Source organism: Falco peregrinus, chromosome Z (genome assembly GCF_023634155.1).
Source record: "Falco peregrinus isolate bFalPer1 chromosome Z, bFalPer1.pri, whole genome shotgun sequence".
In the NCBI taxonomy this organism is placed as follows: Eukaryota; Metazoa; Chordata; class Aves; order Falconiformes; family Falconidae; genus Falco; species Falco peregrinus.
The window spans coordinates 73406559-73683703 of NC_073739.1; the positions used below are offsets into that span (position 1 = coordinate 73406559).

General features: G+C 44.9%; 2 protein-coding genes and 1 long non-coding RNA gene across 5 annotated transcripts; 1 reads left to right on the forward strand and 2 right to left on the reverse strand.

Annotated features, from left to right (window-relative positions):
- Positions 1-4127: 4127 nt before the first annotated feature.
- On the forward strand, positions 4128-209029 carry PDZD2 (PDZ domain containing 2). 3 transcript variants are annotated; one of them, XM_055790933.1, is made up of 25 exons: positions 4128-4233; positions 66317-67150; positions 140078-140480; positions 153431-153573; positions 154236-154368; positions 157289-157459; positions 169098-169209; positions 171124-171272; positions 171934-172053; positions 174568-174682; positions 176383-176456; positions 176622-176847; positions 177891-178008; positions 180253-180385; positions 183567-183648; positions 184448-184551; positions 185315-185483; positions 186684-187474; positions 188589-188733; positions 190751-194333; positions 195000-195117; positions 198389-198490; positions 200894-201164; positions 203164-203298; positions 204725-209029. In XM_055790933.1, exons 2-25 carry the CDS (start codon positions 66672-66674, stop codon positions 204889-204891), a joined length of 8043 nt encoding a protein of 2680 aa, XP_055646908.1. In that variant the 5' UTR covers positions 4128-4233; positions 66317-66671; the 3' UTR covers positions 204892-209029. The 3 variants fall into 3 exon arrangements, with proteins under 3 accessions (XP_055646908.1, XP_055646909.1, XP_055646910.1); XM_055790934.1 differs by having other exon boundaries at positions 185318-185483; XM_055790935.1 differs by lacking the exons at positions 153431-153573; positions 154236-154368; positions 157289-157459.
- Positions 206779-210171, reverse strand: LOC129782731 (uncharacterized). The gene is made up of 2 exons (XR_008744790.1): positions 209975-210171; positions 206779-207095 (listed from the first exon to the last, which is right to left on the reverse strand). It is a non-coding gene; the product is annotated as an uncharacterized LOC129782731 (long non-coding RNA).
- Positions 210172-214832: 4661 nt separating this feature from the next.
- PMAIP1 (phorbol-12-myristate-13-acetate-induced protein 1) lies at positions 214833-218210 on the reverse strand. Its single transcript, XM_055790936.1, has 2 exons — positions 217988-218210; positions 214833-217677 (listed from the first exon to the last, which is right to left on the reverse strand). Exons 1-2 carry the CDS (start codon positions 218037-218039, stop codon positions 217565-217567), a joined length of 165 nt encoding a protein of 54 aa, XP_055646911.1. The 5' UTR covers positions 218040-218210; the 3' UTR covers positions 214833-217564.
- Positions 218211-277145: the final 58935 nt, after the last annotated feature.

Consider the following 277145-nt stretch of genomic DNA (forward strand, 5'->3'; position numbering starts at 1 on the left):
CTCCTCTCTTGGGCTTTGCTTATGCAAAGAAAATCACTGTCACTTCTGCTGCAGTGGAAGCTGCATGGATGCGCTCTTTCAGAGTAAGACAGCGTCCTGGAAAAATTGCTCTGCTTTTGAAGTAATTATTTCCAAATAGAATTGGAACAGTGTGCCCACCTGAGGGCCATGATAACTCTAGGTTATTACTGTAATCATGCTGGTTAATTTTTCCACATAGACAAGGAAATCAACAGAATAGTTCATTTTAGTCTCCTTGTGAATGGAAATTATAATAGCACAGTCAGTGGTGGCTTGTCCTTGGTCTATTTTATTCCAGCTATATACATGGGGAGTGTGTGTGTCTGTGTAAAAGGGCAGAGATGAGAAAAGAGAGGAGCAATACTAAAGATGAGGAGTCCCAGTTTTGTTCCATAAACACAGGGAAACACAAGCCTTGCTAGTGGAGCTCACAATATGTCAGGAGTCATACTGTGATTTTTAAATCACAGCCTCAATTTTGGAAGCTGCTGGGGAAAAGTCATAATTCAGGTTAATCAGCCCCACATAGTTATTGCCCCACTTTTTCCTGTCAGTGGTGGCAGCATTACATAAACCCTGCCTGGAAATGAAGACATTGCTCTTTTTCATTTGCACTTTCTTCTCTACCTACTGCCAGACAGTCTGTCCCCAAGCCACTTAAACTAGACCCAAGCAACATCAAATCAGCTACAGAAAAACTTCAGAATACTGCGAGCCCCCACATCTGGGGATTTCAGGGAGAGCCGAGGGCAGGTGATGGCTCAGCAGATCTGCCTGGATCGCTGGATGCTGTCCAGCCATCCCCAGAGCACAGCAGAAGACGGGCACTGTCAGGGTGGCACGGGTCAGGGCAGAAAATCCTGCTTGTGCTCAGAAAATGTGACAAAATTACAGATTGCTGAAGCTGGCACTGGGATGAAATGTTGTTAGGATGACTAAAATCTGCTGTGTAGCAACTCTAAAAGTACTCCAGGTTTCTGAAAATATGCTGCTGAAATTCGGTCCCACTGATGCAGCCACCTGAGGTTACATGACCTAAGCAGTGTTAAGAATCCTGAAAGCTGAATATTATGCCATTGGCTTAATCTGATCTTTCTCTCTGCTTTGTGGTTTCCCTCTTTTTCCCTGGGCTTCAGCTCCTCTTCCAGGTTCCTCTGGTCCAGATAACAGTTTTACTTTTGGCATCCTTCCTTTATCTAAAGCAAAATAAAAGGAGATTTTGGGCACACTCTAAGAGGTGAAGTGTGGAAAACACCAAGCAATATACTTAATCTCTACTCAGGTGGTGTCCAAGAAAAACACAGAATGCTACTGATGCTATCAACACCTAACCAGGTTGCAGAATACAGGTACTGTGAGTCCTATGTACCAGTGTTGGGAGACCTATACTCATGAAAGCACATTTAATCAGGATTTTGATGTTCACATTGCAGAAGCGGTGCATAACCTTCAGGAATAACAGCAGAAAAATAGTATTTCTCAGATGTGTAAAAAGAGAACGTGCAATATTGCTGGCAGCTTCCAGAATTACCAATTCCAGTTGCAGATAAGGTTGGCCTTTCCATAGAGACCTGCAGAATAAACCCAACACATATAGCACACTATCTTTTCCACCTTTTGGTCTGAAATCAGAAGACATAAGCAGTGATTGATTTACATTGCAAAATCAAATATGAACAGCTGCCCATGAAAGTACTTAGCAAAAAACATTTTTTATGAGCATCAACTTTGCTGCTGTGATATAATCCTGCCAGAAGCCAAATGCTCTGCAGTAGGAGCACCAAACCTTCAGCGCTTTATAACATTACCTTGCAATTGATGCAGAAAATGGGGGAAATGCATACAACTGACTTTAGAGAGATTTAAGTCATACTTGTATGTGGGAGGATAAGGAAGATAAAGTGACTTTTCATGACACTTCTACATTGGTATAGCACCTGAAATGAATAGAACTCCTCCGATTTGAATGAGAAGTGGTTCAGGCATAATCTGCTCCCTTGTCCTAGCGATGAGCCTTACAAACAGGCTGGACTTGTGGATCTTTAAAAGTGAAGATAACGGATAATCAAAAGTTAGTGCGTGTGTATTTTGGTCATTCTCATCCCTATGCTGCTTCTGCTGAAGACAATCATCACATTTACATAGCTATTGGCCATGGTTTCCTGCCAGAAATAATCACAGGGGACAGCCATGCTCTGAAATAAGGGCTCAGCACTCTGAGCTGCTATCCTGAGGTGCTGTGGGACCTCTGGGGATTTTTTGTGTCCTACCAGGAGATAATCACATTTTTGAACTTGGGAGTCGAAGGGAATAATACTCAGAGGTACTCCTGCTTCGCCCTGTCATTCACCTTGCTACCGTGAGCCAGCAGTGTTTCCAGTGAGCTACCTGGCAGCCCAGAGCAATCATTTGCGAGCAGGGCTGTTCGTTCTCATGCGGTTAAATAATGGACTGAGAACTGCGCAAAGGCAGGTCCCTAGAAACCGAGTGGAAAAATCATGGATGGAGACTGAATTAATCTGATACTGTGGTGCTTTTGGAGGGGCCTCGATCCCCTGTGACCTGGCACTGGTTAGCCACATGGTGTCTGGAGCAGTAGCAGAACTTCATATACCCCAAAATCTGCTTTCATTGAAATTCCATTGAATCGTGTTCTGGATTAACCCTGGCCCTGCAGGAAACCATTTAATGGGCTTGCACTTCAGCATGAAGATGCAGGGGTAAAACATGGTGGGATGTAGTCCTCCTGAGTGCTGCTTGGTTGACTGTGATCTGGCATGGTGTCAGCTTGTTTGCCAGCAGTGCTGGTGGAAAACTTGGCGAGTTGCTTGCAGGGAGCAGCTCTCCCACCAGTCCCAGCAGCTATTACTTGCTCTGTGTACCTGGGATTTCCTTCACTGAAATAAGGTCACCATCAGGAATCACACAGCTGTTCTTTTGTGCCTCATCCCAGAGTTCAGCAGCATGGATGCTTGTTTTGTATTTTTTTCCCCTCATCGCATGCTATGGCCTGGCCAACACCACTGAAAACCTCCCTGCTCTGCACGGAGGGTGGTCGAGAGTGCGAGTGCGAGTGCGCTCTGTGATACTATTTTGTTTGCGTGGAAAGTATTCTGCATTTGCAGAACAATTCAGCTCAACTAACAGCATCCTTTGCATGTTGAAAAGTCCTAAGGCACTGCCTGGTACCTCATGCCAAGCCAGCCACTGCAACAAGTGCCTCTAGACAATCCTCCTCTTCAAATGCTGGGCTTGATTTAGTTATCAGCCCAGACATTGCCATCATGAGCAATCAGCTTCAAAGGACTGATAAGGCAGAGCATCTGGGCCAAATTGTAATGTGATAGTCTGACAGAGTCTTTATTAAAAGACAATACTTTAGAGACACTTTACTTGATCTGGATAATTTTTTTTTATTTTTAATTTTTTTTTAAGATTTAATTTTAGAACAGCAGTACTGGAAATGCACTCCCTGAGCCTTGTACGGGGGCACTAGTCAGGAAAGGACCCTGGCTTGCAAGAAAAAGGAGCCACTGACCATTTCCGTTTACAGTGCCTAGGAAAAGCGAACCTGAAAAAGCAACCAAACATTTTAGAATGTGATTTCACTTTATTAAGTCACTAGTAAAAAAGGAACTTTGTTAAATTTTAAAAGGATTCTTTTACCTCTTTTTTTAAGAAAAGTGGGTAATTCGCTGCTCATTTAAATCCTTGGAACTAGCGCTGCCTGCCTGAGCGAGAACAGAAGATAAAAACGACAGAAGGAAAATATTCAAAGGACTTTCAAAAATCCCGACGTGTCCCAAAATACTACAGCCTTCCACCGAGCAACGCCGGCTGCTCGGGGCCGGAGGTTTCGGGCAGCGCCTCGAGCGCCCGCCGACCCCGGCCGCAGCCCCGCTGCCCCCCGGCCCCGGCCGGTCCCGGCTCGCCGGCGGCCCCTGGTGCCACCGTGCTCGGCCGGTCCCGCCGTGCCCCGGGGGCGGTGGGGGACCCGCCCGGGCGCCGCCCCGCCAAGGACTCTCGGGCCGCCCCTCGCGGGATCCCCGCGCCGCCCGCCCCGTCGGGGCCGCCCCCGCCGCTCTCGGGCCGGGCCGGGCGGGCAGCGCGGCGGCGCGGCGGGCGGCGAGGGAGCGGCGCCGGGCCGGGGACCGCCCTGCCCGGGGCCGGCGGGCAGGTGTCGGGGCGCCGGGTCCCCCCGTGCCCGCCGAGGTGAGTGGGGAGCGCGGCGGCGCGCGGGGCTGCGGGCCGGGGCCGGAGCGGGAGCGGGAGCGGGAGCGGGAGCGGCGGCCGGTGCCTGCCCCACTGGCAGCTCCGCTCCCGCGGGGACGGGGCTGGGCTCTGCGCCCCCCTCCTCCGCGCTGCCGCAGCGGGCCGGGGGCTCTGTCCGTCGCCAGCCCCTGGGAGTCATCCCCGCCCCGCCACGGCACCGGCACCGCGGGGCTTCCCTCCCCGGCTGTCGGCCAGATGCAGCCCCCGCCCGGGTGCCGGGGAGGCTCCGTCTCCCCGGGGTCGGTGGGTGCCTACCCCTTACCCTGAGGATTCCATCTCCTGCGGGTGCATCTCCCTACCCAGGGGCTGAGGAGCTTCATCCTCCCCCAGGGGGTCGGTGGGGTGCAGGAACCCCCCTCCAGATGTCAGAGCGGTGCCCCCCTCACGACCCGGCTTGGGGCTTCATCCCCCGGGGGCCCGAGGGCGGCACGCCCCCTGCAGGTGGTCGGTGGGGTGTGTACCCCGTCATCTTGGGGGCTCCATCCTCAGGGGACTGGTGGGGCGCATCCCCCATGGACCAGCAGGACTCCGTGCCCTGGCGCCAGTGGGGCGCACCCCCTCCGTAGGTCAATGGGGCAGGTGTCAGCAGGGTCCACCCCCCCCGGGTCGGTGGGTCTTTTTTCTCCTGGGGGTCGGTGGGGTGCACCCCCCTGGTCTGGGGGTGCTTGCAGGGTCTCTGCCCTGACCTTGCTCTGCTGACCCGGTGTGCATATGTGCAGGACAAGGGGCAGCGCCATCGCCTGCTGTGACACTGTGCTGTGTCCCCGTGCTGTGGATCAGGTCATGTCGTGACAGCGTGTGCTACTGTCTTGCAGTGCAGCAGGGTCAGGCCTATGAGGAAGAGGGGTGGCGATCACAGAAAAACAGCAACCATCCCCCTTCCCTGTATGCAGCAGTTTAATAAAATCAGACAGCATGAAACATCTGGCTGATTCCACCCGCCATCCCCCCCCCCCCCCCCCCCCCCCCGCCCCCGATCATCAGAAGGTAGTTCTCTGTGTCATTAAATACTCCTGTCCACACAAAGCAGGCTGTGGTATATGCAGTGTTCTAAGCCCGGGAGCTGTCGTGGATGTGGATGGGGTACGTAAGAGGAAAGCATCAAGAGCTGACCTCAAACTCTGAAGTTAACACTGCCGCCTCTCCTTCGGGTGGCTGGGGGTGGTCTCTTAAACCTGTCTCGGTTTGTAACTATCTGACCATTACACTTGGCTGCAGAAAGCTCTGATGCCCCTTTGCAAGGGCCATAAAGCTATAAATGGGCTTAATATAGCCCATTCCGTTAACCTCAGCGCTTTCCCTCGGTAGCCTTTATAATGAACGACAGCGCTCGTGAATTTCTCTCGGCTGGCTGTCAGATCTTCTCTGCTTCTGTCTAGTGTGAGCGTGGTGGGGCTGTGCAGGAGGAGATGTCCCCGAGCCCGTGTTTGCTCTCTCGTCCCTGGAGGCTGTGGGAGTTGGTGGGGGATTGACACGAGGGGTTGGTGTGCTCTGGCCAGTGCAGTGGCAGCAGGTTCAGGCACTGTCCCCCGTGTCCCTGTGTTAGCCTCTGGATTTTAGGGGAGCCATCAGGCCACGGGGCATCGTTTTGCTCCTGGCGGAGGGGCAGCAGGAGCAGCTGTGAGCAGATCTTGTCAGAGCATTTGACCGCTTTGGTCTTAACTTTCTCTGCCTTCATTTTAAGGGAAACTGTGATTCCTTTACACCCTCTGCAACCCTCACTTTCATGTCCAGGATACATGTCCTTGCAAATTTTATGCTAATCCCTCAAGATGACTCACAGACTTTCCTATTTGTAGCATGGCTTCTCCCTGTCTTGCATGGGTCTTGCAGTGGACAAATTACCTTCTGAGTAGCCAAAGCTTCACAGTGAATGGAAGAATAGCCTGCAATATTACTGAGGTAATAATTTTCTGGAAAACAAAATGACTGAATGCAAATAGAATATAGAATGTGTCTTTGAAGTCTTTTTTCTTTGAAATTATTCAGTGCTTAGCCTGGAGGAAACTTGTTTTTTCACTTTTATAAAACTCACGAACATTTTACAGAAGCGGGATATGAATTTTTTTCCTCTTTTTGTTTAAAAGAAGAGCTAAAAGTCTTTCAATTTTCATGACACAAGGTGTTCTTTTTTGGTGTTCCCTCTGCAATGTTGACAGGGGATCACTGGTCAAAAAACCTGGCATGTGAGTAGATGTTTAGTCGGGTTTACCAGCTCCTGAGCTGGTGAAGGCAGCTGCCAGCAGCTCTGCCAGGGGCACAGCAGGGCTGAGTCCAGCCAGGGATGCTCAGGAGTCACCGGTCAGAAACCAGGACTCTGGCTCTCTCCATTGAGACAAAGTAGGGAGAGAAGGTCAAAGTCCAAGTGACTTGTAAAGGCTTTCCTAGGAATGCAGAGCTGTGGCTATCGTGTGCGGCAGGTAACCCCTGCGTTTGGCAATGCTAGTGACGTCAAACCTCTGTGTGGTAAGGGCAAAATTTAAGAGGCATTGCATGTCTTCATGATATTGCTGTGGGTGTCTTGCTAGATTTTCATTACCTTTATGGAATAAAGAAATGGCTGGGTGCAAGTGTGCACAGTGTACGTTGGGAGGTGGAAAGAGGATTTAATGTGAGGTCCATCTGCCTTAGCTCATCTGCACAAGCATTGTGAAATGATTCGCCTGATTTAAGTAAAGGTCTTCTCCACTTCCTGACTTTATAATCCAAGTCGTGACATCTATGAAAAAATAACTTGGTTTTATTTGTTACTCTTTTAATTATGGTTCTTGTACACAGCACACTTTGTCTCTTGAAAGGTCAGTTGAGTTGCCCTGAATGAAAAGCTGTGGATTTTACCCAAGTAGTACATGAGGAGGTCTTACAATCCAGCCACATTTCTAAATTGTTTCTAAATGTTACTACTAAAAGTACCTTTCTTGGCTATATTTGTATACATTTCTATACTAAATACTGTTTCTGAATGTTGTTACTGTCTTCAGCGTAGACCTGTTCTTTTGCTGGGTTTCCTGTGGGTGTTAATAGATGCTCTGTGCAGCGTTCTTACCTTAAATGGGTTCAAACCACTAATAAACTCAATTAGACAAATGCAGAATTAAAAAAAAAAAAAAATTAACTGGGCAACGTTATGTCAGGAAATACAGAGGCTGAGGCTCCAACAACAATATTAACTTGGCTGCAGTACACATCCTGTAAGCTCTTTTATGGCATACAACTTAAATGTAAACAGGAATAAGCATGTAGATTAATGTATGCAGAGAAAGAGTAGAAAAGAGTATTTTTCAGAATTTGACCCCCTTGTCCATATGACAGCTGGCTCTTGCGTAGAGCCCGGAGAAGCCTGGCACTGCCTTACGCCGTGCTGGGCAGCGCATCCAGCACCAACTCCGACATACCCGACTGCTGATGGAGTAAAAATAACAGCAGTGAGTGAGTAATTCGGGTTTCATTTCTGTCAAAACAATACCATTGTAATGAACTGCGTTTTGTTCCTTAAGGTCTATGAGTCGTACTATGTATGATCCTTAAGCGTTCCCTCTTTCATTATTCCCAACTGGCGTGCCTGGCCCTGCTGAGGCCGCTGGGGTTGTAACGAGGTGCAGTGGCTTCGCTTTGGTGAGTCTCAGCTTTCTACTTCTATTACCCATGTGTTACAGTAACAGCTCTCCTGGCTAATCTTAACTAGATCATGTATGAAAGTCATTACATGAATATTGTATTTTAGTACAGATCTGCAATGGGCCAAGCTGTATTGCTCTTTGTGTTATGTTGTTGTAGTTAAAAACCGTGTTATTATATATTTCACTAAATTGATAAATTTAGCCTGAAGGTCAAATAGTCTAATCTGACCTTCACCATGTCACAAGACTTTATATCTCATCCAGTTGCCACTGTACTGAGCCAGAGATTTGTATGCAATGTGGTGTCATCTAGGGCAGAGTCTGTGGTCCTTCAGCAGCAGCTTCCAGCAATGACAAAGGTGGTTTGGGTGAATGAAATTAATTTATGGTTATTCTCCCGAAGAAAATAATTATCCCTTTCTGTTTAAAAAGGGCTCCTAATCTGGCATCAGCACACTGATATTGCTGCCTTGCTTTGACATTGTAAAGCTTTGCAAGGGAGGTGGGAGCAGCTCTAACTCTGCAATCTAATACCTCTTGTGTTGTACCTGCCTAATTGCAATGGCTCCTTTTCAGTGCAGCCTCCCAAAGATGAGCTTGCGGTAAGCTGCGCCAGTTGTGCTTTAATTTCATTACTGTTTGATTTGGCCAGCATTTTATTCACTTTCTCTGCAGTGTTAGACAGTTTGCAAAGGGGATTAGTACCTGGGTGGGTTACAGCATTTATTGTGTGTGCTTAGTCTAAATTCATCTTGAAATCAAATTGTATTAATTTGGCAAAACTTTGAAATTACAGTAAGGTTGCTTTTGATAATTGATTTTTTTTTCCCAAGTAACTGTGCTTATTAGAATTATCATGAATCACACAGTCAGAATGGTTCAAATCAGAGTGTCTGGATCCACTGGGTTTTGGTTTTGGTCATTTTTTCTTCATGAGAAGTGAAGCTAGGCACTGCTTTGGGGGTCCCAGCTACAGCAAACAGGCGGGTGTCCTCTGTCAGCTCCCAGAAATGGAGCACTATCCATCAGGATTTGTGCTGGGGGAGTTACCAGAAAGAACAGCATTGAAAAATAAGAAAAGTGTAGAAAATGGTCTCTAACTACACTAAAGACTTGTGGAACTCCTGCCATTCTGCAGAAAAAACCCTGTAATTTTATGGAGTGGAGCCTTCTCCCTGACTCAGACTGGGAAAAAGACCTATTCAATGTTACGTTTTAATCATATACAACACAAAGACTTTTGCTGTGCTGTTTAAAATGCAGCCTTCTTTCAGCCTGTGTTCTGCTGGAATGTTTTCATCGAAAACGGACTGCTGAGGGTGACGGGAGCAGTCTGAAAAAGCAGCTCTAACCTTCCTTCCTGACACTTCAATAGTGACATCCACTGTGGGAAACTAGGGCATAAATGCATTAACACTTGTCACTGGGAAGAAAATCCTCTCCATGATGGGGACCAGAAGAGAGTGATTCTTAGATTCATGATACAAATTGGTTCATTATTTATTTCAATCAAAGTCTGTAGGTGCTGTTACAATGAAAAATTAAAGTGCGCTTTGCAGAATATGCGTGAGCTGACACTGCGCCAGCCCAAAAGCCTGACCTACAAAATGAAGGAGAGCTTTGATGCTCGCTTTGCTCTCCACAAGGTCTCAGACAGATAGGCTTTGCCCAGAAGTTTGACAGAGGTAAGGCCTATTAAAACAGATACCAAACCTACCCTATTTGCTTTTGACTTCCAGAGAAAACATCCGGCTGTTGCCTCCTGGGTGTTGCACATCTGCACAAGAGCAGCCCAGCTACTTGATCTTCTGTAAATGCTTTGGACTTCACTAGGTATCGTCTTACTGGTGCCACTGTCCCATTGCATGTTGTCTGTAAGTTTAGCAATGCTCTCCTCTTCCCAGATGGGTAAAAGGCAGCCTGTTCCTTGCTTGAGCAGGGTTTTTCCATACCTCCAGCTGCATGCAAGCATAGCAGTTGTATAAACTCATATTTGTGACCTGACCGAAGGAAGGAGTTAACACACTGCTGCCTCTCTCTCTGCTCCCAGAGCAAAAGCAGTTGTCCAGCAATGTGGGGGAAAGTCTAGCTTTAATACCGAGCTGTGTATGCTGCTCATGGGATGATCAAGATTTTCTGGGATGTTTATGTATTTCTCAATACAATCAAAGATCAGGAAGAGACTTCAAAATGGTATGGGTTTTGAGAGAGCTTCTGTCTAAAGTCTGCACCAAAACACAGACCCCAAAGGCAGCGTTTACTTAATGCCACCCTAATGCTCTGATGCAAACAGTGCAGCCCCAGCAGCTCCACAGTGTCCCCTGTGCTGGTGGAGGGGGTGGGGGGGACCCGTGGCAGCCACATCTGCTCATTGTAGTGCCCAGCTGTCAGTCCACCAGCTTTAATCGGGGCTGGCAGGAGCTCTGATGGCAACTGACCTCGTATTAAAAACCAAAGTCCTTGTCTCATCTGAATTCAGTTCCCATTATGAAGGATGTCAGATGACAAGTGAGACAGGTATTAAACATTAAACATTAACCAGCATTTGTTTGTCTTTAAAATACAAATCCTGGTCTTATGTTCTTACCTGTTTTACCACGATGCCTGGATTTGAAGTGCTTGAGACTTTCATGACGGATGATCACCTACCTTGTGGTCATCCATATCCCAAATCGGCAGTGCCAGTTTCCAGCTTTTGAGCTCTCATTGCAGGTGTTTCTGCTAGGGACATGCTTGCCATGTTTATCTGGGAATACAAACAAGTGGGTGGGCTGACTTCAGGCCAGCTTTCCGTTTGCCTTCTGGGTTCTCAGCAACATAGGTTTTATTCCCCTTCCCTTAATAATGTTCCTTACCCTTTACTCTTCTAGTATTTGCAGCAGAAATACAAAGCATCTCATCCATGTCACAGAGCAACCTTCCTCTGTATGTGTTTTATTTGGGTCCTCCACTTCTTGGGGTGAGAAGCTGAGCAGGGAAATGTATTCATTGGTATGGTGGGGCTTGGGCTGTGGGATGGGATGTGGCACATCCTATTCCAGCAGCATCGCATTCACCCTCTTGTATAGAGTAACAGACATACTCCTCTTTCTCTTCTGAATAAAACTACGAGCATTTCTATGTGGGAAATCTGTCCCACAGCTCAGCTGGAAATAAATAAATGCAATGAACAACTGGGTGGCACCGCTCCAAAATGCACAGTTATTCTGGCTGGTGTGCTGTCACTGCTGTTAGGTGTGGGGCTGGGGGGAGCTGGGTGTGATGGGCTTGTCTTGGCCCGCAGCATTGTCTTTCAGTCCACGTCCGCATGCTCATCAAAGGATTTAAACCTCTATGCAGTGAGTAGTCTGAAGTGCAGTGAATCACAGCTCCTGGATAACTAGGATGGAAGGGACCTGATGGGTCACCTGGCCCTCTGCTTGGCTTTCAGAAGGATCCTTTCTAATTAAAGCACAACTGGTGATCGCAAGATGTCTTGTTTGGATGGTTTAATAAATTGCCATCCTCTCTTCGAGAAGTAAAAGTGTATTTACTAATGTGGCTGTAAATGTCTCAGCTGTGGTGTGGTTATTTACTGCGCTATTCTAATGCAAATCTTTGTGGCTATGTTTGCATTGATCATACAGACAGTGCACACAAATTTTATTTCTTGATGTATTTAAGCTTGTTTTTCTTCTCTTTCCTGCTGTATCTGTTCCGCTATACACTACGTAAGAGGAATTGCTTGATGTGTAATTGCCTGTCACTCAAGTGCCATTTTACAATGTAGAGCTGTATCAATTAAAATATTCTTCCTCCCCCAATTAAATTTGATTCTTGGGGGTGAGATATTAGTGTTTGTCTGGAGAATGTTCCACTAAATCATTTGGTACTTTATACATTTATTTACTAATAAATGTATTCTAAGTCAAAGTTAATGGCCTGTAGTTACAACGGAGGAAGAGAGCATTCCTTGTTGGATCCCTGTGGCTGGCTGTGGTCCTCCTGGTGTGGATGCAGTTTGAGTGCTGCAATCTGATGGATGTGAAATCACTGGTTGTACACTGCCAGGCAGGCAACGACCGTCCTCTTGTAGTGTGCGTCTTGGGGCATGAGGTAGTGATAGGTTTATGTGTCACAGTTGCAAGTTTCCCAGATGAACTGTATTTTGAAGTTTATTTGTTGGTCGTGAGCCCTGTATCTCCTACATGGTTCTTTTGTGGATGTGGGCAAGCATCAAAAATGGTAGCTCAGCTTAAGAAACAGGGGGAAACTCTTTAGAATTGGTGTTTCTTGTTTGGAGTGGTCCTCTAATACAATAGTGGCTTTTCAGTGTGTACAGCAACTTTGGGAAAATGTGAGTAGGAAGTCTTGTCTTGAAGCAGCCTGCTTGGTGATTAATGATTCTGTAGCCCTTTAATATCTCCTGTAGATGGGATGATGCCTCAGAGGTAATAGCTCTGATGGGATGCAGGAAGTGTGCTGGTTAGGAGATATGATGTGGCATCTTTTAATGTCTCTCCTCAGTGTTCATTTGGGACAATCCTACCTCCAGGTAGGGATGGCCTTAAATCTGATGGAGCTCAGATGAGATGCCAACTGATTTAGGTACCTATTCTATGGTGAATAAAACCATTAGTTTGTATCTTGTAAGCACACAAAGAAACATAGCAGAAAGGAGACTTTTTGAACTTTATGTGCTATTAGTCAGGATAGTGGACATTATTTTAGCTACTGGCAATGATAACAGCCATAGGCTTATACTGACAGAGCTATGGATCCACTGGATCCACTGGTTCCTGTTGCATGTGGGAGGGAGGGAGGGGGCTGCAGCTTGTTCTAAAAACTACTGTAAGCTTCTAAGAACAATTACATTATATTTTTTTAATTGTTAGTGGAAACTTCAACTCAATGAAGGCTGGAAACACTACAGAAATGACTGTTAATCTGTCAAAACAGAACCTGAACTTTTCTATAGAAGACCTAGTATTTGCCTTAAAAACACCTGGTTTCATGTTGGTCTGTAATTGCCTGGAGTTTGCCTGGCTACACCGACTGCTGCAAGTGGTTGGTAGGTTGAGTCCATTGTGTACGCTCTGAGTGTCCACACTTGTGTAGGTTGTGTTAAGTGTCAACATCCCTTATTTATGGAAGAAAATGATGCGTTGGGGCCCATTTCTGCTAGAGCCAGAGTAAACCTGGAACAAAACCCCATGGCTTTTACAGTCACCTTTTTCTTTCAGCCCACATTTCTGTTTATTTTATGAAGCTGCTGGTGCTGCAGGGACAGTTTGCTTTTTCTCTGCAGCACACGGAAACTGTTTGCTGGGAGGTGCAGCTGCAACCTGTATTTGGCAGTTTATATTGAAGAGCAAACTGCAATTCCAGTTGAAATGAACACTGCTTTTCTTAAATAAGAACTTGTTTAAATGGAATCAGATTAAAAAACAACTAAGAGTCTTTATGGAAGAGCTTCTAGTTTATACATGGCCTGGCAGGGATGTACACAAGCTTGCCAGCACTTGGGAGAGGTGACCCTTCACAACGGCATCCCTGTCTCCTTCTCAAGCTGCCCAGGAATGAGCAGGCTCTCAGTTCACGTTAAATCTCATCTGGTGTGTCGGGAAAGGCTTATAAAAGCATTCAAGACAAGAAGCAGCTGCTGCTTCTGGCTGCTGGCATGCTTTCTTCTGGCTACCTGGTGGGTCAGGTATGGGCTGGTGCTTAGTCAAGGCCACCGTCTGAAGTGATGTCCTAGAGGACTTGTGTGCCCCTGGGTGATGGGCACGAGTCTGGAAGAATGAACCCTCTCCCTGTGCTAGAAGTCCTCTTGCTATGTAGTGTGGTGCATTGGAGGAGCCCAAACTGCTATCCAAAATCTGCATCTAAAGGTGGTCTCAGGAGCTCTACCTCCTCTCAGTTTTTCTGGTCATTTTTTGGTGTTTGTAATGCCCCCCCTTACCCTCCTGTTGCTATGAAGAAAAGCAAAACAGGCAGGATATACTGATTACGTGCTTGAGAAACAATGAAAGTTTATGGTATTGGAAATGCTGCCAGAACATGAAAAGGAAAGGGAAAGGATGAACCTGGGGAAAAAAAATATGTGTTTTCCGTTTCTTACATTGTGTGTATCAGTAATGGATGGAACACTATTTCAGTGAAAGCTGTGAATTTAGTTTGTCCTTATAAAAACACTGTAATTTTTTTTTAAAGCTTCCCTTTGAGTATTATGGCCTACCTCATTTCACAGCTAGATATATTCACCCCAGTTAAATGCAACGGACAAAACCTACACAAAACAACTGCTTAACATTATAAGCAGCTTGCGTAAACATGAATTATTAAGGTCACAAAAGCTCCTAGAAACCAGCTGAAATGAGTGCACAGTTGCGTTTATTTTTTTCAAAACATGCATTAATTAATAAGGGGCTTAGTGCCCAGTCTTTTTCTCCCTCCCTGCCTCCACCAGATTTTGCTTTCATCAAGTGGATGGGAAAAGTGTCGCTTCTCCCTCTCCCCTTTTCTTTGGCTGAAGCACAGAAAGGTGCCAGACTCCATCCTACACAAGTCCATCGTTCACAGCTGTGGTATCCTAAAATGCTCAGGCGGGTTGGGGGTGTCACAGCAGCAGTGCACCCTCTGGAACTGCCAGGGGTTTCATTTCAAGCCTGTCTGGACTGCCTGCCTGCCTGCTGGGAGAGGGGCAGGGGGCTGAAGTCAGGCTGCTGGGAGCTAAACGGTGACATTCAGGTATTTGGGCAGCGCAGAGGGGGCGAGGGAGGACTGTGGGAGAGGAGAAGACAGTGAGGGGTGTGTGGTAGTAGCTAGAGGTCCTGTTCTCCCTCTGGAAGTGCCACACACCCCAGTTTATGTCGGTGAGGACATCATGTCTGCTGTTGCTCCCTGCACTGGTGCTGCGGGAGCGTTTGGAGGAAGGTCCTCTCCAGCCCGCTCCAGCACGGGAAAGAGTGGCAGGTGCTGGACTGGAAAATGGGAGGTGTGGGCTGCCACGGCCAAGGGGCCCAGCCTTGCTTGTGTGCAGAGCTGAGTCAAAGTGCGTGTAAATATATGTCAGGGTCAACACTGGGAGATGTTTGCAGCAAGGAGATGAAGAAGAAAAACCCAGGAATACAGCAATGTTAATTTTTTTAATTTATTATTTTGGTTGTACTGGCTGGAGCGGAAGCAAGTCAGACTGTGAGAAGGGCAGAGGCTGCAGTGGCTGAGGTGGGAGACAAGGAGAACCGTGACAGTGGGTGCTGGTGGTGTGGGTGGTGGTGTGAGGCTGAGTCTCGGTGAGCTTGTGCAGGAAGAAGCAGGTCAGATGAGAAAGCTTATTCATGGGAGCCCATGTTTGGGAGAAAGGATGTCTCCAGAGATGGTCCTAAAATGTCAAAATTACTAAGAGGCAGGAAGCAAACTTGTGTGCAAAGGGGCTGAGTCTTGGGATCCTGGAGATACCAAATGCCTTGAGGTTTTTTCGCCTGGTTTGTACAGTAAGTAAAGCCTCTGGGGCAGACACCTCTCTGTGTTTGTCACGAGGCAGTGCAGAGGAGGTGGGGTGGAGGCCAACGGTTGGTTATTCTCCTGTCTGGGGTTGCGGCATCTGCAGAAGATACTGAGATATCCAGGATCTGGTTTACTGAGCTCCAGAAAGTCAAAATCAGTATTTTTTGGCCTTGCTGGGTTTTAGTGATTCCGCTTTTGCTTCATGCCCTAATGAAATACAATGAAAATGTCAAAACATCAGTGTGGTCATCAATGTACCGCACCTACTCTTGATCTGTGAGGAATCTAATTTCTGCAGCCACTAGAGAAACAGTTCAAGGAGAGACAAATGTTAAAGCCATTATTCAAACGCATCTGTTTCTGGGGCTGATACCTAGTTTTAACTTACCAAACAGCAAAGAGGTTCTTTGGGATGAGTTTGGAGACGGAACCTGCCTCCACCGTGCCAGGAGATAGGACACAAAAGCCACGGTGCAAACATTTACTTTGTAGGATAACAGTTATGGGGGCAGCCTTGTTGAACAGCAAGAAAAATGTTTGTCTCGTGGTTTATTCCAGCATGGGTTCTGAAAATAACTATTCAGGGGCTGCTTTTGCAATAAAAAACCTCTAAGCAACAAAGGGGCTTTAAAACAAGCAAAGACTTGACGTATTTGTTAATACGCAGGGTAGCAGTGCATTAATTTTAAGGCATGCTTTCTAGTTTGTTTTTTTTTTTCTTAAACTAAATGAGTACACTAATTAAAATTAATCCATTTACAAATCTTTCCACATCCAATTTTAAAGCATAAATAAAACATTTGCCTTGTCTGTTTCTTTTCTCATTGTGAGACAATGCAGACCATGTAACCTATACGTCTTTAAGGTAATGAGCAGTGAAAATGATCTTCAATGATTTACTGGAAGACATAAAAAATGGTTTCACAGTGGAGATGGCTTTTAAGGAGTAGGGAAGATGGCAGCAGGAGTTTTGGGAGTGCCTCAAAATTGTTTTTAATGCTTGCCTTTGGGAGCAAAACTTAGGCAAATTCATCCTTGTGTATTTTGTAATGCAAATCATCACTCTGAGAAATGCACATCAAGGAAGGCAGCCAACAGACACTTCGTTTTCATGAGGGGGGTGGGAATGGAGGGTGGGGGAGGCAGCTGGGGTGAGAAAGTGCTCAGGTTTGCAGCTCCTGAACCCAAGAAGGATTTGCATTTGTGGCATTGGGAAACAGGAGAGATGACCAAGTGGATCAGATAGACCACTCCACAAAGGTGTCATATTCAATTAATTTCTGCGATTCAAAAAATGAAAAAAAAAAAAAAAAAAAAGAAAAGGAGGGAGGGGGCTTACGGCAAAGAAACTCTTTGAAGTTTCAGTTCTGTGGCATGTGAGACTGCAGCGTTGTCAATGCTGAAGGTATTATTCTGTGCCTTGTTTAAAAAGAAAGCTAAGCATGACCTTGGGTCTGCCATTGTTGGTACCTCCTCAATGTATGTTAATTAGTAAAGACTGTGAGAAAAGTAGTACAGCTGCTGAGGGAACTATATATTCTAATTTTTTAATGTGTTCCAGATATTAGTTGTGCCTACAGATCTTTTGTGCTGTTATGGCTGTGTGGATGTTGCCGGTGTCTGTGTAGTCATGTACTGTGTTATGGCACTTGCACATACAGTGGTGGCAAAACTTAAAAAACAAACAATCAAACCAACCCACAAAACGCCAAACCATGAGAAAAACCTTACAGATGATCCTTGTAGGTGATATTCTGAAATGTAACACAAGCTGTATGTCTCTGCTCTGTCTCAGGCCACACAGAAGGGAAGAGAGAGCACAGGGCAGGTCAGTTGTGTGCGAGGATGCTCCCCTCTGCTTTCATATGCAGATTTTTAATAAGAAAAGTATGCATCTCTGCTTCTTGTCACTCCTATCCCAGGGATGCTTTACATCCTCACTATCTGCTATCGGTTTCCTGCTCTTTGGTCTTGATGTCTGTTCTTCATAAATCTTCCAGCCTGAAATCTGCCCAGCACTGACTCCACCCTGGCTCCCAGCCCTCGTTGCCAGCACTAAAGCTCAGCAGCTGCAGAGAAAGTGAAGGTTGGAGGAGAAAAATTGCAAATCTCTAGAGCAAAATTCCCTGGCTTGGGAAGGAGTGGCTTGCTATTGCTCTCCTACACAATGGGCAAGGAGTTTCTGTTTGATGAATTAGCAGGCTGAGAGTTTAGATGGTTGTTTCCAGCAGTGTTTGTACTCTAAATATTTATCCATAGTGAGTAAGGCACATTGTTCCACCTTTCCCAGAGAAGTCATGCCCAGGTAGAAGATTTGGGCCCTCTTTCGCCTCAAGGCTAATGGGATTTAGCTTCATGATAGCCAGTTTGTGGCTCTGGAAAGCAAGTTGCTGGGACCTCCTGTTTTAAGCTGTGCTACTGGTAATCAGTCTCCTTTTGGTAAGGCATAGAGAGACAGATGCTGCACTTGCAGGAGTTAAGCCTTCACTGGGTGTTTGCTCGGGGTCTTCCTCCTCCCTGGATGCAACCATGGGAAGTGGGAGGAGTCCAGGAGGACACAGCTGGGGACTTACCCTCCAGTATGACACCAAATGAGAGAATTTGTCATGGAAAGCAATTTCTGCATAGGGCTACGATGGGAGTTTTGTCCTGCATGCTCTGTTTTCTGTTTTAAAGTGCTGTGCAAGATGACATCTTTGCTTCCAACTACAGATTCGAAGCTGCTAACCACCCACCGTACAGCTGGTAATGCACAGATTATCTCCACAGCCAACAGCTTTAAGTCATCAAACAGAGATAATTTTACCTCTGTGACCCAACAAATAAACGCCAGAGTCAGGAGAAATCCTCTCGCCTACACAATCCTACCCAGGTTTTCAAGGACAAGGTGAAGGGTTTCATCAAAACATGTGACAGTAGCAAGGTCACCAGGTTTTTCCCGTCTTGGGTCGATGGTGAGGTATGGCTGTGGTGGTGTGGCGTGCTGTCAGGAGGTCCCAATGCTCCATAAGCCGATGAGACCGTCTTTTGCTGCTGCTGTAGAAGACATTAAATGAGTAAAGCATATACCCTGAAAGTTGTGTATGCAGTCCTGCTTTTACAGGAAAAATTGTGGCTTGGAATGGGTTTTATTAATGACTTCAGCCTTTAACTTTCTGTTCTTCTGAACAATACACATTTCTCACACCTTTCAGGGGTTTAGTACCATTAAGAAAACACAACTGTTACATAACCTAACATTGCATCTGTGGCTTCATCCTCAGTGACTGATCTGCATCAATGTTGAGAAAGAAAAAAATTCTAGCCCAAACATCACAGCAGAAAAACATATCTTTTTATGCTTTAAAAGTATGTTTCTTTTTGCTTTTATTTCCCAGGTCAGCTGATCATGACTATTTTATTCGAAATGAAGTCTCAGCTTTTTTGTGTTAGTATATTCTAGCTGCTTGGAGCTTCTCTCATTTTCCATGCCCTTTTCCCCTTTGTTCTAGGAAACTCATTTCCTTATTCCTACTATTAAGGATACTTAGCATATTGTCATTGGGAAACAGCACTCATTTCTTCATGGAAAGAAGCTGCTTAATGTTTCATGCATTACAGTGAATAATTAAATAAAGAAAAATATCTAAGCCCACAAAACTAGCTGGCAGCTGAAAGGAAGAAAGCATTTGCAGTCTGCTGGGGAAAAGTGACACTCCTGGCCTGGTGTCTTAAACCACAAGGGTAAGGTTTAAAAATGAATACATCTGGCATGACATTATAAAAAATCTGGATTTTTCAACTTCCCATGCATTTACACCATTAATCTTTAATTGTTGTATTCTTGAGCTACTGGCTGTGAGAACAGAGCTGAAATTGATGGGGCTAAGGAAAACCAGTCTGGTAAGTGGAATGAAGTGTCTGTAGGGACTGCAGCCTTGTGGACTGCCAGGGATGGAAAAGGTGTCAGTGCTCCTGCAGCTTGGCAGCCTGATAGCGAATGGCACTCGTGGTCTTCATGTAGGGTGTCTACATAGCGGGATTTATTGGCCTTTATAGTTCTCTGCACCCTTTCTGGCCTGCTACCGTTGTTGCCCCTTTTCTTCTGCTTTGCTAACACAACTATTGGGCTCTGTGGAAATGGGATGAAAGGCTGGGAAGATGGAACTCCTGTGCTGGGAGCTGGGAGAGGGGTGACCGCTCCCAAGACGATCTAAATGGTTCATGGAACTTTTTCCTTTTCAAATAATACCAGAACCAAGCTGTAATTTTGCAGGGACTATTGCTATTTTACAAAATGAGATCAGATACCTGCCATCCTCATGGCAGAGAGAGCATCCATTCTAACTAATTCAGGGCCTAGTTGCAAATGGGGATGTGTGTAGCATGTTTGATTTTTTCCTTTCTCCTCCCCCCGGCCCCCCCCCCCCCCCCCCCCCCCAGTTTTTCCCTTTGCTGCACGTATAATCTCAAGATGGTAACATGCTTTAGTGGCATTTCCTGAGACCAGGGACAGATGGAGGCTTGTGCAGAGCAATAGCTCCCCGTGCCACTGCACATCCCTTTGAATTTGTTTAGTGTTAGTCCCATCAGCTGTGGTAGGAGCCTTTGCCTTCTCCTTTTTCTACCCCTCTGCACTGAGATATGTAGTCTGGATCATGTAATTATTAGTGTCTGCATCTTTCCGCTGCCTTTTGCATTTTCCTTTCTGTGTGGGACCTTCAGCTCCGGCTGCAGTGGGGACACAGTGAGCAGGACTGTAGTGATACCCGGTACCACCATGAGAATTATTAATGTGGATCTGGTGTGCTTGAAACACACCAGAGTGACTGCTCTAATAAACAGAGGACATAACCAGAGGACATCTCACAGCCCTACAGCTTTCACGTGCTTCACAGCCCTGCCAGCACGACTCTGGCCTGGCCTCTGCTCAGAGTCAGAGATTAGGTCCAATTTGTCTTGTAGCAAAGCCGGGTGAGGCTTAGGAGAGCTCTTGCAGCATCCTGAGTATCTAAAATGAGGAGAAAGGCGATTGTTTGGTTCAAAAAAGACTGTCACAAATTCTCGTTGAGGGTTGGGCCACATCCATGCTGCTAACTCTTCTGCTTGCTCATCTGTGTACTGCTGAAGTAGTGGCCGTTTAGATCATGTCCACCAACTCTTCCCTAAATTGACAGAATGTGCACTGAATGGCTCATACTTGGTAAGACAGATACAGAAAAGACGAGAAATGGTAAAGGATAGTGGCATTTTAATATGCTGCTTATACCGCTGGCTTAGACTTTTCCTGTAGACTTGATTCAGCAAGGTACATAACAACACATCTAATTTGAATTGCATGAATACTACTACTGAATTTAGTGGCACTCTTCCTGCGGTTCATTTAAGATGCGTGGTTGCAGCATGACCCAATTCCCGTTGAAATAGCTGGAAGAGTTCCCCGCTATTCTGATAAACCCAGATCAGGGCTTAAATCAAATTAACTCTTTGGGTGCCTGCACTGATGTCTGCTTATCACAGGACTGTGGTCTGGGAGTGGCGTGCACTGTAGTGACCAAAATGCTTTCTGTATGGTGTACTGAAAGCAGAGCTCTCCTGGGCTCCAGATGCTCTGGGGTTTATCTTCTGATGATGCTCTACTACCTGATTACTTCCCTGCCTCAATCACCCTTGACTTCATGTAGGAGAAACAACATTTTCTCTGTGCATGAGTAACACCTAAGAAAAGTCATCGCACTCAAGCTCTAGTGTCAGTAAGGGGGCAGCGGCCGCCAGACCTGGGAATCCAGTAACCCTGGTACCACTGACTTGAGGGTTAAACCCTTCACTGAAACATGGGCCCAGACCGCCAGATTGCCTGTGATAAGGTTTAAAGAGCTGGGAATAAAACCATGCATGCTTCTGTTTCCTTTGCAGCAACTTTTTAGCTGGAGACTCTTAAATTGCTGCAGTGATGAATGGAGAGCCCCCACAAGAGACCTGGCCGTGCTCAGCTGAGCTCCAGGATCTCATTCTTGGGGTTTGTTTGTTTGTTGTCTGGATTAAAGGGATTAAAGACTTAACCTTTGTACAGCCTTTCGAATAGTAACATGTTTGTGCTCATACTGCGTGTCAGGGAAACATTTTTTTCCCCCTCCTGCTTTTTATGATGTAGGTATCTGAGAGTGGACAGGCCAATGTAATGTCAGGTCTTGTGCTTTAAACCCCCATAAATGTAGTGCAGTGCCCCCATTCTTCTCTATCTGATGGTGTTGCTGGAACCAGCGCAGGGTACCTGCTTCAGCCACCCATCCCCAGCACTGAGACTGGTCATGTCGGTGCGGGGCTGCAGTCCGAGCTGCCAGCTCCTCATCCAGCTGCTGCGCCTCTGGGCTGTGATCAGAATATCAATTTTGTGATCAGAAATATCAATTTATGCTGCCAGACAGGACTCTGCTGCATGTCAGTTTGCTGCACACTGGCTGGCTGTGGCAGTTCTTCACCTCCTGCTCTGGAATGGCTTTTTAAAAATAGGTTTCTGGGATCTGCAGTTTGCAGTGTAGCCCTCTGAGTGAGTGGCAGTGGCCTTGTTCCCCCCCTTTGCTTTTGGGATTATTCCAACATTGACTAAAGTTTTCAAAAGTGTCCAAGTGATTCAACAAATTTATTGTAATCTGCAAAAAAAGGCTAAAATGATGTTGGCTTTAAGAGAGACTCAAGAGCTGCCTTTAGCTATGACATTTTGTCTCATCCCTGTGTGCATTGCCCATGTGATTAAGGGAACACCCAAGGCCACCTTTGGGACCAGCGGGTCCCACCTGCAGGTATGCCATCTGCAAGTATGGCCAGGACTTGCTGTCCTCAGCATGGTGCAACACCTGCATGGTCTGGGGGATGCCTAAGAGACAGCCAGGTGGGCAGAGAGGTGTGGGTGGCCCAGGTGGGAAGACTTCGTCCTTGGAGCTCCTTCCCTAGAAGCAGCAATGAGCCACGAGACACTGTATGTGGGGACAGGATTTCTTCAGGTTGAGATTTCTTGGGGTTGAAGCATGCAGGCAAAAAGCTCCCCTTTGGCAGCTCCCTCTGTGGCAGGGGAGATGGCCCCCCTGTTTGCCAGCACGGGTAAAAGCAGTCCACCAAGGGACGTACAGTTTTGTGAGCGCTGTTTTCGGACAGCTGGCAGTGCCATAGGATTCCAGTAAATGCAACTGTCAACGTTGCACTCCGCAAACAGTTGGTTAAAAAAAAAATTAAAAATCCTTTTGACTCTTTCTGTTCACAACTGACTGGATGTAACAAAGATGATACTTTTTTATCGTCTGGATTAGATAACAGCTTTACCATATGGACTGTCATCACATTCAGTAACTGTTACCCCCCTCCACCAAACTACATTATTTCCTAGATAGAACAGCCAATGTAAATAGTAATTTAAAAGACTACAATACACAGAAAACACAACGGGTCTAAAAATCTATGACCAAGAGGCTGTAGGATTCAGCCATGCTCAAGACCTGAGTGACAGCTTTTTTCCCTCCAAAGACAGCACGTGCAGTGTCAGCCTCTGACTGTTACTGAAGGCTGTTACTGTCAAGGACTCTCCTCTAGGGAAACAGATTTTTAAAGAACTGTCTGAATATTGCCTAAATGTGTACTTTAAAGACAGTCCTTAATCAAAGTGGTGTAACAACAGGAGTATTTGCTTTTCTACTCGACCCTGGAACTGATAAGTCGCAGATAGTTAACCATTCTCTGCATTTTAGAGAGGATTTTGTCCTGGAATAAACTTGCCTCATCCTTCCTAAATTTAGGAGACATGAGTGCCCTTATGTCTCCTGCACACCAAGGGAATACAGACTGAGCTTGAGCAATATTTGTTAAATTTGCCGGCAGTTCTCCACTGCAATAAATACCTCTTGCAACATAACGCTGAAATCTGTGGATTGCAAGCCTGTGCATTCTGGAGTATAATATACTACATCCACTCCACCAAATGCCCATAAGGAAGTTGTAAGTGAAATTAAACCACTATATATGAGGGTGAACTTGCACAGACAATTAATTTAGGACACAGGCACCTCGTTCTGGCTCTTGACCATACAATTTTCAGAAGCAATTAATGGCAAGTATGTGAGAGTCAAATAAGTTGGGTTGGACATTAGGCTGTGTGGTGGGTAACATGAAGAAATAGATGGAAATATGGTTACAAAGTTGAAACTTTTATCTTTGGAAACTCTGTGCAGCATTTCTGAGAGCTCCACTTGACCTACAACTGCTGGATAGAGGCAATAAAAATGATGTGAAGGCAGTCAAAGTGAATTAATTAAAAAAGTCTAAGTGAATATTAACAGGACCAGCTATATTCAACAATTTACAAGCATGTCTGGCATTTATAGATGAACTCTGCTGTTTGTTACATATTACATTAAAGAAGAATTCTGAACCAACATATAAAAATGTCAAACTAACACAGCATTTTTCTTTGATCTTCGTTTTTCTTAAAATGAATTATTGATAGCCTTTTTCATGGCTGGCAGGAGAGATTTCTGATTTTTATTTGCGTATTAGATCAAATCTCCTATTCCTTCTGTAGGCAGAGCTCTTTACAACAATATCTAGATGTGATACTTGCAATTACAGAGCTCAGATTCTTGCTCGCGGGAAATGTTCTCCCCACCCATCCCTTGTTGCTGTGATTTCTTAAGCTGATATTTTCATTGGAAGTCTTTAAACAAATACATAACCCACCCTGGAGCCGGTGGTCAGGACGAGGGTGTGATGGTTTTGTGTGGGCCCACAGACCACACTGGTGGGGATCCAGCTCCATAGAGGCATCTGAGCTGTTTTACCCAGGATCTGCAGAGAAAAGGCTGCTCAGCTTCCAGCCACGTGGCTTTGGAAGGTGTTTTGCCACAGCAAGGTCAGATTTATGCTGCGTTTCAGAATGCCCAGGTGGGGAGAGGGTATGTACAGTTCTTGGGGTTTTGGTGGCACCAGGGGATAACAAGGTCTCTGTTAGCCATTGTCCCCTGTTAGGGACATCAGCAAATCTTTGGTCCCCACAAAGGCTTTCAGCTGCTCTGAGTTTCATGGCTCGAAAAACTCTTTACATTTCAGACATCACCCCAATTACAGTTCTGGCAGTTTTGTGTTTCATAAGGGTCTGCCTCACCCTGGTACCTGGCACAACCCAAACCCACGTGCCGCCCTCTGCTTACAAATGCAGGAGTGATTTTGTTTTATTTTCAGGTCAAAAGCCTCTGTCAGAGTAATGGAGGTAACAAAGCTTCTTCCTCATGGTCTCCTTTCATCCTGTTTAGAATTTTTAATTGCTTCCAAAAGGCACTGTTTTGAGTTTGACAGTTTTGTTGGGGCTCTTCCTCCGTTGTCTCTGGGTTTACTCAGGTGCAAGGAAGGAGGGTGCAAGATGTGGCCATTGGGCTCATGAAAGGATGGATTAAAATTTTCTCGCTTGGTTTTAGTCAGAATAAATTGATCGGGAGGGTGGGTGAGGGTGGCCCTAGGCAGAGTGCTGTAAGGAGGGCAATGGGACACACTTACCTTCTCACACTCCCCCATCCCCAGGTGTGCAGCCCATTATAGATCTGGGAAGCATAGTTCCTTTCCCTCCCCGTGATTTTGGGAGAGAGGACCAGTGGTCCTTGCCTTTCTGTACTGCCATGGGGATGCAGAGCCTGTGAGTGCCTTTCTCTGCCTTCTGCTGTCTCTCAGCCAGCAGGTCTGCCCACTTTCTTCATGCTGAAATCAGATTTTCTCTCTCTGTTCCGCTGACCCACTTTAGGCTCTTTGAAGACACAACGGAGCTCCCCGGTGGCTGCAGCTCTGCCTTCAGGGGACATGGACGGCCAGTGGAGCTGTGCGGACGAAATGGCAGGGGCACTCCCAAAACCTGTGGGAGGAGGGTGGTTTTGGAGGTGCAGACCCCTTGATTTGCTCCCCTGTATTTGGTCACATGTTTTTCTCTCTTAACTGCTGCCTCGGGTACGTTTTAAAAAAAAAAAAAACAACAACAAAAAAAGCTCTTTACTGAAAAGAGACTGCATGCTGGGGCTGTCTGCAGCAGGGTTTCAGACACACGCGCTCACGCTTCATGCCTTAATAGCACCTGACATAACCTGGTCATAGGCACGAGCAAGGCACAGCTCATCCATCCCCCACCGCCGCTCTGTCCCCACTCCCGTCCCCGGTATGTAGGGCATCCTATATCCCAGGCAGCATCCCCTGCCTGAATCCCTTCAGCAGCCCGGGAAGCCTTCCCCACCTCCCCATCTTGTCTTGGGGTCTCAGTTTCACATTCAACTGCTGAATTTGGGGTGAGCATGGCTCTTTCTCAGTGTGTGGGTGGGGATGCCGGCTTTGCTCCAACTGCACAGGGATGATTGCAGTTCTGCGGTAGTAATTATGTGAGCCCGGCCGAGGAGTGATGGTAGGAGAGAGGATCTGCATGGCGAGATGACTCAGGGGTGAGATGACGCAAGTCTGTGGCCTGACTTTCTCTTTGCAGGCTGCAGAAACATCCCTCCAAAAAGCCGGCGCCTAGGTTGGGGAATGATTTATGACACGGCTGTGAGTCTCCATTCTCTCTGCTTGGCACTGGCCCTGCTTTCTACTGTGAGGGTCTCCAGAAAAAGCATAAGACCATTTGTTTTCACTGTTTTTGTTAGTAGTTAGTGATTTCCCACCTGGCTGGAGGATCTCAGGTGGTGTAGGGAGAAACTAAGAACCTGTCTTCATGGGATGCTGTTCAGGATGAATTCCCTGTCAGGTGACCTTTGGGAACTTTTATTACAAATCAGTTTTATTTCTTCTGTGTCCCTTTAACCAAGAACAGCAGTTTTGTTATGCATTCAAATATTCTTTAACCTGGACGAATCTTCCTCTGTAGACATGCTGTGGGGTGTCAGAGAATCTGCATCTGTGCAAAGCTGGGCCGGTGCTCTGGCAGCAATGCCACTGTTGACTGACCCTCCCTGGCCCTTTGGCACAGGAGACTGTAGCTCGCGTTTCATGACTTTTGTGTGGCTGGTGAATTCAACTGTGCAGCTGCCCTTCTGGTAACACTGGTAGTGTCAGCCTTCTGCACAGTTGCTTGTTCTGTGTTTGTGATGCAGAGACATTAACAGTCCGTCCCTCCTTTTCTCCGAAATTCTTCTTTAGATCCAGCTACTCAGCCCTATAAGGAAGAGCACAGAAAGATGGATTTATGGGCTATCTGCCTGCTGCCTGGCAGGTAGAGACTGGCTTGTTCCAGCCTGGGGGTATTTCCCATATGTGCACTTTGCTGTTCTGGCTCTGCGTAAGGACAGTTGTATGCAGGTTTTGCCCTGTAGGAGATGCCAACACTGTGTATTAGAGCAAAAAGTGCTTCAGTATCTGTTCTGCAGATAGGGTGTATTGTGTTTTTGTAACCTCTCTTGTTGCCTGTCCCTTTTTTCCTTGTAAATTTTCATGGGGGCTACACTTAGCGCTGAACCTCTTTCCTCTAAATCCCATTGCTGGTTTCCTCATGTAGCTTTATTATTTAGTCAGAAAACAGGTAACTTCTGAAAATGAGTAAAAATTGCATTTGGTAAAAGTGGGTACGTATTGTCTCTGGAAGTTTTCCCACTCTGGTTATTTTGGTCCTGGCTCCCTGGGGCAGAGCTGCTGATGGGGCTGAGCTGTTCCCTGGGTGCCTGGCGCTTCAGGGTGCACACACAGAGGCTCTGCAGCAGACCCCTGGGTTCATTTTTCTCTTGAGATAGCTCAAAGATTTAAGCTTTGCAATGCAGGCAAGTGCAAAACCCCTTCTCCACACACACGGTAGTAATGCCTTATGTATATTTATAGAAAGGGTTGGTATTTTTCCTGTTGGTATTAAATTATTGGAAGAAAGGTATAGAAGAGTTCCTAAAATGCAGTTATCCTCTCCTCTCCTCCCCTCCCCCTCCCCTCTTCCTCCCCTCTCCCTCTCCTTCTCCTCTCCTTTCTCCTCCGCTGTCTAATAACTCAGAGTGATGTGGACACGGGACTGTCATTTTTTGGATGGTCATACTCCTGTGAGGTAGGCACAGATCATGGAAAACGCTCTCCACCATCACACTGCTGCATTTGTGGGATTGTCAGTGGGTTTTGTGTGTTTCTTGGACACTGGTTTGTGAGTTTGTGCTTGCCACTTGGGCCTAAGGCTGAACATCACAGGTAAGACACTGCATCATTTTTGCACTGATCCTGGACAAACTCCAGCAGAGCCAAGCCCTGACACCAGGTGCTTCCAGTGCCTCCACAGCAGGATAAAGGACAGCAGGAGCAGCTCAGTGTTTATGTCAGTAATATAGTGGTTTAATTTTTAATAATGTCTCCAAGAATTAGCTGTGTGTATTTTTTTCCCTGTGCAATAGATCACTTGTTGGAGGCAAAGGCTCGATTTCTTGCAGGGTGGGTTTTTTGTGATATTATTAATTTAATAAGTATACAGGTATCAGGGTTTGTGCTCATCTGACCAAATACCAATGTTCCCAGATTTGCTCTTGCATTCAGTGCATAAAAACTGGCAGCGCTTTGGGCAGTTCAGGTAGCCTTCAAGTAGAAAAATCTGATGAATTGTTCCTTAAAGAAGCCAGCTTTTCTGTGGTAGCTAAAATGCGCATTCAGATATATAATATAGGCAATGGAGGTGAGTTGAAATTGATCCAGTCTTTAGTTCCTATAGTGACAAAATATCTAGATAACTTAATAGCAGGTTGCCCCAAGATGGCACTCTGTGTGCACATCATGTTAAAGTAATATTATGATTGGAAAAGGCCGTCTTCGCTAGCTAAAACACTGCATACTTCTGGGGAAGTAAAGAAGGAGTAAGCAGAGGTAACAACCATGCACGTGAGTATTGCTACACAGTCCTTGACTGATGGTCAATGAGGGCAGCAACAGTGTTGACAGAGGTGACACAGGCAAAGCTAGGAGGTATATGGCTGAAAATGAGCTAGTGGTTGGCACCCAGAACATAACCTAATATGTTTTTATCCTTTTATATGTTTTCGTGTATTGGTAAGGTGGTGTAATTCCCAGATATTAATACTACTTTATGCAATTGTTTTGCTGTTCTTTTAGCGTATGGTGTACAATGCAGGGTATACTCCTGACAGGGAAAAATGTTGCACTCTAAACAAAATCTGACTGCTGAGGAAGCAGAGTTTCCAAGTGGTAGGTCCAAAATAATAAAAACCTTCCTATTCCTGTGTTAAAGGAAAAAATGCTGAAGTACTCAAAAAAGTGACAGGATAGAAGGAAAAATATGGTACCTTAACTTTATGCTACAGATACATTTTGGAATTCTTAAGCTCAAGAGGATTAACCAAATGTACGTTTTAATGAACAGAAGCTTGTCAAATACATGTTTAACTTTATTTGGTGTCTTAAGTTGCATGTGAGGGGCTTTTATGCTCCTTGCAGAGTAATCTTTATGGTTCTGCTTTATTGACTTTTCTTGTCTGGCTGGAAAACTGAAAAAGAAAATTTTGAAATAATTAAACTTTTCTCCTTATCCACTTTCTCTGTAGCTGTCATCTATAATTCTTTAATGATCTACATGCTTTGAATAAACCATATATTTTAAAAGGGTTTGAAGAAGGAAAAAAAGACCCTTCCTAGTTTTGCATTGTATTTTTATAATAATTTCTATTAGTCTATGACTGTAAATTTTTCTCCAGTTCGGAACTTTCTGTAATGGAATGAGATAAAATCTAATTCTGCCCTTCACATACTCCATGGGCCAAATCAATCCTTCATTTAATTGCATTAAGCAGGTTTTGCAGAGATAGGAGTAATTTATAGGAAGCACTTGGCCCCAAACCCTTTTCAAAGTGATTGGCAAATTAGGTACGGTACAGGTGCATGGAGATGGATCCTGCTGCAGCCTTCCTCATATGGGTGGAAAATGAAACCTTGAACAGCAGCACCTTTTCTGGAGAATAAGGGACGTTAGCCAAAGGTGCTGCTGCTCTGTCGAGTGCTGTTGGTTTGCTCAGGGTGCTCACCCAACTCTGCCTTCACATGTCACCCAAAGGATGCTGGCTGCACTGATGCAGACACTGATTGCATTGCTCCACAGCTTTGACAGGGTGCATTAACCTGAAATTTGATGTGACATGACAAGACACCAACTTCTTCTCCAGCAGCGAGACTGTTCACGTGCAGTACAGTCTGCCAAAGTCTCCCAGGACATTTGAGTCGTATCCATGCATAATGGCCTTATGCAGTTAAGTAGAGCACGCTGGCTAAGATGAAAGTCAAATTTAAGAGCAGGCTTGTTTTCCTCTCCCCACCCCCACCCCCCCTTGCCACTTTCACCACCGCAGTGGGATGTCTTCCTGCTTCCCCATCACTCCCCAAAACACACAAGCCCTCCTCCCTGCACGGTGTAACTAATCTGGTTTGCTGACTGAGCTCTGCTGGGGCCTTTAAAGTGATGCCAGCTACTACGTACTAAATGTAGCATGGCAGCATTTCAGAGTGAAGCTAAAAACCCAAATCCAATAAGCAAGGAAATAACCATAAAGATGAAGCCCTGGTTTCCATTCTGTCAGCTCACTGCCTGATGGGGCAGCTTTGCACTAAAAGTTGGCCATGGACCATATGTTAGAAGTATGAAGACTTCTTTTTTACCTCTTTAAGCTCAAATCTATGAATAGATGCTTTTTTTTTTTTTTTTTTTGATCTTCTAGGAAAATCACATTATTTTCAGGGATGAGCTTTCAGGCAGTTTGGATTCCTTTTTCTCTCTGCTGGGATTAGCAAACAGCAGCAAAACTCACACTTCTTTTTCTAAATCCCTGTTCAAAAGGGAAGGGAGGTTGCCCAAACTCAGCTTTTGTTGTGCTGAGGTTTAACTGAAAGACAGTTTCAGTGAGGGGGTTCTGATCATGCAAGGTACTGGCTTTCATGAAAATTAGCAGAATGATTTTGAAAAATATATTTGCATTTCAAGCAAAAGTAGATTAGTAAGACTTCTATGGTAAAAATGTTTTGTAAAGAAAACGGGTTAAATGATTTCTTATTTGTTTAGTTTGTGAGGAGAAGAGGACTTGGGGGAAAAAAAAGCAAAAAACCTCACAGAACACAGCTACTGAACATCATGTGGAAGGTACATGATGTAACCCCAAAAAACCCCACCCAAGGCATGGGGGAATCCATCCATGGTGCCATGAATGGGTGCTGGAAGCAGACAGATGCTTGCTTTTGGGGAAGAAGGGAATGGGTGCTGGAAGCGCTGTGGTCCTCTAAAATGGCAGAGCAATATTTTTCTTTTGCTAGGGCATCCCAAGGGAAAACATTCTTACAAGGTTTCATCAGGCCAATTTTCATTTTATTTTATTTTTGTTGAACAAAGAAATCAGGAAAATTTCCAGTGTGAGGAGGATTAAGTGTGGATAATCCATTTTTGTGACTCATTCTGATAAGAAAAGAGCTCATCAGCTCCCTGTAGCCTTGCATCTGAAGACAGATTGCACAAAATATGTCTCTGCATTTTTAGGACCCCGAGACAGCATCTTGCAAGCAGATAAAACCAAATAAAACCTGACAAACCATCTTTGTACTGGAGAGATGAAAAGGAAGATGCAGATAGTTTCTGCTGGAGGATTTGAATATGAAGCTATGAGGAAAGACATTGAGTTATAACTTAAACTCTCAATGTTCTCTTAAACATGAAGGATCTCAGTTAATTAAAAGTTATTGCATAACTGCTGCTGGGGAGTGAAAAGTTTATTTTTAATTATGCTGCCTTACATAATGGTTACATGATGACAGAGGCAGCATGATGAAGTGATAGAGAATTAAGTATACCTTTTTTAATACACCAAAATTAAAAGGAGAGGTGTTGATGCATTCATTCATCCTTGGCTTGTACCACTCGCCTGGATCTGTTTCATGGCTTGTGCTTCAGCTTTCAGCTTTTGAGGGCAGTATCACATTGTTCCGTACTTGTACAGCCCACAACTGTGATGACGACTTCTTCAACATGGTGTTCATCAAGATAATAAATGCTCTTGTCCACTTTCAGCTTCTCCTTTGATCTTGAAGTGTTTTGGCCAGCAGACTGCTACACATGCATCTGTAACTAATATGGCAACAAATCACTTCTACAATTTACTATAATTGTGGAAAACCTATTCAAGATGGATGTTTTCTTAAGTAATTTATTTAACAGTGGTTATAAAACTGTATTTTCTGCCTTGATGCAATAAACTGTTGGCTTTAAAAGCTGAGCATGCAACAGGACAATTAAGTCTGTTGTTTTTAACAGGACAGAGTATCTAAAGAAGAGTTGCTAACACAGAAAAGGAAGGTGAGATGGATGGGATGGGAACTAAATTCTTGCTTATAATGTAGTAAAAGAGAAACTTCTTTTTTTGTTTCACTTAAAAATATGTCCTATGGAATACCCCCTTCTCTTCTTGGAAGTCTCTGTGTGTCTACTTTTTATTTACAGGTGTTGGAGGGGTGTCAGTGTGGTACTTTGGGTCATTAGAAAAACTTGCCCTCCTCCTGCATGCTTGGGGATGGGGACTGCCAGCGGCAGCTGGGCTCTGCTCTGGTCCTCAGCCCCATCATCCCTTGGTCCCTTGTGGGGACACGTCCCTTGTGGTCTCTTGGTGGGGGATACGGTGGGACCCTAATAGCTGAAATGGTGTGTTCTGAAGTGTGGTGTTCAATGTATCTACCCAGAATACTCTTCTGGAGTAGCCACCACCAGCTGATCAAGCCAAAGATAGAACAAGCCACAAAAGCAGCAGCTTGTAGAATGGTCCTGGCTTGACCCTTGTTACACTTCAAAAGGCTTGTTTCTAGCCATGAGCAAGCCACTGTCCATTTGCTTTTGCTTTGTCAAGCAGCTTTCCTGCAAAAGGACTGATGATGATCATGATTATTGTTGAGCTGGCCTATATTGTGAAGGGTTTTTAAGCTAAATGATGATAGACACTTGTAATAGCTCCAAGGAGATCTGGTGTGAGGCTCTTCTGCTCTGTGGCCTCCATCTGCCCTTCCCCCTCTCCAAATTCTGTAATTTCTGTAAGAAACCAAGACTTTCTTGCGTTACAGAGGAAAAGCTGGACTTGATTTACAAGCTGACTTAATGCGGCTTTCATCAGGAACTCCCGGCTATTGTGTGTTTCTGGCAAAGTCTTGTTAGAGGTTTAGAGCTTGCTTTGTGAATGCGTTTATTAATTAATGTCTGTCTGCCTTTCATGGCTTTGTTTTTTGGTTTTTCTTTTTTTTTTTTTTTAAATGGAAGCCATCACAAGGGATTTAATTGTAGTGATTCTTTTGTCTTAAACGTATTTGTCAGCAAACGCATATGACATTGAATGGATGTAAAGATTAATAACGTCAGGTCCTTTCAATAACAGGGAACTAATACAAAGAAGATCTTTAATACCAGGTTGTATTTGCGAGGTCAGACATACAAAGATCCTTGTCTGAGATACATGAAATCTTATAGCTTGGGGCTGAATTTTGGGGGGATGATGTGACTTTCTAACTATTTGCGATGTTATATATGAACATGCTTTCATCCTGTCATTTGATGGGGCAGCTAACACTCAGAGCAGTACCGTGTGCCCAGTGTTAACATGCACCTGCGTGGGCAGCAGGCTTGCCAGCCTTTCTTTCCATGCTTTTCCATCTGTCTTCAACTGTCACCAAAGTATGGCAAACAGAAAAGAAGAATGTCCCTTTGTGAGCTCCTACTGTGAGTATGCGCTTCTTAAGGTCCTTCTGAAGGACTTCATTAAATTCTCTTCAGATAGCTGGAAAAAGTAGGATGGGAAGGCAGGGTGTCAGGTGTTCTCCAAACCAGTCTGATTTCTCGTGGCCAGGTTAGGTACTGGAAACCCTTAACTGGGATAAAGATGCCTGTATGATTTTGAGTGCTAAAATCCCGGATCCTTGTTTTGGCAAGGAGTGTACTGTAGTACTGGAGATACACTGTGTTCTGTTTATCATAGTTTTGCTTAAATATTATGGTGAAGTATGTGCCAATTGTAAAACTAAAAGGAGAGAATGGGGAGGTGCTGAGGCCAGCATCGGTATTGGTGTTGGGGAAAGGACTTGATGGGAGTAATGGTTCAGCTCCACGTCCTCAAGCTCCAGAAATACGTTAGCAGGGGAGAGGACACAGAGCAACTGCAGCAAACAGCAAACCAACCCATCCAGTGATGTACCCCAGGAATACATAATGTGGTGCATTTGGATATGATGTTAGATAAAAGAGTGCAAAGAGCAAATACTGTTGAGCCCTGACAAACCCTGTCAATTGGCCAGCACACCAGAACCATCACCTCCTCAAAGGCACTTAAAAATTTTCTTCCCTTTTTGTGAGTTAGTTGACTTTCCACAGCAGCAAGAAAAGAGTAAGACTTCTGTTTTAAACTCTGGCTTACTAAGCTCAGCCCTCAAAATTAAAATCTGGCTGTGACGGGGATGCATTGGCTTTTGCTGTACAATTCTTCAGGAGAAGAGCCACTCATTCTCACAGCGGGTTTCTCTGGGGTTTGCCTGAAAACAGCCTTGCTGCTGTTGCCCTGCATGTGTGTGTGTGTCCCGGGGGCAGGTAGTGCTCTGTGTCCTGCTTTGTGCCTTGCCTTGCTAGCATTTCATGTGGGAGGTTTGTAAGTTTTAGATGGAATAGAAACCAAGACAAGGTAGAACTCAGGTTCATTTGAGAGGCCTTGTCAGGGTGCATTGCTTATCTTTAATGGTCTGTTGTAGCATTTGAAAGCCCCTTTTCTTAGGGGTAGGAGACCTTTTATGGGATGGGAGTTGACCAGTGATTTATTCATTTGTTTTCCTAACTCATGAGTTTCCTCTCCCCGTAAATGTAACCAGAAAGGAGGCGGCATCATTTGGCAAAGGAACATTTAGGTTAAGTTTCATTTTGCCGGAAATGTTTTTCCTTAGTTGTTAAAAACAGATTGAGGTTTTTGACAGCACAATGTGATGTCCAGCCCATGTGTGGGTGGCAGGGAAGACTTAGTAGGGGGTTGCCAGATGTTTTTCTCTGCCTTAGGGAATTTCTTTAAAAATGCGCACCCTTTTGATGCACTCTGCTGCTGTACAAACTGCAGAAACTTAGATGGATCCTAAACATATATGCTGCCTGTGGACACTGAGCCAGCACTTACATACATCAGGAGCTCAGTAGGAAGCCAGGAGATCTTCTCACTTCATTTGGAGATCCAGGACCAGACGAGTCTCCGAGTCATCATCTCTGATGCATTGCTACCACAAATGATTCGAGTTCAATGTAGGTCTGTAACCAAGGTAATGGCACTTGTGCTCACTGTTGGTGCTTGGTTGTCATGTTTCAGTCATGGATTTTCTTGCCTTTGATGGTACTATGGGAATGGTTGTCTCTGGCTGAATTATATGAACCCTCCCAAGCCTGGTTGCTTGGGGACTGGAAGTGTCTGCTTTGCTCTTGAAATCAGAGCAGAAACTTTTCTTCCACTGCTGTTTGTTTTACCCATGCCTAGCTGCCTTAAGGTGGGTATTGAGTGTAGCTATGTGAATATCTCTTTTCCTGCACTCGGCTTTGGGGTCAGTATAGAAAAAATATCGGTGACCTTGATGAGGTCACAGCATTCAATAGGAGTGGTCTCAGGCATCGGGGGGAGCTGTTTTCTGCGGGGTATGTATTTTTGCTCCAAGGAAGCATATAGACCAGAAATTCAACAAAATGTAGGACCAGAGGGATATTGGGAATTGTGGGATCCAACTGCTCATCCTGGAGCAGGACCAAAATACTTAGGCCATCTCTGATGGATGTATCCTAGCTTACTTAACCTGCTCTTTTACAAACCTAAGGGGAGGACATTACACAATATCTTTTACTAGATTGTTCCTATGTGCCCTGTCCTTGCAGCTTTTTTCTGATGTGTAGCCTAAATGTTCCTTGCTGGCAATTAAGCTGATTAATTTTTGGTTTACTCTCAATGGGTATGGAGTACAATTGACTGTTGTCCTTTTTATAACCTTACACAGCTCTGAAGATGTTTACTGCGTTCAGAGCTTTGTTTCTGAGAATAAATGATTTTTTTTCTTCTAGCTTTTCCTCAGAGGGACACACAGCCTTGCAGTAAAATATCCACAATCTGGAATATTTCTGTTGGTCACCTAGTAGGTTGTCTTGGAAGTTTTATTACTGTATACAGTGGGATTATTAATGGAAAAATGCTGGTTAAATCTGTGATGGCTATCTTTATTTCTAAAAACTTTATTCTTTCTGAACCTTTTTCTAAAGATGACTTTACCAGATATGAGTATGCATGTACGCAAAAAAACCCATAATCTGTAAGACAAAACATTAATGAAGCTCCAGTTCTTCTTTCTTCCTTTCAAAATCTAAAATGCAAAGGTTCAGGTATCTTAAATCCCTGCTGCAGATATTGTGCATCTTCCAGAATACCACAGGGCAACTTTCTAAATGTTGGGGCAACGAGAGCTGGGGTTGCTGTGTAGATTTGAATGACTTCAGGCTATTTCCTTGCAGCTGAATATTTGGCTGTGTGGGTGGGTCTTCTAGTTACTCTCTCCTAAAAGCAATGAAAAAACAGGGGGGAAAAAACCCACCAAGCAAATTCTAGTTCCAAATTTATTCAACAGATCACAGCTTCCATACCACAGATACAGACTATCTCACTAATATTTCCAACAAAGAAAGGAGGCAGCGCCACAGACCTGCAATTAATATTTCACTTCAGCAAAATATTATGATATAGCTGTGCCGATTCTCCGTATGTACAAAATCAGCATTTTTTCAAGCATTATTTTGCACTCTAGTTTCTTGGGAGAAATCTTGCAGCAGAAACTGGTAGTTAGTTTATAAAAAGCACAGTCGGTACTGCGTGGAAGGATATTTGTGCTGTGCGATGTGGTGTGGTGTATCCTCTCTTCAAATTATAGACAAAGTTAATTGCAAGTCCCATGCCAAGCTGCAGCCAGCTCAATCTTGGTCGGCATCCCGTGCTACGCACCCCAGAGCTTGGGCTGCTGGTGTGAAAAACATGGGGAGGGCATCTGCCTGCCTGGACTGCTGCTCTTGCTCCCCGTGGAGCGGTTCTGGGCACCGCAGTGGAAGGATGCACTGGTCCCTTGGGGGTGTCTGTGTCAACAGGGTGAAAACGCTCCAAGCAGCCATGCTGCATGGCTCTGGGTCTGGCCAAGCAAAGGTGTACAGGCAGGATCTTCTGCTCCAGCTAGGACAGGTTTAACTGGCTTGGGTATAATGAAGGGAAGCCTAACCTGAGGATGTACATGTGTAGAAGGCAGGGGCTTTTGGTTTCTTTTAACCATTTTCCCAAAAAATCTTTTAAGGCCTTTGTTGCAGACAGTAAGCACATAGTTGAAGAAGGCTGATAGGCACTGCCTCGCTTGATATAAGTGCCTGCCAAAGCCATACAGTTGGGATAATAGCTTATATGCAGAGAATAACGCATCTGCATATGAGCCAAAGTGCTTTGTATATTAGGGTTTCTGATGCCCAGAGGTTCTGGGAGAAAGCTTGATAACAGCTGGCATGCTCACAGTTTTGGGTGAGGACATCTGTTAAATACAAGGTCTGAACTCTGGATAATGAAAGCAGAAAACCTTCAATATCTACCAAGAGGTGCTCAGTGCATTGACTTAGCTTTGCATTCCCACATCTTTAGAAATGTGAAATTGTACTTTATCAATCCAGGTGGGTTTTTTTTCTGTTTTATCTCTACCTGTTTCCATCACTATCATATCATGGATGCCACCAGGTGCAGATGATCATCAAACCACCATCACATCCCCATCTGTGCAGCAGTGCTCCCTCCCCTGTGTTGGGGGCCCAAGGGGAATTGCTTTGCATGCATGCAGTTCATTTAGGGAAGTACTTGGGATCTGCAGACCAACTGGGAATTGAAGTTTTTTCTCTCCGTGGTTACCACCAGTTTCTGTCAACCAACTCAGTGCAAATCACTGTCTTTCATGTGAAGACACATTTTTTTGAGAAATAACTGGTAAGAAAACAGAGCTGCTGTGCATTTAGAGACAAGATGTGTGTTAACTAAATCATTAATTCTAGAGAAGTTGTTTACTTAAGCTGGCACCCAGGCTGCCTTCACCCTGGCCAGCTATGGTTTCCTACCAAACCCCAGGACTCTGCCTGGAATTTCTTTTTTTGTGAAGTAATCCTTGCAAATCCTCATCTCAAATTGCAATTTTCTGTTTCCCTAGTTTCCCTGATTTTGCTAAATCCGGGTATCCTTGATATCCTTATCCTCAGCCTCAGGATATTATATCTTCCCTGTGTCTCAGCCAATTCCCTATGCTCTAATCTTTAATTCTGAGGTTGTTTTTTCTTTAGCCTGTGGTTTTGCATTAGTTAATCTCGGTTCTGCACATGACTGGTTTATCTTGCAGTACAATTTTAATTTGGATCAAGAGCGAGCACACTGTTGCTTCTGCTGAATTAGCATAGATGCTATGTTAAGTTGTTCTCTGGCAGTCTTGAGAGAGGACAGCTCTTGTGTGCTCTGCTCTGGCACCCAACGTGCTGTGAGTTGCCCACTGATTGTCGTCTTCTCCACTGGTGCAGAGCCAACTCTGGCAGTTCTTCCTTTTGGCACAGGGGACGTGCTGTTAGAAATGCAGCAGTGACTATAGGGAATTGTAGACTGATGCAATTTAGGACAGTTCAGAAATTCTCCAGAATTGTGTTGGGAAATTGGTTGGGTTAAACTTGGCACAGAAAAGCACCCAGCATATGAGCATGGGGCTCTCCCCGTGCAGCTGAACACCCCAATGAGTAACGCTTAAGATGTTTCCTTCATTTCTGTATTCATATACAATATTTTCAGCCACTGTCCAGGCAGTCCACCAAATTCTGTTAACAGTGTGATCCTAAGGGGATTAACTAATGACTTTCCATACTGACTGGGGAATGACTTTTTGGAAAGTGAGAGCTCAGCAGAAAACAATCCTGGCAATTACTGTCTGCTCATGTCAATACTGGAAGTGCTGCAGAGCAGCTCCGTGAATGAAATGGCTTAACTTCACAAATTAAGTCTGTCTCCCTAACCTCCCTTCAGACTCTCTTACTCTTGTTTGATACAAGAATATAGGTTATGCTCCAAATGCTTTGGGGGTGAGTGGTTGTAACCTCTCTGAATGGCTTCTTGCTCTGCTTGCTGTGAGAACCCTGTGTTCTGTTGGCATTTTGGATGCAGTTGAGCCCTGCAATGGCTGGTGGCACATTCGTGTCCTCCCCAGGCTGTGCAGCTCTGTCTCCTCTGCACTGGTAGTGATGTTTAGTATGCTACTGAAAACAGCCAAAAAGTTTTTTGACTCTGGAGATGTGAATCTCATCCCTGGGCAGCTTACCCTGGGGCTGGGGAGGCAGTGCTGCTGTCAGGGAGGTGGCTGCGATGTCCTCCTCGCTGTCAGGACCTGGCTGCTGGACCAGTGGAGATGTATTCCCTAGCCATGGTCAGCCGAAGCCTGTCTGCCCTGCAAGCAGCTTTCATGGCCCATGGTAGCCTCAGTGCTCTGTGATGGAAGGTGATGCTGTCAGGTTAGGATGGAGGAACAGAGATGGGAATTTCAGGGGGAAAATTCAGCCTTGCTCTAGTGCTTTCTTCTAAGCTCCTGCTGTCAAGAGGGCATCCCAGTGCCTAGGCTTGGTGGGATGCTGCTGGAGGGGATGCAGAGCAACCCAGCTTTTGTGCAGGATGAGTGAGGATGCTGGCATGATTAAATTCACCTTCTGGACCTTTCATTTTTTAACAGGAAATTCTCAACGTCCAAAATCCCAGTAAAAGAAGGGATTTCAGGCATCCAAACCCAGTACAGGCACCACTGGTGTCATAGATGCCTTCCTGAACATGTGGGATCAAGTAATGAGGAAGACTTTAAGCAGATCCGTGTTTGAAGAGCTGGAGACAAGGGGACAAATAGTTGCATATGTAGACCCTCACAGCTCAGAAGAGCGCAGAAAGAGAGCAAGTTTCCAACCAGGCTTTTGATCTCTCTTCCAGAACCCCACATTGACTCTTAGTGTATGTGAAGGAGACAGTTACGCTACAACAACTTTGAGGAAAAACAAAAGTACACCCAAGAAGGGACTTGGACCATACCAATGTGTAGGGCTTCATTCCCTCATGGAGGCAGGGAAGGATGTCCAGCCCAAGCTTCCTGGCATTTGTAGTATTTTTTACTTTTTCTAAGCACTGGTTTTGCTAACAAGACAACAGGTAAAAGATGTGTTTGCAGCTGCATCTGCAACTGCACCCTTCAGTCATTGTTAAATAAAAAATGCATTGTTATGCATAATTACTTAGCATTTTACCATCTCTTTTATGCTCCCAGTAGTCTGGTTTGAGAGCCAAAGCACATCGCTGAAATCTCTTCTTGAGGCTCTTCTGAGGCACTGAAATTTGGCTAACTGCTCTGTGCTGTTTCTTTTACCCCTGATGCTTGATGCTTGTAGTGTTGTTTGATGTAAGTAACAATACTGGCCTGCATGCCACACTTTGCCTTCTGATAGATGGAGTTTATAACAGACATCTTTAACAAATAATTAGCAAGAGGAAAAAATGCAGATATGCAGTATATTGGAGCTAAATCTAGTGGCCATGCTCTGCTTCCAGCAACTGTTGGACAAGTCTTAAGCAGTGTTAGTCAGCTTGGTTATAAAGAACAGCTTAAAACTGGAAGTGTTGGGTAGATCCTGATGGTGATTTCAGAGAATCATATGATTAAGAAAATTCTTCTTATGCTTGTTTTTACTGATATGTATTGCTTTAGAGATTGGTATGTACAAGTACGCCCTTCAAGTGGGAGTAAGCTCACCTTTGCCATAGCTGCTTGCATCCCCCTTCCCCACTGTCACAGACACCCTTTCTTGCTGAGGATCACACCTTTCCTGGGTTTCAGGGAGATTTGTTTATCTGAAATGCAATTATATTTCTTCTTTGTTTTGGTAACTGTACTTTTCCCATTCATGTTCACCTGCAAATACAAAAGTCAAGAGCTTTTAATGTAAACTCTTTCTTCCTCCTTCTCCTCAAAAAAAAAAAAAAAAAAAAAGAAATAGTGTCATATCTTTCTCTGGACAACCAATAGCGTGTGTTAGGAGCATGCAAACCCAGGAGTTTATATTGCAAACTGATTTGCAGCCTTTGAGTACAGCGACCATTGCCAGCTGTTGGCTGCAATAAAGTGCTATTGTGTCCCCACATTGGGAGCCCACTGTCATCTCCAGTGATGCTGTGAATGGTGCCAAGCGCATCCCCTTACATCCTGCCTCGGGGAGGGGACACCCCTCCTGGCTGTCCCCAGGAGCAAGTCCCCACCACTGCCACTTATCCTCCCACAGCCCTGGCTGAACAGAGGCACCTTGTAGGCCGCCCCTTTCCCTGTGCTCCTTGTTGCTCAGCTGCTTTTGTCCTTCTCTGGTCCAGGGACAGGCTCTGCTGCCTTACGGCTTTCAGTGTTGTATGTATTCCTCCAGGTGTTTGGGTTGCTTACCTCACATGTTTTAACAGGCTGTGAGTCATCACCGGTGGTCCAGAGCTCTCCTGCACCTTCAGCACGTTGAATTTTAGTCTAAATTTTACTACTTGGACCAATTGCTTCTATTTTACTTCCTTGTCCTGATTTTGCAGATTATAAATTTAAATGAAAGGGGCTCTGATTTTCCACTCTTTGCTGCTCCTGGGCCCTTGCTGCATAGTAAGCGACCAGCTGACAAACACTGCGTGTAACATCATGCATATTCCTGCTGACATTGTTGACAGCAGAGCTCATGCATAAAAAAAACAAATGCCATAAAGCATAGGTAGCTCTGCAGACTTCTGCTCTATTTAATGCCCAAGTCAGAATATTGGTCAAAGCTCCTCGAAGAACGAGAGATGACATTTCCCCATCTGCTTGTGTGAGGGGAGGAGTTAGTCCTTTGAAAAGCAGAATAATTGGTAGAAGACAAATGAGCTGGCCAAAATACAATATGCTTCACGGGTAATTGCTTCTGAGTTGCAAATGTGTTCAGTAAGTAGGGGCTGTGTATCAACGCTGTTGGGAACAAGTGTGAAATCTTTTTAATGCTGCTGGCAAAGCAGAACGATGCTTCTTTCTGACCACGAAGCAAAATAAGACAATGGTTTCATAACAGTTTTAAAATAAGGAGTAAGATGAAAGTTTTTGTGCTGCTTATCTAACCTGTCTTCTTCTGAACCGTTCCCATTTATAAAACGAGAGACCCAACAATGGGGTCTACAGCCATGATAGTCCCTTTCCACGTAGCGGTCATTCTGCTGTTGGCAAATCATAGAATGGTTTGGGTTGGAAGGGACCTTTAAAGGTCATATAATTCAACCACCCCTACAATAAACAGAAACATCTTCAACTAGATCAGGTTGAGCTCCATCCAGCCTGACCTTAAATGTCTTCAGGGATGGGGCATCTACCACCTCTCCGGGCAACCTGTTCCAGTGCTTTACCACCCTCATCGTAAAAAATGTCTTCCTTATATCTAGTCTGAATCTGCCCTCTTTCAGTTTAAAACCATTAGCCCTTGCCCTATCACTACAGGCCCTGCTAAAAAGTGCCTGTCCCCATCTTTATTATAAGACCCCTTGAAATGCTGCAAGGCCACCATAAGATCTCCCCAGAGCCTTCTCTTCTGCAGGCTGAACAACCCCAACTCCCTCAGCCTTTCCTCACAGGAGAAGTGTTCCATCCCTGTGATCAATTTTTTGTCCTTCCTCTGGACCCACTCCAACAGGTCCATGTCTTTCCTGTGCTGAGGACTCCAGAGCAGGACATAGTATTCCACGTAGGGTCTCACCAGAACAGAGCAGAGGGGCAGAATTGCCTCCCTGGACCTGCTGGCCACACTTCTTTTGATGCAGCCCAGGATACGGTTGCCTTTCTGGGCTGTGAGTGCACTTTGTTAGCTCATGTCCAGCTTTTCATCCACCAGCACCCCCCAGTCCTTCTCCACAGGGCTGCTCTCAACCCCTTCATCCCCCAGCCTGTATTGATACCAAGGGTTGCCCTGGCCCAGGTGCAGGACCTTGCACTTGGCTTTGTTGAACCTCATGAAGTTCACATGGGTCTGCTTCCTGATGTTGTCCAGGTCCCACTGGATGGCATCCCGTCCCTCAGGCACGGCAACCGCACCACTCAGGTTGGTGTTGTCTGCAAACTTGCTGAGGGTGCACTAGATTCCATCATCTATGTCTTGATGAAGGTATTAAAACAGTACAGGTCCCAGTATGGACCCCTGAGGGACAGCACTGATCTCCATCTGGACATTGAGCCATTTATCCATTGCAAGATGTGACTTGGTGACAAGAGCTGCCTCTCAGTTTGCTAAACCATCCTTCTGAATTCAGGGTGGAAGATCAACAGTCATGTCATCAGGTGGCATTGGCGTTCTCTGCCCACTGATGCTATGGTGAGACCATTCACCTTATTTCCTCCTCTCCATGTAAGGCCTCTTCCACTTCGGGGGAGAAGGACGTCATCACCCAAGTAGGCAGAATTATGATGGTCCTTTCAGTGTTGAAGGTTCTCTACTTTTCTATCCCATGCCTCAGCATTCAGTGCAGCAGGGACCTGCAGGCCAGCTGGGCCTTGCCTTCACGTGCTTTGCAGAATCAGCCATGCCAAATACTGAAAGGCTCTGATATGAAATGGAAGACGTTAGTGGGATCTATCCAAAAGGCAGGTGATCAGGGTGCAGTCCTCCTCCCCGTGAGGGACTTGAAACCGGTATGACAAATATGTCGTATTGCTTCTGGAGAACGGCCCTATTCACTGCACTTCTAGGTAAAGGACTGGCAATTTTCTTGCTGATTTTGTGAACTAAGCCTAAACCCAGTCTTCCTTTCCCATTGTTCTGCTTATGCTAAAAACATTCCCAGACAGAAGCAATGTGGGATTTTGGGGTCATGTGTTTACACGAGTGGAAAAACTACATGCATAAAACTTTTGAGCATTTTATTTTGACAAAGATAGACACCCCCCATCCTGCCCTTTTTTTTAAAAAAAATATTTTTTTGTTTATTGCAGATCCGTATGTGAGTTTCCATATGTTTGATCCTTGATTTCTCTGGCTTTGCTGTCACTTGACTAGTTTGTTTAAATTTGATAATGCATGCTGATAGACGTGTGGATAATCTGAGCTTTGCAGCTGCCTTAGAATGCATGCAATGTCAAACCTACATGGCAAGTGATGTGCTGCTTCATCTGAAAAATCTTAATCTTTAGCTGAAGGTGCAGAATGTGATTTAGTGAGAGGGTTTGGGCTGCACGTCCTGTATCCCCGTTCACTTGCACAGGTTCGGGTGTTTCATGACATCCTGCCACCGGTTACGTGGAGGAGTTCAATCAACCGTCTGTGGCCACGGCTTTCCATTGCTCACCACCCAAAGCAGATTCTTTCCAGAGGTTGGTGTAGCGAGAGACACGTTTCACAGTGGTGGCCTCACTAGTATTTAATATTTCCTAATATCTAATGGCACTTTGTGCCAAGCTATTTCAAATACACCTATAAAGACAACGGATTGCAACCTGTTAGATCTGCAGAAGGGTTATACCCGTGAATTGGGCTTATTAATGCATGCACTGGGTATCCAGGCACCTGGCAGTGGTGCGTTTTTCTGCAGTAAATGTTCAAAGCAGGAATTTTAAATATTCCAGTATGGTGTTTTCTTCTGGGCAGAAGGTATTTGTACTGATCTGCCTCTGTGTGTCTATTGACTGCTGTTTGTGCTGTCGAAATGCCAGCTGGCTTCGGGCATCCACATTCAGTCCTGCACTGTGAATGAACAAGTGCTGTTTGGTTGGATCCCATAAATAGCTTTTGTTCATTCATGGAAAATACAGTAATTATAAACACGCATCGTTTAATAACTGTGTTTAATTAATGACAGGTTAGTAAATGATGCATGGAGGAGAGGTTAAAATTTACTAGAGGCTGTTGCTGTGCAGCTCTTAATTGAATTAAGTGTGTATTAAACTGGTTCTCTTCCCTGATCCCAGAGGAGCAAGCTTAGTGCACTGGAGCGTATGGATGCTATTGATTTCAGAAAGCACTGGTTAAAGGCTGTACAAAAGTGCTCTGTGGCCAAAGTCCAGATTCTTCTGTGTATATAATAAGGCCAAGGAAGTGTTAGCCTAAAAAGTTAGGGAATATGCTGTTTACTTAAGGGATTCACATACCTAAAATTATTATTAGATTTCCCAAGCGGTGCTATTAAAAAAAAAAAAAAAGTCTTACACATACAATTTTAGCCTTATTTTGGAACCATTAGTTCTTTTTACAGTTAGTTCTCTAGGAGACTATGTTGTCCTGTGTGTGGTTTCCTCTCATATCTATATATATCTATATATAAAAGCCTATATATATTTAGGCACACTGTCAAAACTTGTTTTTTAACTACCTGCCTGAGGCTGTTTTTTCATACTATTTGTAGAATATAGACTAAAATTTCTGCATTCCCAAATCCATCTATCTACAAAGAAAAAGGTATTCTGCAGAAAAATCTGAAGGCAAACAGCAACAGTCTTTTTTTTTTTTTTTCCCAGCAGTCTGTGTCCAGCTTTATAGCAAAGAGGAAAAGTAATCCCCAGTGAAGGTTTGTAACACAGGAGATTCAAGGCAGGACCTGCTATGTCCTAGGCATTGCATGCTGGTGTTCTCTTTATTTTATAGAAACTCATTTCACACTTGCATCACTTTTGTCTTTAGCACAGGAAGGTCGTGTGCACATGTGGAGTGAAGACTGTCTCCATTTGCAAATGGGAAAATTAAGGAGAACTAAGTTACAAAGTTTGCTGGAAGCTTTGGATAAACACTGCCTTTTGACATGATGGAGCAATTTTTAAAAAAAACTTTTGGAATAAAAGCTTCTAATGGACTTTTAAATGTATTTTGAGGGTCAGCATGAAATACTGCAAAGGAACCTTTCCATGTTTTATGTGTTCCCACCATGTTCATGTGCTCTTTTGCTACAGTGTCCTCTGGATGTTGTTTCACCTTTGCAGGTGCAACAGATTGTTTGCTTTGAGTCTTGAGTTTTACTGACATGGCAAACTAGGGATTGGATTTAGATTTTATTATTTTCTTAAAGATGCACAACTCGGGTGCTCAGAAAAAAGCAGTTTGCATGAACTAAATGGGTCAATAGCCCAAACAAAGCTTTTTTAGAGAAAGAATTTGCTAGTATTTGTTTCACAAATACATCACATCAGAGCACAAAGTCTTATCAGAGATGTTGGATAACTGAATCCAAAAATGAGTGCAGCTTGTGCTTGGATGTTTTTTCTCCTGTTGGATAGGTTGCGGAATCAAAAATAATAGAAGAAGATCATTAGGACAAAGCTGGGGAGCTTTCTTGGTGTTCAATATTTACATTATCATTTGGCTAAGCCCTCAGTTACAGCATTTTGTCAGCAAAAGTTTTCCCTCAAGTCCTTAGAAAAAGTTTGAATTTAAAAAGGCAGATACTGTGCAGAATTTATTTCCCATGTTTGTTAAAAACATTTTTTCTAGTTTTACACAAAAGTAGGTCACACTAGGGTGCATTGGGGTTTTTTTTGTGGCTTACAAACAAAAATGTAATCACAGAAGGATGCATTTTAATGAAACGATTAACAGGGAGATTTGTAAAAGCATTTGGTGAATGTCAGGTTTCCAGGAAGCCAGACAGTTTGGGAAAGGGCCAGACTTTTTAAGAGATTCAATTACCTGTAATAATATTTGAAATGCATTAAGTGTCAACAAGAAAGAATAAGGTAACCTGAAAAGTAATTTACAAAGATGTATCGTGAAATATAGTGGGTTTGGAGGTCTGAAAAAATTCAAGAAGCAATGGAAGAAGTGTTTAGTGACAACTTCTGAAAAAAAGTAAGGCAAGAGAAATGAAAGATCATGGGTCTTAGTGATGTTTGTGCCATCTGGGTGCAATGGGTCCTGATGCTGCTAAGGCCGGGGTGAAGGGTGAAGTTTCAACCCATGTGAAGGCTCTGATAGTTCTTGGAGAATGTGTGTGCCTGGTTCTTAGGGTGATGCCTATGCAAGGAGATCTGATGCTTTCTGCAGGGCTTTGTGCAGGACCCATGTACTAGTTTTGCGGATGAAACAGCTGCTTTAAATATTAGTGCTAAGGCTCATGACACTGTGGCATAGTATGACACACAGCTACTTGGTTTTGTATTGTAGGTGAGTATTTTGCCTCTGGTGTTTTCCTGGGAGAAATGTGTCTGGTGAGAATTAGAACAAACTAAAGCTACTAAATCTTGCAGCGTGGTAATACTAATCTCTTTGGTGGACTCTTGAATTAATACTATTGCTCTGCTACAATATAATGCAGTTGAATGTAAATTGCTTCAAAGAAATCCTGCCGGTGTTGCTCCTTGTTACCCTACAACATTTGAGTTAAAATAATAGGGAAAAAAGGGTGGCTTAGCTTCAATGTCTGATACTGTTAGGAGTGAGTTGCTCTTCCCTGCATCAGAGAGCTTCTCACAGCTGTTGAGAGAAGTACTTAGCCCCAAAATGCAAGACTTGTATCCCCTAGGGCTGGTGAAGAAGAGGTTGTGAATAATTTGACTTGAAGTCAAGGTGGTGCTCACTGGAGCAGGAAATTAGGAGTGCTATTTTTAAATGCTGAAGAACTTATTAAAAAGCAGTAATAGTTTTCATTAGACAAAGAGCTTTGAGTTTGGGATGCTCATGATTTGAGGTAGCATCGTTCATCAGGTAAGTGTTTTTTGAAGAGTGCCAAGTAGATCTGTCTTTCTGGAAGTGTTGGTGACTATCATAAAAATTAAGTAAGGGATATGAATCTTAGTGACATAAATCTTGGCATCCCAAGTATGTCTCTCTAAACTGGCAGCTGGTGTTGCCACACATTAGCATTTAGAATAAAATAAAAATGACAAATTTATCTAATGTGAGAATAAAACTAACACAGGAATTCTGCCCAGTCTGTGTCTTTTGGTCCTTTCTGTCCTTTGCTCTGTGTCTGTGATTTTCCAAGAATTTTGAAGATGAGGAAGATGCAAGCTCTCATACACCTTCCCCTTCTAACACCAGGTAGAAAATGGCCCATGGACATAGACTTGCAGCAAAGGAGGAATAATTCAGACATTAGAGAAGAAAATTCTGACCGTAAGAATGGGAGTCACTAGGAAAGGTTACCTAGAGAGGCTGGAAAATCCACATCCGTGGAAATTTTAAAAATCTTATTGTGGAGGACTCTGCATGGATGTGCTGGCTCTGTTCAACCCTATTTCAAGCAGGGAGATGGAGCAGAGGCCTGTTGAGGTACCTTCCAAACTAGGTTAGTGTGCTTTGTCTGACAGAAAGAGGGCAGTCAATGTTTGAAGACAGTTATGCAAGGTTAAAATCAAGAAAGGAGAAGTCTTACCTCCCTTTGTCCTTGCCCAAGACAGAAAAGCATGTTAATGCAAAGAATATTTGACATTAAAAAATTATGTACAACCAGAGCAGAATAAGGTCTAGATCCCCATGGCTGCAAAAAGTCTCTTTGATTTTTTTCCAGACCTTTGGGTTTCTTAGCAGCAAGTTCCCTGCCTAAGGGCTTTTCAGAGAATGGGAAGTCTAAAGCTGGCAGGTCTTGGGATTAATTTTATATTTTCCTGCTGAATGTAAGTCCAAGAAATGTGCTTGGAAGGTGCATGGTAATCATTGTAACACATACACAACTCTGCTGAAACACCCTGACCCTAAGCAGGTCATAAGCTTTGAGAAGTAACCTTTTTCCATGATGTTAAAAATATTCTTTAGCTTTGAAAGACTTTATAGTTCCCTAGAGTGTGAACAAAAGCTTTGTATTCGGTGCTTCAGGAAGATTTTCTGTTTGTTAGTGCCCAAGATGTCTCTTCAGAACAGGGATGACTCCTGAGGTATCACACTCTTTAGTACCTGGTTGTGCATGTTTGCACGGATCTGTACATGGGAGGTTTCCTTGCGTTGTTCAGTCAGTCTTGTTCAAGGAGTGGTACACATGTAAGTAAAACTAAGGAAGATGTTTTTTTCACTGATTATTCAATGGAAAGCCGATTAGCAAGACCTTGAAACCTAATATCCCCAACAGACGGTTCACAGCACTGCATGAAACCTGGTTTGCAGCAGGCAATGAAAATTAGAGGTGACTTGAGAGAGAGCCATCATAATATGTTTGGAGGGGAAACTCAGGCTCAGGCACACAGTGGAGTTTGCATTGGATGACAATTCATGCAGGTCAGCTGAGCTGTGATAACGGGCTTAGTGATGGCCTCTGACGACCAAAGAGAGGTCAAAACCAGTCTGTTGGATGGGTCCTGTCCCACTCACTGCTGGAGTGTGATCCTGCACCTTCCTTTTCAGAAACACTAACACTTCTGTGGCCGGGTCTCCAGCCTGGCTGTCTGCACCCAGCAGCCCTCCATCCCTGGGAGCAGTGGAAGGGGACCAGCCTCATCCCAGATACCATCTGCATCCTTGGGAACACAGAGCACATGAGGACACTGTGCATCCCCAAAGCTGCAGCAAGGAGCTTGCCGACCCATGGTGACCTGCTGGGCTCTGAACTTTTTTGTAGCTAGACTGTCACATTTTGGATTTCTACTTTCTCACCATCCTCATGGCAATTAACGTTTTGTGTGGCTTTCAAGAAAAAAACTAAAAAATTTGCTTCCCAGTGCCATTTGAGGTTTTTTTCTAGTCTAGTGACTCAGAAAATAAGCCTTAGGTTTGCTGAGGCTGCTTATGGTTTTTAGAAATCGTTGCTTTTAAAGTGAGGGGCTCGGTTTCTAAATGCCCTTTTGAGGGGGCTGAAAATACTGCCTTCAGTCTCCAGAACCGCTGCTGCATTTCACACTGGTGGGGCTTTTCAGGTATAGAAAGTGTTTGGAGCAGGGTAGGTTTTGATTGCAACATCCCAAAGTAATGACAGTAGGAAGAGAGGGTCAGGAGGGAAGGGGAGCGGGGAGATGGCCGGGGAGGTGGTGTCTGGTGTGGTTGTGGGTTGGCTGGGACTTGTTTGCTGGAGAAGGCAAAACCCCTCTCTGAGGGCATGGTCCTTCTCTTGATTCACTGCATGCTGTTTGGAAAGGGCAGCCTGGCTGGATTTCTGTCTGGTCTTTTAAATAAATTTCTGCTCTCCAAAGCCTTTACTGCATTAAATGTAAAGATTAGCATTGAAGCTCATGCTCCCAAGGTGTCTGAAGCAGCAGCAGACTGGTGCCCATTCACTTGATCTCCATTAAGGTGCATCACAGTGATTTTGCCTGAATGCACTGTAGCCGCTTTTGGCTGTGGCCACGCTGTTGTCCCTAGTTTGGGGTCCTGAGTTCCTGACTTGAGGTCTCAGGGTGGTTGGCAGGTTGGGAAGGTGTCTGTGCTTCTGCAACCCTCCACCAAGGGCTGGTTAGGGCCCATGGAGTGGGCTGGTGCTTAATGAGCTGTGGCCATGTGGATAATGAAGCTAAACCTAAACCTTGCACATCTCCTTCCATCTTAAAAATTATGAACTGCAACATAATGTATCCGGGCAACCTTATTTTTGGCATTTTTTTTTCCTCTTCCGCTCCAAGTGTTGTATTTCTGCTTTGGAAGCTGGTCTGCTTTATTTTTATCCCTCTCATCTGACAGTCCAGAAAGCTTGCTTGCATCTTTTTTATTTTTTTTTAAATAAAATTAATGTTTAATGAAAGATGAGCAATTTTAAGATGCAAATTTACAAATACAGTGTTTCGATGCAGGAGAAGTCATGAGCAACCTGCCTGTCCCCAAGACTTCATAGGGCTGCAAGGCTGTAAATCCTGGGGATGAGTAGCTGAGATGGGTTAATCAAGGGCTTATTTTTTTTTTTTAATATTATTACCTAGTGTATCGAGCCTATTTCAATAAAAGTAATCCAAAATAATCTTGGCAGATTATGGTTTTAAGAAATCATGTTTTAATTCTGCTTCTTTCCTTACTGGATTCCTGTTACAGTTTGCACTTGCAAGCTTTTTGTAGAAGTGGTAAGAAATTTGTAGCAGTGTGCTCTGTCAGTGGAGAACAGAGAGTCTGTGAAATAGCTGTTCCTTGCAGAAAAGCCTGCAGTGGCAACTCATGTGGGGTTCCTCACAACAGGCAACACCTCCTGTTCTGTCTTGCCTCCTGCAATGCAGGTTGGGTGTTTGATCATCTGCCTTCTCTGCACAAACCGTATTGGGCACCCAAACTCTTCAGCTTTTCAAGGCTGAAGGCAGGGAAAAGAGCAAAAGAGAAGGAGATATTTGGAGATTTCTTAGCATAGTTCTCTGGAATGTTCAGAGCTGTACAGGTGTTTTAGTCTGATTTTGCATTGAGTGTGTTTCTTTAAAATCCTGGGTTTTCCCAGTAGATAAGATTTCCATTTTTTTGACTAATTCTACTTTATTGTATTTTCAGTGTTTTCCATCTTAAGGCAGGGTATCTGGCTTCAGTTCTCCTTTTCTGAGAAAAGCACTGGGACATTTAAATAATTCAAGAGAGAAATTATATGCACTCAGCAAACAGATCTCAAAAAACTGAAAGAAGCTTAAAATCTAGGCCTCCAAAGTCACTTCCATATATTTCCTTTTTAAAAGAATGTATTTTTAATTAGCTTTTAGAAACAAAGTGCTATGCTGACATACACAAACTTGCCCAGTGTTTTGTCATGGGACAGAACAAAGTGAAATCGAAGTTAGAAACTATTGTGCTATAATATGTGAAATAGATGCTATGATACCAAATCAGTTCACCTGATAAAACCCAGAGTTACAAGATCATTGTATTGCTGTTTTCCAGATGATAGGAAGATAATTGAGTTTCTATGCTTTGCAACAACAGAAGTTCATGCAAGAGCTCTTCTGGCTCTGGTAAAAATAAAAATAAAGAAGGGAATTAAAGGAGAATTCCCTTTTCCAGGTAGTAAGAGTTCTGGTCTGATTGCAATTTCTAAACAGGATTTCTGATTTGACTTTTGCAGTGTCATTCAACATCTTTCCCTACGAAATCATTTCAGGGGTGAGGTTTGGATTGTGACATGTCTCTGTCCCTCTCCACGCAGCGCAGCTGCAGGACGGCTCCTGCCCTGGGTATCGTCAGTTGTCAGACAAAATATGAAGTAATGCAGTAACCTGAAGGGAGCCTGGCATTTGCTGGTAGAATTAATGGAAGAAAAGTAGTTGAAGACAGACAGAAGAAGACCTGTCCACCAGAGGTTGGTGTTGAAGGGGTCAGCCCAGCTCATTTTGAAGCTGCTGCCACATGGTTTCTTGGTGCCACCACATCATTAGTTTGAGTTTGAGGTGTTACAGTCCTGCTTTAGCGCCTGGCTGGAGCTCGGAGACAGGCTGATCTCCAGCAGCGGCTGGTTTGCTTGGGGCACCTGGGAGAGCAGGGATGGTGCGGGGACTCCACAGTGCTCTCACCTCTCCTCCCTGGGGAATTCCCTCCACATGTTGGGGTTTCCACTGGGTTTTGAGCCAGTATAAGAAGATCTTTGAAGATGACCAAATAATCAAGAGAGGAACAGAGGCTACTTATGCCTTCCATCTGCACCTCCAAGGGTGGATCAGGCTCAGTGGAGCAAATCTACTTCTGCCCCCCGCTGCCATCAACATGCAGATGGTTGTTTCTGAGTTTGTCACCTGTTCTCCTTTTTTCGTTTTGAAGGAGGGGGCTGTTTAGGTTTTATGCAGCATTTTTAAAGCTGTGTGTGACACCCTGCTCCTCATTTCCTCACCCACCCTGCACATACTGGACTATGCTAGCAACTATTTGAAAAGAGCCGCTCTTTATTCAGGTCTGTGCTCACTTTTTGCCAGAACAGGAGAACATGGGGCTAGCAAAGCAGGGAAGGGCATATACCTGCTCCGTCTGATGCTGGGTGGAAAGAACAACACTTCATCATGCTCTGGCTGCTGGGTTTCAATGCTTGCTGACAACTCCTCATGAGCTTTCCTGCTTGGGAAGAGCAGTTCTTCCAGCAGTTTCAGAGTGTTTCCTTCTCTGTGTTGTTTTCCTTGTTGGTGCTGGCTCTTCCCTGCCTGCGGGTTGCTTATAATGAAACATTAATCATCGCTGCACTGAGTCAGATTTTTTTGCTTAGATAAGTAGTGCAGTGGTATGGCTATCAAATCCCTCGCTTTGGCAGCGCCTTAATGTCTTGCTTGGGATGTTGTGATGACTTTCAAGCTGCAAGTGTTTAAGAAAAGGGTTTTCAGATATGAAGAGGTGGGCTGGATTTTCTAGTGCTGAAATACATGTTGAATAGTGAATATATACCATACAGTCTTTGGGAATATTCTGGTAAAAACACATACATATTTAAGCTCCTGATCCCCAGAGTATTTCTAAGCACATGACAAAAGAGATGTATTGTAAATCTGTTGATACAGGCAATATCGCATAGCTGCTTAAGTGTTTGAAGGATTAGTACTTCAGGGTTCAATAACCAGATTTTTGCCTACACGGCTCTTGATTTTTTCTTGAAAAAACCAAACCCATATATTTAATTTGTAATATTTGAGTCCAAGATTGCACTAGCACTTTTTTTAGTGTTAAAAAGTCTATTTGGTTTAAATGAGGCTGACTTAACAGTAGAAGGTTTTGGGGAAAAACAAGGGAGTGTGGTGGTTCTGTTTTGTGTCTTTTTGTTTTAGTGATTATATCCCATTAAAGAGAATGATTATGATGAGAGTTTGTGTGGGGGAGTCAGCTTGTTGCATGTTCTTAAATCTTTGGCCTGTGCCTGAAAGCCTGCCTGGCTTCTTTTAAATATGATTTGCTGTTATACACATCTGAACAGCGTAGTACAAGAAAGTGTGTATGTTGCTTCTGTAAATTCAGTGTATGGTTAATATACCAGTGGTGTATGGGATGGTAAAGATTATTATGTGTGTTTGCTCTGAATGGACTCGCTCATTTGTTCTTTCAGCCCAATGAGAGCACTGGCTCAGAAACTTGAATATTTAAAACACCCAAAGACAAGTCTTTGCTTTCCAGGCTTTGCTTCCTGTCTTTGCAGAGACAATGACTGCATAAAACCGTGTGATTAGATAAAGCACGTTATTAGATCATTATAGATAGATCTGTCCCATGTGATTAGATCATTATTTATAGACATAACATTTATTTATGTATTTTTAATTGGTGCACAATTCAGCACTGAAGCCTTTTAAAGCACCAAAGAGATACATGAGAACTACTAAGACAGTGACTTCTGTACTTGAAACCTTTGCCCCAGACTGTGTGAAGGTTTAGAGGGATCATATATAGTGTGAATATTTAAAAAATTAGTCTCCTAACCAGTCCACAGTGGTACAGGGGTCCTTGAAGAGTGATGTCGATGTCTGCACAGTGTGTATCTGGGTTGTGGCATCTGGCCCCTGCTGAAGCTTGTGAGGAGACTTCCAGGGGGATAGCACCTCCTGAAGTTATCCTGGGAGCACATGCTCTGCTGGTTGGGTGTAGGTCCTACAGTCTTGTCAGAAAATACTTAATAATTGCCAAAAACATAGGAAAACCCCTTACATTCCCAGAAGCTGAACTTGCTCTATCTCTAGCCTGCAATCACTCCTCTTTTTTTAATAGATAATTTTCAATCAGCCAAAAAACCTGCGAGGAACTGGGCCAAAGGCTGCAGTGTTTTACCCTGTTCAGCTGTTGCTGGAACCAGAGGACCATCCTCAGTTTGGTTGTGTGAAACCTCAAAAGCAGCCATAAAATTTGGCCACCTCCAAAAGCACGATTGCACATTGCCTGAGGAACATCAAAGGAGGCTTAGGCTGGTATCACGCTGGCTTTCTTGGTGAGCGCTGCTTACGTCCTTGGTGTTGTTAAGGCAGCCGAACACAGTGTGTTCACTCCCCCTGACTGCGGTGGTTTGAGGCTCCAGAATTGCTGCCCCGAGAGGTCTGGCCACAGAAGGGAATGGATGCTGTGGTCAGCATCAGCATCAGCAGCATCTTGTCTCTGAGAGGTGACAGCTCGTTGCTTCCAATGAGCTTCTACTAGCAGGGTTAACCTTCAATTTGGGAAAGAAAAATGCAGTTTGGCGTGCATGCTTTGGGAGGCTGCTGTAGTTCAGCTGGAGGTTAAGAGGACAGAGGCAGGAATAGCAGGGTTATGGTTCAGTGGCTTGTGTCCTTCAGAGGTCACAGATGAGCCCTTGTCGCCACAAAAAACATCTGCATTGACTTGAGAGCAGGAACAGGAGCTAAACTAAAACTTAAGAGTGCAGAGACTGACCATCCAGCTGTGGAAATTCTGCATTTCAAGTGCACCATACTGCTGACTGTGGTTGAGGTGATGTCCTGGTTTCAGAGATGCACTCCCTAAGATAGTGATGGGTAGCTGGCTTCACGTGTGCTCTTGCTTGCCTGTCAGGGCTGTAGGGAGGGAAGCTGAGCTCTGACAACGTGTCAAAGTGCTTCACACAGCTAAATTGACCCTTCATGGAGAATGAGTGAAGTGTGCCTATGTAGTGTTGAAGGCAAATGCAGCTGCTGCCTCCAGGTAGATATTGGTGATAGAGATGTTAATTGTTATCTGAACACCATTAGGTTTAAAGGAGATGCAGTATACTGGGAAGTGGAGGAGGCCATTGGATAAGTAAGTGAGCAGTGTTATGAGATCTGGGAAAACTGAGATAGGAAGGATCTCTGAAAGTCCCTTCTTAAGCTCTGCTTGGCACAGTTGCTTGGGAGCAATCACAGTAGGCTGATAATTATTTCCAATGCTCAGGTCAAATCAGAGTTGATTAATGGGTTTTAGGAATAGTGATATGGAAATATGTCTTGTTAAATCTGGTAATAATAATAGTTTTGCTTGTCTTAATGCAGAGTTAAGAGATAATAGAAAACAGCTTCTTTTTTCCTTCTTTCTTTTTTTAAATTGTGACCTTTCCAGAACACAGTAAAATCACATCAGTCCATCTTCCAACTGTATTCAGTTGGCACAGTTTTAAGCTGTATGTTTTCTTGTGTGTATCAAAATTTAATTTAAACAATTTGTTAAGCGCATTTGTTTTTTTAATATAGAGTTGCAGTCTTAGAACATCAGACATTTGTGGTTTGTTTCTAATTCTGGATTCATGACTCCTGCAGACAATGCGGTCCAAACTTAACATATTATTTGCATTTTCTTGTTTTATGAATAATTATTGCAGAGGTCTTTCCCACAAGAAGGTCTTGAGAAAAGTGGAAGCATTTAAAAGTAATTACAGATCTACAAAGCCTTCTTTTTTTCTCTTATTTTATGTAACCGTTGTTCTCAAAAAGAACTGGAGTGTGCAGTAAATTCCTATAGGAGTGTTCAGAATGTTATGTGGATGCTCAGTCCTTTTCTTCAGAAAGCTTTGCAACTGAGAAATTTGCAGTTGAGGCTATCAAGGTGTAGGTAGACGAATGCTTATTCCAAGGTCATACAGGAGTAGGTGACATTAGTGAAGGCTTTTGAAAACTGGGTCATTTGTTTAGGTGCCTAAATGTAAATGTTAAGTCTGTTACTTACATGCTTGTCATTTTGCCTAGTTCTCTGTGTGCATATGTGTGTGCGAGACACCTGTGCTATTTTGAAACTTGGTAAGGAGATGTTTCTAGGAATTTGCATACTTAAAATTAGATTCCACTGTGATTACATAACTGTAAAGTAAATCCAGAAAAGCATTGTTGACTTTAATTATGTTACTCCAGGTTTTTGCTTCTATAAATGATGTCAGAAACAAATTCTGAATAACCTGAACATTCACAGTGGTGCTTCCCAGCACCAGCTCTGAACTGTTCAGCAAGTGGAAGAGATCCAAAGGATGATTAGGCATGGTGGTGTACAGAGGATGCCGAATGACTGCAGAATTGCATGGGCGCCGTTCTTCAAGAAACACTTTAAACATAGCTCTCCTGTCATTCAACAAGCTTGCAATACCTTGTTTCCCTAAGCAAGCCTTTTCTGTTCTGCTACAAAGTTGAGTAGCCTTTAAGGGCTCATAGGTAGGTATTTTTAACTATCTGACAGCTATAGACATTTGCTTTGATACAGTCTGGGACATTAGATCATGTGAGAATTAGCTGATTTTAAGTCTTGTCTGTAAAACAGTAATTTCATTCTGGTCTAAATAAATGCAAAAAGGCAAGTCTATCTTCCTTCAGTACTAAAAGTACATTACACGTAAAAGAATATTGGAAAGCTTTAAAAAGTCATTTAGAAATTGCAAAGCTTTTCCTGCGTTCCACCTGACCTGAACTTGAAGAAGAGGCTGGCTGCTGGAGACAGTTTGTGTAAAAAGAGGGTCAGGACTAAAGAGAATAATTTCATCGTACAAAAAGGCTTCTGTATCAGCATCAGATAGGGTTTTAGATTTGATCCTCTCATTAATAATGGATGGCCAGATGGATGCTTCCTTCCCTGCCGTCTTCTTTTTAATTCATCTGAACGATGGCGGAAAATACAGTCCATTGGTTAAAGCCAGGCAGTCTGTCTATTTTAAAAGCTCACTGTGTCTGTCCCTGAATCTTCTCTCACACCACAGCAGCTTTGGCAGGTTGAAAAGTACGCTTGGAAGGTTTCCTTACCAAGCAGAGCAGGTCAAACAGCCTAGTTGTTTAATGCACAAAAGACCTAAAACTGCGAAGCTGCATCACCATGGCCCTGGCTCAGCATTTTCTTACCATGTGCAACACAACTGGCTTTGTCTTTCCCTGCTTTCAGACCAAAGCCACCTGCGTGATTGCCTCACTGTCCTGAAAGCCATCCCTTTGCTGTCCCCAGAGGATGACAGCCACTTGAATGTAGGCAAGACTGCAGTGGCATGCAGTGAGGGAAGGGCTCGCACTGCCTGACCTTGGTGCGGGAGCTGGGGCCTTTGTGCAACACCACGCTTCCACGTTTTACTGTAAACCGATAATGTACAGCAGGTGTTTTTTCAGCATTCACCTGTTTATAGTGAATAGGTGAATAGTATTTAGTGATAACAGTAAAATCCCATTGTGTTCCTGGTCCAGTGGAACTACTTTCCAGGATATCACGCACCATGAATTATAGTATCATGTCACACAATATGTTTTGGAGATGCATCTCTTTGCATGAGCTCACTTATGTTGTATGGACATAGAAATAAAGATAGAGGAGGCAGTGGATGGCTTGAGGGCTCCAGGAGTAATAAGCAGCTCCTACCAAGGGGCAGTGGTTGGTTTTGTGAGAACTGAAGCAGCTTCTTCTGAGCGGTGCTGCTGAAGAGGACAGACCCAATGGCCTTTGAGGTAATGCCAGCAGTGGAAGCCTCTGTAGACTTCACAGTGGTGTTAAACCAACTGCTCCTGGACTGAAAGCCATCTGGTGTCGCACAGCTGTCACCTTGTGCTCAGATGACTCGGGGCGAGGGTAGGAGGAATTAGGGGAGCCTGGCTCCCTTCCCACTGCCTCACCCTGCCTTCCCTGCACAGCAGAGCATTGCAGGTGGTGGGTAGGATGGCAAAGGTGAAAGGGAAGGACGGCTGCTCATCCTCATGCCATGTGTCTTTTGCCAGTGTTGGTGCTTAGCCTGAGGACACGGTGCCTCATGTGGTGCCTTGCAGGGCCACGTATGGAAGACTTCATATGAGGCTGTATAGGATGCATACCTTTTCGTAGCTCTATTCCCTCTTTAGAAAATGGGAACAATCTCATTTCCTTAACTGAAGATTTTACTAACTCCCTGTGTTCGGATGCTGCGAGAGCACCTGGTAAACAAACACTTCCTATGGAAAGCCGTTTGTGTGCATTGTTATACTGGCAGTGAGGTTTTCAAAACAAATCCAAGTATAGGCTAGATTTTTACCTCACTGTTCTGCCCCTTTTATTGTGTAACATTTCCTGCACAAATTTTGCATTTCTATGCTTGACTATTTCAGTGTCCTGTTGGTGAACTGTCCTTTGTTCTCAGGGCCTGCTGGGTTGATACTATAAACATCCTGACAGTTACTAGGTTTGATTTAGGAAATCTCCATGTTTGCACAGGTCTTTTGATTTTTGGTGTAGTCTACATAACATACCTGAAAAGCAAAGCAGTTAAGAAAGCAGTACAGGGAACCTTTCTGCAAGAGTTGGTAGAGAGTTTGCCACTGCCTTCATTTAGTTATGCTGTATTAGATATCTTTTCTGTGTCCAGTTTGTCTGGTTAACTACATGTTTTAAAGTAGGATCCATCTGATCATATTCAGATATCTCCATTTGACTTAGTCACACATTTTTCAGGCAATGGAGCAGAAAGTGCACTTGATAGATGTCGCGCATCTAGTCTGAAAATCAAGATCTGCAACAGGTCAGATAATTTCCTAAGAGTGTACATTCCTCTCCTTTGGCCAGAAAGGGAGCCCATGGTGACAAGCTCAGATTAAGCTGATGTTAAGGAGCAGAAATCCCAGTTTGCATGTCCCTGTATTCCTTTTGGTTACTTGTGTTGAGGCTGTGGTTTGACTGTGCAGTAAATCCAGGTTTAGGGCTTGTACAGCTGGATTGAAAGCACTGAGGCCGTAAGATACAAAATGCTGACTGGTACAAAACTCACTGTCAATTCAAATTTGTTCAAAATATCTCAAAGCCTGCCAGTGTAAGATTTATATTCTTATTGCCAGATTGAATATCAGTAGTCTTCCTATGGCTGGCGTAAAGCTGACCTGTAGTGACTCTGGCTAATTCAGCAGAAACATAACCATGTGCCCAGATCTGATTTGTACCACTGGGTAATCCAGAATAAAACAGATTTGCTACTGTCCTGAAGGATTTCAGAGCTTGGACTGTTACAGGAAAACCATCGTTCAGCAATACTGTGTCTCCTAGTGAAAAACTTCAATTCAGTTCCTAGGTGTTTTTTCCCCCCATTGTTACTTTTTTTGCTATCAGATGCTAACTAAAAAGTAGAATAAATGAATGCTACACTTGAGTAGAAATTAGTAAATTAACATCTTTTGCTGGTAGTGGATTTATTTCTGTGGTGCTGAAATGCCCAGATGACTTTAGGAAAACAAGTATGATACCTTCATCTATACATAAAAGATTAACAGTATCCGTCAAACATAACATTTAAAGCAATTATAAAGTGATCTCACTCAAGAGATGAAAGGAATTTTTGGAATAAGGGCATGTATGTTTTTCTGGAGGTTTAGGCTAGGCTGGAAATGCCAGAAGGGTTATTCTGGAGGACTACATGTTGGCCGTTTACACAAATCACCTTTTAAAAATCAGTAATGGGATGTTTTAATGACCCTCTGTATTTCCTTTTCCCCCTACGAGAAAGTGATTATTGGAGCTCTTTACATCGCTCCTTTGAGGGTCACGTAAGAAGAAAAACCTCAGCTAGTCAGAAAAAAAAAGAAAAAAAAGTTGTGTTTATGTCCTGAATATCCATATATGCTTTTTGATAGTTCCAGCCTCAACTCATTATAAAGAAAGTACTCTTTCTTTTCTGTAAGCAATCATTTAAGATAGCTCTGCCTTAAGAAAGCCTAAAAGAAGCAACCTTTCTTCACCTATATCACCTCTGTTTAACTTGGTATTTTGAACTAGAAGGCTGGAGATGAAAAAAAAATTGTGTTACTTCCTGAGCTATAACTAAAAACTTTCACTGAGGAAGGGAGAAGATATCCTGTTCATTTACGTGGGTGGTATTTCAGCCTTTGAGAGCACATCTTATGTGAGAGTGCTGGGTGGAAGAAGGGCAGGTAAAGGCTGATTTTTCTGCTGTAAATACTCAGGGATGAAGATGAGAAGAGCTGATAAACACCAAGAAGAACAGAAAGCTGTAGAAGCTACACATCTGTGGGTCTAAACTCATTGTGAATACTTGAAGCTGAAATACAGACCATTTCCAACTATGCAGTGTGGTAGGACAGCTTTCTAGCAAAATAAATTAGACATAAATCCTTTTCAAGTTAAAATTTGCTGACTTTTACTGAGTAGAGGGTGAAAGACTTGCTGTCATAGATGGGGACTGGATTTGGTGATGCCCAGCAGAATCCTTGTGGCTGGTGGCTGGTGAGGGAGGGAGCAGGCTGCTCCACTCACTGAGGGGGGTGGTGGTACATCTTTGGGAAGAGGCACGTACCTGGGCTGTGCAGGCTGCAGCCCTGCAAAGTGGCTGGTTGTTTCTGTGGTTGGATGGAGAGGAGTGGTACCTGGGCTGTTGGCATTGCTGGGTGAGAAGGGACCATGTTTTTTCAAGGTGTTTGCCTCAGCATCTTTTTGATCCTCTGAAAGCATCTGACCCACAAGCTTCATCTTCCTGCAAAGGAGGGTGCCTGTCTGGTGCTGTGGGTTGGCTCTGAGTGCAACCTGTGGGCTCTTGCAGCAGACGAGGGTAAATCTAAGCCCTAAAACAAATACTCAGCACGGTGAGGGTCTTTCTAAACTGAAAGCCCATGAAGGGGTCATCCCCTTTGAGGATCCTCCTCAAACTGTGTGGTCATGCTCTCTGCACCATCATGACCCTGCTAATTGATCAGGACTAAAACACTTTCAATGTTGAGTGCAGTAAAATTAAGTAGAATTTTTCTGACCCTGTATCTTTCCAGTTGAGATGGTCCAACCCTGCAAATATCCTATCTACAAAATCTTACTCCAGTTACCTTATCCCTTAAACTGCAAACAAAAAAGATCTCAACAGAGCGCACTTACTGAGACCTAGGTAGGCTGTGAGATTAAATCACTGGGCAGAGAGTGAGATTCAGTAGTCCCAGAGGGATCCAGAGCAACAAGGACAAAACCACTTTAGTGGAAAGTTGACCCCAGGAACAGGGACTCCTGTCCCCAGGACAAGGGACTTGTGTCCCCACAGGGCTGCCCATTCCCAGTGCTGGCCTGGTTCACTCCAAGCAAGTGTCAGTGCCAGGGTGGGCGTAAAATCAGAGTTTTGTGGACACAAGTCTTGTACTCCATGCAAGGCAGTGGGATGGTTTGGCAGGTCTGTCTCCTACAGAATGTGAACAACAAGGTGGTGGTAACTCCAGTAAATTTTCACCCATGGGTCATACGTCCATTTTGATGGAAGTCAAGTCAGTCAATTTCTTCTTAGTGTGGAGTCTGTAATTCTTATCAGGTTGTTCTATTTTTTCCCTTGATGAACAATTTCCCACCTTTTTATTTCTTGCTCCCATGGATATTGGACAGCCTGAGCTGCTCTTCTCACCTCTCAGCAGGGAGGTGCTCAGTTCAGTTTTGTGCTGCCTGTTTCATCTGGAAGGAGTATTTCCTATTTATGTTTGTCAGGAGTCTTTTTTCTGAAGCCAGAAGGTTTTGTTTGAGAAAATCAAATCCCTTGAAAGTACTGTATAATTACCTACATGATTATCTTAAATGTCTGCCATGGCTCTGCAGTGAGCTCAGAGGTATAGACAGACAATCTGCAGCATATCTAAACCCGCAGTTTTTCCTGCAGAGAGAAGGAATGGAGTTTTGAAGGCTGCCTGCCTCCAGCATGGTGGAGTGGGTCATCATTTTCTCTCTCTGGAGGATTGTGTGTGCATGGGGGGGGACAGTCCTCCAGCAATGTCGCTGAATGCATTATGGATGAGTTTTGCATGGGATGCATGTGCCTCTGGATGCCCCATCCCACCCAGCTAACTGCAGGATTGAAGTGGAGGTCAGCATCAAGTTGTGCCCTTGGCCAATGCAGAGATTTGGAGAACATGGAGCTAAAACTGTGAGCTGTTTTGGAAAAGCCCCAAGTTCTCCAGGCTGGAGACTGGGGCAGCCCATTTGCTCTGGGGATAGTTTGCAAAGGGCAGCCTGTAACATGTCCACCCAATGCCAAAATTAACTACCGAAGAGCAAAACTCCTTAAATTATTAGGCCAAAAAGGGGCTTAAAGGGTGACCTGGTCTGATCATCTCTAGAGCTTGAATGGTTTTGAACCCTGTGTGGTTACTGGGAGCTATACTGATGTTTGCTGTTGAAGCAATGACAAGGGTGTCTTTGTCATAACTCACTGGATGTTACCCATTGTATGACCTCTCACTAAGACAGAAAATGATGCCGAAGGGAGAAAAGTAAGAGGGATTAAAATGGAGAGATCTACTCTCTTCCACATCCCAAGAGAGATTGGCTCTAATTATTGCTCCAGGCAGGTATTTGTCTAATTCAGTGTGAAGACCGTGGGTGATGGAGGCTCGTCTCTTGAGAGTTACCTCCAGTGCTCTGGTATTCTTTATCGTCGTTAGTGTTACCTAATTGCTAACCTAAACCTACCCCAACATGATTCACATACATAACTCCACCACAGGCAAGGGGAATAGACTACTCTTTTCCTCCTGGTAATGCGGGGCATTTGTAAGTACATGAGGAACTTTAGCTTGTGTTCTCAGACACCACCTGCATGGCTTTGTCCTTTTTAGACTAGCAGGCCCTGATTTCTTGAATATTTCTCAATAAATCACATTTTCTAGACTTGTAGTCATGTCAGAACTTGGGTCCAACTGGGCAATTTTGCTGCTGAGACCTTCCCAGCCCTGTGTGAGGCTACATGGCTACTTCATACACTTGGCAGGCTTTGACCCTCTTGGCACATCCTGGGGCAATGACAATTTTTTTCCCACAACAGCTTGACTTCATTGACACAAATGATTCACTACAAACCCTGCATCTCTTCCCAAAGATTTGCCACCTAGCCAACTCTATCTACATGTAATTTTCCTTTTGTAGCACTCTGCACTTGTCCTTGCTGAACTTTATCCTAATTTTTAGACAATTTCATTTTATTTTTGCCAAGATGATTTTAGATGCTAATCCTGTTCTCCAGTATGTCTGCAGTCACTCCCAGCTTCGTGTAATCTGCAAGATTTAATAAGTGTGCTCTCTTTCATCGTCCAGGTCACTAATGAATGTGCTGAGCAGAACTAGACTATATAGATCCAGCAGAGCTCTGCTCACAGTGTCCTTCTGTGTTCACAGTATATCATTAATAACTACTCCCTGGGTATGGCTTTATAGTAGTCTCATTTAATCGTGTTTCTCTAGTTTATTTATGAGAAAGTTGTTGGAGACGGTATCAAAAGCTATAATAAAGCCCAGATAAATGACACCTAACAAATTCTCCATTATGAAAAGAAATTAATTTGATTTGATTTTTTTATTGTCACTTCTGTATCTGCTGCTGCTTATATTTTTATCTTCCACATACATGCAAACTGTTTCTGTGTTTGTTTTAGAGTTTTTTAGAGGATTGAAGCTAGGCTGACTGATGTAGCATCCTTTCACTGCTTCTCTTGAAGACAGGCACTGTGCTTGCCTTTGTCCTGACTTCCAGCACCTTACCTGTCTGAGCTCTCAGTTGACCAGGAGGGAGGTATATGGGATGGCTTCAGCTGGTTTTGTAGGGAATTTAGAAGGTCATTTTTCCTACCCTACTGATTTGGAAAAATGTGGCTTGGGCAGAGGACTGATCTCACCCTGGAATGGGCAAAGAAGAGGGTAGTATACCTTTGTAGTGATAATGTGTTATAGTACTAACAGTACTAATTCCCTGTGTGCAGCAGGCAATTTTAACAAGGACTAAAGCAAAAGTCAAACCCGCATTGCCCTGTTCAGTGTCATTTTTCAATAACTTTCTCTCTATTTGAGTAACACTTTTCCAGACTGACTTCTTGGTATTAATACACATATAAAGGGTAACAATTTTTTTTTTAATCTTCTGCAAGTTTAATTTCAGTTTTATGCCTGATGTTTCTAATATTTCTGCCTGTGTGTTCACAGTAATTTATAACTCCTGCTCAGTAACCTCTTAGTCTTCTTTCTTCTTGTCTTTGAGGTAAACGAAAGGCTTGTGATGCTGCCAAGTCTTCTGATCCTTCTTCCGCACTGACGTTTTATTGTGCCTGTGCCTTTTAAGCACAGAATATTGTTTCCTCGAGAAACTACAGCTCACCTTGATTTCTTTTTTCTTTAAAGTCTTCTGCATGAATTCTTGCCTAGCAGGTTTTTCTTTTCTTTTTTAAATGTACTGAAGCCAGACATTTCTGTTTTGCTGTTCCCAGTCCCTTGCATATGGCAGATTTCATCATTTCACAGGCACTCTTACATGAGTTTCCTTCCACCTTCTTAGCCCTCTCTGGAGGCATTTCCTTACCTATGACTTGACCTGTCAGTTATGTGAGAATATTGCTCCAAAGGCACCAGGAATCTGTATCCTGCTGCTTTCTTTTTCTAGCAGATACCTATGTTTGTACTCGCCCATTACCATTGAGTCAGTTATTATCAGGTAGCCTGATCCATTTAATCTTCTTTGTTTGGAGTTCATTATGCCTTCTCCCATATTCCCCCCACCCCCCCCACCCCTCCCAATTTTATTGTTATCCAGAGAATTCAGCAGTTATTCCTCCCTCTGTGTTCTGGAGCTCAGAGCAAGTATATACCTTATGCTTGGTATACCAAGAGATGCTGCCTCTACTTTTTCTCTGCTGGTCCATATATAAGCTATGCATCTTTATATCAGTATTCCAGATCTGTGTCTTACTACAACAAGTTCCAGTTGTAGTAAGTCAGTTAAATCATCACTTTTGTCTTAAATTAAATCTGAGGTCTTAAGTAAGACCTAAGTTCTGTGTTAAAAGCAATGTATTCACCGGTGTTGCATTAGATATCTAAGATATTCAGATAATTTAACCCTATTTCCTGGTCAATCTGTGACTGTATTATCACCCCTTCTTTTTAGATCTGTGCCCAGGCTGATTCTGTCTTTATTCTTTCCTCTGGTTTTGTCCCCTACACCTCCTACTCTGAGCCTAACTCAGGAGTCCCTCTCACTAAGCAATGGGCCAATTCCTCCTTTCCTGAGCTGATGTCCACGCCTGTTGAGCTGCTGGTGTAACATCATCCTGTTAGTGAAAATGCTGAGGTCCTCCTAGGAGCATCACGTATGGCCCTGATGAGTTTTCCCCGTCCCTACCTGAGCTTCCTTGGGCTCACTCCTGTCCAGGTAGGTAGTGTCATGCAGCCAGGGGGGTGTCAGAACACTTTGGATCCACCTTTTGGGCAGCATTTTGCAAGAGTCTCCCCTCATACTTAGCTCTTGGGGTCACGGGCTCTTGCTACAGGCTCTTCTGCCTAACCCAACACTTGCATCCATGTCTGCAGGAGCAGACGTTCAAGCTGCAAGCTCGAAGCTGTTGCCATCTTCTACCTTCCCGGTGCACAGCTAGAAAATAGCTCTCAGAAAGGGACTGGTCAACCACACTTGACTCACATCGGGGATTTTCCTTTTTTCATAGATCCTAATGATCCTAGGAAAAAATCCTTTCTTGCCCTCTTGCTTGCTAACCCCCAGCTCTCACTGCCTCTTGGCTGCCTGTGTGCCTGCCTCTCTGAATTGCAAGAAACTGGGGAATTCACCTGCTCGGCTTTTGTCCCAGGAAGCTGGGCAGCCACCCCCCGAGATGCTTTACCTGCGGGTAGGGTTAGTCCTGCCAGGCAGAGGAGGGATCCCACTGCCTGCCCGTCCCTCCTGCAGCTTGGTGGGGAGCTAAATCAGAGAAGTGGCCGGGTTAAGCCTAGCTCAGCCCAAAAACACCGGCATGGAGTAGGGCAGAGCAACATCAACCCGCCTCGGTCACCCGTGACCCCGGTGACATGCCGTGCCCCTTCGGTGGCCCTTGGAGTGGGTGTGGTCGGAGTGTCTTTTGCTTCGGTGTCAGGACTGGAGCTGTGGCAGGAGCATCCCCAGGGCTCCCCAGCTCCCGGTTTCACCGCGGAGGTCAGAGGCTAACGGTGACCTGTCCGCTCCCTCGCCGAGGAGAGCAGCTGGTGCCCTCAAGCGGTAAATCGCAGGAGGAGCCCGGCTGCGGCCGTGGGCTCCTGCCCCGGGCGCGGTGCTGGGCTGGGGCTGCGGGACCCCTGCAGTGCTTGTGGCACTTCTAACCATGGCGTTTCCCCCTTACAGGACCGGACGGCGTGGTGACTGCGGGGGGAAGGAGACACTGTTTGCGGCGGAGCAGGAGTCCCGACAGCAAGTCTACCCGGACAGGCACAGACGCCCCCCACTGCTTCATCCGCCAGCCTCTCCGTGAGGCCAGCTGCAGCGTCTTTGCACCATACAGCCTGCCTCGACTGTGCTTGTGGTCAGTTGGATCCCCAAAAACGTCCCCGTGAGATTAGATGGGGCTTGCTTTGGGTCCACAGCCCCACTCCAGTGTGGCCCCAGGGGCTGTGGGGGGCTGTGGCAGGTGGTGGAGCCAAGGTCCAGGGAGCCGTCTGGGGCCAGGGCTGCTGCTGTGAGGGGATGCACAGGGACAGCGATGCCTATCACGCAGGACAACGCCGGGGTCTTCCTCCCCCTCCTGTGCCAGTGGCTGCAGAACAGCCGTCGGGAGGGGGCTGAGGGGGCCGAGCAGCAGCTCTGCCGCTCGGCTGTCCAGAAGCTGAGCGAATACATCCAGCTCAACTTCTCTGTGGACGAGAGCAAACTGCAGCCAGGGAGCTGTGGGACGTCAGATACAGAGATCTGCACCGTGTACCTGGCCCAGGAGATGCGGAAAACTGAGGTTCTTGGGTTGAGCTTTGGGAACATCCCTGCTCTGGGGGACTATGGGGAGAAGCGTCGGGGAGGGAAGAAGAGGAAGGGGCCTAAGGGGCCAGTGCTCGACGTTGGGTGCATCTGGGTGACAGACTTGAAGAAAAACAGCCCAGCCGGAAAGTGCGGGAGAGTGCGCCTGAAGGATGAGATCCTTTCTCTGAACGGCCAGTTGATGGTTGGCGTGGACGTGACTGGTGCAAGGTAAGGGTGGAAGAGCAGCGGCTAGCAGCTGCCTCTTGTGGCATGTGGCACGGGTCATAGGTGGCACTGGTTTACGTCTGAGAGCAGAGGTTTTGGCCTCTGATTTCCAGTCCCTGACAGACCTCTGGTTTTTTTCTTAAGGTCTGCATAAAATACGTGGGATAAAAAACCAAAAAAACCTCAGTCTGCTACTTGCATATCCACTGGAAAGTTTTGAGGGGTTGTTGTGTTGACGAACAGTACGTTATAAGCATCAGAGGGTCTCCACTAAAACAGGAGTCTTCCTGGGTTTAGATAAAACTGTTTTCTTAAGTAAAAATGAACACAGAATGAGCAACACTGAAAGGTTTTTTCCCCCATCTTCTTTTTGTTGAGTCATTTGAGTTGAGGGAAGATTTTGTTGTCTGAGACTTTTTCAAAGTTTTCCAGACTGGAAAAACTTAATTTTAATAAATTCCCTTTGATTTTGTTGTGTTTGCTCTTTTTCTGTCTCCTGTCCCAGAAAACTTGAAACCTTTAAGAGATCAAATCTCAAATGAAGGTTCTTGCAATGATACAGATGATTCTTGCTTTTTTATTTCAGCTGCTGCATGCTGTAAAATGAGTCAGTGGCCCAGCTTTGCTCTTTGTGGGCCAGCAGAGTTGTTCACGTTTCCCTTTGCAAAGCCATCCTCTGCTAAAGATGAGGAAGCAAATGTCCATTCATATCTGGAGTTGCAACATACCCGAGGGCATGAAATCCTCCCCCTGTTGCCAAAGGGGGGTTCATCCTGGGGAGGGACTGTTTTGGAAACAAAACGCTAGTGAAGTCACTCTTCTTTAAAAGGAAATTCTGTTGATCTGGGTAATCCAGCATGTTTTATGAGCATTGGGAGTAATAAGCCATTTTAGACCAGCTGAGAAAGTGCTCCAGCAAGTGAGATTTGCAACGGGGAAATAACAAGTTTTAACAGAAATAAGCTGTATCCTGAAAAAAGAAAACCAAACAAAGAAGAATTGAATCTTTACAGATTCACCCAGTGAGAATATAGCATTGATGGGAAGAATTACTGGTTATTTATCTGCTGATTTAGCTGTCGGGCTTGTGAAGCCACAATGGCCTCGGGGGGTGATGCTTGCAAGTTATAATCCTGCAAAACTGCATGGCCTCAGCTCCCAACAGGCAGTGAATGCATCAGTGGTTTGGGGTGACTGACAGTCCCGATTCTGCCACTTGGCAGAATAAAAGTATTGACTCCTTGATCTGGGGGTGCTGGGCAGGGCAACCTGGCTGTGGTTTTGCAGGCATGATAACAACCCTCTGTAATTTCAAATCTGTAATTCAATGACTGTATAAATATTGGTACTGTGGCGGTGTCAGTCAGTGGCACCCCCAAATTTGAGAGGTTTTGTGGCAAAAAGCGGTTTGTTTGGTTTCCCCTTTGCCAGATGTCACTGTTTCTAAAATCCAAGGGAACTGCTTGCAATGGCCAGCAATAATATTACCTTATTATTAATGAAAAGATGAAAGATAATAACCAACAGAGTCCAAAACGTTTGGATATCTGCTCTTTTTATCCTATCTTCGAAGACTTCATTTTGGGCTTCTTCCTTTTGGAAAGCTCTGATATTAGACCAGTGAGCTGTAACTGCTGCTAATGAGAAACAAGTACTCCATTTTCCTTAGTTGAGATTTTTTTTTGGCCATTACGAAGGCAGAGTTTTGGTGGTGTGGGGCCAGTGTTGTTCATAAGATCCTGTTTTAGAATATTCTGCATCCAATTTAGGCCAAAATTTAGGACATCTCTTAGTCAAAACCTGATCTATTTTCAGCATCCAAAACATCCTTGCCTAACGTTCTACGTGATGACAGAGGTGATGTTGATGGATGATAGTTTGGGACCTTGAGGATGCTTTCAGTTTGGAGCACTTGGTTTTGCCTCTCAGGGAGGTGGCTGGTAGCTCCAACCCCATGTTCATCTGGTCTGCTCCAGGGTGCTTTGAGAGTCCTTCAATAGGTTTCTCCATTGGGGTGCTCAGAAGGGACATAATTCTGTCTAGGTTTATAGTAGGCTGAAAGGCAATGTCAGCTTGTCTTCTGGGAAGACTGTTTCAAAAATTCCTGGAGTATTTCCATATTGCTGCTATGGTAGCAGTGGCAGAGCCCTTTCCCCTTGGCTCTTCAAGGTGTTGGGGCAGGACAGCACACTGGATAGTAGTCCTGGCTCAATTTCTGTCTGCCCAATTATTCTCTGGCTGGGTGAAAAACCATTCCAGGTTGATACAGATGGGTGTGAGTGCTGTGATTTGCGGTGTGAGGTACTTAGTGTACCTGCACATGGTCAGTGAAATGAAAATACTGCATTAGCTCCTGTAGCACCAGGCTAGATTGGGCAAGCAAAGTCACTGCTTGCAAGTTTATTCCTCACCTGCCAAGTGTGCCAAGGCAGCCCCACCTTGCCTGTGAGTGTGCTGTCCACACCTGCATTTTAGGAGATCTCCTGATCTATTTCTGTAACAGTGGGGAAGTTGGCATGAGTGTCTCATGCCTCTGCCACTTTCCTGGGGGTTACCACCTCTGCAGCAGAATTGGCAGAAGTGTGCTCATGTACCCTGGGCTCCATGGCACCACCTCCAGCTCCGTCCCACCATGCAAACCCTCCCTGTTCCAAGGGGCTAAGCCAATGCACTGGATAATGGGTAGGAGAGGTATGGGCATGGAGCCCTTCTGCTGGGTGTCCTACGGATGTGGTCAGCCTCTAGAGGACACAGGGGCAGATGGCTGGAGCCATAACAGATTGGGCAGCCCTGGACAGATTGTCCTGTTTTGTCACCTGCCTGGTGTAGGTCCAGTGCCTATATGTCCTCAGGTCATGGAGTGATGATGGGTCAGACACAGTGCAGAAGAGCAGCACGACACTTCTTGAAGGAGCTGGCTGTGGGTATCACTCACCTGTGTCTCCTTGCTAGGAAAGCTGAATCTGACTTTCTTAAAGAAGTGTTATTTATTTAAATTCCACGAGTGCCATGTAAACAGGAGAAACAGGTTGATTATTGCTGAGCATGTTTCTTTTTCTTTTTTATTTTTATTTTTATTTAAACTTTATGCAGTATTATAATCATCAAAGTTCTTTGTTTAACAAGGTATTACTACACTAAAGAGGAATGATGTAGGTGGTGGCATTTTTAGTGATGTTAGTGACTGATGGAAAGTTATTACTCCCTTCAGAGTTAGCAAATTGCGTGTGTCTATCAAACACAATGGCAGGGAAATGAGCTGTATTGGTGTACTGAATAAAGGTTAGTCAAAACTCTGCATGTTTATTTATCTTCTGTCTATACAACTGTATCTCCAAAACACATGGGTTATGCTCCCCGAGACAACAACTTCCTATGTATTTTGGAACTCCTCCTCTCATTTTGGGCTATTACTCATTTACTGGAGGGATGCTGTTGGTATTCCTGCAGATGACAGATGAATCTTTCATTTCTTGAGCATGACTGAACAGGGCTTCATTAAGCAAGTCATGGGGAGCATTGCAAAATAATTATTTTGTCATGAATGTAATTCAGTTTCAAATATTTGATTACGAATTTCATCAAGCATAGCTGCAGTGCTTGGACACAGCTACCATATACATCTAGTCTTTAAAATCCATGCTGAACATATTTCCAAATTTGAACTGTTTTTGAAGAAAGTCAAGTAAGATACATTACAAGTGATGACAGTGTGGTATAAACATGAGATAGTATTACAATTTTGTCATTGAGGAAACCCAACCACTGCTCCAAACCATCATGTTCCTCATTGCCAAAAATGACCAAACATTGCCACGTGTGGGAATACAGTTAGAGAACTGAAAAAAACAGTGTGTTTTTTAACCCACAACCTGGAGTCACTTCCAAAAAATGAACAGAGAAGTGTTTTGACAGCCATACCTCTGCACAGCGTTTTCTTAGTCTCTCCTCTTCAGCCACTGTCCGGGGGGAGCTGCTAGGATTCCTCCACACAAGATACAGCATGCCAAATACCAGGGAAATCGGTTTATTTTCAAAGATGCTGAGAAAGACCTTCAGAAATCAGATGGGCAATGGAAAGTGAGCTTCATGTGCCACTACTGAAAGCGAAGCTTTGACCTTACCTGAAGTTGGGGGTTTCCAGCAGAGCCAAGGTCTTTCCTGAGTGGTTCCTGCTGCTGCACATCACATCTCTGTGCTCCGGGATAGCTAGGCATTATGCAGGTAACATCCTGGTCCTCCCAGCAAGCCAATGCTACTAGTAGTTATATACTAGTATATATATATATGTGTATATATATATATAGTATAACCATACCTATATGTGTGATATATGGACATTGCAAACACAGTCCTGCTTCTCTGTAAGCGCTAGTAGCTGATTACAGAGCACAATACTGAACGTCTAACCAAATTACAGGTCTCAAAATGTGCAAAGCACTTTGTGCTGCTTGCCTGCAGCAGTCAATAACAGTCCTGGGCTCAGCTGGATGAAATCATGAGGTTCTGTGTCAAACAGTCATCACTGGCGCTGGAAAGCCAACATGTAGTTGCTGGCTGTATTCAGAGCCAAATTCTGCTCTGCATGGTGGTCTTCAGGAGAGTGCTCTTCTTCTTTGCCCCCTAGCTGGGAACCCTGTATGCAAGGACATGCAGAGTGGCATATCTGCTGCGAGGATGGGAACAGAGAACGGGGACCTTTGCTGCATCTGAGTAGAGTTGCCCAAAAATCTGACAGTGTGGTTTGAAAACGGATGTTTCAGAAGACCACACCTTTCAAGGCACGTTTTATTGAGCTCATTCTACCCGAGAAGGCTGAACCGACTGATATTTTATCATAAACTGCTTTGTCCCTGCAACAGGAAGATTTTCTTGTTGGGAAGATCCCCTCCCCAAACGTGATCCCTCTGATTTCTGAGCACAAGGCTCCAGTTTTGCATTTTCCATGGGGCACTGCTTCCTGCCATGCTGTGGTGAGATGCTGCCACTGCAGGAGGCTGGCTGGCCTTGCCGTGGCCACTTTGTCTCCATGCTGGTGTCCACCATTGTCTGTGGAGCATCTGCAGGATTTTGTAGCATTGTGTTACTCAGCAGTGTGTTTAAAATGCTTCCAGGTGCTCCAGCTGGTGTGTGAGGTTGGCATGTGGTGGGAACAGGGAGCAAGGGCTGTGCTCCCTCTGCTCATCAGCTGAGGCTCTTGGTTTTTTTAGTAACAAATCCATTCCTTATTAGAGTCTGGTGTTAGGGTATATGAATGCTTGTGTTATGGTGGAAGGGGAGGTTTTCAGGTTTCTGTGCCTGTGATGGGCTTGCGTTTCTCTGGATGTCATTGTGGATTTATTTTCCACTTGGCAGAGCAATCTCCTTTATATATCTTTTTTTCTTAGGGAAAAATCACCCCAAGAAAACTATCCCAGGTCATTGCAAAGAGCTTCGTCGTGCTACACCCCCACCTCCCAGGCATCTTAGGTTACATGGGTTGATTGCTTCAGTTTACTGTATTTCCTCACCTCCTTCCTAAAGCAAAAGTGCTGCCAACACAAAGTGCTGCTCAGTATAAGCAGCTGCTTTGCCTGGTGTTAGTAGGGCCTTCTTTTGGTTATGTTCATAAGAAAATATTTTTGTTTTAAGAGGAAAACAAATGGAAATGTATCCTGGCCCTTTGCCCTTGGCCAAGGGGCAAACATTTCTGTGGGAGCTCCTTGTTAAAATATTAACAGCACTGACTACACAGAGAAAAACAAACACAGTGGTCCTAGAGACTGCAGGCTCCAGATACAATCTCAGGGAACAGATTTCTCATAACTGACCAAAAACATACCCCCAACCTATTGTGGAGCTGAATTAGTTTCCTTTTTTATATCATATTACCAATCTTCATGCTGCTAAGTGATGGGTCAGGGCACAGAGGCTGAGACCTGGGGCTTGTTATCACGGGCACGGATGGGAAGCGTATGCTGACATGCCCTCCAAGCTGCCTGGTGCGTGAGTCCAAGGATGGAAAATAAGCAGCATGTAGGGATTTTCGTGGAGGGTTTTCTCCTCCAGTTGAGCTGCTCTGTGAGGGGAGACAGTGAATGTGTGCTCAACCTGTGCAAAATGAGAGGAAGTCTATGGATGTCTAACATTTCTCAGGCACAGTGTAAATCTCACTGTGCTCCTAAAATCTTGTACGCTGGAGCATGGAGCCTCCTCTGAAGCACAGCTGCTGTATTTTATGCTGATAGTGGATATTAATTCCCCCCTTAAAATGTATCAGGACTAAGAAACTAAGAAATTCCCCCCTTAAAATATAACAGGACTAAGAAACTAAGAGGGAGATGTTTTTCTTCCCTTGCTTTATGTCTTCAGGAAAGGTATGAGCAGACTTAGCCACACATGTTGAGAAATAAATTGCTCTGAAGAAATGAGCTTTATCTCAAATCCTCTCTCAAGAGCCAAAGACTTAAGCAGAAGGTCACTAATCCTCAGAACTCAGCAGAGATCATTTAGCTTGTTTGTCCTGTTTGCTTTATTAGTCTGAGCATGGGTTTGCTCTGTTTCCTCTCCGCACTCTCTGGTTCCTGCCTTCCCTCTCAGCCTACCCACACCGAGCCCAGCTTCTGTGGAGGCAAAACCTGTTTGCTTGTAGCAATGGATATTTGCAGCATCCCACCTATACAACTGCCTCCTCAACAGGCTTTCCAAACCCCTCATTCTCCTCAATTTTACATCTGATTTATCTTCTCACCTGGCTCAGTTTTGTCTAAACCCCATAAAAGATGATGGGAAGACTCCCACTAAAATAAATTGCTCATGTCCTGTATGTGTTTGCATGTTTGTCCCCAAATTTTGGGACCAATATGCTTGTCATTGCTTTCTACAATCTTTTGCCACAGAACAGAGCTGGGCTCTCTCAGTAGAAAGCAGGATCCCCAGAGAGCCTACATGTATAATTAGGCAACATCCCCAGGGTCATCTGCAGCAAATGCTCCTCAGCTCCAGCTCTGCATGCTTTCTTTTCAGAGAGATTGCATCAGGCTTGAAAAGAATGGGATAGGGTCTCTTGATGTTGCCTTGGGAGGTGTAGAAACTTCAGAGGTTATGGAGTGGGTAGTCCTGGATTTTTGTGTGTGCTTTTGCTTTGTTCCACTGAGCTGTGAAAGCTCTGCTTAGAAGGCTGTACTTTGTTGCCAAATGTATGGCTGTCCATCTCCATTTAATCTGCTGTTCCGGCTGTGCTGTAATTACAAGAGAACAAGCTCACTGTTTGAGAGGGAGCTCTGCCCTCCCCAGTCATCTACTGTGGGAACAGCCTGGTTTGGTGAATCAGTCTTGTGCCTCATCACTTATCCCTGATGCCAAAGTGCCAGCAAAGAGCCCTTTTCCATCCTGAGTGGCATTTTCAGCCTTGCACACAGCAAGCATCCCATGCTCTCAGGTCATTTGGAAGCACAGTCAGGATGCAGCAGAACTTAACTAATTGGCAAACTGCTGGAATGCACAAAATAAGGTCACTTTTTTCCACCACCCAGCCAAGGAGCAGGTGAGGCCTTCAGCCACAGCAGCAGTTATTTTCACAGCGTCTCCAGCAGTGCATATGTTAGCACAGAACAGTGTTTTAGCTATCAATAATTAAAAATATAGATGTTAAAAAACATGAGCAAGGAACATTTTGTGCCCATTATTCTTGCTCTTTCTGTAATGCTTGTGCCCTTACACACGAATTTGCAATGTGCAGTCATTCACAGTGTCTCTTCTAATCTGTAAACGTGAATTTCACTTCATATTCTGGGAGTCCAAAGTTTTGAACAAAGCAGGCTGTGGGCTAAAGACTGATTTCCATGAGACGGGAGCACCGAGCTGCTGCAGCCCGAGGAACTGACTGGAACCATGTTACTGGGTTGCAGCAAGATACATGGCAGGTTGTCCTTTCTCACCTGTACCGACTGGTGTGCCATGAGTCCTGGAAAGGCACAGCTTCTCCAGTCTTCATTGAAATGTTTTTTCTTGTAGCATTGGGCTAAGCAAGCAGTGCTCCCATTCTCAGAAGAGTTTCAGGGCTGCTCTGCAAGAAGGTGATGATCCTATTTTCTTGCATCCTGACATACCTTTGGCTGTGATGGTTGCTGTCCTGGAAGATACACTAGGACTGAGCTGTGACCCTCAGAGCTAAAAGCATTAATGGCAGCAGCAGCTTAAAACCCACTAATCTCCTGTCACTAGGAATCAGGTCAGGCTTGGAAAGGACAGGGGTGTGTAGAGTTTAAAGATGATGAACAGGAGATGGTTCCACAGGCAGAAGCCATGCTCAACATCAGCCTCAGTGAGATGGCTTGTCAGCCTGAACCGGCCATCTATGGACATAAGTGAGAGGATAAATATAAGAAATGTAGGTGTGATCCACAGAGGCAGGTATAAAACTCCAGAGACAGCTGCTGTGGTGGATAGCTTTGGGGCCGGGCTTTTTTTCCCGTAGAAAACTCATTGCTTTTCTTATCTGATGTGACACTTGCCTCTAGCTCCGAGCAGTATCACATGCTCCTTGAAACTTATTTTTCTGTCTCCTTTCTACCAGATGTAGGCTAAGATGGGAATTGCAAGCTCTGCACATCACTCATCATTCTTGCCATTTTCTCTGGATGAAATGTATGACACTCAGCAAGATCATAGAATCACAGAATAATTTAGGTTGGAAGAGACCTTTAAGATCATCTGTTAACCCAGCACTGCCAGGTCCATCGCTAAACCACATCCCTAAGCACTGCATCTACAAGTCTTCTGAACACCTCCAGGGACGGTGATTCCACCACCTCCCAGGCAGCCTGTCCCAGTGCTCCACCACCCTGTCAGTGACATTTTTCCCGACACCCAACCTAAACCTCCCCGGCACAGACCGAGGCCGTCTCCTCTTGCCCTGTCACTTGTCACCTGGGAGAAGAGACCGACCCCCCCTGCCCACACCCTCCTGTCAGGCAGCTGCAGGGAGCCACAAGGTGCCCCTAAGCCCGCCAGCCTTGTGCCCCAGCCCTGGCACTGGCTTCATCTGAGCCTCCAAAGGGAAACAGTTTAACAGACCAGTACCAGTAAAAAGGTAAGCTGGCAGGCACTGCTGGGAAGTTTGGGGCAGTTCAGGAAGGCTTGTACCTACTGAGATAGGGCAATAGCAGCAAACTTCGCCCTAGAGCATCCAAGACTCAGGAAGCCTCGCCAGCCTGAAGGCTCTTTAACAAGAATGTGAGAAACTAGAGGCAGATGGGAAATGGATTCAAGCTTTTTCAAAATGCAACAGAATTGTTGAAATGTGGCTGGGGAAGATTATTGCTTCTGCTGATGCCTAAGACTTTTCTATTGTTTAAAAAGGCAACAAGATCTGTTTTTTCCCTTCTCCATAATAGTATGTACTATAGATATTATAGATAACTTTTTAATTTTTATTATTATACAGTATGATAGGTAACTGGTTGATCTTCTAAAAAACCCAAACCGCTACCTTGGCAAAACAAAGAACTGATTAATAGAACAACCATTTTGACTGTGTTTTCCCAGTCTGTTGCTTGATCATTGGAATGGGTTCAGGCTAGCGATGAAAGAAAGTCAGTGATCTCCTCCTCCTCCTCCTTGTACACATTGACCAGCTGCTCTTTGTGCCGTGATAACTGAAGAATGACTAAGTGCTTGCCAATTTTTCATAGCCTGGGCTATTTTTGGTCTGGTAGTGAAGAGAAAAACACAGACATGTGGTAACCAGGAAACTTTGTGGTACCATCTATTGGAACACAGACCCCAGGTGAGGAAAATGGGATAAAGGTTGGACAGTACCTTCTTGAAAACTCACAGACGATAAACGGAGCCAGACTGGAGTGTGACATTCTCACTAAAAAATGGTTTCTAACAAACACACTAATTGTTCTGCTGAAAAAGACATTTCGTACTTTCATCTGTAGAAAAGCTCTAGTAAAACAGAGATTTTTCTCAGTTTCCTCTAGAGGGCAATGTCATATAAATATTTCAAGCAATTTTTGGGTTATGTCAACTGGGAATTTAGCCTGCCTTATCTAATTCTAAGACAGCAGTAAAATGTGTTGCTTTACATGCTTTTTAGGATGTGTATACACATAATATAACTAATTGTTTCTTGGGCTTGTTCAGTGTGGTAGCTGATCCCTTTAAAGAGCACAGAAATATGTTTGTTGTGCATTTTGGGCAGATTTGGCTATGCAAATGCAGAGAGGGAAGTGCTCATGAAGACCTGACTCTCCCTTATACTTGTGCAGCTTCAAGGGCTTTCAGGACCTACTCCTTATTTAAACTATTGTACAAGAGATTATAACCCAGTCCTCTGAGGATGAAGTTACTGGTTGCTTCACTTTATGCTGGTGGCTGGAACTGCAGTGTGGAAGATAAATATAAACACCAAGTCTAAGTGGTCCATAGGACCTAGGAAACAGAAGGGTTTTGTGTTACTGATTACCTCCCTAAGAATGTAGGTATTCCCAAATTCATGAACTGTATTGCTTATTTAATGGATGTTAGTAACAGCACAATTTTCAAATTAGTGGTCCATATAAACAGCTGCTAAAATTAGTATGAATCAAAGGTATAATAATTGAACTTAAGGGATTTTGTCTCCTGTTTTCAGTCACTGTATTGTAAAAAATGACAAATATGGATACAGGCTGTTCTGTTTTCCTTAAATCTAACATGTATAATTTGAAACATGCTTATACAGGTACAAACTTCTTTTCTGTTGTCTCTGTCATTACCTTCCTCCCTTCCCCCAGACCAACACTACTAAAAGGGAAATTTGACCTTGACTTCCCAACATGAAAATGGCTTTAGGGAAATCCTTTTAGAATTCATCTCCTTTCCCTTCCTGATGGTGACTAGTCCTCTGGAGCATCACCATTAATGGCCTTATTGGATTAACTTCCAAATAACATATGTTTACTGAATTTGTGGGTTAACATTCTTTGTAAAATATCTCTTCCAAAAAAGTAATGGACAGTCTGCAGTTGCCAAGTTCTCTAAATGAATAAATGTGTGTGTTTGTTTTTCCCCAAACAGGAGAAGCAATTAATTCAAGTAAAACACTTATTCCCAAAAGCGCTGTATTTGAAAACAAGGACCTGTGACTGAAAAGCGCAATAGTTGCTTTGGCTTCAAAGTCTGCAGGCTTTAGGTAGCAAAGCAGGATTTGCCCTCTATTTTTGAGTAATAGGAGCTCTAAGAAAGATCTGAGGACACAGCTCTTCTGTAGCCTTTACAAGTTAAATAGGTGAGCCTTGCCTTTTAATTACTGCTGCTGGCCAGGCAGCACTTTCTCTTAAATCATGTCGTAACAGAAGTATGATAAGGAGTTTGTAAATTTTAAGTTGTTGGGAAAAAAATTTTAGAGACACTAGTGGCAACTAAACATTCTTAGTTTCACTTCTTATGCTGCATGGATCTAATGAATAGCTGCAGGTTTGAACCATATCTTCATCACCACCTTGGTTTAGGGCTCATGTGTGGATCTCGCTGGCTCTAAGGTATCTGACAGCTTAATGCTTAATCACGGGGGATTATTCTTTGCCTTTGGCTGGAAGGAGCTATGTTTGGGGCTGTAGGTGTGTGGCGAGGTTGATTCACCCTGAGCTGCAGTCTCTGTACGTGGGTAGCCCTGGGAATGTCGGGCTTGAGTGGCTGCAGGTACTGAAGGAACTACCAAGGGTTCATGACTTTGTTTCCTCCTGCTCACTCTCTCTGTTTTCCTTGCTGTTGATTGGTCTGAAGTGCAGCTTTCTTGCACAGAAAAACAGAGCTATGCCTGAGGTCTCTAACAACAGCATAACACTGTGGGCTTTGGTGGAATTGCTTCCCGTGTTCCTCCATGAAAATGGGGAAAATCTGCCCTCCATGTTTCCCCACATGACTCTACATCTGACCCAGCAACACACAAAATTGTACTCTCTCAGATCTGTTCTTTGATCATTGCCTGCATTTGGAAAGTAAGCAGTATGTACAGCAGAGAGAAAATTATTTAGTGAACTGGCCAACTTCATCAGGATGAACTATGTGGTTAAAATAAATTGGATTTCAATAATTCACCAGTTATGCGGTGATGAAAGAAGTAAGAATAGTTTAGAAAAAGCGTCTGGATGCCAAATGGATCAGAAGTTAATGTCTGGTGCATGGAATTCAAAGCTGACAAGGTTTACTGCAGGGCTCTGCCTTTAAATGGATTGTGTTTTAAATAGTGTGTGAGAAAGGCAGAATCTCAGTACTTCATTAAAATTATTTTGTGACTCAAATGCTTTCTCTGATGACCCAAGAATCAAATAATAGACTGTGGAAATGAGTTTAAGGGGCATCATCATTAAAAAAAAAAAAAAAGATGCAAGTTAGTAGAGAAGTAAACATCCGTCATGAGAGAGGTGGATTTCAGAAGAGCTTGAAAGCAAAGGAGCTAAAAGACAAGATGGTAGAAGAAATTTAGGATGGAAGAAGGACTTAGAAAGTCATTAATTCTGGCTGGCTGGATAATATTCAAAAGTATTTTGTCTAATATGTAATTAAATTAGATATCATTATCTGTTGAAACAGTTCACCCAGCTCTAATAACCAAGGAAACCAATCTTGAGTCCAGGTATCAGCTCCCATACTCCCTGAGGTTTTCCCAGCCTCGAGGATATTCTCTCATTTAATGATAGTATCAATAGTAATATTAAGGAATATGAGGAGGCATATTCTCCCTTTCTGTATAATCTTCAACATGCACAGCAGTGCGCTTGGGAACCACTGGCCATGTACTACATTAGAGGAATCATGCATGACTTGGTGAAGCCAAGTCGAGATCTCCTTTAGATTAAAAAATATACCTTTCTATACAACAAGTCAGATGCTGGTGTGGAAATCCAGCATGAACCCATTATAAATAACTAATTTAAACTCTGTGTAAAGTTTTGCCTTCTTCACATATTAGTGGCATTTTTTACTTGCTTGTAGTTTACGTTGCTTTCTGCAGGGAGCCCGTGCTGGTTGCCTGCTTTACCTTCCATTTCTCTTCTGCGTGCTTCTATTTTAAATCATTTACTTGTAAGTTATGTTTGCATAAACTGTATATGACTCGGAGCTATATATCTAACTCCTGTCAGGGTCTTACAGCCTAATGGATAGCACGTGTGGACTTAAGAAGTGTTTGGGTCCTGGTCAAGCCTTTTCCCCCTGCTGCGAACAAGTCACAGCACCTGTGACAGGGAGGTGATGACAGCAGCTTGCTTTCCTCAGGTGCCTGAGCTCTCCGGGGGGAAGGCACTTTATTAAATGCTGGTTTTACTGTGGAGTGTTTCTTTCCAGGTACCTGTCTGTTGGAGGGTTGTAAAGTCAGAGCAGCTCCATAAGGGCTAAAGTTCTTTGAAATACCTGTTTCTGCAGAAGTGCAATTGAGCAATACAAATAAACCCTAGCTTATGAGATACCTGCCTGGTTTTGAATTTAGCCATTATCCAAGTCTTCCCAAGTGCCTCCAAGAGGCATCAGTGTAAACAAATGAGGCTTACTTATCTGTAGGGTTTTGCTAGGATAATGACAGAACGGAAAACCTGAATTCTGTTTTTCCGAGGTCTTGAAGCCAAAACACTGTCCTTTTCTAGTGCAGGCTTTGAGAAAAAGAACAACCAACCGACCAACAACCTTGTTTTTGTCACGGTGCTCCAGCCAACACACAGCTGAAGTTTGATTTCCAGATACGGTATTTGAGGTTTGTTGTGAAGTGAGAAGGTCCAAAGCCAAGCCTGCTGGAGCTGCCAGATTTCTGGCATCTGCTGGCAATTGCTCTGGTTTCTAAAACTTTGCATACTACACCCTCACCGGGTTATCTTTTAGAGCTGAAACAGTGCAAAAGTCTAGCAGGACAGCTCTGGATGTGGGATGTGTGTTTACAGAGGAAAAAGGAGCCACTTTGGGGCTTTATTGGGGAAAATGTGATGAAATGGTTTCCTGTTAAATGTAATTCTTACTTGGTGAGAACTTCCTTGCAAGTATAAACAGGCTCTTTGGGAAGCAACTGAGCTGAGAAGGAACCACTATCAAGACGAGCATGTGAGAAAGAGAAAAATAGGATTAAAAATAACCATATAATTGATTTCATGGCTGCCTGGCTGTGTACTGCCAGCAGCCTGGTAATGCTGTGAGCATGCCCCAGCCCCAGCCCCAAACATAACCCTCTCTCATGCTCACTTCAGACACATCCCCCTTGTTGCATGGTCCCCAATTTGGCTGTCAGGGAGCCCATGGGAGATGTGCAGGGCCGGTGTGGCAGTTTCAGACATGGACACAGGGAGGAGGTTTGTGCTGCCGTTCATGTTGTCCAGGGACTTCTGTTTCTGGAGTTGCCCATGCTCCCCTTCTGAAGGCTAACTTCATGCAGGGAATGGGATTAAAAAAAGTGAGTGTGAGGTGAGGCTGAGGGCTTTCGTCTTGGTCACATTTTGCCACCTGCTCTTTTGGCAGCATTCATCAAAGTAACCTGAAAATTGTGTCCTGGAGAAATAGCTTGATTGAATATTTAAATTTTAAACTTACCGTTGCTCTTATTTTACCCCAGGTCAGCTGTATATTGGAAATTTTAACCTTTAGATTGTGCCAATTGATCAAAATGTTCCTGTGTAGCTACTGAGGCCTGATTTTGTTTTCTTCTTTCTTTTTCTTTTTTTCTTCTCTTTTCTTTCAATTGATGTCAAAATCTGCTCCTGACTTGGGAGGGAGGCTTGGGACCTGAAACCACAGAAGATCATTTTTTGTTCATAACACCCCTTCTCTTTGGGTACAATCAAAAGGCAAATTATTTTTCACCCTATATAAAATTACTTCACTTTTTTCCCCAGACATTTTACATAACCATTGAGGGGGAAGGAGCTGAATCCCAAATATTAGGGGACAGAGGAGAGGTTCCTGATTTCCATATGTGTAAGTGTTATGCCAGGGTAACTGAATTAACTGAAGAGGTGACTCCTGGGGACCTGCAGGATGTGTTCTCAAGTACGGTCAGCTGCCACAGATTGGTCCATAAGAGAACATCATAGCTCAAAAACATTAACATGAAGCTAAGGACCAGTTGTGAATCTTCTATCCGACAAGATACAGGGATGTCCTAGTGAAAAATCCAAAATGGATCAGAAATCCAAGAAAGATGCTGCCCATGGAACCCATAAACACGATGCCCGAGATCTGCAATCAGTACCAGATGCTACTGATATACAGTGTGGAGCCTGTAACAAAGACATGCTAGACCCATCCAGGCCAAGCAAGAAGCTTTGCAGGTTAAATTTATATTAGCTGGAGCCTGTAGATTGCTTTAGCAAGCAAAATTGAGCCAGGGTGTTAAGATGATCTGGATCAAGAAATCTAAATTAGGTTTCCTCCTTAAAGAGAAACTAGCACATTTTGGCACAGGTTTTCCTAATAGTTTTAGAAAGAAAAGATTTGGAAACAGATACAGGTATTTATGTATATAAAATCCAGTCCATGAAATAAAACTACTCTCTCTGACTGCACAGAGTGGTCAGAAGACTCCTGGAACAAAATCCTTCCTAAATCTCATGTATGTTTTAAGGAAGACTCTTGAAACATTAATAAGTGGTGAGCGGATGGCACGTTCTGATACACGCTGGGAAGTATGCACAGATAAAATGCAGGATGGCTGGTGATGTTTAAAAAGCAAACAAGATCTGGGCTTGCACTTTGAATATCATAAGGTACAGAGCGCGGCATATTGCATTAATGGAGGCTATTCTAGCATAAAATGAAAGCCACTTTTGGAACAATCTCTGCAGCCCTAGTTTAGGACACTGGGGAGAGCAATATAAAATGACTCCAGGGTGGAGCACAGGTTGCTGGAGGGGGCAGCCTCTGCTGTAACCTACATTATTTTTGTAGTTAAAGAGAAGGGGGAAATGTTGCTTTGATAGGAAATCCTAGTGAGCAGGCACGTATGGGCAGTGTGTTTGCCAGGGGGGAGTTAATTCCTGAACAAAGAGCCCATGTAACCCTACCTGCTATGCAGGGCCCGCTGGCTGGGGTGCTGGCAGTGCAAGTAGTGCCTCAGCATCCTGCTGGGTGTTTGCAGAGGAGTAAAACACTCTGTTCCCTTGGCTGCTTTGAAAACACACCATGCCAGAGCTTGCATTGCTCCCCATGGAGGTGTGTTAAAGTGTCGGTGTGCTTAAGTGTCAGTGTGCTCCTGGCAGCCTTCATCAGTGAAGGGGCTGGCTTTGCTCCCTTGTCCCAGCATCATCATGCAGTCCAGATTATTCCCAGGCTGGTTCCCAGCCCCAGCCTTCCTCTCCTATGGCTCTTCCCTCTCTTGTCTTTACCTTATTTCCCTCGTGCTTTTTCTGGGTTGTGTGACCTCGTCTCATTTCGTGTTACAGCTAAATCACTTCCAATACTGCAAGTGGGGGAGGGCAGGGAGAGCTCCTGGAGGCACCATCCTGGAGCAGATTGCCAGAAAACATCCCAGTGGGGTAGCTGATCTCTTGGCCAAACTGATCTCTGGTAGGTCTGGAAATCCCAGTATGAGACATGGGCAGTAGTGTATGTGCAGAGCCCTCCCAACCCGCAGCAGCACCTTGCTGCCCGTAGCTGGTGGCTGGTGTGTCTTAAGTACCTTTTTACCCTACCTGCTGACCCTTTAGGTTTGTAATGAGATGTACATCACATACTGTGTGTACAGAGTCTTGCTGCTGGAAGATTCAGATTGCTGTTCTCATGCAAAGGAAGAAAACCCCACTGGTATATCTGCATTCCCCTGGGCTGCTGAGCACCCGGTGCAACACTGTACACTCAGCAGAGATTAGTGGAGTTAAAAGTAGTTCTCGTAGCCAAAATATTTCTTGTTAGTAAAAATGTCCTTAGGATACTTTGCGTAATGGTAACCTTTGGACCACACAGGGTAAGGAAAAATCAGAACATAGCCTTCAACACTGCCAAAAAAAGTTTGTCTTAGTTGCACAATACAGGAGAAAGGTTAAAGACCAGAGAAAACTGGCATTACCTTGGGGATGGAAAGAATGGAATTTAAATAGCAATCTAAGGGTGAGTATGTAATATAAGATATCATATCTTTGTGAACTATTTTTCCCTTTGTGCTTGAAAGATTATCTGGGAGAAAATGTCTGGCTCTGTGTAGCGGATGGAAGTCTTGCTGGGAGTCTTTGAATTTGAGGCTGGGTAAAACCTGGTCTTTCACTTTTGGTTTTTTTATGTTTTGTTTTTAAAGGGTAATGTAAATTCTAAATTTGGCTCCCAGGTTATAATTTCTAAAAACAAGCTTAGATAAGTGTTTCCACCCTGGAAAAAAAAATATAATCTTAGTGACAACAGATTGTTCTGAGCAAATGCGTGTTCCTTTGTAGAGTCTCAAACCTGGGCCAGACACTGTAAAGAAGTGAATGTATGAAGTGAACAGAAATTAAAATTAAACAGAGGATATTACCAAGAGAAATGCAAACAGTAAGTAAGGATTGAGATGTGAAAGATGGCTTCATGATTTTTTCATTTTAATAACTGTAGCTGGTGTTAAATATAGCAGATAAGGCAAATTGCTTTAAGACACTATGATTTCTAGGTTATTACTCTCTGTTTATTTCAGCAGTACTAGTACATTTCCTTGTATCTGTTTTCTGCTCTCCAATCTTGAATTACTGCTTTGTGTTTTGAAGTTAAATACAGTATACTTAATGCCATGTAAATCTCCACTGTTGGGTACTACTTGCTATTGTGTTATTCTGGTAATGCATACTGAATTTGTGAACTGCTGGGTAAAAAGGCTTTATCCCCTATAAATTTGTAGTAACCTTTAAATAAATTCTATAAGCACATAAAGCAATTAAATAAAAAGTGAGGTCAGAGCCATAAAATGTAGATACATTGCATCATAGTTTGGAGTTTCATGGACTGTTATCTAAAAGTGGCAATTTTTTCATGTATATAATTGATTTTTAAATTGATCAGCTTGTAAATAAACTGTAAATGCATAAAATCACCTCTAATAAACATTGTAAATGTCTCACTAAACATTATAAACGTTTCACAAACAGCTGTCTGCCCACAGAGCTCTACCTCTGGCTAACAGGGTATATTTGGAAGATGTATTCCAGGAAAGGGCTTGTGGGGAGCAGTGGGAGAGGGTTATCAATACAATCAGCCTTACCTCACTCCCCTGCAAGGAAACCCCCAAGCAAACAAGAAAAAAACAACCAGTCTATTGGAGAGATTTTCCTAAAATTTCTGTTCTGAAGACTAGTGAGCTTTCGTATTTTAAACATCAATTAGACTTAACATAGGAAGTTACAATGTAAGCTCTCTGGGACAGAAACTGTATGTCTGTATTTTCACTACAAATTGATAACTGTGATCTGAATGCTATGAAAATAATAACGATGGATAAATGAATAAATTAATCAAATTGAGAGGACCAGTTTCCCAGCAGCTCTGAACACTGCTTCTTACGATTTGCTTTTCATATTTTGCCTAAGAAACCCTGACTTCTGCAACAGGAGAAAGCATCTCTGACCATAGCCCATGTAAGGAGCACAGCTGAAGAGATTGCTGATGCACAGGGACAAGACAGACCAATCACCCTGCTCCCCCCACACCCCAGTCATAGAAAAACATCTCATTTCCTACTGTTTTTATGGTGGGAGGAATAAGTGAGTGCTTACAAATAATTTTAGCATAGCTCTTGCAAGGGCCTGTCTGCCTGCAATTTGCATATAAAACCCCACTAAAGATTCAGGGCTGGGGTGTTTCAGCCAGACCCTGGAGCTGTTTGGAATTCTTTTGGTCATTGGCATTTCTCTGTACACCCCATGAACTTGCTTGCAGTGGGTTTGCAGCCAGCACGAAAGGATGAGGGTGTAACTCATAGCCGAGCCCTGGGTGGCTCCGAGGGGATGCTGGCTGTGGGCTGTGGTATTCAGCTCTCTAGGGCTGTTTATAGTAGCTGTGTGTTGGAGCTACTAAACTTGCATATCTTTTTTAAAAAAATGACTTTTGTTGTACGTGTGTGCAGAAGAAATGATAAGGGAAAGGTTTTCTCTGTGGTGTTCATCTTACAGAGTAATAGCATGTGGTGCAGAAATGGGGCTTTCTGGAGGTCGTGTTTGCAGAGGCTGAGGGAGCTCAATGGCCTGAATGCACCAAATCGACCGAGCAAACTGTGGGGAGATCCACGCAGAGGTCAGGGAAAGGATTTTTGTATTTACACTGGCATGGCTGGAAGCAGAATGTGGCCTTTGCAATCCTTGGCTCTGCCTTGGCGTGCTGGTCTCCTATGCAGTGTTAACCCCCTTTTGTGTCATTTTTGTGGTTTCTGGCGGAGTTATGAAGTTTGCTGTTTTCTTTTAGGAAAACATGGAACATCATATTGTTGTTCTGGGTTATATGTGGTCCTGGATGCTCACTGTGTTTTCAAAGGAATTTCATTTAAAATTGTATATTTGTTTTGTTGCCCATCAGATCCACAAAAGTCTTGGATCCTGGGAACATTGACTGTATAATTGACTTCTCTGCGTGTATTGTGTGTCAGGGGCGTCAGACATCTGGTGCCCAGGACACAGCAGTGTTGGGAGAACATAAATGCCTGTGTCTGTTGTAAAGGACAAGTGTTTCTGGTGCTTGCAGCTTCTGAAAGTAACTCTTGAGATGGACGCTTAAATGTAGTATGGTTTTAGGTACTTGTGAACAGACCTAGCACTTGTGAACTCTCATCAGTTGCTTCCTCAAAGTGTTAACTTCTAGTACTAACACATTAGTGAAACTGATTTCAGTGACATTTAGTTTGTAGGAGTGTGGCTGTAACGTGATTTGTGTTCGTTGTTTTCCTGAATATGAATCAAGAGTTTGTGTGTGCAAAGACGATGACAAGTAAAGAATCAAACCCAACAGCCATCCAAAAAATGCCACTTTCCCTGGGCAGTGACATGTGATGAAACTGCAACTTTATTAGGTAAGTACTAAACTTTCTGCAGCCTTCTTTTGGCTGTTGTGTGAAACAGTTTCCTCAGTCCATAGTTTCTCCACCCTTGATTTTCTCCATCCTTCATTTTGTGCTTCTGAAAATCCAGCTAGAAAGGAATTGGATACCCAGCTCTGTGGGGCAGAAGAGGATCATCTGTTCTAAGTAGTTCTCCTGGTTGCTTGCATATGTACGAAGCCAGTTTTCTTTAGATAGACTTGCTCTATATGTTTATAAATCAATGCTTTATCTGTAAAAACCCATATGACTGGAATCCTGTTTTGGCTTCTATCACAACAGATTACTTTGAAATGTACAGCTGCATGTGTGTGCATAAAATATCTAAACGCTATCAAATATTCTCCAAAATAAGAGCTGAAAAGATTTAGGGCCAAATTCCCCAAGATTTCAATGGAGTATTGGCTCCTGAATAGACCTAGAAAAGCCCTGGGCACCAAGCTGGGAGGTGTCCAACAGCTTTGGACTTTCCTGACGCCCAGAGCCTGTTTCTGTGCTGTTGTCTGGGGCACTTTGGTCTTGTTGAGCCTAAGCAGCTCATCCGTCTCCTTGTCCCCCATGCCACTTCCCTCCCTGCCATGCCTCCTCATGCCAGCTGGCAGGAGAAATCACCATCTCACACCCTCTGGCTGCTTCTGCCTGGATTTTACCAGGCAGGACTTTGTATTTTACTCTGCATTTGAATAGGAAGTTGGGTCATATTTTGTGGCCCATAGGATAAACATTTCATGGATCTTTCTGGTCTTCCAGCATCATAGGAGATTGTGCAGGATAACCCCTGTGGTCTCTTTTCTGTTTATGACTGTAGCCTAAATAGTTAGGGAGACAAAAGGAGGCATCCCAGGGTACAATTTCTGCTCCAAAACTCTTTTATATTATTACAATAACCGCAACACAAACAGTTTTTAGAGCAGGGACTCCGGACAACCTCTCCTCCCATGTGAATGTCCTGAATTTTGGATTGTGCTTTGCACAGAGTAATGCAGTTGAAAGAAGAGGTGACGGAGAGGGCTTAGGCAGGAGCTGTCTGGAAGCTACTTATTTTCCTAGGAAAGGAAAGCTAGGAAAATAATGCTGATGCTCATTTTTCTCCTCTTGAGCAGAGGCTGCTGAATTTGCTGTCTGTATCCTGGATGAACTCCCTAGCCCCGGTGCTGCTCAGAGGACGGACAGCAGCCATCACACTCTCCTCTCACCGGGCTCAAGTTCTGAGCTCCACTTTTTAAATGAAGGGGCTTAAGAGGTTTGGTTTTATTTTTTCCCCCCCAGGAGATATCAGGCCATGAATCACGGTTGGAAGGGAGGCATTTCCTGGTTAGCAGCGTTGAGCCCCAGAAAGAGGCACATCCCAAGGACTGAAAGCTTTCCTTTGGGTTAGCTCTAGGTATGTTAATTATTGGTGTGTTCAGTTTTGGCACCTAATTAACTACCTGTGCTCCCTGGGAGCTGAGGCAATGACACCAGGCTATGCGTTTTGCTCCAACAAAGTTCAGAGTCTCTTCTGTCTCCATCTGAACTCCCGTCTCCCTCTGAACTCCTGGAAGGCTGAAAAATCACTCTAAAACCCCTGAAAAACAGGAGAGACCGTTCTTTCTGTGTAGGGTGGTACTGTGTGTGAGAGCCAGGACTCCTGTCAGCAAAGCTGAGCTGTTAAAGGGCTGCCTGAAAGCAGCATGGAACTCGGTGGAAAAATTTCATCCTTCTCCATCATGATTGCAACCTGATCAATCCTTGGGCAAATATAATATATATATATGTGTGTGTGTGTGTATGTAATTTTTTTTAATAGTGGTAGTGGTGGGGTTGTTCCCAGTGTATGAGCAAAACTTCTGTCATCCAAAGATGGCTGTGACCACAGTTTTATAGTTTAGACTGTAGAGGTAAAAAAAAAAAAAGGAAAATGCAATATTGGATATAGCCTGACTGCTGTTAGGCCTGCAGGGAACTGGCTGCCACACACCTGAAAAATGGCCGTGAGATGTTAAATGACAGCCTGTGATAAAGACTAAAGGAACAGCCCCCGGTTGCGGTGCAGAGGCGGCCGCGGGGGTTTTAATTTGGATGCCGCGAGCGGAAGCATTGTCACAGGGGGGAGGCGTGCGGGACTGTCGGCAGGAGCGGTTCGGCTGGGGCAAGGGCGCAGGAGGGACACAGGCCGTGCCCGGAGCTGGTCCCGCTGGAGCGGTCCCCCAGGCGGGGCAGGGCTGCCCTGCGCGTCACCCCGCGGGCGCGGCTTGTGCGTGGCAGCTCCGCCGAGCGGCGGCCACCGGCCCGGGGGGGGACAGCACCGGGGGTGGGGACAGCGCCGGTGGGGACAGCGCCGGGGGGGGACACAGCGCCGGGAGGGACACAGCGCCGGGGGGCCGGGGCAGCGCCGGGGAGAGACAGCGCCGGGGGCGGGGGGCGGGGGGCGCAGCGCTGGGGGACCGGGGCAGCGCCGGGGGGGACGAGGACGGCGGGACGGACAGCGCCGGGGGACGGACAGCGCCGGAGGGGGACAGCACCGGGGGGCCGGGGCCGGGGCCGGCGCTAGCCACCGGGCTTGGGGGAGGGGACGGCGCTGCGGCGATGTCCCCGCCGGTGAGCGCCGGCGGCCCCTGCCAGCTCCGCGCCGCGGGACTGCGCGCGCCCGCGGGGGGCTGCGTGCGCGTGCGCGCCCCGGTGCCCGCGGTCCCACCTGCGCGGCGCGGCGGCCGGGGCGCGGAGCGGGGCGGGGCGGGGCGGGGCGGGGCGGGGCGGGGCGGGGCGGGGCGGGCGGCGGCGCGGGGGGCCGTGCGTTGCCGCCTGCAGCCGCGCCCCGCGCCCGGGAGGCGGCAGCGCCGCTGAAGGTGCCTCCTCGCCGGCAGCAGCGGCAGCAGCAGCAGCGGCGGCGGCGGCAGCAGCAGCAGCAGCAGCAGCAGCAGCAGCAGCAGCCAGCCGCCCAGCAGCCGCCACCGCCGGCGCGCAGCGGCCCCCGCGGCACGGTGCCGGCAGGTGATTGCGCGGAGGAGCGGGCTGCCGGGGGCGGCCGGCGGGCGTGAGCCGCCAGCTGCTGCGGGGAGGCTGAGCCGGGGCCGGGAGACGCATGAAGGCGCGTGGGGCGCGGCGGCCGGAGCCGCAAGTTGTGCCGGCGGCCGGCGCGGGCGGGTGCGTGTCCCGGTCCCGGGGCCGGCGGGGTCCGGGCGGGTGCTGGGGTCCCCCCGTGGGGCCCGGCGCGGCCCCCCCGCTGCCGCCCCGCCGGCCCTGAGTGCGGGGCTGCGGGGTGCGGGGGTGCGGGCGGCCCCCAGCCCGGGCCGGGGGCTGCTGGCGCGGGGAAACTTTAGTTAGGGTCTGGCAGGAGGGTGCGCCTTCCCGTGGGGGCAGTACGCCGTCCAAACCCACTAAACAGTTCGTTTGGAGAAAATCTTTACAACTCCAGTCACAAAATGCTTCCTGTAGGACGCATGAGTACCAGGTTTTTAAGATGAAAGCGCTGCTGAAATCCCTGCAGAGGAGCTTCGCTTGGCAAGCTTGCGTACCGAAGGCTTTTAATAAAGAAAATACATTGTCTTCCAACTGGAGGCAGAAAACAGAGCCGAAATACCACTTCCTAAATCTATCATGATTCCTGGCTTGGAGTTAGGAGAGCTTTTGGTGGTGTTCAAGTGCCACAGCCATCATGTTCTCTAAATATCTCCTAATCCTCAAGCAAGCAAAAGTGTTGGTGTTTAGTGGGTTTAGTGCGTGTAGGGCATAGTCGTACTTCACTCTTACTTCATATTTTGTGTTGATACAAATTCAATGCTTCTGCTCAGCCCTGTGTTTTGGCAGCGTCCTCTCTTGCAACGGAACTGGGGGGACCATCTAAATGAAGCTAACAAGTAAAATATGCTTTGAAATAGAGTGCAGATGGGAAGCATCGTAAGTATTGTGTTGCACAACAGTGCGCTTTCTGTGTGTGCCATTCAGCTCACAAAACTCTAGGTTTTATGAATGCTTCCACAATCTGAACTGGACCCTGTGCTGTTCAGAAATACCATGCACTAATGTCTGGAACAGCAGCAGTTCTGATGGGAAAGGTTAATTCATCTCTCTCCTGACAGTACTTCTGATGCCTGATGCCTCTGGTCGGCATGCTTGTTAGAAACGTGTATGTGTCGTAGGTTTTCAATTCCAAAATATTCTCAAATTCTTGCATCAGAAGAGTGACTGGTGTTTGCTGGCTCAGGTGGGTGGTGTCTTAACTTTTCTAGAGCTGTTTTGTGAGTTAACACAGCTGTCTCTTGCATCCTAAAGCATCGTCATGGATTGCCATTTCATACTGACCGATAGTAGCACCCTTAACAGTATTAATTGAGGTTTTTTACCCCAGTTTCTTTACCCCCACATCTCACCCTTTCTTCACGGTGGGAAATGTCTCTTTGGCTCCATCTCCTGGTTCAGAAAGAGGATCCTCCTTCTGGGAAGAGGGTATGGAGAGATGGGAAGCCTCCGGGTGGTGTTGGTAAAAGGTGGGTGAGAAAGGTGATGGAGGCTGCTTCTTGGACTTGAACTGTCATCCTGGGACCTGTTACAGCAGGGTACATCCAGCTTCCAGCTGGAGTGGGAATCAGGTCCTCGTTTTTCTCGTGGGAAGAGAGCGTGTCTCTTTTAGTTCTTCTAATGTCTTAGAAAGATTTTTGACGTAGTAACTAAATATTATCATGGTATTTAGAAAATCGTAATTTAGTATTTCATTCCTTGCATGGATCTGCTGGAAGGGTTAGTCATCTCGCCTGATATATCTCTGTGCGTGATCTTTTGGTGGAAATGTGTTAATGATATATCCTTTATGTCAAGATTTTTCTGCATGGTCAGGAAGGTCTGTTGCTTGCAAATTTTTAATCTGCTTGAAATAGAAAACCTGTGGCAGTATGCAGGGATCTTGCTGTGATTCAGCAGATGTACGAGTGTGCATGGACTTCAGTGTGAGCAGAGGTAATCCTGTTCTGCAAGGACAGCGGATGGCAGGATCTTTCCTTTTGTGGAGGATCTTCTGTACGCCCTGTCTTTAGTGGAGATCAGCTTTTTGAAGTGCAAAAGACAGGAGGAAAAGAGCCTTTAACAGACTGTACAACCAGGTTACCTGTCCTACCTGTGACAGCCAGACTTCTGTATCTACCCACCATACCTCAAAGGGAAAGGAGAAGGTGGCAGACTTTGTTCTGACACTGGTCATCAGTCCTTGAGATGGTGTTGGGAGGAGCAGAGCAACAGTAGAACTCTGAAGCTGGAAGGTATGTGAAATTGCAGAGATCTCTTTTGTTTCTGTACAGGTGGGCTGTGTATTCTAGCAAATGCCAAACAGGCTTACGTATGTCAGTGCCATTTAATGCTTCACTATTACTGTTTATGATAAATCATGTCAGCCTAAGGTAAGAACCGACAAAGACAGCATGCTGTGGTGTGGGTGCTACCTAATTTTTTTCTTTTAGTATTATTTTGTTTGTGTGGCAGTGTCAGTTGAAGTGGGTATGGATGCTAGTTTTTTTCTGCCCTACTGCAGAGCATCTCTGCACGCAGAGATGTTCCTCCTTACACATGCAGTCTGGCAGCAGGGGAGTCCTAGGAAAGGGACAGTCTCTAGTGGGCTGTGGTGGCCCAGGGCCTCTTTCCGGTTACCCAGAACGTCCCCCTTGAGGCTGAACATTGGTGAGTCTCTGAAAGCCTGTTATGTCTACAGAGCCAACTGTAATAAGATGCGCCTTGGCAGATTTGCTCTGTATATCTTCTGAAGTCTGTGCCTGGCTTTTTACCATGCTTTGTGGCTGCTACAACCAACAAAGCCACAACCACCAGCCCTCCAAGGCTGAGCTGAATTATTTTCTGACTTGCGTATCTCCAAGAGACGCATTAGCTACAAGAGATTCCAGCTGCAGAATGTGTGTGCGCGGCATGTCTTGTTCAGATGTTATTTCCTTAATGAAATTGCTCGTTTGGTGTGAAGGGTTGTTGGCTGGTTTGGGTGTTGGGGCTTTTCTTCCCCTCCCTCCTTCTAGCCCTGGGAGACAACAGTCAAACTGTGTTCTCTCTGGCTTGTTTTTTAAGTTAAGGTACAGTCTGCAGTCCTGGTAGAGCTGTGATTGCAGAGAACTTGAGGTGGTAGCCTGTTTGACACGTGTCGGTAGAAATGGATGCTTTTGTGTGCACCATGTGTTCGCAAAGGACAGCAGAAAGGTGGCAGCCCTTGAAGAAGGCTTCACAGGATTTAGCTGGGGAGCTGCCTGCAGCCAGCCTCATGAAAATGCTGGCTGCAAGGACTCCAGTGAAGTTGGAGTTATCTGAATATGCCCCAGCTTCACAAAGTCATGCACACGCGTTTTCAAGCACTGTAGGCTGAGACACGTTTCTTCAGAGTCCTGATGCTTTTCTTTTTCCCTGTTCTTCCTTCTCCTCCTCCAGACCTTGCGCTGTGGTAGCTGTTGCTCCAGCAGAGGGGTTTGGTTCATGGCAAAGCCTGTGCTGCCTGCAAGGTGGTGTGCAACCTGCAGAGCAAGATTCAGTACATCTGCTCTACCTGATGGACAGGAAACATTTTGCTCGTCTTAGGAATGCTGTCACTTCTGGACTAAATGCATTCGGTGTTTTGCTACAATGAAGACTTGTAGCAGCCTGAGACTGCTAACGAGGAATATAATTCAGTTAAAACACACAGTGGAGTTCCATTATTGTAGGCCAAAATGTAGTAAATGAGCTAGAGCTTAACCCAGGGTTCAGGGAAAATGTTGCCGTTTCTGCAGAGTGCTCCGTGAATGTTGGTAGTGATCAGTGATTGAAGTCACTTGTCACTTAAGCCGAGGCTGAGCTGGCACAGGTCCTGGTCCATTTGCCAGAGTTGTAGAGAACTGGGGTGCATAGAAACACTTTGGCTTCAGGACCCGGCCTCAGTCTATCTGTTGTCCCAGAGGTCCATCTCCAGGGCTTCTGACTGTAGGAAGGTGGTTATAGCACTCGGGGTTGTATCTGTGCAGGGCCAGCTCAGCTTAGGTAGGTCCCAGGAGCATTAGGAGGATGTAGCTCTGCTGCTCCTTAGACCTGCATGGGATGCAGCGTGGCTGTGTTTGCTTAGCCTGGTGCTGGAGAGAGCTGGCCCAGGTGTGGTGGCTTTGGGGCACATCATGCCCATGCCGTGTTATAATAGTTCGTGTGCAGCTGTCCTCCTGACAACAGGTGATGAACTAAATCTAATTTCTGTAAATCTGAAGCATAAGTTGAAGGTTACAAGGGGAAGGCTGTTTGCATAGCTGCCGGCATTATGTTCTGGAGATTTACGTTCGTATTGGTGTAGTTTGCTTGGTTTGTCCCACAGCATCTTGAGCACTTCCTACAGCATGGAGAAGCTCTTGGCTCCAAATGGATTCTGCTGGAGCTGAAGATTTTCAGTAACATACAGAATTTGACCTTCTGTATCAAGAAATTGTGGCATGGCTTCCAAGTACTACTGTGTATACGTACAAAATAGACAAGGAATGTATCCGTAAATCCCTGCAGCTGCTGGTGGGCTGGGAGAGCAGCAGGGCGGCATGGATGTTGCTGACACAGGAGTTGGAGAGAGGAGCAAGAGTCTCATCCTACCGAACAGGAAGGAAACAGATTTTTAAGTTCTTGTCTGTAATCCAGGGTGGTCAAGAATGCCTTGGTGGGGTCAAACCTCTGTGCTGGTTGTCCATAGATCATCTCGCAGTCCAAGGAGGGAGTAAGATACCAGGCAAAAGATCTTTGTCCTATGTCTTTGAATGCTGACCTTCCTCTTTTGGGGACAGGATGTTTTGCGATATGGGCTGATCCAGTTATAGCCCTTGTGCTCTTCTGGGTCAAAGCTGAGACAGCAGAGGGGAGGAGGATTCAGCAGTCAAAGCAAAAAGTTATGGGGGTCTTTAAACACACTGACATGTAGTGTCATGGTTTAACCCCAGCTGGCAGCTAAGTACCACGCAGCTGCTCGCTCTCTCCCCTGTCTGGCGTGGGATGGGGAGAAAAATTGCAAAAAGGTTGAACCTGTGAGCCAAGAACAGTTTTAACAATTAAAACAAATTAAGTAATAATAATTGTAATGAAAAGGGAGATAACAAGAGAGAAAGGAATAAAACCCAAGAAAAACCCAAGCAATGCGCGATGCAGTTGCTCACCACCCGCTGACTGATGCCCAGGCAGTCCCCGAGCAGCGATCGGCAGCTCCCAGCCAGCTCCCCCCCAGTTTATACACTGAGCATGATGTTCTGTGGTGTGGAATAGTTTGGGTCGGCTGTTCTGCTGTGCTCCCTCCCGGCTTCTTCCACACCTGCTCCCTGGCAGAGCATGGAAAACTGAAAAGTGCTTGATTTAGAGTAAGCGCTACTTAGCAACAACTGAAAACATCAGTGTGTGATCAATGTTATTCTCATACTAAACCCAAAGCACAGCACTGTACCAGCTACTAGGAAGATAATTAACTCTATCCCAGCCAAAACTAGGACACGTAGGAAACAGTTTTTAAAAAAGCTGTTTAAAATATGAATGAGCACAAGATGTAAATGACTTGCTAAGAGGCTGGCTTCCAGAGACAGGATAACCATAGGGGACTGCTTGGCTTGAACTGAATGTTCATCCAACTAGCTGAAGTTTCTGGCTTTTTCTCAGACTGTTTAATGTGAAAATATTTATTGAAAGTGACTTTTTGCTTCTGTGGGTCTTGACCAGTGACCTAGGGATAAGTGTGATTTGCTGAGCTGATACTCATGCCTTTTGGGGTTTGAATACAGAATGCATTTGTTTGTTGACTAAGTGGCATCCCCCATGTAAATTGTCTGTTGCTTGGTTGATGATGAAGCAACTGATAAAGACATTGGGGAAAGCTGCTTTCTTCAACAAAGGGAAGTTATTTCTTGTAGATCTCCTGGGAATAAGGCTGCAAAGGATGTAGAAATGCTTTCCGTGTGAAGGCACCTCAGCTTTTTCATATTGTTCATGGAGTAAGGGTGAATAAAGTAAAATGGGTTTGGTAGAAACCACCAGGCACCACCTGCCTTACAAGACCCAACAGTGATGCAAGAGGTCTTGGAGACTTAAAACTGTGCTGCTCTGCTCAATTCCCCACGCTGGTGTCTGGACAGCAGAGTAAGGAGGGAGGAGTGAGAAAGGGCTCGTGGGTGGGATGCTTCTCTAGGACGTGGGTGCATCTGCAAGAGGCAGCAAAGGAGAAACTCTGCAAAGTGCCTGCTGGAAGGGGAAGTGAGCTGAGGTAGGTAGGATGCGTCTTGCAGAAAGAGCGCATGTGTGTCCCTGTGGCAGCATCTTCTGCCTGCTTGAGGTGTCCCTGGGCTCCTTCAAGGGAGCTCACGAGTTACAGGCCTTCAAAGGGAGACCTGTCTTCAGGACACTCTCTCCAGCTGGACTTAATGAACTTATTTGTGCTTTACACCAGTCTACAGGAATGTGGCTGTTCTCTCCTAGCTGTAGGCGCTGTTTTAAACTTGGTAAAGGCAGAGGCGTCTCGTGTCCAGCTGCTGCAATCCTTTTAAAATGGTGCTTTCACTTAAAAACCATGAAGCGCCTTCCAGTGCAGCTTCTAAAGCAGAAGTTTAGACTAGCCAAGATGGTTTCTGAAGTTATCCTCCCGGGAAGAAACTTCTAAGGAAGCCGCCACTCAGCCACGGTACTTGAGCAGCCTTCTGGAAACAGCTGTTGGAGATGTAGAAAGCTGAACTGGAATCTGGTTCATGGCTGAAAAGTTACTTTTGCCATTAAAACTAGAATTTAAGAGAGTCCAGCTGCCTGCAAAGTGCAGCAACTGACTTGAGCAGCCAGGGCGCTCCTGGAGGAACAGGGGAAAAGTAAGTTTTATATTGTCTTCTGTGAGCTCAGCTGCCCTTTAAAAGCAAACACAAAGTCAGCTGAAGGCAGTTGTTTGTGTTGCAGGTGAATTGCAAGAGAGCTTAGTTGAGAGTAAGAAATAGTCTTTTGTGTTGCAATGAAGATTTTCTGAATTCTACCTAGTGAAGTGGATGTCAGGTGTGCTAGTCTTAAAGTTGCAGCAAAGTGAAAGCAACGGATTATGGTCAAGGAAAAGAAGGAAACCGAGCATTTCTCTTTCCATAAATTTGAGTAATGATTCCTTTTCTTCTCACGGCTGGAGAGTTAAGCCTCGTGTAATGACCTAAAACTACTGTAAATTTTGTTGTAAGATTTGAAGCTTGAGTAGAGTGACTGCAGAAAAAAACCCATGCATATGAAGCCCCTCTGTGGGCAAAATAATTGGTGGGGTGAAAAAACCCGGTGGAAAAAGCTAGTAGTGCTGTTTCTGGCTTTTCTAGATCTAAGGCGGCAGTGGGATGGTGGATTCACAGACGAAAAGCTTGTAGGGGTAGTCCATACACCATATGGACTACCATAGTAGATATACCGTATTAGTAGGAGTTGTATGTGAAAGTAATTTGAGGTCTAGTTTCTATTTATCCTGCTGCACTGGCATTTTAAGCCTTTGCTGTTGAGAAGGTACAGAAGGCATAAACATCCGTAGGTCTCTACTGCAACATCTGGAAAAGGTATTGGTATATAAATACCTGAGCGAGGTGGTTTTGTGTTGTGTGGATTTCCAGGCACCCTCTGCCTAATCCCACTTCCAGCGCGGCGCTCTGGCGCTTGTCTCATGCTCGTTTGACTGTCTGCAGAAACGTCGTCTCGAAGGGTCGTGTCAAAAGCATCAGTCACGGGTTTTATAGTGATTGACATTAATTAGCCTCAATGTTTTCCTTCTCTCCCCCTATCCCCTTTTTAACGTCATGTTTTCCCTTTGAAACGGAGATTAATTTGGAGTATCAAGATTGTAAACTGCCCTTGTTTGAACCTGCCTGCACTGTTAATTTTATTGGACGGTATTGGGGAATAGTGGGGGAATTCAGCTGTGGTAGCGAATCGCTTGCTATCACAGTGGTGCTTTCTAAAGCATTCAGCCATGACTGTCTCATCTCTTTCCTCCAAAGGATCATCCTCCTCCTTTCCTTTCATAGCATTTCTCTTCTACCCCCAGTCATTTCAAGTGCACTGCTTTACTCTTCACCAGCCTCCCTTCATCATCTTCCTTAGACTTGATTTGAGCACAATCTCAAGTTTTCTGGGGAAAAGTCATCCCTCTTTTCACTGTGTAGTGACTTGGGTAGCCTGTCCATGTCCAAATAACTGTGTGTTGGTAGCACATGGCTGGGCTCCTTGTGCACTTGCAGTCCAAGTCCCTGTGGTGACAGCACAAGACCTGGTGGCAGGTGAGAGAAGGTCAGGGAGGTTCTGGGGTGGTGGTGCAGCTCCGGCACCTTGGTTGGTGGGCTCATTGGGCTGTGCATGGTGAGGAAGTGTGTTACCAGAGCCAGCCTTGCACTTCCTGTATGGTTGGCCTTGTTTTAGGCAATCTTGGGCATCCATGCGGTAGATTTTTATGTGCTGAACAATCAGCCCCCCCTGCCTAATTTTTTCTTTTGGCAACCTCTGCTCAAACAGTATTATTTTGGTGGATATAAGCCCCCTTTCAAGTTCCAGCCTAAACCTCTTCTTGGCTGGTTCATACTGCTTTATCTTTCCTTTTCCCCTCCGAAGAGAGCCTTCACTTTGCTCCAGTAGCAAAGCCACCGCCTTTGAGAGAGGTCATCCTGCTGACCTGCTCCTACACTGTTCCAGTTTCAGTTAACCTTTCTTCAACTCAGTAACCTGAAACTGCACGTTGTTGCAGCTGAGACCCTTACTGGTGTCTTCTAGGTTTTCCAATTCCTCATGGAGACCTTGGGCAACATCTGACTTTTACACTCTTGCCATGAGCCATACGCCGCCAGTCTTTCTATAGCACGTCCAACCGTTGGGCTCCCAAGCTGCAGAACATATTTCTTTAATCCCAAAGTGCATGACTGTGCACGGCTTTATTACAAGCTCTACCTCCTGTCAGTTGTTTTAGTTCCTAGATGCTCTGAATAAACTTCTGCCCATCCTGAGTTGACAAGATGTTCCCAGCTATCTGCTGTCTGCATATTTCATTCGCACTCCTCTACTATCCCTATCAGGGGAATTAGTGGAATTGCTAGATAAGACTGTCCCAAGGCAGATTTTTTTAGGAAATCTGTTTATAGTTTGTCTTTCTCACCAGAATTTAAACATCTGCACAAGCTGCTCTTCTCCTGGCTTTTGGGGGGTGGAGCTTGGTTTGGCTCTAATGTCTATCCTAAATAGTAAACAGGATGGATCATGGATCTGGGCTGGTGAGTGATCCACGGGCAGGCAGGCGCTGCACGTGCAGGGTGCTGGCAACAAGCGTGCATGTGTCAGAGCCGTGATGTTAAGTATTTCCTCTTGGAGGGTGAAAAACGGCTTTGTGTTCTGGTCTATTATCAACACTTAACTGTTCCTGGAGAAGGTTTTTGTTCATCTGAAAAAAAAAAAATTACAGAAAAATTATAGATATGTGAAACCGTTGATTTGAACTTAAAGTGAGGATGGCATTTTTAATTTATACTCTTACAAGCTGTAGGACTGACCAGAGCTGAAAATTTGTCAATTCTGTCAGCTGTAAGCATGGAGGGCATTACTGAAATAGTATTGTCACTGTCTCATTTGCTTATGCTGAATGTGTTATCTGGCAGAAATGGTCTTGAAAACCTTCATCTGTGTCCTCCTCTACAGCTAGTGTCAAAAGACCAGAACAGATCATCTCTGTGAGTCTCATCCAAGTCCGGTTCCAGCTGGGAGAGGAGTACTGTGGTCTCCCGGAGCTTTGAACAAGCAATGCAGCCCTTTCTAAAAACAGCAAATAGGCCAAGTGGGTTATAAGGGGAAAAAAAAAAAAAAAAAAGGCTAAATTTTGACATGTATGTTGTGAATGCCTAAAATGGCCAGTAATCTGAATTATTAATGGAGAACGCGACAGATCTAGGGCATTAGCTTTATACGTTTCATGAACGCACATGTATTGGAGAGAGAAGGCAGTACTTCAGGACGTTCTCTATAATCAGCATCTGGGGGAGGTGAAGTACTCCAAATCCACTCTTAACTACTGTGTTTCCTTTGTTTCGTAGCTTTAAAGCTCACCTGGAGAACTCTAGCAGGTAAAACAAGCAAACGAATCATTCCTGATGGCTTGGTGCAGAACTAGAAACTCGGTGGCGTCTGCAAAGTTCAGCTGAGGCAGCGAGAGTCTGGGCTGTGCTGGTTTGAAAATGAACAGTAGTTTGATGTCCAGCCACAAAAATCCACATTACAATTTGCTCTGTGCGTGCATACTTGAAGTGACAGTTTAGAGTTTTGTTCTTGTATTAATATGTGGAGGGGGAGTCTATTCAACTGATTGCTTTCTGTTAAAGGACCATCTAAAGGTAGGGTTTGTTTTGTTTTTTTTTAATGCGTGGCATCTGCACTCTGCTGGTGATTTGCACATCTTTGCTCATCAGGATGCCAACACTGGGTTCACAGAATCTCTGTTAGTTATGGAAAAGCTGTATTGTTGCTACTCAGTCATTTGTGTATCAGTCTTTCAGTGTATGGTATTCTTTTTTATTTTATTTTTAATGGCTCTTGGATCTGTAGAGGCTGATCCATTTAGGTTGTATAGTAGAGGGTTTTTATCACTTGGTTAACAAAAAGTTCTCCTTGAAATCCAATTACTTTTCACAAATGTGTGGAAAGCCCTGGTTCTCAACAAGGTTATTTAAGGGAGCATTTGTACTTCGGCTGGCCAGCGTAAGAGGCTTTGAGCCACAGCTTTGGATCAGGTGAACTGTGAAACTTCTGCAGAAAATCCTTCCCAAGCAGCAAGACAGTTTTTGTCCAGTCGCCTGGATGCAGCTGGGGTGTATATGGCAATGGGAAGAGGAAAGGCTGGGTAGGGATGATTGCACCAGTCTGCATGAGACCTCTGGCATTGTCCTCCTTTCTGATTCTGGTGTTTTCTCCTATCCGTTGGAGCAGATTTTCAAGACCTCGCCACCACAGCTGTGGTGTTGCGTGGGTTGCATAGTTGCATACCAGCCTGGGAATGTTAAACGAAGTTATAATGGATTCTTATTTTCACCCTGTGATTTAAAACAAACTAACATGTGGTTGTGGCTCGTGTGTTGTCACTTTACAGCACTTGCAGTTCCAAAACAGATGACTGAAAATCGCAGTGGTTTTTAAAAGCACACTTGCTTTCTCCCTGAGGTCTTCCTCCCCACGACACAGCTCCCTTCCCCAGTGCCTCCAGTCGCACAGGGACCCAGATGGTCTCCTTGCACGTGCAGTGCCTCTTCCCCAGGGTCTCCACTACAGAGCTGCTGCTCAGTAATCACATATTTCAAATATTTACACTGCTGCAAATGAGCTTCCCATGTCGCTGGCCTGAGCTAAGGTGAGGTGAGTAGTCCTGTTGCAGAGCACGGGGAGGAGGTGGCAAAGCTAAAGGTGAACAGCGGAAACACTGAATTTGTCTTACTGTGCTAACATTTGTAGTGTTTGCTGTCTTGTATCTTAGCCTCACTTAAAGTGCACAATTAGGCATGGATTGTTGATACAGCATGCCAAACCTCCATCACTGAATTTACAGGTGAGACATGGGGCCCAAGTCCTGTCTCAGCTCCCATATAGGATTTTCTTTTAATAACGATGGTAGAGCAATAGCTTATCAGGACTTTGGGGCCAGATCCTCTCCTAGAATAAACAAAGCTAAGCTCATTTACAGCAATTGAGCATTAATCTCTGTAAGACTTTCCTGAAGATCTGTTGCAGTCTGTGTTATGAGGAAGAGAGCTCATTATTTTTCAAGAGAAGTGACAGATGAGAGCACATTTCCACTGTGCAATTACCACGGCTCTTTCTTCTTCATCACATCACTGAAAACATCTAGTGGCCGCTGCAACAGCAGTATTTGTGAACGGGAGCTGGATGTATTCAAAACAGTATGAGTCCGGCAGTTTTCCTTTCTTACAGTAAATCTTGCCAAATGCCTAATTTTCAAAGATTAGAGTCTTGAAGCTCAGAGCTGAGGGTATGATTGGCTGGAGGACATTTACGGCTCAGTAATGAAACACTGATGTGTAAAATGGTAATTGAACCCTGGAGCACTGCGAGCACTGAGCCAGATCACATTATTTGCGGATTCCAGTGGGGCAACAGAAACTATACAGATGTTGGCACAGAGGTTTAAATGTGAGATTAACTAAGCATGTTCTGCAGGGTTGGTACTAAAATGAAATGCACTGTGTTCAGAGTTTTGGGGGTTGTTCGTTGGAGAAGTGCTTTTCCATGCAGGTGAAACCTCCATGTGTGTGTTTCACAGATGCAGCTAGAGGTATTTCTTCCTTAGAAAGGACTTCTGCGATCTATTTACAAATCCAAGACAGACCAGTCCCAAAAAGTCAGTTTGGAAGCTAATTGTATTTCTAATGCACCTATAGATTTTGTTAGTTGTGCGGACCTTTTTAAGCATATTGCTTTCTGAGTAAAACTTTTTTTTTCTGTGTCAAAAAGATTGCTGCAGCACTTCAGTTCCGAAACAATACTAAATAAATAAATAAATAATCCCCACCCTGCTGCTGTTTTTAGACATTTGCCTTTGGCCTGTATGACTTGTCTCTCCACAAAGTCCTAACAAAACTGGTTCTGTGTGAGTAGTTAAGCATGCAAGTTGTGGCAGTTGTGACGATGGATTTCATGCCCCTGGGTACACTGGGGGGCTGTGCTGGAGCTCTTCTGTGCTTTCTGATCTGCCTGGAGCAGTGGTGGCTCTCTGTCCCCATGGGCTGCTGTAATTGCTGGTTTGGGGCTTTGCATGCTTGTTGGCTTCTTTGGAGACTATCCAGAGTCTGTCCTGCTGTGTCTGAAGGTGGGAGGGTCCCTTGAAAAGACTCTTTTTTTTTTTTGAAGGGGCAGCGGACAGATAGCATCTGTGGGGTTTATATGGAGGCATCTAAACTCTCCATGTCTTAATCCTGATGAGACATTGTAGGAGAGCATGCTCACTGCAGACTGGACCCCACTGTACCTCTGCCATATTCCCTATGTGGCGTGTGTGGTTGGTGGTGCTTGCAAAAGGCTTCTTCAGCTCTTCCAAGGCAGTAAAAATCACCAGTATGGGAGGAACAAACCTCCTTCGTCAAAAACTTGGAGAAGCTGAAGCTGGGGTAGTGGCCAGTCCCTAGTGCAGGAGGAAGCCGTGTGCTTTGGACAATGAGCTGATCTTCACGCCACCACTTCTCAGTGCCACTCTGGAGGAAACAAACCAGAGCCTCTGTTTGCCTGCAGAGTGTTCAACTGAAAGCGGTCTCCTGGTAATGGTAATATTGGAAACTATGCAGGTAAATTGGTTTGTGTTCAGGGGGATGAAGCTGTTCAATTCCCAGAAAATGGAGGTGTCAGTCCTGCTGCCCGCCGGCTGGGGTCACGTCATTGCCAGCTGGGCAGTAGAAATTCCTGATGGATGAAGTGACAAACTGTTTTCCAAGCTGCTGGGTAGTCTCTGAGATGGGCTGCAGGACCCTCTTCTCTTGATTTCTTTCAACAATTGCCTATTGTGTCTGAAAACAATTGCTCAGTTCTTGATTTTAGCCATACCAGGACTGTAAATTAGGCTTCTTTCCCTCTTCGCCCTTCTTTCTTTCCCTCTTCGCCCTTCTTTCTTTCCCTCTTCGCCCTTCTTTCTTTCCCTCTTCGCCCTTCTTTCTTTCCCTCTTCGCCCTTCTTTCTTTCCCTCTTCGCCCTTCTTTCTTTCCCTCTTCGCCCTTCTTTCTTTCCCTCTTCGCCCTTCTTTCTTTCCCTCTTCGCCCTTCTTTCTTTCCCTCTTCGCCCTTCTTTCTTTCCCTCTTCGCCCTTCTTTCTTTCCCTCTTCGCCCTTCTTTCTTTCCCTCTTTCCCACATTGCTGAGTCTTAAATCTGGTGGAAGTTGATAGTCCTGCCTCCTGCACTGGAGCTGAGATCCTGCAGTTGTATCTGCGTTGGGTTTGGTGAGGCAGTTAACGTCAGTCTGGGAGGCTGGGTGGCAAGGCAGTGAAGGCACGGTGGGGTGGCATGACCATGCTTGTCTGCTCACTCAAGATCCAGCAAGCTCCAGTGGCATGGGATAACAGCAAGGACACCCAAGTTTTTGTGCACTTTAGCTTGTGCTTGCTGGAGTTTGCACATTCTTGTAGACACCTTGAAAATTGTAGGGTGGTGCTGCTGCAGAATGTGTGCCTGTCCAGCATATGATGCAACACACGTACAGCATCCTGAGCTTCGTTCAGTTCAGGTCATAACAGTTACTTGGTGATGCAGTATCATGGTGGTCTGAGTGTTGCTTGGATCATTCTAGATTAACCTCACGGGGAAACGAGGTTTTTAAATACGCTGCAGGTACCACCCATGTCCTGTGAAGCTGTTTGATAACTGATGTTTATGAGAACAACTGGAAGCACAGTTGTTACAGTAAGTGCAGTAGATCTTCAGCGAGCCCTGGAAGTCCACGTGCAGGGCGGGTGGTGACGCAAATTCAAATCCCACTTTGGCAGGCAGGTGGGGATGCAGAGGCACAGCGGGGTGGGTGGGGAAAGCTCTCCCTCGTTTCCAAGCTGCTGGAGTGGCGAGAGGATTGCCACTCGGTTAGAAAATGTGAATGGCAAGAAATGCTTGGTTTGGTTTGATTCTTAATCCCCCTGTATTTTTCATTACAGCTGTTGAGTGTGGGTTTTTATGTTATTTGGTTTGGACAGGAGTTACGAAATGAGTGTTTTGCTGGCTCTTCCTTTTCTGTTCTGCTTCACTTTATTATGCTGTTTGTGCTATAAACATCCTGGGATGATGTTTAAATCCAAATAAACAGAGTTGTTGTGTCAGAAAATTCGGGAAGCACTTTTATTGTTCTTGTATAATGCCTTGTACAATGCCATGTTCATAGAAACTTCAACTATGGGTGGGGTAATACTTTTTTAGAAGAGGTAATGATTTCTGAGTTTGGTGGATAAACACCTAGTGGTGATGGAGTAAAATCATTGCACCTCATACTTTGCAGCCTTTTGGTACCTTGCAGCCTCTGAGAGCTCTGCAGTATGCAGAGCAGGGCAGGCTCCGAGGTTTTGTTGTACATTTGTTTTGGGTTTTCTTTTCCCCTCTAGACTGTGTTGCTTGCTGTGTGATTTGTGGTGGGTCACTTCTACTCTCTCTGAATGCAGCTTGGTAAATGAGCAAAGAGTTGTTGTTTTCTTCTCCTGACAGCACTGTGGCCATCACCAGCTGACAGATGCTCATGAAGTTAGGTCAGTGGTGCTCCACTGCCAGATGATTGTAGTTAAAAAAATATTTATAAGTGGATAGAGCTGCTTTTTTTTTCCCCCATCTTTTTCTTTTTTCTTTTTTCTTTTTTTTTATTCTTTGTGTATTGATTGATTGACTTTTAGCTAAGGCCAGTACATTTTTTGGACACATGAAAACCAGATTTTTTTGCGAGAGTTCTTCTTGTGTCTGTCTGCTTTAAGAATGCTTTTAATACTTGGCTCAAAGGAGTGTAATTTTTTTTTCAGAAGATGACCATTTTATAGCATGTTGTACATTAAAGTTAATACAGGTATTCAGAGTGTATGAAAGGTTTTTTGTATATAGGTTTTTAACACAAAAATACCTTGCATGCCAACAATACCATCAGCTTATTCTCTCCCTTTACTTTGTTCTCAGATCATTTCAGTTCTTTAATCTTTTACAGATGTACTTTCTTAAAAGCAGGATTGTAAGTCTGTGGTTTATATTGTAATTCTATTTTCCTGGACAAATCTTATCTCAGTGCAAGTACATTAAATATAAACTGTGCAAATGCGAAGTAGAGTAAGTAATTAATGACAACTGTTCTAGTACAGACATCATAGAAATAAAGTATGTGTGTATTTTAATGTCTCCTAAAATCTGAATGTGGGCTAATTGCTGGAAGTATCTGAAGGATTTGAATATGAAGGAGAGAAACACTAAATATGCAGCTAAATTGGGGAAGAGGCAAAATAAATAAAGGTGTGGTCGTCATGACCCATTAGCAGCATACCTCCACAAGGATTACAAGGGGCTTAATGTGGAAGCCGCTTAATGAAATTTCTTGTGTGTGGTAGGCAAAAGGTCTGACTAGATAATTGCAGTGGTCTCTTCTGGCCTTAAATGCTATGAATCGGGTAGCACCAGCCACGTATTTCCAGCAGTATAGGACAAAATGTGATAAGTCCTTATTCTGAAGAGTTTGCAATCCAAACAAGATAGATATAGAATAAACAGGATGTGCTGGAGAATGCCAGAGAGGAAATGACTGGGATGTGGTTGGTTGTGAAAATGTGATCTTTGAGAGAGCGCTGTAGATTTATAACCTCTGGGCATCGTATAAGAAATGAGCGGAAAGGAGGACTTTGAATGGGTGGAACAGTGTGTAGAAGGAAAAAGGATGAAAGTTGTTTTATACATTGAGAGAAGAGAGGAGTGGAAAAAGACCGCAAGGATGGGCCAGTCAGTGTCCTTGATCATGGAGGGGAGAAAAATGACTAAAGGCTGCTTGGACCTTGGATAGGGCTGACTCTGGGCTTTCAAGACAAGGCTGCTGCGTGAGAGTTATTTGCACCCAAAGGTGTCGGTGGTCCCGTGGTACCTGGTACCTGGGCTGGTGGTGGTGCTGAGCTTCAGTCTGCCCCTCCACTCAGCCTGGCTGCTGCAGGTGGGACTAAGTGTGGGTTCTTAGATCCTGCAGGTACAAAAGTCCTCTTACCTGTTAGCAAGTGGAAAGGGTGGAAGGGGTAACCATGTGCCCTGGGAATGGAAGTGGGTTAGGGACTGGGTTTTTCAGTGTTTCGAGCATGAGTATCTGAGGTTGTAGCCCCAAGCCTATGCTGTGGCAACCAACTCTGGGAATCCCTATTCAAAACGATTGCATCTCAATCCATTTTAGTATTAAGGATGTAAACTGAGGAGAATACATGGCCTCTTTAAGTGATTAAGGATCTATTACAACAGCTGCTAAGTGCGAGCAGGGCCTTTAACACTGGCATGTCTTCTGTCACTTGGCAGTGTGCACTGCTGCAGGTGTGCGGGAATAGGAGCCCGCTTTGTAGGTGCAGTCCTTGGTTTGTGTGCAAGGATCAGACCCGTGTGCGTGACCAGGTGTGAATTTGACAAGGATCATTTGCCTCACTGGGACCTGTGGACACAATTACTGTCTGAATAATAGGGACCATTACAGCCTATATTGTTCTGTTTAAAATATCTTCTAAATGGCAGAGATTCCACATGATAGATTCCTTTTTCCATGTGCATTGGAAGCATTTAAAATCTCATTTAAAATATCATCCATATTAATTTAACTGTACGGATGCATTTTAGAAAAAGTATTGAGAGCAGAGAAAGGAGTCTTTGGGAGCATGCCATTTGCTGCCTCCCAGCAAATGCCAAAATTTTAGTGGATGAGGCTTTTGGATACCTTCTTGGCGGTCAGGGGGTTCAGAGTGGTTTCTGCCTTATGATGCAGGATGTGAGATTCCTCTGGGTGCTGTAAATCTTTTACATTTGCAGAGGGATGGATTGCTTTAACTGGAAGAGATGAGTGGTAACCCAGGCATGCCCCCTCCCTTCTCCTTTCTCCTCTGGATGTGGAAGACCTGCATGCTGTGGGTGACTTGCAGAGATGGAAGAAATTGCAGTGGTGGCCAGGAGCAGGAACGCATGAGCTGTGCAGCTGTGGTGGGAGCTGGTGAGAGCTCCGTGGGGTGGTGGCAAGTAGATAATTTTCAGGCACCACAATGGTGAGAGTGTTGGGCCACTTGGCAAATACTCATAAGAAACCACTCAAAAAATGTACGTGTGTGTGTGTGCGCATAGGCAGGGGAGGTTTAGGTAAATAGCTCCTGAGGGTGGTCTGTGAGGTCTGTGGTGTGTCTCCAGTAACAGTTTCTGGTTGAGGTGAATCATTAGGATCAAAAATTTTATGATCTGTGCTGTGATTCTTTGGATGCTATCCTGTCTTGCTGCAGCATGTCCAGAGACGGGCAGGGGGCTGGTGCCGGGGCTGGGGCACAGGGCTGGTGGGGAGCGGCTGGGGGAACTGGGGGGGGTCAGCCTGGAGAGGAGGAGGCTCGGGGGCACCTTGTGGCTCCCTGCAGCTGCCTGACAGGAGGGTGTGGGCAGGGGGGTCGGTCTCTTCTCCCAGGTGACAAGTGACAGGGCAAGAGGAGACGGCCTCGGTCTGTGCCGGGGAGGTTTAGGTTGGGTGTCGGGAAAAACGTTGTCACTGACAGGGTGGTGGAGCACTGGGACAGGCTGCCTGGGAGGTGGTGGAATCACCATCCCTGGAGTGTTTAAAAAACACATAGATGTGGTGCTTAGGGACACGGTGTAGTGATGGACTTGGCAGTCCTGGGTTACTGGTTGGACTTAATCTTTTCTTTTAGAAAAAGGTCTTTTCTTTAAATGATTCTATAATTTTATGTTGGCACCATAAGTGGGCCCCTACCCACATAGCATTTATTTGGTTGTTGGTCTGTAAGAAAACTGATCAAATTCCAGCCATTATTGATCATAAGTACAAAAATATTTTCCCAGATTTTTTTTTCACTCATTCAAAGAAATGAAATACTACATTATGCATGCTTTTTCCCTTCATTGAAATGCAGAGTATGGTAATCTAGTATCTGCTGATCTTTTAAAGTCCTGCACTCTGGAAGACCTCATGGTTGAAGTGTTGAAGTGCTAACCTGGTCTTAATCCAAAATTTTGGATAAAGGTCCCATTGCACTGCTCCTTTGTGCAAGGCGGGGGCGAAACTTGTGTTTCTGTGGGACCTGGGCTAAGTACATGGTATGGATGCTGCTGACAGGGAGGGTGATGGGGGATCCCCTTCTCCTCCAGCTGCTTGGCAGAAAAAGCAGAAGTCAAGGAGTAAGCTAAAGCAGGGTCTAAACTGTCCTCAGAGCACTGGAGGAGACCACTGGCCTGGTTATGGTTCCTTAGTTAAAGGGAAAGCATTCATCTTTTTGGCAAGGCAAATTCCCATGAAACTGGTCAGATCAATCAGTCCGCTTTTTGCTAGAAAAGCAAAATTCAATTGAGACTCATTATCTGCACGGCTTGTGTGTTTAGGAGTTGCGTTAATTATCCTCATTAGCTTTGTTTCTCAAAAGAAATGCTCTTGATCTTATCCCTTGTGCCAGAAATACAATCTGGAATGAGTCTGTGAAAATAAATAACACATTGATAAGGTTCATTCAGTGACTTCTGAATGCTCTGGTTCAGCAGCATCTGTCAGTGTGACCATTCCTCTCTCGCCTGGTTGGGACCCTTCAGACTGTCTTTCTTGGACTTCAGCTGGTGGGAGCTACCATTTAACAAGGCAGCCCACATGGTTAAGAGGTATTGTGCTCTCAGATAATATTTGGTGCCTTACACTTGTCAGACACTGGAATCTATTTACTGAATTCTTTTCAGACAAGTCATTTTTGGCACTTTGCAAAGTTTCCTTCCATGTGTCCTCACTGGCTGAATGCTAATGTATTCAGAAAGGCTCAGCTCCAAATACACGAGACAGTATTTTCAGTGTTTCCTACTGTCTGGACAGCACTGTGTGTGGAGAATTCATGCCTCCTTTCTCCTTTGTGCCCTTAATTTCCTTCGGTAAATGTGTATCATGTGACACGGTCTATATCCTAACATTAAATGACATTTTATTGTAATGGGAAAATGGGTCTTCATTGATAGCCTCTCCACTGGGAAACACCCGATAAGCTTCCCTATATCAATATAATAAATACAGTCAGAGTGCCTTTGACAAATGACATTTTTGAATTTTCTAGTCCTTAGTGATTCCTCTAGCTGGGAGCATACAATGAGTTAGCTGATCTAAGCTGAATTGTCCTAAATATCCTGATTATTACTAATGTCTGAACCAGTAGCAGAAACAGAGGAAAACTGTGAAGAGAAAGGGATAGAAATTATAGGGTATGCAAAAAGAGAGATTATCAGGTCTGAAGGGCAGTTGTTTCCATTTAGTCTGACCTTGCATATAAAAAGAAGCTGTAGACCTTCTTGAATGACATTTGAAACATGTAATCATTTACTCCAAACTTTGGGGTGGGATTTTGTTCTCCCTTAGTTCAAACACCATAAGCAGCTCAGACATCCGTCTGCATGGCTTGCAGCATCGCAGTACCTGATTGTTAATGGCGGATTAACGAGTTGTAGCAATTAAACTCAGGAAGTGCTTTTGATCTCCTTTACGATCTAGGAAATCAGGCATAGTGTCCCCTGCTACTCTACGCATGGAAACTGCTTAGTTTCAGTGAGAGTCGCATTAAAATGGGTAAGCACCAAAAAAGTGCTTACGTGCCAGGTCGGAGCTCTGTCGTGTCCTAGTGCCAGGCGTGCTGTGCGGTGTGATGTACTGGTATAGGCTGGGTTCAGTCTCTGTTTTCCGGGGCATCTCAGTTGCTTGTGGCACATGCTCCACGCCAGTGCCCTCATGGCTGGGTCAGGAAGCTCGGTGCTGATCTCAAGCCTGGACCTGGTGTTGTAATTCATGAACTGCATGTTCTTAGACCTAATTCCTCGCAGGTCTGATCAGTGAGGTGATCTCTGGGTGTGCCGACCAGTTATGCACGTATGTAAAACAGGGACTGTGTGCAGGTGAGCTCTTGTGGCCACTCTTTTTTTTTTTTTTTTTTTTTTTTTTCCCCTCCCCCCCAACCCACCCCCATCAATTAAAAAGCTGGGGGAGGTCACCCCTGGTTTTCTGTGTCACAGCTGTGTGGTTGGGGCACTTGCTCATGGACAGTTGCATGGGAGGATGTTGTTAAAGTCTGAATCCAAATGTTTTCTGTTTCATAGTGCAGATTTTGCATTTTTATGAGAGAGAAGCTAGATGCACCCCATTCATAGAATCATAGGATGGTTTGGGTTGGAAGGGACCTTAAAACTCATCTAGTTCAACCCCCCTGCTGTGGCTGGGGACAGCTGTTAGCTGTTGGTGTTTCTCTGTTGCATCTCATCTGATTCACACCTCCTTGGCCCACACTGAGACCTTTAGCAATAAAGGTTTCCTTGGCAAGGCAAGATCTTGGGAATCGGGTCATTCACATCAGTTAGGAAAGGCAGCAAACCAAAGCTTTTAAATTTAAGTAACTCCTCCAAAGGTGGCTTGTTTCTTGCTGGGTGATGTCTTAACCGGGTAACATGCGTTACTAAATCGGTCTTTTGGGTTTGGTAATCCTTATGAGATCCTACTACTCAACCAGGTTGGAGTCTGAAGAAAAACAGGCAATTAAGTGGGGAGGCATTGGTTTCACCTGCCTACCACAAAGAGCCAGTTGATGTCCTCCCAGTAAATTACAGCTTGCAGCACAGTGATTCATCTTTGCAAGCACAACAAGCAGGAGAACACTTGATTTCTTTGTTTGGTGAAAGCGATATTCAGGCCTGTTTGCACACTCATTATTTTCCTGTAGAAACCAGGAACAGATTAGCACATGGTGTTACTCCTGAAGCCTCCAGAGAACCCTTCAAGAGGGAAACGGGAACGTCATGTTTCTCCTCCTTTTCCCTTGGTTGTAGCCACACTTTTTCACCCTGCCGTTGTGCTGCTGCCACTGTTTGTGTGGGCAGATGGTCAAACAGGTCAAGAGTGCAATGCTGTTGAAAATGAATCCTCTGTGCTGCACTCCCAGGCTGTTCTTTGTGTTTCACAGAGTTTCACAGGGGCTGGAAGGGACCTCAGAATGGGAGAGGGAGCCTTGATAAGGTTATCGAGCACCCTGCCCCATCACATCTTGAAAACCTCCAGCGACAGGGACTCTCCCATGTCCCTGGGGAAGCTGTAATTTTTAATTGCATCACTTCCCTGGTTTGCTGACGGAGCAGCTGTGTGCGCCCTGGTCCTGGCATGTGGATGGGAGTGCGAAAGCATGTAGGCACAGCACTGTGGTGACATTGGTTGAGGTTGTCCTAATCCTGCTTCTGCTCTCAGCTCTGCCACAGATTTGCTGTGTGGCCTAAGGCAGTCCCTTTAATCCCATTGCAGGGTTCTCCATGGCACTGCAGGGATAATGCTGGTGACCTGTGTGGAGCACGAGGATATGTTGAGCTTTGGATAATCCAGTTTAGCATATGGATTAATAAGGGATGAGAGCTGAGAACAATTTGTTGGTGAAATACTTGTTTGTTTCTCATCTTCTCTTGGCTCTGGGGCTGTTGGGGAGCCCACATCTGTCTGGAGCATAGCACTCACATAGCTTCCCAGTGCAGGGACTGGTGAAACCTGGGGCATCCTGTGCTGTCCGTTATGTCCTTACGGGGGACCCAAGGCGTGGGCTTGTTTGAATGGTGTGCACTGGTGAGAAGGACATCACAGAAACCCTACCTGACCATGACAGTTAAGTGTGGATGTTGTGAAAATAGCCACAACAAACTGGATTAAACTTAAGAGGAAAGTGCTCTTACTGCTGAGCAATGAGTGAAGGGAATTTTGACCTATGAATATCATGATGTGATTTATTAGTAATCACTTCCATACTGTTTTTCATCTATAGATCTTAAGTGGCAATTAGTATGAAGGCAAGAAAGTATTATTCTTATTTTACTGAGACACAAAAACATCAAATGACCTGCTGCAGGGCATTTCATGAGTCAGTGGTAGGGCTGGGCATAATGCCTGCTTCGAGGAGGATAGTTTTTGTACAATTGGGTTGTGTCTGCCAGTGCCAGTTCTGTGTGTGATTTGGTTAATAATTGTGGATGTGACTTGAAATTTTATGGAGTTGTTCACTGATGGTGGGTCGGAGTGTTGCCAGGACTTGCTGACAGTAGAAGCTAATTCATGCTAATCTGTAGGTTTGGTGTAGTTTAATCCAATTCAGCTTGAGTAAAGTGTTTCTAAATTCCAATGCCCATTTCCATTGCTTTATTTAACGCATAGATACCTGCATGTTTTCATGGGAAATATGAAAAACCATTCAACCCTTAACAGCTCTGTAGGTGTCCTAGCTCTTGCTAAAGGGGTCTGCTGCCTGCTTGAAGCTGGAGCCGGTTTTCCTCCTTGTCCAATTAAGCCAGATAATTAAATCTCCCTTTTTAGTCATAGCCTGCATTTTTAATCCTGTAACTGAGCTCACCCTGCCAGAGGAAGTTCTTTACATTTCTCAACACAGCGGATCCCTAGTTAAACATGGCATTAAATCCAATCCCATGCTGCTTCTTGGTATTCATCTGTCTTTTCTTGACCTGGTACTTTTATGCTGGGTATTTCCTGTGCTAATGGTTATTTTATTTAAATGCCAGATGCACTGTGATTATGCCTTTAGCTCAAAATACAGGGAGGACTTTTTTAAGTGTTAGATTTAGTTACATGTACTTGATATTTAGAGTACAAGCACAAAGATGTTTTGACTGAAGCTGCCTAGACCCAATTTGACAACCAAATAAAAAGCTGGAGGTTTCAAGAGTGAAATAGCAACATCTCTTCAGCAATACTAATCGGTTCCTCACTTCTGTATTCATTGCATGTCCTTTGTTTGATGGTGGAAGCTTTTGAATCAGCCATTGCGTCTTACCTGAAGAATGTTTTGCAGTTTCTGAATGTAGGTGTAAGGGATGATGTGACAAGGAGCTGAGCTGAAGAACTTGAAACCCTGTGGGGCTTTACACAGTGGTGCTTGATGACTTTGATATACCAAACAAAATTTGAAGGCACTACAAATAATCCTCTTCTTCCTAGGTAAAGACATTACAGACAGCCCTTCCCATTTGAATGTTCGCCTTGAACTCCGATAGAGAAATGGGGAGGAGCAAAGGCTTCTGAACTTTATACCTCTTTATACCTGTAGCATCTCCCAGTGGAAGCTGCTTTTGGAACTAGATTCACATAGTTCTTTACTGGTTTCATTTTCAGCTGAATTTGCCGTGTGAGAGGGGCAAAGCCATACACAAGAGACTGCTTAAACTGAGATGTGCAAAAAACCCCGTGCAATGTTTGGATTGTTTTCTAACACTTGAAAATGAAAACCCAAGTTTCCTAGCTCTTACTAGAGCTCTTTGCTCAGGTCAAACAGAGGCCATGAATAAAAATGATGTTTGTAGGATTTTTTCCCATGTCTGTATGAAAGCGACAGTGCCGTCAGGAGAGCATGGTTTTGAGCCATGGTGGTTCTTAATCTCTTGTTGGATAGTTGGGTGTAGCCTCTGGCATTTGTGTAATTCCTGGAGCATCTAGAGACCTCATCTGGAGTCATTTTTATTTGTGCTGCGAAAATGGTTTGGTGGACATCTAAATCCTCACGTTAAGGCCAGGGGAGACCTGTCTGTGGGCAGATATTGCCGATCACTAATACTGGATCTATGTGTGTCTGGACCACCTCGCACTTACAATTTGATGCAGATCGGGCATAGACATTTGTTAGACTAGCCAGTGTACACAGTTACTGGATTCATACTGTATGCAGGGCAGATGATACCTGATGTCGTGGCTTTATGTCTCTCAGCATATAGCTAACCCTTCAGCTTTTCTTTTTTTGGAGGAGGTATGTTAACCTGGCTGGAGCTGCAGTAGCTCATCCTTCTGCATCATGATTTCCTTTCTTGCTAAACCTTGGCTTGAAGAGCAGAGTAAATTACAATGTGGGCTTACAATGTGGGCAAGTCCTTGCACTTGTGGGAGTGTGCGAAGCCAGCCTCAGTATCTCAGATGCACCTGTTTTGCAGGCTGAAGTCTCTATAGTGTCCCCAGCTCCCATTTATGTCATCAGGAGCCCTTTTGCCACACCAATATGACAATAGCTGTGATACACAGGGTTTGCATATGTTTATTTGGTCTCATTGATTACTGTCTGTTCTGAAGACAGATTGTTAATTAGCACAACAAATTGGTAGGGATGGGGTGCATGTAGGGAGTGATGCTGGTACAGTCTGCTGTGACGTCTGGAGGAGATTGAAGGAGGGATGCAGCTGTCTGCCATATGATTAACAATGAGGTCGGGTCAGCGGTGCAGACCTCTTGTCTAGTAGAGGGGAAAAAAAGAGTTCAGAGCAAAGAGGGAAGTACGAATAAGAAAGCCAAAAAATCCCCCGGTTTTTAGGATGTTGTTCCAAATGGGCAGTGCTGTTAAAGTAAGACTTGGCTCCCGTGTTATGTGTGTTGGGAGATGGCCTTCAAACAACTGCGTCGGTATCTCATGCTGTTCCTTTCCAGTTGTTTTTTTTTTTTTTTTGGTTGTTTTTTTGTTGGTTTTTTTTTTTTTCCTTCCAAAGGAATGCTGTCTTCTCCCTCTCTAGTTATTAACTGTTTTCTGTGAGGGAAAACCTCAGTGCAAAACCAGTAGCTCAAAACAAATCTTTGCCAAACTGTAACTTGAAGGGGTTGGATGCTGGGGATTAGTTTTTGCTTCCCACCTATGGTGGTTTCAGGGCTTCTGCAGAGTGGGGGTACAGCTTGGGCATACCGTGGCTCTCTGGTCAAGGGAGGCCCTGATGCCTGGTTATTCAAGGATGCAGGGAGACAGACACCTGTTAAAACCTTGTCCGTATATGTGCTGTGGTGGTTGTGCAGCACAGCTCTGCCAGGTGCTGCCTAGAAATGACACGGTGCCAACAAGGGATTATTTGGGTTATAGAAATGAAAATTTCAGGGACTGGACTGTGCTGCGGAGGAAGGAGAAGATGGCACAGGAGCTTTTCTTCCACCCTGTATTTTCTGCAAGAGAAAGGCAGACCCGAAGCATAGCTGGGACTAATGGGATCCTGAGCTGAACTTCGCAGCTTTTTCCTGTGTGTGCAGCAGGCTGGCCAAAGCTCTGCTCTTGGAGTTGCCTGATTTCAGGGTGTGTCATTGATTTGTTCTGGATGGTGGCAGTTCCTCTGACTTCACTGCAGTTCTTAAAAAAAGGAGGGGTGTGTGTTTTTTCATCCATTGCAAAATTGTGTTGACTGCATTGTCACTGAATATCCCTTCCTGATTTTTGTTGAGAAGGCTAATCTGACTTTTCTTTAATTCAGGCACTTGTAACTTGTTCTTTTTTTATTCCTCACAAAAAAGTCTTGAGTTCTGATTTTACAGAATTATTGCTAAAATTTATTTCTAATTTTTAGAGCTAAATTTTTGCCGTTTTAGTTATACAGGTGCTATTCATGTCATGCTACAAAGAAGATGCAAGAATTTGAGCATGTCCCTGTAGTTACTAAACGGTTGCCACTGTGGATAAAATTGGAGGGAGGAGAAAAAGCCAGACTGAGCCAGAGGATGATCAAAAGTCCAAAAGGTCTCAGAAGCCTGTGGGCCTGGGAGAGTTTAAAATGGGACACCGATGTCAAAGTCACTTTGTGCTTTCAAATGTGCCATCCCCAGAGTTCAAAGGACCCCAGAGCCACAGATGAAGCAGGCTGAACCTGGGAATAGCGTGGGTTGGAAGCAGTTTATAGCTGCAAATTGTCACTTAATTTTCTTGTTGTTATTGTCACGCAATTAAAGTCATGGCCATTCAGCTAAAGGCTGAGGGTGTTTGGTTGGATTTTGGGGTCTGTTATCATTGCTGTGATGTTGCTGCCTGGAGGCAGGGACTTGCAAACTGATCTTTCCAATAGGAGGATTATAGCTGAGGAGGGAGTGCTGGGTTTAAAGAAATAGAAGTTTAAAGCTGTCATATAGTGGTTTCCACTCAGATGAAAAAGGAGAGGATTATAAAGCTTTTGTACAAAATAATAGAAAAATAAAAAAAAGCATTGTTAGGGGACTGACAATGGAAAAGTTGCTCTCAGGGAAAAAAAAGCACTTGGGACTTGCATTGTGAAAGGATGGTTCCCCACAAGTATGGGGTGAAGCGAGCTCCTTACAGGTGTGCCAGGCAGCTCACGGGGCTGTGCACCTCTGAAATTTTGCTCACGAGAGAGGTTTTCTCAGCTAAGCGGCTGGTGTGGGGCTGCTCTCGGGAACCCCTGCAGCAGTGTAGCCCCTCCAGGCTCAGACCAAGTCCAGGGACTTTACGCAATTTGTGGGCTGTTTTTTTGGGTCATTAATTGTGTTTTGAACTCTTACGCTTTATGCAAAAAGGTGTCTCCTTCCATCCTTGTCAAGGCTTGGAGGTATTTTTTGCAGCTGAAGGGGAGGCCAGGCTGCCTTCTGGTGGGTGCTGGGGACGGGAGACTTGTGCCTGGGGGGGACAAGCGAGAAAATGAGATGGAGAACATGGGAATTTGGAGGCATTTGAAGAATGATGGGAAATAACATCCTTCTTTTGGGATTCCTCCAATGCTGCCTTAATCCATTGGGGCAGGAAGGGACTTGGATGTTCATTTCAGACATGTTCTGTGCTCCCGTGCGTTGAGCTTGGCATGCCGTACGGCACTAGCCAAGTAGCAGGGTGCTCAGGTGAGATAAGGGAAACCGAGATTTGTTTCCTTGCCCTTTTGAGGCCTTTTTGTGTGATTTAGCCAGGATCAGTCGGGGCCTGACTTTCTAAAAATCAACGGTATTGAGGCATCTGAACGTTTTTCACTGCTGTGCTTCTTTGGGTCGCTCTTACTGAGTAGCCTGTGTTTGACTTGGATCAAAACACGAAGCAGTGTTGCAGGCTCCAGTACCCCCGGATAAGGGCTGCTGTATTTAGTCATAGTAACTGTAAAACATCTCTATTTTGTGAGTAAATTCGATTTCTGTTTATGGTAGGGTTTTAAAACACCACATTTATAAAAACAGCTTCTTTCAGGAGCACATGTACCTCAGGACATAAGGATTTAAGGATGCCAGTAGAGCATTGTGAGCTGGAAGGGTAATGGCTGTAGATATTAATTGTTGCAGAAGGAAAACTTTTTTTTTTCACTGACTGGCAGAAATGGGTTTAACTAGATAAAGCTGGGTCAGACTACTGCATAGCATGTGCGAGGCTGAGCAATAACCTCTGGTGTAAAACAGATGCAAAACTAGAAGTCAATGCATTGCTAAATTTTTTCCCAATGCTAATTGAATTACTGGGATGTTGTGAAAACCTGTGGAAAGACTATGTGGAGGGTGGCACGGCTCAAAGACCTAAGCCAGCATCGCTGGGTGTTGGTATTTCTGAAGAAGCTGGAGCTGCTGAGAGTCTGTGGAGGCTGCACTGAGTGCAGCCAGGGGACCAGGTGAGCATGGGAGTCCTGCTCGGCTGACAGCCACAGGGGCCCATGGGATGCTCTCTGAGTTCACATGGGCCAGGTAACAGTGCAGGCTGCTAAAATCCTTGAGGGTACAGGTGTGGTTCAGTCAATACCTGCCTTTGTGCTGCTGGCAAGGATGCAGCAATGTTGACCACAGCAAACCTGAACCGTGTGCTTTGCTTCAGACCAGGGATCACCGCTGTGCAGCCAGCTGTGGGCCTTTTATTTGTATTTGACTTTTAAAATTCAAATGTTTTGGACAGAAACATTATAGTGTGAGTCTGTGTCTCAGAGGACATTAGTCTGTTGAGATACTTGGCAGGAGCACAGAATATCTGAATGTGGATTAACATGCTTTTTCATTTTATAAACCCTTATGTAAACACATTGTTTGGATCATTGGGAGTCAATTGTTTAACTTTTCTCTTTATGATTTGAAAAACAACCAAAAAAAACCAACCAAGGCCCCGAAAGGAAAAAGAAACAAAACAGTACTTATTTTCCTGGTGTGTCCGTGTAACACTTTCCAAATGTAAAAGCTTCTTAAGATATGGAAAAGCAGCAATAGTATTTATACTGCCTTTATGAAAAGACTGATCAAAGGAGCACAACTGTGCTTGGCTTTACTTAGCGTCGATGACTGCAATAATGTCAGGGTGCTTATTATTTTATTGAATTCAAAAGTTGTGGGCTCTGCATAGCATAAAGCCAACTAAGGCTCTGGTGTGTGCTTAATTTATATTATATTATGTGTTGCGCTATCACAACATGTTTTGTGCTTTGATGGCTACGTTTCTTTGTCAGTCATTTGGAAGGTCCACTTTGCGTTTGGGGCTTGTCTGTCTTTATTCTTTTTTTTGTCTTTTTTTTTTTTTTTTTTAAACCCTGCTGAAGGGTGTTGAGAGTTGGGAGGGTTTGACTTTAGTGGGAATGCCCGAGTTTTGCTCCAGTGGGGACAGCTATGTCTGGATCTGAGCAGCCAGTGCTCTTGGCACACAGGTGGAAAGGGTTAAAGACATTAGTGTACCCTGACCCGGTGCCCAGCTGCTATGGTCGGGCAGCTTTCTTGGCCACTAACAAGGCTGTGAAGAGGCCAAGTAAAAACAGACCCAATGAAAAAACCTCAACAGATGAGGTGAGGGGCGGTTTCTGCTGATTCCCATACAGGCACGATACTTTTATACCAAAATGTTTTGGTGTTATGTATATGCATATGGGGCAGAGCCTGGGGTCAGTGCCCCTCTGCCTGGGGGAAGAGGGGGATGCACTAAGCGTGCTCAGATGGATAATTTAAAAGGTTAATACTAAAATGGTAGTATGCCAACAAACAAACTGTGCAGCTGGTTAAAGCCTGACTTCAGGGGGTGGCTCAGATCAGATCCCAGACCAGAAATCTCACTAAAAAGCTTCACATGGGTTTTTATGAGTGCTATTGTCTCTCTTTCTGCATACACAGTAGGGACATGGCTTTTGTTCTGTCCTGCAAGCAGCGGCTGTGGATGGGAACAGGCAGCATGGTCCAGCTCTGAATATCGTTGGCGTGGGACAGCAGCCTTTTGGCATGGCATAGTTCAGCAATTTGTTGTTGAGATTTCTCCTTTTGTAACTGCTGGTCACGTTGGTGGTGAAAGCAATGCTGCTTTAAAGTAGACAAAAGCAGTTCTTATGTGCTAGGCAAGTTTGAAATAGTTGTGTTTTCCCACGTTCTCTGGACTTTAGAGGTTGGCTGTGATTTCCCTTCCCCCAGATTGTCACACTTCTCATTTTATGAATCAGGTATTGTTTTTATTACCTTCATTTGGTTAGCAGGGAGGGTCTCTGGTTTGTGGTTTTGTTGGTTTTTTTTCTTTCTCCTCCCCCCATTGCCTTTTGCCTAGTCATAGTTTTACCTTACGACCTGTTTGGAAGTAAAGATGATGTGTGAGCCTGAAAATAAAAGGTGATCGATTCTTTCCTAATCTGCTCTTGTACAGGCAGGTTTAGGCAGCAGTGGGCACGGTGGGTCTCCTGCCTGCAGTCAGTGTTGGCTTCTTTGCAGAGCTATCTTGCCGTTGGTACTGGCTTTGCTGAGGCCAGAGCCAGGTTGATCCAAAGCGTACCTGCATCAGCTCTGGTCAGATGATCTGGGGATGGTTAAGAGCTTCTTGTTTTCCAAACACTGAAGAGGTTGGTCTGAGCAAAACTGACAGATACTCCCAGTAACACTTCATGTAGCATGCGGGATCTGGGGCTTTTCCCACTGCTCACTTGGGAGCAGAGCTGCTGGTCAGGACCCTGATGAAGCTGCAGATGTCCCTGCATTTTTTGTGTCACATCCCTGCAGTGGCCCTTTGAGAACAGAGCTATTTAAAATGATGGCACTATACTCACACCTCACTTTTCCTCCCACGAGGGGACTGAAGGGCAGCCCCGGGCGCTGGGAGCTGCAGGTCCTGCTCTTGGTACTCCACAGGTGGTGTCAAAGCTGGAAGGTGGAGCTGAATTTCGGGGATGCAGATTGTGCATGGTCCCAGGTGCTGCAAAGAGGAGCCCGTCCAAAAGCTTGCCCTCAGTGTCTGCTGGGGGGACTCTGCAGCGAGTGCCTGGAGGGACTCTGGTTTTCTAGCTGCATCCTTCTTGCACTGCTTTGGTGTAAGAGATTAAGTCACTGTCGATGCTGTGAGGTCATGATTTGGATTAATTTATTTCATATTGAACTCATTAAGTACTCTCTGTCATGCATATTTTTGACCAGCAGGGAGAAACCTCTGAAATGGGGGTGCCAAGGATGTGTTAGCAGACATTGAATAGCGTGTAACAGGGTACGGTGGGAGGATGGGGAGACACATGCCAGCTCCTCACTTCCACTGAGTTTCCACTGCAGGCTTTACCGCTCTTTTGGGGTTGAAATGCAGGGTCTGGCACACATCTGCAGGGGTGGTTGACCCCTCTTGGACGTGTCATCGATGATATAGAGCAAGTGTTCTACTGCAGTCATCATTTCCATAGGTTAAGGACCTCCTTTTCAAATCCTTTGTGACAGGGTCAGCAAATATACTAAAGAAATTAGTAAACTGAGTAAATTATTAAGTCACTAAATCTAATGGGGGTTTAGGGTCTGCCCTCCCTTCATTGAGTTTGAGTAATGGTGATTATATATGAGTTTAAACTGCCAAGTTTGGACTTGCATCCAGACTGCTACTTCAAGCCTCATGTCCTGGCGTTTAGCTTCTGGTCCAGATCCAATCCATTAGGATTAATATATGCATATTGGCAAGGGTAAATAGATGTTAAAATATGGTAGGTATTAGTGAGATATTGGTGTGTTCTGTTAACAGCTCAGTTTCATACATGTGCTTAGAGGTCTGGATTTTTAGATTAATAAACCGGAGGAGGTGACAAGCTTTTATGTGCAGCAAATGGCTTTTGTGACCCATTTTGGAGAGAGCTGGAGGTTTATGCTGGGGGCTACTGGGAAGTACTGCTGAGGCCTCATCTCTGCCTTCCTAACCAATAAGCAGACTTAGGAAGGTACAGAAGGAAAATAAGAATGTGTTAAAGTTGAAGCATGAAACTGAATTGGCACAAAATATATCAAAATTTGGTGTGATAGCTGGTTTCTTTATAGGAGTTCAGCTACTGGGTAAGCCTGCTGACTGTTGCTGTGCTGAAGGCAAGTGTCTCTAGGTGGTAAATTTGTCCTTGGTCCCTCCAGGGTTTATGTCGTTTTTATTTCTCAGATGGTGAAAGTAATCCCTCTTGCAAACTGAATTTTGCCTGTGGCGACTCTTCTAAGGCATCAGCTTTGAGCATCGTCCAGAGCTAATTGAATCAAGGAGTATTGATCAAATAGTTGGCTTCATGTTTGGCTTTGTGTTCTCCTTGCCTGAACATGGAGCTGCCTCATTTCCCCGATGTCTGCTGATGCATTTAGGAGAAATAGAGAAGGAAAGGAGAACCTGTGCCTCTTTTCCCTTGCAAAAGAATGTGAAACTGGTGAGGGGATTGAGGGGAGAAACATTTGGAGAGGAAGGGTAACCTCTAAACTGGAACATGTGTTGGGATTTTCAAGGGGCAAGAACATCTGAAGAGCTGACATCTTCCTCTACTGTTTGCCAACACATTTCTGTAGGGTCCCTGCCAAAAACTTCCCCTAAGTGAGGGGCTTTAGTCAGAGTCATACAAGGAGGGCTTTGTGAGGACAGTGCTGCCCCTTGTCCCCTCTCACCTTCTGGTGACACCAGCAGCTTGGACCAGCTCTCTTTTCAGGAACATACAGTGTCTTGCATGAAAAATGCAGTAACCACATTAGTGGAGTGATTCTGCTTAGTGAAATGAAACGTGGGTTTGCAAACAACATGATGAGACAACAAATCTGGTACTGGCTGAGTCCATCGAAGTGATAAAAGCCTTTGTGTTTTGCTACATGGAGTATGTAAGTTTTATGTGTGTAAAGGACAGGTGCAAAATCCACCAAGATACAATGGTTCTAATCGAACTTTTGGAGTTTGAGAACCATTTTATTGGATTTTTAACTGTACTGTAACTTTTATTAATACCTATATTGTTGCCCTGCATTAAATGCAGTTTTACATCCTCTAGTATCTTAAACAGCTATTCTGTTAAGCATCTCCATACCCCAGACTTTGACCTGGCACCCAAACTGATACATAACCAAAACCAGTCCCCCAGCACATCACAGCATTTTGTCCATTAATATTACATAGTGTTTGCTTCTAATATATGTTACAAATGTGTGGGCCCTGTAGTATCTCAGTCATGTTTATGACTTCATCCTGGTCCAATGTGTAAAACATGCGGTACTTGTATGGCATTCATGTGAGGAGAGTTTATGCATTGTTATCTGTATTTATATTTGATTAGTGTGAGAGCCAATATCCCAGCCAAAGAAAAATTGCTCATGGGAGAATTAGTGCTATCATACTTGAGTGTAAAGGCTGTAGCAGGCTAATTTTAAGGTTTTGCATATAACAGATGAAGCTGTTGATAGTGCCTCGGCGTCAAGATACCACCAGATAAAAAGGAGAGGATCAACAGGTGCCCGTCCTGTGCTTTTGGAATTTTTCTGGTTTTGCTTTTCATACTTCAGTCCTAGTGCATAATGGGGTTTGTGTGTGTATATCATCATTGTCATGGAAACAGGCCATGATGGTGATTAAGATGAATGTGGGTCTTTTGTTTCTGGGGTGCATATGGCTGCTGAAGTGTCTGTTATTGTGCTCGGCAGCAATTTGTTGAGATTATCTGCTGCGTGCGACTTCCATGACGAGCACGGCAAATGGAGACACTGCATTTTGATGCTTCTCATCTGAGTAAATGACAGCAAATAGGATCCACAAATCTGCTTTATGTTTGAACACAAGGGCCTCTAGGTAGGGTTTGGGGGAGCGATATTTCTGTCTTCAAAAAAGGTTGCGGTCGTGCTGATTTGCTTTGATTTTTTTGGGGGTGGGGGGGAGCCAGACAAGGCCTTGCTGCAGAAGGTTGGTGTTTAGTGAGAAGTAAGTGGAAGCTGAAAGCTGCTGGGCCAGTTGTGGCTGTGCTGGGTGTCGGGTTTGGGCACTGCTGTCCTGGCTGGTGGTGAGGATGGTCGTGTGCCTCCTGGTGAACAGCGGCTCACGTCTGAGAAATGACCCCATGCTCTCCTTGGCAAAGCGTCCCAAAGGGCTATGAAGGAACAGCCGTGGCTCTGAGCCATTGCTGCGCTCTGGGAAGGAAATCCCAGCCTTGCAGGGCAGGTGGCAAAGTGCCTGTTGATTTTTGGGGAGGGTGAGGGGTTGTCAAGGTTTTGCTGCTGGACAGACTTAGGGCTGCTATAGGGTTGCAGTGGCTGTTTCAGGAAGATGGAAAATAGCACTGCATTTAAGTGCCCGTGGCAAAGTTGCTTGGCATACACATGTACAGCTAACACTTCTCTAGCATTGCATGTGGGCTGGCTAATGCCCTTCCGTGTTGCTAGAGGAGCAGAAATGTCCTGCCACAGGGATGTGATCCAGCCCCCTGGCTTGTCCAACAAAGAAATTCTTGTTGCTAAACAAAAGGCTTTCTTAAAGAATATATAGATGCCCAGAGTCTGAATTATGCTTCTCTCTATGGGATGAGTCACTACACTGTTTTTTAATAGAGCCCCTCTGGATTTATGTGGCTGCTGCTCAGACTGAGCTCTGATCCAGCGCGTGAAATAAGATTCAGTAGCAGTTATGTTCTGTGCTGTCCTGCAACTTGCAGACAGTTGCTGGTTAATGTCTGCTTCTGGCTTTTTCTGTGCAGATAGTAGTTCCAAAACACATTACGGAGCATCCTCCTTTTGGGTTACACTGACTGCTTGTGCGTGTTGCTACTTGTTATTTTTAAGCAGACATCCAGTATCTGCTATCTTGTTGGTTGTGTTTTGTTTCATTGAATTCAGTCTTATGTGAGAACATGCTGACAAGTCCAATCAATACCTTCAGTGAAAGTTTAGCAAGGGATGGGGAAGAAATTAGCTATATGAAATGTTATAATAATGAAGGAGTTGTGATGATTTGTAATGGGAGTTTTTTAGTTTCCCCCTTCTGTTGGAACTTCCGTCTTTCTTCCTGCAGTCACTGCCAGGTTCTGCTCTGAAATTCAGAAACGTGATTTGTAACATCTCTGGAGCAAGAGATGGCGATTCCCTTGGGAAGGGAAGTAAGCTGGAGGAGCTGATGGAAGGGCTGGAGTGCTGCGGGTGGAGCAGGTGATGGAGGAGGAGAGAGGAGGAGGGAGTGGGAGCCACACTGAGCCCTTGGATGCGTACCTGCTGGTAAGAAAACCTGCATGTAAAGCAGATGAATAGAAGTCAAAAGGGGAGAGGAAATCTCTTTTGCTGTGATGCTGTTGCCTTTGATTTTTTTTTTTTTTTTGGAAGTAGCAAAGGCTTATCTACCAAATAAACCTGCTCTGTAAGAAGCAGGGATGGGTAGAAACTCTTGGAATTAAAATTTGTGAGCCTTGCAGTCTGCTTCCCTGGGCTTTGCATATCTTGTGGGGGTTTGTAAACTTTGTTTTACTTGACAGCCTATCTGCATCTACAAGGGAGGGTTTGCCTCTGGCTAGTGTGCCCTTTGCATTGAATTAAGCACACCCACCTCCCTGTCCTGTAAAAGTTGATCTGGAACAGCTGTATGGCTTGTCTGTAGTACAGCAATTATTTTTTTCATCTTCTTCATTTTTTTTACTGCAGCTTTTGTTTTTGTTTTCAGTGTCTTCTCTTGTGTGTCTGTCTTCCATGCCCTCATGCTATCTCTCACTGTTGAATATTCAAACTCTTGATCTGCACATGGGCTAAAAATTATTATTGCTTTGAACTTACAAATGAATTAAGTGAATTCCCACATCCACCACAGGAAAGGAAAATATTCAGTTTGAAATACAATTTGGAGCCTATAGGAAAATGCATCTGATGAAGTTTGTGCTAATTCTATAGCTTTGGTACCAAAGCACCAGCTCTGTTATTGTCAAGAGTATTGCATGTAAGCTCTGTATTTTAATAGTAACTCAGTATGGCTAATTAGTTTGAAGGCTCTTTGAAGAAGCTGATGTACTGACTAAATAAGCTCTTATTTTTCAAAGCTACTAAAGGCACCCTTAGTTTACAGAGCATATAGTTGTAAAAATGCCTTCAGTTTGCATGCTAGGAGCCAGTGTGAAGCTCAGGCGTGCTTGTAGTCAAGTTTACTCCAACACTCTCTGCTAGGATTGGTGTTAGTGTGCTCGAGGGAGGTTTCTGGGTTTTTGGCACAGTAGCACAGCATAAATTTGTGTCGCTGCGCTTGATGTGTCTGGGAGGAGGATGTCAGGTAATGAATGCCCCTGCACCACTGAAATCAGTGGCAGTATTATCAATCTCTTCTTTGTTTGCAGGGAGGTTCAATCCAATAATGAAGAGCGGCTTTGAGTTTCTAACCAGATGACATGGTTAATCCTGAAGCATGTATAAAGCGGCCATAGTTATTAGGAGATTTGTGGCTTTGAAAGTTCGGATTCCCTTAGTGCAGTTTGTTAATGGCAAGGATTTGCAGTAAGTGAATAATAGATGAAAGTCATCAAAAAGCTTACAGGGGATTTCTTGTGACGTGGTGCTGGTCTGTCTCATGCCAGAGGTGGTGATTCCTGGGTGGATCCTAAAAATAAAGATTTGAAAAAAGAAAGGACAAAAAAAAGGAAGGACAGTGGTTCCATATATTCTGTTGCTCTGGGAAATCAAGTCAATGATGTGAAGTATTGGGAAGAGCTGCAGCCACAGTGCACAGCAGCATGTGCTTAATTCCCCTGGCTCTAGGTTTCTTGAGTGCTGGTGGTGCCCTGGCAGTGAGCAGACCCTTCATCGTCCCAGGAGCTGGCAGGTGGAGGCAAAAGGGGGTGCCCAATAGCCATCTTCTTTTCTCTACCATGCAAGGTGGGCAGGGCTGGTGCTGCATCTCCTCACCATCCAGCACAGCTCTTCACTGGGGCAATACACTCTGCTTTGCTCCCAGGGGTATTTTTACCTCCAAAACCCCAGGGGCCACAGCACCATGCGTTTCCTGCAAGCCAGAAGCTGCCAGGCAGTAATCCTGATGGGGTCTGTAATTCTGGGTGGTGGGGTGGGTTCCTTTCCCCAGCATGCCTCTCCTGCAGGACTGTCCCACCCTCAGCAGGAGGGTGCCCCGGTGTTTGTGCCAGGGGCTCCTGGTGTGCGTGGTGTGCAGCAATCCATGCCCCTACCTACCTGCCTGTGTCATAGATTCAGTTCTGACTGGTCACCGGGCTGGGGTACCCACCATCTCATTTTGGGTGGCAACATCAATCCCTGCTCAGAGGCTGCGGGAAGCTCCTTCCTGAGCCTGCAAGGAGGAGAAATTGATGAATAAAACTCACTGTTGTGGTGTGATGGAGGTGTGAGGGGTCTCAGGGACATCCTTATGCAGAAAAGTTGCAGAATAGTATCCTGACATGGGATGGAGGGTGAGAGCTTGCAATCTCCATTTGGTTTTTAATTAAAAAAGAATAAATTAGTATATATTTTTCTAACTCTGCTGTCATATCCCAAGTTGGATTGCACCCGTGCTACATTTGGCAGCATCTAGCGAAACTGCAACTTGGGGCAATTCCTGATGAATTTTGGCTGCAGCAGCAGCCGGGGGCGGGGGCTGATTTGCTGCTGGGAAAAGCCAGTTATGTGAATAGATGTAGAAGGCAGAGTCCCATCTGCCCTCCTGACTGTTAAAATAATGTTTGCTTTTGGGGCTGCTGCTGGGGGCTGTCCTGCCCACCCAAGGAAGTTTCTGGGGTTGCAGCCCCTGTTGTGGCCTGCTGGAGGGGTGCTCCTGTCTTTTGTAGCTGGCAGAGTGGTTACAGCAGGCTGCAAAATGTATGTGAAATCTGGAAACTTCACTGTGTGCAAAGGGTTAGTTGGAAAGTTGAAATCATCTGCAAGCAGTAATCCATTGGCCCTCGGAGGAGGGCATGTCTGTCTTGTGTTGCAAAACTGAGTGAAAGTTAGGAAATGTTTATGGCTGCTGCCATGCGTGTTCGTTAATTCTTCTCCCTTTTGGCCTTGTCCAAACTATCTGTGGTAAAAACAGAAAGTGAGGATGTAATTAGAAGCTGGTTTATAATGTCAGCATCCAAGGAAAGAGGCAGACGTGCTGCAGACAGGCCCGTGTATATCTGGCATTGCCCAACTCCCATCCTTGCAGACTGTTTTGCTGCAGACTCCTGGCTGTAGTTCCTAATTTGCTTGGGCAATGCAGCTTGGGGGCATGCGGTGTTGGGGGGGGTGTCATCCTGGGGGTGGTTGTCACCTGGGTAGGGGTGGTTTTCTCCGCCCGGGTTGGTGCCAGCCTCAGCAAGTTGGTAGTTGCTTTTATTTTGCTGGTGATCTGCCTCCACCTAGGAATCCTGAGCATCCGTGAGTGAAGTGTTTGAATCCAAAGCAGTGCACTTGCCCGGGCAAAAATAACCCCAGCCCCATTGCTGGGGAGCTGGGGTGGGAAATGTTTGTGCTCATGGGGGATTGTAAAAGTGAATGAGTGTCGGTATGGTTTGCTTGGTTTAGGGAGGGCAAGGCCTTTATTCTGGCCAGATGTCAGGAATATCAAAGGTGTCGTTAGGCAGTGGGGGAGGAAGGGTTTGGTGTGACTGACGGAAACTGTTGAGCAAGAGACGGTGCTTTGTGTGGGGTTTTTACGGTTGGAAACCTGTCGCAGCACGCAGGGGAAGCATGGTTCAGCAAGCCCATAGTCAGAGCCGAAAGCAGTTCATCCCCGGGATTTACTGTACGCACAGCCTGTCGTCATGGCCAAGAACAAAGTAGCGAAGTTAAATAGCTAAATAAACCTCCTGTCCCCGCAGGCGACGATCCTCAAAAGGCAAAAATGTCCTTTTCCAGAGTGTCTGCAAGTGAAATGAAGCACTGAGGGCCTGGCTGGGCAGGTGGGCTCGGTCCTGTGCAGCCCCCCAGCGTGGCGATGGGTCGCGACGTTGCATGGGGCGTCGTGGGGGCCTCACCGCAACGAACATCCCTATGGAAAAACCGATCCTTTTCCCTTCCCTGGGCCTCCTGCAGCCTGAAATCCATCCTAAAGTCACAAAAAGTAACATGCGTGGGGGTGTGTCTGTATGAATTTAGGCTCTTTTTTTTCCCCTTTATTAAGGTTTTTTGCAGTGTTGTCAGACCACATTTTCAGACTTTTCCCCTGCTCCAGCGGAGGGCTCGGGTTTCTTTTTTGCTGTGAGTAGAGAGCTGAATTTCTCATCTCAAATACATGTTTCTGTCTTTGTGAACTTCATGGTCAGATCACAAGATCTGAGGATGCTGAATGGCAGGCGTTGCTCCCACTTGGTAAGGAGGGAGCAGCTGATGAAGCAGCTACCGTTTTCAGCGTTAGGAAGAATCCTGGAAAATACTCAAAACCAAGTGGTCTTTTGAAGGCAAGTAGCCCTTGCTGCTAAAATTAGCCCCCTCAAATAAATCTGAGTGCTGTGAATTTGTTCCTTTCCTATCTGCCCCCCAGCAGTTGCGGGTTTGTTTGAAGCCTGGCCTCTCTCTGTTAATAGGGCTCCTCTCCGGAGCTCAAGTAAGCTTGCAAAAGCATTGGAAATAAGTCTATTCTAACCCAGCATACCACTTGCTGTTGTAAAATAGACTTGATTAAATTTTCTGGCTCTCATTTTCATTGCTCGCAGACATCCAAAACCTTCTCTTCTCAGTGGAAAGAGGTACTTTGGGAATTACAACTAATGTTAAAACCTAAAGAATGTGGTTTGCCAAAACAATCTTGCAGAGATACATTCCCCCCCTCATCTGAAATACCATCGTAAAACTTTGCTGCTGGAATAAGAGCTCTTTCATTGGGATGTGTTTTGGTGGGTTTTTTTTCTCCTCCCTTTTGGCCATTTGTGATGATTTCTGCATAGGGAGAAATAGGAAGTTTTATCCAAAGGGGTGACCTCACTGCCCAGGGATAGCCTGGCCACGCTACTGCCACTACCCTGTGCTGCTGTACTGATGCTGGCAGGGGGCAAGGTCCAGCCCCCATGGGCTCACAGACTTCACACCAGCAAGCTTTGCACCAAGGGGTCATTATATTCATCTGTGGGATTTTTTGTGGCACCCTCCCTGCATGCCACATCTGTGCAAAAATCCTGGATTATGGTTGATAAAAGAATATCTCCCGTGCTGAACTTCTTACTCAATTTTGAGTACCAATCGTTTCTCTCAGGTTAAATCTACTCCCGGCTGTCACTGCTGTCTGGTGTGATAGGAAACTGGGGGCAGAATTAGATAAAAGTTTTGCAGGGAGGAGGAGGGAGGGATGCGAGCTGGATGCTTAGAAAATGTTGTTTTAGAGGGGTGATCCTAAAATAGCCTGCAAAAAAGATGGAGATCCCTGGAAATAGGGTGGTGATGTGTGAAACACAGTGACGAGATTTGGGCACTCAAGGTGAAGTGGGAGAAGCATTGCACACTGTATATACTTTGTACGTGGGTCACATGTGGATGGTTTTGTCCCCTTCCTTGTTTCTTCATGTGAGACGTTTGCTTTCCAGTTGGGTGATTTATTTCATGATTTGCAAATGTGAACTTGTTTGGGCTTCCTGGTATGGAGTGAGTGTTACACCTTGGGAGAAACAGTGTGGAGAAGAAAAGTTGCAGCCGTGCAAGTCTGAAGATTTTCAAACAGCACTGCAAATCAATCTGTAATGTAGTAAAATCTTTATTTTGTCGTATTGTCTCAGTTTGAAAGTCAAAGTTCCAGTGCGTCTTCATTTGCACTTCTGAGATTTGTTGTCTAACTCAGAAGTATTGTTTTTAAAAAGGCGAAACATCTGAACTAATGATAACAAGCTGTGTCTCTGCAATTAACAACAGTACTGAAGACACTTTGAGAGGTGCTTTGTAACTTAGAGCAACTACTGCAAAAAGTAAACAGGAATTTATTTGTATTCCAGTGTGTTTGTGCTGGGCATGCCCCCAGGCAAGTCTTCTCTGGCCTGGGTTCTTGCACTTCTTGTGAGGCAGAAAATAATGCGTGGACCTAATACGTGTCCCAGTCTTTGCAAACTTCCTTCAGATGAATATGTTGGAGAATATTCTCATGAGGGGCATGGAGCAATTACCCCACGTCTGCGTTAGGCAGTAGTGTAGCCCAAAGGGGAGGGGATCTGTTGGATGGAACTGTTGAGCTGAGACCTGACCACCACTCTATGGCTGTTTTTGGGGTTACTTCGGATTAGTTCTACTGTGGTTCCATGAACCAAATGCTGACGGACAGGGAGCTGAAGCATGTGGCACAGCAACAGAACTGCATTGAGTGTGGTCCTGGCTCACATCTGCCACTTGAATTTGATCTGAGAAGAACCTGGTGGGAGCTTGGAGACTGCCCGGGCATGCAAACCAAAGTACAGTGATAGGGAAAAAGAAATTAGCTTCAAAAGTGTGCTCTTGATTTGTGCTGAAGTGGTACACTATACCCTGTTGATGGCAGCCCTTGATCATGGGAGTGTTTGGAGGAACAGTGGCTAGCAGGCTCCCTACAGATTGAACATCCCCCTTCATTTGCAGGTTTTGGGCATATTTTTCCCCTCCATCCATCCTGCAGTAACAAGGCTGTAGAGGAACTGCCCCACACTACGTTAAGAGTCCAGTAAAGCCTTGCTTGAGAAGGGCAGATACTCCATTTTTACAAAATATATTTTCCAAAATGTCATGATTGGGGTTTAAGGGGAGCGTTTCTCCATGGTTGACAATGGTGGTGTTTGGATATGGATGTGGCTTTAGGGCTGTGACTGTACTCATTCACCCCTGTGCTGCAGCTGCATTGCCAGGAGCCGTGAAGCAGCTGAGTGTGTCTAGCCTTGCCCTGTCCTCCAGGGAGGGCACATCCACCTCAGGGCTCCAAGAGGATGACAAATTGATCCTGCTTTTGGCAAAAGTGTAGAGGAGATGTAAAATTCAAGGTGTCTCCCAAGTCCTCAAGAAGAGAGCAATTTGGAATGAAGAGCAGTTGCACAGGACGCCATACGAAAAGCTTGTGCTTTTCTTGCGTGGAGCTTCAGGAGCGTGAATGTCTTCAGGAGAGCAGGAAACAGTTGTGGGAGGAGAGACCACATCAGAGCAGCAGCATCACAGCATGGATCAAGGAATAATTGCAGATGCTAGTGCCCAGTTGTAACTGGATGTCATTTTAGCCTGTTGCAGCAAAGGCAGAAAGCTAGTATTTGTAATTTCTAAACTGACAACTAGCCATTTTAAATTACTCTGTTTTCTTGTAACTGGAAATAATATTTGTGAGTGTGTTCATGTGTCCAGCTAAATGTCTGTTTGCAGCAGAGCTCTGGACTAACAAATTGGAGCATTCAATGCCGTGATTGTTTGGCTGGATTACACCACTTCTGCTTATACAGTGTGCTACTAACCAAGGAACAAATAGAATTTGTCTCCTTAGTACCCATCTCGGGTGACCCTCTCGGACCCAAACCCAAAAAGCACCATGTTTGTCTGTTGAGACTTTTATATGCAGCTGTGGGAGTTGTCTGCTTAGTCAGATTGGGTGCATTGCAAAGCTTGAGTCCAAAATTTTTGCATTCTGGAAGCAACTTCACTGCTCTGTTTTACTAGCACAATCAGTAAATCGGCAAATCCCAGAGGATTTTATGCTGACTACAGTTGCATAATGTTATGTCTAGGATGTCTGTCACAGCTCAGGGGGTTCCTTTAGGTGTGGAAAAGCTGTGCAGCTCCTCAAGTCATCCTCTTCAGATGTTTGTTCTGTGAGAGGAGAGGGCTTAGTGAGGCCATCCTTCATCCATGGGCAGGGTGTTTTGGGGTCCCTGCCCTGCTTGTCTCTCCCAAAGCCCTGGAAGTGCTTCTGAGCTGTCTCTGCAGCATGCAGGGCAGAAGTGTGGGTTTTGTGCTGTGCCAGCACAATTGCAGTGATCTAGCCTGTCTTCTTTCCACACCTGTGACGGGGATGCAATTCAGCTGAGCTGCATTATCTGTGGTGAGGATGCCTGTCCTTTCAGTTTTAGGAACTGGAGGTACAAATGCCATTCCACCGAAACCAGCCAGCATTTCTGTCTGTAACATGTGTGCAGCTCCCTTCCCTCGGGCTGCAGCCACGCGTGTGTCTCTGCTGTACATGGGTAGGAGCTTGGGTGCTGCTGGTGGGAGCAGAAGCATGGTCCCCTGCCACTGCCAGCCTGTTCTTCTCCTGCCCCTGCCTCTGTGCTGCTGTGACCACGTCAGAGCGCTAGGCTAGGTTTAAACTCCCCATCTTGAGGTCTGATTTCTGAAAGTTCACTTTGGCTGGGTTAATGTAAAGCTGCATTGGTTCCTGTATTGGGTTTGTTTGTACTCTTGCTCAAATGACTGTACCAGCACCTGAGCAGGATAAAGGGTGGGAGGAAAGCTGTGGTGGTCGTTGGTCTTGGCCAATCCCATATGTAAGATCTTTGTGAAACTAATACTTGAAGCCAGTGGCTTCACCACCTTAGACCCTGCAGAAACTCTGTGGGATAAGACATGCTGTTGGCCTTGGGTTTTTTTCATGGAAAGACTTGCCTGGGGTGCTGTAAGCGATTTGTAGCACAACAAGGGAAAAGGAATTCAATTCTTCCAAATTCAAAGCCACATCATTGCATTGATACCAGGTAGAGTGAAGTGTCTCATCAGACTTTAGTCATGGTCCTATGTCGCAACGCTGAGCTGAATCCCATCTTCCAGCAAAAGCTGCAAGCAGGCAGTGAGCCCATGAAAACACAGGAGCAATCCTTCTTCCACTCACTTTTCAGCTTTCCTGACAGTTCAGGATTTCACAGTGGACAAAGAGGTCTTGCCCGGGGCCTCCTGCCAGCCTTGCCAGAAGCGTGTTTGCCCTGGGGGTCTTGCAGACTTGGGTGCTGGAGCATTTGTTCCTGTTTGAACATCAAATTCTTAATGGTTTGGTTTCTCTGGTGAACAGGTCAGACTTTGCCCTACTTGTGCTTGCTGCTACTGTTGCTTCTCAAGAAGTTGGTGTGGTGTTGTGTTTTACAGGCTGACAGCAGCCAGCCTGCAAGCAGCTCGAGCATCACTGGATTAAAACTGTAGCTTTGAGCACCGCACTATCTGTGCTCACCCCAGTGCTGTAATCAGCACCAAACATGCTTGTACTGGTTTAGAAAAGGCCACAGAAATATACCTTGAAATTTAACTTCCAAATTAATTTTTCCTTCAAGATTTCAGTAGGTCTAGTTGCATTCCTTGCTATAAATTTAATAGTAAAAAATACGCCATAGACAGAATAACCCCCACCCTGGATTCAGAGTTTTGTTCTCCAGAAAGCCACCGATTTGGAATGAGCCTTCAATGAGAAAAACCCAGTATGGTGTAGAGAGCCACAGCCTCTGTGGGGCTCAGGGAGGTGCTGCTTAACCTTGGCCACAAGCCGAGGGCTGAGGGTTATTCATCCTCCTGGAGAGGGAGGTGGGAGCCCTCTAGCATACCCTGGGCTGTTTGAATGCACTTCCCTGGGTGTTACTAGTCTCTCACCTCCATGACTGACTTCTCCTTTGCCCTTTCTGCCTCTCCTGTTTATTAAAAGGCAGGCAGAGAACATTGCATCCCTTGCGTGTGCCAATACCAGCAGAGCTCAGGGCAGGAAAGGGCTTGTTGGTGATGAGGTGCTGGATCGAAGTCATTCTGGTGTGCTGTAGCTCTGCACCTGCAAGAGTATGTTGAAGTAGCAGCTGGGTTAACTAATGCCATTGCTTTCTGCTGAGATAAATTGTGGTTGGAGAGCTTAGTCCTCCAGAGAGGTGGAGGTAAAACAACCCAAGGAGGTAAAGCATCCTGCAAGCTCAGCAGCAGCAAGGTTTGCTTGAGACTTCATAGCTCGGTGTTTTCCTCTGGCTGCATGCATCAAGGCAGAGTCGGCTCCTGCCTAGAGACATGGCAATATGTGAGAATTACCTCCCGGTGGTTGCCAAAATCTGTTCTGTGAGCTGATCATTCTTGCATGGTGAGGGCAGTGAGGTGAGTGTTTCATGAGGAGCCACGTGCCCTTCCATCAGTCACTATCTGTTAGTCATTAATTTGCCCTGCTTTACCTGAAAAGCAAGTTAGCTCGTTTGCCGCTGTCATGGAGAGATGGTTTGTTAAGTTCAGCTTTTAAAATCCCCCTTGGGGCCGGAGGCTTCAGTTCTGCTAGAATCTGCACTGCCCTTTGTATTTCCAGCCTAAAGAAGATTGGGTTTCAAGATGTTTTACCATGCCAGAGGCTTTCAGAGAAAAGCATAAAAATTAGCAGTCTGTCTGTCCTGCTAAGGGCATTACACATCCTGGGGGAGCTAGGCGGGGGCTTTGAATGCATTCGTCTCAGCTGAGGATTCTCCTGCATGCCCTGGTGAGCTGCATGATGGGTTGGCTGGTGAGATGTCAGTGATGCTCTGTGTGTATCATTTCCAAAACACTTTCTGGTCTATCAGGATGAAAGGTTCTGGAGAAATGTTAAATAGTATTATTAGTGTAAAATAAACATACTTCTTCAATATTTCTGGTCCTAAAGTGGATCCAGATGCTTTCTTATGGCTGCTGGGTCTGCTTTGGTTTTTCTGTAACTCAGTGTGGCTGTCTGCATTTGTTCAAGTAAGATGGGATATGACAGAGAGCTTGTCACAGCATGCTCTTGTCAAGTCTGTAAACTTTATATTTATATAGGCGGACACACACACATACATATATATGTATATACATAAAAATGAAAAAATGACTGGCTTACTCTAAGACACCGTTTCAGATTCAGACAACTTCTCACACAATGCCAAGGAACTTGGAATAAACTCAGTGAGTTTATCAGTTTTTATGATCACAGCAATCAGTTCAGCAGTGTAGAGGGGAAAGGGGATTTGGCTTTGTAACTCAAAAGAATTTCCAAAGGAAGTGGACGCATCCATCTCTACAGCTCTGATACAAAAAGTATTAAATGCCCCTTGATACCAGCTGCTGGTTGTGTTTTCCAGCCTGTGGTTCAGCTTTGTGAGATGTAACTTCCCAGCTCTGTTTCAACTGTAAAATAATTTCCCCCTATTTTTCAGGATTATTAACATTTTTATTATTTCTCTCCTACAGAGAAGAGCAAGTCTGCCCCACTGGTTAAGGCTGATGTTTTATACAGGCTGGGGTTTTATCGGAACTGGTGCCAGGGTGAGATCAAAACATCAGGAGCAGCCGGGTGGTCCTTCCTTCTGAGTGTGCTCGTGGGAAATGTTTCCAAACTGGTGTTTCAGTGGTATTTCAGACCCTGCTTGGTGAGGTGACACGGCAGCGTCTGAGGGGACCCCTAGCTGTGCCAAGGAGACTTGACACTACCTTGCAAAGACTGGCAAATACAGAAAGGGTGAAAGGGTCTTTTGCTGGTAAAATATTTTTATTTGCTAAGTAATACCACAGATGGATGATGAGCTCATAAAATCTTTTGCGTTCTTAAAATCAGTGATAATAGAAGTGTTATGTGTTGTTCTGTGGCCTTAGAAGTAGCTGTCCAAGGTTTCTTAGCTGGTATACAAGATCCAGGGCTTTCACCAAATCCTGCTCCATCCCTCACAAACTAAAATGGGGAACAGTTAGTTTTAGAGTCTCAGTTTTCAATAAATCTGGATCAATCAAAGCTGCATTAGGGATATTTTTGTTCCATGCACCTTCTCCATCCAAGCTGAAGACAGTGTTCAAACTGAGCAACAACTTGAAGGTTGCAGCTGATTCCCCACATCTGTGCTGAGAGCTGTGTGTATGCTCATCAGCTCTGATCCTGCCCTGCCTGACACACACAGTTGGTGTATTGATTGCTAAAACCTCTATGAGTGCTCTACAGGGACCAAATCTAAAAAAAGGCTTGTCTACACTGCGCACATTAAACCCCCTTGAGAAGTGAGATTTGGGGTCCTGTCTAGCTTTTGCAGTTTTATGCAGTCTAGAGGCTCTATAATTACATTTTATTGACTCCATCATGTTACTCCCTGACGTGGGACGCTCCTGGATTGATAGTGATTAAAATTCTGAAGGTTCTAACTTGTTTAATACAACCTTTCCTGTCTTTTGTCCAGTGTTGAGACCTTGCTGTGCTTCCCTGGGTTTTTGCGGTTTTTTTATTCTTTCTTAAGCAGGGGAAGAAATGGCAAAGGAAAAGGAAGCCAGCTATGTAGACTTCATGTACTTAGCAGAAATTAAAGGTGGCTCATGCTCCTTTGGTTAACGGCCCTGTCTTGGGAGAACAATACAGCAAATGAGCACAAATTTTTGGTATGTTAGTTTCCTATCTTGTCATATGCTTGGTGTTATACTAGGGCTGGCTTTCCAGCACAGGTGCCTGGTCTTTGGTTTGAAACAAATTCTGAGATAATGATGCCACTTACTGTATCACTGGTACCAGCTGGTTTTACCCTGTCTGGAAATACCTGACATCATCTGGTGTATGTAGTCATTTGGTCCTGTGCTAAGGTAATTGCTCACTGACCCAGAGAAAACTTTTTTTTTTTCCTGAAAACTTATTGTGTGCTTTGAACTGCCGAGAACTACTCAAGAAGACATAAACCCGTGAGGTACTACAGGCTGCATGCCTGGAACATACAGGCCATCTTGACATATGGAGTAAATCAGCACGGCTCCGCTGACTTCAGCGCAGCTGCATCTATTACAGCTTACTGTAATCCTGCTCCAGACTGTAGGGATGGTTGTCTGTGAACAGTGGGTAGAAAAAAACACTCCTTTCTTTCTTCCCTTTTGATAGTTTCACACTTTACAAACAGAATAAAAGTGCCACGAGTGGAGGCGAAAAGGTAAATTATTTTTGCCTTTATAAAATTACTTTATTTGGAGATACGCAAAGTTCCCTCTCGTTCACCTTATTTCCTAAATCAAGTAGTTGATTAATGCATGCGCTTGGTTACTGGCATTCAAAAATACATCGTTTTTGTGATTAGTTCAGAGATAGAGATTGGTGTTTTTTCTTAAAAAAACCCATACCTGAACCTGCATGAAAACAAGTCAGGCAGAACTGACTCTGCATAAAAACAGGGTGGGCAGCACCCATGTAAGCCACAGGACTATGGGAAGAGGAGCTGCTTTTCTCTTTTTGTGTGCCAGGAGAAGCAATGCTATCAGGCTTATGTGTGATGGATCAGAGTGCAGTGGTATTGCTGCAAGCAAAAGTAATGAATTTTAATCAACTTTACTGGCTGCCTTGAAATTTGAGTTGAAAGATAAATGTGAAAAACAGGCAGCCCATATTGTTTCTGGAACAAAACTGACCCTTTTCTGTTGATTAAAAGATTTTTTTCTTTTAACTTGATAATCAAAGATACTTCAATCTTAGTTCTGGAATTTTTTGTAGGCTAATCCTTCAGGTTCTGCCAGCCCTGGCTCCCTCCCTGAGCCAGGTGTCACCTCGTGGCCACCCAGACGGCTGACCTTGGCTGCAGAGGTTTTACAACCAGCAGGGCTCGCTGGCTGGCTGTTTTTAGCTGTTTTGAAAAAGATGGTTTAAGGTCTTTATTTAAATATCCTTAATGTTTAAAAAAAGACATGCACACCCACACAGAAGGCTTGCCTGGTGAAAACTGCTGAGTGGTCTGTCCAGGGAGTTGGAGTCCGGTTTATATTCATTGGGGAAATTTAGCACAGCCAGCATACTTGTCCTTCCCCTCTGTTGCTCCAGGGCTGCTTTTAAGGTTATGTAGTCACCATGTTCATTTGGGCATCGGTCTTCCTAATTAAATATAAGTGATTTGAATCCTGAGGTTGTCTGTGGGGGACATCTAAGCTTTGGGAAGAAGTGGACTGAAACTATCAGTTCATGTCCCTGGACAGAAGCACGCACCCATCGTGTTATTTCCAGCAGCTGCCAGGCTGGTCCAGATTACTTTGAGTAGTTGGGAGTGCTTTCCTCACTCCACCGTACCGAAGTTTGCCGCAGGGGTTATCATAGCTGCTTTTCCTGTTTTGCCATTAAGTCACCGTTGTGCAGGAATGAGTTTGAAGGGTTGTATTTAAGGCCAAACAACTTTTAAGAAAGGGAAGGGGAAAATCAGCCTACAAGCATCAGGGAGGAAAAAAATACTGGTGGAAGACTTCTGAGTTGCTCCTCCTCTCTCAGCTGCAAGCGCTGTGTTATTTTCTCTTAGGATCTTCTATGGTTTGACTCCACACCTAGTTTCTCATCTCCTCTGATAGCTGTAGGCTCCGCAACTGCTCCATATTAGTGAAGGGTTCATTGCAGCTGCAGCAGAAGCTTATTTGATGTTCTGGGACATTATTGCTGCTTTCACTAGTGAGAAAGGCAATATATTTTGGGGCCTGAATTAGTCTGAAAGGGCACATACAAACCTGTGAAGTACAAATTCCAGCTTGTTTGTGCTCTCTGTTGGTTACACCCTTGGCTCAGAACCCAAATATTTCAAGAATTTGGGTTGAGGTATATCCTTTCCCAAAAGAGGCATGAAGTTAGATTCCCCTTTTGCATCAATGGGTGCAGTTTCTGTAAGGTCACTGAGTGCTTGAAGCAGAAATGTTAATACCTTCAAGGCATGTCCAGAGACTTTGGGAGAGGAGGCGATGTTTTGCTCTGGTATGAGAACAAGTTGGCTGCTCCTTGTACAGTGAGATGACTTGGCTCTTGCTTTGATTAGAATACACTTGCTGTAAAGGAAGCCCGCCTTATTTCCATGTCCTCTTACAGGAGCCAGGATGGCTTATAGTGCCACGCTTTGCCATACTGAGGCCATTGGTGGTATGCCTGTTTATGCCGGTAGCTGATTTTTTTTTTCTTTTTTTTTCTCTTTTTCCCTGAGGCCTTCAAAGCATGAATGCACGTCGAAGCAGAAGATTAGTTTCACTAAGGAGGCTCATTTCAGATGCAAATGCTCTATGGGCTGCTGCACAAATGAAGCCTGCCTGTTTTTTTAATTAAAAAAAATATTATTTATTTTAATGCCCCACTGGAAACATTCTCTGCTTTGCTTTGCTTGCTTCACCTTTCCATGTTGCTGGGCTGCAGGTTCAGAGGTTGGGCTGCACAACTGGGAACACATTTGGTGGCATTTACCGGTTGTATTACACTGTGGTGGGATCGGTCTGGGTGGCTGGTAGGGCTGTTATTCCCCATGTTATTCCTGGTATTACTTCCCTCTGTTACTGAAGGAAGAGAGCATTTGCTGATGCCTCAGTGTCATGACATGTCCACGCACCGGGTAATAAGCTGCCTGAGAAAGTGCATGAACATCACAGGGCGCAGTGTGTTGGGGTGCCTGGGTGGGATGCAGGGACCATGAGGAGAGTAGTCGGTAATCCCTGTGCATCCCTTTCCTTGCAGTTACCTGGCCGAGCAGTGCTGGAATGGCGGCTTCGTCTACCTGATCATGTTGCGCCGCATCAAGCGCAAAGCCCCTCTTCCTCCCTCCAACGGCAACAACAGCAACAGCTGCGACCCCAAAGCCAAGCCCAGCCCCGAACCTGGCGACAGAGCAGCTCAAAATGGGAAAAGGACCAGGAAGTTTGGGGTCATCACCAGAACACCAGGTGGCAAGGACAGCAAAGAAAAGCCAGGCTCGGAGAACGGCAACGGGCACTGCACTCCCATGGAGGTGGAGGTTGCCCAGCCAGAGACCTCCGAAGCAGAGAGCAATGGGGAGGAACAGCTTCGGGGCACCACGGGGCAGTACCGGTGCCGGCTGTCAGATGGTGGTGTGCCGGACATTGGTGACCAGTCTGCCCAGGTACGTTTGCGTTGGGTTTTTCTAGAGAAGGAAGCAGCAGGCGTGCAAGTGAATTAAGGGAGTTTCTCAAACAGTTTCCCTGGTTTCAGTGCTCTGCCCTCAGGCTGAGCCTCCGCGTGACAACCTGTGCTGTTGGGGAACCAAGCAATGTGATGGGGCCAAAAACAGGGTGGCGGGAGGATTAGAGAGTTTAATAATGGTGAAAAACCTCTGTCATGCTCTGTCTGTGATGGAGGGGAAGACCCTTGTATCTCTGACCTGTCAGGGTTGGCCTCAGGATTTCTTTTGTTGAGACAGCTGATGACCTTGTGACACGAGGCCAGGAGGTGTCAGTGGAAGATGGTTGCTTTGTCCTTCGGGGCTTCATGTTTAGCTCTGAGCTTGACGACACCTTAAAGCTCACAGTAACACTGGAATCTGAAGCTTTCCTTTTCAGTGCACCAAACCACAGTGCATTTATTTGTGTTACAAAACTTGTTTGGCCAGTGTTTGGGGGCCACGTGGAAGTTATTGTGAATTTTGCTCCAAGTTGATGAGATGGATGATTTGTTAATGTTTGGGATGACAGTGGGATTGGGGGTTTCATCGCTTGTCTCTTCATCCTAATGGAGATCTTGGGGTTTGTTGCCTGACTAGAATTGCAGCATTGCTGAATGGAGAAAACTAACCTGAGCCTTGATCAGGTTTCAGTATATATCTAACACCAGAAAAGCTGTCTGCCAATCTTTCCAGAGACACTGATAGTATAAACAGATGAACCCTCCTTTGTTGGGCTTGTGGCTTGCTGCAGCAGCTGGGTTTGGTTTTAAGACTTCAAAGCTGGTAACAGAGCAGTATAAGTGGACATCATTATGTTGAGGAAAGCAAGGGTTTAAATGTGTCCCGGAATTAGTGCTCTGCAGTACTACTGTGGGGTGGTTGTGAACTTATATTTAGCTTAAAGTGTATTTGGAGGAGCTAAAACTGATTTTAAGAAATGCTGGTCTTGAAGAAGTGTAATTGAGAAAACCTGCTCTTCCCATCAGTGAGGCACGTTGGATGTCATGGTGCAACAGGAAGGGGAGGATGTTAATGTACTGTTCTTGCAAACCTCCTAATTGCAGTCTTTCTGAAAGAAAACATTAGCAGTTTTTAAATAAATAAATCAATCCTTCAGTACTTTGAAAGGTCTGGTCCATATAAAAATTTCTTGCATCTGTTCTGAAGATGTCTAATTAAACACGTGTTATAAATGAAGATGATCAGAATTTGTTTTAAGTGAAAAGCCTATATATTTTTTTTTTAAAAAAAAAAACCACAACAAAACAACAAAAACAACCACCAAACTCTCAATCCGGAGAAATCTTGTGCTATTGTTATCTTGATATTTTGAGTAATTTTGGTTTGAGAAATAAATTGTTAAATTCAGAACATACACATCTCAATTTGAGCAATAAATACATTTTTAATGCAAAGCACATACACGATGGCTTTGTAAAATGTAAAATCTTCGTTGAGTCACTGCAAATTTAGGAGCTATAATCTGTTCAGTTGTGGTATATCTGTTGTGAAGTCTTTTGGGAGGCACAGCTGTTTAGTAAAATTGCTTCTCTCGCTCTCTCTTTTACACCCCTCACTCCCCCAATATTTTGCTTAGAAATATGACCTCTGTGTGTGTCAGTATTAATTACATTTTCCTGACATTTGAGCGAGGAGAAATATGAATAGCTGGAGCCTGAATAGCATGCCTTGCTCATCCTTTGCTTTTTAAAGATAAGGGGGCCTTACAGAAGCCCAGCACTTCATCACTTTAGCATCTGTGGGGTAACTGCTATCAGAGTAACGAGTGGCTTAATTCAGTTTCTTAGTAAGTATTGAACAGTGACAGTGAATAAAATTTTCAAAATTGAGTCCTCTTAAAAAAAATAAAAATTTTAAAAGGCATGGAATAAAGACACTTGGGAGCCTCAAATCTCACTTCCAGCTCTGTTTTCAAAGCGTGACCTGGCACTTGGGCATGTGAGATCCAGCCGTGTCAGGAGGCGTTTGAAAACAGCATCCAGGATGTTGTGTCAGAAGTTGCAGCCTCCTTCCAGGCTTCAAAGTGTGAGCCAAACCTCTTGTAGACACAGGATGAGCTGTCTTCTCCTGAGCAGGGAGCCCTGCCAGCGCACCCTCTGCAGGGAGAGCAGCTCCATCCCCACTGCCCGGCCCGCACTCACCATCTCCTTCGCGCCTTGACTAACTGAATATCCAGGGCTGTTGGCCTCTGGGAAGCACTGTGCTTGCTTGGAGAGGATGAGAGCCAGCCTGCCGCGGGCTAGAGGTTGGCTGCAGGCTAGAGGAAAGAGTTCCAGAAGCCGCTCGGTGACTGACACTGCTGCGGGAGGACATCACAGGTCCTCCACACTCCTCTGCTCCTCCCCACTGCTCCTTCCCTTTTCCCTACCACAGGACACTGGAAAATTACTGAAATTGGACTATGAAGTCCAGGCAAAAAGGCTTTTTTCTCCTTGTAGAAAGTCACTTTGATGCTGTCATCACCAGAACAGGGGAGGAGAGATGGCGTCATATCTGCATGTCTTCAGCCTCTGCTGTACTGAACCCAGCAGCCAGCTCCTGGTCAATGCCTTGGGGGTGTTGTGCTGGCAGTGCTTTTGAGGCATCCATGTGTCTTCAGTGTTGTTTGCTTTCTGGGTACCTCCTCTCCCATGACCGTAGGTTTGTTCTCCTGTTTTCTTGCTGCACGCTACTAATAACAGCAATGCTGAAGTCGTGAAACAAGAGGCGAGACGAATACTGTTTGTCAAGTGAACTTGCCAGGAGATTCCTGTGTTACTGGTTTGTGTGCATGTGTGAGTCCCCTTCTTCAGGCTTGCTTTCATCTCCCGCATCTTGGTCTGTCTCTCCTGTGCGCTTGGCATTGCTGGCGCTATGTATAAACAAATCTGCCCGGCTGCTTGCTGGGATGTAACCCTCAGTAAATATTGTACCTGTCAATTAGCAGGCGGCATTTAATGTTTACAGGTGGCTAAGTTGTGCTGCAGTATTTTTAGGATAAACTGAAATGCCCTTTAAAACATGGGGATTCAAAGCAGCAAGGCTGTATCTACCTGGCAGGAAGATCCCAAAGGGCTGGGAACCAGACCTGACCTTGGAGAGGACCCAGGCTGGCTGCAGCGGGAGTTGTGGGCAGTGATTTAAGACCAGGCAATCTCAGAGCCAGAGTAATGATCCGTCACATCCTGGGAAGGTTGGGGAGCTTAGCTACAGAAAAGTTTACTACTTTTATTCAGTGACCTGAGACAGGGTGGAGTTTTGTAGGCTGGTAATTATAAGGACACTGATGACAGAGGAGTATGGGGAGGGGCTGCTGGAGTCAGCTGAAAAATGATAAAGAAAAGGAAACTAGGAGGTTTCTTCACAATACACAGATTTTGTGGTTTCATTGTGTTGACTGGTAGGACAGAATCCCTCACTTTTTGTTCTCAGTTCCTCTGTTTTTGGTGTGGTGTTTTTGGAAGACCTGTGGACTGCTTCCTTAGCTGTGCAGCCCCTAGGAGTGCCCAGAGGTGGTCAGGTACAGCTGGCATGGACAGGGATCAGAACTAAGGCTGCAAGGACCAGGGTTATGAGTGTGAGGGGTGGGAGTGTAGCTATCAAAAGGGACCTGGACTGATCCAGGTCTGGCCAGCCTGACAGAGGTTTCATTGATGAAACCAGAAGAAGCCTGGCTGGAGATGAAGTATACCAGAGCAGACTGGCTACCTTTGCTTCCTCTGGCTCCAGCAGGATGGTCTGAAAAGTCCTTGTACAGCAATCATTAAAAGCAAAAATGAGACACCTCCTGAACCCCCTTGAATCCTCTTGCTTCTGTATAAGCATCCAGATGAGCAAGGGATTGAAATCCAGATCCAAATATAGCAGTCAGTGGTGGGAGCTGTGTAAAGGAGATTGGGCAAAGTGCTTTAATAGCAATGGGAAGCAGGGGAGAGGGGCTGAGGCTCTCCGTTTGGGCATTTTTCCATTGGGAGAAAAACATGGCATGGGAAAAGTGCAGGGTGCACGCTGGGTCTCCCAGGCTGGTGGTGGCGCAGCAGCGTGGGGCTGTGGTGGGATGCCTTTCCAGGATGGAAACAGGTCAGCATCTGGTGGCCCCCCATAAAGTGTGTCTGGTGTTCTTCTGAAGCAGGTGTACCATCTAATAAAAGAAAAGAGGCAGGAAGGTGAGGGGACATTAATGCCACGCCTCACAAGGTTTTCGGGGGAGATCTGGGTTATAGTGGGGCTTCAAGATCTTGTCTCCATGTTATTAACCCAAGTTACTCTGCAGTGGGTTGGAGCTGCCAGAGCAGTGTGTCTCACCAGCTTTATTGTCTTACAGACCAACTGAGCCCAGCTTTCATAGACCACAACCCTCTCCAGACTCGTGAGTGTGTACACAGGTGCACACAGATGTGTGTGTACGTAAAAAGACTGGCCAGGTCTTTGCCAGCCAGCACTTGCTTTTGTATTGCTGCAGCTGTGTGACACTTGGTTTCATTTTATCAGCAACTCTCTTCTTAGTTTGGGCCCAATATTGCTTTTATATTTTTTTTAAGGTGGCTTGTCTCAGGAAATGGTGAATGCGTTTGACTTGCATTTTGCTTTGTAGGTAGGAAAGGCTGACAGCCTTTCTATAGCAGTATTTACCGATTAGCATTGGTAAATGCCAGCTTTGCCTTCCGTTTTGGTTAATGGAAAATATTCCTTATCTTGCCAAGCAGAAGAGGAAGGCTAATGCATGTTACAGGAATCAAAACATGAGGCTTGAAATGATGTACTGGCTTTAAGCATTTTACTATTTTTTGAATGTGATGGAGGAAAAAAACATTCTCATCCAGTTGCTGTACCAAAATGAAAACCTTGCTGTGAGCAAGGTACTCCACTGAAGCTGAGCTGCTTTACATCAACTTTTTTTGGCAACCTAAGCAGTAATTAATGTTTCATCAAGGCTTTTATGGAACTCATATGATGCATGTTTTAGACATAAATAACTCTATTTTTAGTTCTTAATGTAGACACCTTTAGTCATGTAAAGGCCTTCCTCAGAATATGTTTCTGTTCTTAACGTCTTTTATCTGTTGTGTTTGCTTCCAACTTTCATTAACATGAATCCTGGGGCTATCTACTGCCTTGAAGTTTTAATGTGCACTGTGATAAACATGTCTTCCCTCTCTCTTGCCTGTTTTGGGTTGTAAACTCTCTTAGGGACAAGGGCTGTCTTTTAATTGCAGCTGTACAGTGCTGGCAAAACTTGGCCTTGCTTTTGCTTGAGGTTTTAGGAAGTGCTTTGATGTAACTAATAGTGAAATTACAGTAACTTTTTTTTTATTATTATTATTGTGCTGCCAGTTATGTTCCCCCTTGCAGTAAAACAACCGTCGTCACAGCTTTCAGGGGTTAAGTCTCCTAGCTGACAGATTTTTTCAACTGACTCTAAGGTTTTGCCTTTCTTTGCTGTGATTTAAGTGATAGCCACAGCTGTGGTAGCTGTAAATCTTAATTTTGAATAGCAATCTGTCCTTTTATTCTGTTTTTGGATTGAATTTTCCAAGGGTGCGGTGGAGGGCTGGGTGTAGAGAGAGTCTGGTAATGGGTAAGTTGTAATGAGTAAGTTTTAATCTGTCATCTTGAAACAGAGTCCTCACTGATGGAAATGAGCTGTCCCCAAAGGCAGCACAGATAGGTGTGAGGTTGTGTTACAGGAGGTCTCGGCCGTGCTCAGCTAGCACCAGCCGTAGGTGAGAGCACCAGTACGAAAGCATTTCCCACCTACACTGAAAGTGTGGGGTTGGTTTTTTTTTCATTTTTCGTGGGTATTTAAAGATACAGCAAACTCACAACTGGAATGCAAAGGACTGGCTTTAGCTGAAATATAAGTTCACACCATTTTATGTTTTAATCATTAAGTGTGAATGTTTGAAACCAAGTGGACGTGCCTAAAAATAGAGTATGCTGTTTGCTTAGGTGCTGTAATGTTTCAGGTGTTAGTTGAGATTATAAAGCTACATACATTTAATTTTTGAGGCAGGTGCTGAAACTGCGTAGCAAACCCAAAGGATTCATGTCGCTGACAGATGTAACACCATTTCCCAGGAGAGACCTGTCTTTAGCTGATGTGGGAACATGGTGACTTACTCTAGGATGGACTTTAATCTACTGCAGGCGGTGAGAGTGTTCTGAGAAACTTCAAACTAACCAACTAACCATTCCCAGTAGCCCAGCAAGAGGATGAGTGTGGGCAAGATACCCAAGGGAACGCGAAAACTTTTTAACACTTAAAAGCCTGAGCTTCCCAGCCCAGCACTTGCTGGGCTCTAACCCTGCAGGGTCAGGGATAGCTGAGAAGCCCTTTGGCTGATGGTGCAGTAAAGCCTCTGTCAATGGCAAGAAGGGAGCAGCCCGGGGAGGTTGCAATCCAGATGGCGATGGCTTGGGATGACAAATGACTCCAGCAGATTCTTGTAAGGGGTGATGATGTAGTTCAGGTGTCTGCAGTGGCTGATAAAATGTTTAAAGCCCTTGCCAAGGAAATGATGTCAACAAGCAGTCTGTCTCAGGAGGCGGATCCCTGGGGGACACTCTTAATTTAAGTTGCAGATTTTTCATCCACTCTGCTGTGATACCTGTTTTGTGTATTTTAATTGTGTGTTTGTATTTGAGGGAGGGTATGTTTTTGCTTTAGATTTTCCCTCAGGCTTTGTCCCCTAAGACACATCTCTTCCTTGGGGAAAGTACTGCTGTTTCAATGAAAGAATGCCGAGTGTCTGGTGGCTGTTTGTCCAAACAAGGTGAGTTGTTGGATCAGTAGTGGACACTTGAATGCAATCAGAGTTGTGTCTGTACTGCTGGCTCCTGCTTATTTTGAAGACATGGAAACTTCACATGGTCAACACTGTGTAATTCATATTAAGGGCTACTTGGGCGTTGGGTTTTTTTCCCCCCTCTTTCAAGTGGTGTAGGAGATACCTACTGTGTGGCTTGCATCATTCAGAGGTAGAAGCCAAAGGCTTCAGTAGCTCAGTGCTAAAAAATATTCATAGGCAGTAGTGATGGACAAAGAACTTCTGTCTTGGAATAATTTATTGGCAAATAAATGTAGATATTCCGCCCCCTGCCCATCCCCCCCCCCCCTTTTGATTTGTCTTGGAGTTGTTTAGCTTGCTTGTACAACGATGAAAACAAACCCCAAGGCAGCAGATGAAAGCAGGATTCCCGCTGTCAAATCAGCCTTAAAAATAACCTGCTTGAGATCAGATGAAAAATATACTTATTATCCACTAATGAAATAATTGGTTTGTTAAGAATCTGCAAAAATCAGATTTTGGCATGATTTTCTGGTACTGAGTCATTCACACTAATATCTGTGATGTGAAGAGTGATGGCTTTTGACTGTATCTTGAGATTGACGTGTTTGAGCTACTCACCTGGTATGTGATCATGCAAGTTAATTTCCCGGCTACTGATCCATCTCTCCCACCTGCCGGCTGGGGAATGGGGATAGTGGGAGGAGGCACGATTTGACCCAAGGTGGGGCAGACAGCTGGGAGCAGTGCTTTTAATTTATCCCACATCAGTGGAGGATGCTGGGGAGTGGTGTGCTGACGTGGCCATCCCAGTGTATTCCCTGTCCCTGTAGAAGAGGATGCTGCACTGGTCGTTGCTGGTCTGAATGCGATGCATTTCTGTTTGGGAGATTTTGTTCTGGTTGTATACTGGTTTTCAGCTGTGTGTGAGCAGCACATTGGCTGCCAGCTCCCAATGAAGCCTATTGAAGTAATTTTGGTTTTACTGCATGAAACTTAGAACTTTCTCTTAAGTGTCACGTTTCCAAAGCAGCTTCGTGGCCAGTGAAGAAAAGCTTGCGCTTTGCTTCTGTGGCTATTATAGGGGAAAACCTGTGAACTTCCTAAGTGGGAACGGTGCAGATGGACAGTAAAAATCCGTGTTGAAATGCAGAGGAAGGAAGGTATCCCATGGGCTATGGTAGGGCCCGTGGCAGTCACTGTGTGCGTACAGACCTTGTGTGGTTATTGGTATTCTCATCAGGGCTTATCTCTGTTTTTATTTAAAAATTGTTACTTATTTATACCAGGTTCAGCTGAATTGCTGCTGTGACAGAAAGTGCTTTTTTGTAGACAACTATTTTACATTTTCCATTTTACTGTCTAGCTTTTTAACTACTTACTGTGTTTCTGTTTTCCATTTGTTTACACCTTGCTCCTGCCAAGCTTTTCTTTAATACAAGATTTCAAAGCAATTTTTCCTTTCTAAACATAGATTTGCAGCTTCTTGAACATGGCACAGTCAAAATCAGTCAAACCCCTTTAAACTCCCCTGCAATTAGCTGGTGAAAGGGGGGAAGAACGGCTCCAATGTCTTTTACTTATTTATTTCTTTTCCTCAACACTCCGAGGAAAAACGTTCCTTTTTGTTTTATTAATGATGTGCTTATGAAATCAAGCGTTTGATGGTATGCACTTGGAGGAGGCAGAAGGCGAGCTTCCCCACGTCGCTCTGGCAGCGTGCGTCCTTTCTGATCTGTAGCATGCTAGTTTGTTCCAGATGTAGGCTCGCTCTGAACAGAGGCTGCCTGATGTACAATGGCTTCATGGTGGATAAGGATGGCCTGTGGGGACCCACTTGAAGCTGCCAGCTGTATTCTCTGTTCCCACTTGTGGTCTGTTACATAAGATGACCTTTATTATTATTTTTTTTTATTTGTTTGTTTGTGATTAATCCAAGTAGAATATTCACACTGTCTTTAGAAACATTTTAATTACTTGTAGCTTAGGCACTTTGAACAGCCTGAAGTGGAAAAATCTGGTCCAAAGGGCTGCCTGCTTGAAAGAGCCAACTGAGGAGGAAAGTTGAGTCACCTAAGAGTGATGTAACTGCAGAGAACAAAAATCAGCCATCAGCCCAACTGCAGCCTGACTTGACCATCTGTGTTTCTGCTTGCTGTGTGAGGGAGGTAGAAAAAAAAAAAGTAGGTCTGAGAGGGACTTCAAGAGATGATCCCGTCTTATCTCCTGAGACCGTCTTTGACAAATGTTGGTCCGTTGTGTCCATGAAACCCTTCCACTGAGAGGAATCCACAGTCCCTCTGTGTAGGCAGGTCTGCTGCTGGCACTGAGTTTACAAGCAAAGTCCATCAGCTGGATCTGAGCAGAGTTAAAGTATTTACTTCCAGGAGGTGGGGAACAAATGAAAGGAAATTTTGACTTTTCATTCCTTTGACGCTCTCAAAGCAAGCATGGGTGTCTTTCTGAGTGTTCCCTCTTGGCCAAATCTCAGGTGAATTGCATTAAATTTTCTGGATTGTCGTATGCAGATATTCAGCCCATGTTTTCTACTGAGCCCTTTCCACTTTGGTTCTCAAGTGCTGAGCTGTGTTACTGTGGCTTGACTTTGGTTAAGGGATGTAGGTTGGTCTCCTCACTCTTGAGAGTGGCCAGAGCTGGGTACCACCTAGCCCCTGGCTGCGTCAGGAGCTGGCAGTGCCTCTCTCTCTGTTCTTGCTGAGAATGTCTGGATTTCGATATACCTGGCTGGACTGGCATCAGCACATCTCTGCTTTGGGCATGAAATGCTTTTTTGCACCAAGAGCTGTGGGTGCACGTAAGCAGATTTATTGTGTGGCTTGTGAACAAAGCTGGGGGGATTATTCCGAGTCATATATAAATGAAGCTATAAGAATTATTCCAAGAGGATGGAAAAGTTCAGAAGTTAATAGGAATATAAAACTGACAGCAGCCAAGCAGCAACCAGAACTGTGCAGGCAACCAGAGGAGACTGGTCAGCAGTTAAACTCGTCCTCCTCTGGGCAGGGATCATGCAGGCTCCAAGGACAGTGACATCAGTCCTGTAAACTGCCAAATGTAACTACACTTGGAGTTTCCCTTGGGTATTGTAAGTCTCTGGAGTGGAGTGAATATGCCAGAATCCTAGCTTTCATTAAAGACTAAGTGAGCTTGTAGTCTTTTTGTTTATGAAGGAAAGCTTGAAAATACGATCTGTTAAAAAATTTCAAAATTGAAGACATACATCACTCTGCTTCTTTCGTTTTCTTTTTTTGAAGTGTTTAGGCTTTGTGTTGTTGAACCTGGGAATCTCCAATAACTCAGAAAAACTGGTTTTAAGGAAAATTTAAATGCATTTACAAGTCCTTGGATTTAGCACAGAGCTTTACTAGTAAGGCTTTCCTGTGATGGAGGCACATAAGGTGCACATGCAAAGTGGCAGCATTTCCTAGCTGGCTGTGAAGTATCCCACGCTGCTCCGTGCAAAAGAGGTAGCAGCCTCGTGGGGAGGGGAGGGGGGTTCTGCTGAACACCCCCTTTCTCCAAAAGGCCTCAAGCAAAGGCTAGCAATCTGCTCCTTAATACTTAGCTTCCAAATTTTTGGAGTGACATACCTTGGAGGTACGTGTGTATTGGTGGGGGGCGTTTGCTTTGTAGCACATGGTTAAATAAAGAGCTGTGAATGTTTTATGAAGAGGGGAAGAAGAGTGAGGAGATCTGATTTCCAGTCGACACAGAATTGTGTATCCCCAGTGTGAAATGTGTGCAGCTGACCGGCGGGGACTTGAGGGACAGCCTTTTCTTACACAGGAGATGGTGACCATGTCATTTGAAAATGACTGGAAGAAGTGATTGGGTATGTGCCAAGTGGTTTCGTTGTGTTTATTGTGGCTGCGTTCTGCCATCCGTGTTCAGACGGGGTAATGCTTTCCTTTGCAAGTGCTTTTGATTTCAGTGCGAGTTCAAGGGGAGTAAGGTGCTGCTTTCATTAAGAGCAGAGTCTTGCCGTTTGCTGCTCTTAAGTGCTTTGCTATGTAAATGAATATTTGAGAGTGGGTCACTTAATAAATTTTGGATTTTTTTTTTAAAATGAGTGATAGTGAGGAGTGCTGAGGAATGCAAGCTAGGCGCTGCACATCGTAGGCCTCTGCATAACTTGCATTCCAAAAAGCTTTTGCAAATCATTAAACACAATTTTATGACTGCATTGTTAAACTTTATTGAAGGGTCTGCTTCCAAACTGGATGTAGCAACAGGATACTCAAGAGTGGCATCTTGTGAGGAGAATAGATGGTCATCATTTCAGCCTGGGCTTGGCTGGGGGAGGCAGAGAGATTGTATTTCTCTGTTACACCATTTTCATTATGAGTGCAAAGTACTTTATAGCAATAAAATGTCTCTGGAGTATTTTCATGCTGTAGCTCAGTTCTGTTTTTTTAAGTAGATAAATATAGTTGACTTTTGCCCCTACATTTAACACAGCGTCTCATGTATCACTCTAATTTATCTCAAAGTGTTCTCTGTCCTGACACGTCCTGTTATTCAGCAGGCGACTGAGCTTAATCGATGCTTGGAGGATCCCACTTAAACCTGTTGGGATATTGCCTGTGTGCATGACTTTGAAGTTATCAAATTGCCCACAGGTATATGTTTTTAGGCTAAAACTTTTGGTTTACCTTTTAAGACACCTGGTTTGTTTTTTCTGTTTCTCCTACCTGTATAAGGCTCTAGGGGCTGTGTAACATTATTATTATTATTATTATTATTTTCACTTTGTTCTTAAGATATTGGTGTAGATACTGACCTCTTTGTTCCTGTATCTGAAAAACTCATCTTGCATTGAGTTTAAAAGTTTCAGCATAGGGCCCCAGGGATCAGGTGAAAAAAAAAAAAAAAGGCAAAAAAGCATATTTTCTTCCTTTAATAAAGGCTCTGGTAAACAATGCTGGCCTAAAACATGCAGGTTGCTGCTACAACCCTTGCATTTGCCGATATATTTAGCAGTTCCCCTTCTGAGAAACAAGCAGCAATTTGTATGTGCTCTTTACAGTTTGGCATGAAATTTTAATCATCTTTGCTACTTGGGTGTTTGCGTACTGTGAGAATGTTACTTGTGTGCATAACAGACCCAGTCAGAAATAGCTGACCTGGTGCCCAGTGACTACAACACATGGCCTAAAAATTGCCTCTGAATTGTGCATTTTGCTGTCTTGCAAGTTTGAAAACTTCCTAGGGTTTCTCAATTCTGTTATCCTGGTTCTTCCCCTCTCTGAAATAGTCACAACAGTCGCCTTGCGTGTCTTGTTGCTTGCTTGCTTGTTTTTCTCTTTCTGTTTTTGCTCTGCTGATACTTGCCACAGTTGTGTTTCCATGCGCCTAGTCCTGTCACTAGGACTCATAAGAATTGTTCATGTCTTACTGCTCTGGAATTTGTAAAGCACTTTTTGGATAAATCTTTATACTAATTGAAAGAAAAATAATAAAGACATCCTAAACATCGCTTATTACCTTGCTTATACTGAAAAGTTATTCTCTGCGGTGGGTAAATTTATTTATTTGTTTAAAATATTATTTACAGTCTGTACAACAGCTGTCCAATAAGAAATATTCAATTGGGAGCTGACAATTTGAAGCTGGTATGTCTCAAATCCTGCATAACCCTCTGGAGAGGGAAACACTTCTGTGTGATGCCAGTCTGGTCCCTGCTGCAATAGCCACTGTGCTACCCCGTGTTCAAGGTGCCCCTTGAACAATGTTTTGCTCCTCTGCAGCCCTCCACAGCTCATCCTTGAGTTTTGGCGAAGGGGTTTGAGGCTGCTGGCTGCTTCAGGAAGGATCAGGGCATTGAGAGCAGCACCTCTGCGTGGCTCAGAAAAGCTGCAAAAAACAGCCCTGCAAGGAAACCTCTACGTGCTGACCCTGCTCTGTGCTGCCTTCTCCTTTCTGCCTCCTTCGCTTGGACCACAGCTAACCCAGCAAAGCTGAGCAAAAACACCCATATAGCTTGAGCTATACGGATGTGTGGTGATGGGCAGCAAGGTACTAAATAGCTCCCTCCTGTACCCTCCTGGCCCTCTCTCAGTGTCCAAATCCAAATTCAAGGACTCTCTGCACGTTTTCTCTCAGCGAGAAGGTTGCCGCATATGGAAGATGCACATCCTGAAAGGAACGGACGGGCTGGGAATCCAGATAACAGGAGGCAGAGGGTCGAAGCGGTCCCCTCACAGCATCATCGTCACCCATGTGGAGGAAGGTGGCTCCGCACACAGGTGAGGTGACAGCAGTGCCTTCCTGGGCATGGGTGTGATGGAGCATCTGTGGTCATCACTGTTTGGCAGACTTATGAGATGGGTGCGGGGCTTTTGCCATCCCATTGTGTGAGGGTGATAACATGGCATATTTAGCTTAAAAACTTTTTTTTGTGTGGTTAGTCACTGAAGCTTCTGCCAGTATGTTTAGTCCAAACTATAGACAGATCAAATGCTTGGTGATGGAATGTAAACCAAGGAGCCTGATGTCTTGTGGGGCTTTTCCCCCAAGTCCCTTCTTGGAAGACGAGCCTTTCCCATGGGACTGGCAGTGAGTGAGTGTGGTTAGTGCAGCGCAGGGTGCTCACTGCCAGGCCTGGCCCTTCTCCCTGACAGGGTGGAAGATGAGGCTCACTGCTGCTCCCTGACCATCTGCTGGGGTATGGAGAAGGTGTGAGGAGCCTCAGCCTTACAAAGAGGGTGAAATGGCTCTGGTTATAAAAATGGCTTCCTGGGGGCACCTTTCTGAGCTGCTGTTTTGGCCAAATAACACTGCACAGATCAAGCTTAGCATCAGGCAGGTCACATGTTGTCTATGTCTTCACATCCCACTTCATGCCACCAGAGCCTGACACAAGGGAAGGACTGCCCTGCAGCTCTGTGTTTCCACTCTGTTTCTGCAGGGACGGCAGGCTGATGGTGGGCGACGAACTCCTCATGATCAATGGGCAGTCACTGGTTGGGCTCTCCCACCAGGACGCCGTGGCTCTCCTTCGCTCAGCTGCTGGCCTGGTGCAGTTGGTGGTCGCTAGCAAGGTACGGTCCTTGGTGGTCTCCTGAACGTCCATCCACAAGAGTTTGTGCAAGTGCTGCATGGAAAGGGCATGGGTTTTGACAGGGAATCACGTGCACATTTGCTCCCCTAAATTTAACACATAGCTATGGGAGACATTTCAGTAGCTGCCATAAATCTGTGGCAAATCAGCAGTGTATAGACCACTTAATGACTTGCTGGTATTGGCACTGTTGTTCAGTGTGCATTTGAAACACATGCATTTGTATGTGTGCAACCATTTTCTTAAAATATACGTTAAATAAAGCAGGCTGTGCTCAGCCTTTTCTGCTTCCTGCCTGCATAGCTTCCGTAGCTCTCATCTCGTCCTGTCTGTGTGCCTGAGGTCTCTTGATGATGATCTCTTGGCTCGAGTAACTTATTTTGTCCTTGTTAATAGCTTGAAGTGGAGCTCTTGCAGATAAAGAAGCATGAAATTTCAGGGAAATGAGTGGAACTCATTTATCCGTTGGGCTCTTCATTCTGCATTCATCGCAGGAGAGGTTGAGGGGATATTACATATTTTGTCTTTTGTTTAAGAAAATCCTGCCGATTTGCTCTCCTCCCCATACCACAGCCTGCTGCTCCCCACTTGAACTGATGTGACTATCTTGTGGGCAGCCAGCTGGCTCCCAAAAGCACCTGGGGGTCTCAGAGAATCACAGAATCGTTTAGGTTGGAAAATACTTTGAGATCATCAGGTCCAACCATTAACCCAGGACTGCCAGGTCCATCACTAATCCCACATCTATGTGTTTTTTAAACACTCCAGGGATGGTGATTCCACCACCTCCCAGGCAGCCTGTCCCAGTGCTCCACCACCCTGTCAGTGACAACGTTTTTCCCGACACCCAACCTAAACCTCCCCGGCACAGACTGAGGCCGTCTCCTCTTGCCCTGTCACTTGTCACCTGGGAGAAGAGACCGACCACCCTGCCCACACCCTCCTGTCAGGCAGCTGCAGGGAGCCACAAGGTGCCCCCGAGCCTCCTCCTCTCCAGGCTGACCCCCCCCAGTTCCCCCAGCCGCTCCCCACCAGCCCTGTGCCCCAGCCCCGGCACCAGCCCCCTGCCCGTCTCTGGACACGCTGCAGCCCCTCTGCGTCCCCCTGGCAGTGAGGGGCCCAACCTGAACACAGGAGTCGAGGGGCGGCCTCGCCAGTGCCCAGTGCAGGGGGACAGCACTGCCCTGGCCCTGCTGGCCACGCTGTTCCCGGCACCAGCCAGGATGCTGCTGGCCTCCTTGGCCACCTGGGCACACGGGGGGCTCATGCCCAGCCGGCTGCCGACCAGCCCCCCCAGGCCCTTTCCCCCCAGGCAGTTCCCAGCCCCCTGCCCCCAGCCCGCAGCGCTGCGGGGGCTGGTGTGACCCACGGGCAGGACCCGGCACTGAGCCTGGTTGACCCTCACACAACTGGCCTGGGCCCATCGCTCCAGCCTGCCCAGACCCCCCTGCAGAGCCTCCTGCCATCCAGCAGATCAACGCTCCCCCCAGCTGGGGGTCACCTGTGAACTTGGTGAGGGGGCACTCGGTCCCCTTGTTGAGAAAGAGGATCTTGTGTTAGAGGGACTGCTTGTAAACCTGCATTTCCAGGTGGAGTGTGAAGTGTCAGTAAGGCACTGTGTCAGTGTTTGTAAATTTTTTCTTAGCTTCATCTTCAGGTTGCCCCAGCCAACCTGATGCAGGTTTCTGTGCGTTTAATGTCTGGGTGTTCTTATGGTTTCCCAGGACACTTTATGCTCATGGTTTTCAAGAAGAGCCTCTATCTCACTATATTCAATGTGAACAACCTATAAGTTTTCTAATGTTTCGGTTAGACAGTGAAGTTCATTGAAGAGCTTCTGTAGGTTCACAGCCTGGTATTAAGCCCACTGGTGTTTATTCTGGAAACACCACACTTGGATCTGAAGTAGGTACATGTTGTATTTCCTTTAGACAATTGGACTTTCAGCTAAAATGCAAGATGGTAGACTGCATAAATTTATCCTTAGAAGTATTTTCATATGATGACTGCAGCAAAATAATCATTGCATATAAGCTTATCACATAAAACTTCACATTCCTGATCAGGCTGTGAATCTGTTTGGCCCACGCTCTGTGTGCTTGGACATTTTTCATGCCCCTGGGAGGAGGACTTGGAAAGGCAAGTGGTGGGGAATCCAGCCTGTGCTGTGTTCCAGGCGGTCTCAGAAAAGGTGTAAATAGGTGAAGTGTTCCCCCGCAGCTCTCTCGGGGCGCTATTTGTTGGTATGGGAAAGCAGCCTTGCCATTTGGCTCGGTGAGTGCTCTTGAACACAGGATCTGTTCTGAAAGCAATAAAATGAATGTCTGGCCACTGCTTTTGGCTGATGCATGTGTTTGCCTCCTGGAAAAGGTGCCAAAGACTGTAAACAGATTCTGAAGCATCAGGGCTGAGTTGGTAGAGGATCAGTGGGTCAGTTTTCATTTTGGTCTCCTGAGTAGGGTTGTTGGTGTATTATTCTTGTGTGTGTAGGTAGACAAACGTATGAAAGGGGCAACTGCAGGGAGGGAGCAGGAACACAGAGTGTGATTTGGGATGCAATGAAAAGAGTAATAAGGCCTGTAAACTCTGGATCTGCTCGCAGTGACATTTAATAAAACCCAGAGTGGGAAGGAGCAGGCTGCTGGGGAAGCATTTATTTTAAAACCGCCTTTATAAATCTAAACGGTTTAGATGCGTATTGGCCTGTACTTTCTATATATGTGCTTTAAAATCAGGTTTGCTTTTTTCTAACTGGACCACTAAAATTTGGGCACGTGGAAGTGTGTAACAAGAGGAGAACTGCCACAGAGCTGTCACTGGGCAGGTGAAATGAAGCAGTTTCACCATGACTTTAGTGGTTTTCTGCATGCGATGTAACATGTTTGTTGTCTCTTGGGTAGGAACCTGCTGAAGGGGATTTTCTGAAGTACCCATCTACCAGCTTGCCAGACTTGCTTAGCACTTGCTCAGTCCAAGACTCTGTCTCTTGCACTGACAATAAGGAAAATGAAGAGCCAGAAGAAGAAGATGATGTGAAGGGAGTGAATGTGTCTCCTGAAAAACTGGTCGCTGTAAGTGTGGCTTTGGTGTGATGTTTTTACTCTCCCTCTTGACGCCTGTTTTCATCTGTCACGTTCTCCTACAGCCTGGCATGGCCTCAGGACGGGGCAGTCCCATCCAGCCCTTCTTTGCATGGGATGTAGGGGACAAGCTGAAACGGGGATGGCATCTACCGCAGCATCCTAGCGTGTTGCAGCAAAGCAGCAGCACTGGGAGCAGGAGCTCTCATGTCCTCCAAGCTATGTGGCAACCATGGTTTTGTTTTTCTCTCTGCCATTGGATTGTTTTCCACCCACTTCCACTGCTTTTGTTGGATCTGATGCAAAGTCTTTCGCGGCGCTTACGCGGTAACACGCTCTTCTTTCCCCTCCTTTTGTAACCGAAGTTCTTTAACAGTTTGTGATCCAAGTCTTCGAGTTTTTATTTGCTCTGTTGAAGCCAACAGACACTTTTGAGGGGAGGGGTATGACTTTCTGACTGTGAACTGTAACTGCTGAATAAATGCTGCCAGTTCATAATCTCACTTGCATTCCCTTCAGGGCTGCATTAAGCAGAGATTAAGTGGATTATTGTTATTTATTTGTAATGTAGCAGCTCTCTGAAACTTCATTGGTGTTCTGGGCCTCTGCTGTATTGTACAAAGAACAAAATTGTTTGCTACTCTAAAGAGCTTGTGGGCTGGTTTTCCGGTGGGGGAAAGCAGGTGGATTCACCTGAAGGTTTTATATTTTTTTTCCTCTTCTATTATGATACACATCTTAAAGCTTTGGACAGCTTAGACGTGATACTGGTTTGGTGATCTGTTTTGATTTTGTATTCTTATACTTTCCCTTTTCTGAGCAAAAGACTACTCTCTGGGATGAGTCTCGCTCTGCAGTCTAGCTGATGCTGGTGTTCACCTCATACCTGCCTGTTATCTCTGACTTTCTTTGAGCCTATGCTTGTAACAGACCTCATTCTCACACATCTCTTCTACTGTGATGAGTTTTGTTTTTTCTGCACTGTCTCCTCTTCTGTGTGCCAGGGTGCCTTTTTGGGAGGAGGAAGGGAAAAACAAACAGGGGATACTTAGCATGCTGATGAAGGTGTAGTGTTTGTGTGCTAACTTGAGTGGGCACCTAAGTGTTCTTTTGGCTATCAAAATACTCTAAATTCTTCTTTATATCATGTTTCAAATTCTGGTAATTTCTCATAAGGCTGTAGCTCAGCAATGCTTGAACATAAAAATAAATTTTGTCAAAATTTAGTTATATGTGCCTTCAGAATGCAGCTTGCTGGCATTCCAGTGACTCTTGTACATACTAGGAGTTATTTGTCACTTGGCTTGCTCCTTATTTTCCAGCAAGGCTCTGCCTGGTTCTCAGGGGTGGCTTTTTTATTGGGTGTTCTCTTTCCAGATAAACATAATGCTAGGGAGAGCTCACGGTAGTTGAGGTGTGCACCACCGTGAAGACCCAGCTGCACCAGCCTGCCCAGAGCCCTTTCAGCGTGGACCTGCATTTGGAGCCTGCCCCAGTGTCTGTCCACCCCAGTGCCACTGCAGCTGGCAGTCAGTGGTCCTAGCCTCATTCAGAGCCAGTTTGATTCATCTGCCTACCTGGCACTCTTACCCCCGATGGCAGTAGCTGTCTGCTTTTGTAATACATTGCTGGGGGATGGAGGGGAAATCACAGAAATCTGAGTGCAAAATAAATGCATTAGAAGAAGAGCAGCAAGATTATTTTTTTTCCTTCCTTTTTCTGTTTTGGTTTTCTTGCTTTTTTTTTGTTGGAGGGGATGTAATTCAGAGGGATGTCACAAGTTATTAGCGACTCTTGGGACCTTTTCTTTTTATGCTTGAGCTGCATATGAAATCTTTCCTCTTCTAATCTGAAGCACAGGATGTGTTTGCATTCTCCTTTAATTGCTATCTCAGCCTTGGGAGTGCAGACAAGACTCTCTGCAGCCCAGGATGGACAGTCTGTACAGTGTAGACCCCTCTACCCGCTCCGTCCTCATCAGATCAGGGCAGCCTGAGCTGAGCTGGGCTGTGCAAACCCTGTGTGTCACAAGGCAGGACGCAGGAAGGTATATGTATGGAAAAGATAAACTTCACGCTCTTTTTTTTTTTTTTTTTTTCCCCCACTTGGCAAGATGGGGTGGGGTGGGGTATTTCATAGCAGAGCTTAGAAACTGGTTTCAAGGGCAGTATGAATGTGAGACATCACATGAATTGATTTGTTAAAAAATATATATATGTATGTATAGTCACATAGATCATTGCAGAATTGCTTTGGAAATTACTGTTCTTTGCTGCTGCCACTCTCTTGATGGTACTCATGCGTTTTCTCTTTTTTTCCTATGTATTCCATTATATTTATACTGTGGATAAGGGGTCACTGTGACTGATGATTGAAGAAGGAACTAAGCTGGACCATTTGTAATCAGTGCAAATAAAATTTTTAGACTTCCAGGCTGGGCGGTACTCAAGGTCTGGACCCGGTAACTGAGACTGTGGTCTCAGTTTAAGCATCAGACCTCTTAGATTTGAAACTGATTTTCAACCCAGCCCTGGCCAGGAGTTACCTTCCTCACCACCGATTTCTCACCTCTGACAAGAAACTAATGAATCTTCTTGTTTACTGTGCAGGGCTTTGTAGAGACTTAAATGGATGCTGTCAGGTGCTGGGTGGTTAGGTAACAGCAAGTAATTCAGAATGATTTACTGTCAGCTGAGGCTTCACTGTCCCTTTTCTGACCAGCACGGTGTAGATCTAGTTCTTGAGCAAATGTAGAAGATACAAAACTTGCAGGAGCTCTTAAAGGTTGTCTAAGGTCTTCTTTCATTTGGTGTGAATATAGTTCAGCACTGAATATTCAGAACTGTAATTTATAGACCTGATGGACTTGCTATTAATGCCTTAGCACCTGATTGCTTAAACACTGAACCAGGCAGAAAAAAGAATCAGTTGGAACTAAGGTATATGTTCAAATCTTCATCCTTGTAGTTATTTAGAACTCAGCTGGACCAGGCCCTGAGGAACCTGACCTAAGCTGTCTCTGCTTTGAGATGGGGTCTAGACCAGGGACCCTTAAAGGTCCCTTTCAGCCTGGTTTGCGCTATGATTCTGTGACAAATCTAAAAGAAAAAAAAGAAAGAACTATCTTTTCTAGTGGCTGCCTATTAAAAATTCTCCCTGTTAGCAGGTTCTTTAAAACTCAAGTTTTGCGCTATGGTTTCCAGCCAGGGAAACAATACCAGAGCTGGTCAGCTTCCCCAGGACAGAGCAGAAGGTTAGTGACACTTCAAAACTTTCATTGGAGAGAAATATCACTTGTCTTACTTGAAAGTCCAGTTGTGTTTCAGTAACAAAAAAATAATAATAAAGTTTAATTGGAGCTCTGTTTTTACGTAGTCTCCTTATGTAAAGCCTTGTTTAACATAAAACATCCCTTAAAGTTCAAACTTCAATAAAACTTGTGCTGCTGGGCAGAAAAAGGGTAACATCGATATCCTTAAAGTGTGTTCCCCTCAGAGCTAGTTTGGTCAAAATGTTCCTTAACTTCAGCTACAGAATACCAGGCCACAGAGCTGTGTTGTGCTAAATTGTCCAGGGGCACTCCAGGGATTTTAAACTGGCCCTGCTGCACTACACACGCACACACACACACATACACACAGCCATTTTGCTTTTTTGCAGTTGACATTGCTATTTAAAAATGTCATCATTTATGTGCGAGTGAAATAGGATGATAGGACATAATTTGCCTTTGATGATTTATTTTTAATTGTAATTCACTTTTCCTAGTATTGCTGTTGCTTGAAATTGAATCTGTCACTGCATTGCTGGCTGGTGGAGCAACCTGGGAAATGAACTCTAAAGAGAAAGCAGGTCTGCCAAGACTTTGCAAAGTGTCTGAAGAATTTGGGGGATTTGGGGTCCCCAGAGAGAGGCATGTGCCATTTTTTGTTGCTTCAAAAGCTTTTTGCCTTTGTTTCTGGTAGTGCTATGTTTTCAAGATATGATGATCTGAGTACTTTGTTTGAAGTGTTTAAATTCAGTGACCAGCTTGATATTAATGGCTTGAAGTTGCAAAAAGTTACTAAGTACAAGAAGAGGGTGTCTGACTCGAGGTGGGGCTGGATCTGTAGTTGCTTGGAGGCAGGGAGGGAAGCCTGGGGACTGTTCCTCTGTACTTTCTTCCCCTGGGTATCTGCCACTTGTGATGCTGGAGGCAGGACCCTAAGCTGAATCTATTCTGTGCAGAATCGAACTGTACAAAAAAGAAGTTTCTTATTTGGGAAAAGGAGGTCATCGTTATCCCTGCCTGTTGTGAGGAGAGCTTGGAAGCGAGGCAATTTGCCTCCCCATGCCTGAGCTCACTGTGCAGACAAGGCCTGGGGACACAACCGCTGGCAGCATCCCCAGCTGTGCTGACCCTCTGCTGTGCAGTGGCAAGCCCCTTTTGCTCACGTTTAATTATTTTGCATTGACCTGAAGTGCTTGATGTGTACCTTCACACAAGCTGTGTGGGTGCATTGCATGCAGAGACATCCATGACCCAGCAAGGTCTTGATCTTCCTACAAGAGAAACAGGATGTCTCCAGTTAAAGGATTTTGCAGGAGCTGGGTTTCCTTATCCCTGCCAAAACCCACTTGTGTTTTTAGCAAGACATGTAGCTGAATACATACATATAATACACCTGTTTTGCGAATATGAAGAAAAGCATTTGTTTAACCCCCCTCCCTCCCCATTTCTATTTTTTATCTGAGTTGTAGGACTGCTTAGTTATTTTCTGTTGCGAGCCTTTCTGCCTTACCAGGGAATCCGTACGTAATTACCTGTAGCCATACAAGCATAATAAGGAAGAGGATAGCAATGCCTTAAGTTTAAAAACACTCTTGGGGTCAAAAGGTCTTCTGAAAAGACTGGGAGAGAATTTCAGAGAAAGCATTAGCATTGAGAAGGAATAGGAAGCATAACTCAAAAATTAAATGTGTGCAGAGCACGGGGAGGGACCCTCATTACTTGGAGGATCTGAGCGTTCGTTCCCATTAGGGCACTGCAGTCTCAAAAGAGGTTGCTGGAACATGACTCACTCTAACAGCACTGTATGGCTGGAAAAAAGCAAGAAAGAGCTGTTGCTAGCAGAAATCTGTTCTGCAATGGAATGCTTTTTGCAATGGAATGCTTTACTTTGGGTGGGGGGTGGGGAGTGGGGTGTAGAGATGGAGAGCCTGGTGTGAAGCTTGGTTGTGGCCAGCCCTTGTCCTGCTGAAGGGTTTAATAACTCTTCTCCTCTTCATGGTGAGGGCTAGCAATGTTTGCATATCCTGCCTCATGCCAGATCACCCTTGGAAGGGGCAGGTGAGGGCAAGGTCCAGCTGCACCTTAGCATGGCTTGGGGCTGCTGCTCAGCTGTAAATGTTGCATTTGTTGAAAGCCTGGCAGCACCGTACCTTTCGGAGATACGGTCTTGTCCAGCATATCCATTGCTCTGTGCACGTGCAGTGCCCTTCACTCATGCTGTAGCTGAGCAGACATGCTGGGTACTACAGTGACTCCAAGTGCAAGTTTTTAGAGTGAACGTAATTAAGAATTTTGGGCAAGAGAAAATGACAAAATATTGGGGACCAAATCTTGTTCACCCAATGTGGCTCTTCTTCTTTCCAGAAGCCATATCACAGCAAAATAAGAAATTGCAATTTGTTTTACTGCCGGGGTGGGGTTGAATGATGGGTTGACAGTAGTGGTGTGGCACTGGCAAGAGCTTGGGGAAGGTGTGGATACACATTGCACGAGCTTGGGGGGGAGGAGGAGTGGTGAAAAGCCCCCAGGGGGGCAGTGTCATTGAATTACTGTTTTTCACACGTTGTGAAATTCACCTGGCAAGGACATGTTAATGTGAAAGTATTCTGAGGTCAGGAGGGAGTTTCTCAGCAGCGGTCCCATCCTTCCCTGTGCCTGGCTCCCAGCCCTTCTGGGCCACTTTCTGCTAGCTCTGTCTTAAAGGCAAGCCTGGAGAAAACTGTTTCTCCCAGAGGCCAGTGCTGTGAAGGGTTCCCTGTTGATGTGATGCAGCCTACAAACTGTGAAATATCTCCTGTTGCTCAGACTAGTGGAAGATAACCTTTTTCACTTGACCATAAATACCAGCAGAGACAATGGTCAGAATTACAACTTTTGCTCTTCCTCTGTGATATGTTTGAAAGCCAAGTCAGCAGAGTAATAGAAACACAAGTATATCTACAGTACAGGTTCTGCATGGTCTTTGTTTTTGTGAATGAGGGTTTTTCCCATAAAGCAAGAGATAGAGTACAGCCTGCCTCTCCTTTGGCTGTTTGGATAGCTGCCCAGTTTTGAAGGAGATGAACTGCCTTTAACAAGCTAAAAATAACCCCCTCGTGGCACTGGAACAAGAGATATGCTGTCACAGCCATGCGGTTCACATGCATTAACAGAAGGATGATGAAGGCTGCAGGATTTGAGAGTTAGCGTGAATTGTCATATAGTCACATCTGCAGTGTGTTTATCTGCAAATTCTTGAGCATGTATCTAGTCTAGTGTTGGTTGGGCTCGGTTAAAATTCATTTGAGGTGTGCTGTGCTTGAATAAATGTGGCCTGTATAATGTATGAGGCTTCAGCCTTGATTCAGGTATGAAAGTTACTTAATGCTTGCATATTCTATATCCTCTTGTGTACTTAGGATGATATAAAATGTGGGTTTGGAGCTGAAATACAAAGCTCTACACCAGCTGTGTCATGGGAATGCTTTCTGCAGCTGTTGATGTTGGTATTAGGAAGGTCTTGCTTGGTTCTCAGGAGAGTTATTTATTTTGAAGACTGTTTATTGCTTGCTTTGTCCCTCACCATGAGTAAAAATGTTGTCATTTAAAAAAAAAAAGAAAAAAAAAGGCAGAAGCAATTTGTTTGTCATGATGCATGGGCTTGTGCTAAGCCACGAACTGAGCGTTTATTAAAGAAGATAATGAAGGAGCTGGACCAGCTTTTGCACAACTTGAGTTCCATGTTTGTTTCCTCTGTTTACCCGGACCAGTCTTCTGGGACCTCTCTGCAGTGCACGGAGACATCTCGTGGGCAATGACTAAACTGCATGCAAACGTGTCACGCTTTTTTGATGTTGGGGCGGGGGGGTTGAGGGATAAAGGATAAAAAAAGAAAACAGCAGTGATCTGTTTGTGCACCATTTCAGAAATGTATGCATTTGATTTCCTTGAGCTTAGAAGATGTTTGTAGTGAAAATCGTAAAGAGTAATCTGGTCCAAAAAGGATTGGAAACTGTTAAGCTGGGAGCATCTTAATATTTCCAAGGCATGCGTTGTCTGTGATATCTGTTTCTTGGAGAACTTAGCTGCATTAGCCATTTCCTGCGCGTCTTCTTATTTAAAAGGGTATTTTAAAAGTTTTGTCTCTTCAAAACATTATTATTAATTGTAGTGACAGTTTGGAAACCTGAAAACGAAATATGCTTTGCTTAACTACAGCCCTGACCGTAAATACAACATTGCACCGGTGAGTCTTTGGAGCCAGCACAGCTGGGATTCTGCTACATCAAGAACCTGCCAGCATCCTCTGGGCCATGGTCAGCGCATTGGGGCTCCTGATATCAAACACATTGAAGAAGGGTTTGGAGTGCCTTGTACAAAATAAATAGAGCGCTCTGGAAGATGAGAGCAACTGAGCTCTCCCATAATGCGTTTCCAATCTGCTGAGGGTGCACAGGCAGATTTGCTGCTGGCTTTGTGCTGGTGAGTGCCGGGTTATATTTCATGTGCCGGTTTGTGTGTGTCACTACTACAGACTTGGTAAAGAGCAATAAAAACAACCAGTGGGGGGGTTGTACCCCCTGAGGCTAACAGTAATGCCCTTTCTAGCAACTGCTGCATTGCAGTGAAGGCTTAGGGTGGCTTCTGAATGCAGGCATTTGGTAGAGTGACAGACTAGACGTTCCTGGAGACCACTTTAAAGGCTTTTGTTTTGTTTATTTGGCATTTCCACCTATTCAGAAAGTAGGGCAGCTCCAGTTCTTGACTGTTTATCAGATTTCCTGATCTCCTGCTGCACATGAACCGGGAGTTTTCCAACACTTTCTTTATGATTAGGTAATGGAGGCCTCAGGTTCCCATCCCCTTTGCCCAGGCAGGAGGAAGCACAGGCTGCACCCAGTGGTACCGCCGTGGGTAATTCCCAGGTGAGCTGTTGAGGAAGGCAGTCGGTGCTTTGTTTCACCAGCAGTGCTATAAATATAGCCCAAACCTGAGCCCTCCCGGATCCTCACTGGTGGACTTTGCCCTGGCCAGCGTGCAGAGCTGCCGTCTGCCCCAGCAGCTTTCTACTGCCGGAGACACTGGGGCACCAGGTTTTTTTCTAAGATGCCAGTTAACAGCACTGAGTTACTGCTGACGTGGAGTTGACATTCCTTCTCTTTTTCTTCTGTCCCTGGCTCCATTTGGTTCTCTGTGCCATGACAGAAGGGAGCAGCAATGCAATACCCTTTGAAAGAGGGGAGTCCTGTAGCTTTCACCAAACGCAATTACAGCTGGGTTTGGTTTGGACTTGTGAGCCCCATGGTTCAGCCGAGGGAGCCGCCTGGGTTCTGGGAGGTGCTGTGTTTCAGAAAGGTGCCCTGCGTGCTGCAGCCCCTGATACAGTGTGTGCTGGCTTGTCTTGGCCTTCCCAGCATCTGAGCACCTTTGTGCACCATCTAAAACACAGCAGTAAGCCATGGAAAACTCTGTGCTGACCAGGATTAGAAAATCCATGTTCTCTGCATTATTTGCAGTGTTAATTCTCATAAATTACAGTGCTGCAGTTTATAATTTATCTAGGAGATGGATTCAATTAAATTGAAAAAGAACTAATTTAAAAGTGAAGTTATTTTACTTTCTGTGTGAGGTAAAGGGGCCTGTGGAGTTCCCTGCCTGCCAGATGCGTTTAAGGTTTAAAGCATGCTGTGCCCCATAAAGCAATAAGTGACTGCACAAATAACTGGAACAACTAGAATTGTAATAGGTCTTGCAAGAAAACCTCCAAAACTTTTAGAAAGGTTAAAGCTTTAATGGCATCAGCTAGTCTCGAGGGACTGGGAAGAAAGACCTTGTGCAGGGGACCAGGTGGAGCCAGGTTTGCATCAGATGTTTCACACCTTTCTCTGAAGGGTCTGGTGCTGGCTGCTTTTAGAGACTCGTTGGGCTCATCCTGCCAGCTGCCCGATGGACAGCAGCGTTGGGGTGTTTCATGGTTCAATCTGTAGTGCTGCTTAAGGACAAGTCTGCCATGGCTCTGTTGGGATCAAAGAAGGTGAGGAATTATGCCATGGAGCCTGTGCAGGGTTGCTGTGTGCAGGGGCACGGCCGCTCACGTTGCTGTTCCAAAGCAGGGCAGCGGACCTGCTGGTGGACTCGCTTTGCCGGTGCAGGTAGGGCTGGATCTGGCATGCCGCAAGCACCTCAGTCCTAATTCTCGCTGTTTCGCTCCCTAACTGTTGGGTTAAACTTGTCTGTACGCTGCTGGTGCTCCTCAGTGGAGAACGCCGGCAGGCTGCGCGGTGCGGAGCTGGAGGGGCTCGCTGATGGGAAAGGCAGCAGCTTAGCAGCTCCGCAACGGCAGCAGTAAAGCAGTTTGCTTATTAAATTGTATCATTCCCTGTGTGCCGCCTTGTTTTTGTAGATTGGCGATGTCTGCCAAGCTGTTTGTGGTTAAACAATGCAGACTCTCATAATCCTGCTCCTCATCTTGCCTAATTAAGGGCCCGGTCGTGCTGGAGCTTTGCCCGAGCGAGGACTCTGAGGGCAGTTCTTCATTCTGGTGTGGTGCCAGGACCGCGTGTCCCTGATAGTGCCGTTTCCTTTGGAATCAATTGAGATGTCACCATCACTTGATCCTGGAGCTACTTAATGAACTGGCAAAATGGGCTCTATTTTTAGATCTCCCTTCAAACTACTGTGTGTGTTAAAGCTCCCCTTGTCCTTAACGCCAGGACGGCATTGAGCAGGATTTATTGGTTTAGTTTAATAAGAGGCGTACAGAACTGAAATAATAAGCTCCATTTCCTTTGAAAGTGAGGAAAATTAAAATGGCATGGTTAAATCTGGGCAGCCGCCTGAAGACAGTAAAGCGATATGTTCACATGTGGCCAGAAGGTTAAGGTGGAGCTGGGTTTTTCTTCTTGTCCAAGTTACGAGAGAGCCAAAGATTACAGACACACAACTTCAGGGAGTTCTCTCAAGCTTTGTGGATTGGATTTCTAAGTGTTTTCTGAATAGGATAAAAACTCTCGGTGGTTTATTAGACAAGCTCAACAACTTAGAGTACCTACTTTATTGCAAATGCTAGTGTCTTTCTCTACATGTTCATAATTAGTGTCAGAAAAGTATTTTTGCTAATATAAGAAAGAAACAGAGGCATAGGTAATTTAGAAGTTTTTACCTTTTATTATAGTCTGAAGCTGAGTTGGATAAAATGTAATTTTAGGAAGCCACTGAGAATGCCTTGAGGCTTTCCCTGGTGTTGGTGTTTGCGCCTGCGTGCCCTTCTGTGGATCATATGTGAGGCTGGAGGTTTTGCTGTCTGTAGGCTTGCAGCCTCCAGGATTACTCCGCGATGAGGTGAAGGAACAGGGTGCACAGTTTTAATGGGAGTAGCAATTGTCTCCTGTTTTTCCTCTTGCCCCACTAGATGGAAATATATGTTAATGCAGAATGCATCTGTACTTTGTTTCTGTTGTACAGTCAAAATAAAGAAAAAAAACCCAAAACCCTCCAAATGAAACCCAGATGCCATGTATTAGAAACACAAGGTATACTGAACGGGTCACCCTTGAGCCATGTCAAGGATCGCTGTGTAACGGCACATCTAGGGAAACGTGACTGCTGTAGCTTGGTAAAGGAAGCAGCGAGTGGAGGCGGTTATCACCGGCGTCTTCCACAAGACGTGGCTTGGGGAGAGTCTTCATGGGCTTTGCAAAAGGGCAGCTTTGCTCATCCCTGACCGTGTGGGAGCAGGACACGGCATGCTGTTATATATTGTCACCTTATACTGTCACCCACACCTAGGCAAACACAGCAGGTAAAGACTCCTGTATTGCTGCGTTTGCTCAGGGGGCTGGGTTACGATTCCACATGTAAATTTAAGTTGAGCATTTTCAGGCCTTTAAGTGCTTAGCTGTATAATCTTCATAAACTTCTGTTAAATTAGCTTTTCATTATACATTGGCATTCAGCTCCAGACACTTAACACTTTTTAAAAAGTGGTTTTCTCTGTAAAGGTGTGATGACTCTGGACCCTTGCTGAGCTAAACAAACTGCAATAAAAGCTATATTGATATTTAGTTAAAATGCATGTAGAAGCACCTGAACAAAGGTGCTGTAGATGCTGCCAACGCTCTGGGGACAGTAGTGTGGTTCCCTGCAGGGGGTCCCTGGCTCTGCTGAGCCATACCTGTACCCATTGGTAAGATTTGCAATAATGTCTAAAGACATTGCTGAAAGTTACTTACAGAAATTTGTGCTGGCTTAATATGATGACATGTTTTGGAAAATAAGATGATGTGCAGTGGAATTTTCTGTCCCTTAGTAAAAATGAGAGAAATTCCATCAACTTTTCTGGTTTACAAGTAAATAATCTTTTTCCCCCACTTTTTTTAGGTGATGGAAACTGAGAAGTCTCAAGATCCAGCTTGTGCAGAAGTGTCCAAAGGAAACAACCAGAGTCCAACTCTGGGAAGTGGCATACTGAAATACAGAAGTCGATCCCAAGGTAAAGCTGTGTTGATAAAAGATTTCAATAGTTGAATTTTTATGTTGTATATTTATTTTAGCTCTCTGAAAGTGAGATAATATTTATTTTCTTTGGAGATCCTATTAGTTTAATTAGGAAGGAAAATTTGAGCCTCCTGAATGGAACTATTTGATGGACAGAAAGATGAAGGAAAATTTTGGAAGCTTCTTTTCTTTGCTTTGCTTCATACTTTCTCTCTCTCCCCACCCTGTTTCAACATGCCATCACCAAAATACCCATTATGGCAAATACTCCCCACATTTTCTATTGCTTTGTCCCCAGGTCTTAACAGTAAACCTCTGTGCAGAGCTCAATCACATTCTTTTTCTTACTGCTTTCTGAGGCCACTCCCTCCTGCGTTCACCTTAATTTCCATTTACTCGGATATTTATAGCATCCTCTAGGGAGCTCCTCTGCCTGTAGCCCCTGTGGCTGCGTGTTGGCTGCTCACTGGGGATCCAGCCCCGTTCCTGTGAGCAGTGATGAGTGATGCCCCTGTGCTGTGGGTGAGCTCAGAGCATCTCCCAGCTTGGTCCCAAGCCTGGGCTGCCACGTGGGAGCCGAAGCTGCGTTCAGATAGGCAGAAAAAACAGAAATATAACTGTCCTCCTAGGAAAAGAGAAGGAGAGGTGCCAGGAGGGTCTGGGAGTGAAAGAAGTACTGGGATGCTGGGTCCTGCCAAGATAGCCGTCCTAGCTGTGTGCAGCAGTAGTGGTGCCCTGTGTGCCCAGGGAAGGCGAGCTTTAAAACCAGAGTTAATTTCACACCAGATAGCATGGAGTGGATCTAAATTTCATTTTGGAAAGTGAGTACAAATTGTGCCTATGGATGTGGTGGCAAACTTGCTTTAATGCTGAGTGAAAACAAATGGTTGCCCCAGCTCTGTGCTCCATCCCTCTCTGGTACAGGCAGTGCTGCTTGCACAGCCTCCGAGGAAGGAAGAGGTGGCAGAACATGGGTTTGGAGCTCTCCTGGGCAAATTTGCAGTGGATCTGCCTCAGCCCATGGCTTGTGAGCTTTGTCCTCAGAGTAAGGACAGGGCAGCGAGGTGAAAGGAAAGCAAAGCTGCTCCTTTCTGTGGCAGCTCCAACTTAACATGGGTTCAAAGTAATCTTAAAACCACGTCATGAAATCCAGCTTGCATGAATTTGGCCTGTCTGTGTCTTGGGTTTTCACCTGTAAAATAGGGGTTAATGTCGCTTCCCTGCATGGTGAGGAAATGGCAAGGATAAATGTGTGGGAACTGCTGTGACCAGGGTCCTGTGGGGACCTTGGAGAAAACTGGAGGAGCCCCGGTGCGAGGACTGGGGTACTCTGCAGCTAATTACAGGATGTCCTTCAAGACAAATAATTCTGTTTCTTACATGAACTCTGCACTCTTCTCCTCTTTAAGACAACTAGGACCATTGCCAGAAGGAAAGAAAATAGCATTTATTTGGCACATTTTTCCTTTTTCCATTCCAGAAAAATTTCCCTCAAAGTGACATGACACCTCCAGAAATGAATACTGCTACAGTGTTAGGTCTTTTAATTTTAAATAAATGAAGCTTGAGAGCTTAGTGCACTGGCAAGTGCCATTGGGTGAGAACAGCTGAATTTCTTTTCTATCCCTGAGCTACCGGCTCAATTATCTTCTGCTTTTCCTTACTACCATGACCGACAGTGCTGAGGAGTTCAGCATCACTGAAAGATCATAGAAAACCTGTGACAGCAGAAGAAGTTTCTAGCAAAGGATGACTAAAACTAGCTTCTCTCTGCCAGGTGGGGAACTGCATAGCGTTGTTCTAAGGCATTGTTTAATCTGGGATTTGCAGGAAGTGATTATTGCATGCTGATGAGAGGATAAAACAGCCCTGAGATGTTTGTGGGGGGTGTTTCTGTGTTTTTCGCTAGGTGCTGGATCCCGCTTGGAGTCCGTGGGAGAAGATGATGAGCTGACAGTGGAAAATGGTGAATCGAATTACGAAATAGCGGTGAAATATTCCCGGGGTGGAAGAAAGCACTCTCTGCCCCAGCAGCTTGAGTCGGCAGGAGCCAGGCAGGTGGGTGGAAGGGCAGGGCTGGTTCTCAGCACCTCACTGTGCTCAGTCCTTCAAGATCTATCTGGAGCTTGTAGGAGTGAGGGTCGTGAAACAAGGCCATGTAGGTACATCACGGGCACTGAAACCAAGCCTGAACACAAAAATGGGATGTGTTGGCCCCCTATGGAGAACTTCTTTACCCTGAGGATGGTGAAGGAGGTTACTTCTTGCTGTGGCCAGAAGGTCCTAAGGCTGATCTAATGAGTTGCAGTTCTGGAGGTCTGAGGACTCAAACAAAAATTAAATTCTGCTTATCTTTATTTTAATGATTTGATGATGTAGGCTTTTTTTTTTTTTTGGTCTTTTTTCTTTCTTTCTTTCTTTTTTCTTCTAACAGATAAGGACTTCAGTATATGATGAGGCTACCCTTAATCTTTTTAATTTAGATTGTGACTGCTACATTACAAAATGATCCCACTGTGCGAAATGCAGGAAAATTACTGTGGCAAGATTCACTTTGACTGTAATGAGCTAGGATTTCTTACCTTGAACATGTTTCTCAATGTATCAGGAAGATCCCCCCCCTCCTCCTTCCCTGACACATGCAATTTTCCTGGTATGACATCCCAGTGCCTGTGCCAAGCAATCAGAACAACTTCCCTTGTTTGCTGATGTTTGTTAGGACTACCATATCGTGAAGAAATCCACCCGTTCCTTCAGTGCCGCCCAAGTGGAATCTCCATGGAGACTGACCCAGCCGTCCATCATTTCCAACATCGTCCTGATGAAAGGGCAAGGCAAGGTGAGGATTTCTGCATGTGGCTGGTTTCTCACATGTAGCAAGACCGTCTAAGAGATGTTTCTCATACCCAAGACTTCCAGCAGCCTTCGAGGTAGCCAATAATAACAGTCAGTAATAATAAACAGATCCCATTTTCAAATATAAATGCCCAAGTTACACCTGCAAAATACAGGGGAAACGATGTTTGTTCATGGGCTTGACATGAGGTGGCTTTCATTCCGATTTGGTACATCTGGTCATTACTGAGTTATCAAATATTAATAACGGATCTCTAAATATGTATGTATGCAAAGTTGGTGAGGCTACAGAAGAGTACCTGTTTGCATGCATATTTATAGGCAAGCATATTTTATCTATGTGGAATGTAAAAAAAAATAAAAAAAATATCACTGAGTTAAGCATTAAACCCAAAGACAGGTTCTTGAGAGTGCTGAATTCTCTGGGTCAGAGCATCCTCTTTGCTCCCCTCAGTAATTTGTTTGCACATTTGCTAGATACCAGCTGGCTGAATGCTGAGGGGAAACAGACAAGCATTAACTAAGGTGTATATTGTTTTCCCTAATCCAGTCCACACTAGTATTGGAGCTATCATTTCCATATGCCAAAAATATGTGTGACTTTTTCTGAAATACTCTTTGAATTCATCAGATGAAAATGTTTCGGACTAAAAAGCCTTGTTTTGACTTTCAAGCTCAAATACAAAACAAATTCCTTGTTGTGCTTTAAGTTTAGCAAAGGGTTAGAAATAATGACTTCTTTGGGTAGATTGACTCATGGTTGCTGTAGCTCTCCTTGTTTTGGGAGCTTCGGGTTTTTTCATAACATTTCCATATTACTTCATTTTTCATGTACTTATTGTTTTGACCCTGTTTTTCTCCTAAGAATTAGATTATTTCTCCCTGTGGGACAAGCCACCCTCTCCTGCCTTTCTGCAGTTAGTTCCAAAGCATTAGGAAGCAGTTGGGAGTATGTGGACTCTAGTGATCACGAACCACCCCAAACGTTTGGAAGCCCTCCACCCACTTTTTGAGTGGTCACTTCTGTTAGGGGTTGCACTGCGTACAATGTGTGCAGTAGCATTTGCTTTACTGTCTCTGTGCAGACCTGGGACTTGAGAAGTGTTTCCACAGAGTCACCGTGTTGGTGGCTGCGAGCCGAGTGTTTGTTTGCCCTTGGTTTTCCACCTGCAGGTAGATCTGCAAGGGGTGGTTTTCTGCTCTGGGGCAGCAGCGCTTCTCCAAGAAGGTGGGCTAACGTGGGAGCTGCTGTGCTTAGCAGCTGTATTTCTCCCAAGCCACCCCACAGAGCCATGAGGAGAGCTGCTGTGTCTGCAGGGCAGTGCCGGCAGCCTCCTGCCTTGTGTAGTTTGCTTTACGGTTGATAATTGCTCTGTAAACAGTTAGTTGAGTTATTTTGTATGGCACAGGGGAGCTAAGATGCTTCCTTTCTGGAAGTTAGTAATGTCTTATCAAATTACTAGAAGCTTATAACTGTGGTGGTCTACTTTATATTCACAGAGTAAAACAAAAGAGCTGGTTGTTGTATTGCGTTGTAAACACGGTGTTAGTGCCTGCCCTGGCAGCATCCCTCAGCTGGAGAGCACTGCCTGAGGCGCTAGTAATAACCGTGTTTTCAGATCACTGAAGCACAACAGCTTTCCACTTCTTTTGTCCACCTCGTCTGTGACTTTTCTCTTTATTCTGTAAAATGCGTGTACAGCAGTGACAAAAGGAGAAATGGGGGGTGGGGGTGGGTAGGGAAAGCAGGGCAGGATGGATCAAGGAAGTGATTTTGCTGGGAAGTAATTCAGCAGAAGGGGGAGAGGTTCATTCTGCTGTGCTCATCCGTTCCCTGATCAGCTTCACAAGATGGTCCCACAGCCAGCCGGGGCAGCACAGGGGCAAGAGCTAACAGATGGAGCCCTTGGGAATGTATTGATCTAGATTTATTTAAATACAACGTGGTACATGTCTCCAGAATAATTAAAAATGTACATGTGCATGGCAGCACCCCCACACCAGCCCCCTTCCCGCTACATTCCTGACATTACAGCACTGACCTTATGTCATGTTCTTAAGCTTTTCTTTTTCCTGAGGAAATGCAGGATCTGTGACAGCAGAGAAAACTGCAGTTAATCTTGGATATAGATGTCGGGGTGGGAATCTACTGTCTGTCAATTTAAAAGCAGTGTGTTACAGTTTGTAAAATGGGAATAGGATAACACAAAGCCATTGACCCAGTGTTTAAAAAAAAAAAAAAACAAAAAGTAATCTCAAAATAGCATATTTGCTATTTCAGCTTGAGGTGTCTGCTGCTACTTTTTGGGCTCATGTGTGTTAATATTAGAGTGAAAATAAATGAGGAAATGCAAGCAGAGGGTAAGATGGCAATGCAATTCATCCCAAGCTTTTAAGTTTTCATCTTTCCTTTGTCTTGTATGTTGTGGGCAATCTTTCTCACACAGGTGATAACAGTAAGGTACCTGACGTGCATCTTCTCCTCCCTTTTCTGTAGGGTCTTGGATTCAGCATTGTAGGAGGTCAGGATTCTGCTCGTGGACGCATGGGGATTTTTGTGAAGACTATATTCCCAAATGGAGCAGCGGCTGCTGATGGAAGACTTAAAGAAGGTATGGTAAAGAGAATCCAACTGCATGTAAAGGACCACAGTGGGTTGTTATTTCAGTCCAGCAGAAAAATTCAAGTACAGCTTTATTTAGGCACCTGGCCATCAGCAAGAGGCTGTGGAGGATGTAACACACCCTGTTTGTCCATCCTGGGGAAGATCACAGCAGTTAACTTGATTATATTGCATACTGAGAAGGGGAAACTACAGCATGATGGATTTTGCTTTTTTTTTCCCCCTTCCTCTTCAGTGAACTTTATTTGCCCAAGCCATAAGCTGCAATTCTTCAGCTGGAGAGGGTCATTGATAGCAGTGAAACATATCTATCCAACCAACATCTGGATTAGAGGTGCTGGTCCAAGAAGGGGTTATACAGACAGACATGCTTGGGAGAGGCTGTTTTGGCACCTTGTGCTTTCTGAGCCTCTTGGTATGATTTTGACATAAATCAACAAGAGTCACAACCAGAAAAAGAAAAGAGGGTGGATGGCATTGGCAGTAAGATCACCCGGCTAGTTAAAATCAGGATATAGCTGCTTCTCTATTACTGTTTTTCCAGTCTTGATCTCAGAGTTGGACGTATAGCCAGCTCTGTGTGTTTGCACCCGGGTCCGAGTGCTGTGCCAGACAGACAGACTCCTACGCACTGTTGAAAATACAAAGTGACCACGAGTTTAGAGTGGTGGTTTACAGCTCTTCTGCAGGGGTTGCGTTACTTCTCTCCCACAGAAGGCTGCTCCTCTGTTACTTTTCTCAAGCTGCTCCTGTGTTACTTCTCTCCTTCTCATATCATCATTCCCCTCTTTACATCTCATCACGCTTGTTGTATGTGAGGCAGCTTTTGGTGCCAACTCTCACACTTGCTGCCAGAGGGAAGCTCGCGTCCCTGCAGCATGGGCTGTGCACTCGCCATGGGAAGGCAGTAAGTAGGCAGCTGTCTCATAAACCCAACAAGCCTTTGCAGGTTATTCAGAGCTTGCATACTTCCCCCTCACCACCCGTCCTGGGGGCTAGGAGGGGAGAGGAGGTGTAGATTTGGCTGATGACATTGCCCCATCTAATTTTGCACAGATGCAAGTAAAATTGCAGAAAATGGATCTGGATCATGCTGACACTGCTTTTAATAAAATAAAGGTAGATCAACACAGCTGGGTGTAAGTAGTAAGACCCAGAGCCTGGAAGTAGGTAGAAATGTGACAGGACATGTTTGTTGGGGTGAGAAGGGCATTTACTATTGCAGTGTGTGGCCTACATGCTTCTCCATCCACAGGCATTTAGTAAGAGGACAGTGGATGCAAAGTTAGTTTTCTCTGAACAGGCTTTGGAGTGATGTGCTGTAGTGTTTCGCTTAGATTCTCAGTTCTCCTGTTGATGCTCACAAAGGAAAGGGAATTTGGACTTTGTGTTAGGAGCATCTATTTTCAGACTTTAGTTAAAATCTCTAGCATTTTCAGCTTGTTCGTTAGTATGAGAATACCAAATTAGGGAACCCTGCTGAAGAACAGTCTTTACTCTGCTAATTCATCACTATTAACTTATAAAGGCATTAGGACAAATGAAAATAAACTGAGAGCAGTAAAAAGCTTTTTACTGAATTGTTAATTGGAATCCTCATAGTAGTGGGTCACCTTATGTATGGGAGATGTTTTTTACATCTCTGTAGTCTGTATATTGCTGACTTCATTTTTTCTATCTAATTACCAGGGGATGAAATCCTAGAAGTTAATGGAGAGTCTCTACAAGGACTGACCCATCAGGAGGCCATTCAGAGGTTTAAGGTAACATGGATGTAGTAGAGGAGAGATTCTTGCTCCCCTTCGTCCAGTGCTATTTCATACCTTCAGCTTTATATTCTTTTGTTGCCACAATTTACAGTATGTGGGTTTATTGGCAAATGTTTGTGTATCGTGTTGCCTTATTGGGGTTCTCTGACATCTCTGCAGCAACTCAAGAAAGGTGTGGTGACCCTGACAGTTCGTACGCGGCTGCGCAGCCCAAGCCTCACACCCTGTGTGACTCCTACCTTGCTGAGCCGCTCCAGCTCCCCCAGCTCCAGTGCTAGTGGTGGTATGCTGGTCCCTGGCCCCGACGAAGCAGATGGTTCCTCCTCCAGCCGCAAAGGACCTGGCCCAAAGGACCGGATCGTCATGGATGTGACACTCAATAAAGGTGAGGGTCCATTGAAAAGAGCTTGGAGAACAAATCCCTGCTTCTTCAGGGAGTTTTGGGGAATAGACTAGAGACACTAATATCCAGGGCACCCTGTCCTTCTGATCTTGAACCACAGGATAGGGGAGAAAAACAACCTCTAAAGCAAAAACTTCTGAAGAGTTCCCCCTTCCATGTTTTGCTGCTCCAGAGTCAGCAGACTCTTGTGGCTACCAGTCACTGTCCATGCTGCTGGAAGAGTCAGGCTGCAAGATACCAGGCAAAATGTGAATTCACCTCTTGGCAGCCCAGATGGCTATGCCCTTCTGGTAAAGGGCAGCGCTAGGGAAGGCAAAGCCATGCAGAGTGCTCAGAATTGCCTAGATGAGCTGTTTGAACTCCTGCCTGAGGGTTGCACTTATCATCAATAATTGCACAAGATAAACGTGGAGCATATGCTATATGTGGTGGGACAAGTATGTTGATTTTAAAGGCTTAAAATGTGCTGATTTTAAAGGTCAGATTAAAAATTTGGAGAGAGAAAATAAGATGCCCAGCAATTCCTGCTTTAGGAATGCTGTTACCTGAAAACAAACAAAGGTGAAATTGGACAGAGGTAATGGCTGAACCAGCGATAACGTCTCACCTTTCTTCACGCAGCTTAGCTGAGGAATGGCATGCAGATATTTAACAAAAGAGAGTAGTGTGGCTGGTAGCATCTTCTGTGCTCACGTTTTTCTGCAGTAAAGTGATATCTTTACTGGATTGCTGCCCCTACTCCTTTGTGCCTTGGACCAGATCAGAACTGGTGTGACATTTCCAGGCTGTTCCCACGGCACACAGAAAAGTTGCTGGAAGTGATGGATCTCAGAAAACAGTTGGCATCAGATATTTTCAATCCTAATTTCCACTGTTGGTCTTGGCTTCCTGCCTTAGTGCACCTAAGGCCAGCTCTGAAACAATACATGAGTCTTGGTCTCAGATGGGACGTGGGAACACAAACACTTGTGTGTCCTGTGTGATTACAATCTACTACTTTTCTTTGTACTTTTTGTTTTTCACAGAGCCAGGGGTTGGGCTCGGCATTGGTGCCTGTTGTCTCACGCTGGAAAACAGTTCTCCAGGGATATACATTCACAGCCTGGCCCCAGGATCAGTGGCTAAAATGGATGGCAGATTAAGGTTAGTTAAAGCAGAAATGTGCTGGTGTGGTTTTGCAATAAAATTGATTGAGACTTTGTTTTCACCAATTGGTTGTTGTAGCAGGAAGGGGATTTATGCTTAAAGAGTTCACCAAAAAGAAAACATTTAAATAAAGACATTCCAAAGTGGTATTAAATATCCAGGAAACACCATTCTCTGTGCTGGAAGCAGCACAATCATTAAGGTTTGGGTTGGTCTTTTTTTCAAATTCTGTATACAGAAAGCTGAACCTAATAGCACCCTTTGAGAAAGGGGAGCAGCAAGCGGTACAGCCTCATATCTTTTTATTAGAGCTGCAGCGAGAAACCCCAGACTGGGAGGAAATTTGCAGAGCTCTGCTAAAAGCTCAGTCACCTGAAACTCTCTTAAAAAGAGCTGGGGGAGATGTTCTTGCAGCTGACTGTGCCCATGGCTGCAGCAGCAGTTTTTTGCCCTCACTGTCAGTCTGGCAAGATTGCTGCAGGCTGACCTGCCTGTCTCATTTGTTCTTCCATGGAGTTTGGATGTCGTTAAGGAACCATAAGAAAGAGAAATAATCATTCCTAGGGTTCCTTTGTGCTTTACGTATTATTAAATGACAGAAAATTATTTGCTGTTCCTGTCCTGGAGGCTTCACTTTTAAAAACTATTGGAGGAAATCTTCCACCTTTCTGCATTTCTGCATAAATGCTGGTGGGCAGTGGGAGCATCCCTTGGGAAGGGAGGCTGTACTGAAGACCCACTGGGACTGTGTGATCCAGCTGAATGTCTAGCATGAGCACTGGTGCAGAGAGGCTGAGCAAATACCTTACTTTCACATGAGTAGAGTGCCTTTTGTTTCCTTGTTCACCAGGAAAACTGTGATAGAGTAATTTGGTTGTTTTTTATTTTAATAAGGGAAGAAGATAATTTTATGGTGGCATCCTTGCCAAAACCCTTGGAAGTTCCTGCCATATGGAAATGTCTATAGGAGACAGTATTTAATGTTAACTTGCTTTCTTGTAAGACTCTTTGGAAAAGATTGCAGTGCTGGTTGTGCCTATATAACAGCTGTATCATGTATTAGGTTTAAGTGATTGATTATATCCAGGCATGCTTCCCAGATTTCTAGCTTGCTTCTTTGAGACATTGCTTCTGTTGTCCCATCAGTGGTTTATGGCTCCATAAGCCAAAACTTAGGGGATGGTTTTGATTTTTGGAAAATTTCATTAATCAAATACTGGCTTTGCAATACCAGGAGAGGTTTGAGTCCAGCCTCTCCATATCTGAGCTCCCTCTCTCCATCATGTGCCTGTGTAAGTTACTCCATTTGTGTAATTTCTAATAGCTGTGTAAATCTAAAAGATGGGCAGGGCAGCAGCATGTTTACACAACCAATGGGTCACCCTTTGCTTTCCTAAGCCTGTACCAGAAGTACAGGTAGGTGAAAGCTGCCACATGCAATTACCATTTTGCCGTTGGTGTGTGGACTCACACCGCAAAGTCATTTCCATTGTCTCAAGTAGCCCAACATAAATCAGCAGTAGTAGGTTATTTGAGAGTATCTATTTAAAGCAAGTGCTTTAGTAATTATGGAGAATGCTTTAATGATATCCCTAGTTGATGGTCTTTTCTTTTGAATAGTTCCAGATGTCTGAGCACCATGAGCAAGAGTTAAGAAATTGGGAAAACAAAACTAAACAATCTGTGCTTTCCTTTCAGAAGAGGGTTTTGTTGTTGTTGTTGTTTGTGGGTTGTTTTTTTTTTTTCCTTTTAATGGGTTCTGTATGTGAATTTGAAGCAAATACAGGCTTATCACGCTCAATTTTTTCCTGGAGTAATTTCACAAACTCGTATCTGAATCGTGAATTTCTTATCGGTATTTGTGTTAAGTAATTCAATATGATAGGAAGAAACACCCCATCTGAATCTAATTTTTCCTCTTCTGTGCTCAGTAAGTATCTGAATGCAGAACTGGAACTGAAATTTGCTTTCACCATGGTCCAAATGCAGCCAATTTTGTCTGTTGATTTAATAGGGTTTGTAGCACTGACAGTAAGTGCAGAAGGGATCTCTGGACCTCCCTCATGAAGTCAACAGGACTTAAAGCATTCACGTCACTGGGAGCAAGAGCAAAACTGGCTTCTATGCAAGGCAGATCTTTTCCAGGCGCTTGTATCTTTGAAAAAGCTTGGCCATCAGTTGAAAGCACACATGTTTTTGTAAAAGACGGTTGTGATTAACTGGCTCAATGTCTCTCTGCAGTCGGGGTGACCAGATCCTGGAGGCAGATTCAGTGAGCCTGCGTCATGCAGCATTAAGTGAAGCCTATGCCATCCTGAGTGAATGTGGTCCAGGTCCAGTGAGCTTAATCATTAGTCGGCACCCCAACCCCAAGGTAAGGAGAAAATGTGCTAGTGTGTCTGGGTGGTTTTCATCTGGCACTGCAATTTGAGTCTTGCTGTCGGGAAAGCGATGAAGAATATTGGATTTTTCTATGGCATGTGTTGTGCAAGAAGTCAGGGTTGTAATGATGCCTTCCAGTTTTGTAAGCGTAGCAATGCTGGACTGTCCCTGCTGCTTTTCACTTAGTCACCCGCTGATCAAATGCATTTTTCCTGGAACTACTCGAGTGAAGTGTTCCCATCTTTCTTGGTACCAAGGACTTGGTCTCTGGACCAAATGGCAATGAAATATGGCACAAGTCCTCTTTTAAAAGTTACTTTGCAGTTATTTGTCTTTGAGTAGAATATAATTTAGAGCCAGGAATATAAATATCAATGGATTGAACTGATCAATTGTAATAAAGTAGTAGGAATACTGTTTTGAAAAAAGTTAAATCTGTCCAAAGATCAAAGTCTTCTTTCAGGAATTAAAAAGTGAGAATCTGGAATGTACTGCTACTGTGAAATCTGTGCAAGGGCAATTTGGAAATGACGTTGTGTTTACAAAGTATTTTCAGAGTATTTTCAAACAATTTTTAAAAATTGGTGGTAGAAGATAAAAAGTCTTTTAACCAAGCTATAGGGAATAACAACTTCTTTTATTTCAATATTTCAAAGAATTTCGTGAGTGTATAAGACCTTCCTGTTTAAACAGGAATGAAGCTGTAAAAATATTTGCATTAGTAGGTCTAGAGAGCTCTGACTTTTAAACTCATAACTACAAATGGAGGCCTTAATAAAGCCATATCTAGGAGAACTCAGGTTTCTTGTTTTATAATTAATTGCATATTTTCCACTAAATCAAATATACGAACAATAGGCAAATAGGGGTCTACTGCCCACGGTTTATTATCACTGCTGCAAGACCTTGTGCTGCTAAAAAGAAAGGGGCTGTGGTTCTGTTACTTAAAGGTAAGCATGGAGGAGGTAAGAATTGGGCTTGTAGCCTAAGATAACAGTATTTCTAGGGAGTCAGTATGCTGTGCTGAACCAGCCTGATGGTTCAATTTGATTGCATTATTAAAGCATACAGACTTTATGAAGAGTATAAGGAGTATGATGTAAAAACTCCATGGAGAGAAGCCTGCCCTCTCTCCCCTGTCCTTCGTTTTCTTGTGGTGGTGGCTTGAAAGCCAATGAGTGACCTAACCAGGTATCTGCTGAGAAGATGAACTGAGTTAAGCTAATTGCTTGCTATTACTTAGTAACAGAGGGAAACTATTAAGTGGCTCCTATTACGGTTTTCCATAAGTAATATTTAAAATGACAACAAGTCCTTTGCCAAGAAATGCTAAGAAAAGCTAAAAGTTGAGCTGCAGAGACCCTAAAGAATTTTTTCCTCCCAGGCAGTTTTGAATCTACAGTTCCTCATAGCTGGATCTCTGAAAGAGTATCCATAGGGGGACCCATATTTGTCATTATGTCACTGTTACCCTTTGTCTGACAGCACTGGGGGTTCTAAAGAGGTGTGTGGGTTATTTTATTAGCTCTTCGTAATACCCCAGCCTGCAGATTGCAGTTACGAATTACCTTGTCCGTTCCAGTTTGATCTGCCTGAGGCATAGGGGATACTAAAAAAAAACCAAATTGGCAGAGCTTCCAGAAGTATGGATTTTTGATTAGCTTTAAACAAATTTAAAATAATAAAAATAAATAAATAAATGCAGTCTGCCTAGCACCTAGTTTTACTCCTGGGACATTTTGTACCCAAAGGTTTGTAGAGTACTGGAGCGTACTTGGTCCATATCCTCTAAGAACTCCCTGTGCCTCAGGAGCCCAGAAGCTTTTGGTTTACTGTAGGGTCATGCCACAGGCTGAAAACAGAGGCGTATTTCTATAAAGGCTCATGTTGTTTTGGACATTTTTATACTTAATGTCTCATTTTATGACTCAAAAGGTCCATAGTACATTTTGTTGCTGAATATGTTCACTTAGGTGTTTTTATGTACTTCCAAGAGAAATACCACAAATTTTTTTTTCTTCTTGTTAATCTGAGTGAATGTGGCATTTAAACTATGTTTAAACGGCTGAGTTTGCTTAGGAATCTTTCAAATCTTCACGGTTCAGAAAGATTCAAGTTTCTGGTCTCTATTTATGCTGAATTTTAATTCATGTAAAACAATGTGCATAGCAATTATTTTTGACAGAATTAACTTGCTTTCTGTTTTTAGATATATATTCCTGCAGACTAGCTGTTCCTGTTATAAAATTATGTGGAGTTTTCCAGTAATAAGAATTAAGTGCATGGCAGTAATTCAGGACAAAATTAGCAAATACGGTAAACCAGTATTTATTCTTAAACCAGAGGAACATTAATTACCAATTACTGACTTAGAGTTTTCTTTTTAAAAGCAAGGAGAAATGAAAATTAAAAAGACAGCTAGTATCGTGGGAAGTCTGGTATTCTTCCGGTAGGTTAAGTGTAGAGTATCTTCTGTTGCTGATGTATGCTTGTACAAAGCAGTCTTTGTCTATTTTAAAGTAATATTTTCTTGATAAATCAATGTACAGCACTTAATTGAGTTAAAATTGTGCTGTAATGGCTTCATTTGATTTCTTTAAGTCTGTTGCTGTTTTATTTGTTTGCATAATGTGGCACTTGGACGTGGTTTTCATTAAGTCAGCAGGCTTCTGCCTCCTGGTTTCTGCGGGAGAGTGGCATGGAGGGAGTCTGAATCAGGGGACCAGGACGTAGGAGCTGTCAACTAGGTCTTAGAATCATAGGATGGTTTGGGTTGGAAGGGACCTTAAAGACCATCTAGTTCCAACCCCCCTGCCACAGGCAGGGACACCTTCCACCAGACCAGGTTTCTCAAAGCCCCATCCAGCCTGGCCTTGAACACTTCCAGGGATGGGGCATCCACAGCTGGTCTGGGCAGCCTGTTCCACCGTCTCACCACCCTCACAGTAAAGGATTGTTTCCTAATACCTAATCTGAATCTGTCCTCTTTCATCCTAAACCTGTTACCTCTTGCCCTATCACTGCATGCCCTTGTAAAAAGTCCCTGTTCTTTGCTGCATCTTTAAAATAGTAGCATATCTGAAACAAACCATGTATTTGTAGTGGTAAGGGGTCAGAATTTCTTCTTCATTTCACCTACCAGTTTGATCTTTGGTCTTCCACTTCAACTTTAGGTTTCTGAGCAGGAGATGGATGAAGCAATTGCACGTACTACCCACCGAGAGAGCAAAGATGCCAGCTCCTCTCACATCACAGGTAGCAGCATGTTCTCTCTTAATATGTGTCCTTTTCCATATGCGGGAATGTTTAAGGATATGCTCTTGGGTTGCCAAAAGGTGGTTGCTCTGTCCTCTCTTCCAAGATGAATGAAAAGCAGAATGGCCCAGCAGGGGAGGAGCAGGAGGAATCGACTCCATCTGTGTACACTTATCCATGTAGATGGCAAAAAAAAAAAGAGAGAGAGAGAAAGTCTTGTGTCCATTTGAAAAAGTCCAGATACTATTACTGGACTATATGTTTTAACTCCATTTTAATCTTTGGGGTCATGTCAAAATGTGTGCTCTGGCATTTGTCTGATGTTTTTGAACTCCAGACTTAACGCTTTCTAAAATCTTAGGGATGAAAGAAAACTCTTGGCAATGACAGTGACTGGTAAGGTGATTTTTAGACAGAAATGTTGCATTTGTAATTATCCTCTTCATATCTGTGTTAGCTAAGACCTCTTTTGAAGTAGACCTTGCCAGTGGCTTATTTGTCTTTCAAAGTTGCACCTAGTCAGCAGCATGCTCCAGCGGGTAAGGAAGACCTGCTCATCTCTTGTTCATAGCTCTGTCCTGGTCCTGACTGGCATGGCATGTAATAATGTTCTGCCTTATCTGAGGGACAGCTTGTGAAATGTTAAAAAAAAATATCTCACTTTAGGAAAGCAATTCAGATAATAAGTAAGTGGGATTAAATGCGGCCAGCCCCCAGCTCAGAAGGTGAATGAGGAGCTTGTTTGGGTATATGGACCACAACCTTAATTTTTGGCATCTAACTAAGCTGTGTTTAACAGGAGCTGTACAAAAAAGTCCATCTCCTAGTGTGAAGGCCAAACAAGGAGAGACCTCATCTCCCCTCAGCTGGACTATGAAACGCTTCCTGGAGCCAGCAAGCCGGGTAAAGGGATTAGATGCAATAATAACAGTCTACTTCAAATTCAGCTTTTAGTGAAGCTCCTAGTTGATCAAGGACTTCAAAACCAAACCTTTATACTCCTTCTCTGTCACATGGGCTCAATAAAAGGGTTTGTTTCTTACATCATGTTTTAAATCATGACAGCAGCAAGCTTCTGTTCGTCTGTGTGGCTACAGCCTTTGGGAGCAATGTGCGAAGCATGCCAGTGAAGGCTGTGGGTTCCCACCTCCTGCCACCTTGAAGGCACCCCTGCTTTGTTTGGGACAGAGATGAAGTTAGCAGGAGAGACCTGAGCCTCTGGGCAGAAGGCTGAGGGCTTGTTCTCTCTGTATAACCATTGCAGTGGAAAAATCTCTGGCATTCCTGGGAAAGCCAAAGCAGCTGTGCAGACTGTGTCCAGAGGTACAAACCCTTCCCTTCGCTTAGTGCAGAAGGTGTATAAAGGCAATTACACAATTGAATGGTTTCATCCCTTGTTTCTGCATTGAGCTACACCTGCATAGTAGCGGGATTTGGATTCCCTTTTTATTTATTATACTGGCTAAAACTGTATTGATGTGCAGCATTTCAGCCATCCAAGTCTGACAGTTTGCCTCTCAGTATACTGACGAAGTCCTCAGGTTTTAAAATTGGCTTTAAACTTCCTTTATCGATACGGGAATGTGAGTGGAGTTTGTGGTGCTTTGTATGCAGACAGGGGCTTTAAGCATCAATGATGGTGAGTCACCAGACACACTTCTTTCAGCAGGGATCTGTCAGCTCCGAGGCAGAGCTTTCCCAGTACTTCTCTCACGATGGTACAAGCCAGCTCCCATTTTCTGATGTTGTAACTGGCTCCTGTGACGATGAGCAGCTCCATCAGAAGAACAGAAACAGTTTGTTGGATGATGGATCACTTCTTCCTGGCAACCTGAGTAAGCGACGGAAATGTGTCTGGTCATTTGGCTAATGTGGGGAGAGTCACTGAGCACTGGTTTGCTTTATAAGAGAACTACAGTGATTCCTGTGCTGGCAAGAAATGCTGGGCAGTGTAGTGCAAGCCAATGCTGATCATATGAAATTCTGGGAGACAGAAAGGGGTTCACAACAATGCACATAAATGCCCGTTTCCATGGTACTTTGTCCAAATTGCTGCTCTGATTATGTGAAAATTACTTCTAGTTGATTGGTTTGGCCAAAACTAGTTTGACAGTGCTACAGGATTTTTTTTTTTCAAATGACTGGTGATCGTCTAATTGATTACATTTAAATGAAAGTGTTCATAGCTGTCTCAAATACACAATTTCAAAATGTCACATAAAGCAGTGTAAAAACAACAAATGTTAAATTTGACATCAGATTTTGCATATGCTTCTTTCTTCCCATAGTAACTGAATGAAATAGTCCTAAATTTCCTTACTGACATGCACATGATCTCAAATTCAAAGGCTATTATATTTTTTCTCCCTTTCCTATGCTTCTCAAGTATATTCTCTTTGTATACAGCTTATTTTTCTGTGGAAATTAATTATTTAATTTAGTTATCTGTAAATTAATTAATTACATTATTTAATGTTTTGATTTAAAATTAATTATTTAAAACATTTTTGCAGTTTAAAATACCCACCAAACAAAGCAAAACAAAAAAACTTTCTACAAAATAAGATGCAGTTCTTTCTGAGAAGGTTGTGGAAAGGATTCTTGGGTTTATTAGTCTTTAATTTGAAACTGATTGTCATGTGCTTGTGTCTTTGTTCAGGAAAGCATTTGTCACTCTTTTTTTGCATAGATTTAAGCAAAATGTGAAAGAAATTCAGTTGTTTAAAGTAAAATACACATGTGAATTTGCATCCCTTTCTTCTTTGGGTCATAGTCATAATTTAGAAATAAACTGAAAATGGAACCAGATGTGCCATGAACTGATTTTGGGAATTACCCATAAATTGTAGTGCTATCTGCCATCCCTCTTGCTGTTTACCATAGTTAGGTGGAGGACCTGAAAAAAATGCTTATTTCTTTGTGAGGAAAGGTTAAACTTCCCCTGCAAGCAGAGCCACAAGTACTCTTCTACAGTCAGATGCATGATGTTAGAAATCATCTACAAATGCAATTAAAGCATAATTTTTTCCCCCTAGCTGCTAGAGAAGCAGGAGTGGCAAAAGCAAATGGCCTGGCTTCTCCAACTAGTGGGAAATCATCTGGCCTTCACAAGAAGCATGTGGAGTCTGTCCGACCCGGCATCCTCAGTGACAGCCCCAAATCTGCCCGCAGCCCCTTTCATCGACAGAGGAGGGTTGTTTTCTATGATGGTGACATTAGTGATGACGACGAAAGTTCCCACTTACAAAGAAGCCAGAGGGTCAAGACCCAGGAGGATGCTGGCATTGTCATTGCAACCTCGTCTGTAGAAATCGGTGATGAGACCCAGGATAGTGAGTCATCCAGATACAGCAGCATGGAGACATCTTCCCCTGTCTTCAGCAACTCTGTGGAGTCTGCAGACAGCACGCTGGAGCAAATTGACTCTCCTTTTTTCCCCATCATAGCATTTGATTACTCAAGCGTGCCTGAAGTTCGTCTTGGCAGCCTGAGTTTGAAGGAGCTCCGGGAAGCACAACTCGAATGTAAGAGATCGCCAAAACTTGAGCACAGAGCAGTCACAAGAGTGAAAAGCATGATGAGCACTGAGTGCCGAAGCCTTCACAGACACAGGACAGAGGAGCATGGCTCTTATAACAAGCCAGCTACAAAGACACTCCCCCACACAAAGAAGGGTGAAGCATCCGATGGGGCCAGGCAGGGCCAGGGTGAAATAGTCACTCTGGTTCGCAATGAGCATGAGTCGTTCGGCCTGGATTTGGAAATCCAGGCCATGCCCTTAAAGGTTGTTGTCACAGGGCTGCGGCCAGGTGGAGCAGCAGAAATGGTAATTTTTTAATTTGGGTTGCCTTGTCATGATTTGCTTTCAGTTTGCAGGTATGATGGTGATGATGATTTTTAATATTATTATTATTAAGCAGCAAGTGATCTGTTGCAAATAAGCGCAAGGGAGATGTTTGCTGGGCAAAACATCTCATCCTATATTGTTCTGAAGCTGCTGTTAAATTAAGTGTTTCTGATTCGGAAGCACACCCTGGCTGATTCAAGGCTAAGAAAGTCAAGAGGCAGACCTAATGAGATGGACTCGTCCCCACTCGCAGTCACAGTTTTGAGGAAATACTTGCTTCCTTTTTTTTTTTTTTTTTTTTTTTTTTATCAGGGGCAAAGACAAATTAAGTAAATCTTGGTCGCAAAAATGTTCATTATTTTATATGTACATATTCTTTTGTTACACAAATCTGGTACCAGGAGGGCTTAGGTGCTGGCCAGGTTTGCCAAGGGCCATGGTAGTACCCGTAACATATTGCTCTCCTGTGTCTCATACACATATTAGGATGGATACTTGCTTCATGTGGAATTGCTGATCTAGATGCAAAAGAAAGAGGAAGGAGGATACTCTGGTGTACAAAGCTGGATGTAGCATTTTTAATCTAGTCAGTGGCTACTATGGTGAGAGGGGACATGTTGTAGAAGTTTGAATTGGGCTGAGAGCTGTGGATTTGGGATTCTGTTCCTGTTTTTTTCTCTGTTTTACAGGGCAATGTTTAGAAACGTACTTAGGCTTTTACCTTAAGAGCAAGTCCCTGTCCAGTTTAGTTATTTAAATGTATCCCGTTGGTCCAGTAGGAGATTATGACCAGGAATATAATTCATATTATATGAGGGCTATGTTCTCCATCCTCATACCAATATCTCAGAAAAACCAGCAGCTCTTTTGACCTTCCTAGTTGAGATTGGTCATTAATTCCTTTCCTGGCAGAAGCACAGTCTGCTTTTTATTTAGGTATTGGCAAACTGACAGCAGTGGTACCTGTGCTCTGCAGTGATGTGAGATAGGGAATGTTGCTCCTAAGCCATTAATTGCTTCTCTGCAATCTTTGCCCTTGTGGCAGGGCTTCTAATGTGTATTTATAATTTCTTTGAATCTGTCATTGCATTAGGGATCAATGGGCAAGATGGCTGTAGGAGATGAGATTACCACCATCAACAGCATACCAGTCAGTAAGATGATGTACGAGGAAATTTGCTTGCTGATGCAGTGTCTTCCCACATCTGTAACCCTGGAGATCCAGAAAGCAGCATCAGGTGAGAGAGTAGTTTTTCTTTCGTACCATTTATTCTGAGTACCAGTGAAGAAAATTCCCTTGAATCAGATGGGTCTGATCTGCTGCTGGCCCAGCTTCCCACATTGATCCAGATTAAAAACACAGCACGCTGTGTCTGCATTGGTGAGCCAGGCAAAGCACTTCATCACCAAACCAGGCTTCAAAGTCCTCCCTGGCACTACAGTGAGGGGAGCAAACCTGCTCTCTGTGAAGCCGTCAAAGCTCCCTCTTACTTTATGTCCCTCTTGCCAGCATTTGCAGAGGTTTGGGTCATTACATGCAGACGAGAGCTAACTCACCAGTGACCTTGTGCTGAAACCCATTTTACTGCTATGCCCGTTCAGTAAATATGTGACCCGTTATAATCACATCTGTCCCTCTTAAATCTGAAGTTCAAGTAATGTTTTTATGAATGAACAGTAAAATAATAAGAACCTCCTTTCTTTCTCTTTCATGTGTCAGAACCCTCTAATGTGCAAAATAAAGAAGCAGAAAACCCAAGAAAACTAGGATCTTACCGAAATGTTTATTTGCATGTTTCTTACAAGAAGTTTTCTAGTTTGAGTTGAAGTATTCAGTACCTATTTAGTTTCTGCTCAGGGCTGATTTATGCTGCTACAACAATATATACATCCCCACAGACTTTACAAATTATGTGGTGTGGAAATGAGTGTTTGAAATAGAAAAGCATACTTTTCAAATTCAGGAAGAACATAATATTTTGCCTCATTCTAGCTTATGATCTTTTTTGTGTACCTATTAATACCTGGGAGCCTAAAGTGCTTCCAGATGCTTCAGTTTCAGTTGTTCTTTAAGGAATTCCTGGCTTGACAGGGTCCTGTTCTTTTTTCCTTAGATTGCTGTGGCTTTTACATACCCATGGCATTGGGATAGGGACACATTGACACTCCTTTATCAGGCAGCCTTTCTGCTTTACTCTTCACCTTGCCCTGCCCCACTGGCAGCGAAGAGGGGTCTCTTCAGTGTATGATCCAGCACGCTGAAGCAGGGCAGTACTTCGCATTCTAGGCTGGCTGCTTCAAATTTTTTTCTGGGATGTCTTCCCCTTTGACTCCAGGAGGAATCCACACTTCTTAATGTGGGTGCCTAAACTAAGTCGTGTGGATAATCCCACAGGTTTGTGCAAGGATTAGAGAGATGTGCTGGCAAGTTTGAATGAGCAGGAAAGGATCCTGACTCATGTGAATACACTGCTCCTTCTCCATGCACTCTCTGGGCCTCATCCGGTAGTAACTGGCCTCTGGAAGGCACCTTGAATGGGGGTGCATGTCCCAGAAGCAGTGTATAAAGGTGCAAGCAGATGCTTAGGGTGAAGTGCTGAAAATGAAAGAGCTGGAGAAATGGGTGAACAGGATATCAGTGCAGCAGTGACAAGGAGCCCAAGAGTGGGTTAAACATGTGTCGGAAGCCAAGAGAGGTCTGTGCCAGAAATCCTGTAAAGCCCATATGTTTAATGCGTGTATAATGTTACCCGTGCGTGTCACATTAAACACCTGCAGAAGTGCCAAGAGGATCAGAGTCAAGTTATTTATGCACAGCTTGTCACTGTGTTGTCTGTTCACCTTTGTTCGCTATGCCAGGGTTTTGTGTACTCTCTGCAATCTATTGGAGACATCTTCGATCAAACAATTAATGAGAAGTGGTACTGCTCAGCCTGACTTACTGCACACTGACAATTTGCTAGTTGGCTGCTTGACTGCTGAAATTTCCAAGATGAGAATTAAACAGATCATGACTACTCACCTTGGATAAGTGGATTGCTCCCTCCTGTGTGCTACTGAAATACACAGGGTTATGATTAATTTGAGTTGCTGTAAACATTGTTACAGACGAGGAGGAGTGCAGAGCAAAAGGAAAACATGTAGTATGACTATGTGGGTGTTTATTTTTGTAATAAAACCTGGTGTTTTGTATATCACTTCCTGCATCTGACAGGATTTTACCTTTTTTTCTTTATTATTTTTATCATGATGCAGCTGTCAGCAGATTTACAAACCTCATCCTGTCTCCAGGGGTAGACAGTCAAAATCAGGCCAATGTCAACAGCATCCTTGCAACTGAAGAACCACCAAGTGCTGGGAAGCGCGAGGGAGCGGGTTTGCAAAATGCTGGTGTCGTCTGTGCGGTGGAGAGGACAACACTGCCACCTGATGCCACGACCAAAGATGTGCACAGAGGTCCAATGAAAAGCAGCGGTACCGAGGACTGCTCTGCCATCCCCATCACTGACATCGATGACTTGCTCAGCCAAATGGGACCTCCCGAGAGCAGGGCTTCACGCACGCCGTCGAGAGCGGAAAGCCCCCTCCGAGATGAGTACACCACAATGTGCTGCTGTGGGACTGATGAAGGCTGTCCTGGTTCTGAGCCACAAGCAGCCAAGGAGGAGCTGCTGGAAAAAGCTGTGAATTGTGGAGCTAATGCACAAGGGGTTTTGGGGCTGTCTGTGTTGGACTCCATTAACACAGGCAAACTTTTTACTGTGAATAAAAACTCTTTAAATAACTATTCTAGGAATTTTAGCAGCTTAAATGAGGATGAGTTGCCTGCAGCAAACTCTCTGGAAGGTAAGAGAAGTGACCCATTTCCAAAGTCTATGTATGGGGCTGCGGAGGATTCTCACTCTGACGCAGAGTCTCTCACAGAAACCTTTGATAGTTCTAACGAGGTGTTGCTTGGGCTGTGCGCTGCTGCAGGTGCCCCTGCAGCCCGTACTGTAATGGAGTCAGATGAGGAGCAAATTGAGATTTGTTGCATGAACGATGAGCCACAAAAGCGCACACAGGAGCAGCATCTCACATCCGCAACAAACTCATCCTCTCTGTCCCTGCTGCACCTCCACAGTGGCAACATTTTGCAAACTGAGGACTGTGCCATGTGTGGGTCACTGGAGACAAGCATCAACAAACTAGGCTTGGAAGATCACGGCGGTCCCACTCCAGCTCCCTCACAGTGTTCAGATGTGTCCTCTGCATCCTTGTGTTCTCCTTCCTCAGTTCTCCTGCCAGAAAAAGACATCCTAAGGAATTCAGTCAGTATACCTGAAGTTTACTCTTTCTGTAACAATGGTGCCTTAAGTACAGAAGAACAGATGGGTTTGGGGAACAGTAACAGACATATGAAGTGCTGTGAGTCCATTGAAGAGGAAGGGTCTCTGCGCTGCAAAAAGATAAGCTTTTGCTCTGCTCGGAATGTTGGTGGCTTGGAGAGCAACTTGCTTGAGAAAGATCAGGATGAGCAGAGATCCAAATCTGAAAGCGAAACGGCAGTTGAGGACTGTGACCGTGCTGTTACAGTGAAGAAAGAAACCAACAGTTTGTCCAACTTGTCTAAAACAGACAGCAATCACGTGAATGCATTGTCATCAAGAGCAATATCACTCAGGTCTCCCTTTCCTGCTAGATCTAAAGATCCAAAGGCTAATACAACTCATGACTTGCCAGGGAAAAATGAGAAAATTAACTCTGTGACTTCAGGAAGGACTCCAAATGGGAAAGTCCAAAGCTCAGGCACAAATCACTGCAAAGGCACTGCAGTACCGCACAGCCCATCCTCTCAGAAAAAATCTTGTCAGGAGTCTAAGGGAATGACACACAAAAGTATAATGGACACCCTCTTAAATAACCAGAAGGCCAAAGCAGGACCAAAGCTAAAAGGGTTCACCATCAAAAGCAAAGCAAAGGCAAATTCAGATTCTTCTGGCACTAATCCTACCAAAGTCAGCGGGGCTGATCAGAAAAGGGCTTCTGTTTCTCCACAGCTGTCCCCCAAACTCCTGGGAAAGAAAACACCATTGTCGCGCAATTCACCTACAAACCCTGATGCTGGCAAGAGCATTTCAGCAGCCTCAAGGACTCTGAAGTCAGAGCTAGAAAATAAACCACCTATGGTCATACCTGAAGATTCACTTTTGCCTCTCTTGAATGGGACCGGCAGCCCAACAGCAAGCAGTGACGTGCAATGTGACTGTGGAGACCTGCAGCAGGCATGGGGAAAGCCAAAAGAAACACAAGTTTCTGTGCAGCTTGCAGTGTGTCATGATAAGGTGGATGATTTCAGAGCCAGAGACAGTCAGTCCAAAGTCACTTCATCTCCTCAGGGGATACCAAAAGCTGAATATGTGAAAGGGCAGATTGAGAACCCTGGAACAGGCCTGAATAGAATCAAGAGCATGTATAGTGCAGATGACCTTAGGCAATTAGATCTGCAAAAGGTGCAACCATCTGCTGGTGGCTCTTCATTGAGGTCCCGCTCAGTTCAGCAGGAGCAGCTGGAAGGGCAAGAGATCCAGCGCACTTTCATTGAGGTGAAGCTTTCCTCATCATCATCCTCTTCCTCCTCCTCCTCTACCTCTTCCTCACCAGCATCGTTTTTGCAGCTGCCATTGCTGGAGAAAGCAGAAGAGGTGAACACAGAAGCACCTCAGCTGACGGATGAGATGGGGACCATGCAATATTTCTCAAAAGCAGATACTGTTGGAGACAGAAACCTCTATGGTTTGTCAAAACCTGTGACAAGAACTTACTCGATGCCGGCCCAGTTATCAGGTCACTTGAGGGAAGATTGCCATGCTACTACAGAGGTTCATCCTGTGCAAGGCCCCCAGGGCCATGCTGCGGAGGAGAAATACCCGCAGGCAGAGATGGGGACGTTAAATATGGTTCATATGAATCTGCCAAATGGCCAGAGTGGCAAGGAGCAGGCACATGCCTCCAAAAGCACCCAGAGGGTCCATGACGTGTCTCACTCAGCCAGCGACACTAGCTACCCTACCGCCGATAAGCTGAGGAGCTGCAGGAGGAATTACTACTACTATGAGCTGAACTGGCCACATGAACCTGTCTCATCCTTCTCTGTCAAACAGAGGATCAAATCCTTCGAAAACCTGGCAAATTTTGACCGGCCTGTTGTGAAGGCCATCGATATACACTCAGCTGTGAGGTCCCCCCTCACCAGGAGGTCCTGTGGTGGGATGCCCACAGCAACCAGCCCTGCCGAGATGCCACGGGCCTTGCGGCGCAGCTTGAGCTCCTACGGCGGCAGCCCGAGCCCGGCCAATATGTCTGCCATGGCCAAGTCTCCCACCAGCGCAGAGCCCGTGTGTGTGGCGGAGGGCGGCAAGGGGGAAGGAAAGCCCCAGAGGAGCGCAGAGGGCAGCGCTGGGGCGGACACGGGCGCCTTTCCCCCCTCGGCCTCGCAGGCACGCCGCAGCCGGGGCCTGGGGCGGCCACCACTGTCCCGCTCCAGGCTGCGGGAGCTGAGGGCCCTCAGCATGCCCGACCTGGACAAGCTGTGCGGAGAGGGCTTCTCGGGGCCGCTGCAGCCCGCCTGCTTCAAGACAGAGCTGGAAATCACCCCCCGCAGAGCCCTCGGCACGCCTGCCCAGAGCGATGCAGCCCCGCTAGCCCACTGCGGCCCCGCTGCCACAGCTGGGGTGGGGACGGGTGCTGGCAGCCCTCGGGACAGCGGTTCGGGGACGCCAGGGTCTGCCTCGGATGATGACGTGCCCCATGGCAGCTCTCCACGTGGGGAATGCTCAGAAAACAGCTGGTCCATCAGGTTGGTGTCAGCTTTGCTACCGCTGTTCTGGTCCCCACAAACCCCTCCTGAGGCAAAGTTGCCCCAAGGCCGCCCCAAGGCGCGTTTCGGCGTTGGCCCCAGCCCCTGTTCCCCTGAGGATCTGGGGTGCTGTTCACGCTCTCCATTGCTCGGGAGCTGCTGTGCTGCTGCCTGGTGGCAGCTTGTTCAAGTACAGGGTGAAACACTTCATCCAGGCCAGGCTGGACCCCTTTTCTGTGTCCCCTCTAGCTGGTTTTGGTCAGGTTTTGGCCATGTCACAGGACACCACAGCCCCTGTGGAGGGGATGCCACGCAGCACTGGCTGCCAGCACAGCCTTCGGTGACAAACGAGCTTGTTGTCCTGCTAGAAGCAGTCTCCAGATGTAGCTGTCGTCTTGTTTTTGTTAATGTCTGTTGCTAAAACCGTAAGGGAAGGACGAGGGGAACAGAACGGGGATTGAGTTTCAAACTTATTCCTAAATTGTCTTCTCTGCCTCTTCCCATTCTCCCAACATACACCATTTCTTACCTGTTTTCACGATTCCTGCTTGTTAATGGGTTGGCCTTTCATCCTTTACCCTAATGCAACCTACACTGTATACCGGAAATGTATCTCTGCATGGTCTAGAAATACAAAGCTGTCTTACTTTTTTCTGTTCATTTTAGCTTGGATCAGCTGCTCATCTCAAGCCTGGACCAGCAAAAAATGCAATCTGTTTTGTCAGCAGTAGTACCAAAATGTGACATTGCTGCTATGCTCCAAGAAGTCAAAGCACAAGTAAAGGTAAAAACAAGAAGATAAAACTGGATTATTGGTGGTAATTTTAAGGGTTTTCTTAATGGCAGATAAAATATCTTCTAGTTTCAGAGCCACTCCAGTAGTCCTGTGGTACGTTACAGTTGATGGTAGTTTTACTAATGCTGGTTTTTGAATGCCTGCTATAAACCCATAATAAATTTAAATGGCTTTTGTATAAGAAAGAATATTGTTTGTCCGGTGCAAAACCAGTTTTGAGCCACAATAAATAGGCCTATTTTATGTGGGGAAGTATGCCTCCGTTTGAGTCATTATTACAGCTGAGAAACTACGGGGTTTGTCAATAACTGCACATCAGAATTTAACTTTCCACCAACCACTTGCATCAGAGTCACATTCCCCACCATGCAAAGGAATATGTGGTCCTCCTTGTGCTTGGAAGCACCCACCTTTTGCTTGAAGCTCCGACCACAGAAATTTAATTTATTTGGTTTAATGCTGAACTGCTGGTGGCTTGCAACACAAGAAAGCAGCTGCTGAAGCGTTTGTAAGAGACTACCATGACCTTTTTGTTCTCTTCTGTGGAAACTGGTTATTGCGTTAAGATAACCTGCTTCATTATCTATGTATTTCAAGAAAGTCTCCAAAGTGAAATGATTGCCAGAACATTACTTCCCTGTTTGCAGTGTTTGTGTTTGTGGGATACATCCACATCCTTTTTAAATCAGAGCAAAAGTTGATAAAATAATGACAGAACTGGAGGGGAAACTGCCATCTGGTCTGCATAACTGCTGGCTGAGCCGCATTTAGAGTGTTACTGAGTCTTATTCACAAAGGTTGTTATGTCAAATGTGGAACAGGCTGGGGTGGGGATCAGGACCTCTCTAAAATACCCAGCTTTACCTCCTTCCAGAGACAGCATAGCTAAGGCTTGCAAATCTCAAGAGCTTGGTGAGCCAAGAGGGTTTGGTAGGTTTACTGATAAAACTAGTACTGGATTGTGCTTCTGGCCAAAGGTAATTAAGTGTTCTTTAAAGTATTTTGCATGGGGTCTTGGAGAGATTATTTATTTATGCCACTTTTCAAAGTCAGAGAACTCAAATATTTATAAAGCTGAATGCTTTTTGGAATGCACTCCTTGTCTGCATAGTTTCTTATCCATATTTAAGCCCAGTATGGCTTGTATGCTGGAAAATTTTATGCTAGTCAAATGCTGGATTTAAGTGTACAATGGGACTGTTCTTCATAGTTAGGCAATTGCTGAAAAATGAGATGGGCTGACTGAGAGCTTCCCCAGGAAGAGTTTGTCATCGTCTTTCACTCTGAACAGTGCTGAATTTACTGATAGCATTTTAAAAGTGCTACTAATATGTAAAAAATAAATATAAAAGCATTTTATTGCTTAAATCTCTGTGACTGATGATCTTTGGGTAACAGGCTGAACAGATGATCACTGGAGACCTCGTGTGCCCACTCTGTGGCCAAGTAAAGCAACTAGCATCCACAGCCAGGTATCTGTGCCCCATAGCACACATGCTGGCTGAGGACAGCATTGAGAGCTGGGGAAGGAGGAAGTGCACAACCTTGGCAATGGGAAGCCAGGGTTCAGACTATGCTGATGACTGGCCTAGGATGTGTGGTCCTCACACAGTGCTCTAACATCTGAGCCTCGGATTCTGATTTTTTTTTCCTTCCCCAGTGTATGCAAATTAAGTTGTGTTAGCAAAGGTTGAAAAGAACCTGAACTCTTAAACAAAAAGGGTTGCTATAGTACTTAATAGTCAAAGGTATATGTATGCTTCCATTACCCTCTCTGCACTTCGAAAGGGGCTAGCCTAGATGCTTAACTAGGTTTATTATTTCTAGCCTAATGTAAAGCTGTTCTCACTTTAGCGCAGGTGAGAAGGGTCTTAACATCTACAAAAGACCATAAACCAAGACATTCAGACCTGACTGCCCTTCTCTCCTCAAGCACTGACAGATCAGTGATGTGGAACAGGGTGGCATCAGTTTCTGACATTGGCTCTATGCATTGCAGGGATGCCTGAAAATTTTCCAGGGCCAGTATTTGGCAAAAACAGTACATAGTGAGACCAAAAGTCTGATTGTTTTTTCACCAAAAATCAATAATAACCTGTGGTTTCCTGTGGCTTTTGAAAAAAATTAAAAGGCAAATGCTGAGTTAAAATGTTGAGTTTAGTGAACTAAATATGTCATTTAATGCTAAATAGATTAAGAGGTTGGTTTCTAATGATGTGCCATTAATTTTAGTGTTGGCAGTTTCTGGAAATGACTGATGCTGAATAGGATCCCAGGGGAAAGCTGAGACCTGCTTTCTACTCCCTACTTCTGATTCTTTGCCCCACAGGCAGTTACTATCCCCTCGCTCCACCAAATGCCTACTTATAGTCCCCCTTACACCACAAAACATAGTGTCTGTAACAGTGTCTGGTTTTGTCCTAATAACCATTCAGAAGACAGCACTAGACTCACTGGATGGGACTGCTGCTGTCATGGCAAATTCTGTATTTTGGCAGAAGGCCGTCACTTCGAAGAAACCAGCTTTACACCTTTACTCTGGTCTGGAGCCAAGTTCAGCCCTGGTGCAGACCTGCACCAGTCCCTTTCCTGTGCTAGATGCTCCCATTTACACTACAGTACAGCTTTGTCCTGTTTGGATCACTAACAGGCTCCTTACTTTCACCTCCCAAGTGAAAAACTTTCTCCTGCTGTCCCATCTAACCTTCCCAAGCTTCAGTTTGCAGCCACTTCCCCTTGCAAGATTGTCTAGCACTGCTGAGAAGAGGTTGATGCAACTGCCCTGCATTACGTCTCTGTTACTGCCTTTCAAGGGCAAGGAGAAACAGGATAACAAATGTGTTAGTAATTCCCCAGAAAGTACAGTGCATGATCCAGAAAGGTATATGGGAACTATTGAGTTTTGACTTCAAAATGTCAAGCAGTGCCAAGTTGTTAACAGCCTGTGAAAATTAGTCTGTCCAAGGTTTAATACCCTTCCACTATCCTAATTTTGACTTTGCTTTCCAGACTTGAACTGACCAAAGAAACCTTTGCTGTCAGGTACCTGAGCTCTTCCATATGGCTGCTACTCATCTGTAGCGCGAACAGAAATGCATTTAATGTCTCGGTTTCAATTCCTTGAGTTGCTTTTTTTCACTTGCCATAATCTAAGGGTACTAGGAATTTGTTATTTGTGTAGTTACTTGGTCTTGATCTTTGGTTTTGTTTTTCTTCTCCTTTCCCTTCTCCTTCCCCTCCATCTCCATTTTTTTGCTAGAGCAAGGAAGACACATACTTTGTAGTCTTGCACAAAGAAGAAGGAGGTGGCCTGGGGTTTAGTGTTGCTGGAGGAATAGATCTGGAACAGAAATCAGTCACAGTAAGTGATGGCTGCAGACATTTTGTTGCAAAGCTCACTTCAAGGCAGGCTGGTGATCAGATCAGGTGCTCATTTATCAAGGCTTACTACAAGTCATTCGTAGTCATAAAACAGTGTTTCTCAGAGGTGGCTGCATACCATCTGCTACTGAAATCACAGCGTTTGGGAAGTGTAATTTTTAGTATTGGAGATGGATGCCAGTTATGTCTTTGGTCTTGAAAAGTCTAACTGGATGGAATCGGCTCGATCTAAATCCTATCCATGTAAACAGAATTCTGCATGCAGTTGCAGTGCATGCAGGCTTTTAGGTAAGATTTTCATTCCCAGCCCTTGAAAGTGAGCTCTGCACAGCAAGTTTTTTTAAAGTTTTTGCAAATCGTGAAACTGTTTCAGACCTCAGCAAATGTTCTGGATTTCATGTCACAAATTTGTTTCGGTGTTATCAAGACCTGTGGATGGTCAGTAAATGAGGGTGGTTGTTCTGTTTGTTGGTGTTTTTTTAAGTCTTCTACAGCATTCTGAATCAAAGGTATTGTGTACCATTACATGATGTTGGTGTGTAAAAAGTGATACCAATCAATTTATTTACTGTTCAAAAGAGACCAGTGAGACAGAAAAAGCCAAGACAACTGGTGTCTTGTGTGACTATTTTCTTACACAAGATATGCATTTAAATTCTGTCCTGAGAGAGCGAGATCCATTAAGTGCTGCGATTAGAAGGGTATGTCCTCAGTCTTTGGGGCCTGCAGCAGCCCTTGCAGAAATCTTCTGGTTTTTGCACTTAGACAAGACCAATAGAAGTAGATATATTTTGCATTAAGTAGTCACTGAGTTAGAACATGCTCACAGTCTAGTGAATGGACTCTGCGTCTCTTGCTACAAAACTTGTGTTCCCTGCTTCTGGTCCAAAGACTCACAGTGGCAGCTGTGAGCAAGAGGAAGGCTCAACAGTGTCCCACCCCAGAGAGCTCCTCACCTAAAGACTGGGACACTACCTAAAAATACAGCTTCTTGTGCTGAGTAGCTGATGAAGTCTTTCTCCTGGATGCCATTAACTATGAAACCAAAAGAGTATCAGCTCCTATTCTTTCCAGATCCTCTTTGTTCAGTGTGTGTAAAGCATGCTTCTCAGGTGGGCAATATGTTAATGTCCTTGACCTACTGGGATTCTGGGTCCCAGCTGGATTTAGGGTTGCCACTGGGTGCTGAGCTGCTTAATGGGCTGTTGTGCTCGCACTTGGGTGCAGAAATAGAAATACCTTGTGAGCTTCGAGGTAGTGAGGAGCAAAGCATGTGAGGGAAGGCCACAGATGTTTTGGACATGACCCCTGTATTCCACTTACCTCTTGCATTTGAGTGCCTACATCTGTTATTGAGGCTGTTGCTCAGCTTTGAATGCCTGCTTAGACTGGTTGGAAATTTATCTCCTTGGATCTGTAGGGCTGTGCAGGTGTCCTCAGTGTGGCCCTGCAGTGAGGGAACAGGAACCAAAAGGCTACTGATTTCTTGCTGTTGGTCTGGGTATTAGGATAAGTTCCTAGAAAAAATGCCATGCAGAACTGTGTCTGCGGATCTGCTGTCTTGAAACTTTCCCAGCAGACCTAGAATTGCATGCATGGGAGACTGTATTCTAGCTGCTGAAAGTACAGTACCTGACGGGCAAGTCTTTAAATACCAGATCTTCCATCTTTTGGTCAGTTCCTTTCTGTAAATAACACACTTCACACAACCTGCACGTGGTGGAGTTTACTCAAAGTTTAATCCACTCTGAATAGAGTATTTTTTTTCTCCAGAAAAAATGCATTTCAAACCCTTTGCATGTATTTGCATATTTGATCAGCCAAATTGAGATGGACAATTAAATACTTGTACAGCTGCACAAAGTCAGAGCCTTTCCAGGTGCAGATGCTGTGCACCACTTAGAAGGGTGCATTTGAAAACTGGACAGGGTGCATGTCCCAGTCAGTGGGAATTTGGGGAGTGCGTGTCACACACCGCAATGTTGTCCTCGGTGTTTGCTGTAGCACGGATGTGGATTTAACCTGTGTGTCACTTGAGGTATGTTAACCGAGGACCTTTGAGGAGTTCAGTGAAAGCGTAAGTGATTTGTGATGTTACATTCTCAGCTGGTTTTAGTTGTCTTTGGCTTAGAAATGACCATGCAGTAATAGCATCTTTTCCTGTGCTTTCCCCCCTATCCCCAACTGCATTTCTCTTCCAGTCACTTAGACCTTAGTATTGGTGTATAAGGGTGTTCATTGGCACAAATGTTGCGTGCTTGATATCCAGGCAGTGAGCACTGATGGCAAACTTTGGTAGGGTCTCCGTGTTCGCCTTGGCCTGTAGCGCACTACATGTGGTCATGAGATTAAAGCATCCTTTAAGTTAAAATCTTTCTTGTAGGTCCACAGAGTGTTTTCAAAGGGAGTGGCATCTCAAGAAGGGACTATACATCGAGGAGATCTTGTTCTGTCAATCAATGGCAAGTCTCTTGCGAGCTCAGTCCATGGGGATGTCCTGAATACCCTTCATCAGGCAAGACTATACAAATATGCGGTCATTGTCATCCAGAAGGAAAAAGACAAAGCAAACAGTTCCTCCAGACTTGAGATACCAGCTACTGGCAGAAAATGTGTGGGGTCTGGAAAGGATGTTTCCATGGAAATAGGAACAGGTATGATTTTTTGTCCAAGTTGGAAGGATTCCCTTGCAAAGCAGACTGAAGGGAAAAATGTCCATGTGTTTTAGATTAAAAGCATCTGTGTCTTATGTGATGGAAGGGAGCAAATGAAATTACCTTTAAATTTTATTTGTTCTCTTTGGAGCCTAAATGGAGTTTGGTTTTGAATGACTTTGGGTTTTTTTGGTTGTTTTTTTTAATATCATAACTAGGCAGAAACTTAGAAGGACATTTAGGGCCTAATCCAGTTAGGGCCTAATCACTACTGAAGTTACTGATTCCACATACTCTTCCAATCCAGGGTAAACTCCTTTCAAGAAATAACAGTAGTCAGTGCAAGAAAGCAACCAACCAACCTGCCTGCCCCCCCTTCCCCACCACCCCCCCCCCCCCCCCCAAAAAAAAAATCAAGGAAAACCCCAAGCACTGCAGTTTGCTATGCATAGGCACTGAACTTGCTCTTTGTAATAGCAGATTTCATACTGTTTCTACTAAAAACAGAAAAAACGATTTTGATATTAGAGTAAATTGAGCTAAGCCAAATCAGTCAGCCATCCCATAGGAAACTAGCGATAAACAGTTTAAGTGGAAATGTATCAGTGGAATAGTAAGTTCCTCTTTGAGAACAAGACAGAATTTCCATGTGAAGGCTGCACTTGGTGTTACAAACAGATCTCTCGATTTTTGTGTATAATTAAGACACAAAACCCTTTAGTATTTGTCCATATGCTGCTGCTTTGAGACCAGGGGATGATCTGCTTCAGCCTTGCGCTGCTGCAGTGTCACTGGGAGTGGGCAGTGGTGACAGCTTATTGCTGAGAGATATGGTGATGTGGCTTTCCCTGCCTTCCAGGGCAATACCAGGCACTCAACTCAGACCACCCCAAAACCAGGACATGGAGCTGCCACTCACTGTTTTTAACTAGTTCAGTGTAATCATTACTGTTTGGGGTTTTTTTTCCTGTAGCAATTTTTATTGTTTTATGCTTTCACTGGGTTTTCTAGAACAGCCTTGTAGTACAGCTTAAAAGAAATAGGAAGCACTCTGTATGAATCAGCCTTTCTGGAATTGCTCCCGTGGGTATTAATGGATGTAATTACTTCAGAATCCCTTTCTGCCCTGAACTCCCAGCATCCCGCACGGACAAACGCAGAATATCTGCCGAGTAAAGGCACTAGGGGGCAACACTATCTCATAAACAACGTCGTATTGGGTTGTTAAGATCGTACTTCCATCCTGGAAGGCAAAGCACATCTGATGTTTTAGATAACGTTCAAAGTTGTTTGAGATAACGGTAGCAGTAATTTTTGATAATGTGGACTGTGTTTTACATTCACACAAGGCAAAGGGGTTCCTGTTTTCCAAAGTTGTACATTTATTTCTTTCTAAGCAAAATCGTATTTTATGTCAGCTACAGCAATATTGCATTCTAAAAATATCTGCTCTGTAGGAGGCAGGATGCACCTACAGGTAATAATGGTTACTTCCATAGATACGAGACCAGAAACAATTCTTCACACTAGTAAGTGATTACCTATTTTTCCTTAAAGAGGATGGAACGTGTTTGTTTAATGTAATGTTTCATTCATTACTGTTATTTACAAAGACGTGGCTCATTGAATAAGCAAGTGGGAACAAATGAAAAAGAAATATTCTCTACTCAGTAATTTTTCAGTTGTTTTCTTGATGTTTAGAGTCTTTGCTAAATTTCCTAATGTTTAATCTTGACCAAAAAAACCAGCTTTGGCAGGTTTTTGTTGAATGTGCAAAATGAAAATGTCTCTGTGTGTAAATGCATTTTGTACTGTCTCCCCTTCGTAGCTGCAATAATACATGTTCACTTCTGAGAAACTGGGTGATAGTGTGTTCTAGTCTGAATATGAACTGAATTCTGAATTGGCATTGTCACTGCAGCAAAACCAAAACCAACCAAACACAACTTGCAATTTACTGTTAAAAGTATAACAGGATGTTGTATATATTCTGTCACAGATCCAAACCTGGATATGAATGATGTCATCTGCGTTGAATTATTGAAAACCTCTGCTGGCTTGGGATTCAGTCTTGATGGTGGAAAAGCTTCCATTGCTGGAGACAGGCCCTTGCTTGTAAAAAGAATATTTAAAGGTACTACAAGCACGTAGTGGATATTATCCCAGTTTTCCTTTTGTGCATTGTACAGACATTTTAATTCTTGGATTCAATTTTTGTTTGAAGCAAGGGTGTTTTTGTGGCCCTCATTTATTACCATTTACTAGCCAAAGTGGTCATTAAAAAAATACTCCTGGGAATGGCTAGAGACTGGATTTGCTAGTAAATATTTGTGGTGCAATTTGATTTACTAAATATGATGCAGTTTCTTCCTGGGCTTGTCCACTGTTCTAGTTACAGCAGCAATTTCTTAGAAAATTTCAGCAGCATTATTGTGTATTTTTGAGAAGTTTTGGGAAGTTCATGCCTTATCCAGTTCCTTTTCTAAGAAAAGTGCAATGTGGGTAATTACTGTGATTCTGAAGCACCATCCTGCATTATACCCAATTATTAATTTTACCTTTTTTTTCTTTGATTTTTTTTTTTTTTGCTAAGAATATGTGATGTTTGTATTAAAAACTGCCACTCTTGGATATTTTGTTTGTCAGCAGGCAGTTAAACTTACTTGGACCATGTACAGAAAGGAAACCAATCCCAGAATTGTGCTATGATTTTAATATGTGTTAGTCTGGGATTCAGTTTAGTGGAAAATATAGGGTTTTTTTCTGATGGAAACTGAAACTCTCAATGAAGCTGCAGGTGCACTGCATTTTTACAGGATTACATTTCAGTGGTTTATTCTCTCATCAATGAAAAAAAAACCAAACTGATACTTCCTGACTTGCTTACCAGTTTCTTTGTGTGGGTGTTTTTCCCTGTTTAGAAAGTGATTCTGAGGGTAAAAAGCATATTCAATTTTTGAGCTCATTAATTTATATCCTCAGATACAGTCCTTTTCCCCTGTTCTCCCTGTGATGGCTGATGTTAGTTAAATTGTCTTTACAGAAAGCACACATTCATCAACAGTGCAAGGTGTGCCCATCTGGGAGCTGTTTCAGGTCTGATGGGTTTGTCCTAAGTTTGTCACCCGTGTTTGGTTTGTTCATCCATGTTACCCAGGTTTTAGAATCTATGGCGTTACCTGCATGTTGAAGTTCTTCTTGAGAAAATATATCCATGCCACATACAACCTATACGTTTATTTTATCAACAAGGTTTTCTTAGAGCTACAGAGATAACATACAGCATATTTCAAGCACTCAAGAAGCTTCCTTCAAAAACAGACACTTATTCTAAGAACCAGGGTTTATCTTGGTTAAAATAACATTTTCTGTGAAATGCAGCATGGGGTAGGTTGCTAGAGCTGAGCTGAACATAAGTGACTTGTACTGAAATTGCTACTGTTGGAAAAAATGGTTTAGTTGCTGTTCATCACAGTGGAAAGCAAATTTTTGCGGGCTTATGTTTTTGGGTTTGGTTTGGGGGGGGTTTTACACTGACTTTTTTCCTTTTTTGCTTCTAGGTGGTGCTGCGGAGCAATCTGGAAACATAGAAACTGGAGATGAAATTCTTGCTGTTAGTGGAAAATCATTACTTGGCCTCATGCATTATGATGCCTGGAACATCATTAAATCTGTGCCAGAGGGCCCTGTGCAGCTACTAATTAGAAAACACAGAACTTCAGTATGATGGAAGCACTGCATCTAATCACACTTGCTAAGACAAAACATTTAAAACTGGCTAGAAGCTTTGTTTCTAAAGAAGTCTTTGTTTCTAAAGCCACACAAAAGTGTCTTAATTCTCTACAGAGAGGTGCTAAGAGCCTTGGAGAACCACTGAGCAAGCATGTGATGAGCATCGTAAAATCTCACCTAGTTATCGAGGATGAAGGAAGCCAAATGTTAGAGACATTTTTGTATTATGTGGCAGTTTTAATGGAACTTTAAGACTTCTCCTGGGTTTGATTTAAAGTATTTTGACTGAGATAAATAACACTGTGCCTGTCCCTGATATTTTTAGTATCTGCAGACTGTTGGGAGTATAACTTGCTGGTTGCCATCCTGTTGACAAGGATGGGTATTTAGACTATACTATATCACTTATCTGAAATGAGACTTCCAGGCACTTACTTAAGGTCTGGTCCTTTTGTTGTTGTAATAAGAGAATGTCTGGAACAATCTCACTTTATTCTTCTAAGTGCAGTTTTGCTAAAAATGCATGACAAAAGAGTATAATTTTGCACAACTTTTATGCGTAAACATGAGCATTTTATTGCAAAGCTGAAAAATCCTCTTAACATTGATGAACTAACTCAGCATCCACCACACGTGAATCTGTTCTTAGATGCAGCTTATATCTGAAAGCAGTTAGCATTAACGCGGTAGAAATCTGTGAGCAAGAAAATCACGTCCAAATAATAGGCGATTATCCACCAAAGTGTCGACTGAGTTGTTAGTTGTGATTAAAATGGGAGCTGTAAAAATCAGGGTCTGGATTTTCAGATTCAGATTTCAGATAATATTAGGCACCTTTGAAATATATATATTTTTAAAAGAGAGATAATTTGAAGTGCTGAGCACTTGCAGATCCCACAGACTTCAGTGATCATTAAGTACGTCTGCAAGCCGGGCTGCTTTCATTTGTCTGCAAGAAGTTTAAGGCTGCCCAACTTGAAACACTCAAGCTGGAGAATGGTGGCCTAAGGATGGGGATTATAACAGATTAAATCTGAACTGACTAGTGGTCTGAAAAGCCACTGGTGGCTTTTAATCACTTTTTTTTATTTGTTTTCTCCTGTTCAGTATTTATTTTCATTTTTTTGAGAGTGCGTGAGGATGTATGTGGAAGATCTAAGTGCACTCAGCTGCGTCAGGAACAGGCTGATGCTGAGGGTTCTGGATGGTGAAAATGAAGACTGTTTGTGTAGATGGGAGAAACCATGGTGTCAGGTATAGCAAAAGTGAAAGGGTTGCAATGCCATAGGCGCTTAGTTTGGGTTTTCTCACCTCTGCTCACATTAGAGGTTATCGGTAGCAGGCCATGCTGCTGAGTGTTATTTATAGTCTGCTGTGTTGGGAGGAGGGTGCATGGATGCAAGAGATTAGACTCTGTTATTTCTCTTCCTACATCAGGGATAGCTAAACAACATAAAAGAGATACAGGAGGAAATGGGCCAGTGTCCTTATCAGCTGAGAACAAGTTGTTTGTTCCAGAGTTCTCAGGTTGTTTGTCCTGTTAGGCTAGAGGCTGCTTGCAGCCAATATGCCCAGGGTTGAAGAGCTCTCAGCCTGGAATCGGTCCGAATCAGAAGTGCTGCCCACATTTATAGTGAGCCAAGACACTGTGCAGCAGTTACAAAAAGGTCTGGGCTTGTCACTTGGCCCTACCCCAAGATCATACAGTTCCGTTTATTTACATTTATTCAACAGTACTTGGAGTGATTGTTCCAGGTTAGTGGAGCACTCACTTTGGTTCATTTCTGTGACAGCTTCATTAGAGTGCAACTTGTGAAATGCAGAGGAAAATTCAGTTCTGCAAGGCAACCCAAGACCAGGTGAACAGAAAAGCTGTGCAATGTTTGCCTAAAAATGAATAGATTTAATTCTTTTTCAGTGATGTATTAGCATTTGAATCCAGGGAGAGATGCAGCTTTTGGTTACAAGGAAAGGCAATACTGTGTGTAGTCCTATAGCTGCTTTACCTGCAGGATTTCTGTTGAAACTAATTCAGGTTCAGTGCTGTGAAATGACTGTGGAGCTGGGTCCCTTGCGACCCCAAAGCTTACTTGTTCTCTCGGGACTGGTCTTTTTCTCCAGTCACCTCTGTGGTGGGAGAGGCTTCAGGAGGATGCAGCACTTGAGGTCGGAGGACCACACTGAGGTTGCAGGCCTGTTCTGGGATAAAAGAGATTACCCCTGTGTATTTGCTGAAAAGAGAGAAGACATTTGGCAATGGCAATTAAACGGTGAGGCCTTCTTCAGGAATGACCAAAATCTGACTGTAATAGCGTGTATAATAGATACATAAAATGCATGTGGAATTTAATGCAGCGTAGTGAATACATACCTGTATACGTATAATACGTTCAAGTGCAGTACTGACTTTTTGCTACTTTAGTGTGGTAAATCACAGTTGTGTTTTAGGAAATGGCTTTTTTTTTTTTTTTTTCAGTCCACAGTTTAAAATTTGGGAAGTTCCAATGCAGGGAGGCATGTGTCTCACTCACTCCTAAACCGGTGTGAGCTCAAAGGTAAAGTCTTCATTTTGTAAATTAAATTTAATTTGAGGTAACTTAAGATGATAACGTGGTGGATATTTTCAGATGCTTATTTGCAGGTACTGTTCATTGTGAGTGATTTAGAAGGCTTTCATTTTTCAGTAATCAAACACTGTTCAGTATTTTATTTTACATGCACGTAGATATATGTTGGCTGAGTAACAGCAAAAATATGGGGATTTATGTGTGTGATTCAGTAGTGCCTATAATTTAAAAGATAGGTTTAATGTTTTAACTCTGATAGTTATTAATGGGTAGAATGATACTTCTTTACTAACATTACAGCAAGAAAAAGAATAGTATTTAACCCTGATTGTTTCTGTTCCTGAAAATACTTTTTTTCCTTTTTTTTTTTTTTTTTTGTGAAAGAACAAGAAATATCTTTACTGATGCTACCACTGTTGATATGATGACTGTAGCATTTCCTGACATCTCTATTGGGGTGACATTCCCCATAAAAGCCCCAGGATTTATGTAATATCTGTGTCTGCTTTATTAGAGTAGACCAAACAGATGTAGTGAACCTTTGGTTATGCACCTGGCAAAGTAACTGTGTTTTTTCTGAGAGCCTGGTCATACTAAAATGACAGAGGGCATTGCATTAGTTCATCAATATTCAGTAGGTTCACGAGCATTTTTGGCCTTGCTGTTTGCCTATCAGTCCCCACGATGATTCTTTACCATGTGAGATGGTTGGCCAAGCTCTAGGAGAGCAGTGACTCTCCAGAGATTTGCAGCTGCGTCTTGGAAGACCAAAAAATCAGGATGAAATTACACATCTGGTCCACAACTCTTCACCAGGGACCTGAAGATAAGATGAATTTGCTCCTAGAAGGAGAATGGCTGGTGGAGGGCTTTGCTGCTTCCAGGCTTTACCAGCTCAAGGTGCACATCCTGGATGTGACAGCAGGCTCTGGTGCAATACTGCTGTTGCACATGTTGCAGCTTTTTGTACCTGGAAGCTCTTTCCATCTTCTGTGGGGACTGCATCTGTATTAAAAACTGTGGTGTTAGGCCTAAATTAGAGAGGGAGCAACATCTGATAATTTTCTTCCAAAAAAAAAAAAATAATGAGGGCATATAGGTATTAAGAACCTGTTGAATGATTCATATTTTCTAATGACCCATATTTTTAATTAACTCTAGTTAATGTTCTGCAGTGGTTCTTGTCAAAATGTGAGGGAACTATTTGCAGATGGGGATATTTACCTGTTTCTATGTTTAGAGTATGTAACTGTACAAGTGGAAATATTGATGAAGAGTAGACTAGATCATGTGAGAAATTAAGGTTCCACTCTAGGTAGGTTTTGTGTGTTAGGCTGATACACTTACTGTATGATATTGTATATTTACACTTTTATTTATATAAATAAAACTTCTTTTAATGAAAACTGTTTAATATGCCTTGTATATTATAAAAAAGTGAGTGCAATAACATGAAATAGATTGTACATTTTCCAATTTGCTGTCTCTGTTATGTAAATCTGTATCGCCATAAACTGTTTTGTCTGGGTTTTTTAGTGATTTTGAAAATAAATGGTATCCTTAGTACTCCTCTAGGTATTTATTTCTGTTATGCTGAAGTCTGGTCCACAGTTGGAACTGGCATCACAGGGACAAGGTTGTCAGGGAGAGCACAGTCAAAGACTGTGTGTTAACACGGTCCAGATGTGTGTCTAAGCAAGAAGTAAAATACCGCCCTCCAAGAACTGTCATTCAGTGTGAAAAGGATTAAAGCTTTAAAGAAGTGTTAGAAAGTGTTTTAGAAGACCTGTTTTGCTGTCTTGGAAGCTATGCTGTGCTTTTTCCTGCACCTGTGTTAGGAAAATGCAGAGGGCAAAAGTGAAATGTGAGTTTTCATCAAGAGCAGCAGACTCTGGAGCACATCAGTTATAAACTGCACATCCTGCCCCGTCCCTGGGCTATAAGAGAATGGGTTGTGCATGGCACGTAGGGAATATGTACATACAACTAGTCCTAGCCTGGTATTTGTTCTTGCCTTCAGCTACTCTGGGGATAAAAACCCAGGTGAGCTGGTAGAATGGGCCTGGGCTGGAGGCAACCTCTCTGTGGATGGAGTGGAGCTGTAGCGGAGCTCATAATGGGTGGTGCAGCCCATAACCTCCAAACTGGGAAAGTTTGCATCAAGTGGTCCACCTTTTTATGGACACAGGTGCCTCCACAGTCACTGCGCAGTAGCTCAAAGCAAGCCGGCAGCCCAGAAAGCTCTCCTCTCTGCTGCTCTGACACGCAGCATGCCGGAGGCACCCAAAATTCCCCGCTGCCTGGCAGTGCACGGGCATGCCAGCGCGTCGCTGTGGGGTGGGCTGAGCTGGAGGAAGGAGCTCCTGAGCTCAGTGCTGATACCCGCATGGCAAGCCTGTGTGCATTGCTCTCTGTTTGAGCACTGGGCTGGGCGCGCATGTCTGGCAGCTCCCACCTGGCTCAGGGCACAGTGCAGTCCTGCCCTCGCCTCGGTGCAAGTGTGGCACTCACCTGTGTCTCTCCTGCTCTGGCTGGCAAACCTCACCGTTTCCTCCCATGCACGGTGCTGCCTGAAGGGGCCAGGTGGGTTTTTCCTGCGAGGGGAGGAAGGCGTTTTACTTTCCCGTGCCGGTGGTGTGGAGGGCATTACCCTCATCCCTGGGCTTGCTCCCCAAGAGCTGCTGCATTTGCTTTTGGTTTCCTTCTCTGGGTGCTGCACCATGAAAGTGCAAGTCGGAAAGAGTCACATGAGGAAGGATAAGCCCTCGTGTTTCTGCTGACTCACCTTGTGGGAAAAGCTGGTGCACTAGGCTTCTGGCCTGCTCCATGGGTGCTGGGGCCCTTTCCTGGGCTGGGGGAGAAAGGATTTGTGGTATCCCAGTCTCCCATCTGCATTGGGACCCCTTTTCTCCACATCCCTCTCCCTCACAAAAAGCTGTGATGAGGGATGCAATGGAGCCTGTGTTGTTGCACAGATGAGATTGTGCAAGGTGTAAAGCCAGTAGTGTGGGAAGGGGATGGATGGGGGTGTGTGGGGTGGTGCATGCAGCCCCGTCGAGCTTGCTCTGCTATGTCTGTCCCTGGCCAGAGCCTGGCTTCTCCACCAGGACAGTATGGAGAAAAGGAAAAGGACCTTTTTAGCCCTTAGTATCTCCCCTGCTGTTCTCAGTGCTGGGCCAGCCAAGCCACTCTCCTGTCTTTCAGTGACTCCCATGTATCCATCCTCCTGCTTGTCCTCCTGCCTTCTAACATACTTCGTGAGCTGGAGTCAACAGGGCTCAAGCCTCAGAGCAGCCTGACTTTCATAAGATCAGTCTTGAATGTCTTTTTAATTAAAATCATAATTGCCCCAGACAGTGGCAGAGAATACAAAAGAGAGAGGACACAACAGATTTAATCCATAAATGCATTAGTACATACGACTTCCATTTATCCCTAAGATGTGTGAAGTGGTAGAAAATCACATTTGTTTTAGCTAACTCGGCTGTGTTTTGGGGATTGGCCTTTTTCTGAAGGCTTCGGGGCATGGGCAAATGGGGAACTTGGCACAAAAGGCAAGAAAAGTTTGCGGTTTCAGACGCGGCTTTTTTTAGTCCCATATCACTAACGTACAAAGCTCAGATCTTAATAAGGAGAGACACCTACTTTGTTGTTTGCATTCAGGTCTATCATTCTACCTGAAAAGTTCTGGTTTATTTCTCCTTTTTTGCATCTTTGCCGCTCTCCTGTTCCTGTTAGCGTGATTCAACGCAACTCATGTCCAAATAACCTTTGGCTGCTCACGGCTCCAAAGCCTCATCTGTATTTCCAGGAACGTACCAAAACTGCCACTGTACCACATTTGATTGCAGGCTAATGGTCGCTGCCTCTGTCCCCATGCAGGGTTGGTGTGAAGGAGGGCCGCTGGGGGGAGGTTCCCCATAGCCCTCCCTGGAGCTGGTGGCTGGATGGGCAGCTGGGCATGATGCCCGTGCATGCAGGAACTGACACCACAGGGCAGCACGTGACTGTGATGAGAAGGGGAAGCAAACCCTGCCCAGGCCATGGGCAGCCCCAAGCCATGCTTCCCAGTGCACAGAGCCATGCAGGCTCAGCACCAGAGCCAGCCGTCGCTGCAGGGGGCATGTCCACCCTGCTGCCTCTGTGCTGCCAGCCCCTTGCCCTTGCCTTGCACTGGGCTAGGAGATTCAAAGCTTTGGTCCAACAGTTTGGTGGTGTTTTCCTTTTTTCTTCCTAGGCAAGGTTGGGTTGTGTAAATGCCCTTTCAGCACCTCTGTGCTGTGTCTAGCACCCCAGTACCAATAGGTGCCTGGGGAGTAAATAATACTGTGTTATCTAGGGGTGATCCCCATTGCTTCTGGTAAAGGAGGTCAGGTCATTTCTCCTCATCAAGGAGTACAGATGAAGCCAGACTGTCATCACCAGTCTTGAGCAAAAGCCCATTTCGGACTCTGCCTTCATGGAAGAAGCAGCCGTGCTCTTTCCATGTAGTTGTGTTCCTCAAAGTACTTGACTCAGCAAAAGACTTCACCTATGAATGATGATTGCAATAATTTACAAATCTTTTTCTTTTAAAAATAAAAAATCTGACATAAAAAATGATCTTAAGAAAGAACATTTGATGCAAATTAACATCTCCCAAAACAAGGAGTTGCTCTTCCATCCCGCAATGCTTAAAGCTGTGACTAGACCAATCTTTTCCAACAGTCAGTGTATTTTCTGAAGTTAGCCAACACTAAACCCAGGGCTTTCTACCTTTCTGCTGGTAGTCCTATATGTGCTGACCTCACCTCACTGTGCATCTGAGTCAGTCTGACACCACTGTGCTGAGCAAGCAAGTTACCTGGAGCTGTAGTTCCTTGGACTTTTTCCTATCGAGCAAAGCCATTTCCTTGATGCACTGCTGATGCCACAGCTGTCCTGGGAAAAGCCCAGCTGCTGTTGTCAAAAGTTACCTCCCTAATTCCTGGTCCTGGGTGGGAAGGACATGGATGCAGCCTCATGCCTTTGTCACTGCTTGGTCACGTCCCTTTCAAGAGCATAAAGGAGAAAGCGCAAGCAGAAATCTGCCCTTAGTTGCTGCCACATAGCAGGTGGCTAAGGTGGCTGCAATCCCAGCCTGGATCCCAGAGCCAAGGGAGAAGGCACAAACATGGTATCTTGACCTAGGCAGAGTGCAATAACACAGGCAAAACCCCAAAGGCACAAAAGCCCAGTGATGGGCACCATCCTGGCACCATCCTCTGCTGTGAGCCCCCTGGGTGGGTGCTGTGGCAGTGTCACAGTGGTAAACCAGGGGTGCCAGCATCCTCGCAGCAGCTCCAAGGACTTTTCACTGGCCTTTTCTTAGTGCTGCTGAAAGTAGCTGTGGTTTCAAGGTTTGCAAGTTGGCCTATCCCTGGTGGAAAGGTGCCTTGGCCCTTCAAGCAGTGGTGGTGGCACAGAGGATTCAAGCCAAGTGGTGCTCCCACCATCCTTTTATGGGAAGGAGGGAACGACACCAAAGCCCTTTAAGATTAAATGGATGAAACAGTTTTAATTGAGGTCATTGCCATTTCATGGGATATCTCCTGTTCCTGAAGGAGTGACACCTGCCTCCGTGCTTTCTGAGAGCTTGTGAACTGGTGAGCTTTGCATTGCAAAGAGACCATGAATGAGAAGACAGGGCAGCCTTGTTGCGGCTGGTTTCTTACGCCGTCATCCAGACAATATAGTGACACATTTGGGTAAAGACCCTTGTTTACAGCTGTAACAGCTTTCAAGATTATTGCTCGCTGGCAGTCACCTTCTTCATGGAAAAGTCTGCCAGACTGAAAGACAACACATCATATCCCCAGCCCTTCCTGTCCAGCCAAGGTCCTTGCACCTCTACGGATGCACGTCATGTCCTCGCACCGTCTTGTGCTGACGGGAGGAAAATGATAAAATTAGTCCCTTCCAGCAGTGTATGCTTAAAAATAATGAGTGGCATATGAGACATTGTTTTTCAGATGACTTAAAGAGCAAACATCCCATGGAGGGAGAGGGCAGGAGGGAGGTGGTGTCTGTTGTCTAGCAATTTGTTTAGGAAATACCACTTGTGCATCCGGTGTCAGGTGTGAGAGTGTGAGCTGCCTGAGGGCACTGGGCTGGTTTTCACTTGCATGAGCACAGTGTGAATGCATCCTGGGGCAGCACTTGTTGCTCTGGCAGGTGCCCGCAGGCTGTGGTTAGCACTACAGGGCAGCAGCTCCAGCAGTTTGCTCTGGCAGGTGGGTTTGGTTTGTTTTTTTTTGCTATCAGGTGCTTGTGGGTGAGTCAGGTGCCTTCAGACAGTGATGCCATGCCCCAGTGATGGGATATTTTTTCCCTGCCCTTGAGGGAGAAGCATGTCGAGAGCTTTGTGCTCTGGCTGTGACCTGGTGGGAGAGGGGCCAGCTCGGGCAGGCAGTGGGTGAGGGTGTCTGGATGTTTTCACGAGGCTGATGAGTCTTACAAGTGTAATCTGCTGGTGGAGTGGTGCAAAAATGCAGCGTACAGAACTTGTAGTAGCACTTGGCACCAGGCTGATGGTCTTTCTCGGGACTGCTTTGCTGATGCCCCCTGAAGTGAAGCTCTTCCAAGCCTCTGCTGGTGGCAAACTGGGAAAGGACAGGGACTTGCTTGCCTTTTTTGTTTACTAGAAAGGAGAGGCTTTGGCCATGAAGCTCATAGTCTTTCTTGTGCTGGGAACGCATGCCCCAGGTGTGGTGCTCCCTGCCCATGAAGCTGAGGAGAAGCAGCATGGTGAGTTACTGGGGAAAGCCTGCTGATGTGCACAGCATAGCAGGTGAGGATCTTGGACTCTCCTCTCCACAGACACACCTTTGGCTCCCAGCTTTAGGGAAGAATATACTCTGCACTACCTCTTCACTATTCCCTTGCAGTAAGCAGTATAATTTCCCCCTTTTCCAGAACTCCAGATTTGAACTTCAGAGAAAGTAAAATCTGACCTTGGCAAAATGCTGTATTCCTTTCTGCTGGCATCCTAGACAAACCCTTAACTTGGATGTCTGCCCTTCACTGATCCCCAAGGAATCTCCCACAAAGCTGCTAGACCTCTGGTAGAGGGTAATGAAGCCCCTGACACCATGCAACTATTCTGCAGGAAGTAGTTACTGGCAAATATTAGAATAGGTGTCTCAGTTTCCCATTTTGAAGTTCAAGGATACGGTTATGTCTTGTTCCTCTTAAAGGCAGAAGTCAAAGCCTAATCTCCCAATGCACACCTACTGGCCCCCTGCATTTGCCCTGGCATGTGCCCACTGACTTGGAAGTATGAAAGCAATTTGTATAATACAATCACGCATTCAGAATCCACAAAAAAACCCTGAGTTATAACAATGACTCATTTTTCTCACAAACACATTGTATTTATTATCTAAGCAAGAATTCAATGCATAGGGCATACAGCAAAACATCTGGCCCGTATCCAGAATAAGCCTAACTTGTCTTGACAGTTACATAGCAGAGCCTTTGCGCAAGTAACAAAAGGAATCCCAGGGAGGACCATCAGCAAGTGCTTGCTCATATGCTGGCACTGATGGCTTGGATCTAGGTCTTCCTCCTGAGCTCACGGTGAATGCTAGCACTTTTAACAATGCTCAGAGAAACACAGAAACATTTCACAAAAAGCAAATAGTGTTTGCAGATCTAGACAGAAAAATACTATGCTAATACTTAACGCAGATATCCCCGTGACAGTGCATTTATGGGCACATTTTATTTTCATAACATCAGTGTATGCTAACGCCTGAAGAACTGGGCAGGCTCTACAAAGCCTGCACCTCATTTACTATTGCATTTAAGTGTACATTGAGCAGACCACTTATATTGAAATACATATCTGCTACTAATGCGAATGCGATTGCCGAGTATTCCTGAGAGTCCCAGACAGGCACGATCATTGTTTAGTGTCCTTGATGAAGACTCCAAGACTCCACCAAGCCCAGGACATACAGCAGGAGCCCTTCTGCTGAAGTCAGGGCTACTTCTGGATGTACAGCTTTGCCAAGTTGCACGCAGCACTAGCATGGGAGCTGGTGTTTAGCCAAACAGAAAGTCTTTGCACTTTTTAATACCTGAAAAACCAACCTCTGTGCATGTCAGCAAAACACATAACTTTGCAGTACTAAGATGAAAAACAACTAAGATGTTATTGAAACATTCTCAGATAAAGTTAGGTAGCTTCGAGGAGCAGCGAACCACGCTCGTAGCTCAAGTAAATGGCAAAGCTCGCAGTAATGCCACTGGGATGGGGTTAAGTCCTCCATGCGGACAGGCAGGCAAAGTCAGTCATCTTCTGTTTTGTGAAATCAGTGACATAGGTAGCAGCCATACACAGTTAGTTGTGACAGTGACCAGAGTGATGTAATAACAATTTTGCAAAGGCAGATTCAGAAGAGCTAACAAAAAAAAATAATTATTAATGCAAACAAGAATTTTGAGGCAATAAAACCCATAATTTTAACTAACCTTGTATGTTAAGTACATTTGCATTGTATAAGGCAACAATTCAGCCTTATACAATGCAAATGTTCTTACACATAAGGTTAGTTAAGAGAAGGAACTCTGACCCCTGACCTTACGATGTAGCTACAAAACATGATCAGCTTCAACCATTTTCTTGTTAGCTTCCATCCATGAAAAATTACTGATTAGGATCATGTCTGACATGAATTTACTAGCAAGAGTTAGTTTGCCTTGAAGGCGATCAACATGCTTAATTCAGCTCCTCTGAAGCCAACCAAGGGTAATAACCCCTCAGTGAGACAGGCATAATGCATCACCTTCCGTTGGATGGGCTACAGCGGCTTCATCAATCTGGAACTGAAATGAGGTTGCCATGAAATGAAATGGAAATAAAAAGTACATGAGAACCTTCACTTAAAAGAGTAGTTAAACACTGAGAAATCCCCGGCTACTTTCCTGTACTGACTGTAGCATTCAATTCTATTGATATTATTTCTTCAAAGAGAGGTAGTTGCTTTCTTTGAATAAATAAAATTCTCAATAAAAATTGAGATTCAACTTGGATTCATACTGAAGAGTTATTTTGTTACTTATAAATATACTTATAAAGACATAGCAGTATTTTACTGTTCTCAAGAAATTCTTTGTAATATTGAAAGAATCCTTCCACCACATGTACCTTGATATCTGCATTTGTGTAATATATATACATATAAACATGCTCCCCTCTCTGATGCATGATGTATTTCCTTTATTATCAGAAAACATTATGCTTTCTTCTAGCTAATATAATGTATTTTTATGTCATGTTTTGAACATTTTTTCATACGGCATTTTAAGCCTAAACAAGTAGCATTTAATATTTCTGTGAAATACTCAAGTCATACACATGGGGTGCACATAATTATATATTTCATATATAAAATATATATGCAAATATACACATACACACTTATATATAATACAAACTAGAAGTATGCAACACTGTGTTGATTCATAGAATTGTAAATTGTAGTCCACAAAGCAACATCCTGTAACAAATAACCTCTCAATAGAAGAGAGTGGTTTGCTTATAAGACAGATGAAATAATCCCACCACCAGATCCCTGTCCAGCTGAATCCATGCTTTACAGAACACGAGCAGTCAGAAACCGAGCAGTGGCTTTTGCCTCGTGGTACGCAATCCCAAGTTCCAAGACACTGATGCTTTTTTTGGCTTCTTCCCTAAGGTGGTCTGAGCTCCTGGGTGAAATGTAGCTGTGGGACACGAGGACCAAAGGGCGACTGGGGAAGTCAGGCTGCTGGAAGTCTCAGACCAGGCTCAAGGGCAAGTTCTGTCTTGCCCCAGGTCTCCCCATTGCAAGGTGAGGGGCTCTGCCCATCACTCTCCCATTTTGTGTTTTTTTTTTCCACCTGGCATTCAGATGCCAGTGTTCCTGTAACATTCCTTAGAAGAAACGTTGTGACAGCCATCCTTGAGCGGCTATAGGCAGCAAAATAGAAGGCAAAGAGCTTTCTTCGTCTCCCAGTGTCAGTGAAGTCTCTCCTTCCAAACCCACAGAGCCAGCCAAGGTCTTCCCCTGCTTTCCAGCGCGCCGGCTCCGCCGGAGCTCACGTTTCGGGGCAGAACAGCTTCATCAGGAGGTTCAGTATCTTCTGTCGCAGGTCCCACTTGTCCCCTATCCTGCGCAGCTCCAGGGCGCACTGCGCCACCGCCGCCCGCTCTGCAGGGCACACGCACGACCGTCAGACACCCGCACCGCCGCCCGCCCACCCCCTCCTTGATTTTAATGAGATCTTGGCAATATCGCATATTTCCCCTCATTTTTTCCTTCGTTTCCCGGTACCAAACATCACCCCACCCCACCCACCGTACCTCCCATCGCGTCCCCACCGGCGGTCCCAGCCGCATCCCGCGGCGCGGCGGGCGCTGCCACGGCTCCCGGTGCTGGAGCCGGCGGTGGGGGTGCGCGGAGAACCCCGTGCCTGTGTCACCCCCGCCACCGCCACCCCGCTCCCCTCACCCTCCGGTACCTGCGGCAGCGGCGGGCGGCGCGGCCTTGCGCACGGTCCTGCCGGGCATCATCGCGGCGGCGGGGCACGACGCGGCGGGGTACGGCACGGCACGGCACGGCACGGCACGACACGGCGCGGCGGCGGTCGCTGAGTGCGGGCGGGCGGGGCGGAGCGCGGCGCTAAAAGCGGCGGCGCGCGGGGCTTTCCCCGCGCTGTGACGTGCGGAAACCGCGCGGGAATCCCGCCCCCCCGCCGGGCGGGCAGGCGGCGGCGTGCCGGAGCGCGTCCCGGGAGCGCGGGCCGCGGCGGGGGCGGGGGCGGGGGCGGGCCGGGGACAGCGCCTCCGCGGCGGGACAGAAAGGCATGGCGCGATGGGGCGGGATGGGAGAGGAGGTGGAGGGATGGGGCGTGCGTGGGGGAGAGCAGATGCAGGGATGGGGTGTGCTGGAAGAGGAGATGGAGGGATGGGTGTGCTGGAAGAGGAGATGGAGGGATGGGTGTGCTGGAAGAGGAGATGCAGGGATGGGTGTGCTGGAAGAGGAGATGGAGGGATGGGTGTGCTGGAAGAGGAGGTGGAAGGACGGGGTGTGCTGGAAGAGGAGATGCAGGGATGGGGCATGTGTGGGGACAGAAGATGAGGGTATGGGATATGTTGGGCAGAGGAGATGGAGGGATGGGGTGTGTGGAGGGGAGAGGACGTGGAGGGGTGGGGCACGCTGGAAGAGGAGGTGGAGGGAGGAGGTGTGCTGGAAGAGTAAATAGAGGCATGGGGAGTGGGTCGGGAGAGGAGATGAAGTGAAGGGATGGCGCATGCTTGGGGGAGAGGAGATGGAAGCGTGGATGGGCATGCAGTGGGCCAGGAGAGGTGGAGGGATGGGGTTTGCATCTTCTGGACAAGAAGAGGTGGAGGGGTGGGGTGGTCTTGTGCTGGGTAAGGAGGCAAGGGATGGTGGGCTGTGCTTGTGGTGGTGGCCTGGGAGAGATGGATGGGCTTGTGCTTGTGCTGAGGAAGAAAGGGGATGGGGTGTGCTTGGACAAGCAGAAGCAAGGGATGGCATGTGCTGGTGGTGGGCAAGAAAACATGGAGGGATGGGTCTGCTTGGTCCTAACTAGGAGATGCTCCGGATGCAGTGCTGTGCTGCTGTTCAAGGTGATGGTGACCTTGGCCTTGAACAAACCATAAGGAAACAAGCTGGCCCACATCATGTGCCATTTGTGACTTAGGGCTGCCCTCCTACTACTGGATCCTCCCTGTGGCAGCACAGGGACTGCATGGTGTGTCGCTGGCTGACACGTGCCAGGGCTCATTTACCTGTGCTTGCTGTAATTTTAGATGACGCTTTTTTGCAAGAAACAAGAGCTGGAATTATAAAGTCATGCTCTTGACTTTGTGATTGTTGCATAGTGCTGGGAGATCTGCCAGTGATATGTGAGTCACTCAATGCTCCGGTCTCTGAGTTGATATTTGGTGCGGTGCAAATAAGGACAGACTTTTGTTTTTAGGGGGAAATGAAAACAGCTTGACATAAAGAAAGCACAGATGGGCTAGACACAACAAAGAACTGATTTGTGGCTGAAAGCCAGCAACCCACCTCTCCCTTCAAAACACAGCTTCAAGAAGGAAAAGATGTCACAGTAATACAGAACCACAAGGGGCTGTTGAGAGGCTCCTTTCTGTGGGGTAGGAACCTCTGAAGTCAAGTATCTAGAAATGCTGATGACTTTGAGATCTATTAGGAGAGGTAATGTTCATCAGCTCCTCTCAGAAACCCTTCTACCTGCGTATTTCCTGGAAGTGATTGCACACCTGAAAGAGGGCTGGAATTTCTCTCCCTGTGTCGGAAATCTCAGCCCCGTTGGTGCCTGGCAGAAGGCAGCAGGCACAGTGGTGCTGTGGGGCGGGCATGCAGGAGAGGCAGCGGTGCCAGCTCATGGCCAGGGCGTTTCTCAGGGTGGTATGTCTGAATGAAGGCTATGGATGGATGAGGCTTTTGCGTGGCCATTCCCAGGCTGGTGGCTGAGTGCTGGCTCTGGCAGCATCCTGCAGTGCACCCTGCCGGGTTTTGACCTAGTGTCAGAGCAGCTTAGGTTGGCCAAGGAGGAGTTTCTGATGTTTTTGAGAAGGTACTGCCTTCATCTCTCATCCTTTGCTAGATAACCTATATGGCATATGGGCTTATTTGCTTGACTTGATTTGTTTGGATCTTTTTTCAGCTGTGTGAACACCCCTGTTTGTAACCCAGCCCCGTTCAGGGAGAGCTGCCCTTTGACTGCATCATTCCTGTTACGTAAGAAACTGTGTCTTCAAAACAAGTTTGTTGGGTTTTAGATGGCAGGAAGGCAGGTAAACAGCTCAGGAGCGTGTCAGGTTGTGTGATGTGTCATCCCTCACAGTGGAGGTGCTGGAGTCTGCAGCACGTGATGCTGAGGGCTGCATCTCACAGCCATAGCTGGACAGCTGCTCCACAAATCACAGCAGCCCTTACAGGACACCAACATGGGGGGCTGGGGTGCTTACGGAACCGCCCCGCATGCCCCCATGCTCTCAGTGCTCAGCAACCCCAAATTCAGGGAAAGTGCATGTAAAGTCAGGCTGCAGGGAAGAGGAACACACCAGCCCCTTCTGCTGCTGGGCACACACGTGTTATTTTGCTCATTTAGGCAGAGCCAAGGCTGACGTGCGGCTTTTGCTTTGTGAGTTTGGAGACAGAACTAATCCTTAGGCAAATTATTTAAATTACTTTTCCTGCATTAGGGCCAAACCCAAACGAACCTCAATCCTGTCCTGCTTAGCAACGCTTCCTTGCCCCAAAGGGAGATGATCTTTAAAGGCAACTTCTCCCTGTATCTCTGCAGCAGCACAGAGATGGGCTCTTATTTCGGGCATAATCAGGAGAGGAGATCCTTTCCTTTCAGGGCAGCTGGGCACAAACCACTGGTGTAGTAGAGTCTCAGGCATTAATTTATTTTCTTTATTATATTTTAGAATGTGGGGGACCTTGGTGTACAAAACAGTTAATAGACCCACCCGTGAGCCAGGGTATCTGAAGTGCTGACCTGCCTCATTGCTGCAGTCAGAGTCTGCGTCTGAGCGCAGTGCTGTGGGGCTTCGAGGGGAGCTGAACCGCACCAGCGCCAGATCTGGCCCACCTCCCCACAGGGCTTTACTGGTGTGGGAGGGCCTTACTGGTGTGTGACAAATCACAGTCCATTATGGTGGGAGCAGCGCATGGCAGGGCTGCTGCCAATTAAAAGATTGCACAACAGGGGCAGAGCGAAAAAAAAAATATTCCATTGTGGTTTCAAGCCACCAGCGAGCTCTGACGTTATTTTGTTTCAGTTCCCTTAAATAAAGCAGTGTTGCTGTGGGAAGCACAGGCCTCTGGGAAGTGACTCTACCGGAGCAGCCACAAAAGCTTTTCTTGCTGTGGCACCTCCGAGCGGGACCACGGGTCCCCAGTGGGCGCAGCCACAGCGGTGAGCGGAGCAGCACCCCAAGGTGCACAACCCCCTTGGAGCTGCCTTCCTATTTATTTATTTAGCACCATGTAAAGGTAGCAAAATTACGCAGCTGAGAAGAGAAAGGCATCTTGAGATAATGTGCCCTGAGCTTCACCAGTGTGTAGGTGATGTGGTCTAGCCAGGAACACGTTACTGAAAGCCAACACGTGATGGACTCAGAACGAGTAACGCCGGTGGGCAGGCTGGCTGAAAGGAAATCAAATGTTGTAGAAACAAAGTCAAGAGTAGGAGATAAAGGAAATGAGCTGTTTTTCCTCTGAACTCATTTATGCTGAATCAGCATCACACTGTGTCTGTGCCTCCCTATAAGACCTTAAATAAATCTCTGGTTCTACTCTGTTACTGGAATTCATCTTCTCATCTTCCCAAGGCTGTTTGGTGTTAACAGCTCTCGTGTTAACCGAGGAGCTGTTTGTTTCTCTCTCTCCCCTTTCCCATTTCTGCAGACCGCAGACTTGGCAGTTCCTGTTGATCCTTGCGGGTCCCGGCACCCGAGCAGGAAACCGGGCTCTATTGTTGGGAGCACAAATCAAAGGTCACTTCGGGAAAGCGCGGCAGGGTGTGCCTGTGCCCGGCGAGGGTGCTGGTGGCCTCAGCAGGCTTTTCTTTCTTCATTTCTTAAATCACGCTATCTGGTCTGCTCTTCTCTGGCACCTTTGCTCCTGGGATCGCTCTCACCATTGCTAGTTAAGCTTCATAAATCCACAAGCCGTAAGCATTAATCTCAACCTCACTTTTCAAGGAAATGGCTTTGTATCGCTTTAGTGATTTTCTAGCCGCAGCCACAGCAAAGCTTTGGCCTCCAGCAGCTGCCGCTGCTGCTGCTGCAGTGACGACACCTCCACCCAGGTGAGGCAAAAGGTTCATACAGCTTTAATTAGTGAAGTGAAATACTCCAGCTAATTTGACTTTGAGTTGATTATATGATCCCACACCAGACAGGAAAAGAAACCAAGGAGTTTCTTTCCACTGCTGGGAAGTATCCCCCCTTGTGCAGGTCTTACAGGCTGTTTAAGTATTACCTAATGGCCCTACCACTAATTCTTAGACTCTCTCTCCTACCGTGTTGTCTCTCGCCTGCTTCCTTTGAAAGCTTAAACATACAATTTTCTTACAAAAGGTGAACTGCATGGCTGGTGCATATACCACAGTGCTCTGTCGCTGGCAGAGGGATGAACACCCATCTTTTCCTCTGCGACCACCTGTGTGTCAAGCAGGCAGCATTAATTAATTGCTTGCAAAATGCTTCTGAAGGATGACCCACATGTCTGATCTGCTGCCCACCAAACCCAGGACGAGCAAAGCAGTTTTCCTCCTGAGACCAACAACGTTTGGCTGAGGATGGGGCTGGATAGCAGAGACCCTCCTTGACATGGCTGGAGTGTGAGAGAGTTTATATCAACTGTGTGCTCTTTAATCAAGGAGCAGCTGTAAGGAAGCTTACTTGACTGAATTTTCCTGGTCTTATGTTGTTATCCAGTCAATTCTAAATTAGCTGGGGCAGATTATCTGGTGAGCTGAATTTTCTGTGAAGACAGAATGCAAAGACACTGCAGGTGGCTCCTTGTAAGGTCGTTCCCAATTCAGCCCATTGGTAGTCACAGAAAAGGCTTTCTAAAGAGCTGAAAAGGGTGTAAGAGATGGCAAATTTCACCAGGTAGTTTGTTAAGTGGGTTTTAGCACTCGTGAAGATGACAATATCCTCATAAAGGCCAGTCTTCGCAACCGCCATCCAGAAGAAGCAGGTATTAGTAAAGTAAATATTGGCGTTGATGTGTTGATGACTGTTTATCAGGCTGGTGGAGTATTTGCTGAAGAACTCTCCTCCATGTGCGTAGGTGTCTTTGCAAACGCCAAGCATAGTGTTAGCGCAGCTGTACTATCACTGCTGGGATTTGGCAGGCCTTCCTTGAATGGTGACTATGGTTATTTTCTGTCTTGCTATCTTTGTTGAGAATTTGAATGTACTCCATTTCTGGAATTCTTTTTTGCTTGCTGGTCTGCCAGATCTTTTTCAGGATCTGGCTACCTCCTCTTTCCCTTGTTCCCTATGCCTCCTCTGCACTTTGTCATAATTTTTGTGTATAGTCAATGCAGCAGGTGTGGAATTGGAAAAAATAAAAGGGAAATCCCGTGTGTGAAACACTTGCCACATTCCTGACACGCCAGTGCCTTGCAGCTGAGCCACCAACCTGGTAACCCGTGCAGGGCTCATTATCAGTGACTTGCTGCGACTCCCTGAAGTCTAACAGAAGAATTAGGGAATCCAAAGGGGGTTTGCTGGACACCAGCATGATGACCTGGGGTTCCTAGTCTGGCACCATGCCGGCCCTCAGTGCTACAGTGTCTCCCCTGTACCTTACCAGAGCTTTTCAGCTGGGACAGGATTTATTTTGCATGGTTAGGGGACTTTCAGATTATTATGAACAATATTTTTTCTGAGCTGGGTTTGGGAATTGCCTTGTGTGAACGAACTCTAATTGGATAAGGATCACTTAGTGTCCCTAAATCCTACAAAGCAGATTTAAAGTGGAAAGGGTTTTAAGTGGGGAACTTAAGGCAAAAGAAAAACAGAATTAATAACAGAAAGCAGGGACTGAAACAAGGCGGAATGCAGTAACTTTTGTGAAACCTTCTCCTTTGAAATTTGCAGAACTCATTCACTGTAAAGATTAGACTATATGCTTGGAAAAGGCAGATGGTATGTTCAACATTATAAGAAAGTATATCATCTCTACAATTTGAATCGCTTGTGATTTGTATGAATAAGCAATTAGGTATGTTTTGGTGGGGATCTTGGGGTCATGTCTTTGCTATAACAAAGAAAAAATGTGAATATGATTTGGGTTTCCTTTCAAAATGTCTATTTAGGAAAAAAGGGCAGAAAAGTATGAGACTGTTGTGAGTAGATCGTCACAGCGCAGACCTCAGGAGCTGGCAGAAGTATGGGAGCAGGTGGTGTCACTACTCCACACATGCACACACACACATACTGCCAAGATGTACCCATTTTGGGGTGCTCTGGTGAATACCAGCCATCTCCAGCCACCAGAGAATCACCGGGGGAAGCTGGACCACTTCCATTTCAGAATCTGCACACTGCATTGTGGCAGTGTGAAACCTGCTATATGCTACATGCCCTACTTCTTTATACGAAGCATCCGTACGCAGGCTGTGCTGGCTGAGACATGGGGCAGACTGCAGTGGTGTCTCAGTGAAAGCTGGCAGTGTGGTCACAGACCGTGAAGGCAGAGGGACCACTTGACTCATTGCTAGACTGACAACAGAGTCGGTATGAGAAGGGTGACAGCATCCCATGTTGTGAGGTAATTTCACTTTAAAGCTTTGCCTCTGACTGAGCTGAAATGAGTTCATTTCCTTTTTGGTTTTATTTTTCACATGCAGAAATGTACAGGCATGGAGGAGGGTGTGAGTTTTGCTGCTTGTTCTAAATGGAAGACAAAACAGAAATCCTTGCTGGAGATGTAAAGTCCTCTGCAGCTGCTCTGCAGATATGCCAGAGGAGGTTTAGGCATGAAAGCCTGCAGAAGTGCGTTGGTGGCAATGTCTTTGCACAGAAGCAGAAGGGGACTTGTCCCTTCTTGCCAAGAATTGCTCCCTTTGGGCTTTCAGTGCTTCCTTTATAGGTGTGAGCAGCTCGTAGAGAAGAGCAGGACATGCGGGAAGTGGTGGGACAGGGTGGTCACGTGCAGACAGGAGTGCTGTCCTCCCTGAGCATCTGCCTATTACCATGCTGACCTAGGGGGTGGATCCATCTACTTCTTGATTTAAGGGGAACCCTACTGTGGGGAGCAGCTCCATGTAGCACCACCAACCACAGCTCATAATCCCCCCTTTGCTAGGTGAACACCACATTCAAGATCCTCTGTTTCCAGGTGACATCAGGGAAGGCAATAGCAGCACAGAGCTGGGTGTGTTGGATGTGCGTGCTGGCTCTGTACGTGGAGACAAGCTTCTGTCATGCATCCGAAATCATGTGCTGGGTGTCAGTCCCCTGCCACCCCCAGCACGCACACTTTTGGCTGTGGGTGTGCTGCTTTGGGATGTTCATTCTGGTGGGAGAGGGAAAGCTTCTGGGGTGACCTTTGGCACTAAGAGTACAAACAAACAAGTCAGAAATAAGAAGTCTCCTGTTGAGGGTTAGGACACTGTGTTCTTCCTCACCAGAGATCTCTCTGCAGATGCACTGGCTGGCTCCAGGGGGTATAAAGGAGAAGTAAATAGGGGAAACAGGAAAAAGGGTTTTACACTCGACAACAACAAAGTATTTTTTGCACTTTACAACCTGTTTCTATTCTCTTGTCCCTCTGTGCTTTGGGAAGATCCTGGTGTCATCTGCTCCCTGCCTTCTTCGTGGGTCTGGGTGCTGTGTGTATGCCCTGTGCCCCTTGGCAGGACTGTCACCATCCCCACCTGCTCCACACATGCAGGAGAAGAGCAGAGCAGAGCAAATGCCCAGGGATAGGAACGCAGGGGGAGGAAGCAGAGCAGGGGGACATGGTGAGGATGGTGAGGAAGTGTGTGAGCTGTGTCCCACAGGCAGGTCTGAGAGTCGACTTCACGTGGCAGCATCTTGGATTGCATCATGCTTTGTGGCCACGATGCAATCCTCCCTCTGTATTTCATCATCCTGCAGTGGGCAAGGAGGTGGGGTTGATGGTGGGGGGCACATGGGCTGCAAATCTGGAAGGAGCTCTCAGTCTGCAAAGACATAAGAAGTTGTTGGTGGTGGGGTGCTGGGTTTTTTTGTTGCTGTTTTTAACACAAGGCAACTCAGTTGTCCAGTGGTGACAGGATGGCTGGTGTGACCAGGCTGTGTCTGCAGTCGTGGCAGAGCATGGTGGCAGGCTGGGAGAGGCAAGTCAAACACTGTGCTGGTGAAGTGACGGAGGACCTCCAAAAGGGCTGGGGAAGGGTCAAGTGGCAGAGGAGCCTCCCTGCACAGGTGCCAGCCACTGCCCACTTCTTTGCAGCTCCAGGGTTCTCAGGGTCAGTCCTGCAACATGGACTCAACAGGACCCATACAAATTAGTCAAAAGCCCGTGTGGTGGCTTGATGATGAGGTGTTATGGGTACTTCCTCTGTCTGGACCCAGGGCTGCTGGGAGGGGTGTCAGAGGCAGATGTTCTGAAGGTGCCTCCTGAGTGCTCAGTGAAACCGGTGGGGTGCCCTGAGGAACAGATGCCTCAGAAGGTGCACCAGGGAGCTGGTGCAGGTTGGGATGTCCCTTACCAGGAGGGCTATAGGCTCCCACGGAGCATGGCAGGGAAGAGGAGAAAGCTAGCAGCCCTCTCTGTGGGGCACCTGGAGATGGCTGCCCCGCAAGCCTCCACCCATCCCTGCAGGGGCGCTTCGGGAGCTGGTGGTCTGCACCCCACTGGTGGGGTTCACCTCCTGCTGGGAGGAGAGTGGCTGCCTGGCATGCTCTGCTGCCCCAGGCACCCTTGCTATCCCATGGTTGCTGGAGTGTCCCTGGTGATCACATGGGATGTGATCCTTTTGGAGTGACTGTCCAATCCTCCATGCAATCCCCCCGGTGACCTTGATGATTCCAAGGGATGGGATCCCCCCTTTGGGATGTCCATTATGATGATGTGGCATGTGACACTGGTCAACCCATGGGATAAGAACCACTGGGGTTACTTTGGTGACCCTGTGGGAAGTGACCCTCCCCTAAGTTGCCCCTGTTGGCTATGGGTGTGGAACATCCCTGGGCTGGGAAGAGGTGAGCAGCATGGGGCTGCTTCCCTTGCAGCCCCAGGCCTTCCCTTGCCAGGATCTCATGGGGTTCTCCAGTTCCTGTGTCCAGTTAAAGGTGTCACCACCATCACCTTGTCCTCCTCAAGCTAGTGATGAAGGTCCCATGTCCCATTGTCCTGGTTTCAGCTGGGATAGAGTTAATATTTTTTCTTAGAAGCTAGTACAGTGCTGTGTTTTGGATTTGGTGTGAGAACAATGTTGACAACATGCTGATGTTCCTAGCTGTTGCTGGGTAATGCTTATACTAAATCAAGGACTTTTTGGTTTCCTGGGCCCTGTCAGCAAAAGGGCTGGATGGATATGGGAAATCGGGAGGGGACACAGCCAGGACAGGTGACCTGAACTAGCCAAAGGGGTGTCCCATACTATATGACATCATGCTGAGTATATATAAGCTGGGGGAAGAAGAAGGAGGGGGGGACATTCAACATTATGGCGTTTGTCTTCCCAAGTAACCATTACGTGTGATGGAACCCTGCTTTCCTGGAGGTGGCTGAACAGCTGCCTGCCCATGGGAAGCAGTGAATGAATTCCTTGCTTTGCTTTGCCTGCATGCACAGCTTTTGCTTTATTTATTAAATTGTTCCTATCTCAACCCTTGAGTTTTACATTCCTTTCCGATTCTCCTCCCCATCCCTCTGGGTGGAGGGGAGTGAGCGAGCAGCTGCAGGGTGCTTGGTTACCAGCTGGGGTTAAACCACAACACCCATCACTCCAGCTGGGAAGTCATGCAGGAGCATGGACTGTGGGATCAGTTGGCATAAGGCTGTCAGTGCAGTCATTGCACCCCTGAGATTCAGCTTCCCATTGCCCAGAAGAAGCCACATCAGGCAGAAATCACTGTGTATCTGGCAATGGTGGCATCTGGGTCTCCAGCTCAGGCATTCAGAGACTCACAAAATTCCACATTCAGACTATAAATCTGGCAGTGATCACATCAAGTCTAAAAACCTAGGAAGCTTGGACCAGGGAAGCCCACAGAAGTTTGGATGCTTAGTCAAAGTAAACAATTTGAACTTTCAGTTTTGGTTCAGGCTGAATCACTATGAAAACCATCTTTTTTGTGGTATCTCAGCAACAGCCAAAAAGCAGAAAAATGATGGCACCCACAAAAACAACAAGTAAAACAACTTGTCAGACTTTTAAAAACCTCAGTTACAAAATTCTTGGTACTGTACATGGGAAAACAGTCATGAGGGTAGTCAGGCACTGACCTGTTGGACCTACAGTTCTGGGAAACTTCCAGTGGATGAGGCAGAATCTCCAGAATCCATACTTATTAATGTATAAATGATGCACTGAATCTGGTTTTGGCAACTCTGATAATCATTGTATCTATCCATGATATCCTTTGCAACGCCTATTTCTGATTTTGTTTGTTTCCCTGTCCACAGGTTTCCCTTCTTTCACTTCTTTTTTTGTTGTGATGCTTCTGTGTTTGGAACAACTGTTTGTCTCTTCTTTCTAAACCAACCACATCATTCAATTAAAGAAAAAAGTTAGAATTTAAGCAGACTTGGTGAAAAGTAACCATGGTATTCTTCCTTTTGATTTTTTGGGTTTTGGTTTGGGTGTTTTTTGTTGTTGTAGTCTATTTATCTTAGGTTGTAAGATATTTGAGGTGAGGGCTACTGGTTCATGATACAGGATTGAAGTTATTATTAACTTTATTAATGTATAATCAATTTACACTACTAATTTACATAGATAATTTATAATACAATGGCTGCAAATGTGAGGTATACACATAATTGGAGCAATCAGCAAAATAATACTTTTCACCTGATACGAGAGGTTGTAGGAAGACCATGTTCTTTCACATATATATAGGCAAAGTAATCTCTAGGTCAGAAACTTCCCTTCAGTCAGCCACAGCCTCCCTTCTAACACTGAAGCAACAGTATTAGTTCTTTTTCATTAGTATATTTGGGGGGTTCATTACTAAAGAAAGTTTGCAAATACCCTTAACTGTGATTTCCTATATTCATTCTAACGTGTTGTTTGGTTGTTGGTTTTTGGTTTTTTGGGTTTTTTTTTTTTTTTTCAGTTGGTTTTAACATCCTCCCAACAGATCAGGACGTTACAAACAGAACAGGACCTTACATATCCAACAAGCTGTAAACCCAGATTCTGCCTGCATGGGCCAAAAATGCAACTTGAGAAATCAAGCAGTTGGCAGCAAGGAAACGGAGCCCGTGACCTCCCATGACAATGGAGGCCTTGGTGGTGACAGACTTCTCCCAGGAGCAGAACATGGTGTGGGGTTTGCAGAGCAAAGAGAAGGGTAGGTTTCACAATAGCAGAACTTGTAAGAGTTGCAGTTGTGGTACATACAGGTATTTCCTACCTGCTATTATGTTTTCCTCTGTTCAGGTGTCTGCAGGTCTAGGAGATTGCTGTTAGGGCATGGTGCAGAACAGAGCTTTTTGAGGGAGCACTCAAAGCAGCCTGCTGCTGCAGCAGCGCTATGCACTCAGCCGTGAAGAGAAAGATTTTCTCGTGCTTATTCTCTTAATAGCTGAAGTCATTCCAGCTGGATGCATCTGGCTGCTCTTGCATCCCCACCAGTAACCAGTGTATGGCCACACCCGGTGGCAAATGTGATGGAGGGAAATTCTCCACACCAGGAGCATTCCACATGAATGTTACTGGAGCAGAGGGTCAAAGTCACTGTGTTCCCTGGTTGGTGGGATCAGTACGTTTTCCTGTGCCTGTAGAGTATTTGAACCCATGCTGTGGGCACGAGAGGGAATCAGCATAGCAAATACCTTTATATTTGCTGACACCTGAGAAAGAACAACTTGGACTACTGAGACCAGGATGGGCATGAAGTAATCTTTCCCTTCTTTTACTCTTCGAGTTTCTGGCCATCTAGATGAATAAGCACTCCTTGATTCAGAAGATACATTTAAGATGTACCTATTAAATATAATTAACTATATTTAATCCTAAAATAATGGGTTTTCTTTCTGAACCCATCTGCACTTCTGACTTGGACACTATTCTTTGGCAGCATGGCTAAATTCTGCGCAAGAGTTACTGACCTGCAGGCTGGTTATCATAGCTCTAAATCATCATCTAATAATTTTTTCTGCTAGGTCTGCCAATGTGACTCATCCTTTATTTGGATCAGTTGCAAGACACGTAAACTAGATAACTGCAGAAAACTTCAGGAATCCAGGAATGATGAGACACATTCACAGAAAAAAGCCTAGGGGAAGTCAATTGTGCTCTAAGGATGTCTGGTTAGTCTTTTTAATTTATGCCTATCATTGGCATAGAAAATCAGCTGATGGGAGAGTCTGTTTAAGAACAAAACTGAGAAAAAACTTTATGCAAAAGAGGAAGCAGACATCAAAACTTGCCTATGTAATTATGGGCTATAAACATCTTATATTTACTGAAACAGGAAATGGAACAACTTTAAATTACATGTTTAAAATGTACTTCAGCCAACAGCCAGCACAATTAAAATCTGTCTTCATGCCTCTTTGCTTTGGCCTTAATTGATGTTTCCACAGTTCAGTAATCTCTGGTAGAGAGAAGAGGACAAAAGGCCTCTCTACAATCCACTTCTATAGTGTTTTCTGACTGTTTACCAGAGAATTATCAGGAATTCTTGCTTCTAGGTATAGACTAGCCCAGGATGTTACAGGTGTTGACAATGTTAGGGATGGGGAGAAGGCATCCTTTTAAAAGGATAAAGTTTGGAAGTTTTATAATGGTGACATTTTTTACTTATTTCCAGGTGATGAAGCACAGAGATGAACAGGCCCGTGGGGAAAGCTGCAGTCAACTGAGACCATCAAACTGTGTTCTCAAAGAGACTGAAAATGCAAAACTTAGAAAAATAAAGGGAAAAGAAAAAAAAAGGCCCCCAAGGACCCCTTAAGGGAATCAATATATATGCCTCTCTCCCTCCTAGAGAGACTAGAGAAGTAGCCCACTTCTTGTCATGTGGGGTCAGATGCTCTGCTCAAGATTAAATTGCTAGATACTGTGCTGGAAGGTCACTCTTTTTTTATATTTTATGTATCCTTTACATAGAAAGGATCTTGTTGATCCTTTCTACTCTACCATTGTGTCATGGAGTTTTAGCCTAATGAGAGCCTCTCAGTGGAAATCCACAACAGATCCTTTTACTCTTTTGATGTTAATTGAACAAAAGCTATATGGAAGTTGTTGCTGGTTTTCAAGTCATTGGTGCGCAAAGGACAATGACTGAAGGAGAGGCCACCCAGGGAAGGACCTAATAATCAGATAGATAATGACACCCCTTCCCATAGTTCTTTCTATGGCCCCAGAGTTGAGGTCTGAGCCAGGCTCATGCCACTGGAACAAGCATGCATGAGCAGGGGACGGGATATACTGTCTTCATGTTTGTTGCCTCAGTTTAGCAAACTTAGCTACCCGATTTAACACTTGCATCAGCTGAATGCTATCCCTTCCCTTAATACTGGCCCATCGACTTAAAATGTTGCTGTGTATCCTCAAAGAGCTGCCACAGTGGGTCACCTGTGTGACGACAGCAGTACGGTCAGACGTGCCCCTTTTGCAACACCTCCTTCTCCTCCACCGTTAGTTTGGTTTGCAGAGCCCCCACATCCCCATCCTGATTTCTGGGATGATGGGTATTGGATTGAAGATGCACTGGAAAGTGTTACCTCTGGTCTGTGTCTCTGTGGCTGCGTACCCAGAGGGTGGCATGCTAACCACTGCTGCTTGCTCAGAGAAGTGGATCCCTGCTCTATGATGGCTTCTGCCACCTGTTGCCTGTTGGTGAAAGTTTCTGGCCCACAGGAAAGTGAAATAATCACAGGAACTCTCAGTGGTGCCTGAGTCTGTGTTGCAGTTTCATGAGCTCCCAGTCAAAAGGCCAATAGAAAGCTGGTTTGATTTCTTCTGTTCTTGTTTCTTTCTTTCCCCTATTTTCTTTCTTTTCTCTTTCCCCTATTTTCTTTCTTTTCTCTTCCTTTTCTCTCTCTCTGCTTTTTTTTTTTTTTTTTTTTTTTTTTTTTTTTTTGGAAGAAGACGTATTTTTATATCACCTTGTTAAACCTCAGCATTTTGCACCGTAGGACTGCTCAGATATCTGCAAAAAATGCTTGTGTTGTGCCCCGGGATGAGGGAACCTGCAGCTAACAGCGCTTGGCAGAATTTCATCTAATCACTCACTGAGGTGGCCTGAAAAGCCTGATATTCAGGTTTGCTCAAAGAGGACCTGAAATGACACAGGATCTATGTTTGACCCCACGACTGAAGAAGGCATCCTCATGACTATGGACACCCTGTTCAGTGATTTGATCTGTGGCAGCTTGCTAGGGCAAAGAGCACTTTGAAAACTGCTTTGAAATACTGTTTTGTCCTCTGCACAGTACAACTCATTCTACCAATTTCCTTCCTTGTATTAGCATGGCCATAATAATGATCAGTTATGCTTACATAAAAGGTTGTTGTTTTTTTTTAAAAAAAAAAAAAAGGTGGGGGGAATGAACAAAATGAACAAGAGACAGAAACCTGCTTGATTTTCAGAGGAGGATGCCTAGACTTTACACAGGCATGATGGCTATGCAACATAGCCTTCGTTTAGACACCTTCATACATTCTCCAAACGGAGGAAGGCAGTTAAGGTCTCTTTTATTTGAGTGTAGTCCTCCAAAATGCCTTTCAAGCTCCCAAAAGAAATGGAGAACAGATGGTCACTGAAAACATTCTTCATTTCAGTCCTGAGAAATTATGCCATGCCATCTCCAGGGCTGTGCTGCCCATCTAGATGTGCTGGGGACTTTGGTGCAAAAGGTGCAATGGAAGAAGGGGGCAATGTGGCCTTAGTGGAAGTTTTGAAGTTTCCAGAGCCTTTGAAGCTTCTTTGCGAGGAAGGAGGAAAGGGCAACGAGTGAAGGGGAAAGTACAGGAGATGGTGAAGGATAAACCTATGACATTTCCGTGTGCTGGGGATAAGTGGCCATGGAAGCAGTAACAGTAACCTCAAAATCTGAACGGTCTGTTACTGTTTCATAGCTGATAAAGCAGAACCTGTGGGTGGTGCATGGAGGTCAGTGCAGAAAGCTGTTCCCGAAACTTTTCTCAAGCTAATTCCTGGAAAACAGCTGTTCTGATGCTCTTGGAGCGGAAACACAGAGTCTTCTGCAGAGAGGAAAACTCAGAAACCAAAGCCTCAGCGTTCAGAAAATCCTGGGGCAATGAAGGCTTTGCAGGAAGCAATTCAGGGGGAGCTCTGAAACCTAGAAAATGGGTATTACGTCATTTCAACAGAGGGTTAATTTATTGCTCTGCACAAGTGGGCACACCACCACCACCCAGAAGTCACCCAGCAGAGCAGGAAGTCATCTGCCGATAGAAGCCTCAGCCTGATAGAATTCCCATCCATTATTCAGCTTTGCTCAGGTCATGTATCCAGCCACCCTCATTTTACAAACCAGACCCTAAGTTACTGATTCAAAAACCACAAAAAAGCCCACTCTTTCAAGGCTAGGAGAAAATAAATATCTAAACTATTGAACTCTTGTGACAAGCCTTTCAGACATTACTTGCTGGTTGGAAGGCTTAATCCTCATAAAGTCCCTGATTCAAAGTACACTGGAAGCGGTCACCTTGTTTTTGTCATGCTTCTGTAACTACATATATTGAAAGGTCTCCAAAGCCCAGTACACTAACTTTTTCTACTTGTAATTTTGAGAAAAACCTCAGACCTTACCTTGAAATTTTCTCATTGCAGGTACCTTTTGATTTAAATGTGGTTATTGATGTCTGAGTTTTTCTTCACCTTGTAGTTCAGCCCTAGCTGATTCTGGTCATAAAGTTACTTTTGCTGACCAGCTACATTAACAGATCCCTCCAGGCAGAGTGAACTGAGCAGTTCCTTTCCATCGTTATTATGTGGCATAATCAAAGACCAGTATTGTCTGATTAAGACCTTCATCTGTGTGGCTAAGAGGAGTTTATCTGACTGAATGAGCTGCTTGAAAGGAGCACTTGCATTTACCTGCATTTCTCTAAGTGCATCTCATCTTATTGTTGTTGGCTAGTTGAAGATTTGAATGTGACATCGCATTTGCCTGCCTCAGGGTCCACACTTCAACTTAACGGCAGTTGCCAAGACCAATAGTGCTCTGGAAGAAAGGGCCTACAAGCCAGTTACAAGAAAGCAACAGGTTCCTTCAGAAACCTAGCAACATTTCTTGGAGTCTGGGCAACATGATCTGAGGAGCTGGATCCCACCCTGGAAAACTGAGTTCCAGCTTGACTGTGGGAGGCCTTCAGACACAGCTCACTCATGCACAGAAATATTTCCTGATAGATAATTTGATATTACATGTTTGAAATTCACATTGTAGCATAAATTCCTCCAGTTTGGAGGCATGCACAAAACCGTGCTATTAGACAGGCAACCAAAAATTCGTATCAGCTGTTTGCAAACAGCTGCAAGTTATCTCTGCAAGAGAACAAAGAAGCAACAACAGCCTCTAACAATTTGGAGTTGAAAACACCTTTTTAATTTTATAATAGAACGATGTGTTTAGGGGTAGCTCTTGGCCAGAGAAACTAGTTAATTCTATCAAAATTACATTTTCTGACTGTTCCCTGAGTCTCGAGCCTGCAGTCCCAGGCACACTGGGGCAGGACTGGGAGCACCCCAGCACATTTGTGGTTTGCGTGTCCATCTCTGGAGCCTGGTACAAATGGCACTGATGTCTCATGGCTAACGGGGATTCATGGAACAGAGGGTTCACTTTAGTCAGGTAGTCTTTAATAACAAAAATAATTTCAGTTATTTGGGAATATCAAATGAGATTTTCACTTCTGGTGCTATATGTTTGAAGAGGAGATTGCTGTTGGGACTCCTGTTTTGCATGAAAGCAATGCTGCCACAAGTTCTGCTTCAATGTCATGAAGGTGCCTGAGTGGAAATTTTAGATGTGTGGTTTTAGTTTGCAGTTCACTCAGTTAGGAGTGAGTTTTCTGGCTTCACCAGAGTGCTGGGTAGAAAGCGTGGTACACGCAAAATGGGCTTTTTTGGGTCGTTGCAAGTATACAGCAGCAGGGTGTAGTTTCCATAGCTGTGCTGCTCAAAGCAGGCCAAAGAGTGAGAGGAGGAACATCCCCAGCACCTGTGCATTGTCAGGGCCCACAAGGCAACCAAGCCCCCAGCTCTGGCCCCAGCCACCCACGTGAAGAAAAGGGAGGCAGCTCTCCTGGCATTTGCACAGCCAGCTGCAGCCCTGCTGCTGGTCATGGTTTAATTTTGCATCTGGGTTTATGTCACCTGCAAGCCTTGTGGGAAAACAGCGATAAGTTCTTGTGTGTGTGTGTGTCCATTAGCATGTGTCTGCATGTCTTCTCCCTCAGGGCCCTCTGGGCTCAGGATCAGGGAGCAGCAAGGCCTGCTCTGCGCACTGCCATGTCCCTCTGGCAGGGCTTACCACTGCATCAGCCAGATTGGAAAAGGGAAACTTGTATCTGGCTGGAGCTCCAGCACCTCAAATCGAAGTGCAGTCTGTCAGTCTAAAATGTTTTGATGGCAGATGATGCCAGGCTTTGCTCTGAACTGTCCCTGGGAAAGCACAGGTTTCCTTCAGCTCTCTCTCCTGTGGGATGGAAGTTCCCTGTACTGGGATGAAGGGGACAATTAATAAAAACTATCAAAAATATTATACAATTAATAAAATGTCTTACACTTGGCCACAGTGAGCCATGCCAGATTTTGCTTGTCAGGGCTGTTGACCTAGTGTTGGTTGATGGTGTGGGTAGGTGCTTGCTCAGCTCCAGAGGTGTGTGCAATCCAGAAATGGCGTACTTGCCAGACAAGAAACCATCCCTGGCTAGTTTCACTCCAATCCCAGCAGCCATGACCTAACTCCTTCTGGAGAAGAAGTTTATCTTTCAGTACTTTCTCAATTTTTGTGTAGTAGGGGGAGAAGGTAAGAAATTGTTTGCCAAAAGCACCCATGGGTGGACTGTGTGTTGTGTATCTCCAGCAGTACAGGGGGAGGTACCAAGAGGGTTTGCTGCAACTTAGCATGGCAGAGGATATGTAGAAGCTGAAGGGATAGCATCACTGAGGAGAGACCTTATTTTAGAGTGCCAAACCCTGCACAACTGAACTTTGAGCAAAATCTGGCCTGCCCAGATCTTTAGTTCAGCCCAGAAATGACGAGGCATCAAACTCATCCTGAGAGTTCCTTTTCAGCCCAGAGAGATTTCTGGTCAAACCCATCATTTCTGCACATGTCACAGTTTCCTCTTCCAAATACTATCTATTTCCACATGAAAGCAATGATACTTCTGACTTTCCAAGGGAAATGCCTTCTTGCTTCATTCTTAATCATTAGTAAAGAAAGCAAAGTGGACAAAAATGGCACCTACTGGACACATCTGCGTACCTCCTTTAGCAGGTGTCTAAAAATACAGGCCTTTTAAAGCATCTGCTGACTGCAATGATTTGGCTGTTTTAGGGGCTTGAAAGTCTAAGTACTTCTGGCCTCTAACAGGAATGGTGGGGTATCGTTACATTTATAGGAAACTGCATTCAAACGCAAGATCTCTAAGGGCAAGAGTGACATTGCTCAGGAAAAAATTGCACAATTTCTGTGATTCAGTTCCCTTGTCTGTAAATTGTGGAAGTCCTGTGGGTTTTTCCCCTTCTGCATCAGGATTGCGTTGTTCAGTCTATGCATGGTATATCAGAGTTGAAGAACAATCAAAAGTCCTTATTGTTGAAAACTTTTTGGTGAACCGTTATGGCACCATTTTTAAAAAAGGTGGAAAGGAGGACCCTGTGTACTACCAGCGTGTCAGCCTCACCTCTGTGCATGGGAAGATCATGGAGCAGATCCTCCTAGAAGCTGTGCTAAGGCACATGGAGGACAGAGAGGTGATTTGAGACAGCAGGTATGGCTTCACCAAGGGCAAGTCTTCCTTGACCAACCACGTGGCCTTCTGTGATGGAGTGACTACATCAGTGAACAATGGAAGAGCTACAGATGTTGTCTGTGTGAACGTCTATAAGGCCTTTGATATGGTCCCCCACATCTTTCTCTCTACATTGGAAAGATATGGATTTGATGGATGAGTTATTTCGTGGATAAAAAATTGGCAAGATGGTTGCATCCAGTGTAGTGGTCAATGGCTCCATGTCTGGACGGAGATCAGTGATGAGTGGTGTCCCTCAGGGATCCATACTGCGACCAGCACGTTTTCATATCTTCATTGAGACAGATGGTGGGATCAAGTGCACCCTCAGCAAGTTTGCAGACAACACCAAGTTGAGTGGTGTGGTTAACATGCCTGAGGGACAGGATGCCATCCAGAGGGACCTGGACAACCTCAGGAAGCAGACCCATGTGAACTTCATGAGATTCAACAAGGCCAAGTGCAAGGTCCTGCACCTGGGCCAGGGCAACCCTTGGTATCAATACAGGCTGGGGGATGAAGGGGTTGAGAGCAGCCCTGTGGAGAAGGACTGGGGGGTGCTGGTGGATGAAAAGCTGGACATGAGCTAACAAAGTGCACTCACAGCCCAGAAAGGCAACCGTATCCTGGGCTGCATCAAAAGAAGTGTGGCCAGCAGGTCCAGGGAGGCAATTCTGCCCCTCTGCTCTGTTCTGGTGAGATCCTACATGGAATACTGTGTCCTGCTCTGGAGTCCTCAGCACAGGAAAGACATGGACCTGTTGGAGTGGGTCCAGAGGAAGGACAAAAAATTGATCACAGGGATGGAACACTTCTCCTGTGAGGAAAGGCTGAGGGAGTTGGGGTTGTTCAGCCTGCAGAAGAGAAGGCTCTGGGGAGATCTTATGGTGGCCTTGCAGCATTTCAAGGGGTCTTATAATAAAGATGGGGACAGGCACTTTTTAGCAGGGCCTGTAGTGATAGGGCAAGGGCTAATGGTTTTAAACTGAAAGAGGGCAGATTCAGACTAGATATAAGGAAGACATTTTTTACGATGAGGGTGGTAAAGCACTGGAACAGGTTGCCCGGAGAGGTGGTAGATGCCCCATCCCTGAAGACATTTAAGGTCAGGCTGGATGGAGCTCAACCTGATCTAGTTGAAGATGTTTCTGTTTATTGTAGGGGTGGTTGAGACTAGATAACCTTTAAAGGTCCCTTCCAACCCAAACCATTCTATAATTCTATGATGTTTTGTGTATTAAAATTTAAGAGGTGCAGGTAGAAAAGACAGGATGTTTATTCTCATGCTAACAATGAAAAGTTTATAATCCCAGAATAGTCTGATACAAAATCAACTTTGTCTGAAATAGAGTAAGAAGAACTAAATTTTTTTTCTTGATACTGATAAATGTTGATTTTGGGGCCTGAACTAGCAAGGCACAAGGTGCTGTCCTGGTGGCCTTTGGGCTGGAGGTCCTCATACAGGTGTGTATGCCCAGGCCAGCATCACTTGGTTAATGCAGGATGGGAAGGGGTACCAAGGTGTACTTCCACAAGCCTTTACTAAATCACAAGGCTCTTCAGATTGGATTTAAGTCCTCTTTTTGGACTTCCCAGATGACCCCTGATGGGGACATGTAGCCAGGCTCAGATATGAGAGACTATGCTCACCTACTGAACAAGAATGGATTTGGTGATGCTAGAAATGGTAGTGAGAACAGAGGGTTATACATTCTGTGTTTTCGTAATTCTCATAAGGTAGTTAGACTGAAGCCATTTTATTTAAGTGAATCTGACTTTCCCAGAAAGTACTGTGCTGAGTCAAAGACAGGCTATTCAACTGGGGATTTGGCATGGCCATCTAAGACAGATGCTGAATTTTTAAATGATGGGGTTTTTTTCCCAGTGTCTATGCTTTTTAGTTACCTGTTTTAAATTAATCTGCCATTTTATTGTCCAGTTTTTCACTACTGCAAGATTATTCAGCAGTTTCTTGTAACTCAGCACAGCAGTAATAAGGCTGTCCTCCAAACTGTCCTGCATCCGAGTACCAGAGCCTCAAGGATGGGAGTTATGTATCCATCTTCCCTCAGTTTTGGGGAGATTGCCAGCAATGTAGCTACTGTGAGAAGTAATTGTGGGTTTATGACGTGAATTCTCATCTCTAAGGATTCTGGTCAAGGCCAGGATAGGGTTGACATCAGCACCAACATAGGACAGGTTCACCAACATAGGGCAGGTGAGCCCTGTGTCTTGCTGGCAGGTAATAGGAATCTGGAGTTGGACTGGAGTTTTGTGTGCTGTTGCGGTGCCTTAAAATATCCAGACTTATATCCGATATGTAGAACAAAACGTGCTGGTGAAACGGAAATTATAGAGAAATAATTCCTTAAAAAAAATCACTGAAAAATGAAAGAATCCTAGAGATGCAGCCAGAAGCTGCATGTGTACTCCTGCTCATAGGCAGGAAGCATGTGTACTCCTGCTCATAGGCTGTGTATTCAGGTGGGGTCTGGGCTGGAAGGGAGGGAGGACCTCACCAGAGGGGAGCTTCGACACCGAATAATCAGAGCTCTAGGGCAGAGAACTGACCGAGTTATACTCCATTTCTCAGTGATGAGGCGGGGAGGGTTTTCTGTGTTCTGGTGGCTTAGCTCCCTCTGCTGTGTATGTGAGCTGAAGGCTGATACAGGAAGATTTGGATGGGCTTCTGAGAGAAAACCAGGGGTGGGCTCAGCGAAGAAACATTAGAGGAAATCCTGTGTCAAAACAGGCCAGGCTGTTCCTTGCTCTCTGTATTTCTGCTGAAGGTATCCAACCCCCCAGCAGCTTCACCGACACTGGTGGACCCGTGGCAGGAGCCAAGCAGACCATTGCCAACATTCATAACCCAGTTTATTTATTAGGAGACTACGCTTCCAGTTTCACATGAGAAGGTCTTCATTTTCTTCCCACTGCTAAAACAACAGCTTAATATAAAATAAAAGAACAATGTAACATTTTCACTGTTTATAGCTAGGGGAGTTGTTTGCCTCTAATGGACAGCTAGTCTATATATTAACATTTTCCTGTTGTTTCCCTTATTTGCCTTGCTGGTTTTCAGTTTCCCTTCAGTGATCAATTTCCCTTCTCATTGAGAACAAACTACTGATGACAGTGTGCTGGCAGGTATCTTACCAGAGATACCTCCAAGGCATTTGAAGTAAGTTGTTTAATTAACCTCACCCCTACTATGGATGAATTAGAATAATTAGTATTTTAGGTCTGCTTTAAGTGAACTCTGTTCAGTAAGTTAAGAGAACAAAATACATTAAACAGATTTGGGGTTGGACAGTCTTTGCCAGCTCCAGCTGAAATGACCAAGGGGTCAGTCAGCACAAGATGTTGGTCGAGCTGCTAATTGCTGGCAAAAATCGGCTATCAGCAGAAAAATCAATTCCCGTTAGTTTTGTGTGCATAATACATCCTAGATACTTCCAAGTTGTACTGTAATAAAATTAGAACTTACTAAGAACTTCCCCTGCCCCAAAACAAGTGCAGCCAGTATGAAACCCAGCACAGGTTCTGTTTGTCAAATAAAAGTTGTTAATGACCAAGGCTCAAACCCATACTTAGGTGCCTAAATAAAGGACAAGTTGGTTTTCTCCCTGGTTTTTTAGTAGCAGTACCATTTGAAAAGTATAACTTGCATCCATATGAAGGCCTAAAGCAGTCAGTGGAACTCATTCTGTCAACTGCAATGAGTTTGGGATGGGGCTGCAAATTATTAAGAGGAAAACTTCTGACAGCAGCTGCCAATGGCCTTTGCAGAAGCTCTGTTCATCCTTCAGGAGCTACTGTTGAGCAATGCAAAATATTTTGAAATTTCCTCTCCAGGTACAGCTGTGTCTAGGTGAGAGAGACCATTAAAAAGCTGCCTCAAAGCCTGTGTTCAACTTTATTGTGTAAATACCTAAACTCTTTACTATTTCCTTCCTGTGTTGTGTTCATCTAGACTATTTTAGTAGATGAACATTGCTACAGTCTTTGCACATGTGTTTTTCATTTGAACTCAGATTAGATATTGTGGCAGGAATGCTAATATGGTCATTTCAGCCAAATTTTTATTCCAGACACAGCTGTAGATTAGCCAGACTATGACCCTGAAAAACACTGATTGCTGCTTTGAAGCAGGCTCTTGGAAGGGCTGAATTGGGAGAGACAAAACTGTGTAAAATATTTTACCTACTTTTACACCAGCTTTTTATAGGTTTCCAGCATTCAAGCTCAGACTTTGGGGACATCAAGTTTGTGATGGTGTCTGCATCCCCTGGTGTTTTATCCTTAGCATTTACCCCAGTAGAATTAGGTTCCTGGGCTTTGTAAGAGAAACAATGATGGACACTAGAGTAATTTACAGGTGAATCAGATGTGGTGAAAAAAACCTGATGATTAGTTATGCTTAGATTTTGAAAGTTGTTAACAATGACTACTCATTTGATTTATTATGCTGGGTTTAATTCAAGGTTACTGGTACACATCATAAACCAGAGTGTAGGTACTTATGAGTATATCTTCAAATATACCTGACCACTTTATACCACTGCAAAGGTCAACATCCCTGGTATCTGCTGGAAAGACAACACAACTAGGTTCAAGCAGTCCAGCAATTTCCTGCAGTGTTGATGATAACTTTCAGATACAGGTGGTGGATGAGCCAGCAAAGCAAGGTATGTTCTTAGACCTTGCATTCATGAACACAGAAGGACTGGTTGAGGATGTGAAGGTTGGGGGCAGCCTTGGCTGCAGTGACCATGAGATGGTGGAGTCCAGGATCCTGCATGGAGGAAGCAGGGCAACGATTAGGACTGCAAGCCTGGACCTCAGGAGACCTAACTTGGCTTCTTCAAGGACCTACTTGGAGAAATCCCATGGGTTAGGGCTCTAGAAGGTCAGGGATCCAAGAGAGCTGGCTAATATTCAAACATCACTTCCTTCAAGCTCAACATAAGTACACCCCCAAGAGTAAGGAAACAAGCAAAGGGGGCAGGAGACCTGCATGGAAGAGCATGGAGCTTCTGGCACAACTCAAAGAGAAGAAGGAAGTTTAAGGGATGTGGAAAAAGGGACAGGCCACTTGGGAGGAATATAGGAATGCTGTCAGGACATGCAGGGAGACAATGAGGAAGGCTAAGGTCCATTTGGAGTTAAGTCTGGTGAGGGATGCCAAGGACAAGAAGGACTTCTTCAAGTATATCAGGAGGAGAAGGATGACCCAGCGAAAATGTGGGCCCTGCTGAATGAGGTGGGTGTCCTGGTGATGAAGGATACAGAGAAGGCGGAGTTACTGAATGCTGCCTTTCCTTCAGTCTTTACTTCCAAGGCCGGCCCTCCGGTTTCCCAGACCCTGGAGGAACCAAGAAAGGAAGTCTGGAGAAAGGAATAGTCTCCCTTGGTAGAGGAGGATAATATTAGAGATCACTTAAGTAAACCTGACACCCACAGATCTGTAGGTCTCGATGGGATGCACCTCCAAGGGCCAAGGGAAGGAGCAGATGTTATTGCCAAGCCACTCCCCATCGTCTTTGAAAGGCCATGGAGGACAGGAGAGGTGCCTGAGGACAGAAGGAAAGCCAGGGCCACTCCAGCCTTCAAAAAGGGCAAGAAGGAGGATCCAGGAAACTACAGGGGGTCATCCTTGCCTCCATCCCTGGAAAGGTGATGGAACAGCTCATCCTGGTGGTCATCTCAAAGCATGTGCAGGAAAAGGGGTCATCAGGAAGTCAACACAGATCCACCACGGGGAAATCATGCCTGACCAACCCGATAGCCTTCTCTGATGGAATGACTGGCTGGGTAGATGAGGAGAGAGTGGTGGTGGATGTTGTCTGCCTTGATCTCAGCAAGGCTTTTGACGCTGTCTCCCATAAGATCCTCACACGTAAGCTCAGGCAGTGTGGACTAGATGAGTGGACAGTGAGGTGGATCGAGAGCTGGCGGAACAGCAGGGCTCAGGGGTTGTGATCAGCGGCGCAGAGTCCAGCTGGAGGCCTGTAGCTCGCGGTGCTCCCAGGGGTCGGTGCTGGGCCCGGTCCCATTCAACTCATTCACCATTGACCTGGACGAAGGGACTGAGCGCACCCTCAGCAAGTTTGCTGATGATGCAGAACTGGGAGGAGCGGCTGACACACCAGGAGGCTGTGCTGCCGTTCAGCAAGACCTGGACGGGCTGGAGAGTCGGGCAGAGGAACCTCATGAAGTTCAACAGGGGCAAGTGGAGGGTCCTGCCCCTGGGGAGGGACAGCCCCAGGCACCAGCACAGGCTGGGGTGACCTGCTGGGGGGCAGCTCTGCGGAGAAGGACCTGGGAGTGCTGCTGGGCAGCCAGTTGCCCGTGGGCCAGCTGTGTGCCCCGGTGGGCAGCCAGTTGCCCGTGGGCCAGCTGTGTGCCCCGGTGGCCAAGCAGGCCAGTGGGACCCTGGGGGGCATGAGGAGGAGCGGGGCCAGCAGGTCGAGGGGGGATCCTCCCCCTCTGCTCTGCCCTGGTGAGGTCCCACCTGCAGTGCTGTGCCCAGTGCTGGGCTCCCCAGTTCAGGGGGTCTGGGAACTGCTGGGGAGGGTCCGGTGGGGGCTGCAAAGACCATCAAGGGACTGGAGCATCTGCCTGGTGAGGAAAGGCTGAGGGAGCTGGGCCTCTTTAGCCTGGGAAGGCTGAGAGGGGATCTTACCAATGTCTACAAGCATCTTAAGGACAAATGTCCAGAGGACGGGGCCAGGCTCTTCTCAGTGGTGCCCAGCGACAGGACAAGGGGCACTGGGCACAAACTGCAGCACAGGAAGCTCCATCTGAATCTGGGGAAGAACTTCTTCACCTTGAGGGTGACAGAGCCCTGGAACACGCTGCCCAGAGTGGTTGTGGCATCTCCTGCTCTGGAGACATTCAGAACCCGCCTGGATGCGACTCTGTGCAACCTGCGCTAGGAGACCCTGCTTTAGCAGGGGGCTGGACTAGATCAAGGGTCCTCAAACTGTTTAACCAGGGGGCCAGCACGTGGATGCAGTGGCAGGCAGTCATCTGTGGCTGCTTGGTTTCCCCCCAACCCCTGGCAGGGGGCGTGGGGGTTCTGTAAATACTGGGGGGCGGATTGAGGACCCTGGGGGGCTGTATCCGGCTTGCAGGCCGTAGTTTGAGGACCCCTGGACTAGATGATCTCCAGAGATGCCCTCCAACCCTGACCGTGCTGTGGTGCTGTGATTCTGTGAAATGTGATTCAACCTGTAATTGTTTTTAACCTCAGACTTCCAGGACAGTAGTAATCTGCTCTGCATCTCAGACATCTGCAGTTTTGTTTATTTATTCATCTTTAAGAAGTGATTTAGTTTTGGTGTCCGAGACATTCCCAAAGGGGATTTACCAGGGACCGTAACAGAAAAGTTAATCTCCAAAATGAAGCAGATTCTGCTGAATTCTAAGCAAAACACTTTCCTTTCTGGAACTGGATTGGATTTGCACCATTAAAGGGGTGCCTGTGTTCTGCTTTACCTTTGATTAGAAGAGGCTCATCTCTGCTGGTGTCACTAACCCCTGAGCCAGGCAGAAGGACCAGAGCCCAGCTCATGGGAATCACATCAGTAAGTTGAGGTTGGTTTATCAGAGCTGGAGGGGAAAGGGAAGTTTGGTGGATGATTGAAGTCTGTTACAGCAGTTGCTCCAAGCAATGGCAATACTTGTGTTGTAGCTGTAGGACCAATGGCCCCAACGAAGGGGGCACACCCCCAAGGTTTCAGGCCCTTCCTCAAGCATGACTGAAAATTGAAGGTGAGCTTTTACTTTAAGTATGTGTATGTTGTTATTTCTCTTCTAGTATGTCTGATTCCTATTGCCTTGCATCAAAAAACTCCCCAGTTTTTGTTTTTCTGCTAGACACACCAAAATTTCCAGGCAGCTGACTATGTCTCGATCGTTTCTAAGAAGCTGGGCTTGCAAGCACTGTTCCTTTGCATTTGATTACTTCATGCTTGTAGGCCACTTAGATAAGGTTCAAATAATTGGTATGTTTATGCACATTCAGGGCTGAAAATGACTGTGGTTTGAGCTGTGCTACTACCTGCTTTGCTGGACTCATAGCACAGAGCTGGGTGGAGGTGGAATTAATTACTAACCAGTTATCTTATCTGAAAAGCCATTGAGTTAGGAGAAGAAGCACTCAGGTGATGTGTAGTTGGGTGAGGGGATGACTCCGCACTTCAAAGAGGCTTGTGGGATTCTCTTTTCTCCAAGCAACAGTACTGCAAATGAAACGAGCACAGTTAAGGCAGGCAAGGGCTTGTTTTGGGAAATACTGGCGCTCTGCAGAGACGTCGCTGAGCCGCTGATGTGAAATTGCAGCATCACGCTGGGAACCAAAAGGTGGTGCTGTTACTGCAAGGAAGAGGAGAAAAAAAAGTGGATTCCTATCTCTTCAGCGGTTGCGAAGCTCGAGGGCTATCAACGTACAGGACACCTGGTGCTGGTGGGCAGAGCCCACGAAAGCGATGAAACTCGACACAAAAATATGCATCTGAAAGGAGGGAAAGAAAGAAAAGGGGTAAGGAAGGAAATAAGACTTTCACCTTGTGCAACATCAGACAGAATACAAGATTGGAGAGAAGTGGCAGACGATGCTGGGCTGGGCTTTCCAGGGCAAAGAGCCCATCACGTTCTGCAAGGAGACACCACAAAGCTGTTATTTGAGATAAGCATAAATAGGGAAATGGAAGCATGAAATGTCCTCAAAAGTAATGGGAAAAGTAGTGGGAGAGTGTGAAGATCCTTAGCATGGAAGCGGGGTAGCAGCAAAATGTAACCAAAACCTTCCTGAGGTGGTGTCTGCCTTGGTCTTTGCAAAGGCATACGTCAAATGTGACATTGACCTAGTCAGACCTAGACAAATTGCATCTATACTGGCACAGTAATAATATCTAGGTGCTGTGCAGGTGGATTAGAGGAGAACTGGTGGTCCAGCAGGAAAAGGTCTTGTTTCTTGTATGTCACCTTGTGAAACTCCTTCCCATGGCAACCCTCACACTGTGGCTGGGAAAAGGTCTACATCCAACTTCTGCTTCTGAAAATACCTTGGTGTCTCTGTCCAGCTTAGCAGACATTTGATGTGTGTTGAATTCTGTCCTTTGGGGCTGAAATTCTCCCCAGCCACTTTTGGGACCATGAGATTTGCACAAATGAGTGATTTCAAATTCCCCTTTGGAAGGGTCCCTCAGAGATGACTTTAGACAATGGTGTGAAGTTCAGTGCAGTCTTGGCTGTTGGGAAGTTGCTGTCTCAAGTCATTTGAGGAAACATCAAGGTATCCAGGCCCTACCACCATTGCTGCCTGGCCATGAGATATTGCAGTGACCATCTGAGGCATTTGGTATGGCATTCTGCATCCTCCTCTTCACTCTGCTAGGTCACAGGTACAGCCCCACTGTGTAAATCTGCAAAGGAGGGTCTGAACCAATGTTTGTCCTCTCTCCCTGTGACTACTAGACTTACTGAATGACTGCCATAGGGTATTTGTTAAATTAATTGGAAACATTGCTTAGGAAAGGGCTGAGCTGTGCAAGACACCACCCACACCTAATTTTTGTGGTTGCAGATTAATGGTGTAAGTGTCCACTGTGTTGTTCAACTCATGTGTGTGTTTTTGAGCTGAAGTATCTTTTATTTTTGCAGTTTTTCCTGGCTCATTTTCCTTCACAAAGGTAAAGAAAAATAGGTCCAGGAAGAGCAATGGATGACAAGGGAAAAACAGAAGGGTGAAGGGTTAAAAAACGCAGGATGAGGAGCATGAACGGGGACCCCCAGCACCCAGGTCTCCCTGGAAGTGCTCTGTCTTAGCTCTGTCACTCATCTGTGGTTTGCTGTGCCCATCTCCCAGTGCCTTTCCTGGGCTGTGTCCATCCAGCACCTGAACTCTGGACACTGCTGTATGTTCACAAGGGTTAGACCTCCTAGAAAGTAGCTGCCATACAAACTCATGTTTCCTTCAGGAGGTAAGAACTGGACACGCACTATATTTGCTCTCTACTTAATGACGCGCAGCTCTGATTAATACCAGCAGGACTGAATTGGAGGCATCGATTGGAGTGGAGCAGCCATAGACCTGCAATCAAAATCTTAGTAATCAGAAACATGCCAAAGAGTAAATGTATGTGTCAGCCTATCCCTATGACATAGGTGTGTTGTACCTGAACAAGAGATAAGTGGAAATAAACAAGAAATGTTTGGAAGAGCAGTCGTTCTGTTTCTCTGTGTGCTGGGGAGCTTGCATGTGGCTCAGGGTTTCTCACTGTGCAGTGATATTCTTGTTTGTACTGGATGTTTCTACTTCTTATCGTTAATGTCTTAAAGCTTGTTTATTGAACTCTGGGTCAGTTTATTCAGGTTTAATGACTATTCCACTGCGTGTTTTTATTTCAAGCACATGGTGGGGGGAGCATTTCGTTTGCTGTTGCGTGGCAGTTTCAGGAGGTTGATCTTGGGTCATTGGTTGAACTAGTAGATGAATGATAGGAGTGCCTGTTGTGGTCTCCTTTTCTTTCTTTCTTTCTTTCTTTTTTTATACATGTGTTTCTCATTTGTGTCTTATATTCCCTTTTCTGCTTGTGTAGAGGGTTGTCAGTGAGGACCAAAAACAATGTGGTTCCTAGGGGACAGTCTTATCCTACATTCAAGCTTGTCTCCCATAGAGCGAGGGAGATGGTCTTGTGGTTTCTGCATAGAGCCGTGGAATTAAATGACCCATACTTTTTTCTGGGTGTTGTCACAATCTTTTTGAAGAAATCATGACAGGGAATTTAATTTTAGGATATACTTCTGGTAACATAAAAAGGCTGTGGCTTCAGCAGAAAGCAAATCAGGTTGTTCTGTCTTCATTTCTGCTTGTGTAGGAGGCCTTGGTGAACACAGAGGAGGAACGTGTGTTTCCTAGAGGGTACTCTCTGAATGGGGGATATCAAGTTGTAATAAACTGAGTTTTCTGGGTAGTTCCCACAGTATCTTCTCATGCTTTTACAGACACAAAGAACAGCTTCCAAAATCTTCTGTACCAAACACTTGCAGAGCCTGGGCTGGCAGGAGTTTCTAAATGCACATCTGGAATACAAAGACAGTGACCTCTGAGTTTACCAGCAGCTTGCAGATATGTCTGTTCATGAGTGAAATAGAGAAACCGCCATGTAAGCTGCTTCCCGTACTTCAGGCCACGGTGACAAACCATCCAAGCTGTACAGTGCTTCAGAAGGCCAGGGAGTATTTCACAGCAAAAAGTTTGAACTTTCTCACTAAGAGATAGACTCTGGTAGTTTTCTCATCCACCTGATGGATGTCTGAATATCCTTCTGAAGAGCTCTGAGGGATGTCCTTAGAGGCCTTTCAGTGGGATGTGTAATGGATTTGAAGCATCTCCAGCACTCATGCCTGTGGCTTATTTTGCTTAACATGCAAAAGGGGGTTTGCCTTTCTGCAGATAGGCTTGATTGAAAGTGAACCTTTGCCTTTGAAGATACAGTGGGTTCTCCATGACGGTACCCTGTCCTATACTCTGGGTCACAGTGGGGAAGGTGAACTTCAGATATGAGTCCCCTGAGTGGGAGAACTGGAGCTGCCAGAGACGTAAGGTTCCCACTTTCTCTTTTCACAAGGTCTTTCACTACTTTGTACTTAAAGAAGCATGAGTGCATTATTCTGATTATTTTTTTAAAATGAAGATGTAAACAGAAAGGCTTCTCTCTGATTTAAATTTGCAATACCATGGAAAGCACATAGGAAAAATGAAGAATCCTGTCACAATTGATTTTTTGGGGAGAGTGGAGTGGGGTGTGCCATTTCTTCATGTAGTGTAATGTTTCCAGCTCTGTGCAATGTGGTTTCTCTATGAAAAGGTGTTAACTTCCACCCCCCATCTCCAGCCTATGGAGAACTCCCTTTATATTAAGTATCTCTGCTCTTCAGTATCTCTTCTAAAAGTAGTGTCTTAGATCTTAGGTTTATCCAAGTCCAAAACAAGTCTCCTGCATAGAATAATCTGGACTCTTAAGATTTTTTTGCAATATTTTGAAATCTGAAAAGGTTCTCAAAACTCAGTGAAATGTTTGAGTCTTTGTAACACTTTTTCCTCTTTAGAAACAATCTTACAGTCCTGCACAAGGGCTGGAAAGACCTGAATATACCTGAGCCTGCTATAGAATCCTTCCATGACACTGGTTGAATCATTTAATTAATTTTCCTAACTTACACCTCCAAAGGGGAACACTAATAATTCCTTGCTTTATCAGGTTGTTGTGGCAATAAATTTTATACACGTAGCTTTAGGAGGGATGTGACTGGATTCTACATTGCCAAAAGCCAGATAAATATTTGATCTGGTTGGGTTTTTTTGTGGACTTTGCCGCTCCTCCCCAATAGCTTCTTTTTAAATATTATTAGTAGTAGTATGTGCCTGCAGGTAGAGTCAGAGACTGACTTGCAGTCACTGTGGAACATTTTGAGGTTGATTTGATGTTCATTACAAGCACAAGCAATTGCAGATAGAGAATTATTGGAGTGATTTGATCTAGCTACAAAAGGGGAGAGCCTGTGGAGGTTAGGGTGGTTGTTCATAGCATAACTCCTTAAATGATCTCTGCCCTGAAATTCAGAAGGAGAGAGTCAATTTAGATTCCGTCATTTGGAATGGCTCTGTAGGTTGGGCATGGATCAAGCTTAGTGCCTGAGAAAAGAACAAATGTAAGGGAGGGAGAGGGGAAAACTGTAATGGATTTATATTGAGAAATTTTTCCCATATGGAGTAGCTGTTCCAACCTAAGAGTGATTTTTTTTCTGATGTTAATGATGTACATGATGAGATAATCTGCAATAACAAATTCTTCCCAGTTCTTGTACATGGGCAAACCCCACTGACTGGGAAATGTTGCCAAACTTGTCTGCAGCATACAAAGCAATAACTAAGTTCTGTAAAGGAAGTGTATTTAATGAGTGACATCTGCCTCTCACTATATCTGCCATCTCCATGGCAGTAATTGCCTCATTTATGTGAAAAAAATGTTTGATTCTAATGTCTATCGACGACATCCTGCATAGCATATGTTGCAGATTAACATAGTTGATGCTGAAAGCTTTCATAATCACTTAAAAGTACAGTAGCCATTATGCTATATGAGTACAGAACAAATTTGTTTAAAACAAATTATGGAACTGTTCAGAGCTCTGTGTGCATATGTGTAAAAGCTATTTTCATGTAAAAATCATATGCAAAAGAATGAAATGAAGTCAGTCTTGCTTGCAAGTCAGCTCTTGCTTGGAAGGCAAACACACTCCCGTGGCAGCTGTGTGCCTTTCTGTCTCGGGTTTAATGGCTTGTTTTTAAGTAGACTTCTTTGTACTGGGTATTGTGGATTTAAGGGACTTGTATGACTGGGGTTGCAGCTACATGTATGTTGTAAGCTTGAAGTCTCTTCAGTGAATAAAGGTCTTCTACAGATCTATACAACAGCCCCCAGAGAAGTTTCCTTTATTTTGGACAGTGGAAGATGAAAATTTTCTGTACTGATGCCATAGAATTGTGAGTGCATGTCTCCTTGGTTTTTGGCTCCTTTCTTCTCACTTCCATAAAAACTCCTAAGACTTTATTTAGCCAAGTATTCCTTGTTGTATCTGCTCAATTCCTTTGTACCAGCACTTTCCATTCTCTGAGGCTTTCCCTTGGCTATTCAGCACAATTACAGCATTATTGTTTCAGTTGGCCAAAAAGGCATGACTCTACACTGAAGAGACGCTGACCTCATGAAAGCCACATAATTTTCCCTGATCCTTTCAGCACAAAAAGAGGTAATTCTTATTTTCTCTATTCCACTTCGAGTACTTGCCAAAATTCCAAATTTCAGCCTATGTTCTTGTCATTGCATCATGCTTTTTACATGGGTTTTCTAAGCAATACTTGAGGGGAGACCAATGCTGGTGCCATTTAAATCGATGCTAAACCTCTTGTGTCCTTTCAGTGGTCTAGAGACCAATGCTATGCAAGTGCTGACTGCTGCTAACAGCCTTGGTGTGAGGGTCTGATCCCAGTGATGTCCCTAAGTGTTGTTGGTTTTGGTTGAGGACTTTTTTGGCCAGCTGGGACCTAACGGGATTTTTTCATGAAAATGACTACTTCCACCTCTGAGATATCAACCGCCACCAGAACCATAATTAAAGTCTGTTAAGGAATGAGACATACAATTCTACTTTCTACTACAGAAACACATCTCTCTCCTCTCTCCTAGTATCTGACAAATTTTAAAACTTTGAAGAACAGTGTTTCAACATGTTCCTGCAACACTATCGTTCTGAGTAATTCTGCTAACCAGCAAGGATTAGACAACTGAATCATACCGGTGTTAAAAAATATAGTCCAAAGAGGAGAAGGAGTACCCTTCTTCCATCTTCTGCACCACACTCTAATTTTTGCCCATTTTCTAGCTTTCAGAGTAGTGTGTTAGATGATGGAAAGTGGATAATTTCTGTTAAGGCCTCTCTCTTTTTTTTTTTTTTTTTTTTTTCTTTTCTTTCCTTTTCCAGTGACCTTTGTTCTGGCAGAGAAAGCCACGATATGCATTTTTATAGAGGACAAAATTAGCTAAAGGAAGAGGCCTAGGTCAAGTAGGAATCATCTATATCGAAACAAACAACTAGAGGAATCCAAAATGGAGCACAACTTGTATGTCAGCAAGTTTGCCTGGAAAATACTTCGGCACTTGCCAGAAATAAGAATTTTTGGCTGTGGCAGAACTTTAGAGGAAGGGAAATGGGGAAGTGACAGCAGAATTTTTTTAAGTTAAACTAGTTATGTAGAGATGCCCGTGGTAACTTCATTGCTCTTCTGTTGCATTCCAGCCCCAGCCCCAGTGTGTGAGGCTCTTCCCTAAAGCCTGACACAGGAAAATAGTCCTATTCCAGCAAGATGAACAGGCTTGAGTTCTTCCTTTGCCTCTTTGTATGACCTCAAGTAAATGACATGTCCTGGTAGATCTTATTCTTGGTTGTCTAATCACATATCCACAGGTGTGTGCTTCAAACCAATTCTTCCAAACTATTTGGTTTTGGGATTCCTTTTATCTGGTAATCAATGATTCTAGTCTGGATCTGAGAATTCCTGTCAAAACTGTTACAGTTCTGTGACGGGTTTAAGTTTTAACTAGTTAGCATTTCCTAACAGGGAAAAAGTACTTTTTTTTGAGAGGGTTCCCATCTGGTACTGCTCAGATCACTGTATCTGGCACTTCTCTGAAATGAAAACAGACGGAAACTTTTAGGGCATTTAACCCTGCTCTTCTTGTTTCTGGTCATTTGCCTTCAGGAGGTGGGACTTAGAGAAAAACTACATCTGGTAAGATGGGTAAGAAAATTTGAAAGTTGTCATTACTGAGTGAGGCAGTCCTGAGAAGCTCCTTAAGTGTCATCTTCTTGATTTATAGCTGATTAGTTTGCAGCCTCCAGTTCAATAGCTTGACTGCAATGATTCTCATTCGACCAACTCGGGAACAGTTAAGATGTCACTTGCACTGTGCTTGCTTCTTCAGTTTTTCCCTTTTTTTTTTTTTTCCTTTTTCTTTTTTTCCTCTTTTGGCAAAATTCTCCCTTTTTGCATGTCCCCTTAAGGAGACTATAGCCCGTAAATATGTCTGTCATCCACATATTAAAGAAAAAGGTGGAAGGTACCCTAGACATCCATGTCTCTGTTCCCCACTGAAAGGGAAAGGACAGAAGATGCTGTGTCGATCAGACTTCAGAGACTCTCAGAAGAGGGCACTGTTAGTATATCTATTAAGTGAAGACTCAACTTACCCAGGACTTCTGACTCTGTTGCTAATTTTGGACAAGGCATGTCTCCTTGGTGCAATGGGAGTTGGAGAAAGGGCAGGAGAGCTTTGCTTTCCACTTTGGTCTCTGATTGAAGTTGTTTCCTAGAATAGAGTTGTTTCCTGGGAACCTTGAGTTGATATGGGGCTGAGATCTCTAGGCAGTGGCCTCTTATTTCTTAATTCTATTCCAGGACTGGCACATACATGTAAGGAAAATGTTACACTTAAAACATGTATGCACCACAAAGAGCAGCTGCAATGGGTCAGGATAAAGGTCTATCCAGCTATCTACTCTCTCTCTAAAAATGACCCATAACAGATGCTTTAGAAAGGATTTAGTAAAGAAATTTCTTACTCAGTGACTTCTAGAGCCAGAGATGGTATCTTTGTTTTGAGAACCTCCTGATGCATTTTTATGCTGTAGATCCATGAGGTGGGTTTTTGAATCCATGCAAAACATCCAGGGATCCCATGTCAGTGAATTTTCAGTTTAAATAGACTTTGTGGGAGGACATATCTCCTTTTGTTCACTTTGAAGCTACTTCTTTCTGTCCCTTTGACAACCACTTCCTCAGGGCTGTGGGGGCCTTCTACTGCCCTGCACAGCACTATTAGCCATGCACACAATGTGTAATCCTAACTTTGTCCAATAAAAAAAGCACTCTGGTGAGCTGCAACACAGCCCTGACATCAGTTCGGATGCTGAAGTGACTCTCCTTTCTACCCCTCTTTCCCTTCCCACTCCAAACTACCCCAAGCTGTTTTAGAGCAATGGAAACACCATATGTTTCCCAAAGGAGAGCAAGTGCTATGGAAGTCAACATGTCATTCTACTTCAGAGGGGGCTAGCTCCAAGCTGTGTGAACATAAGTGGCTCTGGACCGCTTGGTAGTGCCTTTAAGTCTTTACTTGCTTTCTAAGCTGTACAAAGACAGTCCAAAAGTTCTGAGCACAGGAGTATAGGTGGGTTACTTTCTTGGAGTGTCCCTTGCAGCTGTTCTGCAAAATCAAACCTACCTTCTGTTCTCCAGGTTTGGACCAGGTGGAGATGGAGGGTCCTGCAAGAAATGATGTTGTCAGGGTGCCAGGTCTGCAGGGAGGCATAGGACACATTTTCTTTGAATTACCTTGCGGTACCAGTATAGCATGGAAGTTTCTTTCTGGAAAAGACTTGAAAGTGAAGCCCCAGCCAATTTTGATTAACTTTGATTTTCAGCAGCAGTGCCTGAGCGGCCCTTGCCTACTGTTGCCTCCTGGGTTCTGACTTCTGATGTCCTTAGTCATACAGACACTGTCTTGTACCACACAAGCTGCTGCATGTTGTACTGTGTGTGAGCTGGTGTTTGTCCAAGGAACAATTAAACTAGCCCCCAAAAGAGCCAGGGGACAAGAAAGGGGAAAGAAATTGTAATTGTTTCTTACAACGGCATTGCTGCCAAAAGAAGTACATGTCAAACTGTCTATGCATATCTGGTAGCACTATTTCTTGCCATATTTGTGTTTAACCCCATGTCTTCATAAATACTGTGGTGTGGATCTAAACTGTGGGTCATCATATTCTTATCTTTAAGTCCATTCCTTCAATGTGTTAATAAAAGAAAAATTCTGTCTGCTTACAGTCCAATATATTTTCATAACAGCAGTAACTAAATTAAGGAATAAATCCAAGATCTAAAGAGGTCTTTCCAGTCTCCTCAGTCACTTCTCCCTGGAAATTAAGCTAGCATCTCCTTGTGTTATTGTAAGTGAGGAGGCAGAAGAGTGATTCCTGATGGATGCCAGCACATGAGTGAGCAGAAAGCAGAGCAAAGGTTCACTCCTTCAAGTCCAAAGGTCTTGACTTCTTTTCACTTTGCTTTGTACCTCTGCATATCATTGGAAGTTTTTTTGTTGGTTTGTTGTGTTGTTTTTTTTTTTACAAGAATGCAAAGCAAAATAAAGCTCTGTATCTGGGAGTCTGTTCTTACACAGAGATCTGGTGTACAGAGGTTCTTTCCTTTGACAGGACTCTACTTCTGTGAGGCTTCCACATACAATATTTAAGAGATTAGTCAGTACAAAATACTAAGTCATCAGCATTGCCCTTCTGGACTCATGATTGCTACAGCCTTGATGCAGTTTGTTGCTTTCCAAGTAGAAGCAGGAGGTTTTTTTATGGACATTTACTTATGCTACTCATGGAGCAATTGCTTAGAGCTGTGCAGCTCAGTCCCTGTGAATGGTCTCTGGTTTACCAAAAGGTTTTGCTTAGAAAAGAGGGTTTAATAGAAAGAGTTCACTGAACAAAGTTTGCATCATACACTAGCAAAACAGCTTCTCTGACATTTGTACGTTACCTTACGTTAGAAGATATGTGTTTTGTGTAAGCTAAAAATCACAAACGGCAAACATAAAGAACTGTTGGGAAATGGGTAAATAGCAAATTACTGAAACGGTGATTCATTTCTCAAAAAGAAAAATTGAGCCCATGAGAACCTGCCATTTCCCCCAGCCATACAGAAGATTGTATTGCTGAGAACAAGACTCACTTCTCTGGAATTTCTGTGCAGTGTTTCAGCTCAAACCTGTTTCTTAAAAAATGAAACAACCACACAATGTGGAGCAACTCATCAGCTAGGGACAGTTCTGACAATGATGCTCGAGATTGCATATTTAAGGCATCAGTAACATCTTCCAGTCTTGCTGGCAGAAGAAAGGAGAGAGCGCTAATTCTTGTTTGTTTATGCTAGTTTTGGCTGTTTTGAATTATTGATATGTCCCTTGAAACTGTCTCTGATCATTTCCCGTTGAGCATGCAGGCATGTGGTGGTAAGCAGAGACCTGGCCTAGCTGCTGGACTTTCTCCTGCTGAACTCAGCATCTGAGCTGTTCATAGCAGCAACAGATGTTTCTGCTTTTTAAGGTCTGTGGGAACCTCACTCGACTTTTTTTTCCCCCTTCTTCCTTGTAGGAACAAATGCCAAAACAGCTGAGATCCAAAAAGCTTGACCTCAGCTTTATGTTATTACTGGAAGATATTGCGGCTGGATATCCTATTGTCCATTCTCAAGTAATAAGATGATCGCTATTAATGCTGTATTTGCTTTTTCACTCATAGTTTCTATGTGTTTGTTATTTAGCTACTTCCTGGCAATAAACAGGGGAACACATAATCACTGTCGCCTTCAATGCAAGGGGGTCTGCAAGATTCATCTTGCTTTGAAAGCATTAGGCAAGCCTAGAAGCAAGCTCACCAGCAACAGGAACAACACGTTCCCTTTCTCTTGTTAGTGCTGTAAGCAGTCACCTGGTACATTTTATTAAAGGGTTCCATTTCAACACTATGCATAAGGTGTGACTCTGTCTTGGGTGCCCAGACCTTGATATCTCAGGAACCTGAGTAGTATGTGTTAAACTTGAGACTTTCCAAATGAGTGCAAATGTTTGAATTACTATTATTATTACTTTTTTTTTTTTTTTTTAATAAGGCTTAAATCTGAGCCTTGCTTCGTTCACTGTATATCAATAGTATCTGCTTTTGCCAAAGAGACCCTTGCTAGACAGGGGATTTGCTTTCAAGAAAAGATGGGCTTTATGCCATATTTCCACAGGTAGTTTCTGAACGTGAATTAACAGATTTAATTTCCAGCAAAGTCCTTAGAAGCATTCTTGGCAGCAGTTGATCAGGGGAAGTGCCAAATTCAAGCATCCCTTGGCCTTCCTACCCAAGTCCAAACATTTTCAAGATGTCAAGGCTCTGTGGCAGATCTCAGCACAGCCTTTTCTCTGAAAGAGAGCTGGAGCTCACTGAGTGGCCAGAGAAGAGCTGCAAGGCAACGCTGTGGCTGGGCAGGGTATGAAACACATCCCTGCTTTGCAGCATGGTCTCTGGCTTCCCTCCTGCACTGCAATTGCCATCAGCAGCTCAGAAAATGAGCCATCTGGCTCAGTCTCATGTGTAGAGTCAGGAAGTGGGAATAACATCCCGGGACTGTGTTGGACACATGCAATTCCTGGAGGGCAGGGGTGAGGAGGAGGGCATCTGGGGCAGGAAGGGTCTGTCTGGTGTGGTACCCAGCAAAGGAAAACTGATCACTTCTCCCACAGGCTGTTTTGCCACTTAGCTTGTTTGAGCAACTATTGTCACAAGCCCAGAGGTAAATGTGACTCTTGGTGGTGGTCTCACAAGGAGACCATGTTGGCAAGGTGACTTCACAATCAATGCATGTTATACTATAATGGCTTAAGGTTATACGGTCTGCCCAGCCTTCTGTCTCAGAACTACATGTCTTCCTGTTTGGGTGAAAAAGAGAAGGTTCTTCCTTGTTCCTGTGCGCTGGGCTCCCAGCCTTCTAGGCAGTAACATTTCAGCTGAATTAGGAGTTTCAGGAGGCTCCTGGGGAAACGCATGCTCTTGTGGCTGTGCGAGCTGGTGCAGGGGTTAAGGTCTGCCAGCCTGATGTGTCAAATGCGATGCTGGAAGGAGAGGAGGGAACCATGTTCTGTCATGGGAAATGCAAATTCCTCCAGCTTTCTGCTATTGCTGTTTGTTTGGAAATGGCTTAGGACTGAAGAATGAGGCAGATCTGGCAGTGTTTGCTTTACTGAATTTTCTGCATGCTGGCCTGGTACTGTGCAGTACAGGGATATGCCTGGCGTACAGCACCCATGAGACAGCCGGTGAGACTGGATTTCATCCCAGTGATTCAGCAGTAGCAAGGCATACAACCCTCCTCCATCCTGGCCATGGTGGGGATGTAACACAAGGCTGGCTGCTGGGGTGATACCACTTGATGTGCTTTGGTGCTAATCCCCCTGCAGGGTGGTTCTCAGCGTGGAGCTGCCAGGTGGGGTGCTACAAGCATCTTTCAGGGGGGTCTGTTCCTGTTAGGTCTGTTCCTCTCCTGAATGGCATTAGCCACTGCAGCTCTCCTTGCAATAGCTCAAAGGAGGGTTTGCTTCTCTCTACAGCCCAGAAACAATGTCACAAAATTGCATTGAATGTCAAAGATATCACAGCATTCAGCAACTTCCTTGCATCAGCTGTTCTTTCCAACCATCACTCTTTTCCACATTTTTTTAAATTTATTTATTTTCTAATTTTGTTTCATGCCTACATCTTGTCTCTGCCACAGTCTCTGCTCAAGTCCTTAACTTCTCTCGTAGCCCTTGAGAGTCTTCATCATTTCCAAGGTTAATTAATGAGGTTAAGTTTAAGATGGGACTGAGTTTCAAGTATGAAAGGATCAAAATGTAAGCAGTCCCTTTGGTTTGTCTCATGAAATGTGGCTTTCAGTGCATTTGCTCCTGGGAGCCACCTCAAGGTGGAGACTTTCCTGGCCTTTACATTGCATCTCAGGATGCTTATCATGTAGCTTTTTCTCAGAGATCCTATAAACAGGTTTGTTACTCAAAAACAGCACTGTATGTAAGGGTTATGGCACAATGCAGTGTGGACAGGCTTTCCAAAGTCTTACTAAAGTAACAGTGAGGGAGAGCATTATTAAATGCCTCCTGTATGATATAAAATAGATACCATCATAATAATACAGATTCTAACATATATGACACATTTTCCACTAATGCTTTGTTAGTTGTTCCGTTGCTCTAGTCTCAAATGCAAAGACTCCCTACATTCTTATAATTACAGTAATAAAACAAATAATAAATAAACTATACAAACCTTTTGACTTAGCACATCTAGTGATGTTCACACTGATTTATTTTTTTTATATGTACAACAGCGTGGCCTATGTCCTGTACACCTGGGGAAAACCTGAAAGGGACAGTTTGTACTGGAAATTTTGGTATCACACAGTGACAGTAAAGACCTTGGGTCAAGTCATATTGCTGGGGAGTGGTTGTGTGGATAAGACACCAGCATGTTAGCTGGCACAAGGAGGTTTTGCAGTCTGCCTTCAGATTAAGTAAGTAGAGATATGATAAGCAATAGGTACTCTAGGTTTTAGAAGTTAATAGCTGCTCGATCTGAAGCTGGGATATGGGACAAGGAAGGCAATTCTAATAAAAGCAAGGATGAGACTTAGAGGACCTGAGATTCAAATCTCCCACTGACAAGCTTTATTTCTCTGGCTCAGTGAATTTCAGTAGCTTGGGTTTTCAATACTGATATTTCAAATTTTTTTTTTTCTTTTTTATATCTGTACATATGCAGTGTTTAACAAATCCAGCCTAAGCCTAGGAACAGTTTCAGATGAAATAAAACTATAGCTTTCAGTGACAAAACAGCTCATTAAGGAAACACTTGTGTGTGTCCTGCTAGAAAGTAGCAGAAAGACCTCTGTCCTCCAGAAGACCCTGTCCTCTCTCCCTTGTTCCTTCCCTGACACTTAAAAGTTTTGTAATCAACCCGAGTCAGTAGCACCAGGAACAGAACAAGGGCCTCTTTCTTCTGGATGCTGGGTGTCCTAAACTCTCTCAAATCTACATTTAGCAGTGACTTTTCTTGGCCTGCCAGGATTAGAATGTTTCTGCCATGATTAGTAACTCCTCATAGTATTTTTATGCATATAAAATGTCATGAAAGCCACTGCACATTTTGCAAGGGTAGGCTAAGAAGACAGATTGCTTAACTTGTGGTGACCTCCCACTGAATTATGATAGCCCAGCCTTCTGTGGTATAAATCTGCTCTTCAAATGTTTCCTCTCCGCAACGCAATAATCATCAGTGTAATTTACATTAAAGTAGCTGGTGATGAAATGTGCCTGAAACACAGATGTGTATGATGTGGTGATCCCCCAGTTCCCCTGGGCACAGTGCAGTGCTGCCTTCACAGAGGCTGGCTCCAGCTCGGGCTGCAGGGCAAGACCTGATCCCACTTGCTTGCCTTCTTGTCCTGTGCTCATAAAACCCTTCATGCAATAGGTATCCTAGTCTGTAACTGCTTCTCAAAGACCCTGTGGCAATACTAATAAACATCTTTGTCAGCTGGGCTGTTCTACATTTGCTTCATTTGACTGTTTCGTTTCAGTGGGGTTTTTTTTAAGCCTTGATCTTTTGTACGTTCCGATTGGAGGGTGAAGGGACACTCAGTTCTTATCATAACAGACTAAACCTGCTGCTGCTCTAAAAGCTTTTCAGTTTCCTTTCTTTACTTTGTGTGTTTTATATTTCTTTTTGTTCATTTGTTTGTTTGTTTGAGTTTTTTTGTTCCCTTTCTATTTCCAGTTATCTGGACAAATGGAAACTATGTTTCATGCTCAGTGTTTATGGTATTCATAATTACACTGTCAACACATGATGAAATGTATTTGTAGCACCACTGAAATACTTTGATATCGCTAAGAATAATTTAGGATGTACTGCCATCTAATGGCTTTGCTAACAATAGTGGAAACGAGTAATCTTGATGCATATTAGATTCAGAAGGAAAAATAAAAAGGTTTTAATTTATAACATGGAAAACTGTATTTAAAGGACATTGCTGAAGAGAATGTGTGCTGACTTAGCTCCTTTTTGATATTTGAGGTGCTTTACTCTTTTGCATCCTGCTCAGGGGTACTATAGGAGTCTATAAGTAACTGCAGGGACACATTTGTATTTTACTGACGTGTAACTTGAAGATTCTTGCACCTGTGTAATTAAAATTCATGGTGCATCTTATATAAGTTCAACAACACTGTTGCATTTCAGTTTTATAGAGTCTTCTGGCTGTGGCTTGACCTCTTTTAGTGTAAAAGAGAGTAAAAGAATGCAGCCTGTAGCACTCTGCAAAAGAGGAGTTTGTCAGGACCATCTTTCACCTTCTCTGCTGAGAACCTTCCTCATGCATTCCATCATGGTTTCGTCTAAGCATGGAAGCGATACTCACTCACAGGGTTTGAATACTTCTGCTGGGCAAACAGGTATCTTTTTGCTGCAGATGACTTAGCCATGTTTGACACTGAGCCTTGACAGCCACAAGTTGCTGGCCAGAGTCAGCAAAACAGCTGGTGCACGGGGGAGCTCACTGGGACTGTGCATGGGAAATCCTGCAGAGAGGGGACCGTGCTTCTGCCTGTACTTTGTATCATAGTGGGATTGCTGTTCCTATAGTCAAACAGAATAAAACGGTGAATGATTAACAGTGTGAAAGTGCCTTCCATTGCCTCTGCAGCCCCAGCAATGACTCTGTTCCTGCACTACCCAGTGCTCTATGGAGCTCCCCTGAAGACACATGCATACCCTACTCCTCTCACTGGATGTGTATTTGGCTCCCTCCAGCCTACCTCTGCTAAGTGCCTGGCCCTGTGTGCCTGGCCTGAGCCAGGCTCTGGATGCTGCTTTCCATCCCAGGAGCATCCAAAGGACACAGGGACCCTCATGTGGGCAGCTGGCTGTGTGCAAAGGAAGATCTTGGGGTAAAGAGCCCTGCAGCTGAAGTGGTGCTCCAGAGCATCTTTTCTCCAACTCTGCAGCACCCAGGGAATGGCCCCACTTTTAGAATTGTTCCTTGATCTATTGAAACTGATTGTCATTTGTTAAACCATCCCTTACAGCATCACCCAACAGCCCTGTCTAAGTGCATGGCACAGTGCAACTGTACAATCAGTGTTGCAAACAGTTTCTTAATCCTGTTGTATTATCCTTGATGACCCCAGGAGGAGTAAAAAATGTTAATTTCACTTTCCTACCACATTTTGTTAAGTGGCAGTCTTGTGTGCTTATCTGATACCCAGAATGCTCAAATTGAAGATGCTCTTAAAAAAACAGTGTGTACCCTGTCTGTTATGGTTCACATCTCAAGCTTAACATGAGGCAGGGGCTGGGGGAGGGTATAACTGCATTAAAATGCAATAGCTACAGAAATAGCCATGTTTGAAGTGGTCCAACTGAGTACATGTTCTAGCTATGAGACTAAATTACTTAAATCCCTTAAGACCTGAAGAGTTAAATTTGCATTTAAATTCCCTGACATAAACAGTTAATACATCTATTAAAATCGTAAAAAAACCCCAACCACCAAACCCACAACATTGTACTTAAGTTACCTATGCATGATGGCCTCTGTGAGTGCAAATGAGTTGAATTAAATAACTAAAACTCTCATAAGCATATGAACATCATTCTGTTGGTGTCCAACAGAGTGCATCCCTAGTTAATGTTATAGCCCCCTGATTGATCAGCACAATGGACTTGCTCCTCAGGGGAAATGAAATCCCGTGCAGCCTTCAAAGAAGTAACTGCTGGCAGTAGAAAAGTCACTCTGGAAATATGCACCAGGAAGTTATATATAGCAAAGAAAACTGTTCTCTGCCCTGCATGTGGGGAAGAAGTATACAAAAGGGTTATGCTTCAAAAGTTAAGTTTTTCTTCTCTGCAATAAGAGGACCAGTGAAGAAGTTTCCAGTAAAGAGTGAGCTGTGACTCTTCAGGCGTAACCTCTTCCTACCAGCCTGCTTGCCTGAACCCTAGGCTGAACCCTAGAACAAGAGGCTTCTGGTGCATTGCATGTTCTTGTTTCTTCCCAGCTTTTTCAAGCCTGCAGTTGGGTAATCCTGGCCTAGGATCACCCCTGATCCTAATAGATTTGCACCCAAGGTCACTTTGCTTAGGCCCTGCAAAGCCAATGGTCACAGTGTTATAGTAGTGATTTATCCTCTTAAACCCAAATGAGCTCTCTGTCCCAGTGTCAGATGGTGCATGCACAACTGGGAAACTGGATTTTTCACTTGCATGCCAAAATTCCACAAGGGACAAAGTTCTGTTAAATCTCATGTAACTTTGATCGTTTCAGATGAAATGTCGGTTGCCAACAGGAGGTCAAAGGAAGTAATTTAAACTGATTGTTTGTAAAGGAAGCTATCAGTTAGGGTTTAATGCGTTTGGCCCAAGCTGAACTTTAAAACAGGATCTTAAATCGCTTTTAGGCTGGTTTTCGTTTGAACAGACTCCAGCAAGCACAGTGCTGCTGTTCAAATGTAGAAACTGGTTTACTAATGAGTTTTCTAGAGTCTACCCAAAAAGGCTTGTACAGTATAACAGCAATTAGTGAGATGATAAGCTAGTTCAGGAGGAAGATCAATGTCTCATGCAAGAGGACTTTTCCAATATGGAAGGGACAGGGAAAGTTGGGACAATTGGTTTTTCTGTTTCCATTGCAGAGATAAGGCAGGAGGAATTAGTTTGGAAGTCTTCACCTCTAATAGAAAATGTGATGTCAGCTAGTAAAATCTGCCACGTTCACAGAATAGAAGCTCATTTGTAGCTAGCTTTAGCACTGATTGATTTGAACCCAATCCTAATTTAATGCAATAGAATTAGCGGCGCTACCTTTCCCTACCTGTGAATGCTGTTGCTCCCTTGGTGCATTTGCCTTGCTCCTCCTACCCAACTGTGTCTTTCCAGGGGTGATGGAAAAACCTCTCCTGCAATCAAGCTTAGTGCCCTCAGTCATTTAAAGCCACTTTCTCACTCAACAGACCACATCTGACAGTCACTGCAGACAGCAGCCCTTTCTGAAGAAAGGGAACATTAAAAATGCACAGGGAAATCTCCATTCAGCAAAAGTCATCAAAACTTCTGCTTACAGCCTAAAATGCTCAGTTGTCAACAGCCTCTCCTGGATCGATGCACAGCTGCTGGCTCTTACCGCATCCTGTGTGCTTGCTTCTTGCCCACACCCACGCGGAAATGTCAGCAACGGTACGGGCACTTGCTAAATCTTACATTACTGACGTTCTGAACTGATGCATTAATTACAAGTGACTTCTTCACTAGATTGGTGTCCCAAGCATAGATCTCAGCAGTTCTTGGCATGGAGAGTGCCTATGCTCAGGCAGCTAGGCTAAAGCTAAGCTCACATCAGTTTAACCTCTATGTCTCTTTTAGAAATAAATTTGCTCATTGAGCCCATCTGTTTGTTCACCTTAACCTGACCATGTTCTTCACATTATCTGAGCTACCTGTGCACTGTGGCTTCTACCTGAAGTGCCTGTGAGAGGGCCTTCATGTCTTCTTGCTATCCTCTCCCTCTCCACTGCATTTGCACATAGGAATGCTGTTGGAGTGCTGTGTAAATCCATGCATAATGAAATTAAATTGTTGGCTTTTTCTCAGCTGTTTGTTTCTGGCAGCTGGTACTTCACAGCAGTGCACTAATGGGGCAGGTCAATAAAAATTTATTGAGTACAAAACTGCAAAACCTGGGATGCCTGTGGGTGTAAAAGAGAGATGCTTTGGGAAAGACCTTTCAATTTTTGTCTTTGGAGCCTTTCTGAAGCAGAGCCAGACACATCTCACAGCCAGAAAGCAAGCTGGGTCAGAAAGCTGGCAGAGCTTTTGGTTCGGTTTTGGTCTTTGTCTGAAGCTGATGGGCTGTGAATGCTGCCGAAAGTAGAGCTCATCTTCCTGCTGCTGCAGCTTGAGGATGATAGTGGTTTATGGTGATGGGTAAGGGAGTGAAAAGGGGCTTGGGTGGAAAGCTGGTCTGCTGGGATGCACTGGTTTGGACTGACTTGTGGGGTGAAGGAGTCCCTTCCCATCTCTGCTTTTCAGCCACAAGCAACTGCTTTGGAGCAGAGGAGGAGATTCCTATCTGGTGGTTTCTTTGCTGTGGAGCTGCGGAACAGCATGCCTTACTGACCTGAGCAGATGCTCGCTTCCTGGGGCTCCACCTACACGTGAGCGCAGATGCCACCAGCAGCTTATTGTCAACGCCCAGCCAAAGGCTGAAGGGGTGAAGGAAGGGATGGCATTTCCATAGAGATTTTCACACATGGAATCCTACAGGGCTGAGCAGCATGCTGGGAGGATATGCCTGAAGAAGTAACAGTTGCTTAACTTTGACATTTTTATAGAATTGTGGAGGGGAAAAAAAAATTCATCCATGTTGTATTCAGTCCTAATTTATTGCTTTTATCTCTGTTTCCAGTTTTTTATTTGCTGGGGTGACAGAAAAGATTTTGAAGACATATATATTTCCCTCTATATACATGTCTTGTTGTCCTTGCAGATGCTGGAATAAAGTGAACAGTTTTCCACTGCCATTGTGCCAAATTGAGTTTGTGTGTTTCACCCTCATGTGGAAATCTTGTCTTGAATGAGTTTGTTGCAACACCCTTCTCTCTCCTGCTGTGCCTGTGCCCTCTGCAGCTCAGTCAGATATGCACAACCCGGGCATCTGCATGGATCCAAATATTTTGAATAAGAAAGTTTTGGGCTACATGTTCTTGTAATGTGCTTACAAATTAACACTGCAAAACTTGGCTGCAATGTCAGTCTGGCTGTGTTCTTCTAAAGCAGTCCTCCTACAAGGGTAGGTTGTTATATATACATTAAGTTATTGTATAGTTCAACCTATAGCTTTGAACTTCTTCCTTATTGTTTTACCCCTCCCTTCTGCCATCTTGGGTTGTCTGTGACCATCCAGGGTTTAGGCTGTCACTGGTATGATGCCCACACTGACCCACAGGAGCAGGCAGCTTCCCACATCCTCCAGCAGAGCTGACACAACCAAAAATTATCATCTTTCACCTTTCCCTTCCCCTGCTCACTTGTGACTTAGTTCAAAGTCTTAATTTTTCAAAGCAACAAAATCCTGTAGTGTCTTTCTTGCATGAACGAAATTGCTGCTGGACATTTCCTGCTTACGGCTTTTTTCGCCATATTTTGACCTTGTTCAGCCTTAATGCTTTTCTTTTAACACAGAAATACTGAAGAAGAAAAGTGATACTGAACCAGGTCTAGTTTATTCAGACTTACGAATTATTGCTATCTTGCTGCACTAATGATGGATGTTTCATATGAGATACGGTATATTTCTGAGACATCCACACAACCAACTACCTTTTGGTCCAAAGCTTAGCCCAAACCTGCCACAAAGTGCTGGCTTGCAGTCTCTGTGTGTGGACATGAATAAGATAGGGCTCTGACTGGGATGTCTCCTGGGTAGTGTAGATCTGGCCTTCAAAACCACATTGCTCAAACTGTGTTAGAGGACGTTTTGTCTCTCTGTTCTGCAGTGCCAAGGCTTTCTGTTTTGGTCTGTGTTTGGCTGTTTGCCTTAGCATGAGGTTGTTCACTCAGATTACACAACTGACTTTGCTGTCCACGAGAAATCCTACCTGTCTCAAAGTAGTTGTGGTAGGACTTCAGCAGTGTGGCTCTTATGAGTGTTACACAGTGTTCATTTTCTACAGTGGCTGCAGATAATTTGGACAACTGGCCACAAAAAGGAGAGGAATTTGCATGTACCGGACACAAACACATTAAGTATAACTGAAGGCATGAAAGTCTATGAGCTCTTTTAATGGGAATTACACACCAGCAGAAAAAATCTTTCTGATTGTGGGCTTTCATTAGAGTAACAGGTAGCCGTAGCTGCTGCCAACATGCTCTTTTAGACATTTAAAATCATAGAATCACAGAATCGTTTAGGTTGGAAAATACTTTGAGATCATCAGGTCCAACCATTAACCCAGGACTGCCAGGTCCATCACTAATCCCACATCTATGTGTTTTTTAAACACTCCAGGGATGGTGATTCCACCACCTCCCAGGCAGCCTGTCCCAGTGCTCCACCACCCTGTCAGTGACAACGTTTTTCCCGACACCCAACCTAAACCTCCCCGGCACAGACTGAGGCCATCTCCTCTTGCCCTGTCACTTGTCACCTGGGAGAAGAGACCGACCCCCCTGCCTACACCCTCCTGTCAGGCAGCTGCAGGGAGCCACAAGGTGCCCCCGAGCCTCCTCCTCTCCAGGCTGACCCCCCCCAGTTCCCCCAGCCGCTCCCCACCAGCCCTGTGCCCCAGCCCCGGCCCCAGCCCCCTGCCCGGCTCTGGACACGCTGCAGCCCCTCTGCGTCCCCCTGGCAGTGAGGGGCCCAACCTGAACACAGGAGTCGAGGGGCGGCCTCGCCAGTGCCCAGTGCAGGGGGACAGCACTGCCCTGGCCCTGCTGGCCACGCTGTTCCCGGCACCAGCCAGGATGCTGCTGGCCTCCTTGGCCACCTGGGCACACGGGGGGCTCATGCCCAGCCGGCTGCCGACCAGCCCCCCCAGGCCCTTTCCCCCCAGGCAGTTCCCAGCCCCCTGCCCCCAGCCCGCAGTGCTGCGGGGGCTGGTGTGACCCACGGGCAGGACCCGGCACTGAGCCTGGTTGACCCTCACACAGCTGGCCTGGGCCCATCGCTCCAGCCTGCCCAGACCCCCCTGCAGAGCCTCCTGCCCTCCCGCAGATCAACGCTCCCCCCAGCTGGGGGTCACCTGTGAACTTGGTGAGGGTGTGCTAGATCCCCTCGTCCAGATCACTGATAAAGATACGGAACAGGACTGGCCCCAGCACCGAGCCCTGGGGAACACCACCTGTGACCGGCCACCAGCTGGATGTAGCTCCATTCCCCACCACTCTCTGGGCTGACCCAGCCAGCTGGTAACCCAGCAAAGATGCACCCGTCCAAGCCATGAGCGGCCAGTGTCTCCAGGAGAATGCTGTGGGAGACTGTGTCAAAGGCTTTATTAAAGTGCAGGTAAACAACATGCACAGCCTTTCACTCATCGTGCTAAGTGAGTCACCTTGTCACAGGAGGAGAGCAGACACATTTCTCATGAAAACTCTGGACTGGCACAACCTGGGAGATACAGAACAGTGATTACAGCTGGACCAGGAGGACAGATAGCAATATATAAGTAATTCATCACCAGAGGGCACGTTTTGGAAGTAAAAGGATTTCATGTCAGGAAAGGCATGCTTGCCACTCTATATTTCATTTTGTGGAGGGCTAACTGGAGCTTTGGCAGCATCTGGGTGTTACATATACCATGGCCTTTGCCAGCACAAGCTAGGGTTGCACGACACATCCTGAATGCCCAAGTTATTTCACTAAAATTACTAAATACTGCAGTAAATCAGGAGTGACTGAAGAATAAACATGTATGAACCAGTTTACCAGTATTTTTCACTATTAATGATTACCCAGCCTTTGTTATGGAGCAGCATGAGTAGCATAGCTGGCGTATCTAACCATTAGCTAACGAATGCATTCACTTCTGTTCAGGCTGAATCACCAATGGGAGAAGGTGCTGCTACAGTTATACATTAATCATGTCCACTGTGGAGGGCTGATACCATCAGCCCCTGGAGTGGGACCCTGCCCATGTCACAGCTAGGATGCTGCACTGGGTGATTGTCACCCCAGCTCCAAACCAGTGCTGCTGTGGGCAAGGAGACACCGATGCCAACCCGGGCAGAGGGGTGGGAAGTCTGGGCTGGGTTGGTGGGTGGAAAGACAGAGATGAAAAATGCTTGGGGGAGCAGGCAGCAAGCCTGGGAACAAATGGCTTAGAGGCCAGGGTCGTCTCTTACAAATCACACATTTAAGAGGAGCTGGGAGACTTCAGTGCCTGACAAGAGGCATTGGACAGAAACTCTTCAAACATTTCTTCTTCTCTGTTGGAGGCAGTTGGCTGGCGATGGGACTGACTTTACTGACGGACGTGCTGTCTAGAATCAGGACGGGTACTGAATAAACAAAGGAGCCTTTCTGAGCTGCTCCTTGGCTGCTTTTTAGTACTGGCCTGAGACCTGGAAGAGGACCTGGAGGGATGCCTCACCAAAACAAGCAGAAGACACCAGGGCAGCAGGGCCATGCTGATGCATCACTCAGCCAGTTTCTGTGCTGTGCCTGCTCACACCATGTCTGACAGCCTGTTTGCGTGTACAGGCCGCTCAGCTTGGAAATGCCTTATCCCAAGAGTAATATTTCATACACATTCTTGCAATTCATTGAAACCCCCTCTGCTCTCATGGCAACTAGCCACCTCAATGTATTTAATCCAAAAATAAGTGTTGCAGATTATAAATAGCTCCTGCACACACTAGGAACGTATTCCAAGGAAATATTTGGACACAATGCCTGAAGGAAGAATCAGTAAGGAGAGGCAGTTTCGTTCAGCTAAGTGCCAAGGTATGCATTGCTCATTTCCCTTGTTCGGTAGAAATGAGTTACTGTTAGGATTGCTCCTTTGTTTGTTCTTTTTTTCCTGACCATTATTTTTTAGGCAGGAAAATAGTTGACCTAACTGGCAATTAATAGCTGCAGAGTCATAATATAAAACGTCTCTTTTTCTGAGGTTTGAAATTGTGAGATTGAAATCACGCTTACCTGTTGAGAAATCGGTAGTTTGACAGATATTTGTTTTTTCTGTATGTCTGTCCTTTTTTTTTTTTTTTTTCTTTTTTTTGGCTGAAGCATGGATCTGTGAAAGCTATTACTTGATACACAGAAAAAAAAAAAAAAAAGAGAAATACAGTTTACTGGCTCCAAAGGACCATTTGGAATTATAAGAACAAAGTAATTTAATTCTCCAGCATTTTGATCCTTCCAGAGCTCTGCTGGAGATGCTGAACAGTTAAGCACTTTAATGGGCTGACTGACTTCTTGGTTTGATTTCGCAAGTAGTTGGATCCCTGTTATCACAGCATCCTGAGGTCTTAAAGACCTCACTCTGAATTGCCTTGAAGATGCCTGGAAGGTGTACATCATTACTCACCAGGCACTGCCACTCTCTTGTGGGGTCTGATAGAGCAGAGCAGGAAGGGACTGAGGCCCAGATCCGAGAAGGTCTTGGCACGTCTAATGTCTGCTGTCTCCCCTGGCAATGTGGACCCTCTGTGGCTCTGGGGGTCTGGACCCCAGTGGCTCACCCTCTGGCTGTGAGGCAGCTGATACCTGAACCCAGACCTCTCTGTTCCTGGGTCTGTATGGAGGACACCAACCACCCTGTGCATTCACTGTTGCTGGTGGGCCCCTCAGTGGAACTATTTGCTTTTGTTTTACAGTAGTCACCCAAGCTGTGAGCATCACCACTGGAAACTTGTAGTGACCAGTGAGGGTGGCACTGATAACAACAGGGCTGCTCAGCATGGCTCCATGTCCGAAGAGCCGCAGGTGGACAAAGGATGTGTCTTCACCTTGCATTCTCACTTGTGTCCAGTGCAAATGCCTGCAGAAGGCAACACAGAAAGGTTTGAAAGCCATGCTCTGGAGTAGGTGCAAGCCCTTCACAGCTGCTGCTAAGCTGCCTTAGGCTAACTAATGCTTTATCCTGTTTGCAGTGAAGGTCAGACAGGAGACCATGAGTTTTCAGTTACCTGTGTTTTGAGCTAGCACAGACACTCCTCCCAGTTGCTATCACATCTTTGGATCACAATGTAAATAAATGGATGGAGAATGGAAACAGAACTGTGAGGTTTGTCTCCAGAAATGCCCTTCTCCATTTAATCTAACAGCTGCTATGAAGTTGTGCAGTTGGCACAGATGACAAGATGAGCAGAAGCCAGACGGCAAAAGACAGCATAGGTGCTGGGGTAAGCGTATGAGGAGTTAGAGTGATGAGCTTTGAAAGATGTTCTTTCAAGAAGCAAGGCATGCAGGAGATCAAACCCTGACTGCTTGTAGTATTAAAGGACCTGCAAAGGGGTAAATGTGAAAAGGAATGTGTCTCAGATCCATTGGTGTAAAGCACCCACAATTTCTTGCTGAGGCCAATCAACCTTCTAGCGATAGACAAGGTTTAGGATGCTTTTAGCCTGAAGTTAAACCAGATGTAAATTGCTTGTTTTGGAGAGAAAGGTCCTTCTCAAGGCAAAATTCTCTATTTGCCCTAACAATAAACACTTCAGTAAATGGGCATTTGAATGTGATTTTTCCCCTTTTCTGGCAGGAAAATTGTCTTTCCCAACATGCTCCATTTGCTTCCTGCCTGTACTTGATGAACTTTGAAGCCTCCTCCATCCATCACTGATTACTGAAAGTCAGCACTTTACAAGCTCAAAAGAATAGATTTTTTATTCTACTTTATTTTTTCTGTCATTGATTTTCTTCCCCACAAGTCCCCCATGCCACTTCTTCATCTTTGGCCATCCACCATGGGATTCAGGCCAGAAGCAGTACCACTGCTCTCGAAACAGGCATTAAAAGATTTAAGTAATTTCATATACTTTTCACACAGCCATCAGCAGAATTGCACAGCATTCACTGCTGATCACGGAAGGTGCCTGGAGATTCATTTTCCTGCAACAGCTGTGTCAGAGCCTATTTCGGAGTAATTTATCGTTGATTTGTCAGTGGTCAGTCCTCATAGAAAACAGTCTTTTATCTCTGACACAACCAGCATGGCTTTAATGGGAAGGGACTCTTTAACCGAGACAGTTTAAAAACACTTGCCTTTTGACCTCTTTCTTTGAGATGTGATTGAATGTGTGGAGTGTTTTTGCAAGGAGTGCAGAATAAATAAGCAGAGAGTGAGCTGTCACAAGCTGTGGAGTGAAGGTCGTATTCTTCTTTTTTTCACTTGTGTTTTGCCAGATTAACTTCAATGAAATGGGTGACTGGTCTGAATTGAGCCCATTTCTGTGATGAGTTACATGTGTTGCACCAAAGGGCAGAGCGAAACTCCAGTAAAAGCTGCCTCATTTAGAAGGAAATCGGAGGGAAAAAAACTGTATCAGTACTAATAAGGTGACAAAAACAGCATGCAGAAGATGAAAAGCATGAAACATACCATTATTTCCATGGCAGGAAAAGCTGCTCTGCCAGTGCAAAGCTGTTGCTTCCGCTGTCATTCCAAGTTGATTTTCAGCTTAAATAAACTGCCTCAGTCTACGAGTGGAGGGGTTTTATCTTGGCGTAAACTCTGTTTGCCTGCTTACAAATTACATGCAAGCTAAAACATTTCTTCCTCAGTAGATTTAGAGGTAAGTGTTGGGGGATTGTGCATGCATGTGTGCATGTCCTGGCTTTTCCAAGGATGGCAGGTGCAGTTAGCACCTTGGAAGAGGCAGATTTCGAAGTCTGTGGCATACCCATACATCTCTCAAGCTTCCTTACACCTGTCTTTGTCCATAACTATACAAACAAGGACTCTGCAGCCCCCAAGAGGGCTCAAAAACTTTGGGATTTCCATCCAGGCGCACCCATGTTAATGCATCTGCCACTGGAGAGTGCCCACAGCTCTGCAGGAGCTCGAGCCAAAGAAAATACAGCTGGGGGAAGATGCCACAGCAGGGGCATATGTACAGAGTCTCCAGGCTGAATTTGCTTTGGCAGGGGCTCCAAGGCTTGCCATGAGCAGAGCAGCGTGACGGCTGCTCTGCTTCCCTCTGGGTCACAGACTTTCTTCAGCTTCCCTGCATAACTTTGAATATGGACAGTACTTTCCAGCAGTACTAAAGCGAGCTATGGAAAAGCAGCTTTTTCACAGGTGTAACCACAACTACCTGAGCTGCCTCGGGCTGTGCCAGGCCATAGTTGCAAACCAACTGCACAGCAACTGAGATAATCTTGCCTACACTACAGGTGGGATTGAATGCTTCAGGAGGCTTGTGTGCAGGGACCCAGCCATGGCAGATACCTGACTTGCTGTGAACATGTCCATAGTGGAGAACTTTTGGTTTAGCAGCTCTGGAAGAACATAATTAAATCAGCACTGTAGTGTGCAGCACTTCGCAAAGAAATATGCATCAAGAACAAGTAGGAAACTACAGTTAGGTATTCTATAGTGCAAAATATCTATTTCTGTACATAACAAGTACATTTTTCACTTTTAAAATTTTGTATTTTATATTTTGATACTGTCATCAGGGTCAAATTTTGCCCCTCATGTATTTACCTTAGACTTTACATAAAACAAACCTGACCAAAGGTGGGAAAGAAGAGATTAGGTCGTGTTGTAGACGGCATGTTGAGGTTCAGAGATTAGGACCCACGTGCTTAGAGGTATTTAGCCTGTGGAAGGTGTATGCCTATGTAATTTACCCAAGGTCACGCAAGCAGTTGGAGGCAGAGGAAGTAATAGAAAGCATTTTCTCCACTGTTTTGCTTGCTTGTATGCATGGGAATTACATGTGTGCATGTGTGTGAGCATGCTGAAAAGTATGGTTTTGGACAGTTGCTTCATCCATTCTCTTCTGATGTCTTCATCCACATAAGTGGCCTGATGCCTTACTCACTGGAACATCTTTCCTAGCACTTGCAAAACACTGGCTGAAGCTTAGTTCTTTTCTGAGCAGTATTCCACATTCCAAAACAAAGGCTTGTTGATTAACCATATGTAGTTACAAACAAACAACTAAAACACCTTTTAGTTGTAAATTTTCAGTTAGCACAGATCTTTCACTACGGGTCCTCTTTCTCAAGCCTTTATGTCTAGTCTTTGCACTTGTCAGTGTGCAATTTCCAAAGACAACCCCCGTCCTTGCTGGGGATTCATCATGATACAAAATGTGTTGGAGAGGTGTTGGAGTCTGGCCATTTACGAGCTGTTTTGGTGGCATGGTGGCATGCACATGCAACAAACTTTGATGTTGCACTGAATGCCAGCAACTTGCATGCTAAAATAAGGCTCCCACAACTTTTCTAATCAAAGGACCACCTAATTTGTTTGGAGAAAAATGGGAATACTTCCTAGGACCATCACCTTCTGCGCTGCCACCACGATGTGCATTTGCAAACAAAAGAACAGGTGCTCATATTTTAGTTCAATTTGTATTATCAGATCTAGTTTCCCACCTATTCTGTTTCTGGTACACCCGTGTGGGAATGACGTGGGTGTTTGTATGTGTCTGTGGTTATAAAGTGATTTATCTCTCAGTGGGCTTCCAAAGTCTTCCTCACCACCCAGAGCTTCTAGAGCATGGCACTGCTATGGAATGATCATCACAGCAGCAATTGTTACTTTAGGTGGAAAACTTTGTAAACTTCAGAAGCACAGAGACTTCATTCTCACCGTTACAAAGACTGGGTAGAAGGGATCTGTTTATCTGTGCACTTAGAGCGATGGCTCAAGCCTTGTCAAAGGAGCCCGGACTGACAAGAAGCACATACGCACATCAGAGGCCGATGGTGTTTGATAGCTGCGATGCCGTGGAAGATTTCACATTCTTCAGCTCTAATCTCTTATAACAAAATGGAATTCAAACCTGACCCTCGAGAAAATAAGTCAGCCCTGGTTAGTGTCATGCCATGTCCCATGTAGCCATCAGGATTTGCTTTTGGTGGATTAGAGCTATCATTTACCTATTTTCTGCTTGGTCAGCGGTGCTATTGTTTTAGCTGATATTTTCAAAAGCTGTTTATTTTTGCTGCTAATCTAAGATGAGCCCTGTCATTATCTGTGAAATGGAGGAAGCAGTCTGGGGCAATTCCTTTCTGTGGCTGTGATGCTCTCTAGAGGCAATGCCTGATGGTTACCGTTACATGTTTTCCTAGGTGCCTTTTTCTGTAGCAATTTTAAAAACAGCTGCATCCCATTTCAACTACCTCAGTCCTTCACGAACATGTTTTACTAAGAATGCCTCTGACAGAAAGCAGAGACTTTTTGTCTCCTAGATTAATTAAGTGCCATAATGGTGTTTGTGATTAGAATTGTCTTCTCTCTGCCTCAATATTTTTATTTAATACATGTTTTGTGACATGTTTCACATAGTGGGTTCTAGAGGTAAGATAACAGCTTGCACCTACTAGGCAAAATAAAATATTTTACGTTGCACAGTTTATAATCTTTCCAAAATAAAACATAGGATGGCTGGAAAAAAGGGAGAAGAAGCGCAACCTCCTCGTCCTCTGCTCTCTGCCACCCAGACATAACTGGGTGCTGCTGTGACCATACCACTGACCCCTCAGCATCCCCTCCTGCCTTTTTCCTGCTCTGACAGATGCTCTGTTGGCTGCTCTACCATCCTCTTTCAGGATATGGCACCTGTTTAGACCTGGGCAGACCTGGGCACCTGCTGCAAGGTTCTGACATTTCTTCAGTTCCTTTCCCATCCCTTGTTTTCCTATGCAACTTCTTCTTTCTTTTTTTCTGTCCTTTCTCTCTCTTCATTACTGTCCCAGACCTGCTCCTTGTGGACCTGCGGAGCATTTCTGACAGATTTTGCTTTCACTCTTTGCCTTTGTGCTGCCTATTCTGCTGCTTCACACAGCCTTTTACAGACCAGACAGCTCTGTTAACCACAGACGGGTTAAGAAGAAATTCCACCTCCGTTTAGGGAGCTAGATGTAATTATTCAGGACATATTTTTTCTCTCTATTCTGTGGTTCTGGCTTTTTTCTGAGCTGCGACACTGCTCTAGATGCCTCCTGGAGGTGAAGTGGCACGGGAAATCTCCACACTGCCCAAGCCTGGGTGAGTGTTTAGCAGCTGAGTTTGAGTCGTGCAATATTACTTGGAAGTAAAAGTCTGGATCTAGACACGCTCAGTCTGGGCATTCACCTTGAAGGGAACCTGGTTCACAAATGACTAACGTGAGGCCTTTCTATAAAGTATATATAAATCTATAAACTATCCCAGGCCTAAGATGTTCTCTAAACCCTCTGTTTTATGTTTGTTTACACCTTCAGTCCTGCTCTGATCTTCCCAAACATGTCAGTGCTGGCAGCTGGAGATCTGGTGGAGCTGCCACCAAGGCACTTGGTGCAAACACAATGGTGTAGTGGGATTAAGACTATTTACAATAACTGGTTACTTGCTTTTTAATTGAAGCAGATGGAAAATGCACTGATGAAAGTGTGGCTTGTAAACAGATTTAGAAAAATCACAGTGCCTATCTCTGAAGACTCACTCCAAGTGAAACATCTAAAAAAAACAAACAAAAAACCCAGCACCCCACCCCCCACCAAACATGATGGTCATATTACTTTTAAAGTTGGGGATAGGATGTAGGGAAAAAAATGATCTTTGATGTTCAGGATCACCATTAAACTTTCAGACCTCTCTGTGCATTTGTACTGAGCCTAATACAATAGCTTTGATGCAGGTCTGTGAATAGTAGAATAATATAATAACCGCTCAAGGTCTTGTGAGCTCTTCATGGATGCAAATGACCTCAGTGTATTTCCAAAGGGTCAGGGTGCCCTCTACACCCTCCTTCTCCTGTTCCGTAGCATGCAGAGGTTGTGCTTTCCCACTATGGAAACAGACTTCTGAAAGAGCCTTTTCAGAGGCAGTGATCAAAGTTTTCTTCTGAGCTATTCCGGTTACCAGCAAAATCCAGAAAATAAACTTGAATTTGAGTTATTAATTTAACAACATCATTATGAATGAACTGCAGGAAACAATGCATCTTCCTACATAAACAGGATAAATAAAACATCTGATAAGCTACATTTACTACATTGAATTCCTCATCCTTTTCTTTGAGAGCGTTCCAAAATTTAGTGTGCAGCTTAATCAACTTAATACATGCTTGAGCTGGGCAAGTCAAAACTAACGTGACCCTGCACAAGGAAAAATATCCCTCGCACGAGAAATTGTATTCTGATTACTTACTCTACATGAAAGGAGTCCTAGATCATTCCTTCCTTGAGGCAATGGGAACATTTCAGTGCTTCCTTAGCCACTGCCACCCTTCCACACTTTGCAGGGAGCAAGCCTTGTTCTCAGGATTGTCCTGGCTGCATCGTCATTAAAGCTGAGATGAAGCTGATGAAGCAAAATGATGAAACCTTAAACTTGAATGTATTCAGCTGTAATAGAGTTAGCAACTGCAAAGTATGGTAATGTTTAACCCCTCTTTGCTCTCAACTTTTGATCACAGAAATTCTTTGTATATGAAACTTTGGGCCCTGCTTTGACAAAGAGTACAGGGTTAGCTTCACCTGCAGGTTACCTTGTTTAAATCAACAAGGTTGTTTGCATGAATTAAATAAATATATAAGTAAGTTGATACAATTTTTTTAAATTAAAATGATAGTACAGTGTGTTGATACAGTGCTGTGTGGGTGGCAGGCATTAAAGAAAAGGCAGAGAGCAGAGCTAAGCGATTCAGGTAGTGAATCAGATCTGCATTGAATGGCAAAAGTTCTGGAAAAAATACTGTTTGAAAGCACACTTATGCCAGGCCTGTATAGGGATCCTTTTAAAATCAGAATCCTTCCAACATCATGACACTTGGGTCTGGGCTGGAAATCACCCAAAGTTTTCCGGCTCTGTGCTTGGGTATGATTCAATTTTGAAAAACTGAGCTTTTTGGACGGACTGTGACCACTTCTGGAATGTGGCAAAATAAATCATTATCTATAGACAGACAAGGCAGGGGTTACAGCAGTGCAAACCTCTCTCCACTTCAGACCTTGTCACTGGGTACTTTCTACTTGGAGCTGGAGGGTAAAGAAAAT

Excerpts from the sequence above, each read along its gene's own strand:
- PDZD2 (XM_055790933.1), top strand. The coding sequence starts at position 66,672 with ATGCCTATCACGCAGGACAACGCCGGGGTCTTCCTCCCCCTCCTGTGC. Across the intron at positions 174,683-176,382 it reads TGATGGAAGACTTAAAGAAG|GGGATGAAATCCTAGAAGTT; the intron begins GTATGGTAAAGA and ends TCTAATTACCAG. Across the intron at positions 187,475-188,588 it reads CAGGTGGAGCAGCAGAAATG|GGATCAATGGGCAAGATGGC; the intron begins GTAATTTTTTAA and ends TCATTGCATTAG.
- PMAIP1 (XM_055790936.1), bottom strand. The coding sequence starts at position 218,039 with ATGATGCCCGGCAGGACCGTGCGCAAGGCCGCGCCGCCCGCCGCTGCC. Across the intron at positions 217,678-217,987 it reads GCCGCCCGCCGCTGCCGCAG|AGCGGGCGGCGGTGGCGCAG; the intron begins GTACCGGAGGGT and ends TGTGCCCTGCAG.